The sequence below is a fragment of the Nyctibius grandis genome, chromosome 4 (assembly GCF_013368605.1).
Source record: "Nyctibius grandis isolate bNycGra1 chromosome 4, bNycGra1.pri, whole genome shotgun sequence".
In the NCBI taxonomy this organism is placed as follows: Eukaryota; Metazoa; Chordata; class Aves; order Nyctibiiformes; family Nyctibiidae; genus Nyctibius; species Nyctibius grandis.
The window spans coordinates 87,154,736-87,443,093 of NC_090661.1; the positions used below are offsets into that span (position 1 = coordinate 87,154,736).

Here is a 288,358-nt window from a genome sequence, read left to right on the forward strand (position 1 = left end):
ACTGACAGAGGTGGAGAGACAGGGCCACCCTGAGCACTGCTATGGGAGATGAGGGGAAAGGGAAAGCCTGCCAGCAGGAAAGCCTGGTATGGGGGAGAGAGGAGCAGGGAGCATGAGGGGACATGAAACCACATTTACCATCTGTCCAGGGATCTGCAGGAGGGAAGGGAAACTACAGTGCAGGGGCAGATATTGGGACCAGGGACAGGAGGTCAAAGGAGGATGGGAAAAGAGGAAGCTGACAGGGAGGTGGCCCTGACACCTGCGCCAGCTCAGCCTACAGGAGCTGCAAAGTTCAGCAAAACCAGCAGGAAAAGGGCTAGGTTTCTGCTCTCCCCACTTACTGTTTGCTTAGCATACCTATATCCTCTCCATCTGAAGAAGTTGAACAGGCAGGAGGGCAGCCACACTGACCTTGTCCCAGGCTGGTAGCCTGACCCCACTCCTGCCCCTTTTCTGCTTTGGCTGCCAGGACAGTGCGTCTGATCCAGAAGCTGCTTCTGAAATCCTTGTGCTTCCTCCAGCCTTCGGGAAAAACAAGCAAACAAGGAGCAGCAGCTGGGTGGGACACACACACTGTGCTTTAGAGGTGACAGGTCAAACTTCAGTTCCACAGTGTGGCTGTGTTTCTTTGCCTAGTGTAGGTAATGTGAAGATAAATAACATTTTACATATTTCTACCTGACTTTATATAGCTAGATGTATAACTATATACGTTTGTATAGAGTGGGTAAATATTTCTAAAAAGCTTTGGATCCATCATCACTGGTGTATCCAACAGCTGTAACTCAACGGTGACCTCCTAAGCATCTTTGCCAAGGCAGTCATCCCAGGGATCAAACCTACCATTCTCTATTGTAAGAGTTTTGTGACAACTCTGCTCTCCTCTTCCTGGGGTTAAGAAACAAACCTCTCTGTGAAGTGTGGAGCTGCACGTTTCTTGAAACAAGGCTGCTGGCCCTGTGGAACTCTGACAGAGGACGAGGATAGAAACCCCTCCAGTACTGCACAGCTGCTTGCTCGGCTGGCTGGGCTGCATTAGGGGCGAGTTCCACAATGGAGACTCATCTTAGGGCTCCTTTCTAACACAGAGGGTTTGCTGGCAAGCCGTTGTCAGTGAGAACACTGCAGCAATAGCACCGCTTTTACCACGCAGGGGGCAGGGGTAGGACCCATGGTGGCAGTTTGGCGTGTTCAGAGAAGGTCTTTGGTTTAGTAAGGCCAACTGTGAGGTCTGCCCAGTTTTGTAGAAGATGAGATGTAATGTTGTATCCTGCCCAAATCTTTCACACCAATTCTTTCCCTCCTTGTGCCTTTCCTAAACTCACCCCTGTCCCACATTTAGAGTCAAACTACACAGCTGGATCTTTTGGCACGACAGATAGCCTGACACTAGAAGTGTGGCCTCATGGGCCACTGCAATGACAATCCTGTTTTAACAGAAATTGTTCATTTCTATCAATATACAGGAACTAGAAGGTTAATGCACCGCTGTATTGTCACAGCCCGGAGAGGGCAGAGAGCCTTGGGGAAGACAGTGAAAACATATTTGGGAACATTTTGATCATAGACCTCCTCAAACGTAATTCTCTGCTGAAAGGACGAAGCTGATAGTGCTGCAATCAGAACGTTACTGGCAGGCGCTGACTCAGCCTTTCCCGGATATGTCCTTTCCAATCCAGCTGCTCCTTAACTCCCTATTACACACCGTACTGATGCTTCTGTACGCAGGACAGGCTTGCTTGTACATGCATCTCTGCTCACCCTTTCAGCAGGCTGCAGTAGCGAGGAAGTTAGCTGAGGGCATACTCGGAGGACAAACCCTTGCAGGAGAGAGTTTGCAACACAGTTTCCCCCTTTTCTCTTCCAAGTGCAGTCTCTTCAATATGCCCGTTCTTAACATTGCTCTGACTTTCTTTTCCCCTTTGCGCTGTAATACTGATGCTGAATTTTGATGAGACAAAACCAGGTGCAGCCCATGACATTCATTTATTTAGACGCAAATGCAACATTTTGGTAAGTATTTTGGAGTTACAGAGAAGGATGTTAGGTCAGCTGATTCTCTCAATCCAGAATGAGCTCTTATATTTTTATGTTGTCAATTAAAGGAAATAATTGCCTTGAATCCACAACTGTATTTTTTCTTTTCCATATTCCAGACACTTTTGGTCTTACGTTAAAGTTGACATTAGCTCTTTATATAATTCATACAGTAGCCACAGGCACCAAAAAAAAGTTAATTTCTTAACTGTAGCTTTCCTTTTTTTATGTTTGCAATTTCAATTAACTGTTCTAAATAACTGACAACATGGAATATAAAACATTCCCACAACAATGTAGGTCTAACAGCAATTACGTTGATTTACTCTGGACCATGTTAAGTTCAGGGAGTAGGATAAAGAGACAGGAGTTTAAAACTTCTTTCACACTGATGTAATAAATTCAGTACATTGCTTTAACGTTAGGGCAAAATAGCTGGTAACTGAAAGTCAAAAAACTCCTTGTTTTGTTTTCCACTGTGATAGAAAACAATAGATTATGGGAAAGTTCTTCAGAAGGTGATCAGAGGAAAAGTTCACCAGCATCTATCATGGACTGTGTCTCTGTGGCCTGCTGGGATAGGAGGGAGGGACATAAAGGTGTCAGCAGTTGAACTGATGTGGTAAATCACAGTAGGGTTAGTAAAGCGCAATGGCAGCCTAGTGTAAATGCCTTCAGACTTCTATTTCTTCTCCGAGGTTGTACTCGGGACACGTCCCCTCTTTGTGACCTTATCTCTGGGGCACTGGGTTGTGCACTGGTCTCTCCTCTTTAGTTTACGAGGACTAATCCATTTGCAGGTTAATAAAAGGTGAAAAGAATCACCAAGGAGCCACCAAAATAAACAAGTAGTACCTTTGACTGCTTAAGGATTCTCTGTTTTCTTCATCAGCATGCTCAGCCCGTCTCCTCACTGCCCTTCTAAATACTTTGATAATAAGTACATCTGAAAACTATTGATTAAAAAAAAAAGTACTAACAGTATGCAAAACAGGAGAACAATAAGATAATTCTATAAAAAGTGGATGGTTCCACTTTGCAGACATGTAATTTGTCTTTGTAAAATGTACTTTTCTGTGTACATCCCCATGGTTGAAATTTGCAATTTTTTCTAGAAATGCTGACTGACAATTAGTGCATTTCAGTGGCTAGTGTGCTCTCAGTCCCAGTTAGAGGAAAGGTTCCCTCAGAAATGTCACAAATCTGAGCCATTTCATTTCATACAATGAGCAAAAAGGTCACGACATGCCGTTACTTCAAGCAATCTGTTGATAAGATTAATGAACTTTTCTCTTTAACTGCTAGATTTATAATGCATGTGCTAGCTTGCTGCAGTGCTGTAGGCAGCATCATTAACATCAATAATGTATATTTAATATAACAACACCAAAGAGCAAGAGAAGTTGGGACAAGAAGGATGACACTAGGGTGAAAAATCATCTGTGTGTTACACAGCCAGGGCTGTGGTGCAGTGCTGGAGAAGTAGGGCTGTTTGCCTCGCTGGTGGTTCCCCTTTGTTCCCACCCTATCTCCTTCCATTCTTGTCAAAGTTAAGGACAATTCACAAAAGAGGAGGCTATTGCCAGGCCTGGGTTTTCGATTACTCTGTGGTCTCTAGGCTTCTAAGGGAAGCTTCGGAGAGAAGCAGGGCATTTTACAAGTAGGTGTATGATGTAGATCTGTAAGTAAGAGGAAAAAACCATCCCTATTCACGCAGGCTGGCACTACTATCCATAGCAGGGCATTATCCAGTGTCCTTCTTCCTTTCCCATAAGATACAGACAGGTTGTTAATTCAGAGGGGCCTAGATATAAAAAAAAAGGCTATTAGGTAAAGCATACTGAAGCCCCTTGCTTCTTTCAGTCAACTAAGTCAGCAAGCCAAGAAAATCAAGACCTACCATCATTCCACTGCAAATTCAGATCTAATCCTGAAAAGATGTTTGTTCTGCTGACATTTTACACACAACACCAGTATATTTCTGAGATACATTAATTTAATGTTGACCCTATACATCTAAAGCAGAAAATAAAAACCCAAAACTAAGTTGGTGCTTTTCCCTCAAAATAGTGATTCCTGGAGGAAGCTATTTCATTTAAAACAGCATTAACAAAGATGACTTAACACAGTCTTGGTAGATGTGTGCCTGTGCACATCTCCTCCTTAAATTGTCTCAGCTGTAGCTAGACTGCTGCTCAGCACCCAGATCTCTGTATTTACACTGATCTTTTCAGCTCCCAACCACCTCAGAAAGTTACTGACCTGCCTCCTACCCGAAAGAGTACAAATGGGACTGCCTTTTGGTTACCTTTATCTCTGGAGAGATCCTGTGAGGGGCCCTCAGCTCTGGGATTTATTCCCCCCTTTGCTCAAAAACAGCCTCCAACAATCTTTGACCTTCTGGGTAAACTATGAGGCCCAAATCCAAGGATTTGTTTTGGGAGAGGCATAAGAAAGGCTGGGATTTGTGGATGTGGTAGCAAAGCATGTTGTCAATAGCTGATTTAGTCCTTGGTTTATAATTTTCTCGTGTTGCAGCAGTTATCCTGTACGGCAGTGTGAACTTAACCTGTGGAGACTTAGGCTTTCCTAAGTAGTCATAAATTGGGGGGAAAAAAAAATGCATTGAAATCAAACAGTGTATGAATGATTGTGTGTTTGTGAACAAAATGATCTGGCAAACAAGTACGTCATAAGTCACTTTTGCTAAAATGATCCTTCTAGCCTTGCAAGTCACACAAGCTCTGCCTGTGTCTGTGGGGCACTAACAGCATACACAAGTGAAACAGCATTGTTGGGACTGCTGATAAATGAACAAATAACACTTTAAGTGAGAATACTTAATATGTTGTCCTGCCTGTGTTGCAACTGAAAGGCGAGCTGTAAACACCTATTAAACCAGCAGCATTATGTCCTACTACCAAAGTTCTCTTGTCTGTCACCTTTGAAATATTTTAATCTGAGATTCCTTAAAAGCTGTCTCCACTGCTCATACTCTTCAGATGTAAACAGATTTGTTAAATATTTTATTTCTAACCCACCCAAGAAGTTACGTTCATTTACATAACTTAATGAAGGCTGCATTATTCATTGAACTTCTCATATAACATTTTTCATTAGACATTATTAAACAAGTGAAGCAAGCCAGTCTAGTAATGAGTCTTCTCTAAACTTGCTGCCAGTTATGTTTCCTTTCTCCTAATCTATCACCCTAATGGTTGCAACTAATAAACTTTTCGAATCTTTGCTGCTAATCTGTATATGTTTTGCATTGCATGCTGGATGTATAACTTGACAGAGAATTTACAATACAAACCACCTGGCAAACAAAACTATCTGGATTAATAAATGCTATCCAAAACTACCCACTCTTTTCTGTTGTAACAGAGAAGTCAACTGCATATAACATCTTAGTACCTTTAAGCCACAAATAAAGGAACTAATTTGGGGCTGGAACATACCCTACTCAGCAGTATGTCCCAAACACAAGATTTGTGACTGCCTTTTATAATTTCAAAGACATTGCCAAAAGTCAATAGATTGAAGTTTAGTTTACGTGAATGTTCAGCAGAGACACAGCCTTGTATGGGATCCTATAACTTGCATAGGATCCTGTTAGACTGTTCTAGGAAAGATGGTACGTAATAATTTTAAGGTAACGAAATTCTGCAATGGGTTGCTTGCACATGGGCTGCCTAATCTGTATTTGGGACTAAGTCAAAAGTAGTTGGATTTTCAGGGACCCTAAGCAGCGCAGCTCCCTTTGAGACAGATAGCAAATTTTGAGAATTTATACCTCATAAAAATCAATTCTAATGCTTAAAAAAAAAAAGAGAGGTGGATCTAGGGATCTAATTTTATGCACATTAGTTTTAAATGTCTGGGGCATATTCTTGCATCAGCATCCACCCTGAACACCTCTGCCGATGTGTAGAACTAACAAAACATAGCAGTGTTCTGTTCTCAAAGATGACTAGACACAGATTTGTAAAAACAGTTTTTAAAACTTCCTATAGCACTTAGGAAAGTACCACTTGAAAGTCAAGGATGGAATATTTTACATATTATTAAGTATTTTTCTTGGTACCTCTCCAAAGGTTATTCTAAATCACTGACCAGAATAAAATAAAAAAACATATGATAGATTGAAATGGAGTAGAAATAAGGGCAACTTTTTTTTCAGCCTTTCATCTTGCAAGGTCCAGGAAAAGACTCCTGTAGTAAAGGTAAAAAATAAAATAAATTGTCGGAAAAGTAAGTGAAAACCTTAAGCATATGAGGCTTCAAATCATACTGTCCTTTCAATAGGTGCTTTTATGAACTAAAGGAAAAAAATCCTTTCGCAGCTCAACTGCTGGAAGCAACATGAAAGTAACATGTCCTCATCTCACTAGGACAAGAGAAATAAATCTGATCAAATTATTTTTAGTCAATCAACATTTTTTTATTTTCAATGAGTCTTCAGCATTCATTTGCACATTTTTTCTTACTCATATAACCATTACCAAAATTCACTAGTACCTGTTCTGACCTTATCTGGAAATACTATTGCCTTTCAATCAGGAATTGATTTATCAAGTAGCATTCCTCAATGTCAATTTACACCAATATCATTCTTTAATGTCATTTTTACTCAAGAATGGGTATAACTATGTGCTGTTAAGAACCGCACATTTAGCATTGAATAGATACTTCAGAAATTCTAAGCACCAGAGATGCTGCTGGCTGGTAGGAACTATTATTCACGTGGGTTTAGAAAAAGCCTGGGTTCCAATAACCCACCTTACCCTCAGAGAAGAACCAGCATGCTACATATAAATCATGGCTTTTTACTCCAGGACCAAAGCATAGCACCTACAGAATTACATGCATTTTTTTGGAGAGAGACTTAGTCAAAGATTTTTCTTTTAAATTACAGGTTAACTAAGAGGAAGAATATGAACTACCCCAAAAAGGCCAAATTATGGCCCCTATGGACCAAAACTGGCCCTTTAATATGTTTCAACCTGTGAGCCTTGGAGCACCAGTGACTTACAATAACACGTGGTAACACTTGCAGAAGGAAAGCTGGAGCATGGCTCTAGGAACTACCTGTGAGCAACAGAGCGGGCTGAAGCAGCTGCTTCCTCCTCCTGCCTCCACCGTAGCACCCCAGCACAAACAACATTCTCACAGGGAGCTGGAGTGAAGACCTGGTCTTCCCACAAAACAATTAGTTTTTTTTGGTAGATAATTTTTCAGCAAGATCAGTTCTTGGATCCAGCATAACACAAGGGGTAGGGGCTAGGGGTGCAGGAGCCCGTTGGCCCCTAAATAGCAGCCACAGTTTCAGCACGTGCCCACACCAGCCACTGCTGAGCTGGGGCTACATACAGTCATTCCAGAGCCCACCTGAAACTGGTCTGCAGCCAGCATCTAAACTGTCAAGATACAGCTGCATAGAGGAGATTAGCAGGGGTTGTAAAACCTGCTCAAGAAGTTGGGCAAATATTTTAGCAATTAACCCACACTGAGCTCCATATTACTGCAGCTATGCTGCTACCATTTCTTGGGATAGCTTGTTTAAAGCTAACTCCAAGATGCCTAAATTACACAGCAGTGACAGATCGTTTAACGACAGAGATAAACTATACAGGGGCAGTGCCTAGCATAGGTTATGTTGTCATGATTTACAACAGCTGAGGATGTGCCCCCAGATGTCCAGACAAAATCAAATTAAGAATATGACTTTTTTCCTCCAAACATAAAAGCCTTGCAAACCTGACTCAAAAAATTAAAAAGGAGGCAGAAATACATGATTGCATAATAAAAATTATTTAAGATTTTAAACATTACCAAGAATACTCAGGCACAACCTAAAAAGAATATCTTTGGTATTTTAAGACTACAAAAAAATTGAAAATTAAAAAGTCTTGATAGGTATGCTTATATGTAGGTTGTGTCTAAGGTCTTACATTAGAAGCTTACATATTTGAAATGCTAGCTGGAAACACATCAAATGTATTATAGAAACACTCCTTAAAAAAAATCGGAAACATCATAGATGCTATCAAACACCTGCAGCAATTTTGAGCAACTTAACTCCATCCTTAATTTTGACCTTGGGAGAACATAATGGAGAAGTGACTGCTTTCCAGAAGGAAACAAAAAATTAAATTAGTGTATATGGTGCCATAAGTGTTCGTGACACTGAATTACATTGGCTTACTTTGTAGATGTTTATAGAGCCAGCCTATGTTGTTTGACTTTTGAGGGAAGACTAATAGGTGTAGTAATGGGGGGAGCACAAAAAAACCTATGGTTAAACCAAAACAGGGGTCATGCCTAGGGCATTTTTATCTGTCCTGTTTACACACCCCCGGGGAATTGCTTCTCAACAGTTGATTCCCTGTTAATCAATTCACATTAGTGCCTGCCTTTTAGTTTTCACTTTGCTGAATTCCAGGAAAGAAGTTCTTAAACCAAATGCATGCTCTATCTCTGACCTAGTCAGAGCCCTGCATTTCAAGAAGAAATCCCAGCAGATTTTATTTGCTCTACCAGCTGATAAGAGACACCTTCGTAAGTAAAGATTCATAGCCAGCAGACTCATCACAGAACAAGATCCAGTGGTCTGTTTACACAGGTCAGCAGTAATATGGGAGGAGAGGACATTTATGGATTTTTTTTTTTCTCAATCTATTTTCTCTGGCTACAGAGAAAGACTCGTGTTACACATTATTCTTCTGCTTCCCTTTCCTTTCTTATTTGCCATGTCTCAAGATTATGTGCTTGGTAAGAGACTTGTACCACTTGCTGTTTTCAGTGAGTGCGTATGTTTTTGCACTGCTTTTGCCACTTACAGGCTGAAACTTACAACAATTTACTATTCACTAGGGAGAACTACATTGAGGGTGGGAGGCAGGGGAGAGTTATGAGCTGAGAAATAGCTAATAGCTCATTCACAAAAGCAGATCCAGCTTTACATCCAAACCCCTCATACCCACTGGTTAAGCTACTCTCTAGCATACACGCAGATCTTCATACAGAGATCATAAAAAATAAACTTTATTATCAAACTTAAAATTCACACATCAAACATAAGATCTAGACACAAATAATACTGAAAACATTCTCAAGCAATAGTCATTTTAGGTAATTCGGATGAGTAGCTAGTTACCATTGTTTCAAATGCTTTTAAGAATATGTCTTACTACATACACCATCATGAAATGTCTTCAAATGCTTAGCTGGCCAGCTTTCAGTAAGATTTTTAAATAGGGGAAAACTTATTTCTATAGAAATAACATTATCTAATTATGAATCAGAGACCCATAATTGTAGTGCTTGGGGAAAAAAATATCATAGCCTTTTGAAATATTTAGAAGACATAAATAACTATTGTACATTTACAAGTTTAAATATTTAAAGGCCTTCATTACTATAAAAGTTACTATGTACATATTAGATGCTATATAGAAATCCAGCCGGAGGCAAGTTTTGAGCTCTCAGATTTGGCCGCTGAAACCTACGAATCTGGCAGGCAGATTGTCCACAGGGTACACTGTGGGGCCCGTTTTCATTGTAGGAGGTCCATTCAGCAGCTGCCAGTCACAGCTCCGAGCCAACTCCACTGTAAATATTTTTAGAAGGACTTTTGCAAACTCTTTGCCCACACAGCTCCTCAAGCCCCCACCGAAAGGAATGAAACTGAACCTAGAGGAATCCTCTGGAGATGGAGACATGAAGCGATCCGGGTTAAATTCATCCTTGTTGGTAAAGAGATCTGCCACATCATGGGTATCACAGATACTGTAAATAACATTCCAACCTTTAGGGATCTGGTAACCCTATAAAAAGAAGAGAAAGGAGACATGAAGCACCTTGCTGTGTTAAATAAGGTGAAGTGCCAGCACAGGACATGTCGGTGGCACCCCACCTCCCCTCCTGACTTCCTGCAGGTCACTCTAAGGCAGATACACTACATGAATGCACTAGTACTTTGCAGCGGTGCTGCGGAGTTGAGCCCAGGCCCCACTTACATTTAGCTCAAGGGTCTTGAGTGCAATTCGAAATCCTCCAGGAACAGGAGGGCTCAGCCTGAGGGTCTCTTTGATGACACAGCCTGTGTACTTTAGCTGCTCCAAGACCTCCATGTCCAGCTGCTTCTCTTGGTTGGGACTGCACAGTAACCCCTAGAAAGGAAGATGCTGCCATGACATTTATGGAGCAGGCGGACAGGGCTCCTGGCACTGCAAAGCAGCCACCCCTCAGCAAGCAGTGTTTGCCTGCCACCCACTAGAAGTAGGGGACCACCTGGGTCGAGGGGAGCCCTGTCTGGGACACCTCTCCTGAGGGTACCTTCCCACTGCCCCCTCCTGTGAATTGGCTCTGGGGAAGACACACACCTTCACCTGTAGCTCTTTCCTCACTTTCTGCAGGACGTCGTGGTGGAGCCCTAGGAAGGCGATCAGTGACGTGGCAGCACTAGCAGTGGTTTCATGGCCCCCAAAGAGCAGCTCTGTGGCAGACTCCTTCAGCTCCTTACACAGAGAACAGAGGAGGTATAAAACAGGCCTTGAGCATAGCATCTCCACCAGGCCTGCTCTACCACCACAACACTGTGCATTGCTTCCAGGCTGGAGCAGACACCCAAGGGGCCAGGATGAAGGTGGTGCTTATGCTCCCTGTGGACATGGCCCTGGTCCTCTGTTCCCCATCCAACAACCTGGTTGCAGCCTCTGCACCCCAGTGCACTACACAGCTGGTTTATTTCATGGGGAGAGGGAGCACCGCTGTCTCTCTCCTTTTGGCCCCAAAAAGTAGGTGTGCTACTGACAGAGGGGCTGGGGAAAAGGGACAGATCTGTCCCCGGGGAACCTCACCTGCATGTTGAGCTGCTCCCCGTTGCCCTGTGTGTGCTCCATCAGCAGCTGCAGCGCATCCTTGTAGCTACCCTCAGGCTCCTTGCGGGCCATCTTGGCACGGATGTTCTCCTCGATCTTGGCATGGATGATGTTGCGTGCCCGCAAGCCCTGGCCAGGCAGCAGAGAGAGCAATGTGGGACTTAGGCCATACTGCCATCCCTCCCATCCATTCCCCACTGTCCTGGATGCAGGGGCACCCCCTCTCCTCCGAGCCTGCCAGGAGCCTTACCCGGTAGAGCCCACTGAAGGGCACATCGATGGGGAGGGAGAAGAGGTTGCGGATCATCTCCTCGAAGGCCTCCACCAGCTGCTGCTCACCGTCGGGGCTGGCCTGGCGGGGCTGAAAGCCCAGCAGGATCCTCATGGCGATGCGAAACATGAGGCGCTTCACCTCGGGGTACACCAGCAGGCAGGGCCCGGCGGCGCCCAGCCACTGCCCCAGGCAGGCGCTCACCTCCTCCTGGATGACGGGCACGTAGTGCTGCAGGGCGTCCCGAGAGAAGGCCCGCATGATCACCTGCCCGGGGGGACATGGAAGAGAAGCAGAAGGAAGGGGACACAGGCTCAGCCACCTTGCCCGGGGCGGCCGCACCCTCTCCCCGCCCGCCGTCGGGGCCGTACCTTTTTGCGGTGCTTGTGCTGCCCGTTGTGGAGGTTGGAGAGGCAGCCCGAGCCCAGGATGGTGCGCACCGAGGCGGGCCACTGCACGGAGACCAGCCGGTGCTCGCCCAGCAGGATGTGCCGCACGTTCTCGGCGCCCATCACCCGCACCGTGGGCCGCCCGAAGAGGTGAGTCTTGTAGATGAAGCCGTATTTCCTGCGCTTCATCTGCAGGAATTTCCGCCTCTGGACAGGGGAGGGGGAGAAATAATAAACTAAATTTTAAAAAGGAGGAGAGGAAAGGGCAGGGAGAACAGCTCTTTCCCACCTGAGCACGGGAGCCCAGCGAAGCCGCTGCTCATCCCCCTCCCCTGCAGCCAGAGGAGGAGCCGGGGCTCTTCTCAGCTCCCCGCGGCATCGCCTCGCCTTACCTGCAGCACCATCTGCAGCGTCTCCCCGAAGAAGGGGAGCCCCATGGTGCCCGGGGGCAGCGGGAGCGGGCAGCTGGGGTCGCGGCCGCTCACGCAGTACAGGTCCCAGAGCTTGACGGCGGCCAGGAAGAGCAGCAGGGGCAGCAGGAAGGTGCACAGGGCGCTGGCAACCAGGGCGGAGAAACCCATGGCTGGGGAACGAGTCCAGCCCGGCCCCCCGGGAGCTCCGAGTGCGCGGGCCGGGCTCACCGCGGGCTGCCTTTTATACCCTTCCCAGGTTGCTGCCCACCCTACCTTGGTCCGATAAATTAGTTCACCCAAAGTTCATCTTTAATTGCGGATTGCGGCCTGGCTCCTCCCCCCGAAATTTTTAACTATTTGCTTTGCGCGGCGCATCCTGCCCGCCGCAGACAGCCGCCGGGCATGGAGAGGTGCTGCCGGGCGCGGCGGCAGCGGCTCGGGGTTTGCACCGCGCTCAGCGACCGGGCTGCGGGACGCTGCCGACAGCGGACTGCCGGGGGCCGGCCGCCTCCTCGGATTTATCGCCGATGCTCGCTAGAGACCAGCAAGTTGCGCCGAGAAATGTCCCGCTCCAGCACCCAGGAGCCCGGCTGCCCGGAGACACCTACCCCCGGGCGCGCTCCCTGGCCGGTGCCGATCTGCTCTGCAAGCTGCGGAGCTCCTTCACCTGCCCGCTGCTGTCGCCGGCCGGGAACGACGAGCCAGCGGCCGGAGCCGGGCCGGACGGGGCGAGCGCTTTCCCGTGCTGGGGGCGGCCGGTGGCCCGCCGGGCAGAGCCGCAACTGTGCCGCCGCATCGGCGGAGGAGCCTCCGCTGTCCTCTGGTTCACCTCGAAGGGCCCGGCTTGTATTTCTGCCCGGCCGCGGAGGAAGGAGCCGCGGGCAGCAGTCCGTCTCAGCCTCCCGATGCAGGTTCAAGCGCGGGTCACCGAGAGGTTAGCGCGGAAAGGAAACACCCAACCCGCCGTGCCCGGCTCCTGTCGCCGGGGTCCGCTGCCCGCCCTCGCCTGGGGCTCGCTGGCATCCCGGGGCCGTCGGGGCTGCCGCGGCCGGGAAGAGGCACTCGGCGCCGGCCGCGCACCCCGCCTGCAGGCACGACGCGGAGGGGCTCCCTCCCGAAGCCGTCGGGCAGGCACCGGCGGTTGCTCTCCGGGATGGAGCGGCGGCTCCGGCCAGGAGGAGCGCAGCGGGAGCGGGGCGGCGGGCGGGCTGCGGGGAGGCTGCGCTGGCTGGGGCGCCCGCGGGTCCCGGCGCAGGAGGCGCCGTCCGCGGTCCGCTGCGGGCTGGGGAAGCGGCTGCGGGGAGTCGGACCGAGGGACGGGGCCGCGGAGCGCTGCGCTGGGCACGGCTGCTACCAATAAACTATCGTGCTCGCTTTTTTTTTCTTTTTCTTTCCGTTTTTTTTCCTCTTCGCTCTCTGTTACTTTTGCTTTCTTGCTCCCACACAAGCTCAATAAACGCTGGAAGTTGCGTGTGTGTTTGTGGGGGGTGGGAAATGCCATTTTTAATTATGATTTTTCTGACAACGCATCACACGGGACCCTCCCTCCTCTTACGGTGCCTTGCGGGAGAGGAGCTGCCGGCCTCCGCAGCCCCTTGCCCAAGAGGGACGCCCCCCCGGGAGGTTCCTCGCCCCCGGAGGCGGCAGCCCCTCGGGGTACGGCGCGGCTCCCGGTGCGGCTCCGCGGGGCCGGGCTGGCGCTGGCCGGGAGCGGCGGCCGCGCCCTGACCCGGTACTCTCCCCTTGCCGGGCGCTGACCTGCTTGTGACCTACAACACGGACCGTGACATCTGCGTGAACCCGGCCGGCAACCGCGCCAAGTTCACTGTCTATCAAAATAACGAGATACGGTAGCCTGAGCACCGATAATTGCCACAGGAAGGCTTTATTATCTTCCCAGCTGTGTATTCTGCAGACATCGGCTCATAAAGAATCAAATGGTAAAGAGTGAAAGGGATAATTAAAAACATCTTGGAAGGGGGTCAAGGAATTAACAGCCTAATATGAACAAACTTTGATTACAAGTAAAAATTATTACACTTCATTTGGAAATGCTCGTGTTTATCTGCAAACAAAATAAGTTTTAAGTCTTTCTTTTTTTTTTTTAACTAGATTCATGTTACATTTTTCAGCGGGTGGCTACAGGGCTCATTAGTGCTTAGGGTAATTTTTAAGCGTACTACTGGAGGAGCCCTGGCCATCCGGCACCCGGTGCTGGGTGCCGCAGGCCCAACCCTGCCCGTGGTGGCAGCCTGCCTCGCCCGTGGGTCACAGCCATGCCAGCAGCTCCTGCTAATTAAAGTTAGTCATTGCCACTTGCAGCCACCACCTACTGATTTCACCTCTGATAGCCAGAGAGATTCACCTTTCAGGACAAGGTCAGGAGAAGCAGAGGCTCTGGTTCACTACAGGGTCAACCTGCCAACAGCACTTAACTCAGCCCTGCAGTTCAACCTCTTCCAGATCTGACCTGTCACGTTTGGGAGCCACGTTTCTGCCCCAGGTAGCGTTGTGCTCGCTGCGCAGCCCTCTGACAGCTGACAGCAGTGCAGTGCCCCAGCATGGACATGCAAGAGGGACTGGCCAGGGCGAGGTCATTTGTAGCCTAGCAATGAAGCAGGGTGATGACAAAGATTCAAGGGACAGGGGAGCTCCCCAGACCCTTTCCTAAGGGACTCTGTCCTCGTCCCACATTTCTGCCGTCGCAGGTCAAGCTGCTGCTGGTTCTTCACACAGCGCACACTGTGCCACCAGGCCCAGGAGGCACTGGAGGGACAAGGCGGGTGGTTTCCCCCACTGCTTTCAGGCAGGACGTGTGACAGTGGGGAGTAGAAGTGAAGCTGAAAGGAGCTTACAAACACATTGCAGTGAAGCAAGGACCTGGGCCCAGCTCTGCTCTCAGTGCAGAAGCAACAGGACTCACTTCATTTTACATGGGAGAGAAATACCCCGTGTCTCAGCGAGGCAGGTGGTACTCAAAAGACATCTAAAAAGGTGTCCTCAGCACCCAGGCTTAGCCCCGGGTACCACACATCTGTGGGATGGACCCACAGAGCTGCTGTCCTGGCACTTTCCCTGGCAGAGCTAGGCTGCTGGAGGTGACATGGTCAGTCTGGCCAGCGAGCCACCATGGGGCCTGTGTCACCTTGCAAATGCCCTCTCTGCAATGTGAACAGCATCACCAGGAATAGGGGACTTTCTACCACAAATCAGACATATTCAGAAATGTCCATTTTCCAAATGTTTGTTCCCCAAAGTCCCCTCCCCTGCTTCAGCCCGATCCCTCAGGCAGGCTGCGGCTGGGGAGTGCATCCTGCGGGGACCCCAGAGGGGGCTTCAGCACTGAGTACAGTGCTCAGGCACAACATACACAGCTACTACTATTGGGTGAATGAGATGTCCTCTTTGTGCCGGCTCTAATGGGAAGTGCAGGAATGAGATTAAATATTTACAATAAAAACCACTTTACACCCTATTATTCTAGCTACAGCTTATGCCGTGGATTGGGCGGCCCTGGCTCATGTTTTCCTGCAGAACCCCCCATCTTCCCTCTTTTTACATCTAAAAAGCTACAGTGTGCAGGATGTTTGTCCTGCCTCTCCTATAACACACTCTCAGGAGATAACCCTGGGACAGAAAAGCTCTGGGAACCTTAGCTGTGGGGCTGGCAGTTTTGCTCCCCATCCCTGGTGACAGGAAACCTGCATGGGGCAGGGGCTGGCTGAGCCCCCATGGGGGATGCTCCCTGCCAGCAGCTTCAGTGGGTTTTGCCTCTGGGGTTGGGGCTGAGGCTCACCCGGGTGCTCAGGAGCAGGGCTCTGCAGGACCCTCCCGGCTGGCTTGCTCACCAGAAGGGGAAAACCAAAAAGCCCTTTGGGGTTTTGCTCTGCAGTGACCAAGTGCCATACCCAGCCTGGGGCAGCAGAGACCTGCCCCGGCAGCCGTGGAGGGGCATCGATGCCAGGGCTGAGCAGGCAGCGTATCCGGGGCTCAGGCCTCGCTGCCACAGCCAGGCTGCAAGGGGTGGAAGTAGAGCTGCAGCCCATCATCGATGGGGTGCACGATGGGCACGGTCTGCATGGCGGGGTAGCTGGGGGTGGCCAGCTCCCAGCGGGCCGTGCTGACCAGCTCGATGGCCAGCAGTTTGAGGATGGCCTGCGCCAGCTCCTTGCCAATGCAGCTCCGCACCCCACCGCCGAACGGGATGTAGTGGAAGCGGCCCGCGGCCTCCATCCGGGCAGCACCAAAGCGGTCTGGGTCGAAGATGCCGGGGGGGCTCTGGTAGATAGCGGCCATCTCATGTGTGTCACGAATGCTGTACATCACGCTCCAGCCTTTGGGGATCTGGTAGCCCTGGGGAGGAGGAGAGAAGAGGGGAGGAGAGGAGCATGACACACCTATGCAGCCGGCTGTGCTGGTGGAGGGTGAGCAGAGGGTGCCTGGGGACAGCCCCGCCACATTGCCCATCAGCTCTGCAGCTCCTTTTCTCCCCAGCCCAGCTGGGACCCACTGAGGTTGCTAGGTGCCACCTTCCCCTGAGCTACACTGCCAAGCACCACCACTGTGACAGACACGGGGTGCTTGCAGGCAGTAGCAGGCAGCAGCTCCCTAGCAGCCCATGGGCGTGCGAGGCACTTACATCCAGCTCGAAAGTCTGCAGTGCCGTCCTGTAGCCTCCGGAGACGGGGGGCAGCACCCGCAGCACCTCCTTAATCACACAGTCCAGGTAGTGCAGGCGGCTCAGCTTCTCCAGGCTGATGTCCGAGGGGCAGCAACAGCTCTGCCCCGACGGTGCCCGGAGCTGGGGGCCAGTGCAGGTGGGCTCTGGCGGGTTGTGGGACTGGAGGGAACCTTCCTCCATTGGGCCTGGGGGCTGGCTCTGGTCCTCACGAGCATCTTCGGCTGCGGGGTGAAGAAGTGGCTTCTCACTGTCCCTGCTCTGGGCGGTCAGGGTGTCCGGGCAGGATCCCACAGGGCAGCGCTCACACTGCTGGTACAGCTCGTGGGACATCAGCTCCTGCCTTATTTTTTCAATCACTGAGGGATGCTTCAGTAGCAGGAGGATCAGGGAGGTGCTGGCACTAGCCGTGGTGAAAAAAGCAGCAAATATGAGCTCAATCGCCGACTCCTGGGAGAGGAAGGAAGGCAACAAGTTTGAATGCCATTTTAAACTGGTTGTGATTCAGACTGTTCTCACCTTTTGCAGGTTTTGTCCCTGTGCAGAGGGCCCTGGCCCCCCCTCTGCTCTCCACAAACCTGCACCCACCCTGGGGTGGCAGGGACCAAAACAAGACACACTTGTTCTTCCATTTCTATACAAGCTGGACATCCACTTGCCAGGTGACTGATGCAGAAACACGAATGAGATGAGTACACATCACCTCCAACCCAGCTCTTCTGAGCTTTCCTCCCAAGATTTACAAATTTTCAAGAAGCATTTTAACACGCATTTTAGCATACTGAGTGAAGTTCATTTCAAGCGTTACGCTTTTTACTGTCATCTGCCAATTCCCCTTTGCACCCAGCTTTTACCTTCCTGCCCAGCCAGGGGTTACGAGGCTGTGTGTTTATGCATAAATCTTAGATGCGCTGGCAGCTAAAATGGGTTGCATTTGATCCACCTCCAGTTAAAATCGACCATTTGCTTGTCTGGGAGGGGACTCAAACCAAGACAGTCGAAAGCAGAAAGACCTCTGCGCTATAGCAGGTCAGCCCCAGAGGTGCTGTGGCCGGCAGGGAGCTCTCGCGCAGGGATGCACATACCAGGGAAAGGCCTTGCTCACTTCTCAAGCTTCACAGCCTGAAGCACAGCAGCATTCCAGATAGCTCGGTAGCAGATGTGTCCATAACAAGTTAGGAGGTAACCAGCTCTGATGAACCACAGCACAGTCAAATCCGTAATACATGCCTTGTCCCGGCTCATGGGTCCCCACGCAGCCTCCCAGTCTTTCCGGGGCTGTCTGCAGGGTCTATATGGCACAGCACATGCCAGGTTGCTGCGGGCTGTTTGCAGCACCATGTGATCAACTTTTGGAAATTGTTTTCCAAAGCTTAAGGGTTGCCCAGAGATGGGTCATGGCACATCACGTCTCCGACAGCAAACATAATGCTCAAACTTATAGCACAATCCGAAGCTGCCAGCGGCTCCGTAACACTGGGTTGGGAGCGCTGAGGCCAGACCCAAAATCCATGGGAGAAGTCGGAGGGAGGAGCACAGGGAGCTGCCACCCTGGGAGGGACTGGGACCTGGCTGGCACTAATCGCTCCTGCCCAGGGGCAAAGTAGAGCAAACCCCCCCAGGGAAACAGAGCAGTTTCCTTTCACACAGCTCTGTATCTGGATTGTAAATTGTTCTGACACAACCGGTGTCTGGAGAGGTGAAGCCAAAAACACAGGGAAGGACACCTGAAGCCTGAAGGTACTTGGAGCCAAGTCTGGTAAGGTCAAGGGTAATGTAACAAGGATTATTCTTTGCTACCATCCCCAGCGCCATATATTGGCTGGACTAGAGGCTTTTGCCAAAGTGCAGCTCTCAAGGGCATCTTTCAGCTGAAATAAAACCTCTGAAATAACAGATCCCTGTCGACCCCTATCACACCTCCTGCAGGCGTTAGCAGGGATTTTTACATTCACAAGGTAGCAGACCCAGATGAAAAGAAATCTCTCAGTTCCACCACTTGCAATTAAAACCCAAGACATTTCAATAACATGCAAGGAATTTAGGGCAGGCTCTCCAATTTGAAATAACAGCCTTTATGACTCCCTTCATCAACCCCTGACAGTGCTGCTACGTGAGTTGTGACACCGAGCTGCTGACTTTCCCTCCCTGCTTTTACAAGGCCAGCATAACCAGTGACTGTGAGGCAGCATCTTCCCACAGCCTCACCAGTATCGTCCCTGTGCTGCAGCCCGACTCCCCGTCCTGGGAGGCAGGATCAGCTGCGTTAAGGTTCCACCCATCCAGCCAGTGACAGCACTATTATATAGGATGGTAGTTTTTTTAATCCTTCCAAGATCTTAAATGTTTTAAAACAGTACTTTTGGCAAAGTGACATCTTTTTAATGACCTTTACATTTCAAGGGTCCTGCTGAGTTCCTGCCAGCAGTGCAAATCACGGTGTACTTAGGAAAATTTCTGGGAAAACAGTCCTTCAAAATCATTTGAACAAAAAGCAAATTAGTAACTAGTGTGTGCCAGTGCTTGGAGTGTCTCTCAGAGTCATATATATCCACAACTCTGAGACAGCTTTGGCCTTTTTATCCAACTACACCATTTCACTGGATGAGAGCTCTACTACTCTTTTATTAGAGTGGAGAATATTGCCGTAATTGCAAGAATAGGCCATTCGGTTTGCAAGTCATTTTGTTAAACACAAGGTAGAAATTTTCCAACTGTAAAGGTACAGGGCAGCATATGAATATACTATCATTTGAATCAACTGGCCAGAGGTCACTGCCATGTCCCTCCATGTTACATTTAATATCCCCTTATTCCATTTGTGGTCAGAGCCAGGGACATGATGGGAGATCATGTAATTATTTGTGTGTAATATCCATGTGAATACTATCAGAGATTAATCAGTCTTAATCAATCACATTTTGAATCTGGCAATTATATTTTAAAAATAATTATATTATAATAAAAACCATTCTATTAGACTAAATATAATAAATAATTATAATAAAATTATTTAAGAATATATGCTGGTTCTAATCGTATCTAATAGTTGGGTTCTAATTGTATCTAATAGTTGCTGTAGTCTTTCAAATATTTTAGATTTAGAGATTACACTTTTACAAAATATTTCTAAAACATTAGTCTTTAGATAGTTTTCCTTAAATACCTAAATGGTAAAACTATGTAAGTTCAATACTTTTAAACTATATTCAAGTACTTTTAAACTATATTCAGCTGCTATACCCATGCAAAACTGCTTCAAAACTTGTTATATAAATGCAGCGTCATCTGTCATTCACTGACACCAAGTGACCTGGAGCTATGAATGATGCAGTACTAACGACAATTTTTTCCCAAGATCTTTGGCAAAACATTCTTCACATTCAGTTTGTAGTTTTGGCTTGGTGAGGACTGCTGGGTTCATCCCTAAGTCACAGTGATGCATCATGTTGCATCATAGCAATCCACAAGCTAGATGATCTAATCAATGATGAGGTGATAGGGAACGACCTGGAATCCATCGTTCTATCCCTGGACCCATTTTAATATATCATCTCAGAGATTTCTGGTCTTGCAGCCCCGAGGAATACGGGGACATGATCTACACACTGTGCTATGCCAGAGGCTGGGGGATGTTTGAGGAGCACACGACTAGCTCTAAATGTTTCCAAGATAGTATCTTCGAGGTTACTGAGCGCACACTGATGTACAGAGCCTTAGCACAGCCACATAACCCTACCAGCATCCTAAATCAGGCTGAAGCCTGGCAGCCACAAAGAAGAAACGTGGAAGAGGCATTTATTCCTTTTTAAAATACCAGCTCTCTTCTAGTGCAAAGAGACACAATCCTACAAGAGCACATGAGCATGCCAAGTCCAGGCTTTCTCTCTTGCGCTGGAGATGGTGTCCTCAGAGTGGGTGAGAGTAGGGCAGGAGCCAGTGGCTGGTGGTGAGTCCCCACACAACCCTCCTCCTGCCCCTCAGCCCAAGTCTCACAAACAGCCACCGAGTCAGAAGGGACACTGCAAGGCGGAGGTTGTCCTTACCTTTAGCTCCTGCATGGTTAATTCTTTGCCGTGCTCCTTGGCACTGTTTATTATGAAATCCAGAGCATCACTGTGATCTTCTGGGTTATTTCTCTGCAGTTTTTCCTGTATAGCCTTCTCCATAAACTCATGTAGCGTGTCCCGTGCTTTGATTCCCTGCAGGAGGCAGACACAGTTCAGGAGAGCCTTAGGAACCGCCCCCCGCTCCAGAGAGACTGGGGGGACCCCAAGCCTGGCAATTCCTAATCCCAGGATCTGTAACAGCAAGAACTGTTTAATCTGTTGCCCAGCCCCAGAGCCTTGCAAGAGGCAGCAGTTTGAGGGGAACTGCTGCAAATTCTGTTGCCTTGCTGTTGTGAATCAAGTATGACAAGTCCTAAGAAACACTCTGAGAGGAAAAGACAGCAGTAAACCCACGGTACTGAGTCCAGAGGCATCTGCCCTGAACAAACCAACACTTGTGTCAGGTCCAAAAGAAGCTTGTCCAAAGAGACAAGAAGTAACTTAATAAAATCAAGTCCAAGCAGCCAGGAACATCTGAGACACGAACAAATGAGAGGCTTTACCAGGGTATAGCAGATTAATCACACATTAATCAGACTCAGCTCATCTCCAGTTGTGTTACACTCCTGTTCAGCAAAGCATTTAGATAAAAATCTCAGCAAGTCAAGTGATCAGCAATCTCTTTGCAAAGTGGGATCAATGGAGTCAGTGTGTGGATCTGTATTAAGATGCCTCCTGCAAAAGCCAGAAGGACCAGAGATTTGGGATGAAAAATGGCCATGACCAGATGTTGGGAAGATACAAAGGCTGAGATTTGAGATGGGAAGGACTGGACGAAGGAACTAGGGCAGGGAGCAAGGGGAAAAATAAGGGGACCTAAATGCAAGTTGAAGAGGTTGGTCTCGGGCTGTGGCTCACCTGAGAGAGAGCAGGGAGGGATAGGATGGGGGTGAAAGCTCACACTGGTGACAACCTGCAGAGGGAAACTGGACAGGGAAAACAAGAGCTTTGAACTGGTGGAGAAGAGCAGCAGGGAGGATGGAGAACTGGGACTGGCTGGGTAAGGTGACCCGGTGGGGCAGAGCTCACAGTGGAAATAAGAGATTGGGCAAGACCTGCCTGAAAGAGGCAGGAGACTTGGAACTGTGGTGGGGTGGACAACCCAAAGCCAGAGGAGGGAATGCAGACTGAAATGGGACAGGAGGGATGGGACACAAGACTGATACCTAGAGCAGGAGTGTGGGGAGGCAGGCAAAGAGGGGCAGGGCAGCAGGGAAGAAACTGCGGGTTGAAAGAGGCAGAGGAGACTGTCCCTCTGCCACGTTCCCCTCCAGGACCCCTCACTGTCTCTCTGCTGCTGGGGACAAGGGACCAAGGACCATAAGAGGGTCTCAAGTCCTTGGCCTACCCTGAGGTGCACAGGGAGTGCTAACCTGAGGTGCGCTGTGCCCACCTGCCTTTGTGCTCATGCCCACAGACCCCTCTGCTGTGGGCTGACATGAGTCTGGGCGGGATGAGATGGGACAGGACCAGACATGATGGACTAACCAGAGCCAACAGAGGCAACATATGGTGTGAGGGAGGAGAGGAGCCCTGCGCTGTGCAATGAGCTAGAGCCAGTGCCCGGAGGTGCTGGAAGCCAACCAGAAGCAGGTGAAAAGTGCAGAGAGAAGGGGAGACAGCTGGGGTGGGCAAGACACCAGGCCCTCAGACCTGGAATGGGATGCTGCGGATGTCCTGGCCTATCGGAAGCGCCCATTGGCGGGCCTGGAGACAGGGATCCTGTGACGCTGAGGCCCGGGCCCCTACCCCGAGGCAGAGGGAGCAGGGCAGGTGGCAGTACCTTGCGCAGCCCACTGAAGGGTATGTTGAGGGGCAGGGAGAAGAGGTTCTCCACCAGCTGCTCAAAAGTTTTGGCCAGGTCCTTGAACTGCTTTTCCTCCAGGTGGAGACCCAGCAGAATCCAAGCTGCAATGCGGAAAGTTAAGGTTTTAGCGGAGGAATAAACTGCGATGGAGCCCGGCTCCATGCACCAGCCCCGCAGCTCCCAGCTCACAACCTTCTGGATCCGGGGCAGGTAGCTCTCCAGGGCGGCACGGCTGAACACTCTGGCCAGGATCTAGGAGGAGAAGGGGGGGAACAGAGGCAGGTGGTTAAAGTGGGGGGTCCCACATGCCACCGAGGCCCAAGCCTGGGCAGGAGGTGCCGCCTGGGCTGTGTGCCCTGTCAGGGTGCCCGCGAGGCTCACCTTGCGGCGCTGGCGGTGCAGGTCCCCGATGGAGCCGAGCAGAGTGTGGGAGCCCAGGATGATCTGGGTGCTCTGGGGCCACTGTGTGCTGACCAGCGTGTGCTCGCCCAGCAGGATCTTGCGGATGTTCTCAGCGCCCGTCACCCGCACCACCGGCCGGCCCAGGAGGTGGGTCTTGAAGACGTTGCCGTACCTCTCCCGCCGGGTGCTGTGGAAGCGGGAGCCCTGGGGACGAGCTGCGGGTCAGACCGGGGCTCCTGCCAGCCCCTCCCCACCCCGTCCCCCTCCCCCGCGCCTTACCTGGAGCAGCCAGTGCAGGGTCTCCCCGAAGAAGGGCCAGCCCATGGAGCCCTTGGGCAGGGGCAGGGCGCTGGCGCGGTCCCGGCTGAGGCTCCAGCGCAGCGCCCACAGGTGCCGACACAGGGTGATCAGCAGCGCAAGGACCAGCAGCGCCAGCGCCGCCACTTCGGGACAGGAGAGCCCCGCCGGCATCCTCCTCCCGGGCGGCGGGAGACGGGGCGGGCGCGGGGCGGTGGCGGGTGCCCGCCCCGGGGGCTCGGGGGCGCGGGCGGCCCCAGGGGCGGCCCCGGCGGCTGTCAAACGCGGGGGGCCGGGCGCCCCGCGACTCCGCTGCCGGCGGCGGGCGCTCCGCGGCTGGCCCTGCCGGCTGCTGCCCGCCCGGCCCCGCTCGCCTCCTGCTGCCGGTTCGCCCCTCGGCCACATTTATATAGATATTGGCCACTTACGCCCGATCCAGCTTCGGAGATGACGTCTCCGCTGCATATTTAAGCAGCGCGGCCAAGTGCGGTGATTGGAGCGGGAGAACCGGGGATAGCGAGTGGGGGCGGCCGGGGCAGCCCCCCTCTCCCCGGGGCCGGCGGTTTGGTGCCCCTTTCCCGCCCCCCGCCCGGCCCCTCGGGGCTCCCCCCTCGACGGCACGGCACGGCCGGCCAAGGCGCCCCCCGCCCCGGGCAGACCGGCTCCGCGGCGGGACGGCTGCCCCTCGGCGCGGGGTGCGGGCTCTGTCCCCCTCCCCACCGGGACCCCCGAGGCGTCCTCTCGGGCCAGCCCGTCCCGCCGTCCAGGGAAGGCAGCGAGACCCGTCCTGGTCTCCCCCGACCGGGGGGTGTCCCAGCCCCTCTCCGCAGCCGTGGCCATGCCCGGTCGCCCCCGCCGCCCCGGAGCCCGGCGGCAGTCGGGGGGATCTCGCAGCCCCCTGGCCCGCACCCCGTCGCCGGGGCCGCCCGGACCGCCGCTCGCCTGCCCCGGGGCTAAATCCCCAAAAAGCCGGGACCTGTACAGGTCCCCATGAAAGCAGCTCTGAGGCGTGTTCCTGTGCGTGAAATTAAACAGGAATACGGGTGAGGTTTATATTACTGTATTTAGACCGTCAATAACTTAAAAATACAGCGAAAATGTACATTATTTTTACACGTTCCATTTGGTTTGTATTTGTTAGACATTCTCTTTGTGTCTAAAATAGCCAGGAGGGGACAGTGCAAAGAGACCTGTGCGACGAAATGCAGATCGCTGGGATGGGTCTGGCGGTAGAAAGCACATACTGACAAACAGATGCGGCATGAAAACGGTGGCAAATCTATTCCTTACTGCAACCTGGGGAAAAGAACCCAGGATCTTACAAAAGTACAGTTAGAAATGGTAACCCTGAGGAACAAAACCAAACCAGAACAAAAAGTCACATTGTAAAGAACTCAAATGGTTATTTACATTCACAACCTCAAGACTAAACCCTTTTGGAGAACAAAGCCTGTAAGCCCTAATGCTAAATAAATATCAAGTCTAGTTCTCAGGTAGTTTTCAAAGGTACTAAAAATCAGATTTTTTCATACCTCCAGACTACAAAATCTGGTATACAAAATTATGTCCAATCACTTTAAGGCTAATATACATTTATTTAATGCAGGAAAACGATAGGCGGCACCTGAAACGCAAGTATCTCAATGCTTAAAAAACATTAAATTAGGATTCATCCAGAAAAGAGCAACTAAGGGATTATTTCTCAAATAATTCCTACCCAGAGCAAAATTTTGGACACAATGTCTACAGATATTTAAATAACGTATTTACAGTTCAGCTGTTCCATGTACAATATGATTGAGCTGGTTTTTATTGTACAGTCTCATTTTTCACCATTTGTTTACAATATACAAAATAGTATTCGATCCATTAAAAATACATACAAAGAATTGTTTGCTGAAGACTCTGCATACAAGCCGTCCACTGCATTTTTTCCTTTACTCAGTCAACCAAATGTCCTAACTGATATCATTGTTTGCTTAGTAGAAATAACGGCTAAGAAATACCTCTTGGCATGATGAGATACCGTTGATTTAACAGGCCTATGTGTGCTGGGACATACCATTCACTAAACTCCTAAGTTGCTTTACTACAGTCTCTATTAGCTTCTGCTTGTCACGATCATTCTTCCTGAACTGAGCAAAAATGTTGTTCTTTTTGCTAGAGTCTTTCATTCTGAAGAAATAAAAAAAGCAAATGACACAGACATGTTAGAGATATAATTTGAAAAGGAAAAATCTGACTATTTAAATAGGTTTACTTTCGTCCCTCTTTTGATCTTTCTGCTAGTAAGAACTGAAAGATTACAAACCGTGTCACCTATGTGTTCTTAAATTAAACTTCTACAATGTGGAACTCATTTTAACAAATATTACTTCACAAATCGTCCCTCAGTATTAAGCAAATATCACTTTGGCAGGCATCTGGCCCTACCAATTGTGTTAGGAGAGAAGCAAAACACAAAACCCATCAGTATCATCTGCCTCCCTGGGTAGTTCAGACTCAGAGAACGGGCGTGTTTTGTTCACTGTCAAATTACCCGATATCGTTATTGCTGATCTCCCATATCAATGGATTTAAAAACGAAATTCAAGAAATAAAATAAATTGAAGCAACAAGATTTTGTAACAATATCGGCGATACGTACCCTCTGTGAATTCTGCAAAATACATTTTCATCGCAGGCAGGAGAGGAAAGAACACACCGTTAGACATTGCCCTTAAATCACAGGACATTTTGATGCGGTTTTTAAAAGCAGGTTAATGCTCGGCTGGCGGCAACTCGCCCTCCCCAACCCACTCGCCGGGCCAGCCGAAACGCTCGCACCGGCTTTACCACGGCGAAACCCCCCGCATTTCCCCTCCCTAAAGCGACAACTCGGGCAGCCGCGAGCTGCCCCCGGGGCTGCGGCACCGCCCGCGGCTCTCGGCACCGCGACGCGCTGCCGCCGGCCTCTCGCCGCCGCAGCTGCCGGGAGGGCGGCCCCGGCCCCGGCCCCGCAGCCGCCCGTGGGTGCCGGGCTGGGAGCGCTGCGGCCCCCGGCCCTGCCCCGCGCCCGCCCCGCCACCGCTCGCATCCCGACCCCGATCCCGATCCCGGCCCCGGCCCCCTCACTTACTTCTCGAGGAGCGTGAGGGCCGTGCTGGGGTTGACCCGCAGGTACTTGGAGGTGGCCTGCCCGTAGTCAGCCAGGTAGGTGGACCAGTCCCACACCATGAAGAGGTCCAGGAGCTGGGGGGGCAGAGGCGGGTGAGGGGGCCCGGAGCGGCTCTGCGGGGAGGAGGCGCCCGGCCGCAGCCCCTCGCCGGGAGCCGACAGCCCCTTCACCTGCCCGTTTCTTTCTCTAACGCCTTCTCGCCCCACTCTGTGCGCCGGGAGGCGGCTGGGCAGGTTCGGCCCGAGGAGGGGATGCGAAAGGCTTCACGCTTCGGTGTTTCGGGAGCTTGCTTTACCGCAGGGAGGGAGAAGGGGATACTCGTGCCTGTTGCCACTCAGTAATTTAAACCAGAGGTTCAGGTAGTCTCAATTAGGGAATTAAACAACCCTTGCTGCACTCTCCATGGTGACTGATCCCCGTGACTCAGCCCCGAGCCCTGGGCACACTTCTGGCCCAAACAAACCCCAAACACTTAAATGGGGGAAAAAAAAGCCTCCAAGCGCAGTCCTACATCTGGCCGCAGTTTCAAATCAGGCCTTTGACTCACGATCTCAGAGCTGCTGTTCAACAAAACAGCCTGCTTTTAAAAGCGGACGTGATGCCTGACCTCCAGCAGCCCGTACCCTCACAGCCCTCAACCTCTAATTCCCCCTCCACCATAACGGGGTGCAGGCCAGGCACTGCCAGGAGCCCTGCCCAGGCTGCCCGGGGCCAGGGGATGGGCAGCCCGGCTCTGTGTAGCCTTTCCCACGGCTACCTGCAGGTTGGCAGGCCCCGCTCCCATTGATGTCAGTGGCGGGGCACCCCCAGCTTCCCCCGCACCGTCTGGTGCCTGGCCTTGTCCTGCTGCTGAGGGCTAACGTGGGCTTGTTCTCAGGCTGCCCTGTTAGCCAAAGCTACTGTTAAAATAAGCACGGGGAACTATTAGCCACACTTTACCCTGGCTCACAGTGCCTATGGCTGCTCCGCTGAGCTGAGTCCTCAGTGTAACCTAGAGCCCCTGCTACATCAGTAATGCTGGAAAGGTGGGATGGAACAGGATTTTCTGTAGCAAGACCACTTTAAGAAACGTTAACAGACCATTTTACTATTTAAATAAAGAGCCTTTTTCACTTTAAACATTTGCTTCTGCTAAGCCAGACCAGAGCTGTTACAGCCAGGGCAGGACAGCAGCAGCCCCTGCTCCTGCAGGCAGAGCTGCAGCAGGCACCCGCTCCTCTGACTTCCTAGGGTACAGTAAGAGCAGGACTGCACCTCCGAGAGCCTTGCCTTAACTCAGACTTCTCAGTCTGATAAAACATCACAGATCTCCAGTAATGCTTTTCCCCAAAATTATAACACCAACTTAATTACAAAATAAAAGCATACACTCAGCCTTCACAGCTTCAAATTTACATTCTTTTTTTCCTCCAAATTTTTCCACTTTCTAGCCCCTTTCTTATGTTATTTTCAAATCAAGTGTCTAATTTGAATAAATTATTTTCTAACTAATTACTCCTTCCTAATTTGTAGTATAGTCTTTTGTGAATACGTAGTAACATTTCCTGGCTTTATAACAGACCTCTGACACAGTTACTGCTCTGTCGTTCCAAAGCCTTCCAGGGACCATCACAAACCTCAGTGAGATCTAGATTTCACATTTGGCTATCTCATTTGGGTGAAAGGTGTATAAAAAGCAAGGAGGCTATTTCATTCTCTGCTGACTACATATCCATTATAGCCATCAAGGTCAAATGCAAGCAGTGCTTTCTCACAAAGCGCTTTCTCAGGATGGGTACCATCAGTTCTCCTACTGAGCTGGAGAGAGGAGAATATGCCTTTAGTGACTAAGCAGACAGACTTGGGAAGGCTCTGAAAACTCAGGAATTAGTGGCATTTGTGAAACCTACGGCCTCAGTTGCTGCTGCATGTTACTCATAGTTTCTTATTAGCTGCATTACAATAGTTGGAAGTGCCCAGTCCTCATAGAGGCTGTATGATATATTCAAAAGCCTGATCAAAAGAGAAGACAGTTAGGACACGCAGATGCATAACACAAGCTGGGAGGATAAAGCTGACAACCACAGGAGACCAAACTATATAATCTGGAGACTTCATGTTCTCTCTCTCTCTTACAGAGAAGCAAGCAGAATGTATTAATGAATTACTACTAATTACAATACCACTTGTCATGGACTCCACATGGGAGATGGCCCTTAAGAAAGGACCGTGCCAATGCCCCTGCAGCAATTGTGTTCAGTAAATCACAGGTGAAAGATTTCATTTCTTATCCCCATTGTAACATTGAAACTGAGGATTCTGGGTAAATCCTAAACAACCCTGAAGCTCTGTATCCCTTTAGCAACATGTGGCCCAAAGCCATCGATGACTGATACAATTACAGTGCTGACAAGTTCAAAGAAACTTTCCTGCCAATATTGCATGAGCGATTTTCATACCATACTTCCAGTGCTTGAATCAACCATCTCATTGTATTGTGGCTCTGGGACATCTCAGTGATAGTGATGGCTGGGGTGGCAGATCACACCTCATTTGTCACCTGACCAAACACAGGTAGCCATGTAGGTCTCTAAACAGACCATGGAGGCTGTTGCTTTTCAACATGTAAGGTAAAACAATGTCCCAAGAGGACATTAAGCATATTCTGCACACTCCAAGACAGTCCTGGCTCTGAAAAGTGAACACCCTGAGAAACACTATCAGCAAGGAGGACGTACCCAGAGCCTCTTTACTGCTCCATGCTTGGTCAAAGAGCTGTACACAACGAGCCTCACGCTAAGTTAAAGCAGCTGTCATGACATGTGGCAGGTAACACGAAGGACCAGGGACATGCAATCAAATGACACAGGCCACTCAATCATAGCACCCTTCCCACCTTCTGCGCACACGTTCAGGGGCTGCAGAGTGACAAACGTGCCCTGCTGCTGGAGTAAATGCGACGGAGCTGCAGACACTGCTGGAGACCAGACTGTTTCTGTGCACAACTATGCATTGTGTGTTTTGACCCCCTCACAGCTGCAGTTCTGCGCTGTGGTATATTGCTGTATGTAATGGGCTTTGACAGCACGTACTGTACGCTGTGGGTGGGCAAGAGCTGCCTGGTGTGCAGCTCTTCGGATCTGTGTCCTGGTCATTCATATCACCTGCATCCGACTTGGCACTTGGCGGATGTACAGTCAATGCAGGCACTTTGGAGGGGAGCAGGTTGGCGAGCAGCCAACAGCAGCAAGGATAGAAATGAGCTGCTGGTCCCAGGACCATCACACGTATATGGGAAATAACTTCAATTCACCCATACAAAGCTTCCCTTGAGCACAACCCCAAATTCACCTTCACTCCTGCAACCATGCTGCAGAGGTAGCGACCCCTTCTGCTGCTCTGTTCCTTTCTGACTTACACTGCCTTTTGCTCCAAAAATGTGTGCCTTATTTAAATGAAGCACTTTAATTCCTCTTCCTCATATAGAAAGACCTCTATTAAAGTGGGACTGTCTTGGCTGCAGGCATATTATCTGGAAGATAGTCCATCCATTCAAAGATGCAGAAAAATATTTGGGCTACTTCATGTGATTTGAACATAGTCTTGGAAAGACAAGATAATGAAGCACTGGCCTACCTAATCCTTTGGTAGATGATTTTTATTTTAGTAAAGGATAAAGTTATCTTGAAATTTATACATAAAGATTACTGAAAATAAGAGAAGAATATGAAGATGCAAAAAGTCTGTTTTTTAATTCATGCAAACAGATAGCTACATGAAATTCATCAGAAAAACTTGGCCAACCCTTCAACAGAGAAGACAAAAAACCCACAACTTTTTCCCTATATTTCTGCTGTATTTTCATTCACAATAGATGCATATTAAAATGATTTTATAATCTGACAGGGACTAGGTGTGTCAAAACCACAAGGAGAGGGAACAGCCTTTGGTAATGTTGCACGGTACTCAAGGTGAAGATACAATGGAAATACTTTGTGGATTTAGCTTGACATGCTGACATGACTCATACTAGAGAGATGTAATATGTGCAACATGTTAAGTTCTCCTGAAATAAAAGAAGGTTGTAAATCTCTGCAGTTTTGAACACTGTGATTACTACTAATATGGAAAAATAAAATTGTACCAAGGGCAAGTCTAATTGTAAAAGCATTAATTTTGCCAAAAAGTATCAGCTACAATTAAAAAAAAAACATTTAGGGGATTTAAGTTCAGGTGAGCTTGCCCCACATCTTAGTTGTGAAGCATGACGTACAGGAGAATTTGCTGGTTCCGTGACAGTAGTTCTTATTGTGGCAATTAGAATCAACCTATTAAAGGCCAAATTAAAGCAACATTTCCCTACTACTATTTTACCCACTAAAACTGTCACTATTACCAAGACAATAACTAAAGAGAGATGTATTGCCTAGCAAGGAATGGTCCACACTGACATGCACTGTAGTAAGAGAAATACATGCACAGAGTAGGTCCTGGCAATAAATATTTTCCTGCCTTAAAAATCTATAAAAATCCACACAGTGTAGCACATCACACTGGAGCTGCTGGCTGCGACTTCTTCCAGGTTAGAATGTGCATTGTTTGCCTTGAAATTACAGTAGAAAAAATGTTTATTTTGCACATGCATCTTTGCAAAGTGAACACGTGCAGGAAATACTTCAAACCAGACAGAAAGGCAGTGTCTCCCGCTACTCTGAGCCTGGCGGCAGCACAGACCAGGAGCTGTTAGTCAGCCACTCAGCCCCACCTCAGGAGCCACCCGAGGGTGCTCTGTCAGGACCAGCTTATCACGCAGCTGAAACACTGTGAAGCACCTAATAAAACAGATAAATGCACTCTACTACGCAAGAACAATGGCACTGTTGTACTCTCTTTATCCCATAACAACCATGAAAAATAAGAATAAGCTAAGACAGGCAATGCTATACCTGAGAATTTTATAATGAAGCAGAATATGCTTCCCTAGGAGCAACGGAAGCCCTTCTGACTAAGAATAATTTGCAGAGAAGTGTGTGTACCTGTGTGTGTGTCTGAGTCATTACAAAAAAAAAAAAATAAAAAGGAACAAGTTTTATCCTTTCTAGTATACCAGATAGTGTCCAATAGACTGTCTAGTTATTACATTTACAAGATCAATAGGGTATACACTTCTGCCTTATTTAGAGGATTTGCCTCTTCTGAAGGTGTGATAGAAGGGGAACCTTTATCTAACATCTTGGAACCATCAGGGCTGATGATCAGAGAGCAGCATGTTCCTTTTACTGTATATTAAACTGTGTTGCCTTCACAAACCACAACATTATTAGTCAAATATATACTTCTAACATTATAGATAACTTAAGCCCCCGGTTGCTATTCTGCACTTGCATTTTGAATGATGCCCTACAATATTTTGATTTTCTAACTTTTTGTTCATGTCTATGTATTTTCTAAATGCTTTTTATGTCTAACATTAGCTCTTTCTGCTCAAAATAAACACCACTTGGAAAAAAAAAAGGTGTTTATATACACTTATACAAAAGGATATAGTAATCTCTTACATTATACAGATAATACTGCTACTTTTAACTAGAATACTTTTATTTTAAATACCACAATTTTATTGTAAAAGATACTAAACTATTTTTTGGTTAAAAGAAGTCCTACTTCAAGACCTTGATAGCTAATGGGTTGGGTTAACACATAACATTACAATATTGATGCTACGGGGCGGGGGGGTAAGTTCTTAAGATTTTAGAGACAGAATTCTGGTTTCAAATAGGGCACTTGCACCAATACTTCAACGTCAGTACTCTTGCTTTTTCCCAATATCTAGGTGATATGGCCACGTTTGGATAGAAATTACTAGTAATCATTGCTCAGTAAAGCTTTGTCTTATATTACCTAAAGTCCTGAGCAGCTCAGCCGTAGTGCTGTATTTAAGCCATGTTGTAATTACATGAGAATTTTGTGCACTGGGAACTGCTGCAACTGACCATCCGGCCCTTTCAATGCTGTTTGAGCCTCTTGTCACATCCTCAAATATCATACAGATGCCTTTTCCTTTTTACTTTTGGACAACTGTCAGGAATGAACTTGGAAGAGAACGCAACTTTGGGAACTAGCTATGGATAGAGTCAACACTGCAAAAGAGACAGAAGTAGGAGACAAGGGCTTTGCAGAAGGAAATGGGGGCAATGTCCATTAGACAACATCAATTCGTTTGGTTATACTACAAAAATCCTAATTGTAGATTATCAAGGTAGCTTAGTACAAGTTGGAATGGTGCCGTTATCGCTTCTGAAGTAGCAAGACTGTCAGTAAATAGCTTTGGTTGTACAAAAGGCACCAGTGATTCCGGAGCTGGAGATAAAAATGAGGAGTTGTACACTTAATATCCTGCTTACTTTTCTGTAAAGTCAAATATTCCATCAAAAGAAAAGTAATTCTTTTAATGTATCACTGTCAGTTATGTCCTTCTGGCCCACTCTTCTTGCTCACAAGCTGAATATTTCTTATGCTAAACAGTTTATTATTAACCCCTAATCACCCAGTTACTTCTGCACTTGATTGCACATGTAATTACCTTTTGTCAGGTACAATTTGCCTGATAAACATGTCAGAACACTTGCTGCTTAGTCTGTTTGAACAGATAAATGCTGTCTTTCCACAGCCTTGGGACATAATTAACAGGGAAAAAAAAGGCAGTTATAAAAACACACAGAAGCTGATTCAGTGAGGCAGGAGTTCACAGCATGCAGCCCGCCAAGGCCCATTGCCCGGCCTGTCTTGCTTGCCTGAGCTCTCACTGAGCTCCAGCCTGCTGTGACAGGGCAACAGGGGCAGCCCTCAAAAACTGAGATTTAAAGTAGGTTTCCACGTGAACTTCAAAAAAAGAGTGGGATGATGCCTGTTTAAAAAAAACAACCCAAAGCGAAGCAGCAGGTAATGATATTGGTAGAGGCCCTGTCGTCATTGTGTTACATGCTCAAGTAGACTTTCTGGGATGGGACCAGGAATCGAAAAATTAAAAGAAGGCAGAGAAAAAAAAAAAAAAAAAATCAGGAAAAGCTAAAAGGGCAAGACTGAAGAAAAAAAAAAAACCCACAACCAAAAAAACCGCTTTGTGGCATTCTTGGGCTCAGTTGCTTATGATTTCTGCCCTATAGTGTTTGCAGGTTATGTACCCACGCACTACGGGAGTGGAAAAGCAGAAATCCTTACCTGACCTCTGGATAACCCAAACAGGAGATTAGCCCATTTCCAAGCAAAGCAGGTTGTCACACTGTTAGGCCAATTGCTTCTATTGACACTTTGCATAAACATCTTACACAGGGTGATCAGAAAGGACTGTTATGCCATTAACGCTCTTTTTATTTTTTTATACCTAAGCCTTACAGAATAAAGGCCTTTCTGAGTAAGGGATAACAAAAGGGTCAAAAGGTCACAAACATTCTTTTAAGTAGGTAAAAATCGGGGAAGTTTAGATTCATTGAAAAGTGCCAGTTGGAACTTTTTTGCATCTTGTGACATTCCGGCACACTCAGCTTTTTCTAATTTTACTTCTAGTAAATTCATTAATCTACTTAATTGTGCACTTTTACTTTTACTTTTAAATGAGAAAATGCTAAAATCTTCGTTTTAGGAAATAGCAAGCTGTCTAATCTTCTCAGCTAATCAGTAATCTAAACAGATTTAGACACTACCATTAAAATCCTCATGAGGAACAGTGTGAAAATGTATAGAAGTTTTTCTTGAAGTGCTACGACTGAACAGTCTCTCACATACAGTTTTGACCTACACAGCGTGTGGTTTGCAGTACAGTAAAATATTTTATATTTTCCTTTGTTTCGTTTTTGCTTTGATCAGAGATGGAAACAATCTCCCTTTAATAGTATAAAAGCCACCTGCTGGGCATTGCAGACTACAGCTAATTGGTAAGTTCTTTGAAATTTAGATATAATGGATTTTGACCTCTTTAATTAAAAAAATCCCAAAGTCTAGAATACTGGTGAACTCTTCTGGGAAAGGAACGGTGCCAAGCATATACAACTGCAAGCTATGCCCGATCTTTTATTAGGAAAGAATACAGAAATATCATTGCAATTTTTTCCTTGAGGATGCATGGCTTTTGACCTGGAAAAAAAGCCCCGTGACTGTTGTTAGCTATGTATCATTTAAGGCATTAAGATAAAGGAATAGCAAATATATTAATATTTCAATTATTACTATTTGTATTGGGGTTTGGAGCTAAAAAACTCCAAAGATGAAGGGGACTTTTTTCATTTTAAACACAGTAAACTCAAAATCCACTCACAAACATCCCACTCCTCAACATCTCCCACCCCAAGAAGCTCACACTGTCCCTATATACACCTTGTATTCAGAAGAACAAATGGGTTTGATGACCAAAGAGGAAGCCTGTCTACCAGAATCATTGTTGTTTCATAATTTCTGACACAACGTTAACCTTTCAGTGGAGCTATAATCTCATCGGTTTGTGAACTCTGAGGCAATGCTGTCTTCCTTTGGTTAAAACATTTATTTATACTGTGCCCAGCATAATGGGGCCATAGTCCGTGATTTGAACTCATAGGCACTGCAGCAATACAGCTACACAACAAGGACTCTTTCTTTTTAGTCTCTGCTTATGTTTCATGCACAAGTACACATGAATATACATTACACAGGTATACGCTTATTTCCAGCAAATTAACAAAAAACCCTTGCATGAACATGAAGATAACACCCCCATTAGTTCATCAAATGTTATCTCCCTGTTTATTAAAGCATGCACACCATGAAAGCACTTACTAGATTGGAACTAAAACGTGAAGGACCAGAATCAGAACTGGACAAAGACAACTCTTGTTCACTCTAAACACTGCCTGGTTGCAAAGGAACAAAAGTATTTTAAAATACAGATATCTAAGTCCAGCTACAAGGAAAAAAACCAGTTTGCTAACTGTAGAATAACACTGCACCAACCGAATGCAGTTATCACTTAATCAGTTGGTGTTCGTTACTGCTGACAAGTATCTTGTTAGCCTGGTTAGCAAGTCTGCCTGCCACTTGCCAAAATATTTTGTTTTGTTTACTCCTGGTGACTTGTTTTGTGAATGAGGTGAATTTTAAAATCCCCCCTACTGATCACATAACTGGAATAACACACATTGGTCTTGTGTTTCAAAGTGTAAATTGATCTCTTGATCTGTGAATGTCTTCCTACAATTTATGCTACCCTTTTTCTGGATTGGTATAACAAACGCATTTTCAAAGTGATGTTACAAGGACTTAAGCTATGCAATTCCCATTAGTGTCAATGGGGGTCGCAGGCTAAATTCCTAGGCAATGCTTTGAAAACTGAGCCCTGGATTTTCAAAGGAAGGATAGTTTGTGTTAGAAAGCCAGTGTCTTTCAGTTTTTAAGCCACTGCATTAAAACGTGCCTTTTTTTCTTAAAGCACTATGCATTTAGAAATTGTGCTAAATTGGGGAAATTTAAATTTTCACATGAACGAAAGTTTTATATTTAAATGCTTCCATCTGTTTCAAATTAGAAGTGAAAATCGTATCTGCCACTATCATGAATGTTGGGATGCAATCTTCAACACATTTGTGAAGATATTATGTATAAACTCAGAGGTTATGACAGCTGAACCACTGGGAATTGTTGTTATGTTAAGAAAAAAACCCAAAAGTTACTTGCGTTCAATTAAGTCCTTTATAACCTAAATTCTCTGAAAGGACAGAATTCTTTCCTAAAATCTGGACTTTGAGGTACACTCTGAGAGATGCCTGGTCTTGTTATATTCATGAGCAAGCCCAAATACATTTTTTATTCTTTGGCACTTCAAATGAACTTAGGCCTGCCTACAAAATAAAGCGCTTGCTGTTGTAGTCAGGTGAACAAGCTTGTTGCTGTTACCATGACCAGAAAAACACTCACAATGTATAATTTTTACAAATCCCATTAAATCTTCAAGCAGCCCAAGATGTAACATCTGAAGAAAGTTACTGAAAAATAGTCACTGAGGCAAATATAAATAGCTAGGCCCTATGCAATACACAATATTGTAACAAGTAATACCTCTTCAAAGAAGATTTGCTTAATTACAGTGCAAATGTTTATTATGAAGAAAAGAACTGTCTTTTGAGTCTAGAAACAGGGAAGAGTTTGAAAAGCAGGAGCCTGGCAGACAGTCAAGGCTCCAGAGGGCACGGGCTTGGGCCAAATTGCTCCTGTCAAGCCCGTTAGCGCGTACACGAAGTCCCTTTAGACAAAGCATAAAACTATGTCAGTGGTAGAATTTGTGTGGATTAAAAATTGTGTATTATGCAATGGTCAGGTCATTCACCATTTGTTTTGGTTTTGAGCTTCTGACTCAGAGGCGTACACGCTCAAACAGCACGCAGGGGTGACAAGTGCAGGCCCCCAAAACAGGACATCCACCTCTAACCTGAACGAGACTTTGAAAATACTATTTCGGGTTTTTAAATTATGAAGCATTTAATATAGCACAGTTAAACTTAAGCTGTCATTTTCACTTGGCTTCTGTTTTTTTGTTTTCTAAACAGATTTGCAAGTAGCACTTAAACAGTGAAATTTTACGAAAAATATTATTAACTGAAGAGGTAATTTTTAGAGTTTTGTTTACTTAAATTTTCTATAAGCACTATTTTTTCAAATGCATGAGACTTGTAACAGACTTGCTTTTAAGTATTTGCTTGTCTTTGAAATAATGCCATAAATGGCACGTGATGTGGCACAGTACCTTAAATTACATTTTGTGTGATTAAAACTGTATCATTTGTCTCAATTCTTCCTGTAAAAATCCATTTGAGGTGTTTCACTAAAAAGGTGTATTCAAACATTTAAAAATCTATTGTTAAAATTAACTGGTTTAGAGAAGGTGGGACTAGTTAAAAATCAGCTAACTTGGTGTAACTGAAATAAAATTTAAACACAAAACAAGCTCACTTCAACATCCATAGTGTGTTCTGGAATTGAACACTCTTGTCCCATCTGTCATATTTAATATTTAGCAGTATCCATGTGAGTAACTCTAGAAGCCTGCAGTCTCACCAGAGGTCAGTATACATACCATACCACTAAAAGTCATTATCTGACAAATGCTGTTTTGAACTAACTAATCCAAACTGTCCTTGTATACACGCATATCTAATCTATAAAGTCAGGCCGCTGTACCCTGGAACTAAACATCCGTAATGGTCTGCCCAAGCATAATTACAATTCCAAGTTTAAATTTCAGTGTGATTACTTCTAGGATTGAAGGAAGGAGTTTTAGACACACGGCCCTGGCATGCAAATGTAAACTGATGCCTATGGGAAGACAAGTAAGCAAGGCACACCTCCACCACATCAGCCTGGTGCTCACAGAGGAGGCGAAGACTTCAGCTCTCTGTGTGAAGCTGCAGCTCACAGAACTGACCCAGGAAGCCGCCAACCTGGCCACTGGGAATTAGGGATACAGTGGTAGAATGGGATATTTCCTTCTCCTAGCTTTCCAGTTATTTCTTGTCATATTCTGACTTGGACCAAAACACCAGAGGAAAATTTTTCTTACATCTAAGAAAAATTTTGAAATTTCATTATTACAGAGATTGAGGCTTCCAGCCTATCAGGAGGATAAATATCAGGTCTATAATGGTTATAAGCATCTCTTGATTCTGCAGCATTTGGTCTCCACAGAGGCCAGTGATCTCTAGTGTGCACTATGAAACATATCATCTCCACTGAGGTAACTCGGGGCTCTACAGCAGGTAGGGGAAAACAGGTTGTTTCAACACAACAATTTAATTGTTATTTAATCTAGAACTTCTTGGGGTTTTATTTTTAAGATTTGTGCAGTTCTCAAAAAGCTGCAAATCTAAATGAAAAAAATCACAGAGTCTCAGCACACTGGATTCTTCTCTTAGGTGGCTATCAAAGCCCTCAGGATTTCATATACAAGGCGTCTCTCTGAAAAGCCTCTGCAGGAAGCAGATACAAGTACAGCAACTGTTCAATAAAGTATCCCAGCTGATCTTGGATGCTGACTTAGAACACGTGGAAAGCCATTGAAATCTAAGACATAATAGGCCAGAAAACAGCATAATTTTGTTTGCATCCAGAAACAAAAATCCGATGCAACCCATAAGACACAAACACTCACAGATGTGCTCATCATGAGTTTACTGTAAACAGATAGTTATTTCTTCCAAAGTAGTGCGTTCAGGGTATGCCTGCATAACCACCCTTCATAGCAGATGAAGTTACATCCCTTAGGGAAAGCTATACTAGACCTGGGAACCACTGGACAAGGAATTCCACAATCAGTAGCTCAGGAATGTAAATATAGACAAGTTAAAAGCAAAGCCAAAATCAGTACACAAAAGTTTCATATTCTTTCCTGGACAGCCTTCACTTTCTTCTTCAGCTACTCCAAGATGTTTACTTCCACATTTATATCTATCAAATGACTCTAAAATCATTTTAGCAAATACTACAGCCCGTATAAAATCCTTGTACTTGTTTTTGTTTTTCTTGTCTAGATAACTTGGTTCAGAAAAGGCATCTGAGCTCACTAAGTTGCAGTAACAAGAAACCTGGATAACTCAGAATTTGTTTTTGTTGGCTTTTTATGAAAGATCTTTCTTCTCCTGCTGCTATGTTTGCAAACATTTCCGGAAAAACCCTTTCTGCTTAATGTCAATAGTTCAATATTACTTCTTTTCTAAGAAACATATTTTCAAGAAATTATTCTCCTTAGAATTTGATCTTTTCCCTTAGAATATGCCTTTTCTCATCACTTCTCATACAACAGTATTTTCTTAAAATTTTTCATCTGAAAAATTATTTTTACAATTGCTCTGGAAGAGAGAAAAATTCCAAACTACGTAATATGTAATTTGTAATAATTACTCTTCATATCTCAGCTCCAATAGATCTCAGTATACATGGACCTTTTGCTGAGTAATGATGGCACAATTCAGCCTCTAATGCCTCCTGCAATTTGAAAACCTCTTCCCCTGGTTTACTTGCCACTTTGAAATGTTATCCCTTTCTGGTGAGTAATCCTGTGCTAGATTCTTTTGCTTCTTAAACGAACATTATTCTCACCCTTTATTGACTGACCACATCTATTATCACATGTAAGCAGTGTTAATCCTCTAGTAATTAACACCCTTATTAAAGTAATTTTAACTCAAAGAAGTTTAAATCGCATTATTGGTTTTATTTAATTAAGCTATGGGGACTGTTTTACGTTTGAGTTTTCAGCTTGTGCCTTTTCAATCTACCAGTTACGCAGGTTAGCCTCGCCACCTCCCCAGTTACCTGTGTATTTCTCTCTAGGAATTATTCAACATTATTCTGTTTCACTGTGAACTTTCTAAACTACCCTCTATGTCAATGGATACAAGACTTACGCACTATACTGAACATATTAGCGTTCCCAAAACTATCACTTGGATGTGCATTTAATGATATTACCAAATCTCTACTTCCACAGGGCTCAATATCTTGTTAGCGCTTAAAATGAAAGAGCCACTTTTAGTATCCTTCTCGTACATCCTAAGCAAAAGCAAAGATTTTTATTTAGACATTAGACTGGCAAAAAGAAAGGAGAATCTGAATGCACTGAGTTGTGCCACTTGCAAAGGCTGGCTCAGCACTTGTTCTGTTACTTTGAAAAACAAGTCAGGTTTTGTGGTTTTTTTCTCTGTGTGTGTGTTTACTGCATGTTCCTTTCTATGGGAAAATATCTGATGGCCTATGTTCTCTTACAGATCTCAGGTAAGCTACTCAACTGACATGTTTGACACAGGGTCAAAGGATGAAAACTGTCTTCTAGTTTAACTGCATCATGTTACACTGTGAACTCTGTAAGAGTGTGGGCTAATTGTGTGTCCTCCTGGAGCGATTTCCTGGAGGCATGCCACCGAAACCAGGAAAGCTTGCATTCTCCTGGGAATAAGGCAATCTGATGGCTTCATGGACTCTATACACCATTAACTGTGTACTGAAAGTCCTTTCTTTCCTTTGGGTAAAAACATCTCTTCAAAATTCCACTGTTTAAAAACAAATGTTCTTAATGGGTCTCAGCATAAACCATAGAAAATGATAAACATAGAAAGAAAAGGATAAGCACAATAAAGTGCATTTATAGACAGGGACTGGCTTTTTCCTTTTTTTTTTTGTGCTTCATTCCATATCTTTAAGTTCTTCTTTTTTTCCTATCATCTACTGCTTTCATCTACTCATATTTTGAACTTTATTTTTTTAAAATTTCTTTGCATTTCTGTTCTTATTAATTCTTTTTTCTCCCACCGTCACCCTCTCTATGATTGCAAGGTCTTCTAAGTTGTGCTGCTCCTTTGCTACTAATGCTCTAGGGAAAGTCCTCTCCAAGAGTTTTTCTTTAGGTTCTAAAACATGTGAAACTTGTATGTAAATTTTATTTGTTATTTCAATATTCTTTAAAACAGTGCAACTTGTAAGATGAAAAATTGCTCCGAACCAGACATACCCATAAAAGATATATATGTTAACATTTAGGCCAGTATGATATAAAACTGTGCCTAAGAACAGTTGGTTCAGTCAAATCACTTATAGTATAATTAGTTCACTTCAATCAGAAACCAGTTATTTACATAACAGTATGAAATTCAATACTTTCTTTTGCCACCTATTAGTATCTTTGTACTAACAGAAAAAAAATATGAGGGTTTTCAACTCCCAGATATTACTGACTGACCAGAGACAGTCAGAGAGTTAGAATAATTTTTTTATTATTTGTATTTCTGCAGTGCTAAAACACTCAGCTGAAGATCAGTGTCACATTTTGGTACATATTGTACAAACACTTTTGAAGACATGATCTTTTGTTCTAAGACACTATGATCCAAATGAATACACATTCATTAACTACATTTCACTTATTCAAGTCCTTGCCATGCTATCTCTATGCACTTCCTTCCTTGTGCTGTTATTCTTCTGAAGCAGAGAACAATCCTTGATTTTTTGTTGTAAAAGATTCCTTTGACTTTACTGAATTTTACATTGGCCCTATAGTGACTTCCAAAGGAGAGATGGACTAACTTCTTTTTCACAGAAAAAACTAGCAAAAGGGAAAAAAAATGGGATATTCTGCCTGCTGCCTGTGATTGACAGATAATTCAGAGAAGGAATGGAACCTAAATATGTTGATTGACGCAACTGAAAAAATACTGAAGGCAAATCTGTAGGGTTAAGGGGTTAGCAGTGTTGCCCAATATATACTGCATACCAGTGATACTACTAGCTTAGCTAAGGCTGGAGTATGTAAGCAATTTGGGGGCAGAAATTACTGAATATGCTAATGCAGCCAGCAGCCCCATAGCTCCCTGACGAGTGACTAGGACTTACAGATGTTAAGAGAATAAAAGTAACTTGTATAGATGTTAAGAGAATAACAAGTAACTTGAAGGAAAACAATTATTTTCTTCTCTCATGTTGTTCAATTAACAATGCTTATTCATTACTCATAAGAATCACATTCCACCCACAGGATTCAGAGGAAGTCCTGTGGAGCTGGAGGCTCCAGAACTGAACTCCATCCATCAGCTCAGGGCTACAGAAGGGTCCAGACACAATGGGAGAGATCCTGCAGCAAGTGGCTGTCAGCAGGAAGACAACAGCTTGATATAACGTATTCACAAACTTCAGGGAAGTCATGCACCCAAATAGTCCCTCCTTGCATTTACATAATTTCTTACATGACAAAGATAAAGGTGAGGATCAGATGGAGAGCAAAATTGCTAGCAGAAGAAAACTAGGGAGAAACTTCATTCCATTGAATAACTTCCACGGAATGGGATGTATATCAGTGACCCAAATAATGGGTAAGTAGGAGTTTACAAATATAATAGGTATGTGGATCAATTTCTTCTAATTCAACCAACAGATTTGTTAATTGAGAAATCATCTGGAAGTGAACCTTCTGAAACTTTTCTACCAACAAGTCCTTCTGCAAAAGAATAAAACCTTCTCCAGATAAAGCTTATTTAGTGCTTTCTCGCATAATGTTCTTGGAAATGACTGATTCATAAATAGTCTCCCAGACACGTAGCATGCCAGTTATTGAAGAAGTTTAGTATCTCACCCAAGAAAACCAAAGCCTTTGGGTTCTGGCATTATGGACAGGGTATAATCAGGATATGCACACTTCAGCTACCAAGGATATAATTTTGTTGCCATTTAAATCATGATCTTACAGGGATTTCCTCTGTAACCATGGGATGAGCTTTCTTAAACAGAAAGGTTTTCTGGAGATACGAAGTTTTCATCATAACAACAGCTCTGTAGGTTTTGAATGAATTTATTAACTATTTCTAAACCTTGTCTTGTGAAAGTACTGATGACTAAGGAGAACTGAAAGCTGATTAAATGTGACAGTTGATAGTATTCAGATAGGGACTCAGATATGTCCATCTAAATAGTCTTGACAGCAGCTTTTACCTACTTTTTTTTTTTTAATTTCTGCTTTGATCAACCTCTCCAGTGAAACTTTTAGTAATTTCTATGATGGTAGTATTTAGAAGCTGGAAATCCCCTGCACTGCTCTAAGTAAAGTGTTTCACCTGCACGTGACAAATGAGATCAATAAATGCTATTTCCTATCTCAGTTCCAAAAATTATAAATTCACCTAAAAACAACAAAACCCCCCTTTTGTTCAACTAAGGCTTATGTTCTTACGCAAAGGCTATTATCTGCAGATCTCTAAGTCAAGCTGATCCAGTGCTTCACGAGTTCTGTCATTTTCTAAATACACAGTGCAGATTTTTCAGCTCATCTAATTTTTGCATATATCTGGTAAGGTAAGTGGAGAACTAAGAGAATTGTATCCCTTAAATGAACTAGCTTAAAGAAACAACTAGAAAATTATTTTTTTATTTTTGATAACTTCCATGGTTTAGGTACCTACAGCATTCTTTACTGTCAGTTAGGAGATGACATTCAGTTTAAGCATTATACCTTTCACCACAGAGTCTTTTGTGCACAATCTACTATACTTTCCTCTGGAGAAACTGGTACAATTTTTGCCATAGATGGAGTAGTGTATCTTGTAGTTAAATGGCCATATGTATATAATGTTAGTTAAGTAAGGTATTGATAGGGCTACTGAAGTGAAGTAACAGCATTTGTATACCGAGTTTTTAAAACCTGTTTTCAGGTACGCCCCCTCATTGTCAGTAAGCCAGGTTCTAGAGCGAAAACTTGGTACACTATCAGCATGTTATTTGGACTTCTCTGCTGAAAAAGGGGCATTCAGACGTTGAACTGGATACAACCTGTTTTGCACGGAATTTGATGAATGATTTAATCATAGAATGTCCCAAAGAACACACATACACCTAATACCTGCCATGTGTGCCCTTAGTTCCCAGCAGTAACAGGGTAGGAATACCTACTGCCAGGAAATGACTGACTTGCCATCCTGCTTATATTCTGCAAATCCTTATCAAGATAGTGTATCCAAATCCATGCTTATTTTTGAACCCCCTCTGCTAATTTCTATGCATTTGTTTCCAAAGCTTCCTAATTCTTACCAGCTGGCAGGTATAAATCCCATCCCAGTAATGAGCTGGCTTGTTTCTGTGTATAGAGCACTGATTGAGATCTTCCTCACAAATATCTATACACACAACTTGTGATCTGAGCCTACTGTGATCACCTACAGGCTTCACATAATCTAGTTGAAAAGGAGAAATCAAAAGTAAGAGATTCCATTGGGGAATATAAGTGCTTACAAACAAGTAAGTGTCCCTGTTCTGCTCACAGTGTGCCTCAAGCCCTCCTTCTGCTTTAGTGCAGTCAATTTATGGAGAAAGGGAAAGCCAACAAGAGCACTGCTTTCTTTCCCAGCAAAGCGAGGATCTATGGTCTGAAATTCAAAGAGGTGCAACTCCTGTTTCGTTGCTGTCTGAAATCTGAGCTCCTTTCTTTAGCTAAATAAGCAGCATTGCACTGAAAACTAGAGAAGCACAAATCCCATTACATAGCACCCCAAGGCTGGGCTTCGTGTTACAGATGTAACATGCTCCTCTGCTTGTTCAGAGAAGCTGAGAAGTGCATGGGAGTGGGGAGAAAGGGATCAGTAAGCATTGTGAAAGAGCCTCTGTGAAGATGAAAGTCTCAACAGCCATTTCCCTCAGGAAGCAAAAGATTAAATATTCTATACTATTTGCTAATTACAAATTCAAACTGTTGCCTTATGAAAGAGAGGCTTACTTTTATCTTTAAACTCTGAAGTTTTAATTTAAGACTTACTCTTAAACATACTGTTAGGGATTTCTCCCTCTTGGAACACCCTGATGTTTTTTTCAGGTCAAGACTCTTCTGTGGAGTAGAGGCCAGGGGTGGGTGTACCCTACTCATTTCAAAGCCTAGGCACTGTGTGGGCTGGCAGCTTGCAAAGGAAGCCACAGCACACCTTTAGAGACCTCGTCCTCCAAAAGTTATGTTGGACAGGTTGCAACTTATTCTCCGAGGTCTACTGAAGGGCTCAAGAGCATTCTTCAAAGGGAACACAGATGGTGAGAGCTTCAGCATGCTTCATGTTGGGGGAATCAGAGACAAGCCAGAGCTGAAATGCAGTTACTACCACAGGAAATAAATTCAAATTAAACACTGCAAACAAAACAGTGGGAAAGACTGAGCTGTCAGCCTGCCTTTAGTGGCAGACAATCCCATGGCTGGGATTGAAGCCCAGTGATCTGTTACAAGGTCCTACCTACAATGAGTTACTTCTGAGTTTATCAGGACAGTATCATCTCTCAGTCATGAAAGCGAAGCAAAGAAGAAAGAGGAGGACTATATTAAGTACTAGTAAGAATTTTCTCCTTCAAATATATTTACATCTGTTGCGTGCAACACTACAGTTCAGGAGGTTAGCAATATTTCTCACCAACAATACACCAGAAAATACATTACAAAGTAAATCAACAAGCAACCCAAGAAACTATTAATGTAATTTCCATTACACTTTGGAATCAAAAGAAAACATATTATACTTTTAAATATCAGGTATCAATTTTTAGAAGGAATACATACTGTGTATTAACAATAACTTGAGCTCATAGAAGTGCTTATCCACATGCTTATTTACACACATCATAAACAAAAGTCTGACAAAAATGTATCTTCTAATGTTGCCATGGTATATTATTCTGAATATTAATCACATTGATTGCATTATGACTTTATGTCTAATGTATCTCTAATGTTAGCAAAACGTTAACAGAAATTGCTGAAAATCTTTGAGAATTTTCTCCCATACCTACGCAGCATTTATGGACCTTGTCATTCACAGCCCTTGGTCTCCCAAACTGGGACACATCACTATTAGACTGTAAACTCTGTTAGCACGTGGGTAGAGATACTGCTACAGTGGTTGCTCAACTCTGGGGTTACCGACAGCATATGATTATATTCACTTGAGATGGCTGCCCCTGTTGCAGGACCAGCACTGAAAGCAACTGGAGGCTATTAACAACATGTACTTAAGTGCCAAAAGAACACAGATGAGAGTCAGTTTTCCTCACACCTAGCAAAATAAGGAAATTCCACAATCATCAAGCTAGCTGAGGATTTGGCTGAGATCAGACAGTAGAGGAAGAAGGCCTGTCTGAAACTGAAGTAGTGCTCATGGCTGAAAGAAACACTAGAAACAACTTGTGAAGTCTAAAGTGAAAAAAAGTCAAGCTACATTTGCAGCTTAGGTTATAACTCTGCAGGCAATGATTTGACTTCAAGAATTGGCATTTGTTACCACCCAGTTGTTAAGAATCAGGAAATGTGCCCTAGGACAGCAACTGTTGACCTCTCAGGCTACCACAAGGTTATCGTTCCTGTCCACTACACACTACACTGGCTCTCCAAAGAATAATGCACAAATTGTAAGATCCAGACCTTTTCTTCACAGTATGTAAGTATCCAGGACATCCAAGAAACTGCCTCACATTCCAGAACTGTAACCCTAGTCTCTAGTCACTAAAAACCGGATCATAACCAGGACAGAACTAATTCATGTTGGAGGCTGAGCTTCCTCAGAGACTAATTCACATAGGACAAACTAAGACCTGTTTACTTTTGAAGGTTAATTCCAATTGACCTAGGATCTGAATTGGTAGCAAAACCCCCAAAGTTCATTCCACCTCACTTTGGGGCACTGCACTATTTACCCAGGCTCCCTATAGAAACAGTAGCGAGAGATTATCTTCAGAGAGCAATGCAGGTTGCAAGAGGGCTGGGTCATCTTCATGGGATGCCAGAGACCAGTCTCTTTAAAGCAGCACATGCCACTTTGACAATTGCCTTGCTGAGCTGGCCTGCCCCTCAGTGGCTTTAAGTAAGCGGGCTGAAAGGGTGCATGTAGGTATGACCTCAGGTCATATGCTAAGAGAAGTGGCATGAGGCATGATACAATTACTACAGCTGTATAGAACCATGAATCCATCTCAATTTTCTTAGCAGCTGATTGCTGCTGGAGGAGCTGCTAAACTAGCTGGAGCTGCAAGTTTCTAGATGATCATGGCCATGTGATTCTCTAAGTATGGGGAATTGTATATTCGTGTTCTCCCTGGAGTAAGCTTCAGGCATCTCTCTAAGAAAATGCTGTGCGTTATTCTGTCATTCTGCAGCCACTACCCATCTTCCTGGGTCTGAAGCACAATCCACTTTTATCAGCCCAGGGATGAAACTACATAGGTACATATATCCTTGGGAGAACAGTCCATTGGCTGCTATAGATGCAAAGATTTCCAGTGATGCAAAAGCCAAGTATGTTTTTGACTATGCTCATTACCTACCAGTCAGCACAAAGCAAGTAAAATGGACTCTTCCATTTGAAGTAAACCACTCATAAAAAAGACTGTCCAAACATGAAATTATCCTGGATTAATTTTTTTTTTTTAGGTTACTCCATGTGATATATAAGCTTTTAAGATCTTCAGAAATTGTGTCCCCCCACCAAAGTTATTTTCTGTCTTGTCTGCCAAACATATATAGCAGAGCATAGTCAAACATAAAAATCAGAAAGTGACCTATGTACACAAGTCTTCCTCCTGGCAGAAGAAAACAGAATAGAGAACAAATGCACTATGTGTGATTAGTTAGCCACACCAAGTCACCTCTGTAAGATGCTGAGATAATATGGTTATGGGAATAGCACAAAAATCTTTACTGACTAGGGTTTCTACAGATTACTAAGATCTTTAAGGAGCATGTTAAGTATGACAAGAGCATAAGAGGGGATAGTATAAGGAGAAAGTGGTGGCTCATCAAAGAGGACACTGGTAAGTGCCTGCCCCTTTGTCACTCCTGGCCTCTTAGAGCTTCCTGCTACTAACTGCTGTTCTCTTCTTAGAAGCAACTCTTTCTCATGCCAGCTGTTTCTCTTCCTGTTTGCTCTTCTAAGTCTGTGGAAGGAAAGGAAAGAAGTGGGCTTGCTGGGGACAACATGCTGTCCATACATTGTCTTCAGGGAAAGACAGAGGATCAGAAACTGTTAGGACAAAAATATCTGTGGCAATTCTTTTCAAAGCTGCTCCTCCCCCTGTGACAATCATCCAAGTGTAGCTCTTCCCTCTGTCTTCCAAGCTGGCTCCTTGTAAGTGACTTTACATCTTCAGTAAAACGTGCTACAATATTCTACTACCCAATACTCACTAATCTTTCTTACACCCTGTCCTAGTACGCTAGAGAGAGAGTAAGCTGTTGTTGAGATAACTGGCTTCCATTAGCAACCATGTGATTGGCAGGACGATAAAGTCTTTTCCCTTGCAGGTCAGCTGCTTTTTAAGAAGAGGGCATTCCTGCTGATCCATCTTTTAGCTACAGTCTCTCACTGAGTCCCAAATCTCCTGCCTTTTAGCTTTGATACGGTTCAAGCTTTCCCCCTTGTATCAGCCCCTACCTGTCATCAGCTCCTCTGTACCAAACAGCCAATATCAGGAGTTTGACCTCAGGGCACAGTCCGGGTGGGCAGGTAAAACCTGACCACTGGACCTACTTCCTCATCTTTCATATCCTGCAATTCATGAAGAAGTATCAAATTCAAACTAAAAAACAGAAGCACGACCTTTTATAAGAACTTTCTGAAAAAGGCTCTGTTGCTCTTCTAAGTATTCTTGAAAAGAACTGTCATCCACTCTATTAAGATAGAAATGGATCACAAATAAGGAAGAGAGGGAAAACACCGCAAATACTTAGTAAATGGTAGATGTTTTTAATGTGTGCCTGCAATACCTTTTGGTGAGGCATGCAAAAATATATTTATTTAGTTTTGTTTTTTACTATACTAGAACTGTTCTACATCTACAAGCTCCAACTGTAACCCAATAGAGTTGCCCAGACTTTTGCTGTTTATAAAGTATCTGAAATTGATTAGATTCCCATGGCATACAGAGCATCCTCTATAAAGCATTACTTGCATCAAGAGAATTCTAAATATAAGCTGCTAACATCAACTGAGAGCTATCATAAGCAACATAATCCCTATTTATGTGATATGCTTGACAGCTGGTGCTTGAAACATACAAAAATATTATTTATTTCCTGTAGCAAGTATGTACACACCCTGCCCTCCTGCATAGCTGGAAATCACATTTTCCCTTGAAAGACACATAGGCTCTGCAAGGATTTATACCTATACCACTTAGGTGGATGACAGAAATGGTGCCAAAATCTCTCAACATCCCTTCCCTTCAACTAAACTGACTTAGTACAAATTGGAAGATGTTTAGTCACTTCTAACATTGATAATAAAAGGAGAATAAAAAAGAATCCAAAAGAGGAAGGCTGCTAGTCAGGGCAAGACTTGCGGTATTTGAAGTCTGGCAGAATACAACTTCACATACTGAATTCTGGAACTCCTAATGTACAAGTATCACATGAACAAATCTATGGCCATGATCCTATATCCTCATCACGTAGTCCACACTTCCCATCATAGATATTGTTCAGTGTTATATTACTGTGAGAATGTAACAGACAACTCTACATTTTAACTTTTTCATTTAAAAATACACTTTAATGAAGTCCTTTCTAACCATTAGGAGAAACTGGAATACTTTTGCCTCAGGAATTTTCCCTTCTGAAATGCCTTTTCATTATCTTGCTGTGAAAAAAACTACTAAATTATTAAAAGCAAAAATATTCTTACTATATAGATAATTTGGTATGGAATTCTTTCTACATTTCTCTTCTTTTCTGATGACTTTGACAAGTTCATAATGGTGCTGAAAAATATCACCAACATCTGCAAAAACCTAAAGACCCTCCATGTGCAGTTAGCGATTCATTTTGCTATTTAAATGACACTTACACTTGCAATTTTGTGAAATAATAAATCCTTTCTAAAAGCTTACTTCAAGTATGAAAAGTTTATGAAAATGAATTGCTATGGGTGGATATAGTGTCTAAATTTACAGAGAGCAGAGAATAGAAATAACTACATGAAATTAAGATATGTAGATTCTAGTCTGGAAAAACCTTCCTTTTGGCAAGAACTGTAGAAAAGTGCTTCCAATATTAAGGCATTTAAAATTAAATTTGATATAAAATAAAGATCAGCCAGCTGGAATAATGCTGCTTTCTAACAGTTTAAAATAATTCTATGTAACAAATTAAGGAAAGGAAAGCTAAATAATACTATGCCTGAGTCTGCTCTGCGGGGAGTAGTTTTGTAGACAGGAGCAATTGCTCAGCATGGAATCAGGCCAGCACACACCAGGGTAACATGTACACTCGTGCAAAAAGGTGTCACAGGATCTTTACAAAATTGTCAGGATCAAAATTCAATCTTATATCCATGTAACAGCACCACCAGTAGCACAGTGCCCCCTAACAACACATTGGAGAAACAGTTTTATGCTAACTTACAGGGAATAGTGCCACTAATAACACTTCAAATAACCGCTTTTCAAAACTAATTACATGGGAATGGTAAAACATGAAAGGTTCTTGAATTTAATAACTTCAGCACTGGTCAAAAGGGGAAATTAGTAGGATAAAAAACAACAACTAGTGTCTTACTTGTCTGAGGTCGATGAAAGCTAACTGCAGGGTGTCTCCCTGGAATCCTGGCACAGGCTCAGAACTAGCAAACACTGCAAGGAAAGGTTAAAAATATTATGGATGCCGATTTTTAAAAAAAATCTAACAGTAAATCAAGCTCTATGCACTATAAATGTTACCTAGCATTAAAATGACAGAAGTTTGACAGAAATAGATTACAACTATTAACCCATGTTGATTAAAAGCACATAAACTAACAAACAACTTTCCCATAATTTTTTCAGCTCCTATAATCTCCTAGAATAATACTTTTAAGAGTATAATTAGGAATGTTGCTTAAAATTCTAAACCAGTAGTAATGCTACAACCACAGAAGTCAACATCTTTTTTTGGCCTGAGGTGAATGATTATGGAAGAATTTCGAAATAATATCAATTCCATGGCTGTCAACATATTTTAAAACATCTGCTTTTGTTATAGCATCTGCTCTATAAAAACTCCACCTCTAGCCAAACAGCAATAAAAGACAAACACTAAGGTGGGAGTTAGTTCAATGTGTAGACAACAAGTGGAAAGATCTACGTGCCACAGTCAAAGCAGAGCTAAAATGCCTGTTCATGCCTTTTAGCCAGCTTATCAATAATACACTTCTCCTCTTTTTGAACCCAAAAACAGGTTGTCAAAATTGGAAGGCAAAACTATATTCAAAATGCAAAAAATGGTAACACTCATGGTAATGAAAAAAGCTATTTGTTTAAATTAGGAAACGATCAATAATTGTCAAACTTAAAAATAAACATACTTTTTGTTGTTCTTATCCCAGTCACACGTTTATAACAGACACTTGCAAAAACTCCAATTGCCTCACATCCCCACTCCAGTCAGACATCTCACTTCAAAAGAGTTTAAGAGAACTTTTCTTATGCTCTTCAGTTAGAGCTCTTAGCAAAACAAAGTAGATATTACTCTAATAGTTTTAGAGAGGTATCATCTGAGGCAGTGATAACATTTTTTTGCAAGTTTGAGAAGCAGGTCATTCAACAGTAGAAGAAACAGAACATACTTATCCAAAACATTTCCAGATCCAGTGCTCAACTCTACTGTGCCACATGAACTCCTACCAACGTTTAAAGATAATGTGAAATCCTTAATAGATTTATTTTTTAAACAGCTAGCTAGAAAATTTGGATCATCAAGTGAAAGTAACATCCAGAAAGACATCAGTGTCCACGCTAACATGATGGTAAAATAATGGGTGCAGTCATTTGCTTCTGAATGTATGGTTTCAATTCTACGCAGTCTAATGAATTCAGATAGACTATTCACAAGTCTAAAAATGGTTATGTGGAATGCAATGTAAATGAAAATAATAAAAGATTCTTACTGAAGTGGTACAAGAAGGTACTAAGACCATCTCAGAATATCTAAGAATAGCTTAGCAATAGATGAATGTAGTATCAGAGTAGCAGCTTTACCAGTAGAGGCAGAATTTATTACTTGTATTACACTAGTGCAAAATTTTTTATGGACAGTCATATAATAGGAGAATGAATTAAACTGGAATATGACTTGATTCTTCATCAACTAAAGGAATAAAAAATAGCAATCAAACAACCTAGGGTGAACACTGTAATGTCACAGACAAGTATTGGTAACAGTCGGCAAATGCTCATTTGTTACTGGATTCAAGTTTGAATTTTAAATTGTCTGGTTTTCCTACTTTATAACTAACACCAACTTTGTAGGGGAATTTTCAGGGAGTTTCAATCTACCAGAGAGATGCTTTTTAAATAAAAAATAAAAAATACAAAAAACAGTAGAAAAAGCATATCCTAAACCCAGCATTTAATAGAGTTTGCTTAATAATAAACTCTTTAAAAGCAGCAAAGAGAAAACAGTCTGTACAACCACCAACCTGCAGAAGAACAAAAGATCTCCAGGCTTACGAAAGCACCCTTCTGAACACCCTAGGCTAAAGGGCTGGGTGTCTCCATGGCTGTCTTCTGCAGGTATCTCATGGCCATCAGCACCACTCTTTTTTCAGGGACAGACAGGCCTATGATGCTGGCCCCTGTGGTCAGCCAAACATAGCGTTTAAAATGGGAACACCATACTATATCAGGGAATTCTTAGCAATGCCCCATAGCAAACAGCTAAAGAGATACATGGGTTGTGAGCTATGGCAGCACACTAATAAGGAGAATAAGCGTGATGGTCAGGAGGGGTCTTTTCTACATCCCCTAGACAAGGAAGGAGAACCTGTACTCTTCTTGACAGATAAGTCCCATCTGTATCCAATTCTGTATAACTTTCTGTTCATACCCAGTACACTGAGACTAGCTTCCCTCACTAGAATCTGAGTTCCTCCAGTCACTCCACAAGGGTAGCACTGGGAGAAGGAAGCTCTATGGCAAAAGAATGGCTACAGAACTGAAAAGTGAACAGAACTGAAAAGCGTGACCTGCAGCAAAACTTTTCAGTTAGCTATTGGCACTTACTACTTTGGGAGGTACCTTCTTATAGTGGGATACTTTTACTCGCCACAGGGCAAATATTTGCATCCTTTCTTCAGCTCATCAGGCTAACATAGTTTGGAATTTATCCTGATGCATTAAATAATGCAGTAAGATTTAGTTTCTCTCGTAGTACCTACTACCTACTATAGAACAATCAGCACACACGGTACCAAACTTAATTATTCTATACGCTTTGTTATCTTTAACTACAATTTTATATTATAAATGCATTTACAACACCAGGGACACTCATTACAGCACAAGCATTTATTCTCACATTTGGGTCATTTTTGACAGGTGACTACAGTAGAATTTGTTCCATTATTACAATTACATGAGTTCGAAGGGCAAAAAGATAATCTACTTACGGTAACAGTCAGACAGTTCCCCCCTGCCCTCAGCTCAGGGCTTTTAAGTTTTGCTAATAATTTTACAAAGCTAATTAAATATTTTCTACTGCACAGTATTTTAGGAAGACATTATAAGAACAGGATTAACATTCTTAATATCTTTGTCCTAAGGGTCCTTTTCCAGATAGTAATGAAACATTGTCATACATACATCTTTTAAAATATTCACCCCTTACATTCATTCTAGGCTTAAACGGGATTTGGAGGGGTAGGGGGAGCTGGCTGGTTGGTTGTTTTATTGCGCATAAGAGCATTCAGGAACTGAGAGTGCAAAGATCACCACTAAACTGTCACATACAGGGGCAAACAACTAGTTGCTTGGCAGTTTGAATCAGAAACTTCAATGCTTTTGGGAAAATAAGCTGAAAATATGCATTACGTGAATCTGGTATTCACAAGGTTTTTGTTAACATCTTCTTTCCCTGCACTTTGCTGCTACTCTGTAGACTTTTTCTGTGTATATAGAACAGGATCTTTGGCACAAAGTGTCCCCACAATATGTACAATCTCAATGTACTTCCTGCAACAGCCAGTTTGGGAATTTACAGGAGGTAGGATCTAATGAAAAAAGTATGTAATAATACAAAAACAGACTGGGAGGTAACACATACCTAGTTGTATGTGTTATGGTAAATTAACATATTGTAAAGATGACTTCAGTCCATTTTCTTTTGAGTACTTTGCTTTGATCTTTTCATGACATTTTTTATATAGGATATATGTGAAGTCAAGTATATATGTGTTAATGGGTATCTTAAGAAAAAGGCTGTGTCTGATAAAATGGAATTTAAGACATCTGTAACTGTAAATTGCACTGAATTTCTACACACTTCTAGATTTATTAACAGGTCTCTTAATTTTTTTCTCTCAAAACCCCACCTTTTAGCCATCATCTGTGTGTGCCTCCCTGTTGGTCTGACAAATAGTTTTTGCTGCTCAACGGCAGAAATTAAAAAACAGAGTCCAGACTTTGGATCAAAAGCTAAATTAGGAGAGTTTTACTTCAGCCTCATAGCTTTGATTCAAAGGCCGGGCAGCGAAGCTACAAATTTATTTTTAAAGGAAGAGCAGAGAATCAGGTGACTATCTCAGCAGCCGTCAGCCACTTTGCAGCCCGGTTGGATGCTCCAGCTGTTCAAACACGGCCGGTGGGGAGCCTCACAGAGGGAGCTGCCAGCCGGCCGAGCAGCAGCCCCCAGCCCTGCCCCCAGCACCGGCCAGATCTCCCTGCTTCCCCTCACGCCTGTGCTGCCATGTGTGACCGCCAGATGAAGGATGATCTCAGGCGAGCTAAGTTAACCTGACTTCCCAGATGGGAGAGGAGGCAGGTAAAGTGAGGGGCCTCCAGAGCAGAATATTGTGCCTTTTCAAGGAAAAACGGGATTTGGGTTCCTCACCTTCTGGAGATCACCTGTGTGTATGCTCAACAGAGAGCACTTGCGTCAAGATCTCTCTTGCTCTTGGACACTGCAGCTCTCCGCACAGTGGGTGAAAAAGGAGGGACCAGCAGGAAGCCCTATGTAGGGCTGGTTAGGAAGGTATATTGCATCCTGCTTTGTGCTAATTCTCCACTAACCCTTGCTCATTTATAGGCAGGACCCAAAACCTTTTCATCCTTGCACAGATTCGTGTCTGGGTGAAGAAGGATGCCTACTCAATCATACCACCTTCTGCCAATTAATCCCGTCTCTCAATTCAGCTATGTTAAACACATAAATTATAAACTCTTCCAGCAATTACAAGTTCTAATTCCTTAATAAAATGCTGATGTAAGGTATCTAGATCTGGACTGTGCCTCTGAAAAGCTCATTTTCTATTAGGTACACCTTGCTTCTCATAAAGTGAGATACAGCAACCCACATTTGAATTTCATCTTCAAGAAATGACAAATGCTTCCCCTCCCCAACCCATTTTCCTCCTCAGGACACCGAAATGCAATGTTCAAGCAAAAGACTCTTCTTTGGGTTTCATTCAATGGGACCTAGTACGTCCTATTTTTCTGAATCCTGTTGTAAGAATCCCAATCATCCTAGTGGAAGATCACTGCTGAGAAAGAATGGTGTAAAATACAGAGGTAACACACTGCTTTAAGTTATAAAATATGTAGAGACAGTGGAGAAATACTTCAATTAGAAGAGGACAAAACAAATCAAACTGAAAGCCTTTGGAATGTTTGGAAAGAAAACAAAAAAACTTATTAGAAGCAGATCATAACTTTTGGGGTTTTTATAAATCATCACAGAAGACCACCTGCATACCACTACTATTCTTGAGCAAAAGTATCAGATACTTCCAGATTTTCTGCTCTGCTTTTTAAAGTTACGTACTTTGCACAGAAATGCAGTACAGGATAATGAAATCCCAAAGTTCAACACAAGATCACCTCCTTCCCTTCCACCTTCCTTACTTGGAAGTTCACTTATCATTCTACCTATTTGCTGTGACTAAGAACTTCAAGTACTTAGTGACTTCAACAGACTGCTGCTCATTAACGGATTGTTGGGTTGTTGGTTGGACTGTTGACCGCTTTTTAATGGAAAAGAAAAAATCTGACAAGTAATCACATTTACCTGCTTTTATTTAGATCTCCTCCAGTTCATATTAGAAAGAATAAAAATGCAATGTTAAAGATCAGAATAAATATCTAGAACATTACCAAGAATTTTTAAAAATGTATCTTCAGATATTCATAACTTGCTACATCTCACATAACTTCTTAGTTCAAAATGCATCTGAGTATACTCCACTGTGTCTGTAAGTAAAATGTCAAACCAATGTGTACAATACAGTAGGAAACTACCCAACAGTTGTGAATTATTCGCACACTCTAAGTATTAATTGAAATGTCACTGTCGTATCCATTAATCCCAAAGTGTCAAAGAATAAAGCTGGGGGAGGGTGATGAGCAAGAACATAAATCACAGGCATCACAGTGAGGCCTGGAATGTGCCTGTGATGAACCTTATGAATGAAACCACAACAGCAAAGCAGTCTGAGCAAAATCTTGTGTCGATCCCTTATTCCACAGATTGTAAGATGTCATTTGTTGCAACATACTATCCTGACAAGCTTCCACAATTATATTTAAACTACTCAAAGGGTTTCTGTGCAAAACCAGATTTTTTTCTAATGTGCTTGAAAAGCTTTGCAGAAAGGAAGAATTAAAGTTTATTCTATTTGCATTTGTACAGCCCACGCTAGAAGTTACACAATGGTGGAAAGAATGCATTTTTCAGTCTTTTAAGTTCCTAGTTTTCTGAACCTTTCTCATTTTGGCCCAAGGTTTCCCATGCCCTGTCCATGCCATGTGTTCAGTATAACAGCTACATACAACAAAACATGTTATTTTAAGGTCAGATTTTAATCTTAAAATAATGAAACGTTACCATGTTAGACTAAATAAAACTCTACTAAAATCTCTTCACTGATTGAAGTTTCCACTGTGCAGCAACCAAAGATGGTAGAAAGAGTGGTAACAGAAATTGGGATTGTACATAATAGGGCAAAGGCTGAGAAGAAAAAGGTCTGAAAACAACCCAGAGACCAGATGACAGCCGGACTCAGGACTTCTCATTACTTTGCTGTAAACATACTGTTCATACTGTGAAAGCTACCTGCAAGGCATGCATTTTATCCCCTGTACTGCTAGAAATCCCCAAGGGAAACAGTGAATTGGTTAATCTATACAGAGTAGTGAAGTACTGTGTTGTTCACAGATGATATTTTAAATATTAGAAACAGAGTAATATGGTAGTGGGCAAGCTTTCTTAACTGTTACACTATTTATTCAGAAGGCAGATGACTGTGTAGTGGGTGCACCAATTCAGCTTGTCTAGATGAATGATTGTGGTGTCAGTATTATGAATATGACAGAATTTCTGTTTTTTACAGCTGGGATCTTTTTTACATCTAGGAAACTACACAAATGCACATATACATATCCCTACCCACCTACGTGAAAAGAACACCATTAAAGAAGTAAAAAAAAAGTCAAACCATCATCTGTTTGGCCAACTTGTGCAATCACAAACTTCAACGTCATGATCACAAATATTTTTCAATCGGACCCTAATAATCCTGTCAGTTCATTCCACGCACTGAAAGGCCTTAAGGCTGTACAATGAAGGACTGTCAGAAAGATGCCTGCTCTATCTGTTACAGAGTTTAGCTGGAATGTAACAAATAAGGCAGGAGAAGGGAAGACAACCGTATGGTTAAAATGTCAAAAGACATTTTAACATTTGTCTTTAATGTTAAAGACATTTAAGACAATGTCTTAAATTGTCTTAGTCCCTAGACTCAGTCCCTAGACTCCCCAAGAACCCTTTATGATGCTAACCAAACTGCTTGAAATCAAATTTCCAGTTTCCCATAGGTGGCTGCTAATTGAGTAGTCATCAATTTTTTCACATGTCCAAACTAAAAACCTCAACGTATGACTTGCAGAACTGTCCCATTTTACAGCTGTCACCAAAATCATTGAGATCTGTGCTTCAAACACATAAGAGGAAAGAAACTTTGAAAAACAGAGCATAAGAATCTAAAAATATGCATTGAAAAAAACTCTAGTGAGCCTTTTCACTGTATCTCAGTCATCAACTATAAAACCAGATCTAAAACCTATTCATAACACAGCAACGTTATGGAAGTAACTTCCTTCATACAGATTAACAGCTCACCCTCAGCAGTGAGCTCCATGCAAAACATGAGGACATTAATCCTGCCTTCAGTGCCTGACTGAAACAGTTTTATAAAATAATTCTGATGCCATATATTGAACAGTGAGAATAAAACAACATCTGATGTTTACTTAATTAGTACTACTATTCTGCACAGTGAGTAAGGCGGTAATAACTCTAGGAGGGAGGAAACTCCATGTAACAGCACATTTAAAATTTCTATCATAAAAAATAAACTCAAGAAGGAAAATTAAAATTTCACAGACATTCGACCGTTTTTTCCTCAACTATAAAAGCATAATATTTATGTAGTGATTTTGGGTAATTTTGTACTAGACTATAGTCTTTTTACTGGATGTAGCAATTACAATCCCATCAGATGTACATTTCAATTGGATACTTGAGGTAAAAAAAAAGTTTCATAAAATATTTTTGCAGAAATGTTAACATACTAACTTATAAATACTTTTACAAGAAGCTGTACTGTGATAATTTTTTTGTTTAAAAGACAAAACTTTAATATATTATGGAAAAAAGATCACTATATGGCTTACATCAAAGAACTTTTTTGCAATGTTAAGACAGATACAGATAGGAATACTGGAACATCTACTTACGTTCACATTGTATCACATCTAAATTAAACTGCTGAATCGCTCCCATGCTTATTTGTTTTAATTCACTGTCCAGTAGCATCTGCATTAGCGACGTTGAAAGATGCTGGCAGGCTGACATGCAAGCTGTCTGGGCCACTTTTCCCTAGTAGAAAGAGCAACAGGTTTTAAGATAGAAACAAATGATACATCACTGAAGAACTGCTTATCTGATTTGATTTTAACATACATACACTCAAAGTCTTAGCAATGCAGGACTTAGTTTAGAAGGAGAAAGATCACACTTGCTGTTATTTCTTTGACCTATTAGCTTTGTTTCTATTAAGTCGACTGGGGAACTAAATTAAATATATGTTAAAACAATTATTGTTATTTCTTTCAGAAATCCAACAGTCTTCACAAATACAAGGACATTTCCAAAATAATAATAACATAAGTTGATGAAGCTTTGTGGTTTTATTAATTTTAATTTTTTTTACCCAGACAGAATGAAAACAAGAAAGTAATGAAAATCAACATGCTACATATTTTTAACAATAGTCAGTAAAAAAAGCCCAAACTTTATATAAACAAAACCGTTGCTTTCAGTTGGGGCATTTCTCATAACAGCTTATGCTAATTATTGGCACTTTAATTGCTTGAATTCCATCTCAAAGCTTGTTGCTAAATTATTTAAAATATTCGTGCTTATCCATCATCTTTTCAGGTGCTTAATAAATCAGTGCTGTCAGTAACCAACTACTTACAAAATGAAATGTAGCCCTCTGCCGTAATAATTTTCTAATCACAGTCTAGTTAGTAACATTTCTCCTTATGATGTATATGTAATTGAGACAAATAATTTTCCAAACATAAGACCAAAGCCCAAAGCACAAAATCACACATTAATTTGATAAATTATTAAAAATTTAATACAGAAAAACTGAAAAATATGGAAATTCTATCTTAGAATGAAGAACACCAATTAAGACCAGATACCCAATCAGATGGCACCGTTCTATTCATAGCACTGCAATCTTTTAGAGCAGAGTGATCTTGGCTTTTAAATGCAATTATATTAATCTCTGTGGTTTAATGTACTTAAACCATGCTTTTCAACAGACATCTATGTTGCAATACGTACTGAAACAAAGGTAACTATTAACATGCTTACACAAAAGAAACCATAATTATGTAATACACCTACTGGAGCACACACCACTATCATTTTACTTATATCCATCAGTACAGTGATGGCACCTATTCTCTAAAGTAATGGGCCCCCAGCCGTTTTCTGCAAAATCAGGTTGATCATTTCACTGTTGACTCACAGAAACACATATAAGCAATGAAAAATTATAAGGATAGACAGCAGTTCTCCATTCCAAAAAGTCTGGAAAGTTCTGGTCCAACATCTGAAGAGCCAGATCTTGTCCTTAATAAGACAACTTGCTCATATCATTGAATTTTCATGTATACATATAGCAGAAAGAAAATTTGGCCCTAAGTATTTTGTACTTTAAAAATCCATTCTTTGTTAAAATGTAATTAAAATGTAGTCAATACAATGGAAAGTGTTCACTCTCCTCACATGTCACACTGAAACATTAAATGGCTTTTGCTAATACCTCTTTAGCACTAGGACACCTTGAACTGTTAGGAGCTTTATATCTAAAATGAGATGTCAGTTTCTTAATTGCAAATCTCAGAAAAGCAAATAACATTTTTGACCAAAATAGATGAACTGACAAAGAGGAATGTAAGAAACAATGCAAGAACAGCATGCTTAAAAGTCTCCCAAACCCAACGGTAATTACACTGGGAGACATGCAGCTCTATTCCCCAAGCAGAACAATATCAATATGAATGGAAAAAAAAAGAAAAGAGGGAAAAAAGGGGGAGAAAAAGAAGGAAAGAAGGAGGTGAGAAGGGGAATCAATGGGCCACAGTTCATTTAATTACAGTGTAGTAGGTTTAAAATACTTAATGGAAATGTCATTTTGATTTAATGGAACAACTAGTGCATCTCTGTTTAATGTACTGCTCCATCAAATCAGCTCCATGTCCTATTTATGCTGCCACTATAATGTAATAAAAGTTCAACCAGATTAATAGGTTGTCAAGAAAAAATTTAACATTCAATTTATCTTATATGCAAATGTGTACTCCTCTATTATTTTAAATAAAAGACAGAATTTCATATTTCTGACAAGCATCTGTAGTTAATTGTTACAATCTGGCAAATATTAATAGTACTGGAGCACAAGATAATGGTTACAATACAGAAATGACACGGTAAAAGCCACTTGGACTTTAAATAAGTATCAATACATGTACATTTAATGCTTATTTTAAAATTTCATAAAATGGAAACATCCTAAGATTTAAACAATTTCCAACTATGTAACTTGAACTACAGGCTTATTGTTCACATGACATATCAACAAATAATAGAAGTTTACTATACACAGTTTATACTTACTCAATACAATCACTCGATTTTCTTAAATCTAGAGAAAAAATGAAGCTACATATATCAATCAAAACGCTGAATTTTAACTGAGAGAAATGTGAACTTTACTGTTATCCTCTTCAAAATTCAGTGCTTCCCAGTTCAAAATATGTTGGATGTATGATATTCAGTAAAGAATTAAATTCAAATTCATGTTTGACAAATGAGATCTAGTTAAAAATCTCTCTCCAAATTTCCACCATCTACCAATTAATCAAGTCCTTGCCATTTTTTTCCTAATGCATTTTGAAGAGGAAATTTAAGGATTCATGAACATAACAATAACATGTTTCTTTTCCAGAATTAAAAAAATCTCAGTTAGTTTTAAAACATTCTTAATGTTTATTATTTCTCAGTTTGTTTTTTTTAATTACTATTATTATTTCTTTAAGGGGGGTTAGCTGTGGTTACTATATCTAGCAATTAAATATCTATATTCAATAGCATGCAGAGGTTCAGCAGGCTTCTCACATTCGCTCCAGTTGCCTCCCATTTTGGAGGCACCACTATTATCTCCACTGTGCCTATGCTAATTGCTGCTATCTACGAAAACTATTCTTCCACTGAACCAATGTAGAGTTTACGAAACAAGGACCCTATTCTATAAGCAGAAACACCTGCTAACAGTGTTAAAGGCAACTGTTTTTTCACCCAGCCTTCACATTTTGCTGAAATACAAGTTTGTAAAAAGAGAAAACCCTTAGACAAACTTCTTATATTTCAAAGGAGCTTGTAAAGAGAATCTGCTGACATATTAAATCCTTTTTTATAGGACCCAAAAGCTTTTCTCCTAAGAACAATTGCAGTAAAGAGACATTTGGCTCCTAGGAAATTCCCAGAGGGTCAGCCATATGCATCCTTCCACGGCACCTTCGCAGTACTGCTTTCTAAGACCCATGCTAGCTGTCTCAAAAGCAGCTTTCATCATTCACTATGGTGTCACTCAATATGATTTATGGACTGTATTCAACAAAGACAAAGCATATAGAATGAGAAATATGACTACAATCTGCTAATTTGTTTTGTATTGAGCCACTTAGGAGTCAAAGACCTGATGTCAGGCTGAGACCGGCAACACAATTAACCGGCCAGTGACAGATTCATCCATCCTCCCTGCCAGGCTGTGCCAATCAAAGACAGCATGAAGCAGCATTTGGAGAAATTGGTAAGAAAACCCATTCTCTGAGTAGCCTGTGGAGGCTGTTGATTGACAGTTTTTGAATATAGCTGCAGAAAACCACCACCCCCTTCACCCTCACTGCAAGCTGTGAAATTAGGCTTTTGCTGCCAATCACAGAAACAATAAAATAAAACAAACTGCCATCCTCAGCATAAAAGGAAATAGCAAAACTTATCTGTTAAATCTAAGAAGTTAGTGTGAAGAATTAATTTAACAATATGAAATGACATAATTAACAACTTTCTGAAAACGCAAAGAAACAAAACATACAAATTTTATCAGTCATAATAACTAAAGCATCGTATTACTTAACATCAGGACTAAAATCCAACTTTTGAACTACTGACAAAAACTGAAAAGTATATTAAAAAACACAAACAGAATTTTTAAGACTCAATTTTACCTCCAGTCTGTGCCCCAAATTCTACTGAAAATATTCAAAAAGACCTACTTGAAAGGTTTTTGTAACTGTTACTTTTCAATAGTCATTCTTTTCCAAAGAGTTGTCCAATATTAACTTTGTACTGACAAAACACATATCTAGAATAGAACTTCAGCTCATTCTAAACTTAGATTAAAAACACTTGTATATAGACCCTCTATAATTTCAAATTAACTGATCTGAAAATAAAGGTATGATTTTTCTTTAACTGTCCAAAATAAAAACTAAAAAATGCAGGTCCTTAATAACAAATTTGATCATCCAATTGATTTCATGAGATTAATGGCTGTATAATGAAATTTTAAATTGCTTTTTGTTTCAAAGTATCTAGTGGCACTATAAACTGGAATACAAACTTAAAATGGGATGTAAAAGAACCTGAAAACAGCAATAATCTCAAAAGACTAAGTTCTTGTGACTTTAGAAAACAGAACCGTTAAAAGCTCCATGACTTGAAAATTATAACCTTCCAGGAGCAACGCAGCCTCTGTGCTCTGTGTCTCTGAAATTCTGGTATTGCTTGGTCATGACATAACCAGCACACTGACACCTATTCAACATTAAAAGGAAATATTTCTACACAAAATATTTGATATTCCTAGTGCTCATGACCCTTCTTAGCTTGATAGTTTAACATGAGGCTTCGTATTAAAATCATAGAAATGTTCATTGGAATGAACCACCAATGGCATCTAGTCCAGCCTCCTACTTGGAGTAGGACTATTGCCAACACTAGTTCAGTCCGTTGTCCTTTTATCTGGCTGAGCCTTCAAAACAAGCAAGGATGGGAATTCTACAGCCTTTCTGGGTAACCTCCTCCAACATTGCATTACTCTCTTCATGCAAACTTTTTCCCTAATGTCAAAGCTTCACCTCTCAAACTTCTACCTGTGACTATAGCCATATGTGAATTTGTCAGTCCTACCAAGATGAGTTTGGCTCCATCACCTTTGTATCTGTCCTTCAAGAGGTTGTAGGCTGTCACTAGGTCTCTTCTCAGCCTTCTCTTTAACAGACTAAATAACCCACCTCCCTAAACCTCCGTTTGTAACTCATGTGCTTTAGGCTCCTAACAACTTGGAAGCCCACTGCTAGATCCTCTTTTCAGATCCACAGAGCTACTACTCAGCCAATTGCTTTCCACACTGTAGCAATGAACGGGGTTATTACCACACTGTGTACTCTAAGTGCCTTACACATTTGTTCACTTAAACAGCGAACGGCACAGTGTACATTTGCTCACTTAAGCAGCGTACAGCAACAAGATTCAACCACATTAATGTTATTAGAGAAAATCAGTAAAAGTAAGTCCAGAAATTCAGTATACAGAAGCCGCTCTTAACAGAATTATATTAATTTCAACACTTTCATTATCATGGAAATGCTTACGCCAAAACAAAATAAACTCCTTATACAAAAATTGATGACCTGAAAATACTCAGGGCTTGGAATAATTCTTAAATGCACTCCATCATCGTCTAAAAAAAAAAAAAAAAAATGTGGGCACACACATTCCCTTGACCCCAGGCAGATGTAGCAGAGAAACGATGGAACTTTCACTGATTCTTTATTCTGTTATATCACTCTACCCTTATTCTGTATGCATGTCTCATAGCTGCATTTTGATACGTGACCTCTCTCCCAAAAGGTCTCATAGTCTCCTCTAAATTATCTCGTTTGGGATGCAAGGCACACCCCACCAACCTTCTGCAAGGTTTTTAGGGCTCCTGCTGTCCCAGTGTACGAAACCCCAATGTTAGTCATTAACCTGATCCCCACATGCAACTACACAAGGTACGCAGCAAGTCATCAGCAAAACAGAAGGATCTTTTTATTAAATGATTAAAAATTGAAGCAATAAGCCTGCAGGCAGTTCATAGTTTTTCAGTTCACATGCTTTTTCTTCATTTTGCATCTACTTACCGACATAGCTGCATGGTCATTGTTGTTATTCTGAGAAGGAAACCAGTAAGGCAATCAAAACAAAAAAATTAAGATGTACTGTCAACATCAGAAAAAAAAAAAAAGAATAAAAAATTGGTAGCAATAAAAGGTAAAGAAAAGCTTCTAAAAAGAACAATTACAGCTACATAATTCCTTATTTTTTTTTAAACCTATGAACATATATATTATTTTGTTGAGGCATAACAAAGTTGTTATAATTTAAATAATACCAATTTAGTAATAAAATGTTTTTCTGTAATAAGAAATTGTATGCCAAAATATCAAAGTAGCAAACTTCCAATAAGGAAGTATATCAACAGCCTTTCCAGAAAAATTTCATTATAACAAATAATATATTCCAAAAAACTTAGATTAAAAAATAAATGCCATGTTTACTGTCTTGGCTTACGGAGGCTATCTGTACGTCATTAACATAATTCATTCAAGCAAGACTTAGAATGGTTTAGGACAGTAAGAATCTAAATGTCACATGACCCATTAATAATTTTTAACATAAATCTAATGGCAATGTAACTGGAGGGTGGAATAAAGTTATTTTCTTTTCCAAAACTGCTTAAGTACAGTACACAAACACAGAGGAGAAAACTAAGATGCAAAACTTAGGAGGAAAAAAAAAAAGCTTCAGAGACACAAGATATTTCCAGTGATTCAATGAAGATATCAGACCCAACTAAGTTGTGCCACGAAGTGTGCAGGTTCAGTAAAATTGAGATCATGGTCTACCTGATTTAGATCTCTAATGTTCCAATAAAAATAATACAAATTGCATAAACCAGATATATAACATAAGATGTACTTTTTAAAAGTTATGCCTACATTGGTACAGAAATACTTCAGTATAGCCACACATGAAAGCACAAAAGGAGACACATCCCTGTGCATATACACAGCTTACACATGGAGCTAAAATAAAACAAGACTCTAACGACAGCAACCCAACAACCGCAACAAAAAATTGTTAAAGAACATATGATAACACTTCTACAGGAAGACTAGAGTTTCAAACAATATCAAAGTGAGAGTCAGTGACCCTTGAATGAAACTACAGAGAACTAGTGTGGCCAACTAGTGCCCCTAGCCCTAGCACAAGGCCCTCTAACATGATCAGATATGATAAAGTAGGAAGAGAAGAGATTCCTCTACTTGTCCTGCTCTTTTCCTTACTAAAATCAAGGCCGGTGGTGAGGATGTTCGTTCTTTGATTTCTAACTACAGAAAAGGTTCTGAGAAACTATTTTGAGCACTGGAATGTTTCTGCCAGCCATACAAAAATTATTGTGGAAATGACACTGTGCCATTAATGGAATAATCCATTAATGAAAATGAATACTAAAAATATTCCAGATCTTAACTATGGCATATGAGAATCTAGCTTAGTTTAGCACTCTAAAGCACTTACTATTTTAATGAGTTAATGAACCTAGTTCTGGGCTTATTTTTGAAAATGCTTTTCCTATAAATTTTCTCTTAATGAAAGTAACTGACTATCATAAATCTAACCAGAATCACCATAATGAAACTGTACACACATTTTTATATGACTCCACAGCTCATGCACAACAACATTCATAGGACTATATGTTTCTACAATTGGCCAAGCCAGAATAGGGAGTTATACACAGGATAAGTCAAAAATTACAAGAACCCTCTTGCCAGACCAGACTAGTCATCCATATAGTTCTACATCCTGCCTGTTACATGATCAGAGTTTGAAACTACAGAATAACCTCTTCATAGGAACCAGCTTTCTCCAAAGGCTGGTTTGTGCCCCCAGGCACATACTTCTATTCCTTTCACGCTCTTCAAAGTCCTAATGCCACAGCTGCTTCTTTCCATCCCTCTTAACACATTACTTCATTCTGTCTGTGGCTCATTTCCGAGCAGCTATATCACAACATACATTCATGACAGACTTCTGTACATCCTTCTCAAGAAGTTGCACATCTCTTGACTGCTATATGCATATGGCCACTGAGGAGCAGTGCCATTTATTCACACTGCTTTGTATGTTAAGTTACAACTAATTTAACTATCTAACAAACTTGCTATTCTTTATCAAAAACGCTAAACTGATGTGGCACAGAAGCACATGCCTCACACATCACATTCACATCAATACAACATGATACATTTTGAGTGGGTTATGTCTTTGAGTCGGTAAAAAAAGAGGACTGAAGAATCACAGCCTCTTCACATATGATTTGGAAGACCAGAGAAGCCCGCTATGCCGGCAACTTTAACACCTCGCTGTGCACATAAAGAAATTATCTTTTACTTCCAGTCTGGAGCCTCAAAACATTCTATGCATTGAGAACTTATTCTTTATAGGCATTGCACATGGGTAAAGCACTCAGACATCAGTGTGACAGTAGCAATCAAGGACAAGCTGATGAAAAGCAGATGTAGCTTGAAAGACTTATTGAAGTTACTCCAGACCTATAAAGCTATAAACTATTATGATGATAAATCAAACTAGAAATAGTCTTTTTTGTCTTAAAGCAATGGAAAATCAGACAACAGAATGTTAACAATTAGTACATAAAACAAGTCAACAGTACCCTTTTACCCGGGACAAAATAACACAGGATATATTTGAATATGAACGAGGATTCATCTCAGTGAAGCTCAGTTAACCAGAATCAAATTGTTCTTTATGATCAAAACTATTTAGCTAAAAAAAAAAAAACTTAGAGAATCCAAGACCTCCATAATCTTATGCACAAATGCAGGATTTGCGCCAGTTCTGCATTGCTTTAAGTCAGTGCATGTGTACACAGAACCAATATGGTTAATTAAAAAGGCCATCTGATGCTCTAGAAAACCACATGAGTTCTTATGCTATTTGTAAATTAGCTGTTGCTAACAATATTACTAATGTATTTGGAAGTATTTTCTAAGTATTACCATGGCTAAGCATCACCAACATATTGAAACACATCTGAAAGTACATTTGTATTGAAAAAAATAAAAAAATACATCTGCCAGCATGTAAACAATTCAAAAATCACATCTATCTTCAGAATCTTAGTATTTTAAAATAAAATAACACTCCAATATTTTGAAATTAAACTTAATTTTGAACACTTACAGGTAAATGAGTAAAAACTTGAAACGTGCTTCTTAAAAAGTTAATAAGGTCCATTAAGTATCCACTGGCCCTTCCATCTGATTCAGACATTGTCCAATCATAGTCAGCAATCTGAATGAATTCATCTATTTTTTGGTTAAGTTTTGTGTATATTTCTCCTTCTGCAGCATGCCTTGCATCCTGAAAAAAAATCGTGTGCAATTGTCAGAATTCTAAAATACTTGCATAATGTATACTATAAGTGTGTTTACAACAGTATAGGCCCACAAAATATCTAAGTTCTCAGAGACAAATGAAAGTAATTTGAACTTGGAAACAAAGAAATTGCTTTACTATCTTCACAACAATCACCTTTATTTCAGCCTTACGAATCTATCAACCCCAATACAAAGTTTATTTGCCCTCTTTTACAAAGAAAACAAGAAAAGAACCTAACTATTTTATCTATTACGGCTGAAGGTCCAGCAATCATGGGTTTTACGTAATTAATATCTTAAAGCTGCACATCTGAAGAATATTCATCATTTTTCATCCTCCTTTAAATATTCTGATCATGACACACCGTGATTCAGAGCACTCTCCTACTTCCTCCCACCCCTTCTTTTTGTTCTGCCACCACCTGGATTCTACTTTTTGGAACAGTAAAGAAGTGAAGTCTAGCGTTTACTATGAAGAGAGTTTACAATGCTATCTATCATCTGCTTTATTTGTTTAGGGGACATCCTCATAGATGCAATGGGATCTATCTACAGATGCTTGATAAGGTGTACCTTGCTGGAAAAGCATGCTTTTGCCAGCTTGGAGTTTAAAGATACTTGATAAATTCTATGTTCTAATTTGGGCTCAACATGAAACTTTCTTCACTGATCTTGAGAAATAATTCAATTTAATTTAAAGTGAACTGGTCAGTTGCTGAAGGTTTTTAGAGAGTAAAAATAGGCTGGATATACTGGAGCAACACAAAAGCGGATGAAATTCCCATCGCTAGTTTCCTCTGGGATAAAGCACTCCAAAAACATGGCATTTCAGGAAGGATATAAATAGGAAAGGCAAAAAGAAAAAAATCCAAATGATCTGAGCTTAAAGGTGATATCACATTGAGTGTGTCAAATTCAGTCTTCAGCCAGGCCCCAGGCTGTGAGGCCCTTCGGGAGGAAGTGAGCAAGCATGTGGCCCTGCCATGTAGAGATATTAAAGTACAATTCCCTAAAAATAGCATTTTTACTGCCAAACCAACTTATAAAAAGCCTCCACTGAACAGCTCTCCCAGTCCAACACATAAGAATCTAGCAATCTCTTAACATGTCAAATAAAGGAAGATGCTGACATCCACAATTTTGTAGATGGCTATGACTATAAAAGGCTCAATTAAGGTCAAGTCTATATTTAAAGTTTCTAATTAACAATGAGACCTCTGTTTCAACCATCTATGATGACAGGACTTGCAAATACATCTTCTTAGGTTTAGTACGGTTGCTTGGGTTTTTGTTTGAGTTTTTTTTGTTTGTCATTTATAGAGTGGTTGTATAATCTTCACCAGATAATTTATTGGCAATGGCAAGACTAGTCCTTCAGTTTTTGTTTCTGGAAGGCTGCTTTTGGCTACCCTTTATTTTGCTTTGGCTATTGGGTTACAACTGGAGCAGTGTGCTGCCAGTAATTTAAGCAAGGAGTGTTGCTCTGTTCCCTGAGATAACTGTGAACAGCCGAGCAATTGGATTTCAAACCCAGAAGTTACTTTTGAGAAGCAGCACTGTGAAACCCATGCACAAGTCAAGAAAGAATAAGTTAGCAGTATTCAGATTTGGGATGACTCCTAGAGACAGGTGAATTAACTCCATCTCTTCTTTTAACGTGGTGACATAATTGCATCAAAATCTTTTGAAAGGTCACCAGATTTTCCCCCACTATAGAAGTGAAAAGGGCAAATGACGTGGTTTTGTTAAATGGCTTTTCTCTCAGAGGATGTCCTGAAGCCCTGCACAGGATTTGATGCTGTGTGTCTGACTCTCCAACAGCCATTATGCAGCTTAACGCTGAGACCCTGGGCTCAAAAACTTCTATCAACTAGATCTGCAAATACATCTATTTATACTCAGTGTGACTGCTGATTTAAACAAAGGAGAACAACAGTCATCCAAAGCTGGAAAATGTGGCTATAAATATTGAAATCTACACAATTATTTAATATGAGAAAATGAAACAAGCTTTGGTTTGTGTTTGTTTTTTTTTTTAATTTCTACCCATGCTTGGGGAGTTTGAAGGACATCTTAAAATGAGATCATATATACAAAAATAATATGAGAAAAAGAGCCCTCTAAAACAGCAGCCATGAAATAGGTCTGACAACTTCTATTAAAAAAATAGTGTAGACGTAATTATAAGATCATCTCATGGAATGTAAAGGTGATCAATGCTGCTAATAAAAGGAGCTTTTTGACCACTCCAAAAGAATGGAGGTGACATGATTTGCCACCAGGAGATGAATTTAATAACAGTCGAACATACCAAACTCTGTGATGGCCCAGTTGGGGAACTCCAAGCAGTTTTTCATTAAAATAGAGAGGAGTAAAAAGAGGGATTAACAAGAAAAGAATTTTCTACTATAAGTGGAGAACGTTGTGCTAACAAGTTCTCTAGGGAAAGAGAGAGGAGAGAAATCATTAAAAAAAAATTCTTATGTGTTTGTCAGCGTTCATTCTGTACTTTTCCAAAGTGCATAGATACTAAGCTCACTAAACACAGATATAACATTCCGTGATTCCCTCCAATAAAACTTAAGATAGTTTATAGGATAGTTAAACATAACTTACAGCTTAAGCAATCAGCACAAAATATAATGCAAACTTTCAACTGAATTTATTAAATGAAATTCAAGGATAAAGAACATCTCACCTCTTAATGAAATCAAAGACTATGGCTGCATTAAGGGTTTTGTTTGAACGGTAAAAAGATTATGGATTGACCTTACAGGAAAATATCTATAGATATGCAAAATCAAAGACACACATGCAGTATTGGTATGCAACAAGCAAACTAGGCATCCTGGATCTCTGGTAGGGCAATGGTAACCTAACTACAGTTGCTAGGCCACAAATTTTCTGTCTTGCCTTATTCATTAAATCCTTAGCAAAACAAATGACAGTTAATGGGAAAATTGTTGGCAATCAACTGGAAATATGAAGTGTCTTGCAATGATCATGTCTTATTCCACCTCACCCACCTTTTAACATCCATGCCAGAGGGGATATTACAATAGGATAGGCTACATATTGCATCAACAGAAAAAAATGAAGTACAGAAAACAGAACTACTCTCAATAGGATTAGTCCTCTTTATCCCATAAATACAAAAAATCACCCTCCTTTGTTTCAGTGTACACTGAAAAACCCCAAATACCTAAAGTTCAAGTTGCAGCTGCTTTGAAATCCCTGATGACTTTTGGGATTTTTTTTGTTTCTCTTTCAAAAATTTCTGTATAGAAGTCCCAAGTGACTAAGAAGGCAATGCACTGGCTGAATTAATGGCACAAGGTAAGCTATACAAGATTATTCTTCCGTGACAATGTTTTCTTCAGAAAGAAAGCCCCAAACCACCCGCCAAAGCACACACATTTACTTCTATTCTAAACCAAAAAAGCTACTCGGTCAGACTCTGTCAATGAAATAATTTCTGCCATATTTTAAGTATATAAATAGAAAAACTTGTTCTTCAATGTACACAACCATCTGGTGCTCAAAAGAAGTACCAGGCGCTCAACCACCACCAAAGTATGAAGGATCTCTAAGCGTCTCTACACCTGTCCCCATTGTCACAGCACCAGAGTGTTTCTGGTATAGGGCCATTCAGTGGCTTGAGACGAAACCATCTTTGGACTCAGCATAGCTAGTCCAGCTGTTGGGATCTTGTTTTAGAGCTTACTAGGGTCATTATGACATAATATAGCCTAAGCACAAATCAGATCTTTGACTAATTTATCTTAGGGATAAATCTCAGCCATCTTGAGTTACCTGACATTATGTGTATAAGTTGTCTTCAGTAATTTCATTTTTACGTGCAGGTTTCTCATTAACAACACCTGTGTCTGCCTTATGACTGAAAAAGGACTAAAGCCTTTTGGGTAATATTGTGGAGAGCGACTTCACAGATGAGGGTATGGGTTTTACTCTGCCAAGGACATCAGATGTGACTATACAAGTCACTTGGAATTTTTCCTTTAGTTTCCTCTTTTCAAAATCCTTTAGAATTTTTGTATCAACAAATGCAAGAACAACTATTCACCTTGAGTACTGTGTGCAGTTTTGGGTGCCACAGTATAAAAAGGATATGAAGATACTAGAGAGTGTCCAGATGAGGAGCAGCTGAAGTCACTGGGTCTGTTCAGCTTGGAGAAGAGAAGACTGAGGGGAGACCTCATTACGGTCTACCACTTCCTCACAAGGGGAAGTGGAGCAGTAGGCATTGACCTCTTCACCCTGGCGACCAGTGACAGAACTCGAGGGAATGGCAGGAAGATACGCCAGGGGAGATTTAGGCTGGATATTAGGAAAAGGTTCTTCACCCAGAGGGTGGTGGAGCACTGAAACAGGCTCCCCAGGGAAGCAGTCATGGTGCCAAGCCTGACAGCATTCAAGAAGCATTTGGACAATGCCCTCAGACACATGGTGTGAATTCTGGGGCTGTCCTATGCTGGGACAGGAGTTGGACTCGATGATCCTTGTGGGTCCCTTCCAACTCAGGACTTTCTATGATTCTATGAACTAGGAGAACTTCACCTACTAATGAGATGAGAAACCATATATAGAAAGAAAACTACAACATTTTTTATTTTAGGATTATTTTATACTTGGCTTACAAATGTTGCCACACTAACTGTTGAAATTGCAATTGTCTATGCTCAATATGCATCACCAATGATTTACTTTAATTTTTTGAGCTTTAAGCTTCTGCCAGTTCTGAAAAATGTCAGAGAAAATACAGTTTGTGCAGATAAGCATTTGCCATACATTAGAAACAGTCAAGTTCCCAGTGATCACTTTAACAAGTATTATCGTGCACATAAATTTAAAGGACATGTAAATAAAATATGAATTCTAAAAAGATAATTTAATCATTTATGCTTTGTAGCATATTCTTAATACTGCTTTTATATTACTAAGTTAGACAATTTGAAAATATACCACAAAATATTTCTATTGTAGAGCAAAACCAAATAAATAATACAAATATTTTAGATTAAACTAGCCGTTTTGCTCAATTCCCTTCAGAAAGGGGAGATGTTACACAAATTGGAGCTTAATCTATTGAAAGATTCTGGTGCAGTTAAACTCGGCTTGTCATTTCGTAACTTAATAAAAGATGCATCTGAAATAGAATATTGACGCTCCTCACATACTGACATATTTCAGACCATACCAATAACAAAAACTATCTGCTCAGTGTTACAATTGAATCCTTAACAGTTCATCATTATTTTAGAGTCAAAAATGAGAAAGCATGCACCTTTGCCCTCACCCCATTTTGTTTTAAAATGCTTCATTTATAGTGATTTTAATGTAACTTTTCAGATATAGTCATATAACAGATGACATGTATCATACCTTAAATGTAGAAAGTCCATAAAGTCTTGCAGTGTGAACAGTCACTTGTGAAATATTTGTAATGTTAGATATAAAATCCTCAAGGTATTTACAGGCTTGTTCCAGGTGTGTTGTGTTTATGATGATTTGAACAAGCTACAAGAGACAAAAAATTCTTGTAAAAATCCTTTTTTGCATCACCCATTGTCATTTGATTTTGTAAATGGTTACTTCTTTCAGCAACAATGCTACTAGAAATTAATTACAGTATTTCAGGTTACCACCTATTAACTGTTAGTTTTCAAGTTTGCTTTCAAACGATACAATTTTAAAAATGAAGACTGTAGACACCTACTAAGTGAAATAAATCTAACCGGTATTTTAGAATTAAAAAGGGAAAATAAAGGAAAAAATATTGTCAAAAGCAAATCACTAATTTGTTCAGACTGATTCACTGTCTCACCCTGTCTTCTTTGGTACAATAAACAAATTAAACCAAGAGTCTCAATGAAGAAACAACATGCACAAACCTACTAAAATATTTTAATTGCAATTGCTATAGAAAAAGTTTCATGTGTTAGAGTTTTAGATTTCTTGATCTGGTCGGTTTACTCTGAAACTTTACACAACTCATGTGAGAGATTTTTCCCTCCCCGCCCCGCCCCAACTTTTTTTTTAATAAGAAGAAAAAGAAACTCAACAACGTGCTACCAATTGCTCTGTATGCAACCAAAGAAGTAAGAGTCTGGCTTATTTCCTGCAAATCTCCATTTATCATACAGGAGACAGAACTCTGTCATTGTCACGTCTCTCTCAAAAGGCATCCCTGTGTAAATATACTTCCAACCAGACCCAACACTGTATTGTATTATTTAAGTAACAGATATTGATGCTTTTTTATACTTCATCTTTCACCTCTTTAAATTTTCTATTTTAAAGCAAGCGCTACCTGTTTGTCTTACACAAATCTAAATATCACAGTATATCTACATTTACAAGAATAATTTTAGCACTAATTGTCTTAAAGAACACCATTTTGAGTATGTGTTTTAAAACTTACCTCTGTTAAACCCATATGAGGTTTTTTAATTAGGTTCTGTAAACAACTACTTAGAGTTCTCGTAAGCAGCAGATTTGTAGATTTTCTGAGCATATCATCTATTTCTGTTGAGCTGAAAAAAATGTTTATTTTTATAATTATGCTGTACATGACAATACTTTGACAGTAATACTTAATATTTTTATTTTTTCCCTGCAAAAGGAACTTTTCATGTTAAGAATTCCCTATGTGCATTTAATTTCTGGTTGCTCCAAGTCTTCCGTGATCTAACACACAGAACACCTCTTTCACTTACCAAATTATCCATTAACTGAATTTCAACACTGAAGCAAAACCTGTTATTTTTAAATTTTGGACATGTTTATTGACACAGCAGTTTGGAAAGAGCAATTTGTGGGTTTTAATGAGTTACTAAGGAGGTCAACAAGTGCTCATTAGTACGTGTAAATTATAAACAGTATCAATTAAGAATGTGTGAAAGAGAGTCATTTACATCTTTAACAGCAGAGAAGTGGGTGATCAGCCATGAACACCACCTAGATTTCAGATCTATGAATGTTATTTTATGTAATTAAAACTAAGCTTTTGAAGGCCACAAGAGGAAAGGAAATGTGAGAACTGTGATGTTTTCCATCGGAAAAAGGTGTGACGGAAGATGGAATGAGCATGCAGACAGCACGTTTTATTGCAGGAGAAATCATTGCTAAGGAAACTCAAAGCACTGAGAAGGGAAAGATCATTCAAAGCAATCAGGGATGCTACACAGTTATTTCTGAAATCGTCAGTATCAAAGTATATTTTTCAAATCTTACCTGCTTTGTTAAATAAATAAAATCTCTAGATTATTCAAACCAGCCAATACTGTTTAAAAACCCCAGCAGTGTTTTAGACTGCTTACCATGCCAAGCTACCATCACCCATACAGACATATACCTACTGTATACAATATACATATACACACATATGAAATATATGCTACAGCATGGGGAATCATAGATTAAATATAAATAATTATATATGTAGATTATATGCAAATTATGCAACGAGCACAGCTAGCAAGTACACAAGAAAATATATTTTCAATTTCGTATATATTATTAGGTCACCTGGAAGTTATAGGTTACCTTATAGTCACATGGCTGATACTTTAAGCTCACCTGCGGTGAAGTGACTCTGAAAACTTAAGGCTTGCATAAATAAATTCCTTAACCTGGATATAAATCTGAGGCACTGACTGAGACATTGGAAGCTTCTTTGGAAAGGATTGCTGTGAAAATAAAAGATAACACTATCTTACACTGGAAACTGGTTCTAAGGAGAGCTTAGTATTAAACGCAACAATTAGAAAGCCATTTATCACTATCAATATTTTAATCTATCTTAAGCTTTTCTGTTTTTCATCAGTGGTATGCGTTGGGCTGACTTCTACATCTGTTTAAAGAGCTTATAAGCAAACTAGAACTTTATAACTTATTGAAATTACAATAAAGTTTGGAGACTTTATGTTCCCTCTGTAGAAAGCAATTTACAAACACATATTAAAAAATAGGTCTCAAACCACTTTTAATCTCAATGAACAAGATAGATGTAAGTGTGATGAGAGGTTCAAAAATGCAAACATTTTTTTGCCAAAGCAAGCAGTGCAAAAAGAAAAAAAAGGTTTGAGAAGTTCAATACATCTGGGATTTTCAAAGCATCTTGAGAATGTTTAGGCATGTATATTTACTATCATATATTTACTTTCTCTTAATGGTTCACAAAACTAAAGCAGTTTGAATTCTTTTCAACAATTTGCATTAACATGTGGGAAATACTAGTAGTCTGTAAGAATAAAATCATGCTTCTTACTTCAATTTTAAAGGTGACATTGTATTTGGGAAGACAAAAAGAAATAAATTCAATTAAAACTAAATATACCAAACAGATATTTCTGCACTGAATACATAATTTTTGAAATCTGCTAAAAAAATAATTTTCTGTTTACACTATGACTAATGAATGAGAAAAATAATTAACAACTGCTATCATCCCTGGAGAATTCAATTTCTTTTTTTTTTAAAAAAAAGTATTCATTAACAGCAGCTCAGCATTTGTGTATTAAAAAACGAAGACAAAACAGATTACCTTGAGATTCTCCTAATCATACCTCTTTATTTAAGATTAGGTGGTGTGACAAATATGTGGTGTAAGTGCCAGGCTTTCGTGTCATTCAACAGCAACAACAAACATTTTTTTAACAATAAAATTTACTTCAATATGTGTTCATGTGATTTAAACAATTTTTACAGATAAAACAAGTGCCATTACATACAAGTATTTTTGATCATCGCAATATTCTCTCAGCAGGGCTTGAGTCTCAACCTTCATATATTCAACAATCTAAGAAAAGCAATTCTTTATCCTCTACAGTGTCTGGCCAATACAGGAGGACACAACACTTTCTTTCTGCTTATTAGAGTAGGCAGCAAGGAAAAAAAAAACAATAAAAAACCCAGATACACAAGCCAATTGTTTCACTTCTGAATACAGAAAGAGAGTAAAATTAGATGATATAATCAAACCATGATAGTTTGGCACATTCAATCTAAACAGCAGAGTGCAGACAAGACTCTTTTATCCAGTCAGATTGGATTTGCTATGTTAAATATCTAGTAGGTTCTAGTCATAATTCTGCCTAGTGTGCTGCAAGAAACTCCTATGATAAACTTACCTTTAAAATGTGAGAGTGATTCATCCTAACCTACAGTTAAAAAATCACGTTTGTCTCTTTTTATACTAAACGGAGAGAAACAGACATTCCCCTTAAACTGTAAAAGGCATCAGCGATGCATCAAATTGAATTAGCCCTCTGGGGTGTTTATTCCTCTTTATCAACTTACACAGGCTCCTTCAGTGACTAGCCTGAACTTACACATCTATTTTTAGGTTGTTTTTTTTTTCTTTAAACATCAAAATGTAGATTAAATTAACCCACCCAACAGGACCTCACAGTGCCTTATAGCCTGAGGCAACAACAGAGAGGTGAAGTGGATGAGATTATGAACAGCAAACAATAGAAGTGATGTTGGAGCATTTATAAAGTTTCCCCTCCATGGATACTTAATAATTCTTTCTCCTCTATCCCACTGCCTAGTTGACAAACCTTTTAGGAACTCAGTTATCTTTGAGACTTCTGCCCCTTTGCTAAATTTGGTTGAAGTCAACTAAACTGCTTCAAAAACTGCTAGGACACAAGAAAAAACCTCAGACTGCCTTATTTCTAATGACGTCCTTCTCCTTTACATACAGGTTTCAAAGCTCTTTCACAGACATGTAAAAAATGTTATCCCTGCTTTACAGATGAATTAATGGGGACAGGGAGATGTGAAGTGACTTAAACAGCACCACGCAGCTGGTCAATGATACAAGTTGGGAACAGAATCCAAGGAACAGATTCAAATCTAAAGCTCACCAGGTCCAGAAACTAAGCAACAGTGAGATTCTGCCAATAAAATATCTACAAAAAGTACTGCTCACTATGAAATAGAAATCCCTCTCTGTGTCATAAACCAAAATGAAAAATGTTGGGTACACAGAATACATTTCCCTTCTGGTGAAATAAGAGCCAAAGCTTTGTATTAATCATACATATATGTAACTACACATGCCTACACAAGTAACGTCCACACATGCATGCTGATACATCAGGCAGAGAGTGAGAGGCTAGTAGATAAAATTATTTAGTGCAAGTTAAAAATCTCTGCAATTTATTAGCAAAATATGTCATGCTAAATAGTATCCAGGGTGTGGTATACTTCCAACATTGTAAAGGATTTCCATTCTGTTTATCTTATTTTAGTATTATAATGGCTAAGTAAATGAATTTGATGGAGGAAAGCATCCAGCAAGCACTGTGAAGTCTTATTCAAAAATCAGCATAAAACCCACCTTTAGTTTTTCATCTTCACTGCAATACTGTATTAATGACATGCAGCTGTTACATTTGCCTGGTAAATCCCTGCTGAATCATAGAATTAAGAGTATCTTTTTACTTTTGCAGATTTCTGTAGTGATGGACCGTGTATAAAGTAGCTTCTCTCTACTACAGTTACTCCCGTTGCCATGTGGTTCTTAGATTTAGTTCCCCTCTACAGACTCCATCATGGGCCTGTTATTTCTTCATCAGTATTACCAAAACCATATTTGAACAGCAGAACATATTAATCACCTTTCTGTGAAAGGAGTTTGTAGTGAAGAAATGTCTGAGGCTATGAAAGATTATCCTATTGGAATGCTAGTATGGCAGAATTATTTACAGTCCCTTCATGTTTATTTTTGCCGCACACATTCAAACACAAATAGTTAATTTTAAAAGTGAAATACAAAAGTTGCTGTCTTTAACAGATCCCTGTTTTACACGTATTTTTGCAATATTACAGCATATAATATACTATGAGTTACTAAACCCAATGAGTTGCAACAAAATTTAACTAAAGACAGACTGTATTATAATTACATACTGTATCAATTGAAGTATGTTATTGATTTGTTTACAAAACAATGGGTTTCATTATTCACTCAAACATCAGAGCAAATGACTAAAGCTTTAATATGCATATTTATTTATGACTGCATAATTATACACAAAGAAGGTGATTTAGCCTCTTAATCTACCTAGCTTTTCAAATTTTAATTACTTTTTAATTATAAAAATCATTACTATCCCAAGTGTCCTTAATTGGATTTTGGCAAACTTTAATAACATAAAAATTTTCCTTACCTTATCAAGTTCTGGATCTTGAAAAGGAAATTTGCTTATAACTATTTTGTATTCCTCTTCATTTGCTACAGGAATAGGGCTGTAGTTGTCCGCTTCAAAAATATCCCTGGTGAATTAGTTAGTAAAGTTAAAAAAATTAGGACATGTAACTTATTTACAGTATTTTCCAGTGTTAAAACATGTAAACGAATATAAGTTTTACTACTTGTATACGTTAACTCTTTATACCATGTCTAATCACAGAGAAAAAATAGCCGAAAGCATTTTAATATGTATGACTCAAAGCATAATACAGCAAAGGAACTTCAGATCACCTACTCTACTCCAGGGTAAACCATAATGACATACTTGTTAATTACGGTAGCCTACACTTTGTCTACACTAAAGCAGATATTCAGAGTGTCTCACCTAGGTACCACAGCTACCTATAGTCAATGGAGATTACTCAGAGAACTTCAACTAGGCATGTGGCCACAGCTTTATTTATGTACCCTCTGGACTTCTCTACTAGTCCATTGACTACACCAGGAGTCTAGAGAGCATGAGAACCTTAGACGCTCGACTTAACTGGTCAATTTAATTTTAAGGTTTTCTGTAACACAATGTAACTTTTTTTATGGTAAACAACATCTGCACATTTAGATATCACACTCTATCCACAAACAGGCTTTGGAGTACAGTCCCAAGCTACCATATTCCTGGGTTTACAATTTACTCAATCAAATGATTCCAAGGAATAGGTGGAAACCACTCTGCATTAAAAAAACATGAAGATGTAACGGCAATGTCAGTAGTCTGTCAGGGAGATACACATATCAGCTAACTGTAAACAATAAGACAACGTAAATTAGGAACCTAATGCCCTGTTGCAATAGCCTAGAGTGATTACGTTCCTAATGAAGAAAAACAGGTGTTTATCTTCTGGACGTTTCTCCAATAATGTCCCTTTGGAGACCTTCCTCCTCTCCATTAACTACAGAAGCAGTCCTCAATGGCTCTTCTCCTGAGTATTAGTTACATGTGAAAAATGCCTTAGTCCTACCCAATCTGAAATTCATATACAATACTGAGTTAATAAATTCTTCCAGAATTACAACTCTATCAAAAAAAAAAACTTTAAGAAAAAAACAACAGATACAATACAAATACAATTGTTTAGAAATACTAACCTGAACAATCCAGACCACTTTTTAAGAAGTGTTTCATTGTACTGGTCTCTAATCTCAAATAAAAGATCAAATAGTCGATTCACAGGAAAACCATAACCCTAAGGTATAAAAATGAAAAGAGTGGATAATTCAAGAATACACTCAATTCCTACCACAACACTTCAGGACTCTGAGACAAGACTTATTATTCAATCTTGTCACTTTTATGAAACAAATTATAGTACTTTAAACATATCACTACAATTAGAAGACTATATATCAAATTCTGACCAATTACTTAATGCTATGCTTTCAGTTTTGAAGAAGAAATTTGTGTTATTTCTCTATAACATTTTAACTTGCTATTTATGCACACAACTAATCTTTTTTATCAGTCTGTTAAACATTGCAAGAATACTTGCCAAGGATGTTCATTTGGTCTTCCATCTAGAGAGTTAATGATAACTGGAATGCTACTCTTGCTTCAGATCAGAAGTAAGGCATTTACAAAAGACAAAAATGTACACAAATTACAAAGCTAACATTAATATTGCGTAGATATTAATAACTGGATGCTAGCTGGATAGCCCAGGATGCATACATTACGTTGGTAATACTGAAAAAGAGGAACCAAGGCAAAAAATACATATGTTTTTAAAATATTATTGTGTAATTTTGTTCTTGATTTGTAACATGACATCAGGGAAATCCAAAGCATTGCACTTACTCACCTGAAGGAAAAAAATTACTCTAGGAATTTCAATTAAATTACTAATATAATACGTACCTGCAAAGTATCAGCAAATACTACAATGAGATTCTTGAGTTCCAGAACAAGGTCGGGATCACTGCAATATGACTAAAAGTGAGAAATTTTGGTTTTGTTAAAAGGATTTTAAATATGGGACATGTGTTTTCAAAGAATGTTAGCACAGAAGGTTAAACTGTCCAGCCTTATCCCTTTACCTGACTGACTTCCTTAGTAAAAAACAACTTAAGACTCATCTTCACTTAGTCCAGCTACATAAAAGTATGTTACATTTTTATATGAACCATCAGTAGTATAAAAGCTCAGAAAAAGTAAACTATGAGATTCAATAAATATCAGTATGTTGTACTGAGATTCAAAATCAGCAAATTACATTTATACCAGTGGAACATAAGCGCATATCAGAATACTTTGCTAAATCAACATCAGAGAGGTTTCCACAGGGAGTTCTTTTGGACACTAAGCCTGGGTCTAACTACGCCACCTCAGACAGTTTCCCAGTTGTATGGGGAAAACACTATAAAATACTTTCTAAATGAGTTCAAATCACAAATTTGATGGTAAAAAGTCAAGACATTACATTATCTACTCTGCTAAATAACTGAAATTTGATTTTCAGAGGTATGGAGTCATACAACTAAGGTTTTCACCTCAGCTTCACTACTTGCAATACTGGATGAAGTGAAAAAATATTTGTAAGAAAATAATTTAAAGCAGTGTGGGACTATAGTATTGGTTAGAGACTACATACGCCTGTTGCACCTTTCTTTAATTTTTGTTCTTAGGATACTTTAATAAAGTAAGGGTTTGGTTTTCAATACCTCGTAAGACAACATACACTTATCTAAACATTAGTCTGTACTAGGATGATGCTAGAAAGAGATTGTGGTAGAATTGGTTTTGATGGGAGTTATGCATTTTGAGAAGAAATAGTGATCAACTACGTGACAAGACATTGAAGAGTTCTTTAGAGATTACACTACTTTTACTCCTTAAATTACCATATTCTTACATAGGTGGATAAATCCATACGCAGCCAATTAACTTGCATAGTATTTAACTTAAAAAAATGCTGAATGTATCTCAATTTACCCCAGTCCTCTAAAATGAATTTAGAAGTATAAGAACATCTCATGTACCACTGATCAGTAAAGGTCCTATGATAAAACTATAGCTGCAATCTGAACTTTTTCCCAATTTTTCCTCAGTATATATTAAATGTAAAATATTCCTCAAATTAAAGATCAATTGTAATAAAAATAAAAATAACATTGCATAAACAAACTGCTGCTAGCAAACATTAAAAAGACACAGATAAAACTCTTCTATTTTTTCCGATAGAAAAAGTTATACCAATAGTAAACTCTGAAGCAATTTACTATGGGTCAGTCTGAGTGAACAGTGGTATTCCATTGGATTTCACAGAAGAATAAGAAATAGGACGCAGCTATTCAGCGTCATTGGAGCTACGGCAGAAATGTAACTCTAGGAGACACACTTGAATGTACTGAGATACTCAGCTGATACAGAATTACAATCTAACATCTGTGAAGATTTTTCTAATACCTTTATTTCAACATAAACATATTCTTACTATAGCATTGAAGAGATAGCTCCAAGGGTTTTGCTGGTGGAGTTTATTTTGGAAACACAGCATTTGGAATGGTAATTAGGAACTATTTCCTGCTGGTCCTTTCAGTGCTGAACTATTCAATCTGATCTAATGAAGAGGTCAGTTGAGACTAATGAGGAAGGATTGCAATAATAACAGCAGATTAACCCTGCATATTCTAAACTGCTGGACTAAGAGAAGGTTTGGAAGACCCAGTGAGTTGTAAATCAGTGGAGGATTATGCAAATAGCCCATGGCTGTGGATCACAGCCTGATACTGTTGGGAAAACAAAAGCTTGGCAGCCTCCCTCCCAATTCTGAGCAATTTTTAATCACAAGGAAAAGAAAACATGAGAGGTGTAATTTTTCACTTTGTTACTATCCCAGCTCTAAATATACAAAGCTCTGAAGTAAGAGGATTTAAACTGCAATACTGATAAGACTTCTCACTTACTGAATGTGTTCTAAGAACAGCAATGATCTTGGAAAGGGCCATGTTCCAGAGTTCATCGGTATATGTTCTAGTTACCAATCCTTGGGTTACATGTAAAATGTGGTCTTCTACTACAAAGAAACTAAAACAAAATAATGCTTAAATTATTAAGTTGTTTTCTAATATTAAAGCAAATTCTACCCTTTCACACACAAGCATAGTCGAATCCTTCCCCACTTGAGCAGTGACACTTTGGTAGGTTTGGTGTTCTGCTTTGCCCAGCATAAAGTAAAAATGTGAAGTTTGTTTCATGCCAGCTAGAGCCCAGGATGCTGGAGGGTCCTTGGGGGACACTGTACTGGTAGGATCTGGATGCTCTTCCCTGCTCAGATTCAGCAACAACCACCCACATGATTTGTGCAGAAACCGAATCTGGCAGAAGAATGTTTTTGGACAATGGGAGAACAGAAGATGAATTAAGAATCAATATAGTAAAACTGAAATAAATCTCCATTTAGAAAACTTACCCTACAATTTGACTGAAGTATCTTCTGTAGCCTTCTACTGTTTCATGCTTTCAGTGAAAAAGAAAACAAGTTTAGGATAAAAATACCACTAAGTATTAGTTACAAACAAAGTCAATGCAAAACCAAAAGTATTGGTTACCATGCTTGACTGCGGCTGCAGAACTAATCTTGCTTGTTTCCTTCTTTGTTTTCTGTAGTAATTTTCAAATATTTCTCCATCACCCTAAGAAAAGACAAAAGTAGTTAAAACAAGAACATTGTCTCAGTATGAAAAACACACTTCTTAAATTAAGGGTAGAATTCTCTTAAACTAAGCCACATCTTTTGCATTTATTCCACATGATCTCCAGCTGACACCAGCAAAGTTTTGCATGCATGAAATATGCAGAAATTATCTTTTTTTTTTTAAGTAGCCTACAGAATGTACTGTAAACAAAAATTTTGCTCATGTGCCTACACTTTGTCAAGCAATATTATGCATTTTAAGCAATACTTATGTTTTTAAACTACAACTTTTGGAGTATATTAATATTTATAGACAAGGCATATTACTTATTACTCTATAACTGAAACTCATCGTCTCCTAAAATGTTTCTCTAGGTTATTGAAGAACTAACTGCATTGTAAAGTTAAGTTACAAAAACGTTTCTGTGAATATATGATACGTTTGAACACTGCCTGCGCTAGCTTTGCCTGAGAAAAAAAAAACACATGAGATTTATTTAATATTTGCTTACTCTCTTTGGAACTGGTAAATACAACGACTGTGGATGTGGATTTTTCTCTTATCACGGTCCTCAAAAAGATAATACCCTCTGTCCCTAATGATTATATTGTGAGGAATTCAAGTGACATCCTACCCATCTCATTAAGATGACCATTCAGTAGAAACCATCTGTCCATTTGAAATCAGTGCTACATTGACTCATCTACCTACTGAATGCAATGTAATTTGTATGCAGGCAGAATAAAGCAGCTTACTATTTTTAAGGTTTGTTTTTACTTCACGAGCCTATTATTAGGCCAATGCTATTTAGAATTCCATTACCTGGGCTTCCAAAAATCTTAAAATCAAATTATCACAGAGATTGTATATTACTAAGTCAGCATTACTTACCTAACTCCTTTAGAAGATCACAGACAGAATCACAGAATCAATCAGGTTGGAAGAGACCTCAGGGATCATTGAGTCCAACCATTGCCCTGACACCACCATGTCAACTAGACCATGGCACTAAGTGCCATGTCCAGTCTTTTCTTAAACACAGCCAGAGATTGTGACTCCACCACCTCCATGGGCAGCCCCTTCCAATGTCTAATGACCCTTTCTGAGAAGAAATTCTGCCTAATATCCAACCTGAACCTCCCCTGGCGAAGCTTGAGGCTATGTCCTCTTGTCCTATTACTAGTTGCCTGGGAGAAGAGGCCGACTCCCACTCCACTACAACCTCCCTTCAGGTAGTTGTAGACTGCAATAAGGTCACCTCGGAGCCTCTTCTTCTCCAGGCTAAACAACCCCAGCTACCTCAGACGTTCCTCGTAGGTCAGACCCTCCAGACCCTTTACCAGCTTGGTCACCCTCCTCTAGACTGGCTCCAATACCTCAATATCTTTCTTGAGGTGCAGGGCCCAGAACTGGACACAGTATTCAAGGTGCGGCCTCACCAGTGCCGAGTACAGAGGGACGATCACTTCCCTAGACCAGCTGGCTACACTATCCTTAATAGAGGCCAGGATGCCATTGGCCTTCTTGGCCACCTGGGCACACTGCTGGCTCGTGTTTAGCCGGCTGTCGATCAGCACCCCCAGGTCTCTTTCCACCAGGCCGCTTTCTAACCACTCTTCCCCCAGCCTGTAGCGCTGCATGGGGTTGTTGTGGCCAAAGTGTAAGACCCGGCACTTGTTCTTGCTGAACCTCATGCCGTTGGTCTCGGCCCATCTATCCAACCTGTCCAGATCCCTCTGTAGGGCCTTCCTACCCTCCAGCAGATCGACACTCCCACCCAGCTTGGTGTCATCTGCAAATTTACTGAGGGTGCACTCAATCCCTACGTCTAGATCATCTATAAAGATATTGAGCACCGGCCCCAGAACTGAGCCCTGGGGAACACCGCACCGCTAGTGACCGTCAAAGAAAGTTTAAATTTCATATTTCAGGTTCATAATGAATATTTCATCATATTTAGAAGTACTGCTAACCTAACAAAATCTAAATTAAAAAAGAGACTTGGCTTAAAAACAAAAACCCACTTGAAACTGAGATGCAGATTTACTAGAACACTTTCTGTTGCAGCAGAACTTTACACAGTGTGCTATAATTTGTACTAACGCATACTCGTCAGACATACTAACCATTCACCTCCAGCCCAAATATTCAATGCAGTTTTCAGATGCACAAAGACATTATTGAATTCTACTTCCAATGCCAAATCTCTACTCAGTCCTGACACAAGCTTCTCAAGTGAAAAAGAGTAGATGTTCTTCTCAAATCCACACCAAAAATGGAGATGTAAAATATTTCATGATTATTTATAGACTGTGCTATCCTATGCAATCAAGATCAGCAATTCAGGCATAACAACTATTTTAAATAGATGCTCTAAAGCAGTCAGCAGAATACAGCAACAACTCTGGTCATTCACTTACTGCATAAGCAATAGAATGGCAAGATAAAACACATCGAAGCAGTGCATTTGTTTTGCCCAGCTTCCAAAAGTTCATGAGTTTATATCAATAGAAATAATAAACCAGTTCACGCTGGGTTATAAATTCTAGCAATATTGCTCATATATCAAGTGTTGTTTCACACCATAGTTACATTTATTTTATACTGCTATATAGCATTTAGTTAAAAGGTAACATTACATGCCAAAGGAATCAAAGGTGTTTTCATTAGAATTCAAATATACAGCATCTCACATAATACACGGGCTAAAAAAAGCTCTTTATATATATTGCCCAGAAGGTTCTAGTCTAAAGAAAAGTTACTTATCAATAAATACAGTCTATGTTTGGTACATATGTGTCTTGCAATCACCAGGTAACAATCACAAGCTATACAGTATTCTGAGGTATAAACAATCCTGCTTTCTTCTTCAATATGAAGAAGCAGAGTAGAAAACTTTTGTCCTGTGTAAAAACACAATATTTTATACAGTTTTGTAGCAGAAAGAGAATTTACTAAGAAGGTGGTATTTGCTGTGAGATAAGTCCTTCATATAGAAATGTAAGAAACACCTGGTATCGACTCCCCTCCTTTGCTGTCATCATGAAGTTCTCTAAATGCCAAAAGAGATGGTTTACAACACGAGGTCAACAAGAAGGACTCCAAGAAGTGGTTAATGAACAACTCTCGATAATACTACCATGGCTTATTAACTAGATGATGTTGGCAGGAAAGACAGAAGCCCTGTTCTGAAGACATCAACAACCCTTTTTTCTAAGCGGCTAAGGGCCTTTGATATCAGAGAGCACTCCAGTAAATCTGGAAGCTAGCAAACTTTCTGTGCAAATCCAAAGAGCATATCCTTGGATCAAGGATCCAACATCAGGATCCTTGTCAAAGTGAAAAACATAATCACATATTACTTTTAAATATCATCTATCAATTTTATTTCCTGTTCTTTTATTACACTAAAAGAAGAAGCAGCAGATGTCAGCTGGTGTATTTAACTTCACACATTCTTTTTTACATGTTATTTCACACTTATTTCCTCTGTAAAAAAGAAATGGCCCACTCTTTTTTATTAGTTCTGGCAGCCTGTCTTTCTGTCCCTACTGTTCTTTTAATTGAGATGAATAATTACTGATGTAATTACTGAGGCTTTTGTTTGGATTCCTTCTTTAAAAAAAAAAAGTAACAGTGAAATAACACTTTAAACATTATTTCAAGATATAAGCTTTCATGCTACACAGCTGCAAGGATTCCATTGAAAGAAGATAACCCAGCCTGAATGCTTGAATCCAGGTTCAGCTGAGATTGTAGGATTAGCAATACTTAAAAGTACTTCATCTATATACCTCTGATAGTTATTCTATAAGTAACCTGACTTCAAAAGTAACTGAGACATAGGAAAGGTAAGAAAATAATAATTTGTTACCAAGTTTCCCCAAAAAAGTTTTCGTCCTTATTAGCTTTTGCATTGTATCTCTTTTACAGCAGCTAAAATGGGCTATTGTGTCTCTGCCATGGAATCCAATCTAATCTGCCTGAACACAGCCTATCACAATCTCCAGTTTTTGATTGCTATTTTGCTCTACTATTCTGATCTCCACAAGATTCAGACTGAATATTCCTATATTTTGTAATATTGGTCATAGCCCCCCAAACAGTTGGGTAACATAGAACGCTTGGGGGAACTGCAAAAGTGCCGATACCACTACTGAGGCAGACATGCATATTTTACATATATTCTTAAGAACACTTATGTAATTAATGTCTTGCTGTGTGTCCTTTGTTATGCATATAAAATAAAACATGCAGTTGTGTCCTGAGTATCCATACTCTACCTATCTCAGCTAGTTCATCCAGAACTACTACTACTAGAAGCAATATGCTTGGCTGCTTGGAAACTATTAGAGTATGAAAAATATGGAAATGAACATTTAACTTCAAAAAGTAAAATATCTTTTTGAGGTCACCTTAATACATACCAAAACTGAGTAGATGTGCAAACACCTATAGACTGGAGAAAAGTCTACAAGATCTTGGGCTGTTAAAACCTAAAGAAAGAAAGGAAAAAGAAAAGTATATAAAGCATAAAAAGCATATAATCTGCAGATGTGATACATTACCAACAGAACTTGTCTACTTAATAAGGACCCAAAAATGGATGGCTTCTACTACAAGAGAGTAAATTAGTTTCTCGACTCTCCCCTCCCTTTATACTACAGTACTAGATTTTATTTGAGTTATAAGACCAGACTCCTTTCACTGTGTTTTCAGAGCACCAGATTTAAAGGTCTAAATACTCGCTGTTTTATTCAATTTATGAATACTAAGTATTTGATAGCTGGAAGAGTTCTAACACAAGCTGAAGTCCTCAACACAGAAATGCTGGCTTTAGCAACAGCAGAATATTCTAATGGGCCACATATCATTTACAGTGGGCAGGTAACGTATAATGTAAATTGCAACTGAACTGCAGAATTACAAGTTCTATCCAATTGAATGTCCCCAAACATGACGCTACAGCTAGCATTAATACAACTAATATTTTGGTATGATTTTTTCCCTCTAAAATGCTGATCTGGACTGGTGTCCCTTGAAGGTGTTCTCTGGTTCTTCCTAACACTGACTATCTACCGACAATGTAGTGCAAGTTTTGTTCAATAAACCTACAAAATTAACTTTAAATAAGATGCACTGATTTCGTGTGAAGTTACCTCTTCTTCATGTTCATCATCTTCTTCAAATGTTCGCTTCAATGTAATTTCATTCTTGGATTCCAAAATCCTGCTTCTACCTAAATGCATATTCCGACCATAGTTCACATGATTTTGCTTCTGAAGAGCGGTACTAAAAGTTTTCTGCTGCTGTGCCTGTTTTAAAAGTAGCACCAATAAAGAGTGATGTAATGCAAATTTCATCACTGATGAGTATATGATATGACAGGAAAAACAGGTCATGCTATTAAACACACATCTGTATAACTGCAAGATGTGTGTTCTCAGTCTACACCATCGATTTTGTCTTTAATTGATTTGGGATGACAAATGAGCTCAATAGCTAATTTCTGCATATTTTTTTCCGAATCTCCAGTATCCAATTTTAAAAGGTAGAAAAAATAAAAAGTAATCCATAATTTTCCTGCTCATATATTGCAAGCAGAGAATCAATATTTAAATGAAGTACAGTTGTCTCAGAGTTTCTAGCTATTTGCTTGCTGTCTTCAGTTAAGCCTTAGTGAGCAGTCAGCTGCAGAAGCCAAATGCACTATATTGTCCTTACTATTGAAAGAAATGCAACAAGGTAGTACAATATAATCTTGTGATTAAGTTTCATTTATAATAATCAGTGCTGCATTTTACAAGAACCTTAGATGACAAAATTGCAAGCCAACCTGAACTCACCCAACAAAAACTCAAATGAAAACTTTACCTGCTCTCCAAACAAATTTTAAAAGCATTAACTGCTTTAAAGCTTGCCCAGTACCAGTGCTTTGAAGTGGCAGATTATTTTGTGATGGAACAGGCAAGGGCTCCAGCTGTCCCTGTCTCCTCCCAGCTCTCCCTCAGTCCTCTGTATTAGTAGTACTTTAGAAAGAACTAGGCAGTTATCTCAACACTTCCTTTAGTCTTTTTTGCCCTTGCAGGCTGGCCAGATAGGCTGCTCTTTGTTTTGGTGTAGTAGCTGCTGAGTTAGAGAGTGTCTAGGAGTTGACTGCTCAAAGTATTTCACAACTCTTTCCAACTTGAAATACACAGCATTCCTCCTTCCTTTCCCAGGGAGGAAACTACTTCTTGTCTAGGACACAGATACAAATTTGGAAAGAAAGTTTTATGCTTACTGAGGTGTCGTCACACTGATGCTTCTTGTGTTAGCCAGGGACCATAAGAATTGACAATTTCATGTCCAGGAGAAGAAACTACCTAGGATGTTAGCAAGCATTTCACAGCCCTCCACCTTTACTCAAAGGTCTGTGTGATGACTGTAATCCTTAGACAAATCTTCTGGGCTAACCTGAGACTATCAACACTGGTATTTTCAGTAGATAACAGGACTGAGGTCATCCTGTTATGCTGGCTTACCTGCTTCATGGCAGTTTCCCCAATTCTGTCAGAATGCTTTCGAATACTCTCTAAGAAATCCTTGAGATCTGACATGGATATTTCTTTTATTTCTTCACGCAGTTTTGGAAGATTTTCTATCATTATCTGGCAAAACCGGTATTGGCTAACTCTAGGAAGATATAGATTTTCTAGCTGTTCCATTGTTTTTAAAGCAGAATAGTATCTACAAAGAGATTAAAATCAAATTATGTAGCTTCTTATAAAATTTTAATAAAATACTTTGTTTATCAAATATAGGATATCAATATCATGCATGCAATCAATATACATCTAATGAAATTACTCTGTCCTTAGAAGAAATATGAAACAAAAGGTCATCCATATAATGCTTTAGTTTGGAAGAAAACAGTGAACTGCCAGAGGGACTCAGCCAAGTCAAAATTTTAAGTAGCCTCCTATGGTATTAGCTGTTCTGACCAGAGTCCTAAGGTGATATGGAGCATCCTGCAGAATGGAGGCACTGAAGTCATAACAGTTATCTTCCCTTCTAGATTGAATTTATTAGAGTTTTTTATGAGTTCTTTTTTCTGCAGCCCAAATTGCCAATCACCCAGTATACGCATCAAACAATGAAATTTATCTTGGAAAAGTGTGCCTGTATGTATCTGCCTTCTTTAGGTATATGTGAACATATACACACATCCACACCCACTCTCTTTCTACCATCCTTAGCTGGAAAAGACATGTATACACTTATCTCAAGCAATATTTTTTCCAGCAGTATATCCTATTTTGCTGTAAACCATGAATCTATGTACTCTTCTAACAAAATACAGTATATCCCACCAAGAAAATGACTACTTTGAACAAGCATTAAGGTCAGAGGGTTTTAAAAAAAAACAAAACAACAAAGACTCCATAATTTTCTCTATTCTTCCATGTTCTGTTAGCCTACAGACTATTTGTAGCAGAAATATGGAAGATATGGCCTGAGAGGGGGGAAAAAACAAAACACCAAGAAATACTTTCTCTGATGTACATACACTACGCAGATGTTGTACGGTACATTCGTAACTATGTTGTGAATTTTTACATAAGGGACAATGAGTTTAAAGAAGTCCTTAAAACTAAGCATAAAAAGTGATTTAACTGCAAAATAAATTTAAAAAATTAAAGAAAGATTCAAATAATTTTGACAACAGAAAGCTACCAAGTACTGAGACATCAATTCTATTACTACAGTTATCTACCTGTCTTCACTCCCAGTTCTCTCATAGATTACCAGGGCTGTGGGGCCAAGACTTACTTGCTAAAACCATTTATCAACTTCAGGCCTGTAGCATATAAGCAAAATTTTGATGCTTTCAGCTGATTTAGGGAAACATTTAAAGAAGAAAATTTTAATTGAGGGAAATTGGTTTTCCATGCTTCCTCTTATAATCAGTAGAGATATGAACACCACAAGGAGGTGATTCAGAGCTGAGTCAGGCTCCTATATGCCTGTTCCTGAAGTCAATACCCTTCTCTATTACACTTTCAAATGTCACACAGGCTCCTAAGGCAGAATGCTTGTGAAAATTTTTACTTTACTGAAAAGATGAAGCAAAACAGAAGTGAGCCAATTCTGAGCTAGACAGCTAAACTAAGAAGGCGATAAATTGTAACACCACGATCAACAAATCTGTGATGTCAACAATATTTAAAAGAGAGGTGCAGAAACCGGTTAAACATGAATAGGACAGCAATTAGTTGTAGATGTGACAATAATTTTCCTTTATGCATTATTCTTACCAGCCACTCAGGCCAGGAGGCTTTTGGAAAAATGCATTTAGTTTGGCCTATTAGAACAGAATAAGGTGAATCGACGCATTCTAGCTTGATCTTGAATGGGAAAGTAGAAAAACTGAGATCGGACTGATTTAACTTGCTGTTAGTTCCAACCCTTTCTTTCCACAAATACAGAATAATAGCCTTAGCCCATTTTTAGCTTTTCATATTATAACCTTAGTTCCTTTTCCTTCCTGAAAGTCCTCCACAACCAGCACTGGAAAATTACCGTATCATTTTAAAAGGGAAAAGCTGTATATCAGCGAAAAGGTTCAAGAAAACCTGGAAAAGTGACCTTTCTAGTTCTTTTGCTTCTGGATATTACTTTGTAGATATAGTGAGTAAACATTTTCAAACTGAAATACAATTCAAGCTGCTGGCTCCCCTTCTGTAGACAGGCAATAATAAATCATTAATACTTCAGTCATAACTACTTCTTCCATTCTGAAATAAACACATTGTTTTGAATTTTCTCAATCAAGACATTTCTAAGCTAACATTTCAGCATAGCTGGAGGATGGGGAAAAACCTTCTCTTTTATTGCAGAACACAACTGCTTTCAGGAGACTGCAAATAAAGAGGTTTCAAGTGTAAATTAGGAGCTTTTGTTTATTATATACTTGGTTTATATAAAAGATACATAAGGCAACGGGAATGTTGCAGATAAGAAGGGGTCTGGGGGTTTTATGTGTGTGGCTTTTGTTTTTTTTTAAAATAGGAAATGACCAAGAGTGCCACATGGTGAGACTTCTGGGGAATTAAACCATAATAGCACCAAAATAGTATAAAAGGTTTTTATTTAAATTATATGGATCAGCTTATCAGAACACTGTTAGTTCATCTGGAAGGGTTTTGACTGCTGTCTCTAAGATCAGAATTAACATAATCCATTTTAAATCCATTCTAGAGTCCCTTACTAATTATATATATATGGAGCTCAGGACCTTGCCCTTTTAACATCTGTTCTGATAAAGCACTGAAGTCTTATTAATTTGAAGGTCACCTGCAGGTCAGGATTTAAACTAAAATGTTTTGCATATCATTTCATGGAATTATGTATTTGTATATTTGCTTTAAAAACATTACATTGATTTGACTTAATGCTGAAGATTTTGACAACAATATTAGTTCCTGTCATATATTATCAATCATATAAGGTAAAGATTGCCCATTTGACTACAAACAAGTTAAAGAAGTATCTTCAATGCTATTTTTTTCATGTAAATATAGCAGTCTTCTGTCTATTTTTCTGAGCTAATCTTGTAAAAATATGTTCCCCAATGCAAAATTTATAATGTAAGCTTTAAAACTGAAGACACAAGTTTGAAAGACCAGCAGAAGTCATATGATAAAGACTGTCCAGAACTGATCCATCTTGTCATCAGAACCAGAAAACTATAAGACGGATTTTACTCAAATCACCCTCAAGTCATAAAAATGGAAATTTCTAAAACCAGAAGAAGCAGGACTGGGGAAAAAAGAATAAAAACAAACAAAAAAACCCAACAAAACCCCCAGAAGAGTAATAGTGTTTTGCATTATCTTATTCTATAATTGAGCTGGCATTTTACAAAATTTCCAAGTCACAGGCACAGAATAGTCAGGTCTGTATTAGAACTTGAAACATCAACATACAAAAATTCAAAATAAAAAGAAAGTGACTTCAGTGTACACGAAGTATTAAGTTATGCTTCAAATGACAAAGAGAACTTTAATATTTTTATCAGTGGACTGTCATTTGGAGGCAGTTAAGAGAAATACTGTAACTTACTAAAAAAGCCCCATCAAATTAAACTAGAGCAGTCAAGAAGCTACACAGAAGAGGAGCAAGATGCACGCAAAGGAAGTGAATTTTCATGAGAATAATGCTTTTGTACACAAGCCTTTTAAGCAAAGAAATGTATAGTCATGTCCCCAAAATTTCCTGCTGAAAAAACAAGAGGAGAGACAATAACCTTAAAATTCTCATTTTATTTTAATTAAGGAAACAAACTTAATTTACAAAGAAAAAATAGTGGTGTTCTGCAACTTCTGTGCTTCCTTCAGAGGCAAATAGTGTATACTCCTGCTTACTACATTTCCACTGAGTAAATATGAAAAACGTTTTGTGCTCTACCAAATTTAAGGGAGTTCATCATTTTCAATAATACTGTGGAAAAGTCACATTCACAGAGATCTTGAAGATGATATATTGAAATTGCAATTGAAAACCTTTCACCACAGGAACAACCATTTATTTATCTTGTTTTTAAATCTAGTTGCCTTAACAATTCCAAACCTAATTTTTAAACTTCCCCAGCATACCAATTTTGTCAATTTCCCTGAAGGAGCACAAACTGAGATCAAGGTGCTACTGACTCTGAAACTTCTGTAAAGTGAGTCAAAAGCTCAATATTTCTGAAAATTGGATTAAAGAGTTGCTGTGGAAAAAAAAAAAAAGATCTGTGGAATACCTTTTTCATCCATAATGATGTGGTAGAAGATTTTTTTAAAATAGAAATTATCGAACAAATAGGGTTGTGAGAACGGTAAGAAAGCAGGCAGCTGAAAGTTCAGTATGAAATATATATTTTGATGGGTTTTTTTGCCAGATATGTGTACCTCTGAGAAGTATTGATTTGCAATTGGTAAAATCCAGTGCTTCATTTTGACATGGTTCCAAAACAATGCAGAAAACCAAAATCAAATCTCTATTGGTTTTATCTGTTCTGGTATCTTTCCATACAAACATGCATAGACCCAAATTACATAAACTATTAAGTTTTCCTATTTGAATCCTTTATGTCTTAAGGTTTATTTGAATGCTTGGAAAGTTTATGCAGAGAAAGGCTGCATGACTGTCTCAGTGAGACTTACTAACACAAGTAACTACTCAACTCTCTCTTTCCCACAGTTTGGAAGAAAGCTTATAGGAAGGTCAGAAAACAAATACAAGTCTTGCAGGGCAAAAAGCTCACTCTGAAAGACCATACTCTTTCTTTAGTCTTTCTCACAGTAGATTTGAGAAGATTCAGCAATAACCTTAGCAATTGATTTATTTAATTATTTTAATTGTATGGCAGGTTTTGTTCTTTTTTTTTTTTTTTGTAATACTTATTGTGGAAGAAGACTTGCAAAAACACCAGTTAAAACAATTCCCAATTAGTCCACAATCTCTTGAAGCAGCTGGGGAACTTTCTCCAGAGACACAGGCTATGGTAACAGAGCTGAACAAAATGTGTGACGATCTTATCTCTGACTTAGAAATAAAGATATAAGTAGTTCAGTCTAAATGCATAGCCCCCACTAGGTGTTTTGCAGAGCAGTGGAGAAACCACGCCTCTCCCTTGTGCTTCCTCAGCTAAGACTTCAAACCCTCCATAACTCTTTCCAGCCAACTGTGTCTGTTTAGAGCAGATTCTGCAGTTACTTCTTCTCACAACTATAGTTCTTGTCAACCTGTGTTATGCATGGCTCAGGAGACAGATAAATAGGATGCAGAGCCTTTCACCTCTAGGTCATCAGTTTAAACATAGTCCATGTTCGTAGGGACCAAAAGTTGCTATCAACAGCTGGCTTTTTGGACTCCTCAGTAAACTTCCATTCCATCTGCATCACCAGTATGTATTCCAGACCCAAAATCCTGCATTATCTTAAAAGGTGTCTGCCGTGGAGAAAATGAAATGGAATTCCAATCTTTATTCTAAAACAACTATCCTGCAAAAATATAGAATATCCACACTTTCTTCTTCCCTTCCTTTAAACATTAGAAATTCATAGTTCAAGACTGTAAGACAATGGAATAACGAAAATAAATTCTAAAAGGCTGCAAGCAGAGAAAGTCAAAAGAAAAGAGGGGTTTTTTTAAAAGACCAATGAAGGCTTTGCTGAGTTAATAAACCTCAGTGAAGGTTTATGAGTAAAATTATCCTTGCCTAAAATAAACATTCCTCATTGTTTTGTTAAGACAGGGATTGTGAATGCTTCTCTCTCCGAGTCTTCCAGGAAAGCTTCACAGCAAAACTTAGGAAGGTCAGTTTTGAAATTCCCTGTACCTGCACACATCACCTGTCAGGTCTTTGCACTGATGCTATGGATGTCCTTGCTATTGCTCAATCACTTAGTGATAAAGGCCAAGATACACTCACTCTTTGGATTTGTTGCCTGCTAAGCGACAAGGAAATTACCATTTGAATTACATGCAAGTTCCACGGGAGAGTCACCTCTAGGCTGTATTATAGGGAATTGTTAAGTCAGAGGCAAAGTAGTAAATGTAGCATAGCTAATGAAAGAGGTATCTGAGCTGGAGCAGTAGCCTGCAGCAGAGTCTAAACCTTCTGCACTCCATGTGATTTCAAGGTATGGTACATCAAAGCTATGGTATCTCCCCTCTCCCTTAGATCTTTCTATGGTATGACAATGACATGTCCAAACCCCTCAATTCAGTATATCGTCCTTTGACTTTTAAGACTTCCTGTTTGGCAATTCCTTCCACAGGAAAACTATCAGATCTGAATCTCTTAAATAATATAAATTTAGTTTTAGATTTAAAGAGTACTGATGATTTCTCAGAAAGCACATCAACCATCAGTGGACTCCACAAAACTACTAGTGAACGTGGAGTCAAAACGCTAAAAGCCATCTGCAATTTTATCTCACTTAAGTGATCTCTCCATGATGGCATTAGGAACTAAAGCTTCCCTTGCAATTCTAAAATCAGAATGCTGCTTGGCTTGCCTGACAGAGCAAGGCAATGGCAGAATGCAGGCCTTGATCCCAACGTTTCTGTATTTTCAACATGCAAAACATAGCACACTGTACAGACCACCTTGCAGAAGGAAGTGGTGCGATTCAGACAGCACACTGCAGTCTGTTCTCCCACCAGAGTAGCAAGGGCACTGGACTGTTTACTTCTTTCTGCTGAGCTGCTCCAAGAACACTGCAACAACACACTGCCAGCTGCTCTAAGCAGATGGCAAACCAGTGTCCTGTTCAGAGGAAATAGTGTACAGTAGTCAAGCTGATAAGATCTACCACGCTGATTCACATCTAGCAAGTTTTGATTGCAGTAAGAAACAGCATAGTGCCATAGCTACTAGGTTATTCTTAAAGCTCTTATATTTCTGTAGAAGACCTCCTAGACAGCATGTGTGCACAGGTATCACGTAGCACATATAGCACCGTCGAAGATGCATCAGACTTGCTGAAACACCAGTTGATCCGATGTGTACAGTAAATCTGATGCATTTTGGACATGTCTGCACACAGGCTTTAGAGCCAATTTGCTCATACACAGTGACTGTTGTTGAGGATTTTCAGATGTGCAGTAGAATGGCAAGAGGTGTTGACTATCAGGACAACAGAAATCCAGACAAACAGTCCAAAAGTAAATCTAGATTACACAGTAGCCCTGTAAACACCTGACTATGCATAGCTAGTTCCAAATGGAAACAGTCAGGTCCAGACAGACTTGTTAGCAGGAGCTCGCTGCAGTGGTGCCAGGCACACAAAGAGGCAATGACAATGATCATGAATCCAGCACGGGAAGACAGAGCGATCAGCGTGACTGAGGCTGTATGAAAAGCAGGCAGGGATGACAGCAGCAATGATGCTGTAGAAATCAGGAAGAAGAAAACAGCAGCAGTAGTATTCCTGGGGTGGGTGTGCATGAGGTGCAAGGCAGCAGCAGCAGCCCCAATGGGACAGGACTACAGCTACAGTAGGGCAGGGCAGCCAAGCTGCCTTGGAGAGAGAACTGGGGATACTGCGGTTACAGCAGCAGTAAGTGGCTCTCTGAGAAGATGGAAAGTTAAGACACAACAGAGGAAGAAGCAACTGGTCAGGTACCAGTTAGAAACCATTATTCTAGAAGTTTATTTTTAATTATGGTTTTCATTTTTTTTAACAAGTCAATTTGTCACAGAGGGGAAAAAAAAAAACCAGCACATTTTCTGCACTTCATTTCCATAGTCCTATGTACACAAAAGATTACCATAGAGATACCAGATAGGTCTGAAGAAAGGTATATGGAGTTAAATGTTCTTTTTTCTTGGATTATGAATTTGACTTAAATACATAATGATAGATTAATCAGATATTAGTGTACTCTGCAAAGATCTTTACTCCCTACGGATTCATAAACTGTTTTAAGTATTTTAAAATAACACATTCTACTTCACATTTTACAATCATAATTTCACTGCATGTCATGTTTATTTAAGCAAACATTATTTTTCATGGCAATCACTAAGCTCCTAGAAGTTTTTATATCTAATACAACATTTGTTCACTTGCAGTGACATTCTTGAAACACAGACAAGGTATTATGAAAAGAAGACTTTAGGCACCAAACTACAGGACTTAGAATTTCTATTTGCTTGTCTGCATTAGTGTTTGCTATCCTACCAGTTTATTTACAAAAGTTGTATTTTACTCACAGAAATAAGTTCACTCACCTCTTTACATTCATCTGTTCTTTTAGTTTGCTGTACATTTCCAGCACTGCATAAAAACAAGCAGATTAACCCATGGATCTTATTGTGGCTTTAGTTAATAAAAAAGGAAAATATATACTGTAAAGGACAAAATAAACCATAGAAAAGGATATGCTAGATTTACCTTATTGAATTGCTACTGTAACATAAATGTGATAAAAGTAGCAAAAAAAAAAAATCTAGAATGCAGCTAAGAAAAAAAGAACTGAACTCTTAACAGCTTTTAAATGAAAAAGAATTAAGATTAAACAAAACAGTAGACACCATATATATCAAGCATATTCATTCACTTACTACATACCATAACTTTATCAGCATTACCAGTCTATGACCTGTCTCCATTAAATGGCAACAGTACCACCTACTGTACTCATAACAAGTCAACAAGAAAACTTTACAAAGAAAACTTCTCAAATCTGTTTTACGTCAATATCACGAACAGGATAAAATCCTTACAGAGCTGTGTGCGATCCTACGATATTACCTTTCTGAAACATCATTTACAGCCCTTATGTTTTACTAAAAAAAAAAAGCCTGTAATGACACAGAGCTAAAAGTACAACGCTGAAATAGAATCATTAGTATTTTCCACAGAATTCAAACAGTAAAAACCACCCTCTTAAGCAACAAATTCGTTGTTTATCATATTAAAAATATTACCTCATTTAAAGCTGTATGTGGCTACATTGTTTGCATCATTTATATCTGTCTCTCTGTCTTCTCGCAAAGTGGCACAATTGTTCTACATCAAGTATTGTAAAAGACATGGAATCTACACGTGGACATCTTTTTAAAACCCGTTAGTTCTTTTGTTAAGCTGGATGTTACATGACCACAACTTAAAAAATAAAATTCTTTTTGCATTTCAGCTATTGTTACTTACTTTATTTAATTTGCCATCATATTTAGCTATAGGTCACTCACCTGGAAGACACAACCGTAGTTTTTCCACAACTGTTGTAATATTCCGTTGCTGAACTCTACATCGGATGATTTCCTCTGTTTGGGCTATCACCTTAGAGATTAAAAAAAAAAGAAAGAAAAATCACAATTAAATTATGCAAATAAATTTAATTTGCTACAAATATTCATAATGCCCATATAGGAAGCACCATTTTCTCACCTCTTTCCCAGCATCCTGAAGCCTTCGGTTGGTATCAGTAACTTGGACCTTAAAAATAATTTCACCTTTGTTAGACAAATATGCATATATTGCCCTGATGTGACTGCTCACCCTTGTAATCAGATCATGCTTCATGAGAAACTTAGAACAAAGAAATGCAAATTCAAATTAACTCTACAGCTTGAACTTGAACTTTTGATCGCAAAGGGCTTTTGTTAACTTCAATTACTTATGACAGTTCTTTCTAACAGATTCTGTGGCAAACTTCTCAAATTTACTTGGGATTTTTGAACTTTCCTTGTTTCTGTAGGTCTGTCAAACAATTCAAATCATTGACCCAATTGACCACTGGTCCCTTTTTGATAACCTCAATGAGCTCTATGGGCCATTCATTGTCTGTAAGAAATGGTGATTGCATTTTATGGTAATTAAACATTCATACTTTGCTGAATGCAAACACTGGGTGGTTGATTAACATCAAACGTGGAAATCTCCAAACCACAGCAACATTTTAATGCTGCAGGTGCAGGCAAAGCTCGACCTCAGATTTTCCCACATAGTAAGTGACTCATTAGGTCATCATAATAAGGAAGCACATTCTAGTTTATTAAAAATCTCATTAATTTCTGAACAAAGATGCTCAATGACCTCATTGACGCTGTATTTGGTCTCTTGTTATCTGAATATCCTTTATATAATGCTCTTCTAATCATAACCTCTGATGAACTATGCTCGTTCTGTCTGGTGTGCATATTTTGCTCTCAAAAGTGTAAAGAGAGCTAAATAATCTCATAATTCACTATTCTGCATTCTGATTTGGGAGTAAGTCTTAGTTCTCATTTCTAATGAAAACTACTAACTCCACCTACTCTCCTACTCATTACAGAGTAAAGAAAATTTATTTTTCATGCATAATTGCAGTATTTTTAATTTTCTAATAAAGTTTTAAATTTTTTCTAAGGTCTGATATGTAAACACATTATTAGAAAAAGACCTATGTAAGAAATAATGGTTTTACCATTTGTTGTTCTTTACCTTCTGAGAAAGTCTTTCAAAAGGGGCAAAATAATTTTGGTAATATTTTCTGAAAACATACATTTAAAAAAAAAATCAGAATTAGGGCTAGTAAAATACTCAGCTTTGTAAATGTAAATTGCTGGATCAGGCAACAAAGCTATAATAACAAATCCTAAATAATCCACTTTTAAAAAATTATTGCAAACATCAGAGTGTATGTGATAATCACTAAATTCTTATTCTTCAGTAAGACTGAAGTTCCTCCTTTTAAATTCAAACAATGACATATGAAACTCTGAAAAACTAGTTCCTTACCTTCAATTTTTCTGCATCAGCCCTAACTTTAAGAAGTTCTGTAATAGCATCCACAAAGCCCTGATGGTGAAAATTGCACATCTTTTCTATCTCCCTGTCATGGTTACGTATGCAGGCATCTAGTTTTTCCATAAACCTCTGATGTGCATTTGGTTGGTCATCATATACAGACCTGTTAAATACAAATAAGAAAATCAAAGTTTACTTTTCCCCTCAATTAAGAATGGTATGCAAGGATCTTTATTGAAATCTCTCTCTTAAAAAGAAGATAAAAAGCACGCAAACTAGATGTTACAGTGGCATCATTTGTGATCCGCTTCACCAAAACCAGCACTACAAGAAAGAGACGGCACAAAACTGAGAACTGAACCCAGCCCTTATGGCACGCATCCAGGTGCTTAACCAGTTACATCATGGTTGACCTGAGCCTCACTGGTCTGTTATTTATGCCCTAATGCTCAAATATGGGTACAAAAGAATCAGTTTCTCTGACTGCCTCAAATAGCATGGATCGGTTTTCCATCAAATTCCACTCTTTGCTAAATATAAAGAAGTGCAAACATACAAATTTGCTTTTCTGGTATTCCTAACATCAGAGTTATTCAACTAAATCAGGGTTGGATGCTTCCAGCCAGAATGACCGGAGCACTGTGCAGCAGCAGCCGGATCCCTGGCAGAAGGCAATCCCTGCTGCTCCCTGCCTCCTCCTGCCCGCGCTCAACATCTCCTCAAGCAAAACCATGACACGCATATGCCTAAGGCTGCTACCTCAATGGGATCTAACTTTCATGAACGGCTAAAATCAAGTCTTTTAGTTTATTTTACTAATTGTTTGAATAGCACACTTATAAACCTCAAGCAGGAAACATGACTCCAGGAGAAATTACTAGTGTGGCTTGTTGAGCCGTGTCAGAAATAGCTTGGAAAAATGCTCAAGCATGAGAATGAACAAAGGAGATGGGGGCAATTTAAAGCTTTAGACTTAGCAGAAAAAACAAGAAAATAGGTATTACAGAGAACTGTGCTGGAAATCAAAGGTATGAAGTCTCCCAAGAAAGTTAAGTCAAAAGCAGTTCCAAAGTTTGATTAACAACTCGATATAGCAACAACAGCAAAGACAGATAATTTTTGAAGCAGCTGCTCAGTTAGAATGAGAGCAGCAATATAAGGATGATATAGTCATACATATACAAACATGTTTGTACTGCAAATTACAAACATTCAAAAAAATCAGGAGATCGAAAATCTTTAAATTGCCTTTTTTAGTCTCTAATTTCCTTTCATCATTGCAAAGTTTTCTCCAGAAATCTGCACAGAGAAGCTGCTTTAAAAATTTAAAAAAAAAAAAAATCTTAAGATGGTGGGGGAAAAAAAAGGCTGAAGTTCCAATGGTCTCAATGTTTCTTGTAGAATTACAGTCTTAAATTCAATACCTAGGCAACAGTGAGTCAAAGCCTCTAAAACTCTTGAGCAGAGAGAAAGTACTTCCCTCCCAGTTGTCTTAGAGAAGTATGATTTCCCATATTCTTCAAGATCCTCTTTTCTAACCAGAGAGCTGGGCTCTGCCTAGATCTGGGGTCATCATCACCTGTTCAACAAACCTATAGCTGAGTGTCTGACAAGAACGTGACCTTTCAAGGAAGAAAAGGGTCTAGAAGAGATTGAAAAGACTCTTGTAACTAGATTCTTCATCCTTTCTGAGTTCCTTTTGACCTTGGACAATATACTCAGAGAAGCAACTGAAGTTAAGAGAAATGAGAAAGGTAATAAGCTGTCCTACATGCCAAAGGAAGAAAGACAATTCCCGAGAGCCTGCTTGCTATAGGCATTTTCTCAGGGAAAAATCTATTCAATAAAATATTCCTAGCATATCCCCCTATTGCTTATGATTGATGGGAAAATAAGGCTATGGTACTGAAAGGCAGGCTCTTTCCTCCAAAGTGCAACAGGGGAAAATCCAAGGTTGTTGACCCATGAAGTGGTTCACAAAGGGAAAAATACCCCTCACCCTTTCCACCACCGCAGTTTGAAATGACAGCTGGAAGGAACAAATGTGTGACAGTCAGTCTCTCCTCCGAGGTTCCTGTCAGACTGCCTGAAAGGGACCTCTCAAGGCTGCCCAGGACGACTGAAGTTTAAAGGGCTGTGGTGGAAGATCATGAGTGACCCATATCTGCCAGTGGCAAACACCTGCACCCAGAACCTGGTGCTGGCTGGAGGGAAAAGCAGCAACTTGGCCTGGGAGGAAAGGAAGGTGCAAGACACATAGGCAGCAGAGTGAGCTCTCATTAGGCAACCTAATGTTCTGCATCTGAAGACACAGGGGGAAGCATGTAGACCATATCACTGTTACTTGTAAAGAAACGGGGAAGGAATGAGAAAAAGGTGCAACAATTGATGTTGCAGTGCTCCAAAATACACAAAACAAGCTAGTTACATGAGTGCCGCTCTGTCTCTATCAGAAAAGGGTCAGAGGTGTTGGAACCTACAGGGTGGGCATAGAGGGACATCCACCTGTCTCCAGAGTATCGTCCCTGGAGAAGAAATAAAAAGATCAGGAGGACCAGGGGCATCAGATAGTACCTTCAGAGATACTGGGCATGCACAAGCTTCTTCTGAATGGGCTGGACTCACCATCTATACTGCACTGAATGCTAAAGCAAAAAACAGAAAAAAAGTTCATTACTGCTTCCTTGAGCCTTTCATTTAAGTGTGGAAGGAGACTCCACGTTTAGGTATCCTTCCAATGTTCTCAAAGGGAAGTGAGAAAGGAGCATCATTATCACAGAGACAGGAGACTTCCATCTATTGCTGTGCACTCATAACTGTAAATTGTGTAACATAACTGTAAGTGAAAACAGTAACAAAACACAGTAGACCACATATACCTAAAATGAGATACAAGACTGTAAAAAGAGGGTGCAAGAGGAACTCCATACTTGAGTTTGTACCACCAGACTTTCTTTGGTGGTAGCAATGCACTGTCTTTTTGGACTTAGTTATTGCCTGATGATTTTGGGGTATCCAGTAGCTGCAGTTCAGCATGGCTGTCTTGATAGCTTTTTACTGACTTCAGATCTGCCAACACTGGCAGACATGCTGTTAAAATACTGAGAGAGGGAAATAATTTGCAATCAGGAGGTTTCTTTTTAAAATGTTACCAAACAGTTCCAGACAACATAGACAGAAATTCTGGAAGCACATATGATGTAGCATAGGCAATACAGTATTTACTGCTACAAAAATCAGTGTTTCTTATTTTTTCTCAGTATTAAAGCTACTTATATTTCAGCTTTATGATAATAAATAAAGTACTGATTGATAATTCTCAGGGGTATTATCACAATATTTAATTCAAAATCATACAGGGAATAAATGTTTAAAACTGGGGGCGGGGGAGAAATCAATACTGTGTACATGCTGATATACTGCCTTAACCACAAGATTATCCTACCTTATTGAAATAAGAGTTACCATTTTATATTCTACATTATACTGTTTTCTGGAGGCATAGTAATAAAATGGTGATCTGTGATCTAAACCAGTATTTTGACAGAGCTCCTTAAGGTTCAGTAGCAATAGAAATTCCATATTAATTACATATGTAGACAGCTCCATCTTGTGGAACAGTAACAAATCAACCCTCTTCAGCACACTAGTGAAAAAATTACTGAGACATAACTGCTTGTCTTTGAAGAAAGAAATTATCACAGTATTTAAAAGAAATTCACACTTTGTATCATAATTCCCTGATCTAAGTGAGAAGTAAGATGACCAATTAAACAAGTTTACTAACTTTCTAAAGACACTGTACTCTTAGGATACTACACATATGCTATTTTCAGAGGCTTCAGAAGGAAGTCTGACCTAAAGCACTGGTGGTCTTAAAAGTGTAAGTGTACTTGAAAGAGCCATGCCATCCCTGGCCATGGACAGAAATTAGGCTTTTTCTCAAAACTGCAAACACAACTGAGGCAATGCATGCCTGATTTATCCGTTATGGAACATCACACATACTACAGTATGGTTTATTTCTGATCCTGAAGCTTATTTTCCATACATACATTCAAAAATTACCTACACTTACCTAAATAAAGTAATTACTACCTTTGAGTAATTATCTGAAGGCTTACATTTCAACAGACTATGGCACTGCAAGCAACCCTGATAGCAATTCTGCACTTTTCAGAGTTAACTATCAGGCGGAAAAATCACCATATTGCAGTATCTTAGAGACAGACACAGAATCCTGAAAGCATCCTATAGCTAATTCTTTTAAATTACAAGACAAAATTAACAGAATTTATAACACACACACCAAGTTCTGTTGGGAAGAGAGTGAGGAAGTGGTAACCCTTCCACATGCATTTCTTCGGGAGACAACTATTACATGCAATTACATCTGCCCTAAAAACCTCTCTCTCACTTTAAGTTGCTTCACATACGTCATTGGGAAGTTTCATAAAAAGGGGCAAACAAGCATAGGCCATCAAGAGAAATTTTACATGTGTAATATATAGTTCTTTCAATTTTTGTTTACATTTATACACTTCTGAATGAAGAACCGCAAGGATCCTCTTCAGCTTTATGGGCCCCTGAAGGGGATGCTGGTGGTCTGAAATATATCACAAACCTGAACTAAGCAAAACGGAAAGACATGATCAATTTGCATTACAATTGCTTTCAACCTGTGATCTATACAGCTATAGGAACCTATAGACTGCTAGCGGTTGATTTACACCATGAAACTCTGAAGAGGAAGCTTTTTCTCAACATGAGTCTTCAAACTGGGGGGGAAGGGAGGGGGAGAAAATCACTGATGTTGGAGACAGAAGTTTGTACTTGATTTTGGCACCGAAAAAAAAGATACACAACATACCATCTTAATTTTCAATCTGGAATGAGAAAACATTAACTTGAGTGACTAGTTAAGACATCACTACTGCGAATCAGTGACAGGGCAGGTGCTATTTCCATTCCTAATTGATAGGGCAAGCAGGGCACCCATGAAGCGCACAAGCAGAGCTGAAGGATTTTTCTGGTGATGTGTAGCAGGTTATTTGTCTATATTTCCCAGAACTCTGTATATAGGCAGAGAGACTTTTTTTTTCTGACTCATCCCAACAACTGGACAATAGGAGTCATATTAATGCCAGCCCAGGTAAATACAAGATATTGCAGAAAGCACTCAAAAGAGTAAAAAAATGGACTAGGAATAGTTAGAGACAGCTTAACCTAAAGGCGGAAGATCTCAGTCACTGCCTCAATATTATTGCAATAGGGATATTTTTACCTTGTTCTTTTCTTACCAGCTGGGCTTAAGGGAGAAAGACAAGCGTAAACAGATTTGAATTCAGGTCTCAACAAAAAATGAAGAAGACTTCAGATATGCAACCATTTTCCAATTGAAGAAAATCAAACAATGTTACTTTATACCATAAAAAACCTCCCTAAAGTTTTTATTTTCACTGCAAACAATATGAAAAAATACGTATTTAATAGGTCTTATTGACAATTTTTTTGTGTTTACATGCAAAAATCTATTGAAGCACCAGAGGGCACCATTCCATGCACAAAAATATCAGCCATTGAGTAAGCAAAAAGGGTAATCTCAAGAGAGCTAAAATTCAGCCAAGAATCATACAATCTGAACTGCCATGAATTCCACCTGATCCTTTACAAAATAATAATAATAATAATAATAATAATAATAATAAAATTTAAAAAATCAATTATCTTCAAATCATCTGATCCATTATGACAATATGACAACTCCATACATAATATTATCACTCTAAGCCACTATCATAGATCTCTCCACAAATGGTTACAGTACAGCTTCAGAAATATATTTCTGCTACCATTTCATATAAATATTTTCTGTGCATGCAACCAGGATACATGTCATTAAATGCCTGAGTGCAAATGGGATTAAAAGAGGATCAGCATTTCTCTAAGGAAGATGGAAATATGAAGTTACAGGCCAAAAAAAATCATAAGCCCAGAAATCAATACACTGACCAGACTACTGGAAAGGTAGGCAAAGGAAGTGCGTACAGACTAGTAAGTGTAAAAGGAGAGGAGCCTAAAAAAAATGTTTTGAGAGTTCAGCAAATACCCCAAATTTGCTTTTCCCCTCCTCATCCCCAGTCTTCACATCTACGTCATCTTCCCACTGGAAAATGAGAATAATCAGAAAGCAGAACACAATTTCTGCTATAATCTACTTGGTAGGAGCTCAGCATGGAAAAGTGAATTGCAAGAGTCAGAATCAGAATGAGAAATAAAGTAATTTTGTCCCTTATATCTATTGCAATAGCTGCAACTTTTCAGTGGTAAGCAGAACTGCTCAGGTACTCAGGCTTCAGGCAAAAATGACCTTGAAGAGTTTACTTTATTAAAAATAAAAGCTCCATACTTCCATAAGAAAATAATGATTCAGAAGATAATATGAATTCCTAGTTGGTGATAAATAACTCTGTCAATTAAAAATCATTACTAAAATGGTCTATTAGGTAAAAAAAAAAAAAAAATTTAACAAATCCCTTGGGTTTTAAAAAATCTATTATTTCTTGAAGGTTTTGGGGTTTGTTTTTTTGTGTGTATGTTTGGTTTTTTAAATGGGCAATGATCCAATTTTTAATTGCAACTCATATTCAGGAGAAACATGTCTGAGCTTACGAAGCATTACTGTAAATTTTTAGAGTGAACAATTCTCTTCCTAGTAATCAGTTATAATAATAGGTTCTAAGAGCACCAAAGACTCTTAAAACAGATGGTCTATTTAAAAACTACCAAAAAAAACATGTCAGAAAATAGAGAAAAAAATACCAATCTTTTTATGGGACAAAGTAGCTCCTCACTAATGACTTGCCAGCTTCCACTATTTTCACACACCCCCAACCCATCCTGTTCTGTCCCATTTCTAGGAGGAATTGCAGGTTCCCCACCCTTGCCTACATTGCCACAGTGTCTTTCATTTCCTGATTACACAAGACATATGAAGCAATTAAAAACTGTATACACACATTCCTTTCAGGGTACTTAGTAACCACTTAGTAAGTGCCAATCAGTTGCATCTCCATGAATGCTGTGACAATGATGGGAATTACACCTACATGCACAATAGTTGTACAAGTTTGACATGGAATGTAAGCTTGACCATGCAACTTCCCAACTGCAAGGGATGCAAGAGAAAAAGATTCATTTGTAGAGTTTCAGATTTAGCATTGTGGGAAAAAATAAATATTTAACTTATCACTTTGATCAGCTAAGCCAAGTCACAAAAAAAAGAAACTCAGACATACAGTTTTTATTCCATTTTTCAAAGTAATATTTAAAACAAAACACACACACAAATAAACCAACTCTCGAAAGAAGAAACTGTGCTTGTGGAAAATCATGGGTTTAGAATTCATACGTTGTTACCAAAGCCAATTTTGTACTGAGGCTAGAGATGCTCTCAACTAGTTCCCATACACACACTGCAAGAAGTGGCCCAGTAGATGTTTGCTCTCTTCCTCCATTTCTCATTTGATTAAAAAAAATAATATATTAAATAAAGTTATAAAATAATATTTACAATTCAAATTTGCATGATGAGTTCAGTGGGATCGATGCAAGCACAAAATACTGACCATGCAAATTCAGATTCTGCCCTTGAAACAGACCTGTCATTTTGACTATAACCATGGCATCCCTAACCACAATACTGTATCACACACACCATTTAAGCTGCAATTTCACAGGAAACACTGCAGAAACTTCCTTTGTCCTACAATATACAAAGATATTTTCTGTTTACACAAACGGCAAACTTTGTGGGGATTTTTCCATGGAGTAATTTCATATAGGTTGCTGCATACACCCTAAAAAGCTTTATAAAATAATGTCCAGGTGTTTCCTGTAATTCAACTGGAGTTGTGGTAATAAGCACTCTTCTTAAAACCTAAGCAGACCTTCTGTGCCAGGCACTACCTAGGGTCCAGCTCCACCATCCTTATTCATAATTACATCTCACTGCTCTATTTAAAAGATCACATTACATGCCAGAACAATGTAGAACTCAAGCTACGGCCTAATCAGAGAAAAGATTTTATTAATCTTAGTTTAGCTGTTTTGCTTTACTTGCCTGGTTTTCCTGGATGTGCAATTTCTGTGCATTGTTCTCACTAATAGTATCCTGTTTCTATGAGCAGGAAAGGTCTGAGTACAGTTTGTTAGTTAACATTACTTCCTATAAGCAGGGTCCATATTCTGTAGAAGCAGCACTACAGCAGTCATTGTTCGTGCTGGATAAGCAATGGATCACGCTGATGGCTGTTAATGGACATCCTCTGCAGCGAAACGTGAACTGATAATCAGTAAACACAGATTTGCAATAGACTTCCTCCTTCCTGTTTTTACACTGCTGACCAAGGAGATGCCTCTTCCTGCTAAGCCTTTGTGCGACTTACTGATGTATGAAGCAAGAAACTGAAAAACAAGTGCTGCGCTACTATTTTTTTTTCTAACGTTGTGTTGTAATAGTAGATAAAAAAGACAGCAAAGAAAACACCAGCTTCACTTACTTTGGTACTAGCTATTGCCTTGTAACAAAATGCCAAATTTGGCCATCTGTTTCATATACTTAAAGGGACACAGCGGACATAGTTGGAACCTATGTTATTTCATGGAAAATAGAACAAGAAACTGAAGTCCATATAGCGAGATTCTTATCTTCTCGTATTATTTCCGCAGACTGTAATACAAATTGTTCCATTTTAGGAGCAACGGATTCATCTATAAATGAAAATGTAAGCTTCTCAATTATTTTTAAAGATTTGATCAGATTTATATTACACATGTCCCAGACATAACAACCTATAGCTAAACTGTCGTCTTTACCTGGGGCACTTCAGACATAATCTTCAAGATACATAGGTACCAATTGTTTCTGTAGAGCCTTCACGAGACATATTAAAATAGGCAGAATATTTAACGTCACAAACATCTAAATTATTTAATTCAATAGGCTTCGAATACCAACACTACACAGATGTAAATACATTATTTTAGAAATCAATGTTTCAGATGAAATAAAATACCCAATAATTAAAAAGTTTCAAAACCAGTTAGATTAAGAATGTATTCTATTCAATGCAGATAAAACCAGATAATAATTCTTTGATGTGTCACATTCCTCTGCAAGCATATAACCAAAGCATATCTTTTCCTATCATTTTATATTATTAATTTTTGTTAACTTTATGAGTTCATATAGCCTATGCACAGAAAATCATTGTTTATTTTTCTCATACAAATCAACAGCCTGTACTGTATATCCTTTGCATATGCACATCTCCCAGGATCACTGAAGAAAACAAAAGAGGACTTTAAAAAAATTCTGTATTTAATTCAAAAGCCCAACTAAAACTAACCCACAGTATTTCTCTCTGTTGAGAAGCAACTAACAGTGTTGAAGCAACCGACTTCTACTAATCTTTGTTACCTTACTCCAGTCCTCTACTTGCTCGATAAACAGACTAAGTGGCAGAAAAAAATCTGTTCATGCCTTTGGGAAAGGTGACACCCTGGCACACCACAGAAACTCTGCATTTTAAGAGGAGGTAGCACATATTTGCTACCTGATCACAATTCCCTAAGTTTATAAAAAAAACCAAACATACAGAATAAAACAATAACAGCTATGCTACTTTTATGTTGAAATTAACCTAAAAACAAAACTCAGAAGAAAACGTTGCCTCGCTGAAATCAATGGGGTAGAGATCCTTCACAGTTACCCTAAGTATAAGGAAGTTTGCAAACTGTGAAAGTCCCAGTGACAGCTACTACCAACAGAAATGTCTAAACTTCTGTAACAGAAAGGAGAGTAGAGGGTATTAATATTGAATTATGCAATACTTGAAAGTTTAAACACTTCTTTTTGAAGTTGAAATGTCTCAAGAGTATCCCCCCCTAGATAAACATATTACAGCATATGCATTATTAATTTTGTATTACTCTGATTCATGGGAGAATTGCAAGAGTAACACTCACTGTAGTTTTGCAAGCAAATTACTTTCTCTGAGACACAGTGAAAATCCCACTCACAGTATTAGAGCTGAACACCTTTCTGATGCTATATCCACCAAAAAAAAAAAAAAGGTCCCAGCTCTCTCTGCAGGTCCCTAGCGCAGAACTGTTGGAAGACATCTTTTAGGTCCTCTCTTGTTAAATCCCAAGTCTTTCCATTAGGGATGATGCACTCTAAAACCTGCTTCTTTCCTTCTTAATACCTCCATCAGTGATTGAGTTCCCTACTAGTTTGGTATTACTGGCAAAGGTTGAGATACAGGAAGGACTTCAGCCAGGCTTCAGGAGATACCATTAACTCCTTCCTGCGTAGGACACGTCAGGCATACAAATAATTCCTTAGTAGACATGGGCATGATGAGGAAGAGACGCGTTGTTGAGCATACTTTAGGCTGAACATCAAATTGAACATGATGTCATTGTTTTACCAAGGTCTGTGGTGACAGAGATTAGGTTTGGGCATTTCAACCACCGTCAAATAACAGCCAGAAAGACTGGCAACAGCTAGATTTTATAACTAGCCATAGCAAGCCCTTCAGTAATATAAAATCTAATGTGATTACTTGATGCTGATGCAAAGCTAGGTTGATGTTTTTGAACGAGTTACTACTTAATTGTTTACTACAACCCACAGAAATAGTTTCCTATTTGCAAACCCATTCCTGGCATTATCTTAGAAGCACTATTTAAGAAATATCAATCCTCATAGAGTTTTATGAGCTCATTTTAGTAGTATAATCCATAAAATGCAACATGACAAAACTTGCTTAACTACTGTTGCTGTAATTTCAGTCTTGTATGTGCAAACACTCTGGCACTTACAGGCCAAAATCAGGCTTATATTTAATTGAATTATGCTAATGCTCCTCAGGTAGACATCTGTATTGGGGAAATTGCAAAGTCTCAGAGCAATGGTTGAGCACCGCACACAGAAAGCTGGACTACAGTGCATGCTGTTGGCTTCCCAAAAAAATCTGCAAGAAAGTTAAGTACCCATGTGACTGGCATTTGTGAAGGATGTAAAATTATGCATTTTCTATGCACGTGGCAGGTCCAAAATCTGGGTCAACAGACACTAAAGAAAATCAGCTTGAGGAATAAGTCAATGAAGAAATGACATGAACAACAATTGGCTTTCCTGAATTTAACTGATGTAACAGTGAATAAGCCGTTCATATGATGGGAAGGCGAAATTTAGATGAGACACAATGATACAAACTGCGTGAACCACCTATCATCAAGTACACTATTCTGGATCTCTCAGCAGATGATCCCTCTATTTTAAAAGCTTTAATGTATTTTGAAACATGTTTCCTAAACACAGGGACAACTTCAAGCTCTTTGATAATGCTTGTGAAATTGGAGAGAGCTATTTCATAAGTATTCTTCACATAGGTTACTAGTTAGGTTAAAGCGTCACTTGGCAGTTGCCCATTTGGAAAACACTGCAAGAACTGAGTCAGAAGCTGATGCATGAACACTTAAAAAGATCAGGATAACCTGATTTGCAGACACATATTTCATGACAAACTTAATCAGCATTGAACCTAAAGATTTTTTGCAAAACGGAAAAATGCAGTGCAGATATGATTACCCACAAACAGTTTCAGGCTTTATAAAAAGCAGAGAAGTACACGATGAAACTTGCAGCAATGGAAGCGAATCCTCACCTTCTTCTAAAACGTTTTTGGCCACCAATGGCAAATCTGCCTGGAACATCAGGCTAGCCTACAGAAAAATCAGAACTGCAGTTCTGACGCTGAATATATAAATGCCAGATTAATCAGTCTACAGCACACACTCTTATGCTGTTTTGACTCTACATAATGGATTAGTGATAAAACAATATTGCTTCTTCATAGCAATACACATAGACCTGCTCACATAGACAGTTGCTTTATCTGACTTGCCTTTCAACTTAAAACACTCAGAATACCATCAAATCCGGCACCAAGTTTCAAAACCTGCAACCGACACTACAGGCCAGCCACCAGTTTTTCAGGATACACTGTTCTCAGCGAGTAGGCCATTCTCCTTAACCTATAGCAACACAGTTGCAAAATAGGGGAGTTAGCTATTATAATAAAGATAAACTGATACATAAATATACATCAAAGTACACTGTGTGACCTGATCCAAAAAAGACCACACCTAACACAGAAGGTATTTCTAGTTCCTTTGGGCTACTTTGTAACTTCAGTTTGAAAGTGAACCAGGAATAAAACACATTAACTTGAAAACTGAGCAGGGCTTGAAGACAGACCATTAATGAAGATACAGACTACTGATTTTCAAACCATAAAAATACCTTATAATATTGTAAAACATGATCATACTATTTGAAATTGAAATACATGATCAAACCATTTCAATTCTGATTCAAAGCACTGGTTGATGAACTCAAGAGTCCTTTTACATTTGCTCTATATTTAAAACAACACTAAGATATAGAAAAAAATGAGAATTGCTGGCTCATAATCCAAAACCAAAATAATGAGAACACAGAAAAATGCCTTTAGACAATCATACCTGACAAGTAAGACCACAGGGCAAAAATGAGGACAACCACATTTTGTCATTGGATAACCACATCACAAATCCCAACAGCCCACTGGCAAGTGCTCAGAAAAAATATTTCCCAGCCTGTGACTGTGTTAATGCTGTACTATCTTCCCACATCTAGAGAAGTCATTCACACAGCCTATGCTACTGCTTACTAACTATTCTGCTAAAGATACAGAATCATGTAACTAAAGCATGCCTGCTAGTAATAATAGTGTATACTTTTGGTAAAACAAGTTACATTGAGGTTTCAGAGCATCCTGTCATACTCCAAAGCGTATTTTAGGCACTTCGTTCACTTGGCTTTGGACAGGCCCCCTCAATGAATGCAGGAGTATCTCCAAAATACAAATTATGGCCCCCAGTCTGGGCAAAGCACCTGCAGTTGCCAAGTGCACCACAACTCAGTAAAAGCAGCAGAATTAGTTTCTCACTCTGTACTTCTACCTCTGAATTTTCTTAGAAATCTTGATCAGGAAAGGACAAAACAGTCTTGCTTGGACCACTATTGCTACCTTTGCTTCCTCAATTTATTCCTCTAATAATGCCTTACTGAAGTGTGTCTTTTACCTTCAGCTTTTCTGCAACATAAGGACAGAAGTTCAGGATGAACAGTTATCAATCACTTCTAACCCCTCACCCATACTCCTTTATGAGGCTCACAACAAATCTACATCTTACCTCCAAACTCTATTCTACCCAAACGAGGAAAAAGCAGTACCATGCAGAACCGATTTTGCTTTGCAGCTGGGGGGCTCAGTGCTGCCTTTACCAGTGCAATGCAGTTCTAGGTCAGAGGAAGGTCACCGCAGCATACTGCAGCATCAGACAGAAAGACTTCAACCTAACAGCTCTTGTTGGTGTGATTCCAATAGCCAGAGATAACATGCCAGTGAGATGTCCTCCTAGGAGGCCCTCTAATAACTCTGCAAAGAAGTTTCATGGCCAGCACAACTTACAGCAACCTAGAAGATGCTCTAACATCTACCAGGCGGCAGCTTGGTGATGACAGGTTTCAAGAGCAGAGGAACAGAGAAGTTGCTTAAAAGCTTTTTTACACTGACTTTCGAGGAGCACTTCTGAGCTGCGATTGTGAGTCAAAGCCACAGTGAACATCCCACTTACAGATACATCAATAGACATAGCACCTCCTTATCAACTTTACCTTAGCTATGAAATTGCCATCATTAATTCCTCCATAATTTTTAAATTTTATTTTACTCTTTTATTAGTTTTTTAGTGAACTGGTTGTGGGCATGGAGGTATTCCTCTGACAGGCTGTGCATGGGGATCACAGAACACTGCAAACTCAGCAGTGTGAAGCTCATGAGATCAAGTGTTCAGAAAAAGCCTACCACAGGCTTACGCAATACATTGCCAAGCTAGATTTAATTTATTTTTAAAAAAGGACTTTGAAATATTATGAATTACCACAAGCTTAAAGAGACTTGTAAGTATAGTATATCAGGACATTGGCAGAACAACATCTTCTCTGCTCTGTTGAGCTCCACTTTGACCTATTTCGACCAACATAAAACTAACTAACCAGCAGATAAGGTCAATTATTTTCTTCTGAATAGAATTTATCTTATTAATTACCTTGGCATGTCCAATAGAATATTTAAGAAGTGTGAAAACACTCTTAAAAATTTACTCTTGATATTTTAATATGTATTTATATGGAGTTCAGTGAGGGCCTGAAAGTTTTTTGTTATTAACTTTTTAATATATTTATCTTTTTTTGGAGAGGGATAGGGGAATTGCTTTTCATTCTTTTTGTCTTCTTTCTTTTTCCTTTATAAAAAGATTAGAAATGCGCTGACAACTCTCTCTGGTTTTGCAAAGCCCAACAGTATATATATGACACGAATTATAAGATATTAGCACGTTATATAAAAAGGTGAGAGTGACGAGCCTTTAACAAGTGTTGTCATTGATCTCATTTAGTTAGCCATTAAAGCTAGAAAGGCGTTGATAAAAGTTTCACAGAGTCTGCTGAAGAAAAAATTAACCCTGGCCTGCTATATACACAGTCTGCCTATTTAATGAAAGGCATGTTATACAATTGATCTAAGTCTCATTTATAATGACTCGGTGAGTGTCACTAAATTTAGAGATGCAAGTTAAATACCAGCAATTTTAAATCAATAAATTCATCCACTTAAAATTTAAAAAGAAAATTAATTTAACCAAATACCATCTCTACATTCTATATTTCTTGAGATGCACAGCAATCTTTAGGAACTAACTTACTCTCCTAAATAGCAAATAATCCCAATTGTACTAGCTGTACCTTGATTCCTCCTACAAAGGACCTGCGTTTTACATTCCTATACATGGGTGGATCTCAGCACTAGAAAAGCACCTGCAGGATCAGTCTGTATGTTGTTCCTTATCTGTAAATTACACAGAAAAACATTATATATCAATATATGCTATTATTTTTTATATCATAAGCACAAGTGCTGCTGATCTTCTAGCAAGGTAGGGAACAGCACTTTGGCAGAGATCTCTACACCAAACTAGCAAACAAAACACAGAATAAAAACAAGAGCAGAAACGTGTTTCCGTAGAATTTACGTACAGTCCACAAAAAAATTACACTTCCTTTATGAAGCATGGATGTATTAGGAAGATATTAAGATCTCAATATGAACAATTAAGGATAAGTCAGATCTTGCATATCATACGATCTTCAGCATTTAGTATTACCTCATGCTACTTATCTGAACTGCTCACCTCAAGCCCCTTCTTTTGTTCTGCTATTTAAGTAGGTATGTTGGTACTTCATTTCATGTCATGATGCTACAAATATTCTCCCAGCATTACAGACCATAGATTACAAAAATATTCCATTTCACGTAATGAAATGAATGTAATTTCAGTCATTACATGAACTGGCATCAATAGCTTCCACGACTGGAAATCAATGGATCACTTTATGTTGTAGCCTTATGCAACTGCACATAGAATTACTCAAGTCATTTATTTGATTTGTATTGTTTAGCAAGTAAACCCCAGATCTCGTGCAGAAAATAATGCTCCATTTAATGTTCTTGCTTTTGTTCATTGAAATAGACCTTGAAATTAGATGTTGGATTTTAGACTTTTCAGTTCCACACATCAATTCACAAATTTTAACAGGCATAGCTGAACAGACAGCTACAGTCTTAAACATTGCTGTTCTTATAAAGTAGCAGCATACTTCTGTGACATTGGCTGGACTTCTTTCAAAACACTCAGCCAGGTGTAACCATTCTTTAGCCTCATTTTTTTGATTTGTAAATGAACACTAGAGGTTAAATCAGATCAACGTGTACTTTTTTTCTAAAAATTCTGAAAGTCAGCAATGCAAAACTCCCCTTCTGGAAAGCCAGTAAGAGAACAAGATAAGATAGATGAGAAACAAATAGAAAAAGAAAGGACAGGAACATTTAAAGAAATTAAGAAACTAAAATTTTATATTTATAAAAACTTGGACACGTTTTAAATGTGTAATATGGATAAGAGATTGATATTGTCCCTTCCCCCTTTTACATCCCTCCCCATCCACACTTGTGGTTCCCAAACATGCCACCTTCTACTGTGCAGCCTGATTCTCTGTATGTCCTTCACATAGATTCCTCTGATACAAGCTCTATACTGGAGATGGTAGCAAAACTGCAGTTATATTTAATATTTTGTTGCTAAGGGGTTTTTTTGTGTGTTTTTTGCAGACATCAGCTCCAACCTGCCTGGGCTTGTTAGCTGAAGCATGGCTAAACCGCCTCTAGGGACAACTCAAACCTGAAAGCATCTCAGATACTTTCTCTCAACCTGAGTTCACAAACTCTCACAGGTGAAGCTCCTTGTGTTGCTCAGCTTCAACACCTCCACACTGTATTCCCAATACTGACTGTGTTTAAGGAACAGTAAGGGGAGATCAGAGCACAGTTTGCTCTGAGCTGGCCTCCAAGACCAGGCTGACCCCACAAGCAGTCCCTGGGTGATGTCTGGGCCAACCCACCACATTCCCCCATTTGGGCTCTTTGAGGACTGATTAACTCCAGCCTCGCAAAAATGCCCAGACTGCCACCTCCCACACACCCCTCAGCGCTGGAGGACCCACTGCAAACCTACGCAGCCAACCACAAAATCATTCACTGCAAAGTGAAAAATGACCCATTTCATGTGCAATGCGCATTTCTCTTTGGTCAGTTCTTGGCACCTGGTTCCCCATCCGTGCACCCTGCGTTTGCCCTTTCCCGGCCCTGCCCACGCTCTCCAGCAGGCACCATTCCCTCTCCAGGGAAGCCAGCAGCGCCGTGCTCACCGCCCTGCATCATGCTGCCACACAAACCGCCTTTTCCAGTTCCTTGCACACAGGCTCTCCATACCTTCCCAAAGAGAGAACATCTCTCCCCGGTCTGGCTAGTGTCCGTACTTTTTCACTTCTTTCAGACATCTCTAATCAGGGAAGCATCAGCACAGGTCCCGGATGAAGACCCCCTTTCCCCCTGCGCCTCCTCCATATCCCAATTCACTCCTTCCAGGCCTTGCCCTTCTCTCCCCAGCTCAAACTGGAGGGCACTGACATGTTCCTCTCTAACAGGAAAGATTATGCAAAACCTTTTCTTCAACGTCCAGGCTACCCATTTGGCAGTATGTGGAATGGGGTGGGGGGAGCCACTGAAGTCATGGCATTTCAGAAATGCTCTGAACACTGTGACATTTCCAGAAAGAACCTGACCGGGGCTGGCGATTTCACACTGTGTGAGGAAAGGCCACACGTAGAGGAGCCCTGCAGCCACTGATGCAAACACCCACCCACGATACGGTTTCGGTCCCGTTCTCAGCACAGACCGGGGGTACCGGCACACCCCAGCGAGATTGCCCGATGTCCATGCGCGGGACCGGGGCCCTCTCTGCCCGGGCGACGGAGAAGGGAGCAGCGGATCACGGCCGTGCCCCCAGCCCAGCCGCCCCGCTGGGCCCAACCTCGGCACGCCGTCCCGAGGCCCCGCCGCGCCCACCGCCGCCGGAAGCCGGGCAGCACCCCGCTTCCCCGGCAGACAATGACAGCGGGAGGGCAGCCCGGGGGCGGGGGCACGGCCGCAGCCTCCGCTCGGCCCCCTTCCCTGTCAGCGGCCGCTGGCACGGGGCTGACAGCCGCCCGCGGCCGCACTCCCCGCCCGCACCGGGCCCTTCTCCCTCCGCCACTCCGCGGGCGGCCGGGACGCGGCGCCACCACAGGACCTGGGGCGGGAGGCGGCGGTCAGGCCTCCGCGGGGCGCCGCTGGAGGCTGCGCGGCCCCCCGGGCCCGGAGCGGCCGCTCCCGCCAGAGGCACTGCGGGCGGCCCCGGCGTGTCTCTGAGGAGGAGCTGTCAGAACGCGCGGCCGGGCCAGACGGGCAGGCCGGGCGGGGGACCCTCGCCCGCCGTCGGCGCGGCGGCCCCCGTCGCCCCTCACCTCAGGGTGGGTCCCACGCAGGCCGTGTCCGTGCTCTCGATCTCCTGCAGGATCCGATCATGCTCGGGGAGACTCTCCGCCATCTTGGATGGGAGGAACCCGGCGGCCGCGCCGCTGCGGGAGGTGCCGGGGAGGGACCGAGGGCGGGAGCGGCCGCGGAGCCGAGCGGGGGGCAGCGAGAACCGCGGGGGAGGGCTTCCCGGCGCGGAGGGGGGCCAGCGGCCCGGGCAGGAGTGAGGAGGGACGGGAAGGGGCGGGCGAGGAGGAGCGGGTCGCTCCGGGCCGCACTCGCCCGCTTTGCCTCAGCTCGCCGATGCCCCGCTGCCCTTGTCAGGGGAAGGGCTACGCCGGGAGCCCCGCAAAGCCCCTCCGACCCCTGGGCATCTCCGGGCGCTGTTGCCCGGTGGAGACCGCGAGCAGCTGCCCCTGCCTGGCGCCACCCGCTCTGCCCCCCTCAGCGCCCTGTGACGGAAGAGGAACACCCAAAATCCGTCCCTTTTCCCGGCTACGCTACCGACGGACCTGCTGCCCTTCCCGCGCCCCGCGCTGCAGAGACGCCTTGAAGGCTTATAGGATCAAAACCGGCCTTTTCCTCTGCGCTAGTTCTGCTTTGTTTCTTAGGGTGTTTTTTTTCAAAAAAATGTATTTGTTTTCTTTTGCTTTTACCTGCTCACGCACACGCGGGCCGTGCCGGTCCCAGCAGGGAGGCGGCGGCAGAGCGAGCAGCCGGCTGCACCGACCCCTAAGGCCGAGGCTCTGGAGAGTTTCTGCATCCAAGTTAGGTCACGGTCTCGTTTCCTTCCTTTCTTTAGGAGACAGAAATTTGGGGGTCGGGGTAAAAATAGAACAACCTAAAAGCACACCTTCTTGTGCGTTGGCTTGCTGTGTTTCACTAGAAACTGTCATATTGTTTCCTAGTGCCCTCGAGCGTGTGCACAGCAAAGCTTTGTTTTTCAATGAAGGAGGAATAGCCCATTTTCTATTTAAATTATACACTTACGTGGTTTGTGGGCAAAGATGAGCTAGTCCTTGGGTTTTGCATGCTCGGGAGACAGGATACACCTGCTTTCTGGACAAAGTTAACCTGTGCACAAGTGGGAAGCCAACATAAAGAAATAGGCCTGAAGTGTGAAACTTCAGGGTGATGTGTGGCTACTTCTCCAGAAAGGAACTGACAGCAATTTACAACTGTGAATACATCAAAGTCTAGACACCAGCCAGCTACAATTGTATTTGGCACCCTTCCAGTTATTGTAATCAAACTCATCATCTTTCCTGCCCTGGCGCAACTACACCTGCATACTTGTTAATAAATGGCACCAAAGACTGTGCACATCTTGTCTGTGCTTGTGGTTTTATCATATTCAGTGTTGATTCAGATGAATTTATTGATGACACCTACTAAATCAACAAGGACTATTCCAAATGCAGACAAGTGTCTACAAAGTGCATGCTGCAGAAAGAAAATAGGAAAAATCCTACAGGCTACCACCACAGTAGTATTTCCTTCAAGAAATTACTTAAATGCAGTAACAATTTTCCCACATTCCTTTTTTTTCCATCACCAAATTACTGAAGTAATAGACTGACACATACATTTTTCAGGGTAAATTAAATTTTCTTTCTTTAGCCCAAGAGTCAGTGCAACCTGATGCCTACAGTGCCAGGCAGGCTATTTTTAAAACTCTTCTACAGATACTGACAATATACTTAGACACATAACATCACAGTCTTTTATGTATTACTGTTTTATAGGGGTGATATGCAGAGGAAATTTTTTCAGTTGCACTTTTACCATTAAAAGGTCTCCGTAAGATGCAAATGAAAAAAATATTAAAATCTTCAGATATTTAGGAATACCAACAGTAAAACCTTATTAAATAATTGTGTCTTTAGTGGTTAAAAAAGGTTGCATTTATTAAAAATCTAAGAATAAGCAGCAAGTAATTATTTAAAAAAGTAGCTGTTAATATCAAACTGAAAACACTGCTACACAAAAGAGCAATTTCTCCTTTGTTTTATGTTTAAGAGTAATTTCTTCACAGAGAATCTGCAGCCAGCCTTCAGTAATAGATAGCTTTGTTCTGGTGAAAAGAAAGAGCTGAGTAGGTGACCTTGGTTTGTATTTTTTCATTTAGGGCCAATCACATTGAAATTAAATTCAATTTTTCTGTAGAATTCAGGGTCAGGAAAACAAAGTTTCTAATGTATTGGGATGACTGAAAGAACAGCTATAGAATGGAACAAATCCATCATGAACAATATAGTATTATCTAAATGATGCATACCTTAAGGTGGTTCCAAGAGGCAGCTCAAAGGACTGGATCTCAGCAAGCGCATTTTCATATATTTGATCTTTGTTTTCTTCTAGATACAATTCTGACAGATTTGACTTGCTTTTTCGTGCCATAGATTAGCATAAAACTAGTCTAACTTTAGGAGAGGACTTTTATTCTGGTTATTATCGTTGACTAAGTGACTCCGTAGTCAGCAAAACCAGGCATGAAAAAACAGATCCTGCGCTAACCTCGTGACTCCTGAGGACTTTGTGTCCAAGAATGGTGCACAGCTGCTGTTTTCCTGTCTCTGCTGGTAACATTTGCCTCGTATGCAGTACCCAGGCCTGCAGAGTCTTTTTTGTGTGCATCCAATTTATTTATCTTAACAGGAAATTTACTGGCAAAAATAATATTTCTACATCCTTGTAATAGTTCACTAGTAATAAATATTAAGCCTGAAATCTAGTCAGTTTGAAATAAAATTTTAAAGTAATTTCAGACTCTAGACATCAATGCTTAATTTCTCTGTAAAGTTTTATGAGATCAAAAAAATAATATTTTTAAAAAACATGTTATTTTTTCCTTTTGCTGTATAAAAAGCCTGCACACACAAGAAATTAGCTGGGTTTATGAAGCAGGTTTATGGACCTTGTAAACCAGACTGGGAAAGCAGAGAAACTTTTATGTTCTCATCTTTTCCCTTTTCAGCATTAGTAGACGCTATTTACAATAACAGAGGGCAAAAAATGTTCTGGGATGACTGGTTTTTATATGAGGGTGCAATAAACAAAATTGTTACTAGTTCATTACCTGCATGGAAGGAAAAGAACATGGATGAACTCCTACAAATGTTGAGAGCGGTGCTGCTGTCAAGTCACTGTCATTATGATGATGGCAAAGAAAATACATTGCACCACTGCCACCAATTACTTTAATTTCAGGCAGTTATTTCGAACACAAGACTGGAGTTCTAGATCTTTCAATTTAAAGAACTTTTTAGAAGCCTAACTCAATGTTATGGGGCATAGTCAGTCTTACTATATTTGGTTATTTTGGATATTTCAAAAGTTTTAATCAAAATTTGGCTTTTATCTCAGTACTGTTCCTGACAGAATTGATGAAAGTCTTGACACACGTGGTGCAGTGAACAGCTAAATGCAGGAAAAGAGAAGTTACTCATTTCTGACCAGGGATATATATATTGTTTATTCACTTCTCTGTGCCCAGCGGGAACACTGAGACAAGTTCACATCAGCAGCAGTGGGAAAGAGCTCTAAAGGCTACAGTGAGTTACACACATACAAATCTGTAACGTGTTCCCTTGAACAAGCTGCTATAATCACCTGTTTGTTTTTGGATCAAAAGTAAGCAATTGCTCTGTTAGCATTAATGTCCAATACATTTCCTGCTTTCATGTTCTAAACAGGGTTGTGAGCCATTTTTACACCTTTCGCAAGAAATGGGAGCCTGTGATTGACCCATCCAGCCACTGGATGTCACACAAATGCAGATGAAAGGATATTGTAACTATTCATTCTAACCTTGACAGACACCAGATTAAGTTATCCATTATGGGGTGACACTGTGAAAGTAAACTGCAAAAATTATTACACCGAATAAGCTGAAACTTACACTCATTCATGTGATAGAAGAAAGTATGTCTGCTGCCACCGTGGCAGAGCACAGGCAAGCCAGGTAAATCAGAGATGCCTTGGAGATCTACACCCAGCCATCACACACTGTGGCTTGAAAGAAAAATAAGATGCAGAAATGGGAGCACGACGCTTTATACAGAGTGCTTTTGTGAATGTTTTATGTGATTTTAAGTGAGTTCAATACTTACAGATGTTTTGGGTACACTTTCTTCTTCCTTCTTTCCCCAAAACTTAGGCAGAAGCTTGCTTTAGGAAGAAATCAACCAAAATAAACAATACTCTGAATCTGTTGTGCAAATGTTGTTGTAGGTATCGCAGCTACCTGGAAATAAAAGCCTTTAATAACAAAGCAAAACAATGTAAAACAAAGCAAACAAATACAATGGTGAATGACCAAGAAATAGGCAGGTGTTACAGTCTGTTTGGTTGTGCAAGTGGGTGTTGAGGTACCTTGGTTCTCTGTACAGGGTTAGACCAAATTGCACCAGGCCAGCTGCTTGGCTGTCCCGAGTGGTTCACACCCACACTGAACTTGTGTAAGACCATGACATGTGGAGAAGGATCTAACATATAGTGGTGGATCTGTAGCTGACCCTAGATACATGGGCAGGAGATCCTGCTTCTTCCCATGCTGCCTGTCCAACCTGTGCTCCCCCTCCATTTCTGTCTTCTGCTCCTCCCCACCTCTTCCATAATCCTGGTGCTTATTAGACATGCCCAAAGTCTACGTCTTTCAGTCATACGTGAGCTTCTCCTTTTTCCAGCTGAGTTCAGGCTTTAGGGAAGTGCCTTGTCCAAGAACACTGGAAATCAGATACTTCCACAACCCCAATGGGATACCAGAGGGCCAAGAACTGCTGTTTTAAATCTAACCTGCCTGTGTTAGTGCTTCAAAAATATGATTTACCCATGTGACAATTACAAAAAGAGTAGTATCCGCTGTAGTAGAAAGTCAAGCCCACTGGATATGTAATTCCAGTGTAGATTATTTTTTCTTTTAAATTTCCAATGCAAGATTAGTAGCATCAGAGGCTTGCTTAATTTTCTTTCCCCAGTTGAAATCTATTTTGAATGATTCATGTAAAAGAGAAGGGAGAAAATGTCCACTCTCAAATGGAATTACTATAGATAATTTTCGCATGCAATGCCATCCATAACAAATGACTTCATTGGTCATTGCCCGGATATCTCCTATTTACATCCCTCCACAAGGACAACAATGGTATTAGTCATTTCTCTGGCATCTCCTGCTCTGGTGCTGCCTCCTTTCCTGGGCTCATCCCCAAACTGGACCCTTGCAAACCAGCTCATTCTCCCTAGAACCTGCACTGGCTGCTCCTGTTCCACTCGTGCCTGCTTCTTTTCTGGTGGCCAGACACATTTCTGCCTGCCTCTCAGATGAAGCATGGTGGCAACAACCCTGTTAAGTGGTTTTTGGAAAGGACAGGCAGATAAGGAGCTGCTGGAATTACCACTGCCATCTTTTGCTTTGGTGCAGATGTGCTTTAAGGAATTTTATTTAATCTGTAAGCTGAATAGCCACCTGAGCTACTTGGTGAATACTGCCATCAGATCCTTACCAGAAGGAAGAAGGAAACTTTAACTTGTTTCTTGCTCCTTTCTCTACTCCCCCAAATACCGCTAATCACCAACATGCCCTTACCTGTATCTCACCATCAACAATACAGCTCCACTTAGCTCAGCCTGGCCCATTTGATCAGGACAAAATTATTTTTCTCAAATATACCATTGAAAGTTTGGAATGGGAAGCTCAGACTAATACAGTGCGCAAGGCTATGCCGCCAGGAATCAGGCACCTTTGCCCAAGCAAATATAGCAAGAGTAGCTATGCAGGAACAGCTAATTCAGTGTAACCTAGGCAGTAATAACCTATGCACAAAATAGGCTGAGCTGAATGGAGTACTTGCAGCTTGAGCTGGCAGCAACACATTGAAGACGGCTATCTTTTCTTTATAAAAAGGGACTTCTGATACCTTTCTAGGCCTCTTCATTTGTTATACACAAGAAAATTCTTCTTGGAATTTTTCATTTTTTTTGCGATAAAACCATGAAATTGTGTATGAAATAAGAGTTTAAAAGTGGTTTTAATAAGAGGTATAGTGGTTACCTACTTCTTATGCTTTGATCTTTATCATCGACTGCTTTTTCAGATTAAATACATCTTGGACATTAACAAATTTTATATTAACCTTTAGAAACTATAAGATAACGTTTCCCAGATTAGGTAGAAGGCCTCTTTCACTGACATCTTACGAGTGCCTAAAAATATCAGGAGAGATCCTCAGCCGGTGCTGATGTTATCTTTGTAAAAGTCAATAAAGCCATCGAGACTACAGGCTGAACAGAGACACTTCTGTCTGACAGCAGCGGGACTGAGAATCACTCATCATACGTGTTTATATAGTACTCGGTGCCATTGAGGAACAAGTACTATTTCGTTTTCATTGCAACATACAGACCATGAAATGATGCTCAGCCCCAGATCTGGGCACACGCAAAAAGTAACTAACAGTTCAGACTAAATAAATACCTCTACTGTGTTTTAACACAGAGTTTGAATTTCAGATTTGAAGGAGACACTGCTTAATAACATTGGATAATAACTTAGAAAGTAGCTTCATTACCATTCTTCAGAAGAAAACACTGATGCATAAAAAAAATTTCTCTCTGCTTACTATTGCTTTTAAGGAACAGGTATCTATGAAAACCCTGAGTCAAGGATGTGCCTCGGGAGCCTGAGAGTTTTACCTCCTCGTAGGCAGTGACGGGCTGTTTTAAGATGCTGTCCTAGAGGACACTGATTTTCTGGAACAGGAGGGCTTTGTCACCCCCCACAATAAGAGCCTCTAGTCTTAGATAGCCACAGCATTTAAATTCCTTATGTAACCCAGGAGAACTTTCCTAAGAAAACCAGCCCCTGTTCTAGTTTGAGGTATGAGCGAGTCAGAAATCAAAATTACATTTGAGGTTAGGACGAGTGTGTGACGGACATCTGACTAGCAATGGCCAAGTGACCCCAGCTTGGCAAATTGCTCTGTCTGCTGGACCACTGTGATTGACAGACACCGTGCCCTCTCTGAGCCTATCCTCTCTGCAAACTAAAAAGCTTTAATTGAAAGCAACACGAACAACCCACTCAGGAGTTTGATAATTTTTATCATGGCCTATATTCTTTAAATGCTTTTGGGGAAAAAAAAATCCCTTGTCTGAATATAAGCTTGGATCACTTTAGCTGACAAGTAATTAAACTAAATTTCTCCATAGGAATTTTCAGTCTCTCAGGTTCTGATTTCAGTTTAGTTAGAACTCCACCTAATTGACTTCAGTGAAATAACTGCCTTAAAAAAAGAAATATTACCAGATAGCTTTTTGCAGCAGTTCTCTGCAGGTCAGGCTTATGCTTCTGCTACATTCTCTACTCGTGTTTCACTAAAGCTTGCAAGAGAGGATAATTAACATTAGCTTACCACTTCGTGATGGTTGGTATTTTAATTATCCTACTAGTCAGACCTGGTGAGAGGAAATCTTCAGAATTAATTTAGCTGACGAGCCCATGTCTAACTACTTAGTGTTCACAACAATAAGAAAATTTAGAGGAAGTATCTTGACAATGTCTCCTGCTTAGGTAACCTGGGGTTTATTACTGTGAAAGATCAAAAACAAAAAAAAACATTGCCAAATAGTACTATACTTCAAGAGAAAAATCTTTTTTCCAGTAAATGAATGTGGGAATCATTACTCACAGTATCACACCATACTAGCTGCTTTTTGGTAATACTTCCTAGCTATATTCAATTAACATAGCAGGTTAGACCTTGTAAATCAACACTAATAGCTCCAAGAGGAACTGCTTGTTTTTTTGAGAACATTCCAGTCCACAAACACTTTTTCCAGTGAAAACTGAGCAATTACAATAAGACTCTGTTTTGGTAAGAAAATAGGAAATGATGCTGAACAAAAGGGAATGTTTATTTAGAAATTCCAAGGCCATTAATTTATATTAAGAAACTGTTTGTGCTCAGAAACTGTAATCAAAAGGTGATGTGAATCATTGATCACAAAAGGACTTTATAGATAAGGAGCAAGTGCAGTGCTGGAGGATTGTATTATATATTAACAACTTTCATGAGCAGCTTTTGCTGATTCATTTGGCAGGAAGTGAGCTGCCAAGAGAGATTTCTAGGGGAGGAACAATCAACAATATTTTCATATAAAATAACCTCCAGTTACTGTATTGTTCTCACAACATTTGATAATGAATGCTTTCCTGTTTAAGAAAAAAAACCATAAATCACAAAAACAAAGGCAAATCTGGTTTAGTGTTACATGGCTATAAATACACTTGCAGTCTGGCAAAGTAAGGGAAGGGTCTGATCAATTAAAATATCAGAAAGCTGGTAAGTACTCCTTGTGAAATTGCTGCACAGCTGGGAATTAATGATACAGTAACTGCTATGCTTTTCAGAGGAAAAAAAGTCTGTGCCTTTATCTGCCTTCTCAGTAGGAAGCTCACTGGCCGTGGCACAGCTGGGATTTTTACTCTGCAAAGCAGTACTTGGTTTCCATTCAGGAGACCAGGACCTCCATGGCACCAAAGCTGAGCCACACTGGGGGCTTGCACTATGCTGGGAGGGTGTTACAAACGATGGGGAGCTCCATGCTTCAAAAAATGGAACTGAATCACCATCGGCAGACCCAACAACAAGAGAGATCCAGCACCACAGGACACAGATGTCACCAAGCCAGACCCGAGCCCACCAGCACATTCCCAGGGCACGAACCATGGCACGGTGGCAGCTTGGCCCTAAGAGCAAGACAGCTACCACACCAACACAGCAAGCCAAGCCAGCAGGTCACTGCCGCTGTGCCAGGGTGAGGAGAGGTTGGTGGGGTTGCGTTATATACATTGCATTATAGCTGGCCAACTGTGGGTGAACGTGGTGAGCCCATAAGTCCTGTGCCATCCAACCCATGCCAAGGATGCTTTGCCCACAGTGCTAGCAGGGGTCATTCGGCTTTCTTAAACTCTTTCATTGCTACCACTGGTACAAATAGACAAATAAATACAAATGCATATAAATAATCCTAGTTATAATTTGATCTGTGATGGGACTCCCCAAACACAACGCCTTTGGGAGCGTGTGGTGGAGAAAAGGCGACAGGAGAGAGAGCATGTACCAAGGAGCCTGGGAGAGTAAAAGATGCTGCAGTATATCTTACAGGCAATTGTAGGTTCTGCTCTAACTGGATACCAGTTAGATGTTATTCACAATCAATTGTGTAGCTCTTTAACACAGGCTTTCCTGTTATAAGATTTTCAGGAGCAGATTTACAAAGCAATCTTTATTAGAATGACTAATAAAGGTTTTAAACAAATCAAGAAGGAAAAAAATAGAATCCAAATAAATTAGCAGTTGTAGGTTTTCAGTCAACACAGCACCTTGCAGGGTTTTGGTTTAGCATCTTTCTTTTTTTCATTATAAAACACATAGCTCTTCTCTGACTCAGGAAATACTAATTAGGCAACTATGGAAATATACTATTGCAAAAGAAAATTGCCATGAAATAAAGAATTACACTAATTTTACCAGAAAAAAAAAGTAATGATTATCAAAATCCTGACAAACTTATAAGAAAACATTCTAAAGAAAGCATTTTGAAATTTTTTTTAAGAACATCTTGAAATGTTGTGATAGGTCAGCAAAATTAATTAACATAGCAGGCGCCTGAAATCAAGATACAGCTTGTGCAATTAATGTAAATACAGACTTCAGAAAATGGTTTAAAACATCAGACATTGATGCCAAATAAATAATCACCCTCTCACCTCTGCCAGTTGGTCTTGTCATGAGAACACAGACATCACATCTCCCAATAACAATCCATTATAAGATTTAGGCTGTCCTGATAATGTAGCTCATCCAAATGACAGCTCAACCAACATGTAACTACAGTCTGCTTAACCAGCACTGCGGGAAAGACAAGCTTAAATAATTAATCATGGCAAAACACAGATAGTGGGAGCCTCAGAAATTCCTGAGTTCAGAATCAGTTGTTAATAATGCAAAATATTTTAATCCATTCACATGCAAATACTGAAACTTACCAAGACAGCAAGGATACCTTAAGAAAAGAAAATTTACAAGATTGCAGAACAAATTGCATTCAATATGTAAACAGATTCTGATAACTGAAAGTCTATGATTTAAAGTCCAAAAGATTATTTAAATTGTCTTTTCCTCTTTTCATGCATCAGTCTACCTCAGATATAGAGAGGCATTGAAAAGACCTCAGGAAATATTATCTAGTCAGTGGAAATAATTAATAACAAATGCAGAGATTTAACACAACTCATCTCCAGTTACCCAGGAAAGACGATAAAGATACCTGAGCCATATTAAGAACGAAACCAAAGCATTTGTCACGTCGGGCGTTACATTAGGCAGCAAGACGGATGCATTGAAAAGGTTAGAATGGATCAATTCCTCCGTTCATTAGCCAGAGGTACGTTTATAAGACAAACCAATGAAAGACATGCAAGATGCAATCTGTGGAAAACAAGGTAAAACAAGGTAATCCTCCAGTACTGTGAGGATTCAGATTTGCACTGCACATAGCGATTCTAAAGAAGTTAAAAAGCAAAACAATTATCTGACTCAGAAGAACTGATAATGGTAACTTAAGGATATTTTTATTTTCTCTACTCTTACGTTATTACTAGTAGAAGAAACAGTCCTGCAGTCAGATGGTCCTATTATTTGTTTAAAAAATTGTCAAGCTGAAATAAAGGGTGATTTAATATATTTATATACTCATATATTTTTTATATTTTATAATTGAAGGTAGTTATAAAATAAATATATATCTTTTCTCTCTATTAATAGGCATTAGAGAAATGTTTAACTGTGGTGGGTGTCACTTTCTGAAGCAAGTCTTGACTTGCTTCATAGATTTCAAGTAAAGGAGAAATGTGCCTCCCATGATTAATCTTCTTAGTGGCTAATTATGCCTGGAGATGCTGTCCCATAAGAAACTTTTATGTTAGCCATTGCCCGCCACCCTTCTCCCCCATCTCTCAGTCTAACGTAAGTTTTACATTTACGGTTCCCTTTTCCTCTTAAAGGCCACGCATCATGTTCAGAGGTTATGAGCCCAGTAGTGTAAATTCTGTCGCTTGAAATGTAGTGTATCACATTCATCCCATCTCTTCTTCAAAACCTTAGAGGAAAATTTGCTCAACAGAGACACAAAGTAATTGAGGCTTCAGCTTTTTTTGCCTTTTTCTTTAAATGTTTGACTACAAACTTGCTTTCAAAAGGCACACAGGTGTTTTCCTTGCCCAAGACAAGCTACCAGCAGCCTTGGAGTCCACCACAGACCACTGCCCAGGCACAATTGGAAGGAAGACCAGCCTTAAGTCTGAATTCGATTTTTTTTTTTTTTAATGTAGGGTTTGAGTTTGAATAGTGTTTTAAGCACTAAACTGTCTCCTTAATGTTTGGAAGGGATTAAGTTCAGAGTTCATTGTGTTGTCTGTCATTTTAAAAAGATTAGATAGTTTAGTTCGGCTCCTACTTGCAATGTAAAAGTCTCTGTATTTATTGACTGTCTGGAGTCATTATCAAAGCTTCTAAAACCAATCAACACCTTGTAAACAAAAGTCCCATTATTTTCGTGATCCTGATAAGATTTACATGGTATCCACATTTTTGTTACGATTGATTGAACTGTTAGAGATATTCATACAATAACGGGTTATGTGATAAATGATTAAAAATTCAATTAGCAAATTAAGTTTTACATTGGTTTAGGAAACATGAATGAATGTAACATGGTCTATGTCAGATGAAACTTGTAGTTTTGATTTTGGATCAGGATAATTCTGATAAAGGTTTCAAATATTCTTCCAGGAAAAAAGATCCTTTCAAAGGGAAGAAGTTATATTTTAAACTTGGGAATTTTTCTAGTGACTATTAGTAAATTGAGAAACAATATCATGTGGAGAAGTTTGATGTACTAAAATAGTAGATTATGGTCATGTAGCAGGGAAGCTGTACACCACTAGACTACTACTATATAATTGTTCATTTCTGTGAACTATTTATTTTTCAAATAACCATATAAAAATCAAGTTGAATTAGAGGCCCAGACTTCAGAGTCATTCTCAAGAGGTGACTGAAGGGTTTTAGTTAGTTTTAAAAAGTGACAAAGCTAAACAACAGGGCTGTCAACTGAACAATTATATTGTAAATATTACCCGCATAAGCAGTCCTGTTGACGATGCCCCAGGACCTGCATTTGTAAGTCAGATGCTATAAATACAGCAATGTATTGCAGTGTATTTCTGAAACAGAATAATGCTGACAGACTAAGCAAGTTCAATTTAATTTGAGAATTTTAGCATAATTTCTGTAACTATCACAGCAATTTTCTTTTCCCTATGATCATGAAAGGAAGGAATTAAGTTAAGGTACTCCAGGAGAGGAAAGACCTTTTCTTAGACCTGATGATATAGCTGGTTAAAACAAAAACGTTTCTAAATACCCAACTTACGCTGAGCACATCATGTAGGGCTCTGACATAAACTGGTTTTAAGGAAAGCCCGTTCCTATTGAACTTCAGCTCACATTGTGCAACAAGTCATCTTTTGTGGTGATCCTTCTGCTGACATTTGATAAATACTTGCTACTGCAAATGTTAATCAAATGGTGTTAATAAATCAAATCAGTTTGTTAAAACCTCGTCTGTTGACAGTGCCAAGGTATCCTGTAATCTATGACAAAAGAATCAATAGAAGCACATGAAAACATTACCACTGTGGGACAATATTGATTTTTGTCTTAGACATACTTACTTAGCTCCTGAACCAAATCATTAAAATCAATGGAAAGTCTCCCATTGACTTCACTGGGGTTTGGGCCAGGTTTTCTGGATTCAGGTACTGTTTTTTAAGTTTGCAGGTGGAGAGCAGAATGGGGTCGTGATCCTTAATGGCAAGTTCCAGGCATGCCTGTAATGCAAATAACAAGAAGTACCCTTGGGGATGGTTCCATTGCGTGGTTTCTTAGGAAATAAAAATTTAGAAGGTCTGCATGATAGGCATAAATTTAATCTCCCTCCATTATTACTACTTCAGTTTGTGTGTCTTGGTTTTTCAAACTTAAATCACCCCTTTTTTTGTCATATTTAAACACAATGCTTTAAGTAATGCCCTTTCCCATTAGAATAATTTCTCAAAGAATTTACAGCTTTCAAGGTAGAGGTCTGTGTAATGGGATTATGACCATAACAACTACACAATAGCATCATTAAGGGTACTTCAGTTGCATTTACTTTCCCAGTGCTTGAATTTATTGCTACACTGTAAAGTCTCTATTCAGAAAAAAATACATTTAACTCAATTTATAGAGCTGACTTTGCCGGAGAGAGATTAGACCTAAAATGATCTAAGATAGAATCAAAGAATTCCATCTTTTTAATTAGTCTGTTAAAGGCAGGAGCACCTAATACAAATATTTAACTCCATTGTTGAACACTACTGCCGAAGTCATGAAGAGGAAGTATATAGAGAGCTCTAAAGTCACTTGACAATTATTTTCTTGGGTTATGACTTCTCAAATTGCTGTTTATTGCCAATAGCACTACATTTCAACATAAATAGGATTCATGAGATTAGTGCACTGTCCCAGTAGAGATGTTTAATCTTCACTTTAAATGAGATACGGTAATTGAACCCCTTTCTTTTTTGTGTAAGAAGTGCCTTTAAACCAGGTTAGCTATTTTTATACACACTAATGAATCACTAGCTAAAAAACCTTTTTGGACAGATGCCAGGCTTGCCTTGTTACCTGCTGTTCTCAGTAAATATAAAGCATGAGGTGAAAAGGGGGAAGAGGAAGCGAAATTACTACTTAATGTTCTAATAAGAAAGAAGACATTAACCAATACTGCTTACAATACTTCAGCATCAATGGGATTAAAAATGAGGAAGAAGAAAAAAAATCCCTTGGCCACTAAGTAGCTAGTTCAAATCCAGCCCGTTCAGTGTTTAAAAAAAAGTCATTTGAACATTTTGGGGTTTTTTTAATAAGTTTGATAAACTCCCTATTTTTTTTTGTGTGTGAGTGGATGGAAGCACAGTAAACCTCAGCAGAGAACTAGAGACAGGATTACCTCTCAGTTTTAAGATGAGCCCTTTCAAGCAGAGTTAAAAAATGCTCATGATTCACAACGGGATTTGCTTTGTCAGAGCCCAAACAATTCCAAAACTTTCAAAAAAAATAGATTAAAAAGTTGAGTACAACTCAGGGCTTCTTATTGTTGGAGTCTTTTAAAGTCCCATGCCATTGGCAGTCAACATCCTTGAGATAGTTTCAGGAACACTTTTTACTGAGCCTTTCAATTCTCTTTCCTTAGCCACAGGGGTCATTGCAGCACTGTTTGCAGGATGAACATACCATACCTGGGCAGTCCCAGCACAAACTTTCCGTTTAGGAGACACACATGGTGCTGTTTTAACATTCGCTGGTTTCAGCTAGTGAATTATGGAATCCTATTTTTGCATCATTGGCTTGCCTCACTGCCAGGGTACAATTGACTTCTATTTCTGTAAGGCATCAGAAGCTGCACTTACACTAGGAAACTAATCGGGGTTGGGACCTTTTCTGCAGCCCTGTGGGCAAATGGCACAGCACAGCTCCCATCCACACACCTAGGCAATCTCCCACAGTATAACAGTAATATGAGGCATAACAGGCCTCATTCTTTCTGGCCACTGGGAACCGAGTGGCAGCTTCTGCCATGCCCTGGGACATGCCCGCACATTGCAATGAGGAAAGCTGGTTGTTACAGGTAACAACTGCCAATAAAACAGACATTACAGGCCTGTGCCCTGTCCCTGTGTTCACCCATGTGGATGAAGCCAGACAGATGACCATGGGCTCTGTGATCCACCCCGAGACCCAACTGCACCCAGTATAGCAGTGTGACCACTGTCCCCCACAAGTACAAATTTTCAAAAGGTCAGAAAGTCAGAAACCCACTGACGGGCACGATTTCCCAAAGAGTGAAGTGGGAAGCATTCGCTGAGGATGTACCCTCACAACCCCTGGCCCTAAATACCCCACCAGGTCAAGAACTTTCCCGGTGCCCCAGCACAAAGTAACCAGGCTCTCCTCCCTCAAAAACATTGCAGAGTCCAGCCATGCAAAAAAAAGAGAAGATTTGCCCAACAATATTTAAAATCCCCCCACACAACAGTGAGAGATATCCGTGAAGGAGGGGGAGGAAAGGGAAGCGGCAGCAAAGCGCAGCCCCCTCCCCACTCGGTGGGGAAGCCAAACCTCCAAGGTGGCCACCCACGACACACCGCTGCAGCCTGGGCAGGGGATGCCTCGGAGCTGGATTGGGGAATTGTGTGGTTTTCCCAGGCTGAAGGCCTCAGCAATACAGAAAGCGCTCTCCCTGCTGGGTCTCCTCCTAGAAATTCTCATTTTGCACATAAGGACAAGTTATTGTTTTTCATACTGAAAAAATGAATTTTTGGTCACTTCTGATTTCCATCATGAGGAGCAATGATGTAATCCCTTCTGATTTGGTGTGATTGCCAGGAAGCTGACAAGTGACTTCTCAGTGCCTGAGAAATGTGCCTTCTCACATCTGATGCTCCCAAAAGTTAACATGTAAATTTATTGATGTTATTAGGGCACCAAATGCAAAGAAACATATTCATCATCTGTCCCTTCTTTTGGAAAATGATCTCATCTTCTTCTCCCCTATTTTAACTTAGAGATTTTGAGACAGTGAAATTCACATTTGTAGGCCACTGGTCTGTTCTGGTTAATTCTCGTTAATGTTAATTCTTAAGTTTCCTAGGAGGGCAACATGGAAGCACTTTGTCAAATTCAGAAATGCCTGGTTAAGAAAGTAGAAACATCATATTTCTCCTCTCCACTCCCTCTATGCTCCCTTGTGAGAACCCCAACTATATTAGTCCATAGCTGTGATCAGAACTGTAGTGACATTTCTGAAAACCAGTGAATGATTATTAAAATTCATCTGGGGCATTTTGCAAATACAGAAATAATTTCAAGATAAAACATTTGGATTACATTAGTAATATAACTGGTACCAAATACTATTCTTCACCCATTTTAACTGCCTTTTTTGTATAAAAATTCTTAAAAAAAAATCAGAAGTTGTTCTACCTAGTTTTATGATGCCTGAATCAGTGGTGTCCTAGCAACAATTCACGCAACAATGAAGTCATGCCAACAGATCCCATATTTTTCAGGATTCATCAAATAATTCTTTCTGCACATGGAGTTTTCATAATTCTTCCTCCCCTACATAGGGCAATGTATGGAATCACAAATCACAAGCTCCAAAAATGGAAGTTTACACATGCTTTCAAATATATTAAAGCACCTGTTGTTAAAAATGAAGATGTTCAACTCTCTACAGGTTAGAAGGCAGTGGAGTTTAGCAAAGAGGCTAGGATATGTACATAGAGCTGACATGTTTTAGACAAGACCAGAACTATTCCGCTCTGCTAAAGCCCCTTACAGGTAACCCATGGGCATATTTTAATTAGATTATTTTGATGTCATTCTTGAGCACAGTTGTGCAAGGGGACACAGCTGGTATCTCACAGCTGGAGGGAAAAAAGAAAGTCGTACACTGAATATAATGAAGTAGAGCAAAAGGCAATTACATCATTCTGGCTGGTGCATTTGTATTTACCTTCTGCTAATGGCACAGTACAGCAGACCTGGTGAGATATTCCTCATTGCACTTGCTGGTTAATTTAAGTGTCAATCACTCATTGACTAGTGCCAAGAATTCAGAGTTGAAGAGCGTGAATTGTCTCTCCCTATGGCATTTATGCAGTTAACCAGGGCCCATACCCGCACACTCAGCCACCAGTTGTTAAAGTGCTAAGAGGTAAGAGGTCACTAGACACTCCCAATTTCTAGAGGTCTAGACAGGCTGTAAAGAAGGGAGTGCTTGCCAGAGTCCTGGCTTTTATAGACTCAGGAGCATCCTACTCATGAGCTGAAAGTAGAGAGATCTACTCCAACATGAGAAGAACCCTCTAAAACCAAACCAACATCTAATCCCCCAAAACAGCATTACAAGAAGATTTTGAAACAATGATTGGTGTGAAGAACATTTGTATGTTACCCACAGAAACTCCTGTTTAGCATAAAACCCCACATTTTCATAAATCAGATTCTACACAACCATACAGACATAGGTTTCCTTCTTTCTATCAGTCCTTTAAAACAGAACTGGCCTATCTAAATCAAATACACAGTTCACCAGGCAAGGACTTAAAGACATGAACTTACTCAGATAAGGACTACTGTCAAGCTCTTTTAAACTGTGCAACTAACTTTGAACTCCTGAAAGTTGGTGTACATTCAATATTGAATCCGATCTTACAACCTCATCCACTACTTTGTTAATGCAATGCAACTGTTCAGAAAACTGTGCCTACATAACATACCCAATCATACCTAACAACAGGTTACATATGTTTTCAAAAGTCTTATGTCAATTCTATACAACGTCATAACACTACAGTAGCCAATAACCATACCTGCCTTTGGCAAACATTCATCTAAGAACAATGAATGTACCAAGCACCGAAAGCTACATCTTCTTACTCCAACTTATTCAGCTTCTGGATTTCTTAGTACTTCTGAAGCAGCTAGAAACTATTCCAGTTTTTGCATCTATAACAAAAAGTACTTAATTTTGTGTGTCCAATTGGCTTCAAGTCCAAAGTAATCGGTCCCTTCCAACCCAATCTATTCCATGATTCTATGATTCATCCTTAGAGCATACTGCAATGAAAATGCCTTTGAGTTCCAACTTCAGTCTATCTAAACTCATGTGTGCATACAGATGTTCTTTCTGATTGTAGATAGTCTTTTCAAAGACCACTCAATATAAAAGCAAGAGTACTATGAAAAATTAAAAATAGAATAGGGTAGTATCTGTATCATGGTAATATATTTACATAGGTATATAGCTATGATTCAAAAAACAGCTTACTCATTGTGTAATGGCAAAGAGAAATGACTGTCTTTCAGTGAGTACAGCAGCTACTTAATAAAGCGCTTAGTCATTTGCTTGAGAATAATTGTAAAAGTCTGGGTTCCTGTTAAGCACAATGGAGAAGCCAATGTGTAAATCATTACTTAGTAATGTTTTCATAGATTTTGATACCTGTCTTTTTTGAACTGGCATCTGACAGCTGCTGAGGCAGCTGTGATGAAATTTTTCCTGGGAATCTAATTACTTTTAAGGCTTTCTTTTGCAATGCATTTTGCTGAGTAGTTTGCTGCAAATAGTTTTATTTGTGTGGTTTGTATTTCTAACTAATGGCACATATGCCAAATCCAGAATTAAATATTTTAATTTTTGTACTTATTTAGCCCCTTCAAAAATTTGACTCATGAAATCTGGCAGCATATTCAAAGTGCTAAGTCATGAAAAGGGGTAATGTGTTAATAATTTGTTATTCATACCTACTTATCTATAACTATATGACAAGCTACATCATTGCCTCCTAATTTCTTTTGACTGAAGGAGGACCATAGGACTTGATGTGATCTTAATGTAATAGGTTGAGGATTCTTGTAGCATTGAAGAATCCTTGTCAACACCTGGCTCTGTGCTACACTTATTCCATTAATTTTTGTAAATAAAGGATCTAGAGAGCAAAAATCCTTCATTAAACCTGGCAAGTTAATTGATTCACCATTCCCCAGCATAGCAAGCATAGTCTTCAGATGATTAACTGGAGCCAAGGTTGATTAGAATTGTGGCTGCCCTTCAGATGAAGTCATTTATGTCCCATCTTTCAAATTCACTGTCCTTTCGTGCATCTGGGAATACAGTTCTGTATGTGCAGAAGAGTCAGAGTGGATCATCAGAAACTGAGTGAGATGCTGAACTAATCTATAGAGCCAGGATCTCTAAGCTTAGGGTTAAATCTTTCCTCCCCTGCTTAAATACAGAGCCAGACATACAGTATATACATGCATTGCCCAGTAAGTCATGCTGCTAGATAAAGCATGACTATGCTTATTGCTCAAGATTTGCTAACCTTTAAGTCTTAAAAGAAAAAAAAAAACCCAACACTTTATGAATGCCTTCCTGAAAATAGTACATCTTCAGTAACTCCCTGTAAAAGCCCCACTAAAGATGGGCTGTCTAGCACATCCCATTCCAGCTTAGCTGGCCAGGAGCGACACTGTCACAGCAGACACACACAGAGCTGCTTAGGACTGGGATAATATGTCTCCAGAAACAAACACAACAGCTTGTTCTCCAGCAGGTTAAAACAAGATAAAAATAATGATTTGGGAAACAAAAACAAATCCTGGGTTTATTTAAGCACAACACCATTTTGTTGTTCTAAAAGAGCTACTCTGTGCTCACAAATGGCTCCAAGCACCACAGAATCAGAGCATCCCAGAACCGTGAACGAATTTACTGTGCTCCTTCTTAGGTAATGAGATATCAGCTGTTTCACAGGTAGGAGTCTGAAGCATAGACTGATTTAACTAAATAACTTACCCAATGTTAAACTGTAAATGAGTGTCAAAGCAGAAAATTGAACCCACAATTCCCAAATCCCAGGCCAGTACCTTCAGCACAAGACAACCCATGCTTTGCAAAAATGGGTACCTCTGGTTTATTTCTGGTACTTCCAGGTTCTGATGGGGCTGGAAGTATTCCAGCAAAAGAAGGAAGTGGAGAAGAATGTGAAAAACGAAACAAATACAAGCATAACCAAACTTTTTTTGCATCCTCAAACTTGGTTTAAGTTGAGGACAAATCTTAGGAATTTTTTTTCAAAGCAAATTAATCTCTAAATAAAAGTCTATGACTTGTGATATGAGTTTCCTTTTTAAAGCAGGTTAATAACTGTACCTAAAATTACAGAAGAAAATAAAGCAACTTAGAAAGTCAGACATTTGAGGTTCAATCTTAACTTACTGCTGAGCATATTCTCATGGATAATTGTTGCCCAAAAGGCTGGATCTGCTGCCCAGGATACAAGTTTCCTGACCTCTCCCCAAACTGCATCAAGGAATGAGAATGACAGAAAATAAATTAGTTTTCTTCATACAATTAGTTTTCTTGTTTTGGCTCTCTCATAACTGGCTGACTGCCAGGTCAGACAACCACTGCTCCTGGTGCAAGAAAAGGGGCAGGAAACTATATCACAGAGAGAGAAGTGGGACCGTGCTTTTCAGCAATAGATAGCTGCCACAGCAAAGCTAATTTAACACCAGACCACATTAAATGAGGAAAATTTGGTCACAGATTAAGGTAGCCATTTCTTTTGCACTGGGAGAAAGAAGGGCCTCTCTCCTTTGCTCTTACTTGCTTGGAATATTTTTCCAGACTGCTACCACCATGACTGTATAAATGCTGTAGTCTTCCGAGCAGCTAAAACTTCTATGGGATAGAGAAACCCATCTCTTACAGAGTCATTGATGCTAAACAGACACAAACTGAGGTTGTGGATCCACTATTGGTCTATCTTGCAGGATAAGTTCAGACCTGATCAGGCATGACAACCGTGATTGCATGCATCTTGGTTAATCAGCTATGTTTAACCTTTCAAGAAAAAAAAAAAAAGTAAAAAAAAATACAGAAATACTGTGTGCCTCGCGTTATGTCATGGAGCCCTGCGTTTCTAATCAGGTACAAGGTTCCCTAAAACCATCTATTGTAACCACAGCCAAAAACTTACACACATTGTACAGAAGCCTCCCTGCATACGACAGTGTAATTCCATAAGGCAACAAATTGCTAAGATAGGTGTGTTTTTCAGTTTAGCACCTGGCTCCCAACAAGATGAAAACAGCTTGTGGTAAATATAATAGCTGGCAGCCCGAACAATAGCAATTAGGACAACAGCCTAAATCCTGTGGTGTCTCTGGAAAATGTGTGAACGGCTTGCTAGTGTGGTGATAACAAGTTTAAAATAACATGCATTAGCATCCCTGGGCATCCTACAGCAGCCCCAACCCAAGAAATCATTAAGCTGGTGCTTCTGCATCCTGGTTGACCTTGGCTGGACTTAAGCAGAACTTTAAAGTTGACATCATCTTACATGCTTTTTTGAGCAGGGACACAAGGGCCCTGAATCAGGACCAAAGAAGAAGAAGAAGAAAAAAAAACCCAACAAACCACACACACACACAAAAAAAAAAACACGGAAGGAATTCTATTTAAAAGCATCACCTTAATTGGAAAAGTGAATCTAGTAATTCAGTTGATTAGACCTTCCATGCCCACTAGAGTCCACAAGCCATAGACTGTCAGAAGAGGTGGACCTTCTAGATATCCTCAGTGACACATAGGGTACCATCACCTACTTGAACATTTAAGACTCTATAAATAAATAAAAAAAAAAAGGTATCATATTAATCAATGTAGACCACAGCAACATCTATAATTACAAACATAAAAAGAGATCAACATTATCAAGACAGTAACTGCCATGACTTTGTTGTCATTCCCCCACCCAAAAATAAAGAGCAATTGAGTTGTACAGTGCAGTTTTAGGGCAGTGTGAGGTTCCACAAAGCAGAACTACACAAAACCTCCAGTTTTCACTGTGCAAATGTTTGCATGCGAAAAGCTATATGGCTGATTAGTACCTGTAAACGTGATTCACAGCACTGATTATCCATACTGACTAACAAAAGCAGGTTTCCTCCCCCTCAGTGAAAATGGAAGTATTCTTCAGGAGGCAACAGCATGCATTTGCTTCCTGCAAAGTATTGTTATTTTCAAAACAAAACTATTTTGGAGCAGCAGGACAGTTTTTGAGGTGGGATCCTGACTTTCACTTTTGCTATATAATCAAACTGAAAAAGAAGGGGAGGAAAGTTCAGCTGCTTTAAAAAAATTCCTTGGTTTTAAGTGCTTTCCTGTTTTCCGGCCAGCAGTGAGAGTTTGCTCCCCACAAAGGACTGACAATGTTCAAAATTACAGCCCGGAGTAGCATGTCCTACACCTTTCAAAATTTTCCTTAGCTCCACAGAGTGATTGCTAGGGCCCAAACCACCCCTCCTGTGGAAAAAGTGGTGAGAAGCAGCAGTTGAAGGCAGGAAGACACAATAAAGTGCCTCTCAGGGTTTATTTGGCATAGCAAGGCAGAGTGGAAAACAGTGGAATTAGAAAACTGGATTATTTCCCAGCTCACCCTCAAGATTGACAGGGAAGGGCCTGACAGAAGCTCGAGTCACACCTACAGGTTTGGGCTCTGGGGCCCCTTCCTTCAGGCAGGGTGGCTCTGCTCAGGTCCCATTGCTGAGTGGTTCCCCCAGCAGCTGTTTGATGGCATTGGGAGTAATCTCTTAATCATGTTCATCAGCCCATACAGCAGTTAAAATCATGAGAAAAAGGAGAAAAAAACCCTCAGTTTCTGTCCATGTCCTCTTAATAACATTTTTTTCACTAAAAAAAGAGACATCAAGAGAGAATAGACTTTTACTTTGTCTTTTATTGATGAGTAATTTATACTTTTTTTTTTCCTTTTTATAGTACTAGCAGATTTTAGTAAACAGAGAGCATGTTACATCATGGATCTGAGGTTAGATACCAGCTTAACTTCATATTCTCGTGTTTTACATCTATCATGTAGTTAAAACACCACCAGAAGCATGTGCGAAGGGGCAGAAATGGACTTAAAGCTGCAGCTTCACAGACTGGCAAGCAGGTATCAGGCTCAGCAATGGCCGGACACTTATCAGCTAACACGAAACCAACTTGTGTTGAGTAAAAGGGCCAATACAGTTAAGTAAGATACTGCAAGGGGCGTGGGAGAGGGTGGTATTAAAAAACAGAGTCAGTATCGAGGAGCTGTTGCTTAGAGCAGAAGTATTGCTCCACAGTTTGAATAGGCTTCCTGTGGCTGCCCAGAAAGACTAACATCTGGCAATGCAGCCTGCTATACTGAAGAGGGAACTCCTTTATCAAGGGTATAGAAAATGGCAACATAACCACAAAGGTGGGAGAGCAGGTTCATAAGCTGTAGCCAACCTCCTACAGTAACTGTTGTTCTTGTTTATTATAGTCTCATTAAGTTTATTTGACACATAGTCATCTAGATAACCATCTACCATTTCAGATTTGCTCAAACAATAGCCAGACGAGAACAAACGGATTCAAAATTTTAGTGTGTTTTTGTAACGTAAGCAGGCACCGCAGCAGTGTACACCAGGTGAATCCCAGTTGGGTTTGGTTTTTTGTTTTTTTTTCATTGTACAAGTAATATCTTGGTTTTCGTCGTAGTTTACATAGTAAAACCAGGCAAACCATGTCACTTTAAAAAAAAGTGATAAATTTAAAAACAAGAAGTGAAACAGTGCAGATACCTGAAACTATACCAATTCTGCTAGCTTTGCTGCACTACCAACAGAAATAGTTCTGTCCTGTTTAGATAGACTTTGTTTTGCTACATGACTGCATATGCAGTGAAGTGATATCAAGTCCTAAGGGTCCACTCCTTTGATGAGTTAAGCACACAAAGGCCCACATTTTGATGCAATCTGATATCATATATTTAAGTCCTAGACAAACTGCAACTGTGAGGAAGTGATAAACAGAACTTCCTGCACAAAGCTGCCTGAGATAACACTTTCCATGGACTGGAAAAAGAGAGACATGATTGCTACAGAACTAAAAGGGAACTGTTCTGCTCTTAATAAATAACCCTTTCTTCTTCACGTGGCTGTTGCAAAAGCCGAAGCACAAGTGACTAAGATTTGGTATGCTGTGGAGTGGTTCTACTCACACATTTCTGAAATGATTCTTTGAGGAACTACATGTAATTCTTAGGTCTCCAGATCCGTGTTCTTCTGAAGGGTCCTGTGCTGCAGCTGGAGCCCTGCAACTCAGAAACCTCCCAGCTAATATTTTTACTTCCATTTTAAAGAAAATTCAAGAAAGCTAAACTAAAAAGTTTAATCAAAGGGAGGAATAAGGAGTGGTTGTTTAAAGAATAAGGCTAGATTGTTTCCAAAAAGGAAAAAATCCTATAGGAAACATTAATTCCTCCTCATTGAATTTCCTCTAGATTTTGCATCAATGTCACCTCAAACTCCAAGAAATTTAATATATTAGTAATTATTTTGAGTTCACTTTGTGAATGTTTGAGCAGCCAAGTTTTCTTCACACTGGAAGTCATGGGGGAAATAAGCTTCAAATACGAGTACTTAACATTCACCAAAAGGTTTTTTTGAATTAGAATTTAGAAAACATTTGAAATGTGGAGGTGCTTCTTCATATATAAACTCACTAGAACAGAAAATAGACATCCGTGGAAGCTAAAGGTCCAAAGCATATGCAATTTCTAATGCAAAATATCAAGAATTCATAATAAACTGTTCACTAGTTGTTGGGGGGGAAGTAACACTTGCAAATAGGCCAATGGCATCCTGGCCTCTATTAAGGATAGTGTAGCCAGCCAGTCTAGGGAAGTGATCGTCCCTCTGTACTCAGCACTGGTGAGGCCGTACCTTGAATACTGTATCCAGTTCTGGGCCCCGCACTTCAAGAAAGATGTTGAGGTGTTGGAGTGAGTCCAGAGGAGGGCGACCAAGCTGGTGAAGAGTCTGGAGAGTATGACCTGTGAGGAACAGCTGAGGGAGCTGGGGTTGTTTAGCCTGGAGAAGAAGAGGCTCCAAGGTGACCTTATTGCAGTCTACAACTACCTGAAGGGAGGTTGTAGTGGAGTGGGAGTCGGCCTCTTCTCCCAGGCAACTAGTGATCGGACAAGAGGACACAGCCTCAAGCTTCACCAGGGGAGGTTCAGGTTGAACATTAGGAAGAATTTATTTTCAGAAAGGGTCATTAGACATTGGAACGGGCTGCCCAGGGAGGTGGTGGAGTCGCCATCTCTGGCTGTGTTTAAGAAAAGACTGGACATGGCACTTAGTGCCATGGTCTAGTTGACATGGTGGTGTCAGGGCAATGGTTGGATTCGATGATCCTAGAGGTCTCTTCCAACCTGATAGATTCTGTGAAAAGCACAGGCAAATCACTAAAGCCTGAAAGAGATTCCACAGGTACTTCTACAACAGCCCACCTACTACACAGACATCTACTCTAACCTCACATGGTGATGTCCTAGAACCAGCCCCAGCATGAAGTTCTCCTTCCGAGATGCCAGAAGGGCTTCAGAGCCATGACATTACAGCCTGTTCTGATGTAAAGAAAGGGTCTTTGTTAACTTTTGCCTGTTCCATGCATTTCTTTTTATACTTTCTGGGTTTGGTGGGTTTTTTGTTGTTTAGTTTTGGTTTTGTTTGTTTTTGGTTTTGGTTTGTTTTTTTTTTTTGAGACACACAGACTGTGTAAGAAGTCAGGAGAGAAGCAACTGCAATATATTAAAAAGCAATCAAATGCTACCCATCATTGAAGAGTTTTAAAATTTCTGCTTCTGTTGCAAGTTTATGAAGTAAAAGGGGAAACACAATGATTGATTAAATTAATGTGACAGGTCTGTGGTGACATTCCCAGAGATTTGCCCTGTACAGTGTTTCTTGACACATAAAGAGCCCTAATATCAGCATTTCTTCAGGTCCCTTTTGGACCCTGCACATTGCTGATTGGACCTAAACCTTACCATGAGACATGCAGCAAGCTATGATCAGAGCAGCGTTGAAGATGCCATTAGCAGAACCATGCTGAGCCCAGGCAAAACAAGCCAGAGCTACAGAGCGCTCTCAGTCTGTGAAATACCAATTTATTAAAAACCAAAAACAAACCACACAAAAAAAAGAAAAACCCAAAAATAAAAGCCAAAACCTTTTTCAGCAGTCTTTTAATTGGATCGTTTCAGAAGGCTGGGTTAGAGCACAGCCACACCAAGGGGGCAGCAGCCACAGCACTAATCTGTGTGTCAGGCAGGAAGAAGAGGAGAATCAGATTTGACTCTGAAGATGTTGTAAATGGAAACACAGCCCAGTGATTGCTAACAACTATGCAGCCAGAATAACCGGCTGCAGAAAATACCAGGCCTAAAACTGTGGTCCTTCACATACTCAATAGATTCACTATAGCAGCAGCTAACAATGATTATTTTTCTGATAGTCTCTTAGCCACACACTCAGGCAAAGAACCACATGCTATGGATGACTATAGGCTTCTTATGATTTAGGAGACAGTAACTGCCATGGTGGCAGCAACAGGTAAAGAGTTTTTAAACAAGTGATAAAATACACAAATGCTTGTCAGTTTTGGCCTATTTCCATTGTTTCTACAGTATATTGCAAATATGGAGACTTGCTCATTTGTAATCTAATTCAAAATTGATTGGTTTCCCTTCAATCCTATATATTTGCTAGTTTTATTCTGAGCTCTTGTACATTCCTTCCCCTAGAGGGATTCCTCTTGCAGATAAATTAATGTAATCAGAGCGCAATTTGTATTTTTCAGGTGTGAGATGCTATTTAACAACAATTAATGACATAACTTTTCTTCATGAACTCACGTGCTGCTTGTTCACTTGGGAATTATGGTAGAAATTATTGAACAAACATTTTTATCATCGTCAAAACAAGTTTCGTTTTCATTATACTAAGTTATCTTGAAAGCAATATTTAGTATAACACTTGAGTGACTAGTTTATTGTTACTTAGATAGCCCAGTGATAGGCACCTTAGAAAAAACGAAAATAGGTAGTAGACCAAACTACAAGTAGCAAACACTCTCAGTCTCCTCCTCTTTTAGTATGAATACAATTGAAAGTCTTCACAGCGGTGGTAATCCCATAATGGGTTTGAGCTCTTTATCTTGGCAATGAATGAATTATTGATTTTTCAATTGCAAAACCAAGACTGCTGCGCAGACACTCATGACTACAGAAGAAGTGCTCATCTGATGTGAATCAGTGGACAGAGAAGCCTTGTGCGTCAGCAACTCATTCTTAAAACAAATAAAATGTCACTTAAATACTGTAAAAACAACAAACAAAAAAAACACATTTGATTTTTAGTGTTGCAAATGGGACCCTGTGCCAACTTTGCTCTGCATAACAAGTCTCAAGAAGCTCTCCTGGGAACGTTTATATTGTGTTTCTACCCAGGCCTTATATTTGCTTTGAATTGTGACAACAGTTTAACCGTTTTCATGTTAAAAGCTTCCTGCCTTTGTCATGAAAGAAGCTTTTCATCAATATCTATAGACAACAGTCAAAACAGGAATTCAGGAATATTGCTGCAAACTTTATGAGCACATACCTGGAAGTGTTTGCACCCCAGTACCACCCCTATGTCCCTTCTCAGTCCATGTCTTCAGCAAGTGCCAGTACCCTAAACCCTACCAAGAGCAAAGCAGAGGGCAATCGGTTCCAAATCCCGCTACTGAAGCTATGCTGTCTGTTACAAAAGATACTTCTGCATTTAAAAATTTTTGGAAAAATTGTATTTGTTTTCTGTCCTAATATGATAGAATAAGAACTTTGGCAATCAAGCTCATGTCCTAATACAGTGTGAAAAGTAACCAGTACAAAACACTTTAAAGAGGTTTTTATGTACATAAATACACATACATGTGTATGTGTATTTATATATATGGGGAAATCTCATGCATGAGTACGTATACAAGTGTTTCATATCCAAGATTTGTCAGTTTGGATTTTGATTTTTTTTATATTTAACACTGCGGAGCGGCTTACTATTTTCACTCCCAAGTCAAATCAACTATTCACATCCCAGTATCTTGGAATATATTGCCTTCCACCTATGGGAAATTCTACTTAAAGATAAGAGTATGCACAAGATTGAAGTAATAACAACTGATCAGGCAGAAGTCACAGTGTCTTTCCCTGAAAGAATTAGCTACCTCAAAACTTCAGCGCAATGAAGAGAAATTGGAAAGTATGATTCGACTTTTAGATTGTTTTTGTTGAGTAACGAATAGGCTGAACTTCCTTTTTTCAGAGAATAGTCAAATAGTGATTATGCAAAGTGTACAATTCTAAAAAGCTAATTAAACAGCAACCCCCAAATCTTTACAGCTGAATAAGCTGCTTTTTAAAAAAGCCAGAAAACCTGTGCCTTGTGTACAAGTTGTTTTTTTTTAAAAAAATAATCAGCTACTCTAGTGATTTGTCTCTCCACATATATTCACCTGTGCAAAAAAACACAGCCATCTATGGGATTCAGTGTATTTTTCTATCAGATCACTTTCTGTCTGAAGCTCCCAGGGGAGACACCCTATTTCCTAATCAAGAAAGTAAACCATCAAGAAAGTAAAAGAATAATGCAGACAACTGCCATACAACCTGTCTCTCCAGTATATTCATTCAGGGCTAAAGCCTAACCTAATTACATCATACCAAAGGAACAAGAGCATCTTACACTTTCCCAAAGGTCATTTTAAGATGACCTTTGCGTTGGGTGTACCTTCTTCCCATCAGATATGTACAGAACAGGGGACAAAATATTGCAAAAATAAGTTTGAGCAAGATTCACATACTTTGGGAGACACGGCAGGATCTCCTGAAAACTACAAAGTAAAACAATTTTTGAACTTTTTCCTTGAAGTAAGCTAGACATCTGGGACCATGTAATTCCAGTGGTTTTAGAGAACTACTCAGCACAGTGGAAAAGCATATTCCAAAACTGATGTATTTGTCTACACTTCCTAAGCAGTGACTTTGATAATGTTACTACAGACTTATTCTGGTAAAGCCAAAAGTAGCAGCAGGGTTTGTTTCTAATGCCTACTTGAAAAGTTATGGGATTCTCTGGACATTGATCAGTCAAGTGTAATTTCTTTAAACTCCAGTGAAAAGCTACCAACTGTTGCTATAAGAGTCATCTTCTAGTACTTTTTACTTCTTTTTTTGAAACCTGAAGAGAACCTGAAGTAAATCAATTCTTGGTCAAGTACCACATTAGTCCCATCACAGAAGGTTAGCCCCTCAACAATGTAACTGCATGCCTTTAGCTCTTCCTTATGCACACTAATGGACACACTTAACTATGAGAAAACAGCCATCACTACCCAGGAACTGTTTTAGCAGGAACAGCGTCTGCAGTAGCTTTTTTAATCAGATGTGGAACTGTTTCTTTCCAGCTCCCATTTTTGTAGATAGTTGTATTCCGAGCTGTATGCTGAACAAAAGCTAGCGAGCATCACACAAACAGGCACCTAGAAGATACATGACTCATTTGGAACAAAAAAAAAAAAACAAACCACAAAACACCCTTAGCACTCTCTCTTACTTTACTGGGGAATGTTCATTAACATCTTATTTGGATTAGGACACTTACTTATTAAACTCATCATATCAATTTCATTTTCAGAAACCTCAGCATTTGTTTAAACTTTTTCTCCACATTTACATGTGTTTAATGGTGCATTGCTTTATGATGCAGATTGCCCACTGCTGTTGGGATATATACTTTTAAACAAACAAACAAAAAAGTCTTAAAGCATAAGATACTTCAATAATAGAAAAGACAATTTAATGCTTTTCCCATCTTTTATGACAGAAATACCACTTTGTGTAATGGGCACTATTACTAGATTTTCACTTTAGCAGCCAGGAATGCCAACTCAAGTACTTAGCTTATATTACCCTGTTATCTGGGAGTGGGGTCCTCAACAGTAGAGAAAACTATGTGAGACATTCTTGGTACTCTGTTTAACTTACTTTACTATGTCTCCAAGGTGTTAAGTGAAGTCTGTCACTATCCCAGAAAAGTTCCTTAACTCCACAGCTTTCACAAACTTATATATCCCATTTATCTTTCAGTTCACTTGGGGATTACAGAAGACCTCATCTGAGTCGTAGGTTTTAATGAGCTTACGCAGAGCTCAGGGCTGAGATACCAAGCTTACACCTCCCCTGGAAGGCCATGGCTCAGGCAGGGATACAAAGACGACTGTGTCAGAGCACAAGATAGACATGCTTCCCTTCCGCTGCCTCTAGCCAGATAGCCAGGAAAAGGCCGACTATATGATTTCTGTAAATTATTGTTTCCTGAACATGGTGGGTCACTGAATTTCAGCTAACCCATAACCTCCAATTTTTACCTGTGCTAAAGGTTACAATGCATAGTTAACTGAAACATTGTGAGGTTACGTGCCTCAAAGAGCTCGCTGAGGTTACCTACGATTATGTGGAGAAGCTTTGCTGAAACTTAGGTTTCCCAGTAAATTTAAGCTAATCTAAATGCATGCTGCGACTGAAAGAGGCAGCCCTGCCCCTACTCAGATGTGTGTTCTGACTGCATCTCTTCTCTGAGCATGAGCAGTCATGAAGCTATGTGGCCATTTAGATCAGGGAAATTCTGATGGAAGTCAACCTGAAAAAATACAAATAAAGTGGGTAGTTTTCACTAACATGAGTTTTCACAAAGTGTATGGGAACAATGACAGGGGAAAGAAGGGCCAGAAAAACCCTTTCGGCTGCAACTTCTTAAAGCCATGGTGGAACCATTGGGAGGGGACTGCGAGAGCTACCGCGGGGCTAGCAGGAGGTTTTTTGCATCGATTTAAAACTGGGTTGCTTTGAAATAGTACATTGGCCATATGCTTCTATGCTGCCTCCTGCTGAGGATGCTAAAGATCTCAGCAAAGCTCACAAACAGCTCCTTGGTAGGTATTATCACTCCTGTTTTACAGGAACCAGGATGTGGACAGAGCTCAGATCATTTATCTGAAGCAAAAAGCAAGTTAGTGGAAGACAGACGGAAAAACAAAATCACTGATCCTTGATTCCCACCACTGTGTTAATTAATAAATCAATTGCAACCAACATGCAGAACATTAAGAAATGCCCCCTGAGCATTTGCTAGCGAGTTAGGCAAATGAGCAGCTGTGTAGCCACACCAGGGCTTGCTCGGCTGCACAGGCAGAGAACAGCAGAGCGCACAGGACCAGCACCCGTGGGGCTGGGCACTCTGCCGCAGGAGGTGTCCTCTAAGTCTGGCGAGAACAAACAAAGGTAGGCAACTCAGGAAAGATGCAAGGAATTAGACATGGATACACAAGCAGAAGATTTTAACAGGAAGTTCTTGAAGGTGCAGGGTGCTGGCTGGTCTTGACCTTGTCCTGTCTGTGGTGATGCTCTGCACCCTGCAAGGATATTGCTGGTCATAAGATACAGGAGGGAGCCACTATTTTGTCACCCCTAGCCAGTCAAGAAGAATGTACATAGCCCCATGTGCCTGTTGTTAAGTTATACCACTCCTAGATGGGAAAAAAAAAAACCTATAGTACTATTGAAGGAGGATGAGGTGTTTTATTTTATTCCATTTTAAAAATACATCCATTCCATAAGAGCATGAAAATCTTTGTCATTGCTTCAGAACCTGTATGAAGCCATGCAAAAATACATATTGCAGCCTCTGGTGTTCCTTTGAGCCTTATGGAAGAAGCAATGCTTTTCTTCACTGTAAGGAGTAGTAAAAATCAGATTAACACCCAATTTAGCATAGTTTCTGACCCTGCACTTCTGACTTTCTTTTACACCACTTCGTATTGACATGAATGATAGCACACACTGTGGGGTAATGGATATTCAGATCTCACCTGTTCAAAAGGCAGTTGCTAGTTGGTTAAGTATTTTTATCTTGTGGTTTGATAGCCTCCACTACAACAAGTGAACAAGATGCCTCTGCCCTTGAAACCACAAAGATTGCAGTTAACATGGGCCTTTGAGGTGGTATCAGAGATGTAGGAAGAGCTGATGAGCACAAAACAGCTGGGTCCACCAAGTGAGATTTGGGGTGTACTGACTCGTTTTCATCTGTCTTAAATATTAATAATGATGCTTATAAGAGTTCTTTTCTTTTTGGAGAAGTCATCTTAACCTAGAGTGTACTAAATTCTGTTTTCACCTCTCCAAAATTTCCAGCTGGCAATCCAGCTATTTATAATGCATGCTTACTTTTAAAAAAGGTCCAAACTCTTCCTTCAGCAAGCTCCAAATAAGCCACATTTCATTCCTCCAGACTTTGGGCAATGTCTACTGTTCATTTTTGAAAAATGATCATGTACAAGAAAGACTTGGGCAGAACTGAGGCTCCTTCCGCTAACACCAAGGGCAGATTTAATTTCCCTGGCATTTACCCTTTACTACGTGTGAGCAGGCAGGCCTTCCCCAACAGGAGCACTATTGCCTGCCACAACATATCTTAGATATCTGGTCTCGCTAATTGTCTAGCTGATCTATGCAAAGGCAGGCTTACTTTATTTCCTCCCCAGAAGCATTTCTAACCACTAATAGAAGAGCTGGTTTATCGAGCCAGGAAGTTGAGAGACTCATCAGAATCAGGTATTTTGGCTGTGAGGACAATGCAGCAGAACAATAGCAATGGCAGCCACAGAGGATAGGGATGCTGCCGCCTGACAGACCTGCGGGCTCCAGTGAAGCATCACTTCAAGGTCTCTTTGTGTTCAGCTCATTCAGAGGGGCTCGCAGTGGACTTGCATCTCTGAGGTCGTTCTTGTTCTGCCTCAGAAGAAACCCTGGGGTGGGAGCAGTGACAAGGGTGGGAACAGAAGGTTTTTGGAGCAGAAGGGTAACCTGTGGCCTGGGCAGACAGTTCAGTTCTTCACCCCTTCCCATACTCCAGGGGAACACCAGTCTAGAGATCCTAATCAAGGAAGCATCTGGATGTCTGCTTTTAATGCTAGACAGCTTTTCCCAACCAGCTGCCATGCCAAGTGCTTCCTCTCAGTTCCTATACCAGGACGTGTGTGAAACTGACCCATGACATTTAGACAAAATAAGGCCATAAAAGGAGCTGAGCGATGTTAAAACCATGCACCGGTCATGGACTTCCACTGGAAGTGACATATGTTAGGAGGGCTTTTCCCAGACAGGAATAGAAGCTGGAAATGTAGGCTCCAACATCTCATCAGTGCCACAGGGTTTAGCAGCTGCTCTCTCTCTTTAAGCTTCTCACTGCACATACCCCAGGCACAGGCACTAGCAAACATCGTGAGAGTAGTCACAACAATTAAAAAAAAAAATCTATTAATCATAGAACCTTATAAAATAAAATATAAAATAAACACTGTAAGTGTAATAATTTCCTATGTGATTTTACCCTCTGAACTTTCCTGAGTTGGCTGAACTGGAATTTTTACAGATATTTGCCACAGCATAATTTCAGATGCATTAGCACAAATTCAGAATAAACATCCTAGAAACAATGGAGGAGCTTCATGCTTCCACTACCACAACCATGAGCAGAACATAACCCACTAAAGAACGTCCCGAGGCCAGACTTTGGGAATGCTTAGAAGATCCAACACAACCAAACTCTTCCAGACAGTAGTGCCTCCTCCATACCATGAACAATATATTAAAGGCAACTTCCTTCAGTCTTTTCTGGAAAGCAATTTATGTCATAGCTACAGGCATTTCCCCCAACATTTTCATCTTTGTTGTTTCAATCTTTGATAGTGCGGGAAGGAAATCAGACAACTTGTGGATATTGCTGCTACCCTTCAATTCTGCTGATAATAGTTGTGGAAACATACACATAAGAATAACTTCCTGAATGAAACAATATTTAGCACGTATAGAGGCTTTTGTTCCTGTTGCTGAGAGGATATATAGTTTTACACAATTATAGTGACTTTTAAGTGACATAAAGAATACCACTAGGATGTGTGAATGCTCTCTTTGAAAAAAGAAAAGCAGACAAATTAGGTGGGTTTTTTTCCAGACAGAAAGGACAAACAGATACATGCTAGCTCCGTTTTTCTTAAGCCAATTGTATCATAACAGGAAGTGTTACTCATTCTAAATTTGATGTTGAATTATACATAAATATGAGGAAAAACTTCTTTACGGTGAGGGTAACCGAACACTGGAACAGGCTGCCCAGAGAGGTTGTGGAGTCTCCTTCTCTGGAGACATTCAAAACCCGCCTGGACGCATTCCTGTGTCATATGGTCTAGGTAATCCTGCTCCGGCAGGGGGATTGGACTAGATGATTGTTCGAGGTCCCTTCCAATCCCTAACATTCTGTGATTCTGTCATTCTGTGATTTTACAAAAAAAAAAAACACACTAGCATGAGCAGTGGACAGAACTTTCCCCTTTTTATTTTATAACCTTGAACAGATTTTTCAGGAGAAGCCAATGTGTCATCAGCTGAAACACATTCAGTCACAGGACTGAAAACATAGGGCTTTGATTTTCCTGCCCCCAAAATTAGAGAATCCGCATGATTTTTTTTTGACTCAAGCACAAAAAGAAGAGAAACTCCTGAGGAATACATCTATCCCAGCAAGATTATGAAAACTACAAAACAGTTAAGTTTCCCCAAGTGATTAGACTTTATACTCTTGTAAAACAGTAATAACTTGGGAACATGAAAATGGCCATATTGGGTCAGACCAAAAGTCCATGTAAGCAAGTATCCTCCAGCAGTTACCTACTGTGCTGGATAATTAAGGAAGAGAGCAAGAACAAAACAATGAATAAAAAACAGAGCAAGCTGAAACAGCCTCTTACAACTGTATACACTTACCTATTTCTTTTTTCAGAAATGCTAAAGGACAAGAAGGACCCAGCTACTGCTCCTCCCAGGTCTACAGAAGGAAGGCAAGGGAGTAAACTGGGCCAGAGGAAGTAAATTAAGTAAGAACAAAGAGATAACAGGTGTTTCTTATTTTTGTTCATGGTAGGTGAGTAGTAGGCTTGTCATTTCCTGAGGCAGAATTCAGACCATGATTTCTAAGAAATCATGGGGTTTGTAACTTTATTAAGCTTAGCTTTTCCTTTCTCTATGCTGGAACATGAAGAGATTATTAGATGCTCATACTTCACCTGCACTGGACATTGAGCAATTTTATATTCTAGGGTACATGGTTGTGACCTTGCACATGTTATTGCAAAGTGCTATCATTATGCCTCTCTAATAGTAAACCAATACCAAATTGGCAGTTCTGATGTTACATAATAGGTTAAAAATCACAGCATTTTCCCCTTCCAAGCCATTGTTTAACCTAGTTATCCAACACATCTGAACAGGATTAATTGAGTCTCACATTGAATGGAAACAAAACATGCTCATTTCTTTCCCAGCATTTATATATATATATATATAGTGAATTTTATTCACTATAGTAGAACAGTTATTTCTGCTCTGGCTGGGAAGGTTTAGGGAAGTCTTTGGCATCTTATATCAGACATGACAAATTTCAAGTACAAAGATTGTAATTCCCATCACTCTGCACACCTTGCATAGTTATTCACCCTAATTCTAGGTCTGAATTAGCAGCATCTGAGATTTAAAAAAATAAATACAGCAGAAACTAGACCTGCAGATCTCAAGATACAGTGCTTTGAGGTACTTTGTGCCATATCAGAGGACCATACTAGATCTCACTATGTAATAAAACCAATGTGTGTGTTTTATTTAATTTGTTTCAGCCTAAGATGACAAGGACATAATCGTATCTGTTTCCCAGTCCTTCCAGCTGCCTGGGTAAACAGTAAGCATTTACAAGATAGAGGCATGTGGGAAGCAGTGTCTCTCAGTGTTTAATGAGAAAAGCAAAGTAAAAATAACTCTTCTGCTTTAAACAGATTGGCTTTAAAGTTTGAACAAATCTGAGTGGTTTTTAAATTTAAATCTGTAAAACAGCCTCATGGCTGCTTCTTTACTCTTTCTGAGTATGCCTGACATTATAACCTTAATCTAAATTTATAAACTTAATCTAAGTCTTAATCTAAGAATGTCCCGTCCTTTTGATTTTCTGACTGGAAGACTGAGCTGTGTTATAACAGGGATGACACATTGCTGGCAGTCACATCTCCAGGAGCAGGCCAGGACGGCTTTGTCCACCACTTAGGCAGGAAAGGATTTTATTCTGAAATTCAGTGGATGCAGTTAGGTCAACACCAAATACTTCTGAAGATCTCTTCCTAGTCAGGTTATTTCAACTTCTGTTTCTCTCTATTAGGTGAGTACGTAGAGGTGTGAATTTTGGTACTGCACTTGCCCCATCTAAATGGCAGTTACATAAATAACACGCTGGCCAACCAACATGCTGGCCCATCAGCTAATAAGTGTGCCACCAGCAGCAGAGTTGTGTGGCAAATTAAAGGGGACAAGGAGTGGAAAAAGCAGCTGTGCGACTTTAGTGCAGTTCCTTTTACCCCCCTCCAGTGATCTATATAAGGAGACCGTGATGCCTGTGAGAACAGAACACTAAATTTGGTGAGTTAGGAGAGTTCTTCCTGCCCTTGGTTTATGGTTTTTTTGGGTGCCTCCACCCGCACCATTGTCCCGTTAAAGCTGTGTCCAGGGCAACCCTGAGAATTGTGCATGTGAACAGGAGCATCTTCAGCAAGTTAGAGGACTTCAAAGCACAACCTTCACCATCTCTGTTAACAATCTCAAACCTGTGAGCTCTCCTGCTGCAGAAAAGTCAGAAAATTGAGAAAAGCACATTTGTTCTAGACATCACATAGGTTCTTCTTTGCATTCTGATTCTTTTAGTCCTTATCTGCACATTTTCTAATTTTTCTTTGACAATGTCACAGTTAAAGGGTCTTTGGACTTTTTTTTTTTAATGAAAGCTCAGATTATCACACAACAGCAAGAACTGAGGCTGCAAATGAACTCTAAAACCTGGTGCAATAAACAGTGCACTATGAAGAGTTGGCGACACCTCTGTTGTGCGACCCTGGGCAAGTCTGTGCCTCTTTGCTCCCTTTCCACTAAGTAAATAGATGCCAGAGGGGCAATTCTCTGTGTACCAACCTCACACGTGAAAGCTGCTGAGACAGTGAGATCACAGAGACCTTTGCTTTGGTGTCATCATCCTGGAAAGACACAAGTACTGAATCAAAGGCGTCAGGTCTTTCATGTGAATAAAGTGCTGATCCCACAAGCTCGGAGGCCTCTGCTGGCTGGCACTGCTGAACACGGAAGAGCTGCCTTCACACCAGGTCAGCAAACGAAAGGTGCTCTTCCAGTGGTCCCAGAGGCTGATGCCACCTCTGCAGGTTCCCATGAGAATGTTAATCTCTACGCTAGCACAAGTGCTAACCTCAGGCCACCACGCAGGTAATTTTGCCTTGATAATAACCCAGCAACATGAGTTATATTAGAGAATTGGTATCTCCAACGGGTAGACCTGGAGCACAGGAACAAGGCAGCTACCTAGACTTGTTAAACACATACCACACAAGTTGGCATAGATAGGAGGGAAGCTCTTTTTATCGCTTTTAGATGCACAGATGACTCCTTTTCCTAGCCCAAGGAGCACTGCAGGACTGCTCCCCTCCCCAGCATCTTTTCCCCTCCTCCTAGGCCCTGCAGGGAGGAAGGGCTCTCTGCCACCCCCCACTGCTGCCACCGCATCCAGCAAGGGCAGAGTCTCTGCTCCCCTGGGGACAGCGTGGAGGGCGGAAGGGTGGGCCCAGGGAAGGAAGGAGTGGGTGGACTGCAAGTAGGCACAAATATGTATGACTCTCCTCCCACCTTCTAATGGGTCTTACAGGGGAAATTGTTTTATTTCCCCATCTTCTGCTTTCCCCAAAGCAGAGGGAGAATTTAAAGCCCTGTCGCTGAAATTGCCACTGGTCACAGCAAAGGATTATCCTACCTTCAGGATGGTGATGGCTGAACACTCTCAGCAAGGGCAGGACTGGCCAGGCAGAGAGATAAGTGGCAACTGAAGTTCTTAAAACGGATTGGTTCTCAGGTTTTGGACGCCTCCATAGAATATAAGCTGTTAGTGCTGGAACTATTTTTCCTTCTGTTTTGGGTGGGGGAAAAATTCATTTATGCCTGTAAAATAAAAAGCATTGTTTTCAGTCTCCTGAGCAGTGGATTTTCCACATACTTTCCCTACCAAAAGCCAGTCACCAACAGTAAATGCTCGTTTTAGTCATGCAGATGCTGATATTGGCTTCAATAGGATCAACCGAATAAAAAGGAAAGAGAATGAGCAGATGAGTTGTGCTCTTTCCAAGTCAGTGGCTTGATTGTCCTTACACTTCTGGAGACAGGGTAAAGTCCAGGTTTGACTTGAAGTTCTGCAATTCATTTAATTTAGATAATTGTAAAAATGTGCCAGAGTTCCTAAATAGACACACATTTCATATTTCTAATGGATTTGATATAATTTGGACTTTACTGTAGTGTAGTCAGCACTACTGAGCATAGTGCAGCATTTGTACAACTTGAGAATCTCCCTGTTCCGGAGGAATGATTAAAGCCCTTTCAGACCCGGGCTTACATCATCTCACACCATGTAGGTGGCTTTCATTGTCTCAAACACATCTATAGCTGCGCCTGTGAGTTTATCAGCTCTTCCCAGTGGAAATGGCAAGTAATACAATAGAAGTCAGTAGGACTGATGATATTCCCAATGCAGATCTGAGCCTGGGTACTTGGCACCGGCATATTCACATTGTCTGTAAGAGCTGGGATGCAGGGTAACGGTTGCTCATTCCCACAACCCCACCTGGGTAATAGCACACGCCTGCAGAGGGTTTTAGAGCTACAGAATTCTCTGGAGTTGTCTTATCTGATCAGCAGAGACCATATAGTTTGGTTCATTTCAGCTTTGCCATTTTGTGTGAAAAACCTTTTTTCTTGCTGCCTGTTCACAAAAAAAAAAAATGCCCAAGCAAAAAAAAAAAAAAAATCCGTACAGAGAAGAAACTGAAAATAAGAGAAGAAAGCAAGTCCAGCAGTAGTTTTAACTCCAGCTTCAGCTACCTTGACAGCAAGAGTGCAGTATTCAGATAACTTTTGGCCACTCAGTCAATTTAAGCTATTTTTGTATCATCAAAACCTGATTTATAGTCTGGAACTTATCTACTGTAATACAGCCAAATGAACTTTAAAGATCAACCTGTTATAAAATGACTGAAACCAAAGGTTTCAAGGAAATGACAACTGACCCCTCTCCATAGCAGCACAGCGCTACAAGAGGCAGCTGTAATGGCATAAATGGATGGTTTATCAGCTTTCTGCCAGGGACTGACAAAATCATGTCAAATGAGGCATTAAAGCTCTAGTTTTGAAAACTGTGATAAATACCAGCTAATCTACTGACATAATATATATTGAGTCAAATATTTAGTTTTGCATTTAATCTAAATCCAACATTAGAGCATTTCCTCTTGATTAAAAAGGATAAAAAGTAGATGTTATTTTATGCTCCAGTTCCCACGTCTAATTAATGCTCAACATTCAGAGCCATTTCTGACATTACAAATGTATTAGCAAACATGCCAAGGAAAGGGAGGAGGCACAGGGGAAACAAGTGCAAAATCTATATGCTTAAATCATATTTCTCCATGTGCAGTGGCTAATATGTTATTGCAGAGACTATTTGCAGACACTTGCCCTGCCAGTGAACAGCTAACTTCCCTGACTGCTTGTATAAACAGTCTTCTAGATCTGGAGACAGACATTGTAAAAGAGCACATAGCTAATTTAATTTTAGTATCATTAGGAATTAAAAGCAGGACATTAATAGATTCACAGTAAATGTTGGCTAGGCAATATAAGCATTGAAATATATGACTATTAAAAGCCTTAATATTTGTGAGTGATCACATGAAAAGGTTTGTCAGAAAGTTTATTATCTTGGGAATGTGATGTAGCTAATTAGAGAAAAGATTGCTGCTAAGATAAAATAAAACACTTCAGTGTTTTTGTATCATATATTACCAATCTTAATGGTCATGAGGAAATTCTGCTTTTAAATGTGCATGTATTTATAGGCTAGTTAATTACCTACAGATATCTGGGAATAGAATGAGACAAATCCTCACAAATCACTGAAGTATCTTCATTCATCATGCATTATATTCCCAACATTATGATTTAGCTGATTCCTGTAAGGCAGAAGTTCAATAAATGTGTTTTATTGTCAAATACTATGACTTCAAACTCTTGTCGTTTCAAAATACACTAGACTGTAATTGCTCCTTTTCTAGAGAACATGTTTTAGAAAGCTTAACTGAAATCCAGTGCTGTGTAAGACAGCGTGAGCTCAACAGAAATGAAAAAGGAACGAAACACACAAAATAAGTAATCACCTGCCACCTTCATTTTAGGAAATGTGTCAATTTATTGATTATGAAAAAAGTCTCTCAAGGCTGTCACTCCTAGATAAGTCTGCCATATAAATCAATACTAAGTGCAACCTGTGGGATTTGGTATAGTTCATGGTACCAGAGACATAGTTCTTTGTACTCCAGAAATAAACTGAAAATCACTGAAAGTAAACAGAGAAGGAAAAAAAAAAAAATCACAAAACTAAGGAGAGCTTTAAAAAAGGGACTTCAGAATTAAATACTTATTATATTCAAGAAAATTACACACAGATTCTTCCCCCACCATTCTATTCTGCAAAGGATTCCTGTAAACGTACAGCCATGTAATAACATGTGTCCTTCAGGGTGCAGGTTTGGAGGTTCTTGTCATTTCAGAAGCTATATGAACCTTAATGCCAGTCAAACACCTTAGAAGTTGTTTGCCAACAGCAGCGAGGCAGCCTCCTCCAGTGCACTGGTCTGTAAGGGGGAGGAGACTGCGCATAGAAGTGATATTCTTCTACAACTCACTCGTTTGGTGGGTAGTTGCTTTTATTCAGTTTCCTCAGTTTCTTATCTCAAAACCACAAAGACCTTAAGCAGAACGATAGTTCAGCACAGTTCTGCAAATACTTGGCCCTGGGCACTTACCTGAGCTGGCTATTCCCAGAGCTTCTCTCGGCAGGACTTCCTACCGTACAGGGCTCTGCTCAGAGGAGAGCTCCCAGGCTCTCATTTCCACCAGGATAGCTCTCCTGGCCTGCTCACCAAGTAGGAAGTCAACCCACTGTTGATAGTAGCTATCACCCAGAAATGCCTTTGAACCAGTGTTTAAAATGGTTTAATTGCTCCTGTAAACAAATCACAGCCAAATTTGCTATCATTCCAGAAACTGCGATGGTAAATCAAGTCATACCAGCTCTACCCTTTCCAAAAATGGGTTTGTGCTATTTAAACCTGAGAAAGGTTTCAGTACCACTTTGGACAGACAACTTGATCACAATAATGCTGGCATAACAGACTTGTCTGGCTTGACAGTAGGAGTGAGTCACAGAGTAGCTCTACACAGCTCCTACTCTTTCTGCCCAATGCCACAGACAATACAGAGCGGTGCAGGCCAGAGACATCTCCCTCACCACACCCTAAAAAGGCAATAGTAGTTTTGCGGTCTGAAAGACCTAAATCAATGTTGTCTTATTGAAAAGTGTTTTTGTCTTTTTCATCCCACTGTTTGTGTTACAACATAAAATACCTTCTGGCACCTACTGTAACATTAAGGAAGACTCCCTGTGAGTGCCCTAGAATTTGGGCTTGATCTCATAACTTATATCAATGCCTTGTGCAGAATCCAGTTGCCAATTTACATAACCTCAAAATGCAATACTAGTGGTTTCATTTGCCTTGCACTTTGCACTTCAATTCAGGTACCTAGAAACCTAAGTAACAGGCATACAGGTAGTTTGGGAGCTACTGATGTGTAGGAACTTAAAGTTAGATTAGATAACTATTGGAAGACAATAATTGTATTTCCTGAGAAGTTTGGAGGCATGTGCTCTACGGCTGGGGAACTGGCACCTTCCTTCATCAGTGCTATGTGCTTGTGTTACTTCTTCATAATTTGACACTGATGTTTGACTCCAAAGAGACTGTAAGTGGTACGTGAATTGGCACAGAACCAGAAATAGCCATCAGTGGGAATAACCCAAAACATGGGAAGCCCTGGTCTTACTGAATTTGTTCTAAATCATTTCTCAACTTCTAATATCTACCATTACCCCTTTGTGAAGGGGAAGAAAAAAAAAGCACAATTCTTCCTTTATCTCTCATTCTGGAACTTGATTCATAACCTCTTGTTACATCTGTGCACTGAGAGGAAAACATGTCTAGCTCCTTTTGAGAGTTCATCAAGTTCTTGTGACTGAAGTCACATTGCTTGCAGGAATGAAGAAATTCATCCCAGACTCCTTCTTCTGAAAGGAAACCAGCTCTCTTTCTATGAACTGGTCTAAAACCAAACCAACCAAACAAACAAAAGTACGCAAGGAAGCAGAACTCTTGCCACGTGGGTTTTGGAAAAGGCTTCTCACATTACTGTGTAGCCGTTGACTGATCACCCACCTTTTCTGTGACAGTCATCCTGCAAAATGAAAATGTGTTAAGCTGGAAGAATGTGTTCGTGTGATGTTTGGAAATACATAAAATGCTACACATTACTAGCAGTGCGTATGTCAGAACTGCGCACACTGTTGCATTAGAATCTGGGAGGTGCTGTTCAAAACCCTCTACCAGCAACTTCCAAAGTAACATGGTCAGGCACAGGACGAGTCGTCCTTGCTGCTTGGGAGTCTCCAGAGCACCATTACCTTGTGCTGCCATGTTGGCATCTGTAACAGCTTCACAGCGCAGGGCTTCTTTCTCTGTGGGGATGCCAAATGCTGTATTAGTTTACATTTATCCTTATAACAACCTCTGTTCTGTGCCGGGCACTGAACAACTTCTTACATTTATATTTGAAACAGATTTATGTCAAGAAATCATTATTTTTTTCTTCCATCTTCCACTCTGTTGATAGGGATTGAATATTTAGACAAAGCCTTAAAATATTTAGAAGTTTACAGTTCATTTAAGGAAACATAAAAGCTTATGTCATATCCTTCTTTGTCCTTACATACCTGGTAGATGGTAGCCATTCAAGACCTCTCACATGGAGAAAGCCTGTTCAGATGCTAAAAATATCACATGTTTACACTTGTAAATCACCATTAGCAAATGATTTTCCTAATGCTTTAGACAATATAGTAGTAAAGTGCAGCTGCTTCAGCCAGAATGGTATTTTAGTGATTTTTAAGAACCTAATGAGATCAGGTAATTGACTAGTGAAGCTAAAAATTTTACCTTCAATCAAACAATCAACAGCTCCGTACATCAACACAATCATCTTCGCCCCTCCACCTCTCTGTTATCAAATCAATATGTGGGTAGCAGTTGTCTAAGAAACCACTTCCTCTGTGTTTCTAAACCAGTGTTCAGAACCCATTTTAAAGCATTTATTCAATCAGTCTGGTGTAATTTGCAAATAATGGAAAGTATGTAGTAATGCAGATTCCGTAAGCAACTAAGGAAAAATAAGGCCTTAATTCATTTGTCGTTTAATGGCATTATTTATCCTACATTTGTTCTGGTGCAACCAACAAATAACTTAATACTCTACATTTTAAAATATCATCATGTGTACTTCAGTTGGCAGTGCTAAATGTATTGATTATATACATAGGAAATAAGATTGTACAGGTCGTGTTAATGAATCATGCAATTGATCGTTCAAGAGACAGTCGTGAAGCAAAAATGTGCAAGAACATAGAACAGTTTTGTCACGAAACCCCTTCCAAGGGCTATATTACAACATAGCAATCTCATTTTGGAGTGGTTGATAATGAATCAGTATAAACTGCCCTCCCTAACCACAACTGTGAGCGTAAGATATTTATTTCTTGAAGCACAGGGAACTTTTTCTGTCTTGCAAAAGATTCTGAAATCGAGCAGTCGTATCCCACGGCACGTTACATTCAGAGGAGTTCTGGTGCCATGTCACCTGCAGGCAATTGTAGCATAATTCTCTCCTCTAGCAAAAATGTTTGTTTCCATCTGCAGGTAGTGTATGTTTTGTTACAGCAAAACGATCAGGCAATGGTTAAAAAGGGAGGAAAACTGCAGTGCAATGTGGAGATGTTAACAGGTAAATTAGTGACTTTCCAATGTACGTTTTTTTTAATTACAGCATAAATATATTCTAATATATGCTGATATTCACCACCTGCACTTTCTGCGAGTACACCCTGACCGCCCAGACACTCACAAAGGTTTGGGGAGGGAGGAGGTAGCTGGTGGAGCAAACCAGTGCTGAGCATGAACAATATTCATTATGAGAGTAACACTGGCAGAAAATGGGTGTCTTTAATTCAGCTATTGCAGCGTCAGCATTGTCTTCTCGTACCACAGTGTGGGAAACTGCAAACAACATGAAGGCTACCTGCATGCAGTTCTGACTGACATTTCAAAAGTGACTAGTGATCTGATTGGGTTCAATCCTCAGCCCCCAAAAAAGAGTTACCGTAAAGGGACGTGATTTTGGGGAAGTGCTGTCCGTCTCCTGCATGCTCACGGAGGCGAGATCCAGGTGGCAGAGCCTGCTGAGAGAGGACGTCTCTGCTGCTGCCACTGTCGCTGCTGCTCCACTGAATAAAACGAGGCTGCTTCACTCAGGGTAAGATGCTCATAAAGTTGGGGGGGCGGGGCAGTTATTGCACCAAGGAGACAATATTGTACCAGGTGCAATGCTGGTGACTGAGCCAGCGCTGCCTGTGTCAGCCTCCAGGGCCAAAGCCAGAGAAACAGGCTTAGCTCGGCCAGGCAGACCCCATCCATCTCCTAGTAGGGTATGCTGACTGCTCGGTTATCGCAAAACCTTACCGGGGTGGAAAGGTGCAGTCTGGTCCCTGCCAGACTGCCAGGGCAGTCTCTGCACTTTACCCAAAACAACCATTTGGCAAATTTCTGTTTGTCATTTGACAAACACCAGGAGAAATTCCTGGCTTGCTCCAGTGCCTGCACCAGGACGCCATGGGGGCTGCAGAGCCACCATCCCATCCTGCTCTTATTTCTACTCACAGCACAGCTCCTCCTCGGCTGTTCCCACCTTGAATTATACAGCTGTTTGTTTTTGCCCAACAGAGCAACTCATTCACAGTTCCTGCCCACATCTAACTGGCACTGACATGCCCAGAGCCCAATTTAATCCTGTGTCTTATTAGCCAAGGAGCCCAGAACCAACCAACTAAACTCCTTCAATTAGCAAAATTTTCCCCAACGTGCCAGCAGAGCTCTGACACCCATCAGCCAAAATGAACCAAGTTAGTGCGGACCGTTTCTCTAAAGTGTTACCATCCTTTAAACTTCTTATGCTAACTTGGGCTAGTTTCATTCAAGGTAGGTTTGAAAAGGGCTCCCCTGGCAGAAACAAAGGGCTCTGGTGACGACTGGGAGGACAAGTCCTGGGAGAGTAACCTCGGCCACCGGCCCAGCCTTTTGCAGAACTGAGTCTTTCTATACCTTAGGTCTACAACAGGTCTGAGCTTCTCTCTGATTGACTCTGTGTGCTAGATCAGGTTTTTGGCTGGGTAAGAGGTTTCCTACTTACATAGAGAAGGAAGTGGAAGAACTGATGTGTATAAAGTAAAGTTACTTCTTCCCCTTTTAACCTGTGATCTTAATCCTGATATCTGCAGTAAGTCATTGAGATACAACTGCATGGTAGCAGACAGTCCTGACTCATTTTAAAATGGCTGTACCCTCATGTGAATATATCCCAGGACAAGTACTCTCTTTCAGTACGTCTAGACTAGGACAAAAGTTGTGTTATAAAGATATTAGCTAACGCAGCTTGACTAACATGCTTTGAAACCTTGCATAGATAGGACAAGTCAAATGCTAAAAGGTGCTTAAAAGTGTTTGCTAAGTCATTCTAAAAATACAACTTTTATACCTGTCTCAACAGTGACAGAATGCTTTTTAAAATTACACACCATGCTCATGGGAAGTCCCACTGCAACAGCCAAGGAGAATTATAGCATAGGAAACAATCAATAAGAAGTTTCTCCACAAAGGTCTTCAAAGCAATGGCACAGATTGACAGGCCTTGTCTAGACAACAAGAGAAAAAGATCCTTTTTTTCAGTAGATTTAGTTCAGTCAGGCCCTCTTTTTTTCCAAAAGCAAAACCTACTAAAAGTCTACTGAGATCATCTTTGCTCAGTTTTAGCAGGTCATAGTCCAGGCTCCTGGCTGACTGTAACTCAGCCTGCTAAAATCATGTTAAAGATATTGAGGTCTATGTGTTTGTCAGATGGGATTTGTAGTCCTTAAATAAGCTTGATTGAATTAGGTCTCCTGGAGATGGCCCTTTCCCTAAGGCTGATGAGATGGCAGCTCATTTTCCATGCCCATTCAATCTTTTAACACAAATCATTTGCCTAAATTGTACCAACAAACGCAAAGTTGAATCTGTCTTTAGCATCAGTATTTCTAGCTGACTGTGAGCACCAACTCATTTCCTACAGGCCACCAGACAGCAACTGGTTTTGACTTTGACTTTGTTTTCACTGAAATGTACTCAGACAAAATCCTCGATCTAACCTGCTCCTTTAAACAGCTACTTGAAAATGTCTAGCCCGTGTGCATGTAGACATACCCAGAAGACTAATTGTCTTCTACAAAGTCAGCAGATAAATTCTTAGTCATTAATACATATCCTTACACTGTTTTGCTTCCCACCAAGCTGACTGGAGAGTGAACAAGTTAGAGTAACTGTTTCCTAGAACGGTACTAGCATCTTTGACATCTTAAGGAATACTTTCAGGAAAGGAAAAAAAAAAATTTAAAAGGGAAAAAGTCACTACCACAATTGAAGAACAAACATGCGCCCAGCCTCTCTGACCATTTCATGTCAAAAAAAAAAGACTATTAGTTCTATTTATTATTAAGGCTTAATGACATGGGTGGATATCAGTCTGGTAGGAAAAAAATCTATATCTCAATTAGTCCCATTAGAGATTATGTCTTTATGACATGGGTGGGTATCTGACGTTCTGGGGAAAATTCACAAGTCATCAACTCAATTGAAAGAGTTCACCAAATAATAATTTCCTGGTATAACTCCAGGTGACCAAAATAACACAGTCTGGACTTGCTTGAGATTCCCTGGGTTTAGTCATCATTTGTCAATACCTCAAACAATGGAGCTGTGACATGGAGCCACTTAAGTTATCATGATGAGGTTTTTCACAGTTGTGTCAAGTTTTCTTGGCCTTGGTGTGCACCACCTGAAATATTTTAGAAATACACATTGATTTCCTGTTTTGAATAAATAGGAAGAAAACCTGTCTCCTACACTCATGAGGCCTGCAGGCGTCAAAGTCTCTGATTCAGAATAAGACAAAGACTCCACAGTCGGCAAAGGCTCTTTGGTAAGCAGTTGATGTCACTGCAGACCTGGACAAAAATCTTTCTGTCCTTGCTAAGCCCAAACCACCATTAAACGTTAATGGCAAGTTGATCTGAATCAGATCAGCACGCTCTGACCTGCTGTTGAGGCTTATTTCAGGTTTTCACTATCTTGAAACTTTCTCATGTACTAAAACAATGTCTTTAAAATCTAACCTTCCTTTTTATATATATACATAGCTGAAAGACAATAATAGCCATGCACAGATTTTTTGCCTGTCTGGGTTTTTTTGTCCTCTGAGAAGGCATCTAATCACGTATTTCTTTGGGGCCTAATATCATTTATTGTCCACAAAACTGAGCGGCAAACCCTTCATTTACGCGATATGACCAGAGGAAGGTCCTTTTCAGTGAAAGCAAACAATTAGGAGCCCTAAGTTATTATTTCCTATTATTGTGCAATAAAGGAGGCTCTGCCCGTTTCAGTGTGAAGGATTAAAGTGTCCACGACTGCAAACATCGCGCAACCGCTGTGCTCCTCCTCCCCGCTCCCCCGCACACCGCGGGACCAGTCCAGGCTCCGTCGGCGGGCGCCAACAGCCTGCCCGGCCCACGCGTGTCCCGGCCACGGGGGTGGACTCCGCGGACCGCGGGGCACCCGGCCGCCCCCACGGGGGACCTTGGTCGCCGCCCTTGGGACGGGTCCCCACCCGCGGCTCCCCCCGGCCCGGCTCAGCCCGGGCACCCTGCGGGGCTGGCGGCTGGGCCCGCTCTGGGCCACGGCGGCCCCCGCGGGCCGCGCTGAGTGAGGAGTCAAAGTACATCGGCGGCTGGGTCGATACCCTATTAGGCTAGAAAGAGTTCTGCATATCAAAGGCCGACGAACCTAATGACTAAAAATATAAGTACCTCACCCGGAGGATTAATCACACACTGTCAAGCTGAAATTGGTGCAATTCTTCCAATCATTAACGTTTTGCTTACAAAAATGTGCTTTTCTGTTTGTTTTTCTGCTAAATGATAACCATTTTCAAGTTGAATCGGCTGATAAAAAAGTCGAAAACAAGACGGGAGTTGTGCTGGAAAGGTCATACGTGCTAGTTCGGCATGAAATAGCCAACAGGCAAACAAATAGGAAAAAGCAGGGTGGCACGGAAGGGGCTCGAAGCTTTTACCCAACGGTGTAAAGTGCTTTGGCTGTTTTTCTCCTGCCGAGGAGAAGAAACCGCCCGGGGAGAGCCGCTCGCCTCCCCCGCTGTGGAAACGGGCTCTGGGCGTTAGGGACAGCTGCTGGGGGGACATTTCGTACCGGCAGCTCAGCCCGGCCCCTCCGGTGTGTTTCGCCTAGGGGCCGCGAAGCCGTGAGCCCCCCTCCCCGGGTGGGTGGGAGAGCAAGGGCATTGCCACAGCTGAGCCTGGGTGACAGCGCTGTTGTCACCTGTCCCGACACCCTGGAAATCCACATCCCCGACCCGGCGGCTGTAGACGATGCATCTGCGCTCCCCACCTGCAGGGAGCCGCCTAATCCCCTGCCACCGCTGGGAAAGCGCCTGGCTTTAACGAGCCCGGCTTCCCGGGACCACGTTACACCGGCGCGGACACAACCCCGAGCCGTGCCTCGGGCAGAGCCCCCACCCCGGCCATCGCAGCGGGCCGTGCAAGCCTTTAAGCGCGGCTGGCTGTCGGCTTGCCCCGGCCGGGGGATGCCGGCATCGCCCCGCGTGGAAATGGGGTTTCTCGGAGTTCACCCAAGGTCCCACACCCCCGGGCCGCCGCCTGCCGCCCCCCCGTCGCGGAGGTTGTGTCCCACGCGTGTTCCCGTGCCCGCGCGAAAGCACAGGCGCAACACGAAGCCGCCTTGAATAGGTAATGCCAGTTTCGTGCTCCCTGATCTCGGTGGGGACCGACAGAAAAGAGAAGGAAAAAAGGAAGGGACAGGGCCGGGACGCCCCTTCCCGAGCGCCCCTCGCCCTGCTCCCGGCACCCTCCCGCAGCTCCCGCCGCTCAGTCCCGGAAGCTCAACGGAGGGCTGTTCCCGTCCCCGCCGGGACCCGGGCTGGGACCCGCGACAGAAACACTGTGAGAGGGGAAAATGCGAAGGATGGGAAAGCGTCGTCCCCCTCGGCGGAGCCCGCCGCACGCTTTCTGCTCCCGGCGGCGTTCCCTCGCCGTGCGCGCCCCGGGGCTGGCGGGGCCGAGGCGGCGGCCGGAGGCTTCGTCCTTTTCCCAGCGTGCACGGACAGGTGGCAACGGAGCCTCCCCCTATACTTTATGTTTTCGGTCCCCTTTCACGAAGGCAGCTTTAAAAGAATAAACCAAAGCTAAAGCCACTCAATTATTCAGAAAACTCAGCTGCTGTTTCTCGAAGCGTTAACCCGCTCAGACGCGATGCACCGGCTGCCCAAGGGCCGTCCCCCCTCGCCAGTCGAAATAATTGTTGCTCCCTAAAATCCTTTCCTGGCACTAAAAGCCTCCGTGGCACCCGGCCGGGGGCCGGTCCTTGTCTCCTGGGTGCTCGCTGCGGCGCCCGGTGCGGACTGAAGGCGCCGGGCTGACCCACGCGGGTGCCCACCCCCGGGATGCCCGGTCCCGGGGGCACCACCCCGCACCCCCGGGTTCCCGGCTCCTTCCCCGCGCCCCCGGGCCGGCGTCATTTCGGAGAAAGGCCGATGAATAACCACTATTGACTCAGGCGGGTCAGCGGCTGCCCCAGCTGGGGTCGATGCCCGGCCCCGAGCAGGCACCGCCGGCCCCGATCCTCCTCCAGCCCGCGCCCCCCCGGCTCCCCCCCAGGCCCGGGGGTAAACACCTACGTTTCCAGCCGGGGGTCGCACACCAGCTTTCCTCCTCCCGCTGCAGAGACCTTTCCCTGGCTGGTAGGCTGAAAAACAGCAGGAAAAAAAAAAAGCAATGAGCCCACGCGAGATCCCCGCACTGCGACGGCGCCCAGAGGGCTGCAGAGTAGCCGGGGACTGGCACGGTACTGGAGGGAAAAGCCCTGATTGCAACATGCCTGGGGCATTGCTGGCCACAGGGAGGTTTGGGATTTCTCCTGCCAGTAACTGGACGGCCAGCGTGGTGGGTAGTTCAGAGTTTAGTTTTATTTCACAGACAAGTCCATCAAAAATTAAATACCAGGTTTTGCCTTTTTTTTTAACATTGAACAAATATGTACAAAATATGAACAACGTGAGGTATAAAACCACAAGACTTTTAAAGAAAACTAGTATGTACAGAAGCAGATATGTATACAGTAGGCATTATCTTCCCACGGCTCTGTGCCTCACTTATCCCTCACAGCTGATGGCAGTTTCTCTCCTGCACAGGGCCCTATCACTCCCTGCGTTTTCTTCTCAAATACAAAATCTGTAAAAAACAGCACTAGAGATTTTCAAGGAGAAAAAGGCATGTTGTGTTTTTTTTTTTTTTCCTGCAAATGGAACCATCCAGAGGCAAAGTCCTCAACAATCTGAGAAGGCACATTTGATCTCATGCAAGAGGAAAAACAAATCTGTCCAAAGACCCTACCTGATGAACGGAGGGATGCTTCAGTACAGTGCACCATGGCAGATAAAAGGGTGTGAGCATAAGGCACTTGCTGGGATAGTCGAATCCCTCCCTGTTTCACAGAACATGTTTCTCTGCTTGCAAAGGGTGTTTAAATTAATCTATTTAAACTACATTTGTTTACACGTACAAAGGGCTTAGTCCTGCAATCCATACTCACTTCCACACTAGCTAGAAAGGAGTTTTGCCTGATCACCAAGAGCAGCTGATTCAGACCTCCTGTGAGTAAGGACAGGGTGCAGTATCATATTCCAGTTAGAACATTGATTAATGTACAAATATATCTTACAAATAATTAAATACAAACCATGTTCCTTTAACCAAATTAGAGACCTGCCAAAAATGGACTGTTTGCGGAAAATACATCTTTCTTTCTCTGCTTATTATAAAATGAGTCTATTTGGTGTCATTTTCTTTTCTTTCAGTGGAACGGTGAAAGTTTTCTCCTGTAGCATAATATTCTTCCAAACCAGCCCCTGGTAAAGTGCAAGCTGAGTTAGGGTCCACTCTCCACATGGGGCCGTTAGTGGGTAGGATTGTAATAGCCTTTATCGCCTTCAATGTCCACTTCTTGATCGGAGTCGTCGGAGACGTCTGACTCCAGGTCCTCCTGTGAGGCCGGCGAGGGGGTGTACTGCGAGCCATCCAGGGAGACCTCCTTACCCTTCTGCTCTGGGGTCAGGCAGCTCTCTGGCCTTTGGTCACTGTGACTGTCAGCACCTTCCACTTCTTCTTTTTTGGTGGCCTGGGGGTTCTCCTGCAATGAAACAAGCCTGCTTTATACAGAAATACTGGCCACAGAGCCAGGAGGCCTGGGAATTCCAGCTGTTCTGGGTGGGAAAACCACCTTGGGTTCTTGCAGGAAAAGGCAGGTGTCCCACTACCTCCCCAGGCCTCCTGCCTCTAAACCTGCCTGAGTGGGACAGGGCTGGGCAAAGGCTCAGCCGCACGCCGGGGCTCAGCTCTGATCCCGCTCCGCGGCAGCCACAGTGGCCGCTGCCGTGAATAAGGCGATGGTTATCGCAGCCACTTCAAAAGAGCCAGGAGCTGCCGGAGCCCAGGAACCTCTGAACTTTTGTCTTTAGCAAAGCAAATGTTTATTATGAGCGTACAAACACCGACACACAGCTTCCTCCTGCCCTGATCTTTCTTTAATTACATCCAATGGCAAAAGGAGGGAGGCCAAATTCATCAGTGGCCCGAAAGCAAACGGGGAAAAATTACTAATTAGGCTAAAACTCAACATTAAAACACTCATCATTAAAAACAAACCAAACCAAAACCCCATTTCCGAAGGCAGGAGTAGCCCTGCATCGGCAGCCATCTGGGGAGCCCACTCCCCTAAGGGGGCATGAAATGATATCCTGAAGCAAAGAGAAAGCAGGCAGAGACACGTCCCCATGATATAACCGTGTGGGCTCGGAGAAATGGATGCGACTGAATGAAAAGGAGGAAATGACTTAAAATGGCCGAGATCCCAAGTGAGCTTTCCGGACACTGCAGTGTGGGTCGGGCCCTGCCGAGGAGGCACCGCCAGGGACCCAGCCCGCCTCTTGCCGGAGTAAAGGGGTGTTATTAAAAAATCAGTTGAAGTACGGGTTAAACCTGGGGAAAGGTCACTGAGCAAATACATCTAGAGCATGGCACTGTGATTGGTTTTCTTTTCTTATTATATTAAAGGCTGATTTACCAGTAAAACTTGGCTGTCCCTGTCATGCTTACTGAAGTTGTACTCGGGCCACAACGCAGGGATTTTTCACAAATCTTTTGAGCCACAGGGCCTCATTCTGGCTGAGTTCGGCAGGATCGGGCCTTCCGGGCCATAAAAAAAAAAATTATCTGCTTCAGCACTATTTCTAAGTGAAGGGAAACCACTTACACTGCTCAGCCTCATACACTCTAAATATTCGTAAACGAAAAGTAAAAGCTACTTAATTTTCCATCTGGCTCTTCAAAACAAACAAGGTATTTGTACCTGCCTCTCCCAACATTTGCAGAATAAATAAACTTGTGTTTATTAAGAGAGGGCGATTTAAAAGACCAGTAAATATTCTTCTCCAAAACAACTGCCTAAGCAATCTACTGACAATTACTTATCTTCTCCACGTTAATTGGCTAAACAACATATGGGTTTACAAAACAATTAGCGTGGAGTTTTAATAGGTGGTGTGTGAAAGCCGGGCATAATTGATATAGGAGCTACATTAGGAGCTTTTAACGTTAGTGCTGCCTGAACGAGCCCTCATGGATTCCAGCATGACTATTTGTCTTTTTAATCAAGGTGAAGAGGTTAAACAGCCTTTCAGATGACTTCTGCATACAACCTGGAATAGGTGAGCACGGCGTGAGATAAGACAATTAAAATACTTATTTCTATAGAAACGGAAATATCCCCGTACCTGCTTTAGACGCCTCCATTTGGCTCTGCGATTCTGAAACCACGTTTTGACCTGAGCAACGACAACGAGAGAAGGCACGGGGTAGTCGCAGAGCCGGTAAGCGCCAGGAGCCTTACCCGAGCCATGAGCGGAAAGCAAGAGCCAGCCCACCCACCAGCCCCGAGCAGGCCGGGTCCCCGAGAGCAGTGCACCGACCGGAGCCGCGCACGGCCAGAGCGGGGCCGATGCCGCTGCTTCCGGGGGCTGCCGAGGGATGGGGTGCTTTTTCCCGGGGCACAGCCTCACCTGCCTCTCGCTGAGCTGCAGCATCTTGGCCAGGCGCTTCCTCTCCGGCGGGGAGAGGTATTTCTGTGTCTCGAACTTCTTCTCCAGCTCGATGGTCTGGTCGTTGGAGAAGCGGACCTGTCCCCCTTTCCTCTTGTGCAGCGGCCGCTGGATGAAGGGGCTCCACAGCAGCGGCTTCCCTTCAAAGAGAGGCACAGCGCCGAGGGTCACGGCCGGCCGCGGACACGCGTGCCCGGGGAGCCTCGGGCCCTGCCCAGCCCGGGCCTGGAGGTACGCCGGGTCCAGGGCCCGCTAATTTCCTTCGCCTGATTTTATTTCCCCCAGTTTCTAGTCTGATCTTTTGCCTCCTCTGATTTTTCGCCTCCGCCGAACAGCAAGACCAGTTAAAGCCACTGTACGGGCTTTGGCAACATTTCCGTCAATGTGTTTCCTGTTGGTCTATCTCGCAAAGAAAAGAGAAAAAAAAAAAAAAAAAAAGACCTTTGCTTCCTTCTGCTCTTTCACTGCGATGCCCCAAAGAAACCGTCCCCCTTTCTCTGAACCAGTACCCGGGTCTCCGCGGAGAGGGGGGACATTGCGGAGCCGAGCGGGGGGGGATGCACCAACACGAGGGCAGGGCGGCCCCACCGGCCTCGGGCAAGAAGCGCCCCAAGCCCCCCACCCCGGGCTTGTCCGCCCGTGGCCGCGGGATGCCCGCCCGGCTCAGCCCCGGACCGGGGGCAACGGTGCGGGGCGGGGCGAGGCGGAGCAGGCAGTGGCACGTCGGGGAGGGAGCCTGCCCTGCGGCGGAGCGGCAGCCGAGTCCCGGGGCCGGAGGCTCTGGCCAGTGCCACTGAGTCACCGTGTTTGTCTTTCTGTCTTGCTGCTTGCACCCTTTGAAATTTGCTGCATTGTTTTTCAAGATTTTGCTTGCGTCAGGCTTTAGTAATTCTGGTGCAAAACAGACTCGAAAAATAGGAAGCAACTGGTTATTTTAGCTGTCATAAAGTCACATCCCACACAGAGGAAATGAACAATATCAGAAAAACGGATCCCGGCTATCAGAAGTCGAGTGTTTCCTGAATTTGTCTGTATTGAGGATGTCGATAAAGTAATCAGCAATGTGCACGACTCCCGGGGAAGAGCCTGCTTCAGGCGTCCAGGAAAACACTTAACAGCTTCTGAAACCAGATTTACTCCTATCGAGAGCTCAAGGTTTCCTGTATGAACGGAAAGGGTCAGCCTCTTTCACTGCACCAGTGTGGTGAGTCAGGTCCAGTTTTGCAATCACTAAGAACAAGTGCTGCAGCCCGGGCGCGGGGCTCAGCCCCCGCAGCGGGGATGCGTCCCCCGGCCGCAGGCGAGAAGGGGCCGCGGGGCGCCGGCCCGACCCGCCGAGGAGCCCCGGGGGCCCCGGCGAGCAGAGCCGGCCTCCCGACTCTTTTTCAAGTCATCCGCAGGAAAAGGCTGCGATCTGCCATGCGATCTCCCAGCACAATTAAAAGTCCCCACCAAAACCACACGCGACATTACTAAGGACACTCTCAGAGTCACTTGGTTGAAGGAAAACAAATCTGAGTCACCGCGGCCGCGCACTGTGGTCTCGCTGCCCGCACTGGAGCGCGGCGCGTTTTTAATTTACTGTAAATCAGACGGGGGCCGGAGTGAGACAGGGGGAGCGCGGAGAGGCGGCGGGACAGGCGGGGAAGGGGGACAGATTTCAGTCACTTCCCATTCCCCCCTCAGGCCTGGACGGCGGGACGGGGACGGAATGAAGCGGCGCAGCGGCAGCCGGGGAGGGCGGAGGGGGGCATGGCTTACCCAGGGGGTCCTGCCGGATCAGGGCGTGCGCGTAGTCGCCGACGGCGCGGGGGAAGGAGTAGAGGGGCCCGGCGTAGGCGCCGGTGCCGTAGGTGGCGGCGAGGTGGTGGGAGAAGGCCGGGTGGATGGGGGTCGGCTCATAGATGGGGGTCCGGTACGGGGACACCAGGCTGGTGAAGGAGGAGTTGGGCGACGGCAGCGTCGGCGGCGGCGGGGCGGGCAGGGAGTGGGGGGCCGGGGCGGCGGCGGGGCCGCGGCCCAGGATGTCCTCGATGTAGAAGGGCGTGGGGTGCGCGGGCTGGAGCAGCGGCGTGGGCGCGTACAGCGGGACGCCGACGCCCAGGGCCGCTGCCGCCGGCGCCGCGCCCGACGGCTGGTACTGCATGGCGCGGACGCCGCCCGCGCGCCGCCCGCGCACCCCCCGCGCCCCCGGCCGCCCCTGCGGAAAGCCGGCCCCGACCGCGGCGGCTGGGTGCTGGCACCGCCGCCGCGGGTTTCTCTGGGCTCGGGTTACCCTTCGATAGGTTTCTATTGGCGCGGGGCGGAGCCCGCGTGGTCTCTGTCCCCTTCCTGCCACGGCTCCGTCTAGCCAATGAGCCTGGCCAGGGAAGGGGGAAACCACCCCCCGCCGGCAAACTCTCCCCCCGCCTCCCGGAGCAAACTCCCCGCGGCGCCAATCAACCACCGACGCAGCCCGCGGGAGCCCCGGTAGCGGGGCGCGACCAGCCGCCCGCCCGGGCCCCGACAGCCTAGCGCGGGGGTGGGCACAGCGGCACCGCGCGGGGGTGCTGAGGGTATGGAGCGTAGCAGGGGTCCGACGGCACCGCTGCCCCCACCGGCTCCCGCTCCTCTACCCCCGCACGGCACAGTGTCACCCGGTTTCGGGCTTCCCCAGGGGGGAGAGCGCTGACCTCCCGCGCGGCGTGGCCCGGCCCCGGACTGAGGGTGGAGGCAGAGAAAGGGGTGCACGGGCACCCACTCTTCCCCCCCCGGAGCTCGCCGTGCTCCGCGGGCCTTTGGAAAGGCCTCCGCGGCGCTCCGCCTGGCTGCGCGGACCGGGAAAGGGACGGGAGAGAGCGGCCACAGAGCTGGGGCCACGCGTGGGCGGAGGACGGCGGGGCCGCGTAGGCTCCTGCCCCGTCCCCCAGGACAGGGCCGAGAGCCCGGCGGGGCGCGGAGCAGTACGGCGCGATTTCCTGTTCCGCGCCTGGCCGGGCACGGCCGGCCGGCACTGCCCGGTAAGGAGGGGGGCGGCGGGGGCGGCCGCCCCCAGCCGGGTGGTGAGCGGGGCTGGGGACCCGCTCCCCGGCGGCCCCGCGGGGGCAGGCGGCGCGGCGGCCCGAGCAGCGCCACCTGGGCACCACCGGCTGAGTTTTTGAAAATCCGCCGGGTGTTTCCGCCTGCCCCGCCGCCCCCGGGGAGGGACGTGCGCTCCGGTCGGGCGCCGCCGGCTCCCGGCCCCGGCCCCGGCCCCGGCCCAGCGGCGGGGCTGCCCCTCGCCGAGCGCCGCTGCCGGCCGGACTGGGTAGGGGGAACGAGACGGGAGGGGGCAGCGACCCCCGCTCTCCCCACGCCCCGTCACCCCCCCGGGGACTCGCCCCGACGGCAGCGGGGGGAGCCGCCTTCTCCCCCTCTGTGGGAGCAGGGGCTGCAGGTGCCCTCTGCATGTCCGCGGACCCCGCCGGGTCGCCCGTCCCCCGTCTCCCTCACACGCCTCCGAGCTGACGGCGAGCACGGAAAGCTGTTAAGGAATAGCAGGTGCTGGTTTAACTATCTTTTTTTTTTTTTTTTTTAAAAAAAAAGGTCTCCAGTTCAAACCCACGAAGATCTTAATAACTAAGAGGCTCAGAACAAGACGAAAGGGTGTTGGTGAAATGGAAATATATATATTTTTAATAATATAGGGAGGTTGGGTTGTTTTTTTTTTCTTTACATTGTTAACAAATGCCAAAACTCACCTTTAAAGCGTGGTCTTGTGTCTTGTAAATATCAGGTACACGTAAAGCGAGCTGACAGTTTTGATTATTTTTTCTCTCTGTGCTCAGTCTCCCAGGCATTGCTCTTTCCAAGGGGTTTAGCTAGTGTTTTCATCTGGAAGTGTTGGATTTGCAGCTTGATTTACTTAATAAATGTACAGTAAACCGATGACCCGTTGCCCTCTGGAATAACGACGTGCATGATACGAGGCAGCAGTACGGAGGGCCCCCGCAATATTTTACAAGCTGTCGATTCAAAATCCTGAGAACAAGTTTAAGCGAAAAGAAAAAAAACATGTTTTGCTGTATTATTGGAAAACAAATAAATAGAGGAAGATATTATTCTTTTCTGACTTTTATACAAGCAATAGGCCTTGTTAAAAGGAAGTTTTAATGGCACAGTTATTACATTCCACTACCACTGCATAATCCCTAACAAGAAAAATGAAGCACTTAATTTTGCAGTTCTACAGCACCGCCCCTTTCAAATTCAATTGTTAGACCTTAGCCTTCCTCCTTCCACAGGTTGGAGACTATTAAATCCGCATTCATGAAATGTCACATTTATTGAACTACATAATTTTTTAATATCACTAGTGCAGGTTTTACAGTTGATTTTATTGTTTTTATGGCCATTCGGGGCTCTAAAACCCGGATTTTTTCAATGTTGTCCTTATAATTTTTTTCACACAGTCAGAACTAATAAAACAGAACAGTTGTGACTTTTTAATGCAAGGGGTCTCGGAGTTTCAATATTTTCACTCTGCTGGATACTAAAACCAATAAAAATACATGAGATTTTAATTATTTTCTGGATTAAATAAAACCTTTTCCCTTTCTTTTGGAACATACATTTTGTTTGTAGTTTCTGTTGTGAGGGAGATAATGCAGCTTCGGATAAAATACATTATTACCAATATTGCCGCGATAAATAGAGTTTTGACTGGATTTTACAGTCTAACGGCCATTTAAAGTAAGGTGCTGTAGACACCACAAGATCAGTGCAACCAAGACAGCGCTTTAATATTTCTATTATTTCTTCTCCAGGTTCCCTCTGGAAAGCACTCCAATTTATCTGAAAAACCTCGGGAGAGAGAGAAAAAATATGCTCTTTTCCCGATTAAAAAAAAAACCTTTCACATTAATTTGCTTGGAATGCTCTTGAAACCCCCCCAAGTTTTCTTGCTAATCTGGGGATTTCTGGAGGGCGGTGGGGCGGGGTGTGTGCATCCCCGCACTGCCACAAACTCAGCCCGAAGGGATCGCCTGGAGAACTCATTATTTTGTGTAATAACTTCGGGGCCCTGTCCTCCCTTTCACGTTCTGTGAAATCCTTCGCCTTTGAGAAGTTCTGAGCTCAAGGAAAAAAACAAAAATAAAAAATAAAAAGCAGGGACCCCACTCGTTCCAGGCGGCCCCGCTGCCAGCCCCGACGGCGGTGCCCGGGGGGACGCCCGACTCCCCCGCCGCCGCCCGGAACAGAAATAGGAGCTCAGGCTGGGGAAGGCCAGTGCAAATATGCTGCTTCGTGCGTCCTCCAACCCGGGGGCAGGCTCCCCGGGGGAAGCAGCGGGGGCCTGGCTGCCACCGGCCGCTGCCCCCGAGTGCTGTTGCCACGGCGGCCTCGCAGGACGGTGTCCCCGGGCTGCGCTACAAGCCATGCTTACCGGCTGCCGTGAGCCTCTTCCCTTTCCCTTCCAGCCCCCGTCCCGCCTGGAGCCCGGACCAACTTTCCCCAAGGACGCCCCGCAGGTGCCTCGGGTGGCGAGGGGGGAAACCCTTACCGGAGGAAGCGGGCAGCCCACGGGCTGCGGCTGGGCTCTGGAGCCTCCCGCCGGCCGCCTCCACCTCCCTCCCGCTGCTGCGGGGAGTCGGCATCAGCCCCGCGGAGGCGGTGTCGGGGCCCTGCTCCGCGGCCCGGCTGCGGGTGGCCGGGTGTCCCTCGCCCCCCAGCCCCGGGGCGGGGGAGCAGCGACGCTTTAATTTAGCGTTTATGTGTCACCGTGTTCGTGAGCGGGTTTTACACGGCGGCGCTAACGTGAAACACCTGGACGGCGGCACCGCGGGCGCGCACGGCGGGGCGCGGGCGGCGGCGAGGGGGCGGAGGGGCGCTCGGCTGCGCCGGTCTGCCGTCAGGCAAATTCGTTAAAATAAAATAAAAAAAAAAAAATCAAAGAAACGAAATCCACCAAATGTCGGAAAATCTGGAAATGAATGTTTCCAAAACCAGTGACAAGTGCCAGGCGGTATTTCCACCGCACCCCTGATTACCTGTGATAAATGCCCCACCGAAGATTTCTGATTCCTGGGGTGGTTATTCCGGGCAATATAAACTAGTCTGCGATTTATAAGTGAAATGAGTCTCGAAGCACAGCACTCTTTTCTTGCCTCGCAGGTTCTGTTACCACTAACATGTATTTTTTGGCAGGGTACCTGCCTGGTTTCTGCTCTCAAAAATGGGATTTTCACCCATAACAGCACCCTCTGTGACACTGCAGACTTCAGGAGAGTTACACCAGAAATTAATCATTCCTAGCTGCAATGCCTGCATTTGGCTGTACAGAATGAGTGAGCAATCCAGCAAAGTCCGTCTTTTAACAGCCGGAACGGGCTATCGGCAGCATCATCCCCTAATGCTACAGAGCACCTTCCAAGAGGATCCAGCCCACAGCCATTCCACCCCTTCCCATTACTGAAAATATTTCAAGACTTTTCCAAGAGAGGTGAGGCCACAGCCTTGAACATCTTCCAAGGAGGAAATAGGAGGGAGTTCACCTCTCTGATTTTCCTAGAGCCGTGGAAGCCAGACTGCTCCAGACAGAGGCACTGTGCATTGCAGGGTGATGTCAGTCGGTGCTGCCGTCTTCCAGATAACTCATCTGTTAGATATTCACTTCTCACATCTTCCTCCTCCTCACTGTTGTGATTTGATTTACTAAATGAGTTACAACCATAATAAACATGAAGGCAGGTCAGTCTTAAAGGCATTCATTAGATACAGCAGAACAAGACAAATCTTGGTCTAAAAAGGGGTGGACAACATATGAAGTATTATTCTAGGTAGAACAGGCAGGAGCTTATCATTTTCCATCCTATATTCCTATATTAATCTGATTATGATTTTGCCAAATTTAAATCATCCAGGTGGAAAAAATTCTGTTCTGAGGGAATCTGCCTCATGCTGAGTATGTTTAAGGTTTCAGCAAAACCAGTTCAGCTGTTTCTGAGCATTGGGTTAGAGGAAAGCAGATTTTTTCACTGGCATTTAGACATCCTTGCCTTGTACTGAAAACCTGCGATGCCCCACCACAAGGAAAACTTCAGGACATGAAAGCATCCAGCAAAAAGTCAGCCAGGGGTTGCTTCTTTGGTTCTTCCTTTGCCTCTTCAGTTCTTCCTTTGCTTTTCCACCCAGGGCTGTGGTTTACAGTCGGGCAAAATAAAGATCCCAAACCTCTGCAGAGAGACACGGACACCTCGGCAATGTTTAGGCTACCCATGGGCTTGACTTGGCTCTCCAATGATTTGAAGAGCTCTTCTTTCTTGGCACTGAATATTTGTGGGTATGAGATGTGCTGCCACCAGCAAGTGCCCTTTTCCTATATGCTGTCACCAGCTCTGAGAAGAAAAAAAAAGTCACAGGAAAGCTTTAATGGTGCCTTTGAGTCTTGTGAAGGATTTCCAAGACAACACATGCCAGACCCTCTGGGGAGCACGTTGTTAAGGTGCCTCCATTTCCTCTAGCCCCCAATATTGTTAATATCTCTTCTGGGACACCTTGACTTGCGAAGTGGGATATGCAACATTTATGGCCCTGTGGTAAAAGGAAGGAACACATGGCCCCGTATTACAAACACGGCTTCATACCACTTGCTTTCTGGACTGGGCTGTCCTAGTGATTACCATGATACCAGATTCTCTAAACAGGAGTTTAAATCTAATTCAGCTGAAGTGTGATATAATTCACCAGAGTTTTCTTCTGAATTGCAAAGAGGCATCCTATGAAACCATGTAGGCTTTAATGTGTTTCGGAATGCACTTTTCTAACCCTTCCTTGGCCTGAAGAGTTTCTTATCTGACCATTATGAAAATGTGGTGAACAACGCTATGAAAAACAAAGCAATATATTGTTCCTTACAGGCTCATATTTCCTATATATCTGCCACCACAAACCATGAGCTATTTTGGATCCTGCCTATAAGTGCAACTGAAAGCTGCTTGGTTAATTATATTTATTTGAGGTGATGGCAACTGTAACGTGTTAAAACTTCTCTATATTCTTATGTGTTGGCTACACACATTAAGATTACACCCAAAAACACATATAATTCCCAGGAGCTAGATTGTCTCTCACATCTTGCACAATCATTTACGTAAGTGCAAACTGAATATAAAACGCTGCTAACACAGACTGCTGGCTACTGTACACCCACTCTATGTTGATATAAATGACTATAACAAGATATCAGACAATGGAGAATCTGCCTAAACTACAGTGATGACAAAACATATTTTTTTTTACAGAGTAATCAGAATACAAAATACTGTACTTTTCAAAGAGGACTTGTGCAGCAAGATTTTTCACTGTAACAGTTCCACTGGGTCCAAAGTACACACAGCTAAATTTGATGTCAGTAGGAATTAGGTATGAATAGGGAGTGTTACTTAGTTATTTTTGTTAATGTTTTGCAGAGCTTACACATTCAGCCTACATTTTTAAGCAAACTTTATCATTTTGGCATCATAAAATCAATCCCTAGGTAGGTTGGTTTTATCTGGAGCTGATACACATGTGCAGTTGCTGTTAATAGTCAAATATAGAAGCTTACAATAACAAGGTAGCTAACTATTAATGGCTGTTTAACAGTGGAGTTAGAAGGATGGATCTGAAATCTGCCTTCATCTGAAAAATAGATTCCCTGGGTAGGAGCCAAAATACTCAGGTAGAATTGGCACTAAAAGGCTAGTGGACAAATTGCCTTAGAGACAAATTCAGAACTTGTGTAATGGGTTTAGAGTCCATTGAAGCTGATGATTTTCATAGGCAAATCATGCATTTTTTTATAACAGAATGACAGAATATGCCTTGATGGTTGCACATGGAAATACCTCGTAAAATACAATATTAAATGGCAGAAATGAAAGGAAGAATAATTTTTCCCTGAGGCAGATATCTCTCCCTCTCACTCCTGTCCCTGAGCTGAGGTCTCCCTATAATGGAAACTGCATAGCCCAGAATCGACCCATGAAACACGGCAACATCCGTTGCAGACAGAGCCCAGCCTCAAGTCTCTGAGTCCCGGGCACCTTACTGTGCCAGTTATACCCTGTTAGTTCACACCTGAAGAGACAGAAGAGTTACTGCTAGCCCTGATGACATAACAGAGTTTCCTAATAGTAGCAAAATCTCAGCATCACAGAGCAGTAGCAGCACTTTCAGCTACCCAGAGAATATTTGGCACCTGCTGACGAGGATTTCTGCATTGTGACAGGGACTCAGGAGGATGCCACACCCCCTGGAAGTGCAGCTAACCTGGCTTTTGCACAGACCTTACCCCTCTCCAGGTGCAGGACCAGGAAGCACTGACTTCTGAATTGCCCAGATCTGCCGACAGCTCTGGTTTGGCCCCTGACAATGCCATCACGGAGTGGAGGGAAAACCCACATGAGCTGGGAGATAAAGCAAAAAAAGGATACTTTCCTCAGTTGAGGTGAAGGGTAATGGCTTCCACTGAGTGTGTGGGATATAGGAGCAACTGACATCCAACTTGGGAAGTTGTTTTATTTTTACTGTTCTGAAAGCATGCATCATTTAATAAACCTAGCTTTGCTTCAGCTCTGTATTCACTGTTGGCTGTCTAAAATGATGTGAGCTCAAGCTGGCTCAGAGGAAGGTTAGGTGAGCATCCTGCGTGGGTCTTTGCCATATCTGGATTCATTCACCCTCTGCAGCAATAATCACCTGTCAGGCAAGTCACTGTTCAAGTCCCTTCAGAGTTTGGAAATACGGGAATGCTTTTGCAAAGCTGGAGGCTTTCCCATGGTCTATGAGTTTATTCCATAGCCTTTTGTGTTTTTTTTTATTTTTCTTCCCTGGAGTCTGGTTGGGAAATTTGTCTTAGTTGAGCTATTGTGTTTCTATGCTTTACTTCTCCGTGTCAGCGGCACTGGTCATGGAAACCTGTTGAAATGCTTGTGCAGCTGAGAGGACAGCTCTCCTGGTAGGCACAAAGTCAGGCCGATAGCAAGGTGCTTTATACCAAATATAATTACTCCTGAACAGAAACTGGTACAACAATGTATGCTAGGATAGCAATATCCACACCATGACTCATTACAATACCTTTGGTAAAAGCAAAACAAAAAATAAATCATGCTTGACATGAAAATAAATATGCCGATATAAAATCTGTATATATCTGTAAAATCTGTGTTCAAAACATTACAGTTCTTTCCTAATACTTCAAGGACTGGGTTTGACTAACTTTTCAGAACAGCTGCTCTTCCTCGATCCTTCTTTAGTTTGACCATCTCATAATCTTACCTCATCCCAGTACTGGGGCCTGAAATTGTAGGTCCAGACATAGGAGTTTTAGTGTTGCAGAGTCTAAACTATAGCCCAGATGTTTCCTTGAATTCAAACCATGGCATTAGAGCCAAACCTGATGCAGATGCTAATCCAAATCTTGATCTCTAACCATACCTTGTTTATTTAAAAATGCTTGCTTTAAAACATTACATCAAAATTACTATAACAAGATGCAAATATGTGTCTGAACAGTGTCCTCAGCAGCTGGGAAGATGATACATAGCTGCTGAGAAGAGGCAGTGGGACTTCAACCCAGAGCTTAGTACTACATCCTTGTACATGCTTGTACGCTGTTCAGATCAGCTGCTGAATTAGCAGAGAAATTCTGAGGCTGATCTACAGTCCACGCTCCTGCACCTATGTCTGCTGGAGCAGGCAGATGCAGGAAAAGCCGTGAGCGCAGTTTGAGGGGGTCATTCATAAGATGAGCAATGAGGGACGTAACGCATATGGTCACATGCCAATCCATGCGATTCTTCACATGTCAAGGTACAGCCAAAGATGCAATTGGCATGTGAACAAATATGGGATTTTAAAATCTGTTCCGACTCACTGGATACATAGAACACCTGGGGAGGAGATGCAGAAAGCAGGCTGCTCACCAGGACAGAGACTTCAGAGACATTGTAGACTGTGGGAGAGACTCACTAATTACAGATTCATAATAGACCAAAACAATTCCTCATACAATATTACCAACATGTACTAGAAATTAATTGGAGAAAATATATCTTCCTTCTAGAAGAACAGTTTCTACGCTGCCCTCTGTACAGTTGCATGTTTTAAATTTGTGTAATCTGACTTCAGGAAATACATACAATTTCAGTAATTTTCTTTAAAAGGTAATGCAAATTAAAGTTTCAGGATTAATTAACATGATCTAACCAATTAATTAATATGATGTAACAAATTTAAACTGAAAGTAGAGGTAGCTCATGTTTATTCTCTGGAGAAGGTCTGGCAGCCTGAAGGAACTGGGTGAACACTGCCTGACTTTTGCCATTACATTACCTTCTAGGAGATTTGTTCTTGAAGACAGGGAGGCATTTTTCTGCAGCCCCAGATGCACTGAAAATCTGACCATAAGTAAAGGCAGGTTTAGTTGGACCACGATTACAGAATCAAGTCAGAATGGTCTACCTCTAAAGATAATTAAGCAACTTAATTTCAGGGTGTGCCTAAACCAAGCCCTCACTGCATCGCTTCATTTCTGTAGCTTCCCAAGCTGCTTTTCTATTGGTTTTGTCTCTTTCAAATTATGTTACATTCCACATCAGGACTGAATCTATTGGGAAACATGACCTTGCTCTTTATGCAGACTTCATAGTACTCATCTGACACCTGTAAAATATTAAACTGTGAGAATGTATGTTAAAGTCAGTTAGCCAGGATAAGTGTGTTCTATAGATAAACGGGTTTGTTTGGGAGAGAGCACCACAGCCTGTCAAAGTCTCTGTCTGTATCACTGAAGAGTAAATTCCTAAAGAGTCAGGATGCTCCAGATAACCATAAAATCACAGAAACAAGCAGAAGTAAGTCACGTTGGCAAGGTCTGCCACACAGCGTGCACTCCTCAAAACTGTGCTGCAGTTACATCTGTTGCAACTCGATCCTCTTTCATTTTCTGCCTGTTGCATTTTCGTTCCGTGTTGCAGTTGCATTTTCTACAGTGTTCTTCTTATTTACTTCATGTATGGGCTTTGGACACATCAGTCTCCCTATCTGTAGGGTTCAGGACATGAATAGCTTCTTAGGAGTACACAGAGACCTATGGATAAAGCCCAAACAGGATTAGTCTTTCCGTATCTGCCTACACCCTAACTTAGATACAGGGATGTGTTTTCTCCAGAGAATGTTTGAACCAAGGTCAAGGCCCTGCCGGCATTGTCACAGACAGGAGTGTGAATGAGACATGACCAGCACTTCTGTCTGCTCTTGGGGCAGAGAAGCAATGACTCTGACAGCACCAACTGGGCCTTTCCGCTGGGCCATGAGTAGGTGGCTCAAGCACTTCTTCATAGTGCAGGCAATGGTACTGACGACTTTGTGCCCACGCTTCTCTCCACTGGGGGAGAGCATCGTAACCTGTGCTCCTGGCAAAACATTACGTGCTGAGACCTGGAATGCCCTGGTCAAACCCAGCCATGGGGCAGGGCTGGGGACGATGAATTATTGTTATTACATTTGATTTCTGCTAAGCTTGTCATTACTTATGTTACTCTCTTGTCCCACATTAACCTAGTTTCTCTCATTCCTGCAGGTTTACACTTAAAACATTAGTTAACAGTTATTATGTCATCTTACTCCCTAAGTGTTGGTTAGCAAACTCTACGTTGTGAGCTTTTTGTACTTTTTCTCATCAGCCAGTTCTTCCAAGCATATAGCTACAGTTGGCTCTTCTCTGAACTTCCTCCAGCCTGTCTTCCTGGTAACGAGGTGCAGAGAACTGTGCTCACCTTTTCCAGATGCTATCGCGCGTCAGTTCCAAGAAGAAAGGTTCGCTTGCTCTTTCCCTGTGGTGCGTCTCCACGAGAGCCCCAAATCATATTGACATTTTTAACCGTCGCATCGCCTAGCAAATTAAAATGCAAATTCAGAGGCCCTCCTTGCCTGGCGCAGCAGTCAGCACAGCTTTTCCACCCTAAGAGAAAAGGAAGACGGCGGACCACGCTTTTCTGACAAACTTTGCCATTTTTGTAGGGAGTTCAGATTGTTTTCTAGCTCTTCGCACTAATCCGGTAAATTGGCTTATTTATGACAGGGAAAGGAACAATAGGAAGTACTAACTAACCCCGTACTGGTGGTCAGAGTAAAGCAAAAACAAAGCCCGTTCCCAGTTCTCTGTGCTGAGACTGATTTTCCATTGTCGTTCCACATTATATTTCCATTTAAGTTTGCCCATGCAATTCTGTTGTGCATCCTGTAATTCTGTTTTAGCAGGTTTAAAACAAACAAAAGGAAGTACTTTTTCACACAGCACATAATTAAATTGTGGAACTCGTTGCCATGGGAAGCACTGAATGCCAAAAGTACAAATGGGTTCAGAAAGGGAGAAGACAAATTAATGGAGGATAGGTACATTGATGAGTACTAAACATAGTATCTTGCTCTCAGCATTTGGCTCAGGAAGCCCTTACGCTGCTGTTTGATGAAGGCAGGAAAGGATTCCTCTGCGCCTGTTTCTCACACAGTTCCCCTCAGTAGCCTCTTCTGGTCACTGGCAGGAAGAAGGTATTGGAGTTAATGGTCTGTCTTAGTATGGCAGCTCTAATGTTCCTCTCCTAACGAGAGACACTGAAGTCAATAGATGCCTGTAAGTTTAAATTAATCTTTAAGCTGAACTGACTCTGGCACTTCTGAGTTCCTCTTTGGACATTTTTATCAGATCTGACCCAGCTGACGTTAATACATGAAGTTTACAGCAAAGCGTACAACTGAAAGGGGATATTTTAAGGCTTCAGGACAGCTAGGTTTGTTGGCCTAGCCAAAAGTTTGGTTTTGCAGATATTACAGGTTGGACCAACTTCACTGGGGACTGATGTCAAGAGGAAACCTGTTATCTGTGCTGTGAAAGTTGTATCTGCTATTGTAGCTCTCTCCCCTCCCTGAACAAACTCTCCCATCGGCCAACATGGTGCCATCTCTTCTTGTTGACTTTGCTCCGTAATTGCTGGTTTATCAGTCTCTCCTCAAACTTCTCAATTTGTCTTGACTGACGAGCAGAACGAGCAGAGCTGTATGCGCACACACAGTCAGGAAGGAGAGGACGGCAGGCTGGTGAGGTGAGGAGAGGGCCCTGGCCCCGCGGCCACTGCTCTCGCCTGGGCAGGGAGCCTCACCCCACAGGCTGCGCCAGTCACTCCAGTCTGGGAGGGAGGGAAAACTGGCCTGTAATTCTGATAGCATCAGGAGTTGCTTTTGTTTCTTGTTCTGTGTGTTTGGCTGCAAAACCTGTAGTCTGATTTAATCTGTATTGCTTTGTCATTGAGGTTTCTTTCTGCATCATGCAGAATGACAGAATCTCATTTTGGTCACAGCTCTCTTTCCTCATTTCTCCTGCATTAGCTCAGACTGTGTGCTAACTGCCTTAGTTACTGCACATAAATTCACTCAGGCAAGGTAATTAATAGAATCAAGTGATGTTTAAGTGTTGTTAAAATGCACGTGGTTAAAAGCCAGAAAACTGTTTGTTGGCTAAGGGCCTGCCTCACCAGGAAGGTAATGGCAGTGCAAGAGGATCGAATTCAGAGGCTTCATTTTCTCTTTGTCAACAGAAGCCCCAAAGTACAGGATGTTTCCTTGGATTTTGAAGACTTTTTCAGATCCTTTTGTTGCAGGAGGGAGAATGTCAGGCTACACAATCTGACCAAATTAGCCATCTGCTATTCTAGCTCCATCACAGAGTATTCTAACTTTAGCGTCTTCAATGTTATTAACTCAAATTTCCTGAATGTTGCTATAATTGCTTGTCTTGTATGACAAGGATCCTCTATGGAAGGAAAGCTTACATTCAAGTCAAGTGTTAGGAGCAGCACTGGTTCTCTTTTTTTGTCTGAGCACTTCTGGGATGGAGAACATGAACTCCCAGTGAGGAATGCAGCAGTCGCTACAGCAGCACTGTGCTGCCAGACAGGAGAAGGAGAAGACCACGGTCCAGTGACTCTGGACTGGAAACTGGGGACCTGGATACCTACCTTTGCCACAGCATGCTGCTGCTGGAGCTCAGGTCACTACATCCATGCCTGTTTGTGCCTGTTCACCTGCTCCCTGACTGGTCTTTAAGACTAAATTCTTCTACAGGTATGATCCGCACAGTGCCCTATTCAGTGTATCTTGGCATATCCATAATTTAAATATTATGACACAAAAGCAGTGATCCAAATGTTCAAGCCATAGTCTTGAAAGGAGCTATCAAAGGCCACTTTATTAGCCCTGTGTCACTAACAAGTTAGGATGCCCCCATGAAAAACTATGATCAAGCTTTTTTTCTGTCAATCAGTTATTAACATATCAGTCCTCAGTTTTTCCAGCGCCAATTATTCTTGTCTCTACAGACTGGGGTGCACTACTCATGATGCAGAATATTGCCAAGAAAAAATAGGTTAAAATAAACAGCCAACCCAAGCCCAAAGGCAAAGAGCTAGTCCTGGACACCAGGCAAGATAATCGGGGAATAACTAACACAGATAATCAGCAAATCATTCAAATGAATTGATTTGGCTCTGCCTGGCGTCCCAGTTTCTGCCTGAAAGCTTCAGTGAAATCCAAATAAGTGGCAGTTATCTTACTGTCTCTTCCTGTTATCTGACTCTAATGACAGCAGGAGAGAGAGGGGGAAATCATGTCTTTGAACAGGATCATGGCCTTTCATTTAAAGTAAATACATCAAAATGGAAACTGCCTGAAGAATGAGTCTGCCTTGGCTTAGTCCTGAGCAGATTAAGTAATGTATTAAACCCAGGCAATATCAGATTCTTGCAATGGCTTCAGCACCTTCACTACAAATACACACACAGAGAATCAGAAAGTGCTATTTATAATGACCTGAAGGTGGCTAACAGTACAGCGTGAGGTAGCTGTGAAGAGTCAAAATTCAGCCAAGGCATCTGTATTTTATGTTTCAATAAATGTCTTTAACATTAAAAAAACACAATAGGAAAATTCAAAGATTATCCCAGATTAATCTATGCACTTATATCATCCAAGTTAAAATCATTACCTCCTTAGGTTCCCATGTAGTCGATGGAGAGAAACAAGCAGGGCACCTAGTAATGAGTCACCCTCTGAGGTTCCCATTTCTCTCTCCCCCGACTTTGGAGAGAGCAGGACATGAGATGGTTCCCACTTAAGTACCTCCATATAGGTGCCTGAACAAACATAGGTATGGTGAACGCAGGCCATGCTTTGCTTTGGGAGGAAAACATGGGGCCAAGAGGTGGCTTGAGCTCAAGATAAGTCTCCACCTATGTTCACCTGGACTTCTGAGCTCCATCAAATTCAACCACGGTTGCTGAAGAGGTGATGAGGGCTGAAACCCCATCTTCTGCCACACCGAGCTCTGGCTGGGTTTGAGAGATTGGGCCCTTCAGCACACAAAATGCAATGGAAATAATTGCAGCTCCATGAATATGACAAGATTCAAACCATGATGGCGCAGGAAGAGATAAAGCTGTGAGTTGACAGCAGCTTTTGTTGTCAGGGCAGGTAGGCTGTAGTGGTAGCCAGACCTCAAAGCACGAATTGCCAGCACCCATGTGTTAGCACCCTTCTTCTTGCTTTTGCTTAGAGTGAGTACTCACTTCTGACTGGATTTCTGTGGCTGTTCACATAGCAGGAATGCCACAGAGATGAGGAATTTCTCCGTAGTACTTGGATCCTGGCAGTGCAAGATCCGTACTTGCCCTTGCAGCAAGCAGCACAGAGCTCTGGGGTCAGATCATCAGGAGCGTCCACACAAGAACAACAAAGCATCAAAAATACGGCGGGCACAAGTTGTTTTATAGTCCTTCTGTTAGAGAAAGCTGCACCAGTAACAATGGCATAGGGAAACTGACCATCAATTTCTTACAAAGAACTTCCGTGTTTTTTTGCTCTGGGCACCAAGCTGGTTTGCCATGTTACAAACTGAGCATAACTGACACACTGGTTGTCATCTGTGTTGCAGCCCAGCAACCAGCAGCCTGACATCTTTGGTAAACTGTCCTTCTTGCGATGTGCTGCTCACTTCCTCTGTACTCGGCCATCTAGCTAACTCTTCTTTCCACAAGCTGCAAAACCATGAAAGAACTAATCACAATTAGCTCTAATAATACAAAGATCCTGCAGCCAAGGGTATTTAATAAAAAAAACCCCAAATGTACCAAGTATTTGTTCTTACACCACAGTTTAAACCAGTCATCCTAAAGTACTCCCTCTTTCCTTTCATTACTGGTCCAAAACACCAAAGAAGCAATGACAAGTTACAAGCCTGTAATGTTATGGCAAATTAGAACTAGAAACCAAAGATTAATGTTACATTAAAAATACGCTGTAAATTCTGATAGAATTCACTTTCATACCGGATAGTTCCCACGTTGTCAAAGCTCAGGAACGTACTGTCACTAGGTCTGAAGGTACTACTTTAGGTGCTTTTCCAAGGTCTCTAACATTTGCTGTATTCCTCCACATTTTCAAAAGGTCGTACTGAGATGGATGGACGGTATTAAGGGATGGAGAGATACATATCATAAAACAAATATAATTTAAAAAGATTAATGAAGTTCCAAGTACTCTCATTTTTGCAAGGTCTAAATTAACTTCCTTAATAATTACTCTTTTTAACACTTCAAACCCCCTAAAATTCAGATTTCATTGTAGATCTAACATCATTTTCAACACACTATTCTGAATAATTTAATGACAAATCTGAGAAATGACAGGACAAAACTCCATTGCATAATACATGTGTACTTAGTGCTTTGTTTTGTTTTGTTTCTATAACTTTAAAAATGTTTTGATCTTGTTTTGTGGGAAAGAAAATAAACTGAAAGTGAGGCTTCAACCCAAACAGTTTTTCACAGAAGTAGGTATAACCTCTGGAAAATCAAATGCAGGCTAAAAATGTTCAGGGACTATAAAATGTAATGAAAAGAAAGCACCTATCACAACTGAAGTTTTTGCTGCTAAAGCAGTTTTATGTTTGCTGTTCACAGGTACCAACATTTATGATAGTAACCTTTATAAAGTCAATTTAATTATCTTTATCTTATTACAAATAATAAATTTAGTTGTCCTACAATGAAAATCAATTGTCAACATAAGCTATGGTTAACATCTAATAAAACAGCCCTCTGTAAATCCATGATTAATAAGATTGGCTTCTGTATTAACTAACAGACATCATAAAATTTCCTTCCTTGCATTAATGTGTATATTCAAGGTTCATCCTGCTGGTCTGAGTTTCCTAAAATAAACTGTTAGAGTGAATGAGCAAAATTTTGGCGCCTATCATTATTGCTATAACCATTTGAATATCTATCTATAGCTGAATGATTTTGAAATTAATGTCATATTTTAATTAAGTCATAGAAGATGGTGGCTATAACAAATGATAAGTGATTCACTTCTTTGTTTCCTTTAGCTTCTAAACATAATGATAATGCTGCTTATGTTTTGGTTTGAGCGTTAGGGGAAGCTAATTGAAATGTGAAAAACCAATTTCCCAAAACAGTCTTTACATATGACAGAGGTTACTTAAGCTCTTCTGTGGTGAGGGAAAAAAAAAAAAAAGAATTTACTCCCTCAGAAGCGTGTTTACAAGTTTCTACTTCCAAAGTGGTAGTAGAGGTGCTCAGATTCAGCGTGAAGTTGTGTTCCGGAAGACAGAGGACGTCTGTGCCATCCTTTGGAGGTTTAAAAGGTTCCTCTTGCTGTGATGCACACTATGCCTAAGGACACTGGCATGAACCAGTGGCCACGCAGTCAGCGCTAGCTTCAACAGACACTGGGTCTAGTCTTTTAACAGCGGGACAATAACATCATATCTATCCTGAAAGATCCCAAAGTCATTTTACAAAGTAGGGGAAGTAAGCAGGCCTGAAGAACCCGTGAAAGAACATAGAGAATTAGGGATGAAAACAACTTCCAGGCTTGTCTAGACAAACCCTGCTAAAAGACATGAAATCTTTTGGCCATAGAGACCAAATAGGGCCTTCGATTTTTTTGGTTTTTTTAAGCATCATTATCAGCTCAGTATGTACTTTGGAAAACAGAGAATCTGATCCTTCACCTTATTACTTTAGTATAAATCAAGTGACTGCAGCAGAATTAGCCCCATGTAAGACTGGACTTGTGCAGTGGGGAAATTGGTCCTCTGAGAAACAGTATTCATTATTATTACTCGAATGGCTGGGGAGGAGGAGAAGGTAAGTACCTTACCATATATTTAATCTGTTTTGTTTAATATTTGTCATAAATGCTAAAAGACCATATTTTCTTTCCTGCTGTTATTTTTCACTTCACAAAATTTGTGTTAATTAGGCAAAAAAAGATATTTTTAAAAAATTAACTTCTGCCAATGAAAATACAATTCCTTATCACATGAAAAAAATCTTCACATAGTACCTTTAGTGCTCTAGACATTGTCAGAATAAAATTATAGTCAAAAAACTATATATATATTACCAACAATTGTAGATGATTACCTCTGCAAAGATCTGAAAAAGTCTAATGTAGTTTTATGTCATATTTCTTTTTATTTCACTCTTACATTTTGGCCATTTTTAATAAAGAAAAGGCAGTAGTCATGTTCAAAGTTTTAGTCACAGAATCACAGAATCACAGAATCAATCAGGTTGGAAGAGACCTCAGGGATCATCGAGTCCAACCGTTGCCCTGACACCACCATGTCAACTAGACCATGGCACTAAGTGCCATGTCCAGTCTTTTCTTAAACACATCCAGAGATGGTGACTCCACCACCTCCCTGGGCAGCCCATTCCAATGGCTAATAACCCTTTCTGTGAAGAAATTCTTCCTGATGTCCAACCTGAACCTCCCCTGGCGAAGCTTGAGGCTGTGTCCTCTTGTCCTATCGCTAGTTGCCTGGGAGAAGAGGCCAACTCCCACTTCACTACAACCTCCCTTCAGGTAGTCGTAGACTGCAATAAGGTCACCTTGGAGCCTCCTCTTCTCCAGGCTAAACAACCCCAGCTCCCTCAGCCATTCCTCGTAGGTCAGACCCTCCAGACCCTTCACCAGCTTGGTCGCCCTCCTCTGGACTCGCTCCAACACCTCAACATCTTTCTTGAAGTGCGGGGCCCAGAACTGAACACAGTATTCAAGGCACTGAACACAGAGGGACGATCACTTCCCTAGACCAGCTGGCTACACTATTCCTAATAGAGGCCAGGATGCCATTGGCCTTCTTGGCCACCTGGGCACACTGCTGGCTCATGTTTAGCCGGCTGTCGATCAGCACCCCCAGGTCTCTTTCCACCGGGCCGCTTTCTAACCACTCTTCCCCCAGCCTGTAGCACTGCATGGGGTTGTTGTGGCCGAAGTGCAAGACCCGGCACTTGTTCTTGTTGAACCTCATGCCGTTGGTCTCGGCCCATCTATCTAACCTGTCCAGATCCCTCTGTAGGGCCTTCCTACCCTCCAGCAGATCGACACTCCCACCCAGCTTGGTGTCATCTGCAAATTTGCTGAGGGTGCACTCAATCCCTACGTCTAGATCATCTATAAAGATATTGAACAGCACCGGCCCCAGAACTGAGCCCTGGGGAACACCGCTAGTGATTGGCCGCCAGTTGGACTTTGCCCCATTCACCACCACTCTCTGGGCTCGGCCATCCAGACAGTTTTTAACCCATTTAAGAGTCCACCCATCCAAGCCCCGGGCAGTCAGTTTGTCTAGGAGGATGCTGTGGGAGACAGTGTCGAATGCCTTACTGAAGTCTAGATAGACTACATCCACAGCCCTGCCCTCATCTACTAAGCAGGTCACTTGGTCATAGAAGGAGACCAGGTTGGTCGAGCAGGACCTGCCTTTCATGAATCCATGTTGGCTGGCCCCGATGCCCCGATTGTCCTGCATGTGCCATGTAATGGCACTCAGGATGATCTGTTCCATCACCTTGCCTGGCACCGAGGTCAGGCTGACAGGCCTATAGTTCCCTGGATCATCCTTCCGACCCTTCTTGTCATTGTGCCTCATTGTTTGAATTACAACGTTTAGGTTAAGAACAGACCAAGAGTCACAAAAGCATTTCAAGTATAACTAAGGAAGTCAAGGGAACATTTATTTGGGTTTAATATTTTTGGCGAAAAAAGAAACAACCCAGTTAATCTCCATTATTTTACAAAATCTAACCTCGCACCCCCTGAAAGCTGACAGTCTTCTCATAGTTCTAGAGATGGTAGAGTTCAGGATCTCATGTGGCAGGAACAGAATAGCTAGCAGAATCACAACCCTGAACTTCAGGAGGGCCAACTTTGGCCTTTTCAAGCAATTGCTAGGGGAAATCCCATGGGACAGGGTACTAGAAGGTAAGGGGGCCCAAGATAGTTGGTTAGCATTTAAGGACTGCTTCTTCCGTGCTCAAGATCAGAGCATCCCAGCAGGTAGGAAGTCAAGGAAGGGTACCAGGAGACCTGCATGGTTAAACAGGGAACTGCTGGGCAAACTCAAGTGGAAGAAGAGGGTGTACAGATCATGGAAGGAGGGGCTGGCCACTTGGGAGGAATATAAGTCTGTTGTCAGAGGATGTAGGGAGGCAACTAGGAAAGCTAAGGCCTCCTTGGAATTAAACCTTGCAAGAGAGGTCATGGACAACAGAAAGGGCTTCTTCAAATACATTGCAGGTAAAGCCAACACTAGAGGCAATGTAGGCCCACTGATGAATGAGGTGAGGGTCCTGGAGACAGAGGATAAAAAGAAGGCGGAGTTACTGAATGCCTTCTTTGCCTCTGTCTATACTGTTGGAGGCTGTCCTGAGGAGCCCCGGACCCCTGAGGCCCCAGAAGAAGTCAGGATAGAGGAGGAATCTGTCTTGGTTGATGAGGGCTGGGTCAGGGACCAATTAAGCAACCTGGACATCCATAAATCCATGGGCCCTGACGGGATGCACCCGCGGGTGCTGAGGGAGCTGGCGGAAGTCATTGCTCGGCCACTCTCCATCATCTTTGCTAAGTCGTGGGCAACGGGAGAGGTGCCTGAGGACTGGAGGAAAGCGAATGTCACTCCAGTCTTCAAAAAGGGCAAGAAGGAGGACCCGGGTAACTATAGACCGGTCAGCCTCACCTCCATCCCCGGAAAGGTGATGGAGCAACTTGTTCTTGGTGCTGTCTCTAGGCACATCAAGGATAGGGGGATCATTAGGGGCACTCAGCATGGCTTCACTAAGGGCAAGTCATGCTCAACCAACTTGATAGCCTTTTATGAGGATGTTACCCGGTGGATAGATGATGGTAAAGCTGTGGATGTGGTCTATCTTGATTTCAGTAAAGCGTTTGACACGGTCTCCCACAGCATCCTCGCAGCTAAACTGGGGAAGTGTGGTCTGGATGATCGGGTAGTGAGGTGGATTGTGAACTGGCTGAAGGAAAGAAGCCAGAGAGTAGTGGTCAGTGGGACAGAGTCCAGTTGGAGGTCTGTGTCTAGCGGAGTCCCTCAAGGGTCGGTTCTGGGACCAGTTCTATTCAATATATTCATTAATGACTTGGATGAGGGATTAGAGTGCACTGTCAGCAAGTTCACTGATGACACCAAACTGGGAGGAGTGGCTGACACAACGGAAGGCTGCGCAGCCATTCAGAGAGATCTGGACAGGCTGGAGAGTTGGGCGGGGAGAAATTTAATGAAATATAATAAGGGCAAGTGTAGAGTCCTGCATCTGGGCAAGAACAACCCCATGTACCAGTACAAGTTGGGGGCAGAGCTGTTGGAGAGCAGCATAGGGGAAAGGGACCTGGGGGTCCTAGTGGACAGCAGGATGACCATGAGCCAGCAATGTGCCCTTGTGGCCAAGAAGGCCAATGGCATCCTGGGGTGTATTAGAAGGGGTGTGGTCAGCAGGTCGAGAGAGGTTCTCCTCCCCCTCTACTCTGCCCTGGTGAGGCCGCATCTGGAATATTGTGTCCAGTTCTGGGCCCCTCAGTTCAAGAAGGACAGGGAACTGCTAGAGAGAGTCCAGCGCAGAGCCACGAAGATGATTAAGGGAGTGGAACATCTCCCTTAGGAGGAGAGGCTGAGGGAGGTGGGTCTCTTTAGCTTGGAGAAGAGGAGACTGAGGGGTGACCTCATCAATGTTTATAAATATGTAAAGGGCAAGTGTCAAGAGGATGGAGCCAGGCTCTTCTCAGTGACATCCCTTGACAGGACAAGGGGCAATGGGTGCAAGCTGGAGCACAGGAGGTTCCACTTAAATTTGAGGAAAAACTTCTTTACTGTAAGGGTGACTGAACACTGGAACAGGCTGCCCAGAGAGGTTGTGGAGTCTCCTTCTCTGGAGACATTCAAAACCCGCCTGGACGCGTTCCTGTGTGATATGGTCTAGGCAATCCTTCTCCGGCAGGGGGATTGGACTAGATGATCTTTCGAGGTCCCTTCCAATCCCTAACATTCTGTGATTCTGTGATTCTAGAAATCTGGAAATATGGAACAATTTTCAGACCTCATATAAAAATGGCAGCTTGTTTCTAACTTCTTCCCTGATGAGAGACTGCTGGACCAAGCATTTGCTCCTTTTTATCTGTCTGAAGAGCACTTGTGTAGCTGTAGTGTGCCCTGCTTTTGGTAGCTGGACCCTTTACTAAGGAACCAAAGATGATTTTAGAAGTATCCTGAACACAGGGATTAACATTCACTTGGCTGCACTGTGTCCATACTTACATTTTCAAGATTGAGCATAGCAATGTTGCTGTGGGTTGGTGTTCGTGTCCAACCTGCAAGAATGGCCTACTTTGCTCGGTGGTCTACATCTCACTTATAATACTGTGTCACATAAAACCCACTAATGCAAAGCCTAGCATGATTTATTGTTCTTTAACTTTATAAAGTAACTATGTGGGTGGGCGTGTAGTTTATAGAGCATTGCCTTCTACCATAAAAAGTGGTTTCTAACAGGGGAAGAAAAAAATAGTGGTCAAATGGTTGTAAACACTTGTTCAAAAAAATATGTATTTACCAACCATATATTTTAAAATTTATTTCTTTTTTCCTATTTTTTATGCTCTGGAACATTAGAGCTCTTTCTTTTTTCCCTTCAATTTTTTTTGATGGAAAGGTAATGTTAAACTTTAATTTCATTTTTCAAGTTCTTTCTAGCTTTATTTTTTTTTAGCACCCCAAGAGTTGCAGGCTTCCTCTTGTTTCCTCTGCCCATTTAACAGATGATTACAATGGTGACTGACACCTAACAGAAAAAAGGAAGGCAGAGTCTAGCGACTAACTACACACCTTCTCCTCACTACTCTCTAGCCCCACACAATTACTTCTGATACCCAAAATAAAACCAGCTATCAATAGCAGCCAGTCAGTCGTCTTCTCTCTCTTCAAATAAATATTGCATCCCCCAACAACTCTGATGCAGCAAGTGCTGCAGTTCCCCAGTTTCCAGGAGGAAGCAGGAAATTGCCTCTCCTCCATTTCTTCCTAATCGCTCATTTTTCACTTGAAAAGCAAGCTGGTGGTCCTCTTATCGTTCTCTGCATTCCCCCTTTACATGCATTTAAACTCGTATTTTTCCTCATTTCATTTCCCTACATCACATTCATCCAACCTTGGTTTTTCTTTAAATCAAGACCTGTCCCACTTGGCCACTAATCCAGAATCCAAAAAAAACCCATCAGGTTAAGTAGAATACAGCCATATACTACAATCCCAGTCCCTGTCCCCACAACTCTCCCTTATGCTCAGTTGGACTAATTCAGTCAGGGTATGACCTTGCTATTTATTCTGTGGGAAGGGCTTCCTGCTCTTCTTATAAAGGATGCCTTATAACCAGACAAATTCAAACCACCGTGTAAACTAGCCTGGACCATGCCATTTCTTCCCTCTGGGTTAGACCTATTTTTCTTACCCTCCTTTTCTCCTTCTATCCTATGTCACACAATATACCAAAACAAATAGGCGTTGCTTTCTAATTTGGGCAATGCCCACGTGGTGGGGAACCCAGAGAGCAGGTCGGGACAAGAATTTAGTTACTGAGAACGTCTATTGGCCGTGCAGCAAAGCTACAGACATAAGCTAGATCATCTTTTTTTCAAATGTGTCTCTTCATAAAACAACCCTTTGGCCAAGCTTGAATATAGAATTATCCTTGTGGAAGCATAAATTCGGTATGTTTTTGAAATCTGTTCTTTTAACAGATGCTTGACAAAAAGCTTGGCAAAATGCTTAGCTCTAAGTCCTGGATAGTGGCCAGTACTTGAGCTTCGGACTAACGCTTTAGTGTTAGAGCCATCTAGTGGGAGAAGGGACATGGACAGCAAAGCCCAGACAGGTTCTGCATCCAGATTTTTCATCCTATTCAGCTTTCTAGTGTGATCTCCGGACTCTAGGGCCAATGAAACAATGATGTGCCCTGCAAGCAAAAGAAAACGTGACTCTGAGCGGTACTTTAGGAAAAAACAGAGCAGGCAAGCAGTCAACAAAATGCACGAGGCTGTTAAGGCTCCCAGTTGTCAGGAAAGCAGCCTGTGCCTGCACCAGGGGAAACCAAATAGCTAAGGCAGAGGAGAGAGTTTCAAAGAGGATAAAGCCAGGAAGCACAGATTCTGGCATGATTTTATGGATGCGAGCCTCCTTGGGTACTGGCTGTTCCAGTTCATTTGTTCATACTGATCCTGTGAACTCCATAGGGAAAATGAAGTAGTAAGGCAAAAGCCTTGCACAAGCCTCTTTCATTCAGCTTAGGCTGTTCTAATACAGCTGTGGGATCAACTCTTCTGGTTGAATTTTAGTTAGTAAGTGATTTCTTGAACAGTCTTGGAAGATCATGCTAATATATAGTCAGTGTTAACAGACATGTGGTGCAAGAAAACAGATCCTAAGCCCTGGAGAGTTCTTAAGTCCATTAAGAATTTAACAATATGCCAAACTCTCTGAAGGAGACAGTCCTGCAGCTTCCAGTGTTTCAAGTCCCTTAGAACAAGAGAAAGATTTGGTATATAAGCTAGGTACCAAGATATCATAACACCACCCTAAAAAACCCATCCATATTTGTGTCTTATTAGTTTGAAAGGGAATTAATGCTTTCCCTCCTCCTATCAGGCTGTTAAGAAAAAGCAATTAGCTTTGCCCACAGAGGCAAAAAGAGAGATGATAAATAAGAGGTAAGACAGGTGTTTCAGACACACACAGATGATTAATGGTCTATCTCATGCTAGAGAGTTCAGAGAATCACTGTAAGGGCATACTTCAAATTATGTCTTTCTGTCTGTCCATCAGTAGGACTGCACTGTGCTCTCTGAATGGTGTCCAAAGTACATCTAGGTGGCATACTTGCTCAAAGACTCATAGACATACAGATCACCCCTTTGAAGAAAGATCAACTTAAGCCTGCAAGCTAAATACAGAAAAAAGAACCATCTCTTAAACCAAGTTTTGACAGTTAGCTAAGAACAGTGCTTCAATGTAAATTAAGGTTGCCTTCCAGTGTCTGTCCTCACTCCCATCATAATCCTATTCATCTACTTTTTTAGCACATCATAGCTTGAAGTTTTCTTCAAATTCTCAGGTAAGCAGCATGAAGAGAACAGCTGATCAAATGCTACTGTCAGTTACTGGAAATTCACTGTTATTACACAACGTAGGAGCTGCGTTTGTAACCAAGCTTGCATGTTTTAATGTTAAGTATCTACATCTTAAAAGAAATGCTGCCAGTTTACAATACATAAGCTGTGGTTGACAACATCATATCCAAGCCAACACATCACAACTGCAGGTTAGCTGGAAGATAAGAATGGGGTTCAAAATGAAAACAAAAAAAAACCCAAAAAAACCCAAAACCCAGCAGTGAGACTAGCTTTCATATACTGAAGAGGTACTGAAATAAAGCTATTGCCTATTATGAAACAAGGGAGGGAACCATCCTTTTCTGACAGCACAAGACTTATGACATAGCTGCTAATGTTTTAGCTAAATTAAACCTGGTAATAAAAGATGAAAGTAATATAAGCTTTTTTTACTCTGAGGGAGGTGCTTTACATTTGCTTTCCATGTATCAATGATTTATTTGAAGTATCCCAGTCAAAAGACAACTATCTACTTCATAAAAACAGGAATCAGACTAAAAAGCAGGTATAAAAACAGAACACTTATTTACACTTAATTAAAAAATAAAAAGGTAGCTGGTAATGCCAACAAAGCATTTTTCCACATTTCTTTCTGCTCTGTTTTAAATCTACTGAGAAACAGAAAATGATCTCTTATTTGACAACATAAAAGTCTTTAACATACAGCACCATAATCTGCAGGTTTTAGTTTTTTTTAAAAAAAAATTCTGTTAATACTTTGCAAGCTACAGCATATAAAAATGGGACAAAGACAGGACATCTGGCAGGCCAATCTTTTGATCCAACTTTGCATCAATATGTCACTATATACAGAGACCAAGAATAACCAAAGAAAGTTATGGCTCAGTAGACTATTAGACATAAGTATTTCAAAACAGGGATCTGCAGTGGATATATCTTAGTTCAGTGATCTTAAAGGAGGTTTAGATCTGGGAAGAAACTGTTCCGCCATATCCTCTATTTTGTTCTTCTCCACTGCAGCTGCAGATTTGTTCTCTTTATCCTTTTTGTGACTCCTTTTGTGCTGGGATTTAAAGAAAATGCCCAATAAGTTATCCATGTTGAGAGTACAAAGAAATCAAAGACTACTTGCTCGTATACAACGCAGTATATAGTGTTCTGAGAAAAAAAAGTCAGTAGAACTCCTGAAAAAGGTTCCTAATGTTGCATTGACTAAAGAGATCTATTGTAGACATCTGGAAGTTCAACAGTTACTTTTAGGGGATCCATGACAAGTAGATACACCCCACTCCCCCCAAGCCTAATATAACAGGGGTTTACACTGATACATTGGTAGAGCAAGAGTGTCAAAAGGAAGGAAGTAAAAAGATCAGTGAAGAATCAAGAATGCTAATATTTCTGTCGAGCCTCTAAGAAAATACTCCACATCTAATTTCGACTTTTCCATTCAAACACACATGTTTATGTCGAGTACAAGATGACAATTTTTTTCATAAAGGATTATTTGCTGAGGAGTTTTCTACTGTCTGTCCAACTTGTCAGAAATTCACATTATTTTATCTGCTGTTAACTGTTACCAGAATTTGCTGTTGCTTTAGCTCAAGTTTAACAAATCATATTCTACAGGATTTAAAGTTGTGAGACTACACTAAATGACAGTAAGTGACTTGAGACTACAGCACTATTATGGAACAGTAATTTTACTTCACTCCTAAATACACAGCTGTGTAGAATGCCTGTGGAAGTTACCTGGAAAAATGGAATGCCACCATTTTTGTGGCAGCATATGTTTGTATCCACTAAGGATTTGTCAATAGCAGAGCTTTCACTGGATTCTTGCAACCATTCCTCCTCTTCCAACAGGTCCTAAAACAGACGTTTTCAGAAAAGTGTATTTAGCATCTGAATTTCCTAGATAAATGTACTAAGCATGATGAGATCTACAAAAGACAAGACACTTCCATTTTTGAAAAACAGAAATGAGAGTCTCTAATGATGTCTTCTCTTATTCTTCAAGATATTGTTTTTGTCAAAAGCTCAGCACACGTGACTCCAAGTACCCTATAAAACACAAAGGCTACAACAGCTCTGGGGTTCTAGTCAACTCTCCCCATTGGCATGAAAAAACTCCTGAAGATGAAAAATCTTCTTTGAAGAGCCTCATTTGCCATTCATGCACATACCTGATCCGCATTATTCTCCACCTCCTTGGTCACACTGTTTAGCACAGCATCAACCTTTGGTTGCTTTTGCCTTAATTGCTCCAGTAGAAGTTCCCGGGGTTCTGTTCTCACAAGTGTGACTGGATAGAAGTAGTCTCTTCTCTGTGGAGTTGTCCCTTTAATGAAGATTATACACTAATGAAAGGCACTATTAAACACTTTCAGCAATTGCTTTAATTACAGATCCTCAATTTTACATTAGCTCAATACAGAAATCATGCTTTGTTCAGTCATCATTCTTTGCATGCACCTTAAAAAAGGTGTATGGCTGCTCGTTACATTAGATCCCCATTAACCTTCACCTATGAATCCTGCAATTCAAATTGCTTTCTGTAAGACCATTCTGTCCCTGACCCACTTTAAATACCTGTTGGAATATCCACTTTAAGATCCTCTTGCAGGAAATCATTAACCTGAGTCAGTCCATGCTGTGCCTCCTCATTAAGTGCCAGCTTCTGCTCCAGAAGTATCTCCTGATCAACCTTTATCTGATCAAGAAGGCCATTTAGTACCTTCTCCTCAGCAGCCTTTTGTCTAACAATATGGTCAGCAATATCAGCTATTGCTTTACCAGAGTTATCTTCATTTTTCTGAAAACAAAACAAAAAAAAACACCCAACCAAAAACACCAAGTTAACAGGAAAGTTAAGGTTATGGCCTCTTTTCTAAGATGTGGTGCATGATTAGTGACATGACCTGAAACGAAACAATTGAGAGACCTCAAATTGAGAGGTTTCAGTGCCAGTTTTACACTCATTTCGAGAGCTATCTTCACAAGAGTCAGTTTCTTAGAAAGTACGATCATTTTAGAAAGCTACTTATAAGAATAAAGATGATGCCATCTGGTTCAGATCAGACTCCTCATGCTTCTATGCACAACCCTGCACAGAATGTAGGATTTTCACTTGAATATCTTAAAGCAGTAGAAGCTTTGTGCATTTGTAGGGGAAAAGAAGGAAAACTCATTTTTAGCCATTCCCATTGGAATGAAACTCCTGAAGTGATGAGAGGACTGGAGCATCTCTCACACAAGGAGAGGCTGAGGGAGCTGGGTCTGTTTAGTCTAGAGAAGAGAAGACTGAGGGGGGATCTTATCAATGTTTACGAATACCTTAGGGGCAGGTGTCAAGAGGATGGGGCCAGACTCTTCTCAGTGGCTCCCAGTGCCAGGACAAGGGGCAACTGGCACAAACTGAAACATGGGAAGTTCCATCTCAAATGAGGAAAAACTTCTTTACTTTAAGGGTGATAAAGCACTGGAACAGGCTGCCCAGAGAGGTTGTGGAGTCTCCTTCTCTGGAGATATTCAAAACCCACCTGGACATGACCCTGTGCAACGTGCTCTAGGGTAACCTGCTTTGGCAGGGGATTGGACTGGATGATCTCCAGAGGTCCCTTCCGACCCCAACCATTTAGTGATTCTGTGAAGTGGTTCAATAGGTATAACAGATACAGGTGTGCCTTGAGACTGCAAATGCTTTTAACACTTTTTTTTCCTTATGAAAGTTAGCAAAACATTGGATTTTCCTATTTCATTACCTAGAACAATAAAACAACAAGGCTGGGAAATTAAAAAAAAAAATTAGAGAAAGAAATTCTCAGATAAGAGGCCAGAACAAGCAGGTACCTAAAAGAAATACTTTCTCCAATAATGTTAATCCATTTGACCAATAGTTACTTGCATCCTCTAGAATATAGTCTGTATTCGATCATTGAGTGAATCTCCCAGGGACTTTACTGGTAGATAAAGCTTTAGAATTAGATATATACTACCAAAAAAGATGTAAAAATTCAAATTACAAATGGAAGTTAGCCACATGGGATTAATCAAGACACCATTTTTTGAGGTTATTTGCACTTTACATTCAAAGTCTTCCTCTTAAATTAAGCTTTTGATTTCCTCTAATTGCATCTATTTAAGCTGAGTAACAGGAGTCTGCTGTGACTGAAACAACACAATTTAGTTCTGACTATAAGTGAGAACTTATTCACCCTAGAAATTCTACTGTAAAAGTTTGTCTCAGAATGTTGTATTAGACTACAAACGACTATAGGTACCTTTTGTAAACATTGAAGTTGCTGTTTCTCATCATTGAAGGACAATAGCTGCTGATTGGTAAAGCTGACTATCTGAGCAGTTGTAAATTCACCCCATTTATCAGTATCCTGAGACACATTTTTGAGATTGCCGAGAAGTTGCTGACAGTGGTCAGTGGATTCTTCTAGCATCATCTTGTTTTCAGCATTTATGATCCTGAGCTCTTGAGAGAAATTATCCAGGGACGCAATAAATCTGCTGTGATTGGAAGTTGTACTGCTGACTAGGTCTGTAGTTTTCCTGGAACAACATATTTTAACAGTTCAGAGACTTTTGAAAGGTGGATTTTAACACATTCTACATTTAGAAATATCTGAGACCAGACCAGTGAAGTAGTGCAGTTCTCTCAAACCAGTTAATTATAATGCTGTCGCTCTATTTAGTAAATTTACAAATTGCAGCACTCGGAGCAATAGGTTTGTTAAATCCCCCAAACCAAACAAAACCCCAACAATTTTGGCAAGACCTTAGTTATTCGGTCTGCAACTGAATGAAGCATGCTGCAATAGATACACTATTATACTTCAAGCTAAGCCTTCATGGTATGAAGTTCTGAAGTCCAGCCATATTGAGGGCTGCTCATCAGCATATTGCCCTCAAAACCACAGTCTCTTATCTGCAATATGCTCAAGAGACAAGTTTGAGGAAAAGCCTAGTAGAGCTACCTTTTACTCTGGGGAAAGGTGAACTATGATCTACATTCTGCGGCACAACTCAGCTCTAACATACAGGTCTTGTCCAGAAGATTTTATAAGCATATAAATATGAAGAGATCTAATTTTGCGGTCCTCTTCATACATGGTTTTATCTTGCATCAATATACACCAAAAGTAATCTGCTCCTTACAGGTGAACATTTTCTTGCACAGCAGCGACAGTGGTCTTCAAGCTTCCATTTTTTGCAAGTACATTAGTTAAGTTCTTCTGAGTCTCCTGAGCAAACAGGTCAAGCTGGCTTTGCAGTGAGGACACTAATTCAGCTGCACTCTATTAAGAAAAATGTCATACATTTCACTGTTATTCTGCACTTTTTAACATTCTTAAAGGGTACTTGAATGCCTTTATTGAAAATGCAGCAAATAAAAGAGCTTTGTCATCCTAAAGCTGAAGGTACATTTTTTGTTTAGAGAAGATATAGGCACTTGGCTTTTGGAGACATAGGCACATATACTGGACATGCTTGGAGCAAGGGTAAATTTTTGTTGCCTTCCTACATAAGCTTCTTAAAGCAGCCCAACAAAGGCTGAAAAGAATTAGGATCAAGTTACTGTACTAACATTTATTCTGAAGCAAGTACAACAGTTTACTGCTACAAAGAGTTTAAAATCAAAGCAAGCAATCACACTTGGTGTTAGGATTTATTCTTACTCTAAGGATACCTTTGTATGTGCCAACCTCGTAATTTCCACTTCTTCTTTTAAATTCTCACAATCATTCTGCAGTTGAGCAAAAACACTGGCTGTTTCTTCCCGTAATTTTTTCAGAGTGAGAGAAAGATCTCCAAAGAAGGTATCCATTTCCTTTTTATGATCCTCCATCTTTGAAAAAAGTTTTATTTAAAGTTAAATATTTGTCTGTAGGTAAGACCTGGATCTTTTCCCTAGCATAATTTATAGAAACAAACTCTACCCCCCCAAGGAAACTGTCAAAGGCACTAATAAAGTACTGTGCATAAAAGGTGGAAAATAAGACTTAGAGCAATCTGAAGTTACAGACTAGGACTTGGTGGGGGCTTTTCCAAACACAAAATTTGGCATGTAAGGTAGAAAAAATAGGAAGACAGAGACAAGATACTTGGTTAAGACAAGAGCAAGAAGCAAGAGCTGGTGAGCCATGGACTATTTGCTGTCTAAGTCTGAAAGCCAATAAAAAGTCTCTGGACAAGGGGAGTTGATTTCACATGAGTTGTAATTGACAGAAGGGTGAAGTTTTTCAGTCAGAGCAACAGGTCACTAGGAACAAAGACTTGGTTTTGACAAAACAGAAAAAAAGGAATGAAAGAGTGAGGCTGCAGTTCTACATAAACATTATGAGATAGACTAGAACTAAAAATGGAAGCAAACGACTTATTAATAAGTGCAGTGTTGTCTGCACATATGGTTATTGTTAACAAGATACAGCACATCACATTCCCCAGGAATCAAAAGTGACTACTGAAAAAGTTTGGTATGCCAGCAGGAGAAATTGGGAGTGATAAGGCTTGTCTAAATTGGTTATTTTAGATTTTTAAAATACAGGAGAGACTATATTAAGGATATTAACAAATATTTAAGCATCCGTGTTTTACCATTCTTCTCTTGCATTTAGGTGAGCAGTTGTGCCAATATAGGTAACAAGCAAATACACCACACTCAAAATTGGAAAAAAGTCTGAAAGAGCTAAAAGGTAGAACTCATGGGACACAATAAAGGAGAAAAGGCCAGAGCAGAAGTGGAAACACTTAGACACACTGCAGAAAAAACACCAAAGGGTTATCTGTAAATGAAATAAAATAGAAGAGCATAAGGTAAAAGACAAGCTATGTGCATTACCTTGTCAGCCACAGCAGAATACTTCTTCACGTTACTCTGAAAGTGACAGTTTAGCCCCAAGACAAATTCTACCATTGGTGTCAAGCTATTTAATGCTCTTCCTAATCCAGATGTATGTTCCTCCTAGGAACAGCAGTTAAAAAAAAAAGTAAACCAGGATATGACTGTTCCTTCATCTACATTTGGAAGAAGCTACCCATATAAATATCCATGTACTCTGCTATTACAGTATTTGCTATATAGTACATTACAGCTTGTGGTGGTGACATGGGAGGGGAAGTGGGGAGGGACATAATCATGGCCAAGTGCTGAAGCAGAGACAAGTAGAGAGCATCAGGAAAAAAGATACAATATTTACAGAACCCCCTTTGAACGAGAACAGTTTCATATATTTAAGTAATATAAGAGTATGTAAATTTACTAACAATTAATCTCAGCAGCTCAGCTTTACAATCAAGTGACAGATTCTCATGTTGTTTTATTTTTTCAGACACGTGAGAAACTTCAGTAGACACCAATTCTTTAACAGAGGCAAAAGATGCTGTTACAACTGATGCAAGAATAGCAGCTGCTGAAGAACTGGTAGACAGGAGGTCACCTACAAAAGAAATCAAGAAGTGTTACAATTTTTTTTTTTTTTTTTTTTTTTTTTTTTTAAGTTCCACTCTAAGATAGGAACTCTTTATTGCGCATCACCTTATTGCCTCTTACAGCACAGGAAGGCTGTAATCTGAACTGTAATCATTACATTGCTTGAAATAAAGCCTCTTCCACTCACTAAAACTGATCCGTTTTAGGAAACGGTCTTTGGTGCTACTGTTGCAAAAATTCAGGATGATATAATGATACAAGTATTACACTTACCTAGAAGATTTGTGTAAGATGTCAACATCTGTTGCTGCTTCAAACTGTTTTCACTAACTGAATCTTGTATTTTGTTGAACAAAACATTCATTTGTCCAGCAAATGTATTTTGGACGATAGCATTGTGTTGATCAACTGCCTTCTTACGGTCCAGTTTCGCATGGAGACCAGATACATCTTTTGTAGTTTCTTCAACTGTACTAAGTAACTACAATTTTTTAAAATTATTTTAGTCAGTCTTTAACAAGAAGTCAAGCATACATTATATAACGAAAAGCAACTGCAGTTCTGAGTTAAAGGAGAAGTTATCTCCCTAGAAAGACAGGTATTTCCCTTTACATCATTCAAATTACAACTGTTCTTAATCCTGGTGTTATGTCATTTATAGTCTTAGAACACAGGAAAAAGTTACCTGCTAGAGACCATTTGTTCTAACTTTGAAATTAAAGCATTAATAAAGGACATTCTCAGTATTTAAGAATTAAGATATTATTTATCACAGAACAGCTACCAAAAAAAATTCCTGACCACTTCAACATTTTCTGAAAGATTTGACAGTAAATATATTCTTTAATAGTACTCAAGCAAGGGAATTTCAGTGCTAGTTCTGTGATAAATAATTTAGAATTCAAATGTATAGTGGATTCTTGGTTTTGTAGTCAGCATAAATAATTTCTGTACCGATTTCTCTCACACAAACAACTCCACAACTCACATGTAAAAAACTAGGGATCCCCTCCCAGCCTTACAGGAATCTGAGTAGAAAGAAATTTTCATGTTGACTAAAGATACAAGTTTCATCCCTTTGCAGTTTAAATAGCAGGACACTGACTCTCTCCCCCCACATCATCTGTTTTGATAATGACGACCAACCTACAAACACATCAAAACCATACCCTAAAATATAGAGGTGTCAGGGCAACAGTTTCCCTTATTCACTCAGTGCGTGTAAATTACTGCACACATCTCTGCAAAGCTTTTTGCTATTTTTCTACCCCAGTTATATATAACTTACTCTTTTGTAGGGCTAGCCATAAGTCTCTAGTAAAGAAAACTACTTGTTTTGCAGAATAACTCATGACGATAAATCCTGCAAAGCACTGGAACTCTCATGACAACCTGGCCTGAAGGAAAGGTAGCTCCAGACCAGACAGTGTGTTTAGCAGTCAACTGGCAATATTACCACAGAGAAAGTCCTGCAACCTTAAGTAGCTTTTCATCATAATTTAATTTCTAGAGAGCTAATCCTAGTTTTCCATCTTAAATTCAGGTTTTGTCACACTCGCATCGTGCTTTAGCAACAATGATTTCCTTGAACAGCCCATGAAACTGCTGAAGATGGGAAGCTACTGTTACAGTTAGGTGCAAGAACTATGACAACCTTGCTAGCTGTGCCATGAAGTTTTTGTTCAGTGTTTTCCAAAACTGAAACCACATATTCTTCTTCAGCCAGATGAACTTTGGTTTCTTGCAGATCTTTTTGTGTTTCTTCCAGTTCTTTCTCCTTGATTTGCAGATCTGTTTTACACTGTTCAAGTTCATTTTTACTAACTGTGAATAGTTCGGTGATCTAAAGGGGAAGACAAACATCAATAGGGCAACACTGCTTTTTATAAGTTCAACAGTCCTGCTTCACATCTCTCAAATTATGTCACAATACCAGAAAGGCAAGTTGTCATCTACCAATGTAGTTTCAGCTGTAAGGCTCAGAAGTCTTAAGCCTAGATTATAGATTTGTATAGTCTCTGTATTCACTGAAAATATCACAAACCAACACCATTTTCACTGTAATAATCCCTTGCTTTCCCAACTTAAACCACAAGACCAAACAATTGTTACAGCACAAGAAAAAAATCCCACTGAACAAACCTAAGCAGAGAGAATGAAGAGAATCAGTAAAGCTGATTCCACAGAGTAGTCACGTATTCCAGCAAATTAATATCTGCATTTCTTTTAAAAAGGAAGCTCCCATTTTCTGTGTCATTTGTTAATGAGAGCTCATCACTTTCTCTCTGCCCTCATTCTTTGCTCCTAAGCAGGTATCTGTCAACTAAGATGATACCATTTCACAAGCAGATTTTTGATGAAAACCCAGCAAAGCAAATTAAAAGCAAGGTGGTAGACATTAAAAAAAGCTTTAAAAATAAATATTGTATTCTGCAACTTAATATATGATATTTCAACTTCCTAACTTCAAGGATTAGGAAGCTTCCACTCTTGACTAATTAGGGAACTTTAAGAACAAAAACTCTTCAGACTGTTCTTTGCTCAAACATTTTTCCTCCTTTCCCAAATATTTCTTTCAGTTTTTGGCAGATTTAAGCCATAGTTGAGAAACGTCACTTACCTTTTTCACTTCTTCCTCCATGACACTGATTTTGTCAATATAATCTGCAATTTGTTCTTCCTGAATCGTCAGCTTTCCATTAAGGGCTCTCAAGCAAGGATTAAAAAAAAGAAACAAATAAATTAGTCAAATAAGAGCCGGTTTCAAGATTGTCTACTGTTTTTTATACTACATACAGAGAGGAGCAGAGAAGCCTACTCTTCAGGCTTCTATCTGTGTAATTAGTTTCTAAAGAACAAGTTGACCAGTCAGTTAAATTCTTCTGACTATCTTCAATTTTCTGGTGTGAAAATAGATCTGTAAGCATTTCTGTATAAGCATAGGTACCAGTATCTGAGATTTGTTGTTAGTCATTTTATAGAAATTTTGAAGACATACTCATAATTTTCAAGGGAAATATAGACTCCATTTTTTTCTCGTGCAGCAACAAGGTCTCGCTTCAGACGCTCAATCTCTTCAGTATATTCCTGCATAAAGAAACAATCCCATGTAAACCTGAAAACTTCTACTTTGGTTTCAAGATTTAGCTTAACAGATACTTCACAAAGATAGTGCTCTATGGAAGTTTTGCATAAGCACCAGAGCAAAGCACTTCACTTCTGTTCCAAGTAAGTTCAGTATAGCACCATTTAATTTCATACCATTAGATATATGTAGAGCATTGAAACCTCCCATTTGAATCATACTTGGTTGCGTATAACAGCTTACAATGGGAATCGCAGCCTCTTTAGTAGCAGTCAGCTACTTTATATTGGCTCTTCATTTATACTTACTGACAAGTTCGCTTTAATTCAGGCACCTTCTATGGAATGAAGCTGCTAACACAGCAAGCCCAGAAAAAAAAGGAAGACCTAGTCTCATTTAGTGGCTCTCCACTACCTTGTAAACAGGTAATCCATAAACAGTCATAGCTAGTAGCAATAGCCCTCTCTATTCAGCTTTAGTCTTAGCAACAGTTTCAGTATCTGCAAAGAGACTAATGCTGTACCAGTAGAGCAGCTTAGATTGAAAGCATCAGTTCAGTGATTAAAATCACCTCAGAAAAGCACTGCTACTAGTTATAGCTTCTCCACACCTTCATAATTCCTGCATAGCAAAACCTACGTTAACAGAATCAAACCTAACCTGTAACTTAATTTGTGAAGATATATGTCTAGCGCTTACCTTAATAAGAGCTTTTTTTGTTAGCTTCTGATTAACTTCAGGCTTGTTCATTATGTTCTTTGCTCTGTGGGCATATTCCAGTGTACTCAGAGTTTCCTGTGATAAACAGATGTAACACTAGGTCAAGCTGAAGAGTTAACTCATATTTTTGTATCATTAACAAAATATAATACCTTTTTTAGGAACAGATTTTGAGACTTAAATTTACCTCAAGATTTATAGATGCAGGAGAAACTGTGGCAATTATTGATGTTTTTGTTCGTCCTCCAAGAGAGTCTTGAAGGATTCGTGTGAGTTTAGATTCCCTGTATGGAATATGTGGGGCTCTTTCTACTAGAGCAGTAATGACTCTTCCTAGTGTCAAAAGGGACTGATTGATATTTCCAGCTTCACGAGCTCTTTTGTCAACTGCCCCAGATCGACCAATGTTTTCACTTCCTGCAAGATCAACCTGAAAGACAAGAGGAAGGACATGCTTCTGTCTCAAATCACCCCGAAGAATGCTTGCCCCATAGCGTTGCAGAACACAACACAAATGAACTAGCTTATGAGTTGTTCAGGAGACATTGGGGTAACAAACGAGACAGGCGTTTCTCAGTGACAAATATAGTTCATATCATTTTATGAAAGAATTTTTCCCCTTATCAGAAAAAAAAACCCACCTTAGATTATCAAGAGAATGAGGTCAGATTATTCTAGTTCATTACTTTAAGAATGTCGTCGATGAAATTTAGTTCATATACTTACCAAGTTTAGCTTGCCAATTTTAACAAGTTCTTCTCCATCTATTGTTGTTTCTTTCATATGGATGGTAATCGAAAACACAGAGTGGGAACGGCTATAAAAGAATTCAGTTTCAGAAAGACATCCCGTTAAAGCCAAATGATCTGCTTGCTACATGACACTGCTGCAAGTTAGGTATTGGTGCTCTTTTTAGGGAATACATTTGGCCCATTAATTGGGACTTACACATTTTCAATACACAAAGTTATTTTACTAAGTATATTTTTGTGTGTATACATATGAAGATGGTACTTAAAATCAGTGATGAAGCAACTGGATGACATTGACCTCATTCAAGCCTGGAAAATTTTATCTTATTTCAAGCAAAACCAAGAGATACACTTTGGTTTTGTTTACATTTGTGTGTTCTCAACTCACAGACACGTAAAGAAAACTAGATTTTTTTTTTAGCCAATACACTAAGAACAGTTTTACAGAAAAGATTAAGAAATTTAGTTTTCTTTATTCAGGCTAAGAAAATCAGCAAGTAGCTGAATCCAATATTAAAAATTTAGAAGTTCAATTCAGTTTTCATTCAAAACAGTAGTACAGTTTAAGATTAATTTTAGCTTGAGCTTATTCCTTTAATAAGTTTTTACAATAGAAAGCTGACATATATAGAAAATCATAGATGCTAAATTACACCAGTTCGTGCATAAAACAGTTCAGACAGAATGAATTCTCTAAATTCCCTGCCGTTTCAGATGAAATTAGTTCTGTGTTCTAATCTGCAGTAGCCAAATACCCATTCCCTTGCACCAGTAGACAGATGTGCTCAGTATATCTTTAATTTAGAATATGACATTGCCAGCGTGTCCCTTGCTTATTGTGACACTGGATCACTACTTGTTCACAGTGACATAGATATCACATCTGCAGTTCAAGAATGAGAAATCAGTAACAAACAATGATAATTTTGACCAAGGTATCTCTACTAGATTCTGACTACAAGCTGCAATCATATGAAGTAGCCTGCATTGCCATACAAAGAAACCCCTCAACCTTATCCCCAACTTCCACAATCCAGTTTGCAAGTGTTCAGAAGCTGGGGTTTGAAAAGAGGGTCTGGTGTTGACCTGTAAAAAACAGATCTTAGCAGTATTTTGAAATCACAACTTCAGTAACAAATTCTAATACACCATTTGCTACTGCTGGTGAGGAGAGGAAAGGATACGTGAGACTTTTACACCAAGTTTTTATTTAGTCAACAGGACTGGCAAAAAAACCCCAACCACCCATAACAGCTAGAAAAAAGACAACCCACCTCTCTAATACAGGTATATCAGCTAAACATCTTCCAAACTTGAAAGGAACACAGCCTTTGTTTTGAAGACATACAATATCTACTTCAGAGAATATTTATCTCATGCTAGTACATACAATGCATTTCAGTTACGTATCTGTCAGACTTCTGCCTTTTGTTTCCTGAGGCATACAAAGCTTTGAAAAAGTTAACTTCTTAACTTTGAGTTATAATTAAATTTCAATATTCTAAATGCCAGATTAAGAACTTTCTGCTACTTAGATCTCAGCTAGAGTTAGGTGGAATGCCAGGGCTACTGTTCCAACTCGACACTGCATACTAACAAGGAATATATTCATAACAAAGCATGCAAACTCTAAACAAGAGGGGAAGTTTATGTAAAAAATCATGCAGAGAGAAACAGCTTGCCCATTGTTAAGATGAGAGGCATTCAGATTTTATAATAACCCTTCATACACATATTAGAATCACCCCACAGAATACGATAAGGAAGAAGCTCTAACTATGGCTTTCTAACCCACATTTGGCAATCTGATCTGCGACACACAACGTCAAGACCATGCCAGGTTTGCACTAGCTTCAACATATTTTACTTCTTCAGTAAGATCCTGTTTAATAAAACAAGAACAAAACAAAGTTTCTGAAATTGGGAAGATTTGTACCTGGAATATGCATTCATGTAAGTAGCTGCAGTCGTTCTTTTTGCTGCACCCCTTTCCAGGATTTGGTAGACTTCATTTTTGTTGTGTACAGTTATTTCTTCCAAGCCTTTAATAATTACACCCCTCTGTCAGAAAATAATGCATGCTTATTATACATTTCTCAACAATCCTGAAAGCCTTAAGACAACAAATTTTGGAAGACAGCACTAACCTTGTTTCGAGGGTCATCAAACATCTGCAGTCTTTCCCCAACATCAGGAGTAGGATTCAGAAGATCAAAAAGCTCCTCATTATAGATCTCCAAAAGGGAGACTTTCACTGAAAATTCGGTACCATTCTCCATGAGTTTTTCAAATATTTGATGCAATGTACGGGGTATTATACCTGCTAGTGGATCCTATAAATTAAAGTGAATTATTTAATATATAAGTGTACTAAAAGAGATTTGGGGGTGGGGAGTGGAATTTTAGCTAAACAGCCTGATTTGATATAAGCAAGAATACCTTGGACAAAGATCATCTTGCATATAAAGATCACTAAGATTTGCATGCATGCATGAAAGTTGTAAAGTTTTTATTTTCGTATAAATGAATAAGACAAATTGTTAATTTACAAACATTTAAGGAAAGTCAGCTTCGGCATTTGAAAGGCATCAACTTTAGGTTTTCTTCTGCAATTTCTAACTTGGAACTAGAGTACAGACAAGAAAAATCTCAGGAGTGAAAATATACCTCTTCCCAAGTATATTCCTGATTGGGTGACCGCTCCCCTTCCATTGTGAAGGTCTTACCAGTGCCAGTTTGGCCATAACTGTGAGAATAAAAAATTAAAATGTAAACAAGAAACTAAAATTCAAATAAAATTTCCTTATAATAATTATAGGTATACTTACGCAAACACTGTACAGTTGTATCCCATAATAACTTCATCCAAAATGGGACACACAACACTCCGGTATACATCAATCTGCTTTGCCTGAGCTCCAAAAACCTGTTGATGCAAAGACAACACATCCCATTTACCCATACAGTGATGTATAGCATCACTCAGTACAGTAATCAGACCATATTAATGTATGAGCTTGTTTCTAGAAGTCCCCAACTTGACAAGCAGTTACCATATCAAATGTGTAAGTCTTTCTTGATGTCTTATCTGTCACTCCTCCAGTGCGGACACTAACTTCCTTTCTTGCTTGATCACAGTCTACAACAGCATAGGAGCTTGCTTTACGTTCTGAGGCATTAAAAGGCCTAAAAAGACAGGAGATAAGAATATTGGATTGATATCATTACTAACAAGAACATAAATTGACAAAGCAGTAATATTACTCAGTTTAAGGATCCAGAATAGTATAATTGGGTAAAAGCAACATAGACCTTTTATCTTAATTGTTTAAGGAAAAACTGCTGCAATTTGGCAGTTTCCAGACCTTGTTTCTCCTTCCACCCACTGTGGAACAACTCAAGTATCTTTTAGTTTTTACATACTATTTTTTAACAAGTCCATAAACACTTTTAAGATCATTCAGATGCACACACAGCTAACTTGCATTAGAAAATGTTGTTCAGTTGCAGGAGGGTGGAAGTTTACACACATCAAATAGTTGTATAAACAAGAACCTTCAAAAAAAAGGAAAAATTTATACATGAAAGTTAAGGCAATAGTGAATCAAACTAATTAACTTTAAAATTTTCCTTTTTTTTTTTATTTTGCATTGCCACAAGCAATGAAGCCTACATCTCGCACTGATGACACAACACTTGAAAGCACCAGAAGTACTAATAGACCCTACTAATAACAGAACAGTAGACAGCAATAGCAGAACCTTTATAATGCTGCTGCATTTGAATAGAATTTGCGAATTGTGAATAGAACTTAGTAAGACAGATAAAACATCAGATTTTTGGGGAAAAAAGTCCACATACCTTTTTACTTTGATTGAGTTTTAAGTGAAGTTTAATAGAGGTATAATAAAAGTTTAGAAACTTGATGGTGAGCATTTTGTTTCATCACTAAGTTAATTTAAACCTGGTGCCCACAATCTTCCTTGAAGGGGCATTTGCAACAATTTCTCCCAAAAAGCATGGAAATTACTATGGGCTGAAAACTAAAAGCATGAAATGCTACCTTATTACTCATTTAGCAATGCTACTGCACTGCATGTCTGTGCTACCTGTATAGTTGATTCAAATGGTCAACTTAAAATAGAACTTCTACAACCGTAGTAATCTTTAAAATATTTTGACAGTTAGAGGCACTTCGGATGCTGTATCTTTAAACTATAATGTAAAAAAAAAAAAAGAAAAGAAAAAAAAAAAGATACCACAAGCACATGGCATCTCAAGTTTCCTGACTCTTGTGGCTAACATTTCCTCCTCCTCATAGCACTGAGGCTGAAGCGTTAGATTCTAAACAGACCACTGGACACTTCGCTGCAAGACTGACTTGTGACAAGATGATCACTAAAATCTTGTTCATAGGGGCAAGTTACAGCTTTGGTTTTGTGACTTTTAAAATAGTAGGAGGCCAAACAACGAATATATTCTGCTCTGTAATGATATAACAGTGAAGTAGTCAAATGCAGGAGCCTCATGGTATGATGGCCCACAACTGTGAGATTAGAGGAAGAATTCAGCTAGGCTGGAGCATACACGCAGATCATTGCTATGCGCCACTGGACATGGTGACATTTGACCACAGGTTCACCCCCTTAGGTCTGCAGCATATTAACAATGCTAATGCATACATTTTGAGTTTCCAAGTTCATGTTTTAACAAAGGACAGTGAATGTGTTGCTTGAAAAGGTTTTTGATAAGCTCAGACACACCAGATTCTGGAAGCAAATTAAGACGACTGTATCTATCTACCTGTTTGCAAGATAAGTAGAACCTGACTGATGCATAAGAAAAAGGAAAGGTGAAAGGAACATTTACTAGTCAAACACACTGAAGCTCTATTAAAAAAGAAATGCTGTACAGGAGGCAAGAGCAAGGATGAGCTAGAAAGTTTTTAGGGATAGAGACTAAATCCTGATACAGGACTTAGTCTATGAGCTGCAACAAAAGCAAAACGCTACACCACAGACAACTCTGATGCTACTGTCATATTGAACATTATATTTAATTAAATATACACTAATACTTAGTGAGGCTATTAAAGAACAATTGAGACTAATCAGATGAAAAAGAAAATGATTGTTCTTGACAGCATTTCAAACTCAATTGCTTCAATAAAGTTATTGTTCTTTTGCAATAGCCTTGATTTACATCAACACTTTCACCAATCCCATAAGATTCGTTTCAGCAGCTTTTTAGTTGTGTTGCAAAAATAAGAAAAATCGCTTTTAATTTCCATTTTCATCGTGCATCTGTAAAAGTAGATCTTCCAAGTGTGAGGATACAATGATTTCAAAAGGCATTAATAACAAGAATATGTAAGCTAACATTTGCAGTTCTGACTCAAAAATAAAAACTTCCAAAGGCATTTTTGAACACTATTCTTAACCAATTAGCAGTATTAAAGTGTTGCTTGCTAAAACTGTAAGAACATTTAAGATCCAGTATCAGTGAGCAAGTCTTCAAATTCACCTCAAAATTACAACGAGAACCTAACTGTATGATACACGAAATTTGTCATATCATATCAAACGCTAAATTCATCTCATCGACCAAGGTAGCTGGTGATTACTAGATAACAAGTTGACTCCCACAGCTTTTTATCTGAATTCAGAGAATCTGCATCACTGAAGTTATACGAAAGATTGCTAAGTGGGTGTAGTAAAAATTTTAATCGCTGTTAAATCGTAGCGGCTTCCCACAGAAGAACAGAGAACATAAAAAAATCAGTTTGGATTTTTTGTGTCTTGAATATCAGTCATACTAGCTCTCATCTAGCTTTAGCCTTCCTATATACTGGGCGTGCACTGAATCAGGTTAGGAAATTGCAGCTTTTGCCTTTTTAAACTGTGAGAGATTATTCATAGCAGCGTTAATTTTGCGGAAGTGCCGATCATCTGTTGGCTGCACGGGTCCGCCAACAGCGCATAAAATTAATGCCTCGGACAGGCATTTTAAAGTGCAGTAACGAGCGCCGTTTGGATGTAACAGCGGCCTCTTTAATAACAATATACTCGGAGGGACACCACGCAGTTCGCTTCCCCCGGAGCCGCTGAGCGGCACCTCGGCAGACCCGCGGGCTGCCCCGTCACACGACGGCGGCCTGGGCTCGCCGCCCTCCCCGAGGGGCCGCGCACAAACGTTTCAGACCGAAGCCCCATAGGAGGGACTTTACGAGGAGGGACCTCATGGGCTCCCCGCGGGCCCCTGCTGCGGGCCCACCTCCAACGCTCGCCCGGGCCGGGGATGGGGGGGGAGGGGGAAGTCCGCCGTGCCTACCTGCACCGCACCACCACCTGGATGTTCTTGCCCTTCTCCTCCTTCTTAGCGCCGCCGCCCTGGAAGCTGAGGGAAGTCATGGCGGGCCTCAGCGCGAAACCTGCCGGGGGGAGAGAGGCGAAACGCTGACGGCGTTGCTCCGGGGCGCCTGGGCTCGGGCCAACGGCCCGCCACTCGCCTCAGCCGCCGCCGCGCGCTCCGCCGCCGACTTTGAACCACGCGCCTCCCCCCGGCCCGGCCAATCAGCGGAAGCGCGCGGGGCACCATGGGACTGGTGTTCAAATTCTGGTGGTGACGCAGGGGCACGGCGGGAACGGCTGTCCCGCCTCGTCGGGAGCGCACTGCATGCTGGGGGCTGTAGTGCCCGGGCGGCCGCTATCACGGTACCGAGCGCCGGTCCCACTGCTGTGCCTGGCAACCCCCGCTGGCAGCCGCGGCGCGGGCGTCACGGCAGAGCGACGACGATGATGAGGCGAATTAGACCGGACGGGTCGCAGGATGGCGGGGAGAGGCGGATCCCGCGGTCCGGGACGGGGGCGGAGGGGGCGCATTTGCGTTACGGCGCCTGACCCGGGCCCTCACACGGCTGTGACGTTCAGCCTGACGTCAAACTCGAACCCGCCGTGCAGCTGTTTTTTGCTACCGCTCTCGCTCCCGAGGTGCAGGAGACAAATCTGCGCCTCCTGTGCAGCTGCCGCTGCACGTCCGTGTGTTTGCGGGCAGCCCAACTGCTCCCCTCTGTTACCTTACTTCAAGATTCACCTCATCCTGGCAATCTTACATCACAGGCCAAGCCCTCTGGCCATCCATTCTTCTCTCCTGCTGGCTCGCCAGTTATACCACGTTTTCTTTAAATGTCACGTTCAAAATCAGACAAGAACACCAAGCCCATGCCCAGCGGTGTGGGAGCATTACTTTGACTGGTCAAAAAAAAAAAAAAAAAATCTTATTTCTATTTACACAGCGGGGCACAGCGTTCACCGTTCCCAGCAGGGCACCCTGCTGTTCCCTCGGTCAGCAGTGACCCACCGCTGCTCGCCACGTTTCCCGCAGAACTCTCATGCCAGGCAGTTGCTATGCCCCAGCTGTGGGGTTCAGCTCCCTGCCTGCAGAACTCTGCTCGGGTCCCTCTGCTCCTTGTGCGTGCTTTAACTCGGGCTGGTCTCCAGCGCAATTCATCAACGTCACTCTCAATTCTACACCTAACTTTCAGCATGTTTACAGGCTGGTATTGGCCATTCAATTAGTGGGAAAATCCTATGTGAGAATGAAAATAAATAATTAAAGGCTCAGGACAAAGCACCGTGGGTGCACCACATACATCCTTTTATTTTGAAACTAGGTGATGTGAACCACTCACCAAGTACAAGTGTGCATCCTCTCACTAGCAGTTTAATTTATGTCACCCTAGCTTCTGTGCGAGAGCCTCCTTTGAGACAGTATTAAAAGCTTTGCTAGGTGGAGATCTATGACAGGATAACAGGTCTCGTGGGTAGAGAGGAAAAAGCAGACATTAGAGAAGATTTCACCAGTCTGACATGCTTTGTTCTCAACAAATCCGTACTGGCTCCTACAGACTGTCATACTGTCATCTACCTGTTACAGCCTACAGTGCTACAGTGTTTTGCTGTTGTTGTTCTAGGGCGTGTTGTTCTATCTGCTGAAATTCAGATTACCCATCTATAATTTTGCAGGTTCCCCTCCCTTTTTTTTTTTTCCTCCCTAAATTGGTTGCTTTGAAACTTACACCTCCTCCATGAGTTCTTAAAGTTAATAACAAATGAATCCTAACCGGTAAGGCTTGCAGTAATTTTTCTGACAGTGACATGAAGCAGCATCACATTATGCTCCCCTACCATTTATCTCAAAAGTTAGAACAGTGCCAGAGCCAATCAATCTTATACTAGGCATGAAGAACAGGATCTGAGAAATACACACATTATTTTTATAGAAAAGGACATCAAGTGTTGGATTCCTAGTCTGCTGTGAGCAGAAATTGATTCAGAAAATATTAACATTCAACAAATTCGTCTGCCATGCTAAATATAGACTGATGATGACACAGGAAAAGAGCTATGAAATCTTTATAGTGATTAATAACAATTTTCATTTCCAGCCTTTCTGAGCAAGTATTTTCTGTTTGCTCCAAGTAAGACTTTACTGCTTGCATGGCACTGAAAGCAATACAATCTTAAAGTATACATAGCATATAAATATATTACACGGTAATAAAACTACTTTGCATGGACAGACATTTGGAAGTTCGTAACTGCCAGATTAATTACTGCCCATCAACATAAATTTTTAACCTTTTGGCCTCAAACCTAGAAATAAGACAATGATTCTGTAGAAAAAGCTTGTCACAAGACACTTAAAATTTATATGCATAGACAACCAAGGAATCTGTATTTTCTAACAGTCTTAGAGCTTAACACTCCAACCAAAATGAGTTTGGTGGGCTGGTGTTACTAAGACATGCACTTTTTTCCCCTCCAATGAAACACTAAAGATCACAATAACACATTTTGTTTCAGTTACGTGAAGATTTAACCAAGTGGGAAAATTAATTCAAGATAAAAGCGATATCCATTGCAAACATATTGAGACCACCCTCGTTCTTACTTGCTTTTTGTATTCCGCTCATGCTAAGAGCAAAAATAATTTGTAGAGACAATTGTGTAGGAGCTACTGCTAGACTGAGAAGTCAAATGCAGGTACACAAACATAGTGAATCTTTACCTTTTGCTCTGTACTCCTTCATACGGATCATAGAAAAGAAGGAAGCACTGGAAGACAAGAAGTCTTTTCTTCTCATTTCTGCCTGTTTGTTCTTTTCCAGTATGAAAGTGGAACTTGCATTAGTCAGAATTTTGCTCAAAATATAAACATGTCTCTCTCAAACACAGAAGAAAACAAGACATCATTCAAACCTCCATTTAAACAAGAAGAATCTGTTTAATTATTGGGAGTTGAATCTGGCCGATAGCTACATTTGCTATAGCTGCAGTAAGTGGAAAACATGTATTTCTGCTAATCAAGTGAGCTTAAAAAATGCATATAGTTTAATAGCTGCAGCTCTGTTTTACAAGGTCAATTTATAGCATAGGTCGTACATCTTCTAAGATTAGGTAGAGCCTAAAGATACTAATACACTATAAACACAAACTGACTAACAGGGAGCTAGCATTTCACAAGCAATAAAAATAAATACGAGAAAAAAGAAACAAGAATACTTAGGATAGTCTTAACAGTGGCTGAGAGAATGACCTTTAAGAAGGCAGGTACATAATCTGTGACAAATACATTTTATTCTTTTTTTTTAAAGAGAGACAAAAACAGTACAGAAAAATAAATTATGTAATAATACACATAACTGCCAATGTAATGACTTCAGTAGAGATCACTAATCCTCACTTATTGATCAAAAAGGACAGTTTTTCACTAAAGCTTGCCCACAAGAAGTCATTGTATTATAGTGATATTCATAGATGATGCATGTCTCAAAAAAAAAAAAAAAAAAAAAAAATCAGTGTTTTCCTAGGATTTATATCAGATGACCTGGGTAATTATAGGTATGGAGGCCTGACGAATAGTAAAATTGTTGACACCAAATATTATTAACTAAGAATTAAGAAAGGTTATAATAATGGAGAGATATAATTAATACAAATTATAAGTTTGGGTGAGACTTCTTCAAGGCTTAGTAACACCTGTTTTGATTACCAACATGCTACACAGTGTATGAACTGAAATGGGCTACAGAAGGGACTCCACATGCAATTACCAGTGAAGAATTACCAGCAAGTAAACCTCTTTGTATTGTACATTTTAAGAGTTTAATATTGTTTAATATTATCAGTGACACAGGAAAAATTTACTGATTAATTGCATATTCACATTAAAGGGGAGATGACCTTCACCTCAGATAAACATAAAGAAATTTCTAGCCTTTGAACACCTGTCCAGTTGGCCAGTAACAACCTAAATGCTGTGTTGTCCACATACAGAAAGTTAAAACAAGGACTTACACACATGCTGTACTGGAATATTCTCAGCTGAGGACAGGGTTCTCCTTCAGTTAAAGCAACACGATAATTATTTCACTGTTAAAAATTAAAGATACAATGCAATAACTACCTTATTGTTAAAAATTAAGGACTCAATGCATATATAACATGAGTGAAAACAGAACTGGTTTCAACTAACCAGGGAAAACGCACAGAATAAAGGATCTCTTTTTTCTGCATGTATGCCAGATCACTGTCCATCACAGACACAGATGGTAGCACTTTTACATCTTTTTATATTTATAGTCACCATAATAAAAAATTAACACCACACGTAGAGGGGTGTATGCATTTGTCTAATTAGCTCAGAGTAAAGCTAATAATTTCCCATACACTTACCTATTTTCAGTTAAGGCATGCAGCTGGATGACATCCTTTACATAAAAAGAAAAGAAACAATGAATGGGAAAATTGGAAACTTACACACTTGACAGGACCTTGACATTCAACAGGAAATGTCTCCTTGGTTTCTTTATTATCTTTTGACTTTAAGATTTAAAAATCTAATTAATTCAGTATTTTTATACTGAGAGTAGTCAACAGGCAATCTCTTTTCATATACGTCATAAATATATATTTGTCATGAAATTGCCAGTATTTATTTTGGAGTGGAAATAACAATCATAAGCTATGCTTTTTTCAGCCTGAGGCCAGTTTGCTACAAAGCCCTTTTATATACAATTAAAATCTGAATTTAATCCAGAATTTTAGCTAGGTGGAAAAATATGCTTCCATTAGAAGCATATCAAGACTGTACTTGAGTTTTACATTTGCTGTCTCTTAGCTTTCAAGAGGAATATAAAATACTGGTTTTATTCTAAATTATTTGTAACCTGCCTACCTTGAGGATCACGTTCCCTGCACTGTACAGTTATGTCACATATCCTGAAGAGCGATCTTCACACTGCTACTCTGTAAGGCTTCTTCATGGGAATTTTTGAATAATTTCCGCACTTACTCTAAAAAGTTCATTTGATCTTTTGGACAACACCTGTTTTTCCACTAGGGTAGATGGAGAAGACAGGACTGAAAGCACCAATTGTCTATGAGCAATTAAAGTTTCATGGGGAAGAAATCTTAGTTGCTGGACTACACTAAGAAAGGAATTTTACTGAAAGTCCTCTTTACTTTTGCTGATGGTGTCGTATTAATATCTTTTAAACATGGAAAAGATATCCAAAATAGTGGGTGAGTGTAATTTTGGCTAGTATAAACTCAAACAGAGAAAGGTTAGATTATAAGAACACAATCTTCTCTGAGTAAACATCAGTGCCATTGAACAGCCACTAAATAAGCTTACAGTGGATAAAATAGGTGTAAAGTACAGTGGGTGTGACCTCTATTGCACACCTCTGCCGCAATAATTATGCTAGAGACATGAGGAAGTGTGATCTTTCATCACCACATCTACAGAAGCAGAAGTGCTTTCTTTAGATGCAGCTATTAGCAGACCACCACAATTTTGCTGGTGCGCTCTACTTTGCTTTCCCAGGATTGCCCCTGGGCAATATACTAGGCAAGATGTATTGGGAAAGGCAGGATTTATCAGAGCAACTAAATATACATCAGGCCAGCATTAGCTAATATATACATTTGGCTACATTAGGCTAGAAAGCTCTCTGTCAGGACCTGAAACAGGAATAAACTGCCTGAAACTCTGTATACTATTATAGCTTTCACCCCCAAATGATAACTGATACAACATGCCTGTTAACAACTGGTGTTAACAATAAAGGCAGAAGCATTTCTACTATACACCCAATTTAAGTAACCGACTCCAATTCACAACCTCTTAATACCCCAGATGCTTCAGAGAGGGAGGAGGGAGATCATTAAAAGGCACTCATCTGGCAGCGTGCTTTCTGCCAGGCACAACGGTATTACCCTCTCTTATATACTGGCAACGGCAACGGGTCAGAAGTAAGATCTCACCATTTATCCTGTCCTCTTTCCCTCCGGCCTAGTCTTGACTTTTATGTACACTAGGAAACGGAAAAAACCCAGACTGCCTCAAACTAGAATCCCATGAGGACAAAGATATCCATCACTTTCACAGGAGTTAACATATTGTGTTAAAATTAGGCTCCCACACAGTTCTAAATCCAGCCAGTTAATTTAGGTGAAAGCTACCAACTGCCTTGCTCCAACCAGGATTAGTTAACTTGACAGTTCTGTACCTAAACTGAGGCCAGAAGTGTGGGTGTACTTGATGTAGACATGAGTGTTTTAAGCTGGGTAGCTCAGGTAAGAGTGTCTCTATAGCAGCACAGACTTGAATGGAAATCAGCAGCTGAATGTCAACCCAAATTCCCTGAGAGATTTTGTTGACCATATGGAGTAGCGCTACTGCCACTTCCAACAGCTAATTTGACTGGTTCAAAGCTACTTCCATTCAAAGCTACTTCCAATTCTTCTACCTTTTTATGACAGGAGGGTTCTGTAACTTCCAGCTGTTATACCACCTGTAATAAAAGGCAAGCAGTGGGGAAGTGTGAAGTGGTATCTCCATGGACTAAAATCAGGCATTAAATGTAGTGCAGTAATTTTTTTTTCTTTTTTAAGTTTTGAAATATAAGACATAGGAAAACATATATCTGAAGAAAGCACATTACTAGAACTGCAAACAGTGGGTTGTTCTGGGGTGGGTTTTGGCCTAGGAAGGAATTAAAGTAGCTAGCCACAACCACGACTTTCCCACAGGTAAATCTACCAAAAAAAAAAAAAAAAAATAAAAAAAACAAGGAAAAAAAAGAAAAAACACGGAAAAAAAAAAAGAAAAAAACAAGGAAAAAAAAGAAAAATATATCTCCCCAGAAACCCAAATATATGGAGTTATACCATTAGTTCAACCTTATTCAGCATTTACACCTTGTAAAGCCATCCTGCAAGGAGAGTCCTGTGCCCGAAGCAGCGGGGCCACGGTGCTGCAGACCTCCCGCGGCAGGTGAGCGGCGGCGGGCGGGCTGCCCAGGCAGAGCTCCCCGAGAAGAGCTCCCACAGGGCCAATCCTCTCCCCAGGGGGAAGGAAGATTTTGACACCCGCTGCACTGGGACATCTGCAATCTCGGCCACTCAGGACCGCACCGCACCCACTGCACTCAAATTACGGGGCGTCTAATTACCTTTTGTCTTGGCTTTCGCCGGCCGGGACGCGGAGCCCAGCCACCAGGAAGCGGGCGGGCCGCTCCCTCCGCGCCGGGTCACAACACGGTCCCTTCGCGGGCGCAACCCAGCCCGGCGGCGGCAGGACTGCCCCGGTGCCCTTTTTCCGCCGCAGCCCCGTCCGCCTCCGCCGGGTGCGGCTCCCCGGCCCCCCCGCCGCGACGAGTGTCGCCCCGGCTCCCCGCCCAGCCACCCACCCCCTCCGCCGCCTCCGCCTCCTCCCAGAGGCCCCCTGCCCCCTCCCCAACCGCTGCCCCGGCCCTCCCGGCAGCAGAGAGCGCTTCCCGCACTCCCAGGTACGGGCCCCGCTAGGCCCGGCGCGGTGGCGGCGACCCCGCAGGGCGAGGAGGACGGACGGGACCCCGAAGGCGCCGGGGAGGGATTGGCCAGGCGGCGAGGGGAGGCGGGCGGAGAAGATGGCGCCGCCGCCGGCCGCGGCGCTGAGGAGCGGCGTGTGCTGAGGCGAGCGGAGCCGGGCCGGGGCGGGCGGCAGCGGCGGGTAGAGGCCGGGCGCTGGTAGCCGGGCCGGGATATGCAGCAGCGGCTGCTTCCTGTGCTGAGGGGGACGCTGCTGGGCTTAGCGCGACCCTGGGCCGCCCCGGCCTCCCGTTTTTTCCCCCAGTGCCGGCGACGCAGCTTTCTCGGGTACGGTGCGGGTGCGGCGGGGGCCGGGGCGGGGGGGCCGGGGTAGACCCCCGGGTCCCAGCACCGTGTGACGGGCCGTGAGATCAGAGATCTGCCCCTGTCCCCCGCTGTGTTGTATAAGAGGTGGCGGCGCGGCCGGGGCGGGAGCACCTTGTGCGGCCAGGGGAGTGCCCGCCCTGCCCGAGTGCGGCTGCACCCCCGGGTTTGTGGGGAGCCAGGGGAGCCTGGGCCGTGGAAACGTGGGCCTCGGCGGGCAGGAAGTGGTGGGGGAGCTGGGGGCGGCCGGCCCGTATGTGCTGTGGAGGCCTCCGTCCTGCCCTGACCGCCCCCGGCCGGCCCCGCCCGGGAGAGCCCGGTGTGCCACGGGGCTGCCGTGCTCGTATGTGTGCAACTGCACCTCCGTTGAGAAAGCAGGCCTGGTCATCAGCCCTACGGCTACGGCGCGGCTTTAGTTGCCCCGTGGGCTTGCTTTGTTGTTTGTTTTCCCCCTCCCCTTAAAAAAAAAAACGGAATTTTTATGTTGCTTAACTTGCCCTGTGTTCCGAAGCCATAAATATATAAACAGAAAAGTTTAAAAAGAAGCTGCTGTCAGTACTCAAAGTTGATGGGAGTGGCTGCTTCAGTTTGCGATGAGCTGTCTGGTACTGGCACTGTGTGGGTCTTGTTTTTGTCTGTGTGTTACCAGTTCCAGTGGAGACAGTAAGTACCTCGATCGAGAGAGGAGCAGGCGGGAGGCTTGGCATGGCTCTCACTTTAGGGGCAAATAAAAACTGCGCAACAACTCAGCAAAGTTGTTCCAGGAAGGGAGCAGGGTGAGGGAAGGAGGCTATGTTTTTTTCTTTCTTTAACACTGTATCTGTTATCTTAATGTCAAAACCTGTATTTAACACTGCAAAAGTAAGAGACGTCAAAAGTAGCGTCTTTCAGGGGGAAAAAAGTGAGTTATGATGACTCATGCTGTCAGTGCTCCTGTGTCAAAAGTCAGATGCACCGTTATTGTTCAGAACTGCTATGTATGCTTCACTATTGTAAAGGTAATCCACAATGTGTATTTGGAGCCAGTGCTTTTCTCAGGCTGTAGTTTCTCCTGCTAGATTACTCCTCTTTAAGCATGTGAATGTATGCAGTATTTTGACTTAACTTTATATACATGCGTAGGCCTGTTGTGTTTTCATACTGCCTACAACCATGATTTAATCATTATTTAATTTTAATTGTGAATTAGAATTTACATAAATAATAATGAAATGAGAGCAGGCATAGTGCTTTCACATGATGATTTTTTTAAGATGGCAAACATGTGAAAATTAATAACAATGTTCCAGGTTTACATTTCTGAATTTTGTTCACACTTGCACCTTTTTTTCAGCTTTAACTTTTTTTTCTCATACAGTTTTTAACCTTCATCTGTGTGTCAGGTAACAAGATCATTTCTCAGTTAGAACTTCTTATCTCCTCCTTTTCATCTAATGTACAGCATTGAAATTATCTGTTCTAGTTAGGAAGTCCCTAGAAGGGTTCATATTTCCATGTTTACATGCTTTTTTGCTCCCTTTCTCATTTCTGTCTTCAGTTGCTTGTAAGGTTGTGGCTTAATCCCTTAGATGAAACAGTACCTTTGGGAATTTGATCAAAGTGTCATGGATATAACTTATTTTGAAAATGAATGCAAAAGTAGTTCCCTACCCTGTTAGGTCCAGAAGAAGAAAGAGGGAAGGGACAAAAGTTCATTACCTCCAGCGTTTCACTGAACTGGAAGGTGTTAGGCTTACAGCTAGGGGTCGTTGCAGGTTATCGTAGAAGTCATTTACTAAAAATACTGTCAGACCATTAGAGAAATAACATGTTGGGTTAGTATTTTTGATATATTAATTCTATTGTATTAGATGCTTTCGTAATAATTTAGATATGTCTATCTTTTAACAAGATAGGAATCAAAAAGTTTGTAATAAGAAATGTCTGTAGAGGAATTGATTTAATCGGTTTTGTGTCTATGGTTATGTATTTGTATATGCATGATCTGTCAGTGAGCATCTTTATGTTCTCAGCTTTTATGATGTCTGTAAGTTGATAAAATATGCTTATGAGATAGCACTGTATATATGTAATGTGATTTTTCATGGAGCTTGTTTGAAAGTTGCTTCACTGTAACTTTCTATTTAGATCTGACCTTCTGCAACTTGTTTTTAGAATGAGTCAGAACTATAGCTTGCTTGAACAATTGAAATGGAAAAAAATGCTGTAGAGTTGAGAGTTCACTTAGAGTGTTAACAGTAGAACTAGAATTGAGTTGTCTAAAATCATAAAAACTAAAACACAAAATAGGTAAACAGCCAGGACTTCCTTTGTTGAAACACACCGCTCACTCTTGTGAACTGCTTGTTGTTATAGGTCTGTTGGTTATGTCAAAGCTCTAGCTTTAGATAAGCAGTTGCTTTTAATGTGGGATTACAGTACTTTTCATGATTCAGAATTCTAAAGTTCTTTCTGTTTTTGTTGCTAGATCAGATTTTCTTGCCAGTTCTCTGATCTCTCTCTGTATTTCTTGTTGTTATGCAGTACAACTAAAGTTTTAGTCTAATCTTGTTTTTTTAATTCAGACCTCGCAAGTTTTTCTTTTTGATGGTATGAGACAGATGGTAGCATAAAGTGTTAAGTGAGTTGGCTTTACAAAGAGTCTTGAGCAATCTGATGTGCTACTTGCAGATAAAATGTATGAAATACACATCAAAATACAGTTAGAATAAAGCATAGAGGTCTCTCCTGTAGCATCCAGTTTTATGTTCCTAGCGTGTGCAGGGCTATGTGCTAGACGCCACTGCTGCGCTGTGGTTGTGGACCAAGCCTTACAGCTGTAGGGTGGTGGGGGAAAAGTGTCTAGGAGGGAGGAAGAGAGAATGAGAACACTGGCTTGCAAGTATTCGATGCATAAACTAATTAATTGAACTAATGAGTACATTTCTGAAGAATACGAGTAAAATACACTTTCAAGCAGCTAGTCATGTAACACAGAGACTGGTCTTATCAGTCTTGTTCTTAACATGTGATTTGAGACTGATGAAAATAATGATGTAAGCCAAAATACTGTGCCAGATCTGTGAAATCATTCTGAAGATCCTGTATCATCATATAATCTAAAGATTAAAACCAGATAATTTAACTTAAAGAAAGAACCAATCTTTCAAATAATGAGAGGCTTCAAAACCCTTTTAGAATTTGCCTCTTTTCAGCAATCTTGTAAAAAATTGAAGCAAAGAAGTGCAGGAGAAAGATTAATTAGAATTGTTTTCTATTTCTGGTGAACCTGGATAAAACTTGTTTACGCTGGAGGGTGTTTTGATGAATTGTTTGGGGCAATTTTTGAAGAGATAGGAAAAGTAGGCTGAAGTGATTTAGAAATTTTTAAAAACTTATTATGCTTTATTCTTATGTCTGAAATCATATTGTATAAAATCCTGCATTTGTTTGTCTTTTTTTACCCAGTGCTTTGGAAACTGGAATGGTTAAGTTAAGGAATGGTCAAGTTTAGGGCAGTAAGTTAGCTTTATGGTGTCGTGCTTGTATATCCCATGCTGTTCGACCAACACAAGACTGTTGAAAACACATCGTTTTACTACTCAGGCCAGTTAGCTGGGGCTTGATCTTACATGTAAAGCTACCAGGGCCCTTGTTTTTGCCAAGTTCACATGTGGTATTGTCTCATTAATGCTACTGGTAATTCCAGTACACTGGTGTACAGCAGTGTTTCTGCTGTCATGGTGGCAGCAAAACCTGTGACAGACAAAAGTTTTACTGCTGTGATGTAGAAGCTGGACCCTTCTGGGAATGAGAGCAAGGCAGGCATCTGCCCTGGCCACCGTCGTTAGGAGGGAATTTCCCAAGACAGTCACAGACTTGGCAAAAAGCTGCAGTCAGAGGTTCTGAAAGTGCTTTAATTGTAGCAAGACACCAGAATTTATTCAAAATGAGCTACATAACAAAACCGTATAAATATTCATCATCTCAAGTTTGCCTGATTTGGCATGATTAGTTGTTCTTAATAACTTGATAGCACTGATTAGATCATTGTGGGTCTTTGTAATTGGAGCTTTTGTGTATGAAGTAATATGTTGAATTCCTGATGAATTTAAAAGTGATAAAACATGTTAACATTGTGAGCAGTTTATCTGCTTATGCAGCTTTATCTGCCTGTGTATGCAGATTTATTTAGATCAGCATCAGGAGCTTGTTGGGATCTTATACGTTCTCTAGCTTCGTGACAAGTAAATTCACAGAAGATTGATGGCATATGGATGTTGAATAAATGTGAACTGTTTTAATCTCTAAATGTGTAAAAAAAGGCTTGCTAGGTTTGTCTGCTGATGAACCTGTAACCTGAAAGAGTTATGGATAGTCTTCTGAAGAATCCTTTATGGTAATGGTCACCTGAGTCGATTTAATTTGGCTGTTTTTTTTTTTTTTGAGATTACTCTTTCTCTGCTTCATTTTTTAGATGACATTCTTGATAACAGAACTTAGTAAAAACATTTGTCTGATTTAAGGAAAAAACCTGTACTGCCTACAGTTTAGTTTAAAAGATAGATTTTAGTTATAGCATACAAGTGGGGAGAGTTACAGCATACAAAGAGAGGAGGTAGATTGTTGGTTGACTTACTGGTAACATCACTGTTATGCGTGGAAGGGTGTCACATCCATTGAATTCTACTGCTGTCATGAGGAGAGGTAGGTGCAAGAGACAGAGAGGAGGGATGAAGAAGACCTGTGGAAGAATGGATATTTATTTTATTGTTTCAAAGCCACAAGCTTGCAACTGAAGAAGTTCATGGACTCCTTCAAGGGTGCTCAGTTCAGTGCTATCATCCTTGTAAGAGAGGTGAGAAAACTCTGTCTCATACTTCTGCAGCACCGGGCCTCCTGACGAAGGACACAGTACTTCTTTCAGTCCAGGCACGGGCACCTGAAGAAATCTTCACGTCAGTTACTAAGAACTGTAAACCAAGATGAATTAGTAAATAATATAGAGAACACATTATCAGTGGTAGCTCCCTTGCAGGACAGAGCAGAGAGAGGTTTTGACTCAACAAAGGTTTCACTTCACTCTGGTAAATGATAGGCAATTAAGTTTGGAATTTAAAAAAAAACTAAAAAGAAATGGATATAAATAAAATACAGAACTTGGAACAGGTGCAAAATGTGAGACTGAACATTACTGTGGTCTTTGTATAGTTTCGAAGACACAGTTAGAACTTGAATAACAATTGTATTGTAGTCAGCATAAAATATGAAGTGTATTGAAAAGACAGATGAAACTTGAGTAGAAAACGAGGGGCAATTCAGATCTTAGTATATACAAGGGTAAACTTAAAGTGAGTATGTTGCAGCACCCGCAGATGGGGCCATAGAAGGAATTTGGGATCAGTTGTATAAAAGCTTCGAGCAAACCCCAAATTTTAAGACAACTGATGTAAGTTGAAAGCAAGCATCAAAATCTGCTGAGCTAGTAACTGTTTGTTGCCTTTCATCTGGTTACTTCAAGATGATTAGTGTTTATGGCCATTTATCTGGATCACACCTATGTACCAGCATTTGACTTAAATATGTGCAGCCTGTCATGGCAAAAAAATCTTGCAAAGTGCTTTGGAGTTTGTGCTTTGGGGGTCATATTTTTATTAGCTAGTTACATTCTTGCATTGAAGCAACTCTCAGGAGTTTCTGTTAATTGGTTTTCAAATATGGTCCTTTAATTGTTCAAACATTGAACTTAGATTTGACTACGCTGGCTAATTTTTAATTAAAGTAAGTTTACTAAAATAACTTTGAAAGATTAAAATAGTTAGAATCGTGTAGCACTTAATCCCACTCTAATACTCTGTTTGCCCATGGTACCTGGCATCCCCAGAGAGCCTCACTGGTTCCAAGGGACTGCCTGCCTGGAGATCATTACAAAAACAGAGCCTCAAAGAATGGAATATAATTTTACTTCAGAGTGCTATAGTTTAAAATTCAGTGTCTGTTTTAACAGGTACTTTCCTTGTACAAGTGAAGTAATTTTGATGAGGAGGAAGAATATTTAATATTTCCTAGTCATTGAATAGGGATACTGCTCTCAGTTCAAACATCCCCATTGTTTTATTTTTTCCTTTCTAGCTCTGTCATCTTGCCACCTGTAATTTTTGAGCCTGTGGAAGAATTCCCAGTGCCACAGTAATGCTTTGTATTTGTTCCTGCTGTCTTTCCTTTATTGGGTCTTTCTCTGTTGCTTCTGTTTTGTGAAAGTAGTGTGACTTGTTTTAATGACATTTTTGTGAGGATCTTAGTTCTGCGGTAAACATAGCATCTAGTTTGTGAATGAATTTCTTTGCTACTGACCGTCATCATTCAATGCTCACTGTAATGACAGCATTAGCAAGTAGGTGTCACACATACACTTCAGGCAGCATTTGAACATGACTTTAGGAATTAAGCTACTTATCAAAAAACTACAGGAAATATAGAATTCTTTCTCTTTCCATGACTTTTTTTCCCTACAGTCAAAAGCAGTTCTATTGTCAAAAAGTGGTTTGTAGTGTTTTAGGATTCTTCTGTGAAAGAATGGAACATGGTATTGTTATAAAGCAATTGCACTTAGAGAACTTAAAAGTTGCACAGAAAAGCAGTCATACGAGGGAATGTTTAATATTATGTCTTAGAGTTTACTCCTTCAGAAGAAGTCATTGTATAAATACTCTATCTTAAGTGAAATGTTCTTTTCTAGCTATTGTATTGTAGTAACATAGCACCAGGAGGAACGGTACTTAGGCAGGAAGGTATTGGTCTTGTTCTTTTGACTCACTGCCTTCCAGGAATGTTGCATAGTTGATCTTCTCTCGCTTTTATATGAGTTGTCTGGTACTATAATTTAGTTTGCAGGGAAATAATTGTGGGTTAATTATGCAAACCCATTTGAAGTTGAAGAGAATGTTATATTCACAATGCCCATTGAAATAAAAATGAAGATGGAGGTACAAGTTTTAAGTCCTTGGTTTGAAGGCTTAATTACTGATTTTGACCTTTCGAAAATTGTAGGTTTCTCCTGTACTGAAATTTGGCTACCAGGTTGGAGGTAGCCTATGAAGGAGGGAGAAGTAGGGAATGATAATAAAATGAAGTGGAGGTGTACAGCTTCACAAGACATCAATTGAAATCTCATAAGATTTCACAGAAGCTGTGTAATTTGATGAATCACATTGGAAAGATGAGTCATCTGAACAAACAGTAAAGTTCTGTGACTTAATGATATGGTGTAGAAATAACAAAGAGATATCAGATGACAAGGAAATCGTGTAACATTTAAAAAAAAGAAAACCCAAAACTTGAAGTTTGTAGTGTATATGCATCTTACGATAAGCAACTAGTATCTTAAGGAGGTGGAATATTTTAGCTGAAAACCAAGTGATAGGTGTTCCTTAGCAGAGGTGAAATCAGGAGATTCAGAGACTTCCTTGCTCTCCTACATGCTTAAATTTGTCAATCCACTAGAATTGTGTGGAAGTGAAATAGAATTAAGAACAGTTTAGTTACTGATTTTTGTCTATGAAAAGTAGTATCTGTTCTCACTTTATAAATTTCACAAAGTATCTTAAGTTTAGTAGAGTATTTCTACTTAGGACTCTGAACTTTGAACAAGGAGGCATTTTTTAAATCACAAGCATGGATTGTATCAGTGCTGTTGATGCAGAGAAACATAGATGTTGCTGTACTTGGAGTATCCTTTGTCTTTGAATGGTATGTGCATTTTTTCAGAGGAAGGAAGCCCATAGATATTCCAGGCAGGATTAGCCTGAGTACAGGGTGGATAAATGAGTACTGGTGGATAAATGACAGTTTTAAATGAGAGTGTAGACATTTACATTTAAATTCAGCATCTTAGTTACTGTTTAGTGATTACGTTTGACTGCCCTTTTTTTTTTTTTTTTTAAGTAATTCATACTGTGAGAACCATGTTTTACTAGTGGAAGTGTTTCCTTCTAAAATGCATTGAGTTGCACATTTTAAAAAGTTACTTCATATTGCTTATGGCTCTTGCTTAGAGATGTTCAGATTCTGATTATTCATTGATGCTTTCTGTACTCGGTACTTCTGGGTTTTTTATTTGAATTATAATTCCTGTTTGTAATTTTGCTTTCTTTCATGTAAGGGCGCTTTATAACTTGTCTATTTAAAAAGTTCCAAAGTAATTCCTTTTTTTTTCTTCTTTCAGGAGCATTCAAAAAGCTAATGTTTACTTTACTGCTTTTTTTACAATAAATCTTCTCCAGTTTACATATATATCTCCTCCTCAAGCATAAATCTAGTCTTACATAAACTTTCACTCTGCTACAGTAAAATCTTAATTTTCTGTTTGTGAAGCACTGTTTTTCACTGATTCTGCTGTAGACATTATGTTCATAAATTGTCTATCCTTAACATGCTGTTAATAATGAGCTCTTTATCAGCGTCATTATAGTATAACACCAACACTGATGACTGTGCATCTGCTGGCTTCAAGTTGGCTGTTGTTTTTATACCATAGAATCACATGAATAAATGGGAAGGAGGTAATCCAGAGGGACAGTAGCTCGCCGAACTGCTTCCTGTTTTGAGAATGATACAGTATTTTATGAAGGAGATTTTATTGGCTGGCTCTGTTTTTCATTTGTAATTTTAAACTGTAAATAGAATATATAATCAGATTTTATTTTCTGAAGTTTTTTGTTGTATATCTGGTAACATTGAGTATTCAGTTGATTTGATAGCTAGAGAGTTAGTTAAAATGTCATGACTGAAGACCTGAAACAATAAGTATGTTGAGAACTGTGCAGTCCTTCATGTGCCACATCCCCTCATACTGTCTTAAAGCTTGTATGTAGTCTTAAAACTTGGGTGAAGTTCCTTGAACTGTACAACCTGAAAATGGGAAAGTAAATACTGTGAAACTCCTTGTTATCTGTGTGATACTGACAGAACCATACAAAATTTCTTATGCTTCTGTGTATGTGTTGTGGTGGGGAGTTAGACTCAGATCTGGTTTTATTTGTAGGTGAAACTAGTTCAGCAACGGCTAATGAAGCTCATGCAGTAAGTTACTTGGCAATAGGGCAAGCAACATTTCACCACAGGAAAAGATTGAGTTTGGTTGATACTATATAACAGGCCTGGTTCTAAAACCCTTCCTGTGAAACAGGGTTAGAATTCAGTGGCTTTACATACAGGAATACACCACATGACTGGCTCAGAGCGTAGCCTTGTCATTTCCCGTTTCTGAGGTTTGCTTTTTTTGTGTGTGTGTGTGTGGTTTGTTTGTGGTTTTTTTTATTGGTGTTTTTTGTTTGTGTTTTTTCTTTAACATGTAGCCAAGTGGTTCCACTCTAACTCCCCAAATATCCAAGTCTGAATGCCTCAGCTTTTCACTTGGCATTTAAAAAAAATTGAATAACCAGAGTTTATAATTTCAGAATAACAGTTCCTTAGCATTTCAAAGTTGTGCCATTAAAGCAGCATGTCTTGTAGCATGTCTGTTAAACTAATAGTAGAAGTTTAAACATGTGAGACAGTCTGTTCTTGTTTATCATGGCAATTCTGCAGTGTGTTTGTATTTTTATGGCAATATTGTAAATGGTGCCACACCTTCTTGCTTGAGTGTACAAAACCAGTGGTTTATTAGTAAAATTTTGTTTATCTGGCAATTGCAAACTTACAACATTCATAATATAACCACCAATTCAGACACATGATATACTTTCCTGAAGCCTGAAAGTATACTTGAGATAGCAATGTACGCTTAATTTAATTTCATTTTTATCATAATTGAATAAGGGGATAATATTTCTTTACAAGTTATTTTTTAATTACTGTTAATGTGCAACTTGAAACATTCAGTTACGTGATCTACAGTTTTATCATGTTGGTTGGTCTTACGGGTGTTTTTTTGTTTTAACACAGAATCACAGAATGTTAGGGATTGGAAGGGACCTTGAAAGATCATCTAGTCCAATCCCCCTGCCGGAACAGGATTACCTAGACCATATCACACAGGAACGCGTCCAGGCGGGTTTTGAATGTCTCCAGAGAAGGAGACTCCACAACCTCTCTGGGCAGCCTGTTCCAGTGTTTGGTCATCCTCACCGTAAAGAAGTTTTTCCTCATATTTATGCAGAACCTCCTGTGTTCCAGCTTGCACCCATTGCCCCTTGTCCTGTCAAGGGATGTCACTGAGAAGAGCCTGGCTCCATCCTCTTGACACTTGCCCTTTACATATTTATAAACATTGATGAGGTCACCCCTCAGTCTCCTCTTCTCCAAGCTAAAGAGACCCACCTCCCTCAGCCTCTCCTCCTAAGGGAGATGTTCCACTCCCTTAATCATCTTCGTGGCTCTGCGCTGGACTCTCTCTAGCAGTTCCCTGTCCTTCTTGAACTGAGGGGCCCAGAACTGGACACAATATTCCAGATGCGGCCTCACCAGGGCAGAGTAGAGGGGGAGGAGAACCTCTCTTGACCTGCTAACCACACCCCTTCTAATACACCCCAGGATGCCATTGGCCTTCTTGGCCACAAGGGCACACTGCTGGCTCATGGACACCCTGCTGTCCACTAGGACCCCCAGGTCCCTTTCCCCTACGCTGCTCTCTAACAGGTCTGTCCCCAACTTGTACTGGTACATGGGGTTGTTCTTGCCCAGATGCAGGACTCTACACTTGCCCTTGTTATATTTCATTAAGTTTCTCCCCGCCCAACTCTCCAGCCTGTCCAGGTCTCTCTGAATGGCTGCGCAGCCTTCCATTGTGTCAGCCACTCCTCCCAGTTTTGTGTCATCAGCGAACTTGCTGACAGTGCACTCTATTCCCTCATCCAAGTCATTAATGAATATATTGAATAGAACTGGTCCCAGTACCGACCCTTGAGGGACTCCGCTAGACACAGGCCTCCAACTGGACTCTGTCCCATTGACCACCACTCTCTGGCTTCTTTCCTTCAGCCAGTTCACAATCCACCTCACTACCCGATCATCCAGACCACACTTCCTCAGTTTAGCTGCGAGGATGCTGTGGGAGACCGTGTCAAACGCTTTACTGAAATCGAGATAGACCACATCCACAGCTTTACCATCATCTATCCACCGGGTTATGTCCTCATAAAAGGCTATCAAGTTGGTTAAGCCTGACTTCCCCTTAGTGAAGCCATGCTGAGTGCCCCTAATGATCCCCCTATCCTTGATGTGCCTAGAGACAGCACCAAGAACAAGTTGCTCCATCACCTTTCCGGGGATGGAGGTGAGGCTGACCGGTCTATAGTTACCCGGGTCCTCCTTCTTGCCCTTTTTGAAGACTGGAATTCGCTTTCCTCCAGTCCTCAGGCACCTCTCCCGTTGCCCACGACTTAGCAAAGATGATGGAGAGTGGCCGAGCAATGACTTCCGCCAGCTCCCTCAGCACCCACGGATGCATCCCATCAGGGCCCATGGATTTATGGACGTCCAGGTTGCTTAATTGGTCCCTGACCCAGCCCTCATCAACCAAGACAGATTCCTCCTCTATCCTGACTTCTTCTGGGGCCTCAGGGGTCCGGGGCTCCTCAGGACAGCCTCCAACAGTATAGACAGAGGCAAAGAAGGCATTCAGTAACTCCGCCTTCTTTTTATCCTCTGTCTCCAGGGCCCCCACCTCATTCATCAGGGGGCCTACATTGCCTCTAGTGTTGGCTTTACCTGCAATGTATTTGAAGAAGCCCTTTCTGTTGTCCATGACCTCTCTTGCAAGGTTTAATTCCAAGGAGGCCTTAGCTTTCCTAGTTGCCTCCCTACATCCTCTGACAACAGACTTATATTCCTCCCAAGTGGCCAGCCCCTCCTTCCATGATCTGTACACCCTCTTCTTCCACTTGAGTTTGCCCAGCAGTTCCCTGTTTAACCATGCAGGTCTCCTGCTACCCTTCCTTGACTTCCTACCTGCTGGGATGCTCTGATCTTGAGCTCGGAAGAAGCAGTCCTTGAATGCTAACCAACTATCTTGAGCCCCCTTACCTTCTAGTACCCTGTCCCATGGGATTTCCCCTAGCAATTGCTTGAAAAGGCCAAAGTTGGCCCTCCTGAAGTCCAGGGTTGTAATTCTGCTAGCTATTCTGTTCCTGCCACATGAGATCCTGAACTCTACCATCTCATGGTCACTACAACCAAGGCTGCCCTCAACCTTCACCTCTTCAACCAGACCCTCCTTGTTAGTGAGGATAAGATCCAGCAGCGCTCCTCTCCTAGTTGGCTCATCCACCATTTGCATCAGAAAGTTATCATCAATGCACTGGAGGAACCTCCTGGACTGAGGATGGCTGGCTGAGTAGGCCTCCCAGCAAATATCAGGGTAGTTGAAATCCCCCACAACAACCAGGCCCTGTAATTGCGAGACTGCTCTCAGCTGCCTGTAGAAGGCCTCATCACCCTCCTCATCCTGATCCGGTGGCCTGTAATAGACACCCACAACAGTATCACCCCTGCCAGCCTGCCTCTTAATTCGCACCCACAAACTCTCAACTTGCTCCTGATCCGCCCCTGGACAGAACTCAATACATTCTAGCTGCTCACTCACATAAAGAGCAACTCCACCACCTCTCCTTAGTGGCCTGTCTTTCCTGAACAGGACATAGCCATCCATGACCACATTCCAGTCATGCGAGGTGTCCCACCAAGTCTCTGTAATTGCCACTAGATCATAGCCCCCCGACCGAACATGGATTTCTAACTCCTCCTGTTTATTCCCCATGCTGCGTGCATTGGTGTACAGGCATTTCAGGGAGCGAGCTGAGCACACTGATTTCACCCCAGGGGGATGGGGGGCCTCCTGGTCTACCTCAACACTAGAGCGTTGCCCCAGTGGTGCAAGCCCAGCTACTACCCCATCCCCCTTCGAATCTAGTTTAAAGCTCTCCGAATGAGCCCTGCTAATTCCTGTCCCAGAACCCTTTTGCCCCTACGACATAAACCTTTCCCATGTATTACGGTCACGCCTGGTGTCTTATAAAACCAGCCATTATCAAAGAACCCAAAGCCCTGCCTGTAGCACCAGTCTCGTAGCCAGGCATTAATAGAGAGAATCCTACTATTCCATCCCACGTCATCACCTGAAAAGGGAAGTAGGGAGGAGAAAACAACTTGTGCCCCAGACTCTTTCACCAACCGTCCTAGGGCCTTGTAGTCTTTCTTCATCCCCCTCAGACTACGGGATGCAGCTTCTTCCCCACCTGTCTGGAAGATCAGCAGGGGGTAGTAGTCTGTGGCCTTCACCAGGTTGGGGAGTTTCCTGGTGATATCCCTGATTCGGGCTCCAGGCAGACTGCAGACCTTCCTGTGATGGGGGTCAGCTCTGCATATTGGGCCCTCAGTTCCCTTTAGGAAGGAGTCTCCAACCACTAAAACTCTTCTCTATATCAGCAATATATATATACAGCAATATCTCTCTGGATCTGAACTATATTTTTAGGCCAGTTCTTTGAGTTTTGTGCAGAACTAAGTTTCTTGCTGTCAGTATCGCCCAATATTCTCTAAAATAATATTAAAATATTAGAAGGGCTTAAGTAAAAGTAGTAAGTGAAATTTCTTCTGTTTTCTTTAAGGTTTCAGAAAGAGATAAACAACAAAATGAACAATCCTGCTATTAAGAGAATAACAAATGAAATCATCAAATCACCTGAGGATAAACGAGAATACCGTGGACTGGAATTGGCAAATGGCATTAAGGCTCTTCTCATTAGTGACCCCACCACAGATAAGTCTTCAGCAGCACTTGATGTGCACATAGGTATGTAATGCATGTTGTGTTCATTATGTCATTAATAAAAATGCTTTAAGTTTTGGAATCTTAATTGCAAATAAACTGACAGGAGTAGTATCCAGTTGGCAGCCTAGTCTTTTGTTGTAATTTAGAGTTTGTTTAATTCTTTGATACATCAAGTTGAAAATCATTAAAGCTAATTAAGTTCTCTTATTGTACTCTGTGTTTACTCAAGTGTAGCTCAGTCAGTAGAAAGACTTCTTTTAACCATTAAGTTTCGTGTTATGAAAGATCTTTTGTAAGCAGAAAAGGGGAGGGTGTGAGTGCAAGTATTTCAAACAGCTCCATCTGTCATGTCAGACTTCTTTTTTTTTATGTTAAGTTGTTGATGTGTAGAGGTGAGAAAATGCTGTAGTGCTGGAGGAGTTAGAGAGGCACTCCCTAACTCCAACGATGCTTAAGTGTGCAAACAGAAATACTGGAAATAGAAGGGGAAGGCAGTTACTTTGACTCTTCGAAATAATGGAAGCCTTTTCTTATATCTGAGGTATTTCTCAAGCTTGTGTAGTTTCTCAGTTGCTTGGAAAGTATGATGCATGCACACATTACCTAAGCATCCTCTTGCCATGTTTGTAGTTGGGAGCTCTTGCTGCTGTTCATGTTAGGACAGAAGTAGTATGGTAACTTTGGAAACTTCTGCCCTTTTTTATTATGAAGATGGCTGTCACAAATAATTATCTAGTTCAGAGGATCCTAAATGTGGTGGTGTTGGGTACTGTGACAGTAATAGCCAACAGCAGCATCCAGTTCCTGCACATGTACTGGAGGAGATGTATCTGTTGCCTTCCGCTCTACTCTCCCATTGCACACTGTTGCACACTCCAAAGCAGGACTGCTAGACTCAAACTTCCATGTTTCTGGCTTCCATTCTTGCACATTATTATTGTCTTTTAATCTGCCTGCCTTCACACCTACTAGCTCGTCATTGATAGCTGCTTGTGTTCAAGCAATTACAGGTTATCACTTGTGCTGTAAATTGCAGGATAAATACCTCCTTAATTGTGGTTGGCAATTGCTGCCTTTTAACACAGTGTAGTTATTAAAGTCAAGGTATAGAAGTCAGAACATTGTGATCTGCCAGGTCTTTACAGATTATGAGTCATGGACTTCAATTTTAAAATTGTCTCTATAAGGCAATGCAGGCTGATCTGGAGAGGCAATTTGAGACACTAATTGGTTCAGTTACTCATTCTAAATTCTTTTTGTTAAGATTTGAGTTTAGTTGACTATAGCTGCACAAGTGTCTGCTTACATCTGCAGAATTGGTATAATCGCCTGAGGCAACGTACCGTAATATAAAGTACTTTAAAAAACTTAACGTTTTAGTATTACTTTTTATGAATGGTTACATGAAATTTTTCCTCCTGCAGGATCCTTGTCTGATCCCCCCAACATTGCTGGGCTTAGTCATTTTTGTGAGCATATGCTGTTCCTGGGCACCAAGAAATATCCAAAAGAGAATGAGTATAGCCAATTTCTTAGTGAGCATGCCGGGAGCTCAAATGCTTTCACAAGTGGAGAACATACCAACTATTACTTCGATGTGTCACATGAACATCTAGAAGGTGCACTAGACAGGTAAACACATTTTTTTATATTTATTTTTTTGTTATAGAGTTGCTATTTGAAATTGCGTAAAAGTTTTTGATAGTTTTATCATTAAAATAGTAAAGAAGGGTTGAGAGCAGTATCTTTTGTTAAAACTGATACCAGATACTTTTCAGTTCAAAAGTTTTGCTCAGATTTTTTCAGCTAGCAGAGTTCTTCACTGAGGCAGAGTTTTTGAAGTTTAAGGGCTGTGTTTACACTGAATATTTTTGGAAATGTGGGACACAGAATGTGATCATGAACTTACGCAGTGTGCAGATACTCTATATAATCAAATACTATGCTTCCCATGGGTTCCTTATTTCACTGGTAGCAAAAGGGATGAAGTGTAGAAATATATTAGGATGCCTTTGGTAAAGGGAACTCACTGAAATCTCTGCCTTTTGTGGGAGGGGATGGAAATTAAAAGGCATGTAGTTAGTGAGGTAAAGAGGGTGGATTTTCCCTTTGGATTTTCCCTGGATGTCTGACAAGATTGATTTGATTTGTGAGATTAAGAGCCTCTTGCAACTAAACTTCAAAAAGGCAGGAGTTTTCCGTGTATGAATTATGATGCAAGGTCCTTGATCCTTGTAGTACCTTGTATGATGAATATGTTGTTGTCTGCATTTAGAGATAAAGAAATTGAGAAATAGAGATAGTGAATCAGTGTCAAAACTGTTACAGAATTAACATTCTGCATTAAAAAAATAATATATTTGGCTGCTTTCAGGAGGTACAAAGCTTCATACTTTTCTGTCACCATTTATGTACAGTACTCTTGACTTGAATTAAAAATATTCCGTTTAGATTTGCCCAGTTTTTCCTGTGCCCTTTGTTTGATGAAAGCTGCAAAGACAGGGAAGTGAATGCTGTTGATTCTGAGCACGAGAAGAATCTGATGAATGATGCCTGGAGGTTGTTTCAATTGGAGAAGGCTACTGGAAACCCCAATCATCCCTTCAGTAAATTTGGAACAGGTTTGTCAGAATATAATTATTCATCCATTGGCATTCTGTGTAACATACATAGTATTATTGTTTATACAAAATTGTTGAAGACAGACTGAAACAATTCCCTTTTTTCCTTTCTGTACATGTTTATTATGGTGCTTTATCATATTTTCCACATCATAGAGTTAGACAAAACATAGGAAACAGTGTGATGCAAGACTTGCAGTACAGCAGTGAAGCATCCTTTGTGATTCTGATAATTACTGCAATGCATGCTGTTTTCCAGTTACTGGATTTGTCATAATTTGGTACTGTTAAGTCTTTGTGCACAGCAAAAGTGAATGAACTGTGTTTAAATTGTTGCTAGCCACATGCTCTTTTGCTAACTAGTATTGCATTAGGTCTAGATGACAGTGACTAGGTTGAATCATAAAGATCAGCAAAGTAACATGAAAATTACTCAGTAAGAATATGAAAACAATATCTTAAGCATAAAACACTACAGTAGTATATGGATAGGTAAAACAGTGTTGGACAAACCCCAATCTTATGTATGTAGTTTTTCTTCAGGCTTTATTATTCCCAGAATGCTTAGTAACAATTTAAAGTAAACACCCCAAAACCTCAATTTAAAAAGCATTAAAGATACTATGGTTATGGTCAAAACCACAAATGTTTGATGCTTTGGCAGATGTTTAAATGGAGTTGTTTTCATAGAAGTTATTTTCTATATTAATTTATTTTTTAAACTATCGAAGTAACAAGGCTATTAACGCACGCACTGCACTGTTTAGTCCTTGAGCATGAATGTGTTTTGTGGCTGGGTCAGTTTGCTGGATGAATAGTTGATGCAGATATTGGGTACAATAGGATGATGGGCTTTAGGGACTGGCTTCTTCCTCTGTCTCAAGAAAGAGAAGAATATTTTTGCATCTGTTGATGGAGGGCATAGTTGAGGGGCTGGTAGCCAGCTCCTACAAGAGCATGTATTGCTCTTGTACAGAGAGGCTGTCTGAAACAGGGAAAGTGTAACTGCATTCTCCAAACAGGTAAATTTGAAAATGAAGTCTTGGGAACCACATATTGATAGGCAGGCAAGCGTCCAAAGTGCATTCTGTAATCTCTGCTACTGAAGAGATTATTTTTTAATTTTTATATAGCACTCAGAAAACATAAGTGGAAGTTGCAGAAATAGTTTTCTGCAATTTAAGAAGGTTTTATAGCTGACACAAGTCAAATGTTTCCATGGGGAGAATACCTGAAATGTGCTCAAATTCAATAGCAATAGTCATACTCACCTCTTAGATTGGGCTCTGATTCTGAAATTAAATTACAGCACATAGCCTTCCTGTAGATCTGGCTTTGCAGAAGTAGAGCCCAGCTTTGGTGGTTTTTATTTACCCAAAGAGATCACAACTGTGATATGGTTTTCATGAGGACTGCAGATGGCATCCTTCTTACTGTGTCCTTTTGACCAGCTGAGATGTTAGTCTACCAGAATACAGGAATGACTCCATTTGATGCTTCAGGTCACTCCTTGTTGCTGTGCAGCCTGTTTTTCCAGCAAACTTTCTGTTACTCTTTGTCTGTCCAGAGAAACAAATACACCTTAGTCTTTCAGTTTTCTTGTTAGGATGTGCATTTTGTCCCCAGATACCCTTCACCCAGCTCCCTGAATTAATGCTGTGATGGTAATTCTTCTCCATCAGTACCCTCAACAGTGTAAAGTACTTTCCCAGGCTCTTTTGCACTGTCCAGTGTCCATTTTCCTACATCTACAAGGTGTCTTCTGATTGTTGCCTCTTAATGTACTCCAGTACTGTAACAGCACAGTTACTGAGCTAAAGTTTTGTTTTGTTTTATTTTATTTTATTCCCACAGAATCAATACATAGGATAAAATAAAATAAAGACAGTAGCATATCTAAAACTTCTGCGTTTCATTTGTCTGCAGATGGTGAGGAATACAGGCAAAATATTTTAAATTTAATACCCTAATTATCCTTTTTAGGTGTCATTAAGAATCCTTGCTTTTACTCACATGTGAGCTTTGAAAATTAAAGCAATATATTGCTTCAGGCAGCCTCTCTATGATGATGTGTTGACTGTTGCAGTTGTAATTAGACTTGTATCTAATCACCAAACATCTGGACAATATACTTGTCATATTATTTGTGTAGCTAATTTTTTCTCATTGGTTTGTATTGACTTATGTCTCTGATTGTAGGATTTGTGCACTGGACATATATGCATACTAGGCATGCTATCCCAGTCCTTTCTCTCTTTCTTGGTGTTTTTCTTATAAATACACAAGTCAACTTTTCTGCTTCTGTTTTCTTGCCTTATTCTTCTTTCTCATCCCTTGCTCCCTTCTGTACCTGGTCTGGTTGTGGCTTAAGGGAGTTACTGATCTCGAAGTTAACAGAGTTTGCAGTTCTGGTCTGTAGATTCTCTGGACCATTTTGTGTGCCCCTGTAGTAATAATGGAAAGTGGAGTTGATTAAAATCCAGTGTGTTCTTTGTAGACTGTAATTTTTCTGTTCTTTCTAACTTCTTACCTTTACTAAACACGAATTCTGCTTTGACTGTAAATGTGGAATATGTCCTTAGAGTAAATTATTGAAAACTTGATGTTGATATAAAGACTGCACGAATTAACAGGAGGATAACTTAACAGAGGAAATTTGATATCTTCTGCTTATGGGCTTATTCAGGGAGAGTTGTTGTTCTCTTCCTCTCTAGTCCCATTCCTCTGCTACAGCAACAGCTCAGCTGTTTGTGAAGCAGAGGCTGAACAGTCACAATTTACAAACCATGTTTGTAAATTAGTAATTATTTATTTCATTTAATATACTCGGCTATAATTTGTGGCACACAATGCCACAAATAATTTCACACAGTGATTCCTATGACAGGAGTGTGTATATGGGAGCAAAACCTACTCTAAATGTGCCAAAGAAAAACCTTTTTCTTCTGAATTAGAACCTGGGCTTACTTGCATTGCTTTGAAGTAATCCATTTTTATTAAAAAGATTAGTTTGGAAGACTAAAATGTCCTTGGTTCTTTAGTAATGTGCAGATTGAGAGTGGAAGTATTGTCTCTGATAAGCTGAGACAGTATTGATCCAGTTTACTTATTATGCATAATAGTTATTTTTAAAGTTATTAACCATCTGGAGGAAAGCAGGTTTATTCATTTATATTTTTCTTTTTGATTTGTAAGTTCATAAACTTCAAGTATTGTTAACTTTTATATTACAGGGAACAAACTCACTCTGGAAACTAGACCAACCAAAGAAGGAATAGATGTAAGACAAGAGCTATTGAAATTCCATTCTACTTATTATTCATCAAATTTAATGGCTATTTGTGTCTTAGGAAGAGGTGAGTTTTATTCTGTTGGTTGAGTAAGACTTTACATGTATTTATGTTTGAAGAAAATGAAGTGTATGCAAGTATCTGAAAATCTACAGAAGAGAAAAAAGTGAAACTTGTACAGATGAAACATAATTTTATGTTTAACGAAATCTCCAAATCAACTTGCAATATATAAATTTATGTGTTTATAAGCTTGCAATAGAAAAAATAAGCTGAAAATTTTGAACCTGTATCAAGTCACCAGTTGCTGTCATTATGTTTGTCTTATGAAGACTGACACCTGTTTGGTTTCAGATGTTGGGAGTGCTTTTGATACTGTCTTCATATTTAGATTTATTCTTCCACTACAAAAATCTCTCTATTATCGAGGATAAACCTGACCCACCATTTAGATAAAAAGCCTTTACTTCAGTTTACTTCTGAATTAACTTAACAGAGGTTCCAGCTGCTTAAAATCTTCCACAGTCGAGATGATATTTTGCATAGGTTTGCCAAAAACTTAATAACAGTGTGTTGTAAACTGTTTGCTTTTTGAAAATATGCTGGCAGATTGGTATTTGTATAGTGTTTTACAATAATGCTCAGATAGTGAGTATGAATGGAATAAAATTCATTAGCAAAGTGAAATCTTCCTTTACAGCTGTCTGTTTACAGGATGCTGAGTATGAAGCCAATTAACAAAATGTACCTGTTTAATTTCAATCATAGCATATAAATGAATCATTTTTCTTGTAGATTTTTAAGGTGGGCAAACACAGTGGGGATTATACTTTTTAACTGAATCCAAGTTTTTTGTGCATATATTCACTAGTGAATCAGTTCCAGACTCCCTAATTCCTTTCAGCATCACATGTTGATTAGAATATGGTGAAAGTTTTTTTTTTACTGCTGCAAGCTGAATGGTAAAATGTATTAGATTTTTTTTTAAAGGTAGGGTATCAGATATGTTACTAGGAGGTATGTAGGTAATACCACTAGGGCTTAATGTATGTCATGTGTGAGAATGCCTTGCTTATTCTACTGGTAGCAGTGGAAACTTTATGCAAGTTGTCACGGTTTAAAGCTGGGCTGGCGATTAAACCTGCAGCAGACACGATTAAACCTGCAGCAGACGCTCTCTGTTAACCCTCCCCCCCCCACCCGAAGGGAAAGGGAAAGGGAAAAGGGAGAGAGACTTACGGGTTGGAAAGTTAAAACAGTTTTAATAAACCTATAATAATGAAAAAGAGTATAATAATAATATTGGAATAATCAAATATATACAAATATATATACAAAACCAAGATCGAGCTCCCCCGATGTCGGCAATGTCACCACCGGCACTGCAGGGCAGGCTCCGGGAAGGCCCAGGCTGGGCCTAGCGACGGTCGAGAGCTGGATTCAGGGATGCAGATCAGAATCGGGGGCAGCAGGAAAACAGTCGGAGTCCTCCTTGGACACCCAGCCATAGCAGAAAGAGCAAGAGGGCCCGAGAGCGAGACCCTCGTGATCCCCCCTCTTTATACCGAGAATGACGTGTATCGGATGGAATACCCTCGTTGGTCAATTTTGTGCTCACCTGCCCTGTCTGCTCCCCCCTGCAGCTGCGACCCCCTTCGGCTTTTCACTTGTAAGCAGTGAGGAATTCAGCAGTGACCTTGGTTTCTCTAAGAAAAGTACAGCCAAGAGCCTTACTGCACAACATCCCTACCGGTGCCTCAGCGATAACTACAAACTTCGAGCGTTATCAGTCCTGGAAGCAGACGCTGTCTGCAAAAACATGCAGTTAGTTTCAGAAAGTGCAGTTATTTAGAGGAGACTTTAGCTGAAAGTAAAAATCACTGAAAGGAAAATCGGCCTGGTTTTAGGCCAAACCAGGACACAAGTAAAAACTGTAAATATTGATTAAGATAGCTTCTAATATTTTTCAATATTATGAATTTATTTTTATTGCTATTTGAAAGAGGTACTTCCCGCTTCTCGGTTTTTTTTTTCTTCTGTTTATTTTACCAGAGCAGAATAAAAAAATATTTTATTTTCTTTAAAAATCATTATTTATTAATTGAAAGTAAGTGGACATTGATCAGAGTTAAACACAGTTGAATTAGAGTTCTCTTCCTCATTTAACAGTTCTGTTTTCAAGGTTTCTGGGCATCTTTTTTTCTTCAAGTAGTTCTTCACTGGACAGGCAATATTCCAGGAAAGACAAGATCTGCATTTCAAATATCAATAAAATGTAGAAAATAGTCTTAAAATCTGTCACCTTTCAAAGGTTTCTGTGATGTGCACGTATGTATTTTTTAACTACAAATACAAAAATTATTCTTACTAAAATCCTGAATTTAGGTGGTTTTACTAGTCATTTTCTATAGGTGGAATTCTTTCAGTGCGAGTTGCCCCTGTAAATAGTTCAATACTTAGAAAAATTAGGAGCCTCTGAGACATCAGTCTTTGGGATTTTTCCTTTCGATCTTATACAATAAATAAGTTTTTGAAAGGTAATTCTCAGGCTCTTTGTTAGTATACAAAACCACAAAATGCCATACAACTACCCTTATTTGTCATAGTTAATTAAGTAGTTGTCACTGTAATAGTGAGGGGCTATTTGGACAAAAGTTGCATCTTATTTTCCCTGAAGACATACCTTTTGTCACTCTGTTATTTATTCAAGCAGGAGAATTACGCAATTGCTTTCCAGAAGACTTTATATTAATAACTGATTTGGCTATCTGAGTACTTGCCTCTAGCATCAAATTTGAAAATTTACAAGTTCCATGTTCTTCCTGTTTTGTTTTTTTTTTTTAAATTTTCAGGGAGCTCCACCCATAAAAAACAAACTGCAGAAAACAAACCTTGCTAGCATTGTTCCGTAAATTCTTTGCTGAAATACCTTGCTATCAGTGTAGCAGTACTGCTAATTAATACATAAATAAATAGTTAGAAATGATATAACATAAAAATACGTTGAGTTGCACACTGCAGGTCTCCCTTGATCTCTTGACTCTTGTGTATTCTGAAGTAAATGGATGGCAAAAGCTATGTGCAGCCTAGTAATTCTCTGATTTTCCCACCACTTTATATATATATGAATGTAAAACAAAAATATATGTCAGTAAAAAGTGGTGGGAGAATCAGAATATAATTTCTCTAGTAATGAGTAATAAATAGCCAAAAGTTTGCTAGAATTAAATAATGAAATTCAAATTTTTAAAAATCTAATCAAAACCAAAATTAATTGAGTGATCACAGAACAGCTTTAGTACAGCAGTTCACATCTCGACTTTTAAATGGAAACTTTTCCAGTAAGAATCACCCTGGCGACTGGAAATCTGTCCTAAAGAAAACCCTCACTGTAGTTCTAAAGCTTAAATGAATGTGTGTTTTGATGACGTAGGTAAAAAAATAGTGGTCTTTAATAGAATTACATGCAGTTCACAAAATTTTATTATACAGTGACCCATCTTGGTTTGCATTGTTTTTTTTTCCCTGAGTCATTCTCTCAGTGTAGTGTAGGAGCATGCATATGTTGGGCAGGAAAGACTCCACTTTCTAAATCTAACTGGGATTGTTTTGTCTAACAAGGTGACCACTTTTTGAAATCTTTCAAGGATTAAGGTTGTACTTTGAGACATCCAAGAAACCCAATTTTTTCTTCAACGCCCACCCTTGAAAGGCATGTGCTGAAAAACCTGACTGATAAGTCTCTCTTCTCCAGTGTGCTGGAGTGCTCCAAAATGCATTTGTTTAAGCAGGTAGCTATTTTGAAGGCAGTATTTTAACAGAAATGGTATATGTCAATTTAGATAAATTCATGCACAACATCAAATTCTTTCCACCAATGGTCTTCCTCTTGTTTTTGGAGAGGACTACAGTCACAGACTGAAAGTAGAATGAATGTAAAAGTAGAAGTGCTTAAACAGGTCACAGATGTGTGTGAAATTTTGGGGCGCTGAGGACAGATGACCATGACTCATGGTGAACATGAAGTACTGGAAGTGAGCTGAGGCTGAAGAAAATCCAAGTTTGGTGAAGATGCTTGCACTTTGGAAAACTGACAGCTGTAATTCCATGTCCCTTAAGCTTTTTGTGGAATGTTTATTTTTGTAAATGTTCAATATCTGATATGTCTTTTTTTCAGTTCCAGCTTAGATTCATCATTACAATTTAAAGATGTTTTTTGCGGTTATAGGATTTATTTTAATCATAGTTGAAGCCTCCCTTTAATAAGCATGGTGCTTATAGTATGTTATAGTTCAAAAGTATTGATGTAGGTTTCCTTTCTGAAATTAGTTTTAATGGTATGATGATTATTACTTTTCTGTATAATTCATGTCTCCCCCAAAGAATATACAAAATCCAAATTTGCCAGAATCTTCATATAATGATTATGCTTTTTCTAATGTTTCTTTATTCTAGAATCCTTGGATGAGCTGACTTGCTTGGTGGTAAAGTTATTTTCAGAAGTAGAGAATAAAAATGTCCCTATACCAGAGTTTCCTGAACACCCTTTCCAAGAAGAACATCTCCGGGTATGTATAGAGATACATCTTCCATCAGGAGTGTGTACCTTAAATGATATCTTTTGTGTTTCGCTAATACATTGTGCACTTCACTACTTTTGTATCAGTGTTGCTGTTAGGTTCCATATTTCTTTCTTAATTTTCCATCCACCTTTCCATGCTGAGTGTATTTTGTATAGTTTATAGTAAAGGTTGTACCTTCGGTTGCAGCTGTAAGCAACTGAGAGAGAATTAATTCTCTGTTTGTTTGCGTCATGAATGGCTAAAGTGTTGTCCTAAGTGTTACATACCTTTACTTTTGAGATTTTGTTGATTGTAAAAAAATGTGTGTGTGTGTGAAGGGAACATGATATGTGCTCCTGAGATGAATAAAATAATGAGTTTCCTTTTGTTCATGGATCTCCTTGTTTATTTTCCCCCTCAGCAACTTTACAAAGTGGTACCTATTAAGGACATTAGAAATCTTTATGTCACATTTCCTATACCAGACCTTCAGAAGTACTATAAATCAAACCCTGGCCATTACCTTGGTCATCTGATTGGGCATGAAGGCCCAGGGAGTCTTTTGTCAGAGCTTAAAGCCAAAGGTAAGTCCTTTGAAGGTAAAGAATTAAAAAGTAATTTAATACACAGTTTTTTAAAGCTTAGCTACATTTCACTTAAAATTGACCTCTGTATGCTAAATTTAAAGCCCCCAACTCTTTGAGTAATTTGAGTTGTAAGTTGTTTTGCACTTTATTCTTGTTTCTGTGGTGGGTAAAAATAAGTAACAGGCACTCTGACTACTGAAGCTGTTATTTCTTGCACTCCCCTTTATCTACCCAGATTCAGAGAGTTACATGACCTTTGACATAATGATCTTGTCTCTATTCTGTCACTGACTTAGAGACTACTGTCAGGTCTGTTAATGTCTGGAAGACTACATGAGGGTATCTTTAGCTATTTTTGTTTATGTTGCTGTGTTCCAAACAGAAATAAATTACCCGGTAATCAAATGATCTTGAGTTTGTCATATCACTCTGAGCACAAAATCAGATAGGTCTGACTTGTGCTATAGGCGTTAAGGAAGAGAAGAACATGTAAAGTAGTCAAAATGTAAAAAAAGAAAAAGGCAATGTAAAGTTGCTGAGGCATACAAAAAGTAGAATAAATTGTTACAGATTTGTTTATGTAACATATTTTCTCTTTGGTTTCATAGGATGGGTAAATACTCTTGTTGGAGGACAGAAGGAAGGCGGTAGAGGTTTCATGTTTTTCATCATTAATGTGGACTTGACAGAGGAAGGACTTTGTAAGTGAAGCACGATGTCTCCATTCTGTGTTATTCACGATCTGATGGGTTTGTGTTTGTATCCAGAGAGACTAATTGTGTTTATAGCTTGAAAGCTGATTTATTTTAATTAACCGATTTTTCTTCGGTGTACAGATCCTCTCAGTATGCTAACACACTTCATCTAATGTAAGAAATCGACTTATTTGAGGTTATATGAAAGTATTTTTAATTAAATATTTTAAAGTAAATTTCTTTAAAAGAAAAGCTGTTAAAACCTTTGTGTTCTGCTTGTACTGTTTAGATCTGAGTTAAATGATATTATGACTCAGTATCTTAACATAAGACATGTTCAATGCAGTTCTCAAAATTAGCTGGGGAACTAAACACTTATCTTAAATTCACATCTGAGAAAAACATGTTTAACTTTGCCTGTGGGATTTCATATGTACTTAAATATCTTGATGTATCAGGGTGTCATTAAAAACAAAACAATACATATTTGTGTTTATCAGAATTTCTCCTTTGTGCACAACTGAGTGAATTATTAAGCAAGTATTTTTTCTTTCCAGTGCACGTTGAAGATATTATTTTGCACATGTTTCAATACATTCAAAAACTACGTACAGAAGGACCTCAAGAATGGGTTTTCCAAGAGTGCAAGGTACAGTGATAAGTACTTGAAATATGCAGTCGTTGTATTCTTACAAATTTTTGGATTGTAAGTAGAAACAGATTCCAAGGCTGTGGAAATAGCCTTTAATAATCGCATGGTAATTAAGTTTATTAATTTTAAAGGTGCAACATGACACAAATGACAAGTACATTCAGAATATATTCTCTTAATGTAGATGTGCAATGCTCGTATAGAGCTATGAGTTGACATTTTATGATAGCATAATGGAGGTGGAGGAAGAAGTAGCTTACCCTGTCCACAAGGATTTTTCATAACCTTTCTTAGTCTTCACTGAAGGTGAAGAGAGGGGAAGCATTTGCTGTGAGGGGTAACATCGAACTGGAAATTGAAGTGGCTGTTATTCTACTGCTCTCTTCTTTCATGTGTCAAATTTTATAGTTGAGATTGTAAAGGTAGTAGACGTTTGATCTGCTGTTTGTTCTCTCACGTTTTTGAGAGGTGAACTGAAACTTCATGCAGGGCTTCGGCTGTATAATTCAGTCTTTGCTGAACGGTTCGTGCTGCTAAGTCTGTGTGGTTCTCTGTGCACAGAGCAAAAATGTCAAGTGTCCTATTAGAATTAAATAATACTGCACTTCTCAATGACAGTGTGAAATAAAACCAGTTTTATTTATATATATAGTCTGATTGGTTCACTGTAAAGTCTTGGGTAAAGATTTCTGGTTCCACCTTAGCTTTATTTGGTGAAAATTGTTGAGTCTCTTCTGTCTAAGAGTAGAAATTCTGCAGATGTGTTAACTTTGTTACTTGCATTTTGACACTGTATACCTGTAAAAGAAGTCTCTTTACCCTCTGCTAAAAGTCCCAGTGGAATTATTTCACTATCATTGGAAGCAAATATAAGATTTGAAAGAGGTAGTTCCATCCTCCCATCTCATCCCTGTGTCTTTCCCTTGCTCCTCTTGTTCCAGCACTCCTGAGGCTGTGAGGTAGGTCAGAAGAGCTGGCAAACTAGTTTGAAAAGAATCTTTTTTTGATTTTTTTCAGCTGAATTGTTGAATTAACCAAACTCTCTGGGTGGTTTCACAGAAGGATGGACTGTCCCTTTCATTGGCTTTATAGTCTTAGGTCTGTATGCAGCACACACAGGACAACCAGGCGATCAGGCCCAGTCAGCGTGGGTTTATGAAAGGCAGGTCCTGCTTGACTAACCTGATCTCCTTCTATGTCAAGGTGACCCACTTACCGGATGAGGGAAAGGCTGTGGATGCTGTCTAACTAGACTTTAGTAAAGCCTTTGACACCATTTCCCACAGCATTCTTCTGGAGAAACTGGCTGCTCATGGCTTGGATGGGCGTACGCTTTGCTGGGTAAAAAACTAGCTGGCTGGCCAGGCCCAAAGAGTTGTGGTGAATGGAGTTAAATCCAGTTGGCAGCCAGTCTCAAGTGGTGTTCCCCAAGGCTCAGTATTGGGGCCAGTTCTATTTAATATCTTCAACAGTGATCTGGACGAGGGGATCGAGTGCACCCTCAGTAAGTTCGCAGATGACACCAAGTTGGGCAGGAGAGTTGATCTGTTGGAGGGTAGGAAGGCTCTGCAGAGGGATCTGGACAGTCTGGATCGATGGGCAGAGGCCAACTGTATGAGGTTCAACAAGGCTAAGTGTCGGGTCCTGCACTTGGGGGCACATCAACCCCATGCACTGTTACAGCCTTGGGGAAGAGTGGCTGGAAAGCTGCCTGGCAGAAAAGGACATGGAGGTGGTGGTCAACAGCCAGCTGAACATGGGCCAGCAGTGTGCCCAGGTGGCCAAGAAGGCCAACAGCATCCTGGTATCAGAAATAGTGCGGCCAGCAGGACAAGGGAAGTGATTGTCTCCCTGTACTTGGCACTGGTGAGGCTGCACCTTGAATATTGTGTTCAGTTTTGGGCCCCTCACTACAAGAAAGACATTGAGGTGCTGGAGTGAGTCCAAAAAACGGGCAACAAAGCTGGTGAAGGGTCTAGAGCACAAGTCTTATGAGGAGCAGCTGAGGGAACTGGGGTTGTTTAGTCTGGAGAGCAGGAGGCTCAGGGGAGACCTTATCGCTCTCTACAACTACCTGAAAGAAGGCTGTAGTGAGGCGGGTGTTGGTCTCTTCTCTCAGGTAACAAGTGATAGGACGAGAGGGAATGGCCTCAAGTTGTGCCAGGGGAGGTTTAGATTGGATATTAGGAAAAATTTCTTCACGGAAAAGGTTATCAAGCATTGGAACAGGCTGCCCAGGGAAGTGGTGGAGTCACCATCCCTGGAGGTATGGTGCTTAGGGATATTGTTTAGTGGTGGAATTGGCAGTGCAGGGTTAACGGTTGGATTCGATGATCTTAAAAGGTCCTTTCCAACCAAAACGATTCTATGATTCTATCTTTAATTCAGCCTTGCTGTTGTATTCCAAGAATGATGTGTTCTGTTTCTGTGGCTTAGACAGCATAAAGAACCACTCTTTCTGTCTCTAAACGTATCTTTTGACTGGCTGATCAAAAAAGGAAGAGGGAAAGGTTTCAGTTCATTAACATACAACGAACATTGCACTGGAACACTATGTATGGGTTGTATCAAAGTTGGTGTGTTTTTTGATTATCAGGAAATTTAAATATATGAGATATTGGATTTACAAGACTTGTATAACACTTCACATTGTGAGACTATCCGAAATTGCTCGTGAGTTTTGTGCAACTTGAATATTACTGAAAACTTTTGTGTTAGGTGCCTGTTTAAGTACTACAAAATGGATACAACAAAACTCCTTCCTTTTCTTACATTATAAAAACAAATCAAGTAGCCAATAATTATTCTTAAAATAGTCTTTAATATATGCTTTTCAACCCTTCCTACATTGTTTCCTAGGATCTAAATGCTGTGGCATTCAGATTTAAAGATAAAGAACGACCACGAGGTTATACATCAAAGCTTGCAGGAATGTTGCATGTAAGTGTGTTGGTTTTTTTGGTGTTTTGTTGTGTTGTGTTTTGTTTTACAATATAGTAATCATTTAGCAGTATGTTTGATTATACTCTTAATAAAGGTATTTGCAAAGGTCCTTTGCACTTCTTGAGCTTAGGAAGCTAATATCGTGCTGCATAGATCTTGGTTTTGGCAGTCAGTAAGTCACATTTCCTTCACACTCTACCATTTTATGCTTCTGTACTTGGTAGAATTGATTTTACAGTAACTATTTCATCTGTTTCAGTGTTTCTTAAGACATATGTACCTTGTTATTCTGTGTCTATGTGCTAGCTAAATGTTCTCTAGGGAAATATTAGAGAAATAATGTTTTATGATAAACACAAGCACTATGTTTCTAAATGCTTCCATAGTTAACAATGTTGACATACTGAGGCAAGCAGAAATGTTCCTATTAAGATAGGAAATTAGAAATGTTTGACTCTACTAATGTGGTTACGTATTGGTACTGAAAGAATTATCATGTAGCTTATACTTAGTCTTTATACTTCTTGCAACATTCAGTTCCCTCGTTTTGCACTAAAGGAAGACTTAGGCTTTTTTTTTTTGGTCTAGTGAAATTCATGCAACTTCTGTACATGGCAGCCATTCTCCATTACACAGCTAATGTCTACATCTACTCAGAAGCATTTTTGGTTTCTTTGCAGGAATGTCTATTAGTGCTCCTACACCTTTAATTTGTAAAGTCTAAAATAGCTGCCTTTAATTTTGGAATTGTCTTTCTGTTTACTAAAAGCATTAGACTGAACTGAAAACATTCAAATGGATATTTAAAGGAGTTCCTATTTGGGATGCTGTCTCTTGCTTTTGTTCTGTCAAATGCATAAAATCTCTTTAACAAATGGACTTCTGACTTTTGAAACAGTTTTTCAGAGGTCTGTATTTGTTGGATCATTCCTGATTACAATTGCTGTCTCCAAAAATCAGGCCGTGAAGTTGCTAACAGTGTTCCAAAGAGCAGGGTATTCAGGACACTGCTTTTCTTTTGCTGTGCTTTGCAGTATGAATTGTAATTCTGATTCTGCTATTAGTTGCTTAAACACTAATAGAAAAATAACTTTTCTAGTTCTTTTTATTGCCTCTGAGTCATACTAAGTTTATGCTTCGGATTAACCAAGCTAGAACTGTTGTTTGGTGATTTCATGCGCTTACGAATACTAGCTGTTTTTCATAACTTGGAGAAGAACCTGTGTATAAGTTAGCATAAGTAAATGTAATGTCGTAAGTTGTTACATATTACCAAAAGGATTTAAAACCCTTTTTACTCAACAAAACAGAAGTTTCTCTTTAAAGCACATGTCTGCTGGTCTAAGAAGTCACCACTAATGTCTTGCTGTCAAATTACATTTCATATTTGTCATGTGTAGACTTTGTTTTCCAGGTAGTTGTTCCCTGGTTTGCAGTGCCCTTTTTCTTTTGTTTTGTTTATTCTCCTTAATTGTATCATTTAAAAAATTTCATTTTAATCTGATTGTTGTATGTAGATTGTTTTAGTCTGTTTTATTTTAGTTACATTATGCTCTGACATTGCTGAAAAGAGTCACAAAATGGTTGAGGTTGGACTGGACCTCTGGAGGTCATCTTGTCCGACCCTCCTGCTCAAGCAATACAAAAATAACAAAATAACCAAATAAATTCTGTGTTCAATTCCAGTGGGTGGGCAGCTGTGGCCTGTGTTTGTAAAGGAAATAAAGTGTAGATTTTCGGTCGCTAAATCTGTAATGCCTTGGTAATTTTGGATTAGAAGTGAATAGATTACTTAAAAATCTCCCCTTCAAATTGCTTAGTCTGCTTAGCTGTTTATGCAGAATTTAGTTAAATGAGCATTCTTCAGTGGATGATGAATCTTTTGGACAAGACCTTTCAAATTCTGGATCTTTAGCATTCACATTTGAATTTTTTGTAACACAGTTTTGGTTCATTGTCCTTGATCTCCACCCCACCGGCCCTTTCTCTTTTCCAAAACTCTTCGTGTGAGTTACTCTGTGTTCTAGAATTCATTCCACTGTAGTTTTATGTATAATGTATGTAATTCAGAGAGCCCTTTTATGATAATTCTGGTCAAAAAAAGTACACCTGTATGGCAAACTGCACGTACTTGGTGCTTAGGCCACCTGGTATTTTTCCCTTGGCAAACAGATGTTTATTAACAAAGTTTTCCGTCAACCACACTAATCATTTTCAGAGGAATTTTAACTGTTTTTTCTTGAATTGCGACGTACCTTAAGAGATTTTCAGTTTGGTGCTAAATAAAAAATGTTAGAACTAAAATAGTGAAAATTTGTATTATTCTTTTAGATAATTGAAATATACTTTCCTTTAAATTTCTGTAAATAAAATTGAATTCTTAGGGAATCTGAAATGCAGTCTAGTGAGTACTTGGTGTTCTTTTATCTTTAAAAATATCCTCCAGGGGTCAGCACTTACCATGTTATTTTTACTTCAGTTACTTCAAAACAGTATTTAAAGGTGGGTGACTTTTTATATTGAGACATAAAATATTTCAAGAGAAAAGTATGGTAATATGCAGTATCTGAAAGTACCTAATATAGGAGAAATATGATCCATCTTGTTTAGTTTTAAGAGAAAGATTTTAAGACATCTATGCACTTCTAATTTGAAATTACCAAAGTAATACAGATTTAGTGACCAGAAGTATACACTTCGATTTCCTTTGCAAAACAGTAGTTTTTTTCATGCTTAATTTTTGTTTAATTCATCTACGTGTTTCTGGGCTTTGTTTTTTAGTATTACCCTATAGAAGAAGTATTGGCTGCTGAATATTTGCTTGAAGAATTCAGGCCTGATTTAATAGAGATGGTACTGGATAAATTGAGACCAGAACATGTTCGGTAAGTTAAACTACAATAACTTGTACTTTAACCCAAACTTTATAAGAAAGCAGATGAGCTAATGGAAACACAAATTCTTAGGTGTCTCTTACAGCTCCAAATCAAATGTCACTGAAAAAGAGCTGGTTGTTCGTGTGTTAATGTCTCTGCTCCCCATTGAGAATAAGCACTCTTAAGTGCATACAACTCTTCCTGTTCAGACAGAAACATCCTTTTAGTCCTTTCTATGCAGGATGTCTTCCTCAGACTGAAATTGTTTTTAGGAAGATACTTACTCAGGATAGCTCAACTGTTACTGAGGAAAAGCCTAGTAAAATTACCCTACCTCACAAAATTCTTGGGATATTTCATATGGCGTACTGTAATATTCTTAATTTGGAGCTAGGTCTGGAAATCTGTGAAGAGGATGGCTTTCATCTGCTGTATATATTTTATTTTCCCTATGGAGAGCTATGAAACTTCGTGCAGATTAGCAGACCCTTTGAAAAATACCAATTTGTGTGGGTAGAAATGGCTGTGTCTTCAGCTGCTAAAATCTCTCATTCCAGAGCATATCTTTGATGTGAGTGTGACCATACTGCACGTGTGCATTCTTTGCAGAGTGAGTGTGTTGCAGTGCAAATTTCAGGGCTCAGTAACTGGTCAGACTCTAGATGTTGAAAGGAAAAAGGGAAGCCTCTCTCCTGTGCTTTTGAGGATCTTCAGTTGTCACCGAGGTGGGGTAGAAAAGGGAGGCCAAAAGAACAAATGTACCTGATGTCTATTTGAATGCCTAAAGAGCAATAGTGTGACTGGGATGAGGGAAATAATACTGTGCTGAGATGATGATTTGCAAGTGAAGGTATCTGGAAGCCATAGAGAAGAAAATGAGGGCAGGTGAAAAAAGGGAGTATTAATTGAGGAGGAGGAAGGGCTGGGCAAATGGTTAATGAAGGGAGGAAGAGCCTGGGAAAAGAGAGGTGGCAAGGGACATCATGGGGGTAATTTAAGGGAGGATATTTGTTAGCTGTGGGGAGCTGGTATCTCAGCCAAGGATGGAGAGAGAGGCTGTCTACTGGAACTGCTGCGGATGGTTAAGTGGGATAGGAATTGGGACTAGTAGGCAGAGCAGAGGTAAGAGAGCAAGTCTAGAAGACAAGGTGATATCAGGCTTAACAAGGATATTCAACTGAGGGTCCTAAATCATGGAAACAGGGCAAACAGAAGAGGCTAAGAGATGAGGTCCGAGACAAGGAGCCTGAGGTGGGACAGCAGCAGAACTGATGGGACCAAGCTTAGAGGAACTGAGCAGAAAAGCCTGTGCAGACTAAGTGCAGTATAGTCTACAAAGGGCAAAGAAACTAAAGTTTACCAGGTCTTGCTATTTTTTTTTTTCTCTCTGCAGATGTATGCTTTTTTTCCCTGTACAACTTCTGTTTCAATTCTTACAGAATAGAAATGTTCTGGAATTGGAATTATAAGATGCCAATACCATGTATTGCTCTGCCTGAACTACCAATGTAGTTGGAAGGTGTGCAATGAAAGTAATAGGAATCTGCAGAAAGAGAAAAGTACAGATGCAAGGTTAAGACTGTTTAATGCTGCTCAGGAGAACTGAACTCCTTCTTTGCTTTGTCACAACCTTCCTAAATGGCACAAGACAAGTTCCTAAAACAAACTTTTCACAGCAAGCCAGTGATTGCTCATTCCTTTTTATTTTCTTGAGTATACCTAAGGTCTAGAGGCCTGACTAGAGGGATTGCTGAGCACCTGAATCCACAAACAACTCAACAGAAGCTTTCATTTTAATCTGTGATGTACCATACAATGCGAAGAATTAAAAAAAAAAAAGTGTTAAAATGAGCATCTAAAATGAATGGGGACTGTATAACTTTGTGGATCTTCTCTATGCCTCGGCTTCCTGTCTATGAAAATAATGTCTCTTGGGATATTTTAAAATATGAAAACAGTTCCTGTAACACTGAGTGCTTTGGAAGGGACATTGGAGTAATTCTGTTTATTTAGAGAAAGAGGTGAATATTGGAAAGAGAAGTCAGGTCATACACTGAGCAAAAAATATAAAATATTTAATACTGTTTCTTAATTGTTCTGTGCACTGAACAGGGCAGAGGTTCAGTAGGACAATATGTAAATTTGTGTGTGTGTGTATATTTATATGTGTGTATAATGTGTTACAATCTTAATTACTAGAAGGTTGCATAGGCAACAGTTATACTAGCTCTTTGGAGCCTGAATTTTTTTTTTTGTAATTTGGTTCTTTTAATAAATTGTAATATTAGTGTTGTAGAGATATTATTAAAATGTATGAAAACACAAGCTCTTATTAGCGTTGTAGAGATATTAAAATGTATGAAAACACAAGCTCTTGCTTGTCATTCTGTATATCAGTCTTACTGCATTTGAATACCTGTTTATTAGTGTTCTGGAAGCCAGGTATATGATACAAAAGTAACGATTTTTTTGGGGGGTCTGTTCCTGAATATATTCCACACTGAAATTTTCATACAGTGTCAGATATAGAAGGACAGCAAGGCATGCATTCATATATTTCTAGAGTTTATATATTTCAGCCTTCTGAAATTGCTGTGAATTACTTAAAAGTTTGGGCATGAATCTTCACTATATTTGTTTCTATCACAAAATCTGTCTTATATATTCATTTGGTTTAAGATGCATGTTAACTTTATTTTCAAAAGATGGTATATTTCAAATAACTATTGGATAAAATAAGAAAAAATTGGATTATGAACTGTATTTGCAAATGTCATGGGGTTCTGGTGTTTCTAGGGGTATACGAGTAATGATAAGTGGAGCTGCCTGTGTCAGTGACAGTAGTTGCCATAGTAATTAATGCCCTTTAAAGACGAGCCTATATCTTGTGTGTGGGTGTGCATCTATGTGTAATCTGTGTGGGCTACTGCAACTGAAGCTTGAATATTTTGAGAGATCATATTTTGAACGAAGAAGACTTTAAAGAAAATTTCCAGGGTCTCTTTCCTATTGTATTAAATACTTCTATTTCAAATGTATTTTCATGTTGAACTACCGCCCAACTTGGAAAATTGATACAAGAGCTTACTTTTAACATAAACACTGTTTTTAGTAATTGAAAGGGAGAACATATAATTACTTCTTCTCTGAAGAAAGCTTAACCAAATTCCACATGAATTTGAACTTTTAACTGGTTTTAGAATTGCTTACAAACAATAGGTAAACCATTTTTTTTAATACCGATTTAGTAAACAAGCTACAGGTACTTAATCAGAGCTGATGTTTATTATAGCTTCACATAGCTTTAAAATGTTGCTCTTAACATTACAAGAAAAGAGTCAATATTATCTATGGGAAGGATACCTTTTGTAATGTAAATTGGGTCTTTGTTATTAGCCAGAGAACTTCCAAAGCATCTACTTGCTTAAATCTTAAAAAAATTGCTAGAGGAAATTAATATATGTAAATACATTCATAGACTCTTTAAGCTTATGAGATGCTGCTGGACGCGGCAGACCATTCATCGGTTTTCTGTGTTACTCCTGTTGCTGGCTATGCCAGCCTTTTGACACTCCCTTCCAGCTGACAGTACTTCAGCGTAAAATACCTATAATGAACTTGTTCAAAAGTTACTAGTGTGAGAAACTAAAGTGCAGAGAATGCAGGTACAGGGAGAAAATTCAGGTCTGGAGAATGTGGTCAGAAGCACAGGAATAATTGTAACATTTTTTAGAAGAATTTACAATGTTACATGGCATGCTTTTTTCAAATGTGTTGTAAACATAGCTGTTTCACAATGTTCTTTTACTTTAGTTAATATAAGCCCATATTTGTACTTGCAGTTGCAATTCTGCGTTCCTCTTTGTCCTCGTGTTTTTTTTTAAAAAAAAAAAAGGGGGCAAGAAAAGAGCAAGATGAGCCAGAATTTTCTTAGAGAAAGAGGAAAAAGTGCTTCTAAAAAGACCATGGCGTTTAGCTGTAACTTATTTGAAACATTAGTAACCAAGGAAAATAATTGTTTACTATTATATGTATCTTTTATTTATAGTAATTTTGTAGGGTTACATCAGTCTTCTCACATTTTACAAAGTGACTAGTTGGGGATGGGAATATTCTCTACACTTGGTAATTGTGGATTTATTTTAAATAAAAAATGTTTGGTTTTTTTTTTTTAAATAGAACACATCTAGAGCAAATACCAACAGAAGGTGATCAGCATTAGTATTTGAAGCAACTGGAAAGCATTGATCCTTCAGATAATGGAGATAGTTGTTTCATCTCAGCTTTTCAAATTCAGCCTGTTTTGAATGCTGTGTATGTGACTTTTCAAGTAGCAAAGTATAGTACATTTAGACTGGAGAGGCACAGTGGTGGGAGTGTTCTGGAAACTAAATTTGATAGAATAGGTATGCTTTTCTGTACAGGAAGGTCTCCTAAGTTTTCATAATGGAAGAGAGATGATGGCATGGTGACTGAATCAAGAAAGCTTGTGATCAGAGGGATGGTCATCTGATAACTTCTCTGTGTGTGGGTCTCCATGTAATCTTGGGCTTTAAAAGTGTTAGGTCTCACCCTGCTTTCTTCTAGCTTGTTGTTACTGTGCTTTCTTTTTGGATGCTGACAGAGATATGTTGCATTTAATCTTCTCTCAGGACTAACCACATTGTCTCTTCACTTTACCTGGTTTAAGAAACAGATTATAATGATTATGTAATTGTAAGCATTTGAATAAACAAGCTAAATATTGGGAGATAAAGGGACTTTCAAAACTGGAATATATGTGATTTTATGGCCTCTTCAGTTTATTGTTAAAGAAATTACATATTCTTTTTGTTGCAGAGACTTTAGTAGGGCTTAAAGACAGTAAATACAAGAGTTCTCTGAAGCTTCAATACCCACAGCTGTCCTGTTAAGGCTTAAATATAAATACGTACAAACTAGAGAACGACCAAAGACTGATTAAATGCCATTCTAACAGCGGAATTCAGCAAAGTACTGATACTCTAACATGGATCTAATGAAGTCTGCAGGAGGCCTATAATGATGTAGCAGTAGGCATACTTTGAGTTTGAATGATATGTGGTCAGATTAATGGTAAATGTATTGCTTATTATGTGTAGACTAAAACCATGCTCGTGTTTCCTATTGCCGTAACAACTATACTTTCACATCTTACTTCTCTTTGTGTTCAGCCTATTTGTCTTCTCTAAAAAGAAACCCGAAACATCAAACCAAATTTGAGATTCTTAAGCGCCGTATTGCTTTTTCCTGCTTCTCTAAATGATACAATTTTTCAGTATAGACTCAAAAGTTATAGTTGTGCTTCTGTGTAGCTTGGTTATGATAATACTGCAAGCTGATTTTTCTCAGATGTAAAAGTGTAAGTCCTTTCAATTTTAGTGGGAATTAAATGTTTTTATTCAGTGCACCAGGTGTTTAAAGATCTGAGCTAATTAGACTTTCCTATTTTCATGTGATTGAAACAAAATACTAATTTGTATATAGTACTGTATTCCTTTTAGACACATTTTAAGAACTTATCTTTTGAAATTAAAAGTAGAATGAAATGAACTAGGAATTTTTTCATTTACTTAACTAAGATACTTCAAAGTATAGTAAAATATAACAAGGAACATAATTTTATAGTGTCTTATTTCAAATTGGTGGCAAGATAAAATATCTTGGGGCGAGGGGGGAAACCTTGGTTAAATATTACTAAAAGTGATTTCATGGTATGTTACAAAGATTCAAGACAGCCACTGTGGATTTGCATTTTTAGTGGGCTCTCTTGAAAGAGTGAGTTGAGGTTATAGATGCTAATTAAAAGGATCCCCTTGTGTTTTTTATATTTTTTATTACATCTGTATCTGTATGCATGTAGTAAACTATCAGTCCAGTAGCTCATTTCCTTCCTTTGCTTGATGAAATTGTATACATTAATAAAAAACTGTGGTCATGTGCTTTTAAATATCTATATGTGTTTTGGTTATCTGCTCTTCATTGATATTTATACTTTATTTACCTTTTTATTCTCCCTTTTTATGAAAGAACTAGCATGTACCACATCATCCTAACTTTGCCTTTTTTTTTTTTTTTCCTGTTTTGTTTTGGGTTTTTTCTTTTTATGCCTTGCATAAATTGTGTCTTGCAATGGTTTAGTTTCCATTGATTTGAATTTTTCTTTTGTATCGTGGTTTTATTTAAAATTTACTTTTCATAACCCTGTTGGAATTCACCTACACTAAGGACTTTTCTTGGCATATTTATGTTGGGGTAGCTGCATTCTCAGTTAGAGACTACTGTTCAATTTTTTTTTAAAAAGTTTAGGTTTTCAACTGTTACTTTCTTAACAAACTGTACTTTTAAAAGTATGGAGAAATATCCATACTCACAGATGGCAGCAAGTATCCATATGTGCTTCTATTTGACTGAGCCATAACAGGAAGTTTTCATATTCTCCTTCCCACTCCCACCCCTGCACACTACTTGTGTTTAGTGGCTTAATTTCCCTAAGAGAGAAACCTTTTTAAGATGCAAGTATCATTTTTACTTGTTCAGACTGCATTGGGTTTTGCCAGCTAGCTCTCTGTGAAGATAAGGGAATAGACTTGGCGTGTGTTGCAATCTTAGCTGAGAAATGTAATTTTCTGATCATTTCCAACATAATTTTTTTCTCTTCATCATATGCAGAATAAATGCTCTTATTAAAATTTAAGAAGCTAGTGACTCATCAGATTAAGCGACTAAAGAACATTTTCCCCTGTATAGTAAATGGACTCTTTTCCTCCCTTGATATCTGAAGTGCAGCACTAGTACTATCCTAGAGGGAAGAAAAACAAAAAATGAATGGCAAAAATGTTGATACAGGAATTTCTAAGGGCTGCAATTTCACAGATACTGAGCAAACAGTTATTTCAATGCAGTCACGGATGCTCATCCCCGATGATAAACATGTTACAAATACGCAATTCATGTGCTTATTTTTAATTGCATTGTATCTGAGTAAATATTTTTAAAATCACAATTTGTTCACTTATTTTCCCCCACAAACCATTGTGTTTATAGAGACTTAGTTTTATTGAATCCTAACAAACAACTTGGGCTTCTGCAGAATGATTAGAATGCTGCACCCCAGCAACATCTCTCTGCATGGAGTTTCCCCTCTTATTCTGTTTTCTAATGAGATTTGTGTGAAAGTGGCTTTGAATAGCCTATATTGCCTCGCATTAGTTTTACTGATGGTTTTGAAGGAAGTTATATGAACAAATCTAGGCTTTTGCTGTTTTTGTCTCAGTCATTATTTTATGCACTTGAATAAGATACATGTAATTCTTTCTGTTGTTTGACAATATCATCATTTGGAAGACAAACTTTAAATTAGTTCCTAAAAAAGGCAATTGTTCCTTTTTAAGTATAAATTTTTTTGCGACAAATTTGCTTTGACATGTCTGTTACTAATATCACAAATACTGTGGTCTCAAAGTCTATTACTTTTTCACCCTTAGAAGCTTTAAGTTATGTTACATAAATCTGGAATATAATAGTTTATAATCTTTCCTGGAAGTACTATCATTTTAAAGCACACATTCTCTTCCCAAGTAATGCTTTTCTGTGGATCTGTCACTTGTAGCTTCATTTTAGATTTCAAGAGAGTGAAAAACAAGATGGTATTTAGTAAATATATATCACATTATAGAAATTGTGCTTGTTTTTGAAAATTGACTGTAACTGAGGACTACAACAGTTTGCATGTACAGGAATGTACATATAGAAGTAAACTGCATTTATAGTTTCAGCTGCGTTCCATGTTCATGAATGGCTCAGAAGACTAATTGCACTGTTTGAGTTTAAATGTTATAAGCAGGTGCTATTAAAGATTTCCTGATTGCATGTCTCGCTTTTCCAGTGCATTTCAACGCTGTCTTAAACCATGTGGAAGTTCATGGTGCTGTACAGCACAACACAGAAGTGAAAAGCAAAAGTAACAACATAATTAGTAACTTTAAAGATGCATCATGATACATTTAAATTACTGCATAGCATTGCATTTCTACCTGTGGTGCTTCTTTTCCCCTCTTCTTTTCCTGTCCTGGTGTTCCTTGCTGTTGGTGCTTGTATCTTGGTTTAGGGTTTAAGTCTCTGACAGGTGAAATGCCTTTTGGTTTGTTTCATGTGGTTGTTGATATGTTTCAGAGAGCTCAAAATGTGAGTAATCATTCCAGTAGTGATTTGGGGTATAGGGAGGGCAGGAGCATCCCTTGAAGCTTCTGTTTGAAGAATTGCAATGTTGATATCCACAACTTCCATTTTCTATATGTTGAGCAGACACAGTTATTTTTAGCTCTTAAATTTTCACATGTTCCTACAGCAAATGTTTGGGTGCTTCGATTGTCACTACTGTTTGAGCCTTGGTACGCTGGAGAAGGGTAGAAGGTGGGAATGTCAAATAACAGATGTCTGTGTATTATAGGATAAAACACCTTTGTCTTGCTGCTCAGACTGCGTGATTATTGGAATTTTCAGGGTAATATTTTAGCTTAAGACTCTTCTTTTTTTATTTTTTTTTTTTTTTTTAATGGACAGAAAGGCCTGGTAGGTTGCTCTGAAATTCTAATAGACTTTATCATTTTTATAGTTTCTTAGCAACTTCATCTGTACATGGTAGAGCTTTTCCTCACCAGCTGTCCAATGTATATTCAAAACATAATAGATTATTCGTATGGCTCATTTTAATGTAAACAACAATCTCTCTAATAGATTTCACCTTATTGGCTGAGCTAGTGTCTTCTGTGTTGCAATAACAAATGTTCTCTAGGATTAAAGCGCTTAGTTCTTTGATGAGTATTTTAGTATTGTTCCTTTTGTATAAAAAATTAAGTAGATGTAACATGCAAACAGGTATGAAACCAGTTACATGAAGTCACAATAAAAATATTAACCATTTCTATTGCCATTTGCAATGCAAGATGAAATATGTATCCCATAAAGATGACTGTTCTCATTCTGGTTTGGATATTGCATAACTTTTGCAGAGGAACAGGGGTTGTTTTGTGCAGGTGTATGTGTGTGCATGTTCATGCTAATCACGTGGTTCTTTCAAGGATGGGGAGTAAAAATTTCTTCCTTCATCAGCCCAGAGGAAATCTGCATCCCTGAAACATGAGATGTGATTGCCCTGCTTTAGTGTGTATGATTTCAAATATTGTCTCAAAATTAGACTGTCTGTGGTGCAAGTCCTGCTTCAATTTTTAAATCTGTTGCTAGAGAATGTGTCTTTACAATCCCATGTGACTCTGAGATGTACTTCTCGTTTATTTAAATGCATCTAATGCTAGCTGTTTACCTGACTGTTCTCCTGCTGCTTGAACTCCAAAGCACAGCTTAAATTACTAATAATTTGAAAATCTTCATAATAGAGGAATCTGGAACTAAATACAGCAGAATCCTGTTTTCTTCAACCTTCTTGGATCATTTAGTCATTTATATGTAAACGTTAGATGAAAAAGAAGGGATGAGGCCATAGGCATTTACAATATTAATAGTCCACATATTTAAACTTTTCAACATATTGCAAAATTCATCCCAAGGTTATTCTCCAGTAACATATTTGTAAAGTAAAATACTCTCATTTGAGGCATCCATGTGCCTGTTTTGATTTACACCTCACTTTGCCATGCACGCTAGAAATACACAACAGAATGTTCCTGGCCTGAAGATATTGTGATTAAAAAAAGAACACTTACATTGTGTGTATTTTGATACTTTAATGTGCATTTTAGCCATCTGCACAAGATTTGACAAAGTTCATTACTGTGCTGTTCAGCATCTAGGGATTGTTAAATATGTGTAGGAGGTAATTGTATTACCTTTTTGACCATTTCAGAATTCTTATAAACATCTGTTTACTCTTAAAGCTAGCTACTTATTCCAATTGAATACTCTCTTGTGTTGTAGGTTATTAAAAAGAATTAAAGGAGTTTTCTTGATACCTATTATGAAGACTACTGAAAAATTACTGATGTTTGTAATTTCTTTATTCTGGTTTTCCTCTTATATAGGTGTATCCTTTAGTTCAAGGAGTGTCTGGATGATGCTCTTAGTCATATGGCTTAGTTTTAGGTAGTCCTGCAAGAAGCAGGGAGTTGGACTCGATGATCTTTATGGGTCCACTCCAACTTAGAGATATTCTATGATTCTATGATTTAGGTTTCTAATTGAGTATAATTCTGTTGTATTGACTGTAGAATACATTAATCTTCCTGCTTTTCTTAATTTCCCCTCAAAAAAACAAAAAACAAAAAAGGGGAGAAACAGGTACCCATCTGTAATGAGAATATGAGAATGATACAAAATGAAGAAACTCTTACTAGCAGATTATGAATGGGAGAGTGAAATTGCAATAATGTAATTGAAAATGCTAGGTCTGGAATAAAATTTCTATAGTCAGTATTTTCACTTATCTGAGTTGATATAGGTGGTATGAAGAATGTTGTAGTCACTTCATTAATTTTGTAGAAAATCTCAAGGACTGTGTTCTGTGTTTTCAGGAACAAGGACAAAGTTTAAAAAATAGAAATTGCATGCAACAACAGTTGTGTATAACTATTAAGTTGTAACACTTTCCGAAAAAAGTAGAATTAAATTATGCTGATAACCTGATTTCATGGTTAATCTTAGTGTGTAATTCGGTATACGTATACTTGCTATCCAAATGTACTCTGTAATTGCCCAGGGACTATTTCTGGATAAATGCATTCTAGTGATGGAACAGAAATAGTGCTCGGAATAATTTCTTAGTCTTTTCTCAGACACATTCATGCCAAAGTGCTTTATCTCTTTGTTTTCAGAGTTGCAATAGTTTCCAAGTCTTTTGAAGGAAAAACTGATCGAACAGAAGACTGGTATGGAACGCAGTACAAGCAAGAAGTAATTTCTGATGAAGTTATTAAGGCATGTTAAAACTTATAATATATTCTAATATCTGCAAGTGAAAGACAGTGGTAAATTCTTTGTCTAATTTTCCATTTGGTTGAAGGGAAAACTTAAATCTGCTGCTCTACATAGTGTGAAAATTGTACAATTAGTCTGTTTAATAGTATTAGAAGTAAGGAACTCATGTTAGTCTTTACATTTCAAATATTTATTACATAGGAGAGACACATTTTAATAATTTTTAAACCATGTTAAGTATAGGGAATGTTATACCAGTTTTGCTATAGAAGATCCATAATATGCAGTGGCTACTTAAAAATGTAAACATTAACTTTTTCAAACTTAAAAGTATCTTAAATGCTAATGGAACATCTCCCTTATGAGGAGAGGCTGAGGGAGCTGGGTCTCTTTAGCTTAGAGAAGAGGAGACTGAGGGGTGACCTCATTAATGTTTATAAATATGTAAAGGGCAAGTGTCAAGAGGATGGAGCCAGGCTCTTCTCAGTGACATCCCTTGACAGGACAAGGGGCAATGGGTGCAAGCTGGAGCACAGGAGGTTCCACTTAAATTTGAGGAAAAACTTCTTTACTGTAAGGGTGACTGAACACTGGAACAGGCTGCCCAGAGAGGTTGTGGAGTCTCCTTCTCTGGAGACATTCAAAACCCGCCTGGACGCGTTCCTGTGTGATATGGTCTAGGCAATCCTGCCCCGGCAGGGGGATTGGACTAGATGATCTTTCGAGGTCCCTTCCAATCCCTAACATTCTGTGATTCTGTGATTCTGTGATTCTGTGAACTAATCTGTTCTTAAGGAATGAATCTCTTTACCACTGCTATATGTAACTGTGTTTCTTAAAATGATTTTTGCAGCTTAGAAAATGAGTTTATTTTGCCAATTAAATGAGCTTTTAAAAACCAAAACTCCCAACAAAGGACGTGGGCAAATTCTTATTGTTATTGGTCTATTCTTTTAAGAAGAGATGACTGTAAAATACACCCTAGAGCTATATTGGACCTGCCAAGTATGCTTTGAACAGACATTGCATAGGAACGCTTCACTTCCTTTAGCTTGTCCATACCTATGTTCTTGATTAGAATTCTTGCTTATGTTTTTAGTTTAATACCTTCATTTAGAGTTCACAGCAGAAAAGATGAGACATAGACCCACCTTCCACTCTACTGTAAACTTTTCAAAATTTTTTTTTTTCTTTTGTCTTCCTCCGCGGAGCCCTCGGAACCAACTTGGTTTCCCAGATATTTCTTTCCCTGTTATCTTAATAATATTTACACATAAGATAGTGGAACACGTTTTCAGAACTTTTGTTACAGCATAAAGTAAATAAGTATATATCCATTAATTAAGCAGAAATTCTACTTAGCCTTATTGTTTCTCCTATTTATCTAGAAATGGCAAAATGCTGACCTGAATGGGAAATTCAAGCTTCCAATGAAGAATGAGTTCATTCCTACGAACTTTGAGATTTTACCGTTGGAAAAAGATGCGACACAGTATCCTGCTCTTGTCAAGGTAAACTATCTGTATTTGTTCTGTTTGCTAGCTAACCTTCTGGGAAGTTAGCAGTTAATTCCTCTGTGTTTTTAAAATACAGATCATGTCATATTCCAAAGTATAATAAAAAAAATTACAAAATGTAAAGATATTGATAGAAAGGCAGTAGAAAGTCATTCTTGCTAAACTTTGGATTATGACTATTTGCGTTCCGACGAAAATGACACTACAAACAGCTTGAACTCTTTACCCTTTTGAAAGTGTGTTAACAATTGATACAAATAGTATTAAAGCTGTTTATTCAGCAGAAGGATGACTGCCCTCTTACATTTTTTTGAGCAGTGTTCAGTAAGTCGAGGGTGTCGACAAGGATATTCTTTTGTAGTTGTGTATGGATAAGCATGCAACTGCATGAAAAAAGAGAGATGTAAACACATAAATAAAAATCACTCTCCATCATCATTTAATGATCTAAAGATGTTTAGCAAATCTCAGTATTTCTGAGTACCTAAAATTTACTAAAACTTACTTCTCATTACTAAAGTAGTTGTCTTTGCTAATGCTCATCTCTGTTCTAGGCTTAGTTGGAGGATAAATAGGAAAAGTATTCTGCAATTACATGTTGTGCTTCAGCTTGAATACTCAATTCGGGAATACTTTTTGCACACTAGATTAATGTAAATCTGCTTTAGTTCAAAGACATCATTTAGGAAAACACATTTGTTCTGCACAGGGCATTTTAGGTGTGTACTTGAAGCAATATTACTAACAGAGGAGGACTTTGAGCGTATGTTTATGTTCATCCTGAACTGAAACTCTAAACCTCAGGAGGGACAAATACTACAGCTCTATTAAGTAACGCTAATTGATTTGCTACAGAAACTTGATGGTCCTTCAGTGTACCTTCTGTAGCAGGTAGGCAATTGATCCACACAAAAGCTTTGCTTTAAGGCATCATTGCTTTAGAAATGCATTTGCTTTTAGTTTTTCCTTTCCCTTTAAAATATTTTTATTTTAATGGAAAATATTTAAGGGAAAATGTTTTTAAGCTTCTGTACTTGATGAAATAGACATAATCTATTTTCCCTGCATCTCTCTTATTTTCTCCGCAGCTGTATATCTGTGCCGTTTTTCTTTTGTGGGCCCTGGCATTTGTCTGACCCCACAGCAAAACATTGCAAGAACTAAATCATCAGAGATTAGCTGTACAAAAAACCCCAATTTTTCTGCTGTTTTATGTGCCTAAGTGAGCTTACTATGGACTGGACCAGTGTTGTGGAAAAAGGGAGAGACTGGGACATAAGTGCAGGAATAGGATGGCCATTTTCACTGGCAGCATGGCACTAGGTTACCTCTGTTGTAATGGCACATCTTGCCCTAAAAAACCTTCAGGAAAGAAGTCCTGAGGGCCAGATTGTTAGTATGGACTGCGGTTAGCAATCTCCAGCTATTGGATCAGGTCTCCAGTACTACACACAGGCTCTACAGTTTCTCATTGTCCTTGATGTAAGATGTATTCTAAACTGCATGGTAGCAATATAACAGAATAAAAAATATGTTATCTCAGAGAGAAGCTGTAATTTGGCCTTTTAGTACAAGTAGAATATTGTGTAGAGGAAGGTGTGCCGTAAGAGACAAGACTTGGTTCTTTTATGCAAAAAGGAGGAGGAAAATACCGTGCCAAATCTCTGAGAAGCAAAGAACATCTGCTCAAAAATATGAGAACTTTTAAATGTAAAATTATTTCTCTTTCTCTCTTATTATGTATAGCAATTTAAAGAAAACATGTTGGGGGGATAAAGTTAACTAGAATTGGAATTGAGAGTATCTGTTTCACAGCTTTTATGGGAGAAGAAGCAATAGGGGAGGTTGTTTAGATTCTTTGCTGTACTGGGAGATTATTCTAAAAAATTTAGGGGACAGATCTTTTAACTAATTTCCAACTAGTTTTACTACTTTTTCTAAATGTGTATGTATTTTTTGTTACCAATGTTATTTTAAAACATCCAATGCATTAATTTTTTTTTTTTTTACTAAAAGCGTTAAATACGCAACTATATTCTTAGTCTAAAACATGTAACCATATGCTGCTGTAGTGCTGTCCCCATAATGGCACATCTTTTAATGCCAGCATTAGCAGGGAATTATGTGAAGCTAACTTTGTATTTGTCTTTGATCATTCCTGCTCTAGAAAAGTAGTTCCCATTTTGATCATAATCTCATTCACAGTGCTACAACCATTTAACTGCTTGTTAAGGTGACATATGGTAAAAAGAGAGTCTCAATAAGGATAGCGGGATGTATACACAAATGTATTTATCGAAAATATGAATTCAAGAGGACAACACTAAACTGTGATTTGAAGTGGTGAAGAGACTTTTTTTTTTTTTTTAAATAGTGTAATATATTACAGCTAAAAGTTAGGTGACTTAACAAAACCTCTTTTTCTTGACACAGGACACTGCTATGAGCAAACTGTGGTTCAAGCAAGATGACAAATTTTTTTTGCCAAAAGCTTGTCTCAACTTTGAGTTTTTCAGGTATGCAACGTTAAGTATATTGCACAAATTGCTCTCCAAAAGTTTCTTGTTTGGGAATCTGCATTTCTGTGGCAAAAACTTTCTTGCATGTATTGAGTCTTTAAAACGTTTGTCCTTACTTGGGAATATGCAATATGATATAGATAGCAAGAAAGCTCATGTAAACTATGCAGTAGTTGAGTAGCAAGCAATTTGAGGTGCTCCATTGATACTAACAGGAAAAGTTGATCTAAAAATACTTTAAAACCAGATTTGCTTCTATGTTTTATTTGCTGTACCTGAAATATGCCTGTCAATAGCACCTACTAAATATTGCAATATGCCTCTTTAAAAATGGGTGTGTATTATTTTTAATTAATGACTAAATAACAACTATTTTAAGATAGTGTTTACTTTCTAAAATGCTACTCTGATAATGATTTTAGGTTCAAATTATGTTTTAATTTGCATGATGCAAGCCAGTATAAAATTCTAAGTGCTTAAAATTGTGCGATTTTATTTAACTGATGCCAACAACTGATTTTTTTTTCAGAAGAACACTGTCTGTGTTATCAAGATGCATGATAAAGTGCTGTAATGTTAATTTTGGTCTTGCATTATTTTTATCACAGGAAAATTGCCTTTTTTCTAAGTGAGCATGACAATGATGTACCTTCTTAGTGTTCCTTTCAAGTAATAATTTCTAACTTCTGAATTAAAAAAAAACACTGCTGTTTTTAGAGTGCAGCTATTTCTGTGCTGGGCTACTGAAAGTGAAAATAATTTCAGGAACTCTCCTCCTTTGGCCTAATTAAATGATTCGGTGACATTACTGGAAAGGCTATTATATGAGCTCTGATAGATGCTCATAGATGCACTGTTGAGTCCTTGTTTTGAGTGAGCACTTGAAATTTTTCTTGGCAGAATTTTAGACAGAGTATTTTTTCAGAATGTGTCAGATCTTGGTACTGGTGGTTTTTTCCTCTTTCTTTTTGCTTTTTGAAACCACAGGGCAAACATTACAACTGTTGCAACTTTGATGTGTCAGGAAATAGAATATCAAAATGGTAATTTCCTGTCTCTTATTCAGAGAACAACAATTGCAATACTTTGCCTTCTTTGTTCATACCTGGTGGCTTTCCATTGTACTATGTTTGGCCAAAATGCAAAATAGGATTTTATTGATGGAGATTTGAGTTCATGTTACAGTTTTGGTTTTTTTTTTAAATCGATTCCAAACGAACTATGAGGGATCCAGTCTCTTTACCAGTTTGTGAACGATTAAGAGATAATAATTAATTTTGTGTAGAACACACAAAGGTGTAAGTATGCACACATATGCGCGATATCATAGAATCATAGAATGGTTTGTGTTGGAAGGGGCCTTTAAAGGTCATCTAGTCCAATCCTCCTGCAATGAGCAGGAACATCTTCAACGAGATATATGGTGATAGTATTTCCCAGATTTGTACTTTCATCTCAGTGAGCCCTTTTGAAAAGCTAGGAGTACTTGAGCTTTGCTGACTAATGTAATGGAATGATTTGCCTCTTTTCTCCTAGAAATGGTTACAGGTGGAAAGCTGGCTTTGTTCTTGTGGTTGGGGGCGAGGGTTCTTTCCTTTCCTTTAAAAATAAGATGGTAATTGTATATGAACGAATGTGAGGAGATTTTGACAATATTGAGTGCATAAGCTCCAAAAGAAGTTGTAAGCAGATTTGTCTGGTTTTGATATTTAAGAAGGATTCTTAGTGAATCTCTCTTGAGACTGGTCATGCTGATGGTCATTGGAGGAGATGGTGTAATGTGTGGTGTTTATTCATGAGACATGATGAAATTACCCATAGCTCTTGTGGCCAAGTGAACTGGTGAATAAAGCCATCTTAATAATATGGGTTTTCATAAAAAGTTTTCACCTCAATTCTAGACCAGAATATGATGGCTGTGCTGCCTTGTAGCAGATTACAAGAATTTGTTCACACTACAGACTGCTTCAGTATGATCTAAAAATCTAGGAGGGTTTCTTCTGCCTGCAGCCCTGATCGTCACGAATCATTGGAAGAATTCTTGACCCAGATGTTGTAGCAGTAACTGCTGTGTAGATGAATTAAGAGGAAGTTGATGAGGGTGGTTTCTCCCTCAAACATACAAATCCAGTAGGAATAATCTGAGTATATGAACCTCTTGAAGTTGCTTTGTTCCAAAACTGAAAATCCTTACATGGTGCAAGACGTGCATTAAAGAAACACCACAGTAAAAACCTCTGACATGGGACTTATCATCCAGCCTAAAGGATAATAAGCTTTTGCTTTTGTATGAATGATGACTTAGGAACTGAACAAGTATCCTTTTTTAAAAGGAAGCAAAATAACAATGTAATGTGCTAATGTTTTGAAAACTTTCTAAAGGTAGTTATAAACTCTGCACTTCAAGTTTCATAACGTGAAACTTAGAGAGATGGGTGTTAAAAATACAATGCTGATTATTTTTAACTGGATGCTTGCTACCTTTCAGTTTAAGAAGTATTTCAAGCAACTTGAGTTGCTCATAAGGTAACCCAATATCAACACTTCAGTGTTGATTCCAGCTGTCACTCACAGCTCACTTTGAAAGGGGAAAAGACTGAACTTTAAGGTTTTTCAAATACACTATCAGTTATTGAGTTGTTCTGCTTCCTCAAGCCTAGTCAAAAAAGGTAAACTAGAAATAAGCACTTACTTACAAAGTTGTCAGTAATTGAAGGTAACTCCCAGAACAGTGTTATAATAATTGTTTTCTGTTATTTTTCACTTGAAGATGAACGATTTAGTAGTCTTCATTGTTTTCAAAATTCCCTGTTGGCCTTTGCCAGCTAAATGAGTATACAGAAGTTATAACTGATAAGGACATAGTAATCACTCAAACTGATTAAGTCTCTATTGTACTATCAAAATGGAAAAAAATATAATGAGTTTGGAGGAAGATTTAAGATAACATAGGATTGACCTACATCTTGCTTTCAATTCAGTCTTAATTAAAAAATTCAGTATTAATTGGATTTGCGTCATTGGGCATATTGAAATTGCTTAGTTTTGGGAAATTCTCATTGTAGGACTCTGCTATTTGCATTTCTCCCTATTTTTTTTTTACTGACCTGTTTGCTTAAGTTGCACAAGCCCAGGCCCAGAATAATTAATCTAGCAGTAGTAAAAAAGCACATCATAGGCTAAGATTTCAGACTATAACAGGCTCTGCTTCTCTAATAGATTTATTTTTTTTTTTTCTTAAATCTATTCCCATGCTTCCTTTCCTTAATCTAAAAGGAAGGAGGAGCCAAGGCCTTACTATAAACTACTAGGAACCTTCTTAAAAATACCTTTGCAATGGATTTTAAAGTTATTAGCGTGTGTGTTGTGGCAATGTGATCTTTGTTTTACTACATTAATGTTGGTATACACTATGAAATACCATGCTATATAGGCATAAACATATAAATAGGATGTCTCTGAATATGACCATTAGTGACTGCTTAGGGAAAATAAATGCAAATGATGTAGTTTTGAATTGTAACCCATATCCTGACAGCAAATTGTTTTAGATGCTGCTGTTTATTTCTGTGAAATTGATAATAAATTTACATGCACTTCAGAAGCTTTAGAAATAAATATTCAGCCATAGTACAAATAACTTATAATGACTGCAGATTTTTAAAACACACAGATATTTAACAATTAGCCCAGATGAAACATGGCTTGAGTCTTTGAGTTACATTTTTCTTTTTGAGAATTTGCGACAGTACTGTATGTGATCAGATGCTTCTTAGACAAAAGTAGAGCTTGTATAGTTGTTGCCATTAAAAAGATAACACAAAAAATTACGGTGGTATGAAAATGGATATGCCAAACTTCTATCCTGAGCTGAACTTAGCATGTACTGCATGTTTTTCATACCACAAATTGCTAATCTCTTAATTTTTGTAATAGAAACTCCTTTGTTTTCTGATAGTGTAGAAGTATTAATGTTCAGTACGTGGGCTTTCATGTCAGTCTATTAATATGGTGTTTATTCAGGGTGTATTTAGTTTATTACTCCTGGTAAATATAACACAGGAGTCTTGATTTATGAACACAAATAAGAGAATATCTCTGGAATCTTCAATATATTTAGGCATTGCTCAAACCATAAGCAAGCTAAATAAGTATTTTCAGGTATGTTCATATTTGGCTTTGAAATAGGAATACTTCATAATGGGATCCATCAGCATACTCGCAGTAAATATCGTTTCCTTCAGATGAAACTTAAAAGGCCAAAAGAAACTGAGAAATAATTTTAAACTGCATGTTTTACTTTCAACGTTTTCTTCCAGCCCATTTGCTTACGTGGATCCCTTGCATTGTAACATGGCCTATTTGTACCTTGAACTACTCAAAGACTCCCTCAACGAGTATGCATATGCAGCAGAACTAGCTGGCTTGAACTATGATCTCCAAAATACCGTCTATGGGATGTATGTAAGTACCCAAATCAAGGAAGAGCTTAGAGCCTTAAAACTACTTCCACTCATCAGCATTTTTCTATTGATTTGATGGAAGGATTTCTATTTTAAAAATGGGTTTAAGGCTGTTACTCCTTTTGATCTTGGTTATTAACCATCCTTTCTTTAATTAGAATTTTAAGTTGAATTTTATTAAAAGTCTTCAACAGTCTTTCCATTCCTATTAAGCAAATTTTCTTCTTTATTTTTTATATCATTCATGAAACTAATTAGTTGTAAGATTTGTTCCTCCATTTTAAAAAAAAATATAAAAGCAACCCTAATCCAAGCTTACATATTTATTTCAGTTTGTCAGATATCTACTAAAAACATTCTGACTGATGGGGTAGAAGACCCCCCTTTTCATGCTATTAAATAAATGGTACACTTCAGCTTTCCTGTTCAAGAACTACTGATCATGAGGCTGCATATACATACTCTTCAGTCATGTTTCTTCATCCATTACTTTGTCACTGCTTGAGGTATCAAAGCATTTCTTTTGTTTTTCTTTTTGTTAGTCGCTACATTTATGCTGATCCTCTCCATTGCAACATGACATACCTGTTTATCAGGTTATTGAAGGATGATTTAAAAGAGTATACATATGCAGCACGCCTCTCAGGTTTGATCTATGGCATTGCATCAGGAATGAATGCAATACTTGTAAGTAAGAAAAAAATGCAGGAGGAAATGAAACAGCTTGGGAGTTGTTGAGCTTGGAGAAAACATTTGACTTCTGCATTTCTGAATGAGATGGTTAATGTTTTTTTCCTCGCATATACCTCATGAATTAAGGGCAAAGCAAACCAGTGTATTTTAAATAGTACTGAGTGACCTATTTAAGGTTGCAGTGTCTTGTGAACATGTGTGCAGTGCAGTTGTTGCATTCTAGTTCACATTTTTACTTGCATGCTAATCTTGAAGCACTATTGCTGGTTTCTATATGAAAAGATTAACTTTTCTGTTGAATGAATCTCAACTTCACAGATTTTGTTGTAGTTCTCTAATTCTAATGTAGTGAGCTGTGGAAATGGATTGTGCATGTGTTCATTAGAATGCAATGCTGGATATTTATGGCTTTTCCTTAGTGTTTGTTTTTATTACATGTTTTATAACCTGTTTTAAAGTGCTGAAAATACTTACTTGATAAATACTTATATTATGATAAATGGTTATTTCTTACTTAGCTTCTCCTATGAGATCTATGATAGGAGATTTCAATAGTCTCTCTTGGAAGTTCTGTTAAAAGCTTTTACTAACCATCATTTTATATCAAAATGTGTTTTGAAATTTCCTGTAGAAGTATTATTTTTCCAAAGCATCTTAGTAAGAGAATATACTGTATATTGTCTTTAAGTTTTCTGTATAAAAAAGACTGCATTTCCTGGTAGCATTCACTTAACTTACTGCAAACATGGTTATCTATTCTCAGTTTCAGACCTTGATGACATTTCCATGGTCAGAGTTAATTCCTTGAAAAAAAAAAGGGGGGGGAGGGGGAGGATGTGTGTGTAATTTTTTTTGTTTTAGTCACAGTTCAGAAATTTAGAGTTATTTTAAATATTAGCTGTATTTTGTAGGGTCTTTATATTTTTGTACTACAAAGATTCTATTTTCACGTATTAAAATTAGTTTACTCCATTTTGATATCTGGGAACTTCTAACATTCTTCTCTATATCATGAGAAGTTTTATGGTCAATAGTTGTAACTGTACAATGTCGATACTTTAAGCAAGGACAGATGCTACACTGAAAACAATCACCCATGGTGATTGTTGAACAGTTTGGGTTCTTACGCTAATTTAGGATATCTACTTTTGTCATAAATCCATTTATAATAGATTTTTCTTCAAATTCATGGTTCAGGTATGTTTCAGCAACTATAGAAGAAAAAATTCTTCCTACTAGAAAGCAGGAATTCACCTGTATGTTGGTTTGTGGCCTAAAATTTAGTTTTACCCTTAATAATTAAACTACACAAATCCAATTAAATTCCTGTTTCCAGATACCAAATTTTGAAGTTGTTTTTTCCCCTCAAAAGGCCTTCTGATGTCTTTCTTCACTAGACAAACTTTCTGTAGCTTGATGGAATCATAGTCATTTTAAAGTTTCTGTGTTGTTTTTTTTAATGACCAAGTTTATTTCATGTATACTTTCAAAAAAATGTGTATGATCAGATCAATATCACATTATGATTGTAGACTAACTACCTTGATGTTTCAGCCCAACACCATCCTGATTATAATTTGTGCTGCTGTTGACAGTACCTGTTTTCTTGTAGTACTGCTTACTTCCACTTACATAAAATATTTTTTTGAGCAACAAGATAAACATGAAACAAGGTTAAAAGTAAATTGGAGAGAATATTTAAGAAGCTGCAAATCTAGATTTCATTAGTAAAATGAGAAACCTAGAGTAAAACCATTTCAGTACTCCAAATGCACAGTTTACTGACTGGACTCAATACTTGTAATCATTAAAAATCTGTATTCCGAGTACAGTTTGCTTATATCAACATGAAATTACATTGATTCTCTTCATTCATAACTCCTGGGCAAATATGCGATATTATATTCATCGGTTAGTTATCTTTTGATGGGTAAAGGGATTTTATTTCAGAATGAGTTAATGTTGAATAACATTGCATTTAGAGTAAGTGTTGAAAAGTGTATTGTTCATTGAATTATACAAGACTTGGTAATTGTTTTCTTCTTTTATTTTCCACATTTAAAGCAAATTATGCGCTTTTTCCATAGCTTTCTGTAAAAGGTTATAATGACAAGCAGCATATCTTGCTCAAGAAGATCATTGAGAAAATGGCTACATTTGAGATTGATGAAAAAAGATTTGAAATTATCAAGGAAGCGGTAAGCTACATGAGAAATTTATATTTTGGAGTAATTTAAAATTGAATGCATTGACATTAAATGTAATCTGGGAGCTGATTATCCATGGAAATAGAGAGTGAAATTCTGCCTCTTTGGAACTGCAGAAGCTTTTTTCTTTTGTCTGTTTTGTGGCCGTGAGTTCCCTGGAGTGTACATTCTTCAGTTAAAAATAACTGGCCCTGGAATCTTCTTTCAGTTGATCTTTCTTGTGATTGATCAAGGGATTGCAACTTGATTTGATAGGAGTAAAAATCTAAGGGGGGTAATCTTAACTTTATATCCTGTTTTACAATTTGGAAAGGCCCCAATGGGATCTAGCTGTAAAATAAGGGGGAAAATGATGAAGGAGGAAAGGAAGTGTTGAAAAGATTTGCAACATTTCTCCTCCCCAGACATGAAGAGGAGCTCTGCTCCTGAGCGAAGATCCTTTGGTGCAAAAGTAACCAGCTGGTTAAGTACATGCTGACTTCTGGAAATCTGACTTCCTAAATTTAATGACTGATCTATATATATGCAATATAAGTTAGATTATGTTTTTTAGCTTCTGAAGTAAGTTTATGAACGGTGATTACATTTGCTAAGCCAAACAAGATACATAATAGTTTTTCAGGTGCTTTCTTTAGAGCAAGACAGAGGTAAAACAAAGGAAATGAGCAAATTAGATATTTGCACTTACAGCAGTGAGTTGTTGTGGAGGTATAAATGAGTGCACAAGGATTAGACTGGTGTTGGGGAACAGGCTGATTTCTGGCCCAGAAAGCTTGCAGATAATCTGCAGTAGATGAGAGCACTAGGGCTGCAGGGAAGATCACTTCATGCTTTCTATAGTCTTACTTTAATCCTCTGCTACTGGTGATTTTTGAACAGATGACTGGCCTAGACAGATAGCAGGGCCATCTTTAGGTCATTACTATTTGCTAGAAATGCTAAGCAGGTGGACATCATACATGAGGTAGATGTATTATTACAGCACTTTATTTAGGGCTCTGTGTGCCTAAGATACATTAATTGTCTGGAAAGTTTTAACTGAATGTGACAAATGTCATGGTAAAAAACCCCAACGCACAGGTCTGTGAATGATCTGTTTTGGATTATTTACTTCTGGTTTCAGATGTTTCCCTGATTGTCTTTACAGTTTGCTTGAACTTTGTCTCTGTATTATGCATGTTCTGTCATTTTATAGACTTTTGTTACATAGGCATTATGTGTATGTAAAATAAGGACAAAATACAAAAAAGTCAGATCAGATGGGGAGATTGCAATTTTTCCCCTCCTGTCTACACCTAACAGATTAGGAAGATACCAGTTTCTGGCTTCTGTTTGGAATGGATAGAAGGATGCATCCTCAGCAACTTCATGCTCACAGTCTCTCATTCATGTGCCCTGAAATGAGTTACTTTTCTCCTGCACTGGAAATGATCACAGCTTGCCAAAATTATTAGTTTGCACTTTCCAGTTCCTCTGGTAGAGGAAAAAGGTTTCCCTTATTTTGTAAAGGTGCAGCTGGACTAGAAAGGAGTTTCATTGGAGGAGCTCACTGATTCTTCTCTCATACCTCCTTTCTCCAGGCAAAGAATGCAAAGAATTTCCCAGATGCTCCTGTATTTTTCTAACCAAGTCAGCCAGGGAAGCAACTGGGAGAAAAATACGTTTTCTGTTAGTGATATTCCCCCACCCCTAGACAGTCATCATAGAACATGTATTTCCTGGGTAGAGCGACTTGATCTAAATAAGTATTTAGGTCTAACTGCAATAATTTAATTTCCAGTCATTCATTTTATGGAGAAGTTTGATTTCGTGCTCCTTTCAACTTTCTTAATGGTTACTGCTTAATCTGTAGGCTCAGAAGCCCACGTTATTGCTAAGGTAATTTAACACAACTTTTTAACAGGTCTAACAATCAAGAGAATGTTCTTGACATTTGAAATATATCTTTTTGATGGTACACAAAGTTGAGAGTACAAGGTTAATATTTTATGTTTAGAAATAGAGTTCTATAATTTGAACTTAATTATTTTGTTTTAGTACATGAGATCGCTTAACAACTTCAGGGCTGAACAGCCTCACCAGCATGCAATGTATTATCTCCGACTCCTGATGACGGAAGTTGCTTGGACCAAAGATGAATTAAAAGAAGCTCTAGATGGTAATGTTCTGCCAGTTTTAAACTGATTTTCATGGCAGTGGATTCAGCTATATGTAGATTATTCCTTTTTTAATGACTACTGAATTTTGAAAAAATAAGAGATTTTCTGTTCTGTGTGTAAGTTGTCTTTATAAGATTAATGCTACTGTATTCAGCATAAGAATGGCTAAAAATTGAATGCTGGAAAGGAATTCTGTCTACTTAGCACTGCTGGAAATCTACTTGAAATACAGGGAGTTTATGCATGATTTTTTTTTCTCTTTTCCTTTCTCACACTCAATGTGACCGTAATCTTTTGCACTATTAATAAGCAATCCTAGAGGCAAAAATTAAAATTAGGATTATACAACAATAAAAAGTTGATTTGGAATCAGGGAAAAATGTGGAAATGAATTGTTTACTGGTGTCAGTTACCTCTTTTAAGAGAGGGAAAGACTGATAAGCATGGTATAGGTTTTTCTAATACATATCACAAATCATCCCCCACTGAATAACTGACTGACCTCATAATCTTGATTTGCATTTGTCTTTTCAAAACTTTTGTGAAATACACGAGTATTGTTAGTTTTTATTTTAGTTAATTTCTCATTTTGTCATTTTCTTACTAGATTTGGTGATACAGTGTGGGTATTCTTGTAGTGTCAGGGAATTAAGAATGGAGATGTTGACTTTAGGATTAACACCCCATCCATTCAACCATCCTTATTCCATTGATTCTACATGTTAAATTATACTTTGCATTATAAATGAAAACTGCTTTGCAAAGATACACTAGCATAGAATACGTGTGTATGTGTACTCTGGGATATGCTGCAAAAATATTTTTCTTATGTATTGTTTGTTACAAAGATACTATCAAAACAACCAGTTGAGGTTCTTTTTTTAGTCTAGATGATAAATGCACAGTATGTTTCTCAAGCATTATAAACTGCATGCTGCTTGTTTAGTTAATAACTAAGGCTTTATCTTGGAGCACCACCTGAATGATTGCAACTGTTTTCTCTGGAGAATGAATGTTTGTTCAGCATGATTGGAAAGAAGGCTTCTTTTTTTTCTTTTCTTTTTGGAATCTGGGTCAGACGGTATGTGAATTCTAAGCAAAACAAACTATATGATGAGTGCTGCTATTTAGACCTGGAAACTTTTCAGTATTGCGTTTTTAAGGAGGGAGTCACTTTTTCATGATGATTAGTTTCTCCTCCTCTTAAGAAATGCACTATATCTAATGATGAGTTAGGTACTTCTTAATGTAAAAATGTGTGTAATGATTTAACTGTCTAAATATCTATTCTAGATGTCACTCTTCCCCGCCTCAAGGCCTTTATAGCTCAACTGTTGTCACGGTTACACATTGAAGCTCTTCTCCATGGCAATATAACAAAACAGGTTGGTGTGATACTTACTTTAATAAAACAATTTTTATTTAAAAGCAGCATAAAAAATGGAAGACCAGTTTAATCTTCTCAGATCTTAAAGCAGTTTTGCCAAATGTGATTTCGTAATTTGACTGCATACTTTTTTATCTTTATGGAAGTACCATAGTGTCATTTTTTCCACTTTGGATTTATTAGGCTAAGTGCTGCCCTTGTATTTGCTCTTGGAAATTTAATACAACTTATGATCTAAGTATTGTAAACTATGTTGCATGTCATTCCTGTGATGTGATCAAGCTGCATAAGGAACAATGTGCTGCAGATCCTGCTTTTCCATTTAAAAGTTTCAGGCTAGCTAACAAATATTTAAGAATCCAAGATCCTTCCAAATGAATTACTTTGTACAAAGCTAAACAGGAATGGTGGACCATAAAAAATAAGTGTCAGCTCTCAGTTGTGTCTTTTTGGGAGTAAAAACCAGAAAACATTTGTTCTATCTTCCATTAAAATAGTAACAGTTTGCATTTTCATAGGAAATCTAACCAAATATTTGAAGATATGTACCAGTACAAAATGTAGTACCTTTCTTGTACATTTTTGCATTCTTTTTCTGTGGGGCTGGTGTAGCAGTATTTCTGTGTTACACCAGCTCTGTGATACTTTACTAGCAGGAGATGTTATAAACACTGCTAGTGACTGCTGAATGTGTGGAGAAGTAAGTTAGTAAGGACGGGAAAAATAAAAAGATGAAGGAGCCAGTAGCACTGGGAGCGCAAAGTTTTCTCTTGCAAGGATGTCTCTAAGACTTCTTTTTTTAAATTTTATGGAGTATTTTTTCATGTGGAGAAATGTAAAAAATAGTCTCACTTTTTTCCTTCCTTATTTTTTACACATTTGTATATGAAAGTCAGTTCCTTCTAAAATACAACTGAATGACCAGATTTTTTAGATTTCCATGATGATGCAGTCATAGCAGAGAAATGCGTTCTTTAGTTGGCATAAATGGCTGGCTATTGAAGAGTCCTACAGCTAGAGAACTGGGAAGGATGTACAGTTATGCCCATAGCTGTGTAATGTTTAGAAATGATCTGCAAACCTCCCTGAATAGTTGTGGGTAGGAAAACTTCTCTGTCCTTCAGTGCCTGTGATGTGATCATCACTGACAAAGCTCAGAAATTTTAATCTGGATCTAAGAGATTTTTCCAACTAAAATTGAATGAAAATTGACATCCTCTCGTGATACCTTTCAGTACTGAAAAAGTTTTTAGTCAGTCTGTACTTTTTGAAAAATTAGACCTATCTAGCTGCTTAAAATTCCCATTTCTTCTTGAGTTAATTTCATTCTGATATTTGTTTTTTGATTGTTCCTTTTATTTATTTGCCACAAGTGGAAGAATAGTAAACTAATCCTGTTCAGAACATCTGTCTGAACAATCTTGTTGTAAATATTTTGTTTTAATATGGTGACTTGATTGGAAGAATGTATAGTATTTTTCCCTAACCTTTGAAACTGTTAGACCTCAATACTTTTGCTTTGATAGTGGGCGGGGTTGGGGGGGGGGGGGCATGTGTTCATTAAGTTTTCAGACCTTTTGCACATTTTTGATCACTTGTGTTGTGAGTTTTGGCAGCACAGACTTAAGAGATTTCGGCTTTCAGCCAAAACTACTTTGTACCAATTTAGTGTAATTTCCAGTATGCAGGCTACAACAACACATAACCCTTAACAGGTAAAGCTTTTAAAGTTAAATCCTTGAATGAAACTCATGATTTTTAAAAATTTTTCACTACTTAGGATTTTTTATTATTATTATTTTAATCCATCAAATAAAAGAAACTATCTGGGCAATAAGTCCTAATACTACCAGCACGTCAGTGGAGTGCATGTTTGAACTTAACCATTAATCTGTTTTCTTAAAATTCCATCTCATGAGGTGTCATTTGCTTTGCAAACATAACACTGTTGGTATCTCGTTTACAAACTTTGCAAGATGAGTACAGCGAAGTGGTGAAGGGAAAGGAAAAAAAAAAAGCCCATTGAACTTTAATTTCAGAAGCTTTGGGGAGGAGTAGAAGTAGTTAAACATGTAAACAAGATAAATGTAAAAAAAACGCACAAAACCCTTGTGCCCCCAAACTCCCACTTCTTCTCATCTACTTCAGCTGTATTTTTATTAAATTACAATATCCCTACTTTCTATTCTTGATTTTTTTTTTTCTTACTTCTTTTCTTTCGTGTCACCATCAATAATTGGAAAGTCTTACTCTGCTGTCAGGTGCAGAATAACTAATGATCGTTAAAAATCCCCCTATGTTTCTCTTCCAGGCTGCATTAGGAATTATGCAGATGGTTGAGGACACTCTTATTGAGCACGCTCATACAAAGCCACTCCTTCCCAGTCAACTGGTGAGATACAGAGAAGTGCAACTTCCTGACAGTAAGTTAAATGATTTATTTATGATTTTCTAACGCACATTAAATTGACATTCTCTGTTTGCTAAAAGCATTTTAAAATGAATATTACTCTCTTGCTAGGAGTTTGTTTCAAAATCAGATGTAACTTCAAATTATTTTGAACTTTAAATTTAAAAATATAATTAGGGTGTGGTTTTATTAATAAAATTATACCCTAATATATCATCTTTATGGTATACTTGAAAATGAATTTGATTAATTTTTAATCTCTGTATGTAAATTGGACTTCTTGAGGGTAGGAACTAGATGATCTTTAAGGTCCCTTCCAACCCAAACCATTCTATGATTCTGTGATTCAATCCTAATTCACTTGGTATGATTTATGGAAATAAGAGCCCTGTCCCACTTTCTGCTACACAAAGTATACACATTTGAATAAGCACCATTCTTTGAGCACTTTTGAGTATTAATTGACTATTCAGTGAAGGATTGTCACAGAATCACAGAATCAACCAGGTTGGAAGAGACCTCAGGGGTCATCGAGTCCAGCCATTGCCCTGACACCACCCTGTCAACTAGACCATGGCACTAAGTGCCATGTCCAGTCTTTTCTTAAACACAGCCAGAGATGGTGACTCCACCACCTCCCTGGGCAGCCCGTTCCAATGTCTAACAACCCTTTCTGTAAAGAAATTCTTCCTAATGTCCAACCTGAACCTCCCCTGGCAAAGCTTGAGGCTGTGTCCTCTTGTCCTATCGCTAGTTGCCCGGGAGAAGAGGCCGACTCCCACTTCACTACAACCTCCCTTCAGGTAGTTGTAGACTGCAATAAGGTCACCTCGGAGCCTCCTCTTCTCCAGGCTAAACAACCCCAGCTCCCTCAGCCGTTCCTCGTAGGTCAGACCCTCCAGACCCTTCACCAGCTTGGTCGCCCTCCTCTGGACTCGCTCCAACACCTCAACATCTTTCTTGAAGTGCGGGGCCCAGAACTGAACACAGTACTCAAGATGCGGCCTCACCAGTGCTGAGTACAGAGGGATGATCACTTCCCTAGACCAGCTGGCTACCCTATCCTTAATAGAGGCCAGGATGCCATTGGCCTTCTTGGCCACCTGGGCACACTGCTGGCTCATGTTTAGCCGGCTGTCGATCAGCACCCCCAGGTCTCTTTCCACCGGGCCGCTTTCTAACCACTCTTCCCCCAGCCTGTAGCGCTGCATGGGGTTGTTGTGGCCGAAGTGCAAGACCCGGCACTTGTTCTTGTTGAACCTCATGCCGTTGGTCTCGGCCCATCTATCCAACCTGTCCAGATCCCTCTGTAGGGCCTTCCTACCCTCCAGCAGATCGACACTCCCACCGAGCTTGGTGTTATCTGCAAATTTGCTGAGGGTGCACTCAATCCCTACGTCTAGATCATCTATAAAGATATTGAACAGCACCTAAACGTCCCAAACGACTCTTGCTTTTTGAGAAAAAGAAAAGCTCTTACACAAGTAACTTTTTTCCTAATATAAATTCTTTTGGTCTCGTAGTGTTTCTCTATGATTTTACTTCTATTGTGCAAAAAACCTTATATATAAGAAAGGAGGTTCAAGCAATTGTTGGGATCTCTACAGGATGATCACATGTGTAGCTATACAGCCAAAGCCAATTACCCATAGCTGATCATCAGCCTGTGGAAACTGCCATATACCAAAGCTGCTATTGGTATTAAATGCTGAATTATTTTTAATGTTCATAAAGGTTTATGACAAATTGTCTTCAGAAACTATTTACACAGTAGAGGCAATGCAGAATTCCACTCCAGTTCCAGAAATATTTGCTTGAGGAGAAGCAGCCAGTTTCAGTTTACTTACTGATATGCTCAAGCTACGACATTTTGATGTGTTAAAATAATCTTTTCTTTACTTGTTTCATGAAAAGTATGCTGTTAGTGGAAATTCTGCTTTAACAATCCTAAACCATTTATTATAATTCCATTCCACAAGAGACAGACCATTATCTTTTTAATTGTGGACAGTAAGAGTGTACGTTTTTATGAACTTGAATGTTTTAACTTTGTCTTTTAGGAGGTTGGTTTGTATATCAACAGAGAAATGAAGTTCATAACAATTGTGGCATTGAAATATATTACCAGACAGACATGCAGAGCACTTCTGAGAATATGTTTTTGGAGCTCTTTTGTCAAATCATCTCAGAACCATGCTTCAATACTCTGCGCACCAAGGAACAATTAGGTAAGTTTTCCCATAGTGATTATGTGTCTATGTTCACACATGCTTGCATACTCACGCACTTACATGAGACATGATGAGGTGTTCTTCCCCTGCTTGGTGAATGCCATTTAAAGGGCACTTGGTAAATGTAAATCATTTTAACTGCTGGTGACTCAAAGGAGTGTTACTGTGCACATACTCTAAATTGAGAAGAAGAAAACATAATTTTTAAATATCTGAATATATTTATTCTGAAATATCTGAAATATCTGAAACCAACTCTGGCTTAAAAAACAGTTTGATCACTGTACAGAAAATTTCATATCTCGAACTTTTACCAAAAGGAAATTAGTTCAGTTTCCTAATTTTAGATTTTCTTAAAGAATCAGTAGTAGTAGTTTGGTCTTTTCTGCTTGTCAT

At 40.4% G+C, this 288,358-nt stretch overlaps 6 protein-coding genes across 12 annotated transcripts in view; 1 reads left to right on the plus strand and 5 right to left on the minus strand.

The window, feature by feature from the left end:
* Nucleotides 1–9,454: 9,454 nt before the first annotated feature.
* CYP26A1 (cytochrome P450 family 26 subfamily A member 1) lies at nt 9,455–12,166 on the minus strand. The gene is made up of 7 exons (XM_068399261.1): nt 11,978–12,166; nt 11,568–11,792; nt 11,176–11,463; nt 10,905–11,054; nt 10,428–10,562; nt 10,062–10,214; nt 9,455–9,869 (listed from the first exon to the last, which is right to left on the minus strand). The coding sequence occupies exons 1-7, from the start codon at nt 12,164–12,166 to the stop codon at nt 9,528–9,530; spliced, it is 1,482 nt and encodes a 493-aa protein (XP_068255362.1). The 3' UTR covers nt 9,455–9,527.
* Nucleotides 12,167–15,988: 3,822 nt separating this feature from the next.
* On the minus strand, nt 15,989–23,465 carry CYP26C1 (cytochrome P450 family 26 subfamily C member 1). The gene is made up of 6 exons (XM_068399329.1): nt 23,274–23,465; nt 22,974–23,198; nt 22,569–22,844; nt 20,723–20,878; nt 16,638–17,126; nt 15,989–16,351 (listed from the first exon to the last, which is right to left on the minus strand). Exons 1-6 carry the CDS (start codon nt 23,463–23,465, stop codon nt 15,989–15,991), a joined length of 1,701 nt encoding a protein of 566 aa, XP_068255430.1.
* Nucleotides 23,466–24,335: 870 nt separating this feature from the next.
* EXOC6 (exocyst complex component 6) lies at nt 24,336–121,812 on the minus strand. Of its 4 annotated transcripts, none has more exons than XM_068398200.1 (24): nt 121,618–121,812; nt 101,245–101,416; nt 99,913–99,960; nt 99,714–99,804; nt 98,751–98,796; nt 90,508–90,712; nt 89,143–89,298; nt 88,411–88,479; nt 83,897–83,980; nt 83,758–83,804; nt 83,252–83,372; nt 81,204–81,275; nt 80,438–80,535; nt 79,269–79,374; nt 75,667–75,776; nt 74,510–74,621; nt 73,471–73,605; nt 67,871–68,050; nt 64,741–64,770; nt 58,708–58,849; nt 50,504–50,577; nt 26,410–26,522; nt 25,939–25,950; nt 24,336–25,466 (listed from the first exon to the last, which is right to left on the minus strand). In XM_068398200.1, the coding sequence occupies exons 1-24, from the start codon at nt 121,737–121,739 to the stop codon at nt 25,334–25,336; spliced, it is 2,478 nt and encodes an 825-aa protein (XP_068254301.1). In that variant the 5' UTR covers nt 121,740–121,812; the 3' UTR covers nt 24,336–25,333. The 4 variants fall into 4 exon arrangements, with proteins under 4 accessions (XP_068254301.1, XP_068254300.1, XP_068254302.1 ...); XM_068398199.1 differs by lacking the exon at nt 121,618–121,812 and adding an exon at nt 119,330–119,427; XM_068398201.1 differs by lacking the exons at nt 24,336–25,466; nt 25,939–25,950; nt 26,410–26,522 and adding an exon at nt 47,668–47,886.
* A 47,626-nt stretch (nt 121,813–169,438) lies between these two features.
* Nucleotides 169,439–174,793, minus strand: HHEX (hematopoietically expressed homeobox). The gene is made up of 4 exons (XM_068399337.1): nt 174,409–174,793; nt 172,609–172,787; nt 172,324–172,374; nt 169,439–170,681 (listed from the first exon to the last, which is right to left on the minus strand). The coding sequence occupies exons 1-4, from the start codon at nt 174,791–174,793 to the stop codon at nt 170,448–170,450; spliced, it is 849 nt and encodes a 282-aa protein (XP_068255438.1). The 3' UTR covers nt 169,439–170,447.
* Nucleotides 174,794–200,019: 25,226 nt separating this feature from the next.
* KIF11 (kinesin family member 11) lies at nt 200,020–217,960 on the minus strand. Its single transcript, XM_068399292.1, has 23 exons — nt 217,928–217,960; nt 217,541–217,640; nt 214,264–214,396; nt 214,039–214,136; nt 213,878–213,956; nt 213,358–213,543; nt 213,147–213,271; nt 211,185–211,275; nt 210,646–210,888; nt 210,438–210,533; nt 209,652–209,740; nt 209,274–209,361; nt 208,308–208,496; nt 206,927–207,134; nt 206,488–206,660; nt 206,063–206,185; nt 204,911–205,069; nt 204,379–204,518; nt 203,493–203,772; nt 201,802–202,024; nt 201,396–201,550; nt 200,962–201,078; nt 200,020–200,275 (listed from the first exon to the last, which is right to left on the minus strand). Exons 2-23 carry the CDS (start codon nt 217,618–217,620, stop codon nt 200,150–200,152), a joined length of 3,201 nt encoding a protein of 1,066 aa, XP_068255393.1. The 5' UTR covers nt 217,621–217,640; nt 217,928–217,960; the 3' UTR covers nt 200,020–200,149.
* A 7,005-nt stretch (nt 217,961–224,965) lies between these two features.
* The window catches only part of IDE (insulin degrading enzyme), a 75,766-nt gene continuing 12,373 nt past the window's right edge, over nt 224,966–288,358 (plus strand). The window contains exons 1-20 of one of the 4 annotated variants that reach the window (XM_068399843.1): nt 224,966–225,065; nt 239,037–239,221; nt 240,625–240,832; nt 241,652–241,821; nt 245,055–245,177; nt 249,567–249,679; nt 250,095–250,257; nt 250,869–250,961; nt 251,513–251,604; nt 254,467–254,547; nt 257,332–257,435; nt 268,274–268,376; nt 269,765–269,887; nt 272,327–272,409; nt 276,732–276,876; nt 279,656–279,766; nt 281,813–281,933; nt 283,228–283,319; nt 285,633–285,744; nt 287,792–287,959. In XM_068399843.1, the coding sequence (XP_068255944.1) occupies nt 239,062–239,221; nt 240,625–240,832; nt 241,652–241,821; nt 245,055–245,177; nt 249,567–249,679; nt 250,095–250,257; nt 250,869–250,961; nt 251,513–251,604; nt 254,467–254,547; nt 257,332–257,435; nt 268,274–268,376; nt 269,765–269,887; nt 272,327–272,409; nt 276,732–276,876; nt 279,656–279,766; nt 281,813–281,933; nt 283,228–283,319; nt 285,633–285,744; nt 287,792–287,959 (2,365 nt within the window). In that variant the 5' untranslated portion in view covers nt 224,966–225,065; nt 239,037–239,061. The other 3 variants (XM_068399844.1, XM_068399840.1, XM_068399841.1) reach the window with 3 other exon arrangements.

Coding starts and splice junctions, on each gene's coding strand:
- CYP26A1 (XM_068399261.1), bottom strand. CDS start 12,166: ATGGGTTTCTCCGCCCTGGTTGCCAGCGCCCTGTGCACCTTCCTGCTG. Junction 11,464..11,567: donor AGCACAAGCACCGCAAAAAG/GTACGGCCCCGA, acceptor CCCCCCGGGCAG/GTGATCATGCGGGCCTTCTC. Junction 11,055..11,175: donor CCTTCAGTGGGCTCTACCGG/GTAAGGCTCCTG, acceptor CTGCCTGGCCAG/GGCTTGCGGGCACGCAACAT.
- CYP26C1 (XM_068399329.1), bottom strand. CDS start 23,465: ATGCCGGCGGGGCTCTCCTGTCCCGAAGTGGCGGCGCTGGCGCTGCTG. Junction 22,845..22,973: donor TGCACCGCCAGCGCCGCAAG/GTGAGCCTCGCG, acceptor TTCTCCTCCTAG/ATCCTGGCCAGAGTGTTCAG. Junction 20,879..22,568: donor CCTTCAGTGGGCTGCGCAAG/GTACTGCCACCT, acceptor TGCCTCCTGCAG/GGAATCAAAGCACGGGACAC.
- EXOC6 (XM_068398200.1), bottom strand. CDS start 121,739: ATGGCACGAAAAAGCAAGTCAAATCTGTCAGAATTGTATCTAGAAGAA. Junction 83,981..88,410: donor TGCACATCTACTCAGTTTTG/GTATGTATTAAG, acceptor GTCTTTTCTTAG/GGTGATGGAGAAATATTTGA. Junction 83,373..83,757: donor TACTTCAGTCAAATTGTAGG/GTAAGTTTTCTA, acceptor ATTTTGTTTTAG/TTTCTTTGTAGTAGAAGACC.
- HHEX (XM_068399337.1), bottom strand. CDS start 174,793: ATGCAGTACCAGCCGTCGGGCGCGGCGCCGGCGGCAGCGGCCCTGGGC. Junction 172,788..174,408: donor GATCCGGCAGGACCCCCTGG/GTAAGCCATGCC, acceptor CTCTCTTTGAAG/GGAAGCCGCTGCTGTGGAGC. Junction 170,682..172,323: donor AATGGAGGCGTCTAAAGCAG/GTACGGGGATAT, acceptor GTTTCATTGCAG/GAGAACCCCCAGGCCACCAA.
- KIF11 (XM_068399292.1), bottom strand. CDS start 217,620: ATGACTTCCCTCAGCTTCCAGGGCGGCGGCGCTAAGAAGGAGGAGAAG. Junction 213,957..214,038: donor TACAACTGTACAGTGTTTGC/GTAAGTATACCT, acceptor TTATTCTCACAG/TTATGGCCAAACTGGCACTG. Junction 202,025..203,492: donor AACTTCAATGTTTACAAAAG/GTACCTATAGTC, acceptor TTTTGTTTTCAG/AAAAATGAAGATAACTCTGG.